This window comes from Cryptotermes secundus, unplaced genomic scaffold, assembly GCF_002891405.2.
Source record: "Cryptotermes secundus unplaced genomic scaffold, Csec_1.0 scaffold816, whole genome shotgun sequence".
NCBI classification, from domain to species: domain Eukaryota; kingdom Metazoa; phylum Arthropoda; class Insecta; order Blattodea; family Kalotermitidae; genus Cryptotermes; species Cryptotermes secundus.
This window is the reverse complement of record NW_019724601.1, coordinates 3,809,523-4,043,790: the sequence shown is the minus strand read 5'-3', so window position 1 is coordinate 4,043,790 and position 234,268 is coordinate 3,809,523. Positions and strand designations below refer to the sequence as shown.

The following is a 234,268-nucleotide window of genomic DNA, read 5'->3' as shown; positions in this document are numbered from 1 at the left end:
TGTTAATCTCACCTTCCTCATATAGCACGACTTGCTTCCTACGTGCATAAATTTCTTACGTTCTTTTTTTTTTCACTAAAATAGCCATCTCTTCGAACCACGTAACTTCTAAACCATACTCCAGTGCCTTACCAAAGGCCCACCATGGTTATGACAACTATTCGCCTTCGTCTTCCACATATCCTACCGCTTCGTTTCTACCTTTACAAAATTCCTCTTTATTGCTTGCTTCGTTTCAAAGCCATTTTCCCATTGACGGTTGACCTGCCACTTTGTCTTAATTTAGAGCCCAATCAGACGCTCATGACCAGATCTTAGTCTTGAAGTAAGCTTCAGAGTTTGGCCTCTAATACGAGTCCTTTCTGATAACAAGACGGGTCTAACCCTTCTCACTTGTCACAGTCAATTACTTTCTATATTTCGTCCTTCCTCCTCTTAACTTCATGTCACGACCTTTACAACTATACATATATACTGCACATGGCTTTCTTGGCAATATATATACATGGTGTTTCACGACTTCGGGCATAACTGCAGGAGGAGATTTCCTAGGTCTCTGTGATCAAAAAAGTTCAGATAAATATGTATCCGATTTTGGACGGTTACGGAATTACGACCGTTTTAAACTCAGGATAGAAGGTAACGATTACTGACAATAAACGGAACAAAATAATAAACCAGCATATTACATGATACATTTAAAGTATGAATGTAAAGTTAACTTGGTGAAATTACCTTTAATTTGAATTTATTGGTGCTTAAAGCTGATTTTCGAAAATGCTACCGCCGGCCGCAACACAGTCTGCTGCTCTGTTGTGAACCGCGCCGGACATACCAATTCACACCGCCTTAGGTAGGTCTCAAGTGTCGAGATAACGAGAACGCTCTGTCTGTAGCTGGCTAAAAATAGCGAACCGCCAGCTGACAGACGCGGTTCACACGAGGGCGTTTACGGGAAAGAAAAAACTGTCTAACTCCGTAACCGCCTAAAATCGGACACATGTTTATATGAAATTTTTTGACCACAAAGACCTAGGAAATCACCTGCTGCAGTTATGCCCTAAAGTCATGAAACACGCTGTATATATAAGCCCCCTGTTAAGTCCACAACAGATTCTGCTTTGTTTTCATTAGCTCACGCTAGACAGGCAATTTAGTCACCTCAACGATCATAAGCTTCGCCGCCGCTCCAGCGGTGACACGGTGTCTCCATCGCATCCAGACTTCGCTGCAAAGTTCTGAGAACATACCCTTCTTTGCTCAGTCGCATACACATAGGTGCCAACAACAAACACCTATATATACAGTAGTATTTTTGAGGGGAGGAGGTTCTTTTATACATACGCTGTACAATGCTTGGCACTCCTTTTCTCCTGGCGTAAACGTTTCGCCTTCAACCGAAACCCTGAATTTTCTCTCGGCAAAAATGTGTTAATAGGCCTTATTATACTAACGGAAATTTTAATTTGAACTTATACGCACTGTTGTATGGTCCCTGGCTCCAGAGAAATCCCCACTGCATCTTACAGCCATCCACCTGTACATTTACGGCCATGAAATTCATTGTCTCCATGTACTGAATTCTACATTTATGGCATAAATGAGGACAAAGCTCATTGTGCTCACTCCCTGCAAACAGCTGCTCAGAGCCTGAAGAAATTACAATTTCATGGTACCTGTGAACTCACTGTCCCTTATTCTGAACTACAAAACTCCTGCACTAGTTTCCTGGGTCTCATGTGGGATTTGTGGTGGGCACAGAGAGGCACTGGGGCAGATTTTCTCCAAGTATTTTGGTTTCCCTGCCAGTCTTAGTTCCACCAACTGTTGTAGAATCGCCACCATCTGAGACTGGTACAATATACCACAAGAAGCCAAAGCACCAAATGGTCTGTCTCAACCCAATAAAAATAGATCACTCCTGTACCCTGGGCTCCATTTCTCCAAAAATCCATCTTAATATTTTATTTCTATCTCCAAGATATCCTTCAATTTATCCTATCAAAATACCCTTTGTATTCTCCTGTGACTTAACATACCCTTGGATCTCTACTGTACTCAATACACCTAAACCAAAAGATCAGGAGTTTTAGTCCCCCAATAATCCGCAAAACACACACTAATCCTTAGCTTAACTTCATGTTCAAAACCTATTTGAGGTGTTACTTATAATCCTTCCTTACTCAGCCTACATCACAGATACGGAAAGTTTCCCAAAACCCACCTGCCTTAATACAAAATTAATATTCCGTGGCAAAGCGCATCCATGGACACCATCATTGGCATTTATTTTGCAATTTCCCCTCCCCCATATTTATTTGTGAATGCAATTTATGATTCAAAGTTTGCAGATCAAACGCCAATCCCATAGTCTTCCAAATCCCAACAGCANAACGAAATCCATAAACTATTACCAAATACACAGTATGAAAACTGGGAGGAAGGGTTCGACATGGGCTTTAAGCCTTTATTTCAATCCAAATGGTACACAATACTAGATGCATCCTTACAGCAAACACTGACCTACAAATAAGAATTACATATATCATCTCACTTACCTTCAATGTCACAGTCATTACCACTCTGACACCAACCACAAAGACTGAGACTGACAAATTATCTTTCAATTATGCAAACATACTCTACCAAAAACATAAATAACAAAATTTATTCAATCTCATGCAGATAGATATCTCTAATTCTGCAGTTTCCTTTATGACGTGACTCCTAGCACAGCCCTTCTTTATTCATTGGCCCCAACAATTCCTACATGAATAATTTTATTTTTAATTCTGCATAGTCTTATTTTCATATTAACCTTCAACACTTGGCAATGATTTTCATTATACATTGCTTCATGATAATAAATGACTATCTTGAAAGAACACAATTTGGAAGTTACAAGTAACCTGCATAGGCATATCCGGACAGAAACATTTTAACAAACAGCACCATACATGAGATGACACTAGACTGAATTGCTGTTACTCTCCATATAGACAAACAATTCTATGTCTTGCCACACTGGTTCAGAAAGACTGCATGGAGCAGAAGACAACAACTGATTCATGTGTTCAACTTCCAGCCCACCTGCAACCCATCTCAATTCCTACAAACAAAACCTCCTTGGACAAATCTCCATGTCAGTGTGTAATCAATTTCCAGTGCTTCACAGAAATGTCTGCTTCCATTCTGATGAAGCTGGAGAACAGCAGGTGATTGGATGTTCTTGTCATGTATTTGGTCATGGTCAGCACCATTTAACATGGATAATGTGGAATGAAGCAAGCAGTCCCAGTACTTGTGTGTCAATGGTTATGCTTTGCTGATGTACACTGGTAGCTAGGTTCTCAGACAGACTTACACTAAATCCCATTTCTCTGATGTCAGGATGTAACCCTGTCTCAAGGGCCACTAGTATACATGTACCACCTCCAAACATAACGCAGTACTGCATACAATTAACTACAGGATACCACAGCAATAACTACAACTACTGAACTACAGTACCCACTACAACTAGTGTACAAAACTACTGGCAAGAACTACACATGCCAAGCTACTGGCTACAACTACACAGTACATGCCCACCAGTCATGAACTTTTGTCTGGAGTTTTATTATCTTAATTGGAGTGTTATCCATTCTTTTCAGTTTTAGCCACTATACATTGTATTATTGACAAAAGGTAACCAAAAGCCTAGTCTGTAAGTAAAACTCTAGACCTGTATTCAGGAGGTGCTCAGTTGGATCTTGGTTGGAACACCAGGTATCCTGAGATTTTTTGTGATTTTTCTGAATCCCTCCAGACAAATGCAGGATTGTACCTTGATTAGGCCATGACCTTCCTTCAAGACCCTTTCCAGCTCATCACTCATCTGTTACACCATCTGATGCTATATAGCCTTGACATTGAAAAAGCGTCCTTAAATAACACACAGAAAGGGAGAGAAGGAAACTATATCCCAGACAAGGAACAAGTAATTCTGCTTGTTTTTAATAATTGTGTCTGTTATATCCCTGTAGTCTAGGCTTTCAATTCTGCTCTGGATCTGGTTGTTCCATCACATCTGCGTCCCAGTTCTCTTATGGTTGTACTTAACTTGTGAACTCCAGGCTTCTTAGTAGGGCAATCTTACAATTCATTCTTAAGATGTTATTCCTGTGCTTAATTGACTACGCACTGTGCCATTAAGGCATATGGGGGATTGAAGGCACAGATCCATGAATTCTAAACCTCTGTGCCCATTGGATAGGATGCTGGGTAGGTCCCAGAGCTGGTCTGGATGCTTAATATCACCTACTCAAACTAATACATGGTCATCCAACTGTAGGCAGCTGCTATACTAACTGAGTTATCTTGGTTCCCTCTTAAAATAAACGGAACAGTAAAATTCAGCTAATTTCACCTGCTGTGTTAGCTGCGTCCTTCGTGTCACCTTGCAGGATTACCATAACGTTCTTTCTGTACAGTGCTGTTAAGTGTTCTGGGCCCTCAAATTCAAGGTTTGCCAAAAAACTTTTGTCTTACAACAGTGCCATGGATGGTTCTCTATCAAACTGATCTACATGGCATAATCACTGCATATAATCATTCAATCCTGCTAAGTAAGCTCTTAGTTACTTTTTAATACAAAATAATCATTACTGACAGTCAGTAAGCACAAGTTGCAACCTGCAATATCAACAATGCTCAAAATGATCAAATCAGGAAATTCTTCAGGTTTAGGGGAAACTACATTTTTGACCAAGCATATTACAGTACTGGGGGCCATGCAGTAGTGTAGCTGGTTGAGGCATTGTGCTACAAGCCAGAAGGTTACAGATTCGATTCCTGATGAGGTCATTGGATTTTTTGATTGATCTGATCCTTCCAGCCGCACTATAGCTCTGAGGTCAACTCAGCCTCTTAACAGAAACGAGTACCAGGAATCTTCCTGAGGGGTAAAGGGTGACGAGTGGTGCATAAGGCTGACAACCTCATCACCATCTGTGAGCTGAATGTCTAGAAAATGTGGAGCCTTGACACCTCACAGCCGTATAGGGCTCCACTGCCTGTTAAAGAGATAGATTACTGTACTTTCTCTACTGAAGCACAAAGCAATAAAATTCCTTTTTTAAATATTCCTTGTTAAATCAGTTCTTAGGTAAGCACTGCATGAGTTGTGACTGTATACTACCTGGAATGGTGCTTTGTACTTGCATGAGGCAAAGACAAATCATAAGTGGATATGGTAGTGACGCCATTGCACATCACAGATACACATCCAAACACTTTTGCTTGAGATCAGAGATGTTTCATCTATTATAAAATACATCTTGGTAGCTCCACTAATAAGACTCTTGAAAAGATCAGTTGGAAGCCCACATTATTCCCCAGACATTACAGGTTCTGAATCACTTCTGACCTCATAGCATCATGTTCCTGTCTTACTCCTTATAATGTAACAATGCAGTGAAACAAACTGCAACAATTACATTCTGCCTCAGACATTTTATTCCATGAGTTTTACATATCCTCATATTTTCATGCTCAAGCAGAAATACAATATATAGCTATATTATTTTTCATATGTTCATGTATATTTACATAAATACAAACAAGTAAATGAATCAATCATCTCCACATTCTATTACATTTACAATTCCATTGTATCATTATATAACAAATGCCTCAACACGTTACACATTACAGATGTTTAATCTTTTATTGATTTTTGTATCAACAACTGCAAATAAATCTTTACAAACATAATAACAATAATACACTGAGTCATGATCAGTAAACATAATCAAGTGAAAGGATTACATATGACTTGTATAAAACAAACTTCTCAGCTCAAGGCATATATTTTTTGCCCTTTTGATGAAAACTATCACAATTGAAAATAAGCATTAGCCTTATAATGTTTAGTCAGCCATGATGGTTCCCTCATCTTTTGATTTGATCATACATGGTACTGGCAACAGTACAATCAACATAATCTACAAGAAATACATCCTATTTAAAGCCTACTTAAAATACAAATATGATGTGGATAGTCCTTGGCACTGGCTTCATCTTGAGCTCCATATATGATGTGGGCACTCAACTGCAAAGTTAATTTTGTCAAATCCAGATGCATTTTCTAAGTAACCCTGTATCTGTTAGCTCTTATTTACAGTGATTTGCTTGCAATAAACATTCTAACCTTTTTTCTCTCCTAAAACACCATTTCTTGAATATATGGTCTTGGGGGGGGGGACAAAAAATATACTTAAAGTAAATCATTGCAGAAGAAGTTCAGCAGATACAGAGAATCCTCAACTACACGTCTGCCAAATTTCATACCTGTAGAATTTACGGTTGCTTAAAAAGGCACCTAGATCTTCTAAACTCAGTGTCACAAAGATAGGACTTACAGCCTCTCTTTAACAGATGCCTGTGGCCAGTTACTTCAGCAGTTCATTTACATGTGAAATATATGATGTTATTTAGTAATATTATAACAACCACTGAGAATATCTAGCATCACCTATACTGGTAAGGATTAAATAAATTTTGGAGGAAGAACATACACTTTCCACATGTGGATGCAAGAATTCTGTCCTTAGAACTGTGTGTTAATACTGATGCAATATTTTAGGAACCACAGTGACCCAGTATTCAGTCACATCTCTCACATATCCTCTGGGAGCAAACGCTGGATGTTCTGCGTTACATTTTATGCACTTTAACTACAAAATGGCATGTCAGTATCGGAGAACATAAATAATAAAATTTTATGGGAACTAATCAGAGACATTACATGACAGAACTAGCAACTGGATGGAAATGAGCAAGGAACAACATGCATGTTTGTGTATATACTTATGTATGTACATAAGTATGTACATCATGCAATTTGGGATAATCAGCAAGCAAAAGTCATGTCCAGGATTACAGCTGCTGAGATTAAATTTGTAAAATAAATGGTGAACTGTGCTTGGATAGACCACAAACGAAATTAAGACCTTAACAGAATTAAAAACAGAACCCATACTGTGCCAACTTTAAAAATATAACACCAACCGAATTCAACATGTTGACACTTCTGAAACATTATAAACCACATGGATCAAAGAACTGAGGAATAATTTTGAACAGACTACTGCAAAGAGCTTGGAACAGGCCAACATGTGGCTCAACATTATGAATGCTACATGATGAACATCATGATAAAAATAATTAGCAAGCACCACTCAACTGGATCACTCTGTTCAATAAGTACTTGTACTTGCTTTACAATCGTTTTGTCTTCGCTTTTACTGATCTCTCCAATGAAGAAGCTAGTGCGCATATATAGAGGAATGCTCCAACTCACCAAGGAAGCAGGGAAAGAAAGTAGGAGAAAAGAATGAAATAAATAAATACAATACAAATATACAACCGAGGGACACAAATTATGTTTCTTTTACTCACTGCATCCAAGTAGGGTCTTCTTATTTATGTTTTATTTAATGATGCTGCGAGTAGCTCATACCTATAAAGCATCAAATGACAGGACCACTACTGAACAATGAATTGCACAGAATGCAGAAGGAAGTGGTTGTGGCCTAATTTGAGTCTTTTGGCTAGAAGGTCAGGAACACCACCAAAAACATCAGGATAGGTGGTCTCAAAGCTGAGATCTGAACTTGGAATCCTATAAATATGAAACATAAGTGGTACACGCTTGACTACAAGATCAGGTTCGTCCAACTAGGAATGAAAGGGAGACTGAGACTTCTGTTACAGAGCAACTTGTCAGCATCTGCAATGAGGGGGGCTATGCTTTCTTCCCCTGTTCTGTACACGTATCCACAGGGCTGAGGCTGTATGCAAAATTAGCTTCTTACAGATGATATGTTGCATTATACAAGTCAGCTTTAAAATAAATCTGACATCAAAACTATACTCACTGAAGTATATACGCTACAACCATTATTCAAAATCATAAATATCTCTCTAAGCAGTTAATTTCTGATCATGAACACACTGCATGAATATAAGTTATGTAGTGGGGCACAGATAAATGAGCCTGCTGGCAGTTTGCCATAAAAGCCACAGGATGCACCGGCTGCTGATCTTGCACATGAGCGCCTAACAGAGAGCATGGTGAAGATGGCTTTGTTTGAGATGTTACAAGTAATGCGTTTATGCATTACTATAGGCCAACGGCCAAATAATCTTTCAGTTAGTGGCTGTAGGCAAGCACATGCATGCTTGGTCATTGCTTGTTATATAGCACAAAGCTAACCCCCTCCCCATTTTTGGTATTTCTCAAATTTTAGGAAATTACATCTGTGTACATTCAGTTACTCAGACCAACGTGAGATTTCAGGCTTTCACATTGGCAAATATTAGGACTGCGTTGTTCTGGGTTATGAAACTGCATACCAGCTTTTCAGAAGAACATTCTGTCTCCATCTTCATCCCAAAGACAGACACAGCAGGTTCTTCTGAAACGTGTTAACCACCTGCCATGCCGAATGTTGTCATAAACCAAATGACAACAACAATCTTTCTCTGAATCACTCAACACTTTCTAGCTACAGAAGCTTTGCTTCAAAATATAAAACAATGAAGAAATATTCATGCCATGCTGAATGATCCAATTACAAAAGTATGAACTGAAAGCAAAAGGCAACTGGTGAAAGAGAGGGAGTCTCTGACACTTGAAACAACAGTTGCAATAAATACTATACGATATATTACTACTGTACATTTGTTTCAGAATTGTTTCCACATGAAGTGGTAAAACCAACCCATATAGTCTACATCACAGATAACTGACCATTGAAGTCCAATATTATTTTTACTTTCCATAACTTCAACTACATGGACCTCAACTATACTGATAAAGACCAATGAAAACTAATAGCAGTCATTAACACATGTCTGTATTAATAATAAACGTCTGTTATTTACAGCATTAAAATCACAATATGTTCTTCTGTCTGCACACAATTAAAATATTTTGCACTGATGTGTTAATTCAGTTTGGTATGAAAACAAACAATCGCACCATATGTAAAGTTTGATATTTTCCTGGAGGTGACAATTAGGTTGTGACACCATGGTGTAATCTGGCAGATAACTACCAACATTCTTCATCCCTGAAGATGGAGGCATTATGTTCCTCCAGAGCATTGGTATCTACCTACAAGGCTATAAGAGAGAGTCATAACCTAACAGAGCACAACATGTGATGCCACATCATACTAGACTACTAACCTCTCCCATATCAAAAGATAACATGTCTGTCAGCACATCTCCAACATTATTTCTGTATCACAAAATAAAGTAGTTTAAAAACCTATGATACACTACAACAGAGGTATCTCATGACTTATGTGATAGCTGCATTCCCAAGAGCAGTCATGTAACTCAAAATTCCTGTTATTCCCTTCCAATCCGGCACAAATTCTAGGAAATTCCAATTTCATTCCTATCTTAATACTGCTAGTGCATGGCCCATCAAAGACAGGGAAAATAACTTATTTTTTCCTGTTTCCTTATAACTTATCTTCATCCCCTCCTCTTTCATCCCTCGTTGCTTTCTTGCATCCTAACTCATTTTCTTTGTTATCTCTTTCCCACTTCTTACTTCTCTCTCCTTCATGTTACAACATTACCCTCAACCCCATTCTTCCATTTCTTCGCCATTCTAATCCTTCGATCTCCTATTCCATTTTCCTTTTATTTGTAAATCCTATCATGTTTCTTCTCCATATTCTGAGGAATGGCATGTTGAGTTTCCCCTGGCTTGACAAGAATTTTCTATTATTTATATGTAGATGTATCAACTGTCCTTTTGTTAATAAAAATTAGCAAATTGCTCACCCAAGGTATTTTGCTTGATATTCTGGCTCCTAGTGTTTTGCCTTTAATCATTAATGAGATATAAGTAATTTAATTAATTTAATACCATTTTTTAGCAGTTAACAAATAATTTCACTGTTGGATTTAAGGTTCTCGCTGTGGTGAATGTGAAGAGAACATTTCTCTGGTTTGTATTACTACATAATCTGGAGACATGCCAATATTTTATTGTGAGAAATAACTGTAAATACAAAAACGGCCTAGACAACGTCCATCCCGCAATAGGCCAATGTTTCAGAGGAACACATCACCTCCACCTTCAAGGTTAGAGACTAACCCAAGCAAGGAACCAGCACAAGCAGGTGGCAAGCTTAGCTGTACCATCCAGGAGACTGCATTCTTAAAAATAATTTAATCATTTTTATCATCTTCATTAAAAAAAAAAAAAGCAAATTAAAATAAATTCATACAAAACTGAATTAAAGCAGAATTCACTTAAGTCAGGGGATACTTGTATTTTGTTTGATGCTTGTGCCTTACCTGAAAATAATTAATCTAAGATTATGTCATGCAGCAAGAATATGTGATATGTGAAATAAAGAACACAGACAACATTTGGTTTAAACCAACGAGACGTCCCCCCACCCAAAAGAGAGTGAATAAAATTGCTACCTGAATGCAATTACTATCATACATCATGTTTTACAGTCTGCATTCTGTCGTCTTACAGATAGGCACATTTAGTCAGTGCGCTAAAAAAATATTAATGAAGGTTGCACGTAGCTCTGGAATCTGAATAAGGAATTACTAAAATAAAGAGAATGTCTCTATAGCACTGAACACAGCACCTACTGAAGGTGTTGTGTTATCTTTAAGAAAATTGTTTATAGCAGAGTCCGAGTCCTTCAGTCACAAAGGACATACATGATATGGTTTAACATGCGTGGACCATCAAATAAAATGAATGGTTAATCTGAACCAGGAGAGTTTTCTTGCATCATTTTGCAACATCCTTTCAACTACTGATGTTCTGCAGTATCAAATGAAAATTGCAGGGGCTGAATGAAATTAAAAAATGCTTTCAGTCAAGTTGGGGACCTAAACCAGACACTTCCTTTGGCAGTTTAACAAGTGGAATACCAATTTTTGTTAAGGAATTTTCACATTAATCATCAAAATTAGGGCCTCCCTTAATGAAAAATAAACTGTAACAAAAGAATTAAGATTACAATGACACTGTGTAGTTGGTGGATAAGTACCAATCTTTTGGAGGGGCCTGGTACTTCCATCTTTAAGACAGGTGACCACTTCTTCTTCCCTGAAGATGCAGGTAACAGGTCCCTACAAAATGTTGCTGCTTATCTACCCAATTATCTGGCATCACATTCCAGAAAACAGTAACCTCAGGTCTTTTGCACTGCATGCTGGGCAGTTTGCAGCTAACTGAAAGAAAGGTGATTGTTGTGAATGTACACTTACCATTTCACTTATACCACAGGACTGTAACCATATTCATATCTGCTCATTTTCTGAACAGAGTCCAGATAGGTCATGTTTAGTATAACAGCATCCAGTATATGGGGAGGCATGTAATCAACTCGGTCCATTAGAAAGAACCAATCTGTCACTGGACCAGTGAGATGTACAGTGATTGAGTGCAGGTCCTTCTGAAGGATCTCCCTGATAGGTGTCCCCCACCTTTTCACCTGAGGATGGAAACAGATCCAGTTTCCAAAATGTTGTGTTCTGTTTTGTATGCTATGATAACGGACACAGGCCAGAAGCCCTGTAATCTTAAGTGTAACATCCCATTGTACGAATGCTTTAGAATTGACATTAATGAGTCCAACACATCGGCGTCTTTGTTACATGGGGAAGAGAAACTTCAGAATACAATAATGTGATATTTAGTTACAAAACATGGTAAGTAGCCCTAACAAACAAAATGAAATGTTAAGTTCTCTCCAATTACATTTAGTAGATTTTAACAAATCACTTGAAATATAATTCCATCACAAAATGATCCATTCCCATCCCACAGTACAAAATGTAACTAAATACAAAACAAGACGGAGACAAATCATTATTTCATTTTCCACTGGATACACACACACACACTGTACTTGCATCAGAAAACAAACAGAATGTGATGCATGTTGTACTTGTCTCTACTCAAACAAATGAGCAAAGCACAATCTACAGATGATGATCACTGTATCAAAGTACGAAACTAGACAGATTAAAAGGTGACCATCTCAAATCCGTTGTGCATCCTCTTCTGAATATTAATGTGTATACCTGTCTTGTACTTTGAATTAAGAAACTGCAGCACTTTGCTTGATGGGGCCTCATGACAGCCAATCAGTTTCATGAAATTTTTATTAAAGTAACTGGAGTTATACCAAAACAAACCTGAAGCATGAACATAGTTTAATTTTCTGGCATATTTTCTTTCCTTTTCATTTTAAAATAATTATTTTTCACTGAATTTGAACATATCTGACATCATGTAGAAACTCTCTGGGTGCACATTTTGATCTGCATCTGCTGCAAGAGGATATGTATCTACAGAAAAAGCCCATTGTGTCATTTGCTATAGGTTCTCTGAACTGAAATCTGTACGCAGTCCATGATTCTAATATGTGTAAGTATATGGCTTAACAATAATATGATGAAAAACAGTATATGGGTGGATGGGTAAAAAGTTGCCCCTGCACTTAATTAATTAAGCACCACACCATGAAGACATATAGGAGAGTGGATATATAGCTCCACCATTCTTGACCTCAGCACAGCTTCATGGCCTGGCTGCTTTACCCCCCTCAGAGAATGAGCCCCCAGTACCCATTGGATAGGAGGCTGGGTGTGCCACAGAGCTGGTATGGATGCTGTGAAGAAAAGAAAAATCTTGCCCTAACAGCAATCAAATCCAGACCGTCCAGCCTGTAGCCCACTGCTATCCCAACTCCTACAATGGATGTAAAAATAATAACCTGTACTAAATTTGGTTCTAAAACTTACAGCCAGATTACTCCAATTCATGTAATGAGTGAAGTTCTAAGAAATGTACCAAACTGTAATACACAACTTATCTGTTGAACTCTGTTCAGTTATCCACAGCATATAGTGTTCACAACACATCAGCGTTAACAGAAGTTTGTGGTAATTCAACACAGTGTCCATAATGAGGCATGAACACTCTTTTTATATTTCAAAATGCAATAAAAATTTAAAGTAACAGCTGACAAACCTTACACATATCATTACTACTGCTCTACCCAGTTCTCATTTTGAATTCAATAAAACCATCTGATTCATCTTGTCAAACACAGTAATAAAATACTTAATCACCTGGCATGTTTCAGCTACAATTTTTCCATCTTCAGGACTGTCAACTTAGTAAGTTATAAGCTGTGCATCATAATCTTAAAATACAATAAAAAAGACTGATAATTAAAATGTTTCACATAAATCTATACAGTAAAGTTATGACTTGGCACAGCTGTCTTCATATATGGGATGGTTATTACACTTGGAACACAGCTGAATATTACTAATTATCAAGCCATTAGTCTACCATACTGATTTATATTATTTTGATATTGCTCATATCTTTATGTTATATATATTATTATACTAGTTTCATATTTACGTATACAATTTCATAAAAAGCATTTTAACCAAACACCTTTGAATGTAAAGTAACATTTTGATATACCACTAATAATTTTAATGGCTTACTTTCTAGGTTAAACACCCCTGAAGACTGTGAAATTTCAGCTGAAACATGTCATTTGATTAAGTACTTAATGTGAATCTGATAAATTGTGTCAGGTGGTCTGTGGTTTTACTGAAATAATATATAAACACCTGAAAATTTGGTAAAGCCTTTAAATTAATTAAGACATACAGACTGTCAAAAAGAATGGTGTTACCTCAAATACAATTTTACAGGACACATGCCACAACTTTTAAAAATTAAAGCAAGCAGCATGGCATACCTCCTGTTAACAAGCTGCCAAAACAATAAAATAAAGATATACTGTTAGCAATGGGCATTCTTTTGGTTAGGACTTCCCCTCGTTATGTGACATGACCATTTTGGAACATAAATAAATTAATAACAGAACCTTACTTCAATAAGAATATTCAGTGGATCCCTAATGAACATGTACTACCTATGTAATTATTATGATACATATTGACCACTATCTTTGACATATTATTATATGTGGAAAAATTGGGTTATCAAGGCTGGATTCTGTAATCATGCTGCCTTGTGTTTTATATAAAAACGATGACTGCAACAATATCATCAATGGAATGCACCATATTTCATTGTAGGTCTACAAAACAGTATAAGACACCAATTTTTCTATGGTTTCTTTGGTCACAAAACATCTCACAAGTAATTAAAACACAGGCTAATCATGATGTACTGAAAAATGTGAAATCAGAATATTTACCCTCTGAGATTGCCAGGCAAGAATCACATCCAGTACCCAACATACTCACATGAAAGCAATATCAATATTATGAAGTCTCAAAAGCACACTCACTACTGTAATGTTTTCTGTCAACATTTTGGACACTCAACCATCCAATTCTTTTCAAACCATTACCTTTCAGAAACTGAATCTGTAGATGATGGTAGTGATAATACTGTAAAAGTAAAGTTGACCAACAGTTCAATTAAACATCACATGAACACGCATGCAGAAATGGGAAGCAGAGCCCTATGCAACCTTAACCTGAGCACAAGATGAATGTGATGCTCCAGCCATTTTACCACAACAGAAACAGCTCCTGGTACACATTAGATAGGAGACTTAATAAAATGGTGATGCTAATTCATTCATTACAGTGTCTGACAAGAAAAGGGATACCAATTACTGGCATGCATTAAGAGAAATACTAAGAAAGGTAACAAAAGTTGAGAAGCCATGGGTGAATACAAATACAGCAAGAACAGATAACATCAGAATAGTATCAGAACACATGATAAAGGCCCAAAGAGCGAGGACTCTAAAACGATTTACAGAAAAAACTGTCATCATGAATGACACATGAGAGCAAGTAACACACACTCCTCACTGAGGATGTCAATACCCTTGCAGGTTACATTAGGAGCAGAAGCCAATCTAATTAACAGACACACCTTGAACTGAGAGACATCATTATACAAAGAGCAGTTTCTGTAGACTCTTGTAGGAACAGTTACATTATCTTACAATAAATGAGCTATAAATTTTTCGTTTTAAAAACAATGATAAAAATTACGGCATAGATGATGATGTGATCACACATCAGTTAAAAGTTATGACAGAAGAACCAAAGAAGAACCAAACAAGGGCTCCAATATGGGTTTAGCATTCTCCTGAGAATTCTTGCTCTTCCTCTGTCCTGTCATCAGAAATAAAATCATATTATACTACAAATATATTAATTTCTTTCTCATAATAAAACTTTCCAAAGAGATTAGCGGAATTAACAAGAAACAGGAGAAAGCAGTTCTCATGGCCACTCTAAATTTGTTAGCAGTTTAAGGAATACAATGAGAAACTCAACAAATAACACTGGCTTTATAGAGGGATTACTGTCTTCTTGGATGTGACAATGCACAATTTTGTAGATAGGTACCAACATTCTGGAGTATACTGTACCCATCCTCGGGTGTTTGAGGCAGCAGGTTCTCTGAAACATTGGCATGAACATTCGAGTTCTATAAAATGTGGGTAATTTCCTAAACAGCTAAACAAGTGGTAGTTTTTCAAGATATGCTGTGCTCCTTAGATTTTATAGCGGTTCAGGACTTCTGTACTTCCTCTGCCTGTGTCTCAGTCTTTCTCTCCAACCTGCTTCTACAAGTTATGTGTATCCACAATACTTGTTCTATGAAGGCTTCTGTATGTGAATGAACCATTTTTATTCTTCACTCTCAAGATTACAGAAATATTCTCCATTTCTCAAGAAACAAACCATTACAGCTGATGCAATACTGTGCGAAGGTGAGCATGTAGGTTAGTACTTGAGTTCTATCTAGGAGGCAAAGGTAAACCTACCCCTGTAACAGGCCATAGAGGCCATTGTTGTGAGATGTTGAGGCTTCCACATTTTCTAGACAATCAGCTCACAGATGGTAGTGAGGTTGTCAGCCTCACAGACTGGCAGCCCTTCACCCCTGGAAAGATTCCTTGTACTCATTTCTGTTACATGCTGAGTTGACCCCAGGGCCATAGTGTAGCTGGAAGGATTAGGTCAACTGAAAAATCTGAAGACCTCATCGGGAATCAAGCCTTATGGCTCACAGCATAGTGCCTCAACCAATTATGCTACCACTTGCCCAGTTGTATCTAGGAGGAGCCTGTTAAAATCTCAGCTATGAGATCAGCTATCATGACTGAGATTCTTTTGAGGTTTTCCCTCAGTTCCTCCTGGCAAATGCCAGGACAGTACCTTGATTAAGCCACAACCACTTCCTTCCAAACCCTTTCCAATTCATCACTCATACATACATTCTACATACTCAGTGTCCTGTAAACTAACCCACAAAAGAATCAGGACATGCAAACTTACTACTCAATTTCCAACTTTTGCAGTCACTTTTCTATTCTGTAATCATTTCCAGTGACCAATATTTTCATACATCAATTTTTTTTGTACTATTAGTTTCAGGGGTATCTACTAAGTATAATTACTGCATGTCTAACTGATAACTGTACTAACCTAGCAGCCACACCATTTCATCATACATATATTATTATTATTATTATTATTATTAAGGAAGAATCACCTGCCAGTTTATGAGAATCCACGTTTTTTGCAAACAGCTGTATTAAAGAATACTTTCATCAAGGCAACAACATTGGCCCTTCCAAACCCTTTCAAAAACATCTAGCTCCAACTTCAATATTGTCTGCCGTTCCTTGCGACATGTGCTTGTAAGATAACAAAAATTCTTATCAAAGGAATAACATTTGTCTGTCACTGGTGTGTAAACTGGGGGCACTTCCATGGACTGCCATATACTCAGCAATGAAAATGAAACTGATTAAGTGTAACTCTGATAATATTATGCCTAATGTGTCATACCAATTACTGTGTAGGGAACATCTGTAGGATAGAGAGAGGTCAGAGGTGTATTCTGCTGTGGTTCATACTGCTTAAGCATTTCCTTGATGAGGTCTCTCTTTGTTCGCTAGTCTTAGAAGAAAGAACTGATACTTACTACATGCCAGCTGCACTTTTAAAATAGCACAGTCAAAAGAGATCTACTTCTAAATTCCCTAAATTGACAGTAAACCACAAAAGAAATATTATACACTGCTACTGTTTTCATTTTGTGATCAATAACCATAAACAGGTACTGGTAAAGACAACTGTATAAATATTTTTTGCTTCCATCACTTTTTAATTTTATGAATTTTTACGCAAGTTTTGTGTATTATATGTTTATATGTTAGAATATAATAAGAATCATTACAGGATGTAGAAGTAGAGATTCATGTAGAGAATTATTTAAGAAATTAAAAATTCTACCGCTTCAATCGCAATACATATTATCGCTTCTCCTATTTGTTGTTTACAACAAAGATAAATTCAAATTAAATTCTGATGTCTATAACATGAATACTAGACAAAAATATAACTTCCACCTACCCTCATCAACTTTATCAGTATATCAAAAAGGAGTCTACTTTACTGGCATAAAAGTGTTCAACAATCTGCCACAAAGTATTAAAAACTTGGGCAATGATACTAAAAAGTTTAAATCAGAATTAAAGAATTATCTACATGCTCATTCCTTCTACTCTTTAGATGAATACTTCAATGTAAATAGAGAATGATGTAAAATTAAGTTATATTAATTTTTAAGCTAAAATTGCCTGTACTTATGTATGTAACATTTTGACTTGTTCTGTATCCAAAGGTACTAACCTGCTTAGGATTTATAGAATGTAAATAAATTCAATTCAATATATTTCTACCCACCCTCCACTCAGTGACGCTCTTCAGTCACACTCAATACACAGGAAGCAATACTTATTGGCTTCTTGCATGGCGCAGGTGATTTGCCTTTGCTGTGGGTTAACCTAGCCTCTAACAGAAATGAGCACCAGGAATCTTCTTGGGGTAAAGGGTGGCTGGTGCATAAAGCTGAAAATCTCACCACCATCTGTGAGCCAACTGTCTAGAATATATGGAAACCTTGACATCTCACAATCCTATGGGCCTCCAAAGCCTCTTACAGGGATAGCTTTACCTTTTATCTGCAGGCAACAGTTACATTCATGGAGATTGTATGATTGTTTGTTTCCTTCCGAGTGCAAGACATGGCTTCAAAGAGGAGACTACAGAACATGATACAGCACAAGAATCAATGTTAGATGGTGATTCAGATAAACAATTATCTGAAGACACAAACACAAAAATCAATTAAGATGTAATAGTTTTCATTTCATGCATTCTGTTGTGCTACAATATACAACCTCTTTATTACAACCGTCATAACACAATATCAAGATCAGTGCCTAGTTTCGGCTCTGCCGAAACATGTAGCAGAGCCAAAACTAGGCATTGATCTTGATATTTCTTGTGTTGTGACGGTTGTAATAAAGATGTTGTAAGATGTAATAGTTTTAGGCTCTTCAAATGAGGGAAATGAATAAAAATAGTGGACCCCAAAGGCTCCCATCATTACAAAATAAAAAAAACCCAATGAAAGCAAATCATTACTAACATGTCTGCACACGTCTGTCACTTCTCTGTCCCCATAATAATCTAAACAAACATCGTACATAGTCCAAGGCTCTTTGATTGCACTCTATGAGCTTAGTTTATAATGGAAATAGGTTCTATTTCTGACATCAGAGGGAGAGAGTAAGGAGAGCTACTCCAGGTCCTGGAACAGAGTTTGAGAGTAGCTGTATAAACAGCCACAACAAGTAGGAATCTCTTCATATCCTCTGCATCTGGTTGTAAAACATTAGGGTCTTCTTATATTAAAATGTAAGATGATGGACAATTTCCAAGCAAATGACCTTCTGCACTGTATCACACAATAGTCAAATAACCTTATCTTATCCATATACTACATATGTGATTTGAACAAGCACAAGTATCCAATATGAACAGAATGTGGCTCACTACCTGGCAATCCCAACATTAGTCCCTAATGTGAAAGAAGTCAAAGCTAAAACTTTGGTCATCTATATGCCTGATGTTTGCAAAATGTGGCTAAGACCATGCAAATTAAAACTGTAAATAACTCCACATGCTGTTGGTTCACTACTGTGATCCCAGCAGCAACAAAATTAAAGTATCCATGCAAAAATTAAAAACCATTAGAGAAGGCATCACACATGCATGATCTTCACATGTGTTTATTGTCTCTATAAACTGTTCATGAAGCCATATAACCAACTGGATTTTCTAAATCAAAACAACTGAAAGTAAATAAAGATCACCTTGGATTGGATCACTCAAAATTAATGTTGTAGGTCACATCCAGGTCAGCATTGGTAGGAACAATTCTGAACAAGGCAGTCTGTATCCTTTTAATGACAGAAGAACATTCACTCTCACTCTTATTTGCCTAAGAGTTACATAATAATAAAATACTGGATCAAATGGCAACATGGACTTTGGACCAATTCACAATATAAAACTGATGTGAAAAATCTGTTTGATTGAAATGATACACAGTGAAACAGAGAACTGACAACTGTGGCAGGAAGCCATGCTGTTTCATATGCAGCGGTTATATAGACCCACGTCTGAAATTACGACTTCTGGAATTCAGAATTTTCAAATCCAGTCTTTCTTCAGTTTCAACATCCTCAGACTTTCACATTAGTTTCAGAAAGTAAACAGGCAACAAGGGATGCCATGACAATCCCACAACTCACTACACAGTAACTTACTGAGAAAAGGAGGGAGACGTTAAAAAAGAGCCCAGCACAACGAGGGCTGGGAGAGGGTGGCTATACCACCGTGCCGCTGGGACCGATGCCGCCCCCAACTGCTGCTGCAGTTACTGTAGTTGGGCTTGATGGGATGTGAGAAGCAAGACCCTAAAAGGACACAGTTGAATCAACATGTCAATAAGAAGAAGCTCTGGAAATGTTTCTGTAAATACTTGCAACAGTAAAATATCTGAAAGTTTCACCCCCAAAAATTACCCAAAAGACTTTAACAAAACTTTATACTACATACATATTTACACTATGGCCTGCCAGGTGAAATTGTGGTCCACATGTCAACCATAATACTGTTTAAATGGAACTCAAACAAAATTATCCCATTTAAAATGGTCTTATGGGATACAACAAGCAGAGAGGTACCAATGCTTCTGAAGAATCTACTGCTTCTATCTTCAGAGAAGAAGGAGCAGGTTCATTCAAAACAATGGTACTTATTTACCAAACAAAATGGAATCAAACTCAGAAGTTCTTAATCTCAACATTCACTTCTGTAAGAACCTCAAATTTCAATAGTCTTCCAAATTTTTTGAACATGTTTTATCAATCAAAAAGTACATAAATTTTGGCCTCCCTAAACTCAATATGTCTACTGAAAGGCTCTTTTTCAATTTAATCCATTCACATCTGCCACTGTACCTACACACTCTCAAATTCATACTAAAATAATAATATACAGACAAGGAGAATAACACAAAAAAGAAAATAGATATTGAAAAACATCACAGCCTGGATGTGAACCTGCCACTTTCTAGTTACTACTGATTTGTCTTCTTACCGCTACAGCAAGGGGACTTACGCTGTGCACTGAACAGCAGCACTCATAAACAGCGCACACAGCATTTTCTTCTGTTTCCTTGTGCGTTTCTTTGTATGGGTTCATACAACTTGCACTCAGTTCACTATGATTTCCTTAACTTGACACAGTTTAAAGAAAATTTGATGTGTCACAATTATGCAACCTTGTTATTTGTCATTGCATTCACTTCTAGACCATTATCCTTATCAGCCTCTAACAGGGTTCCTGACATAATGACAGACTATTCAGATCACATAATAAAATTTCACTAATACAGACTATAGGGTGGGCGGAAGAACAGCCCTGATTACACACTCATCTGGATTAGGGAAGTGGTAATAAAAAAATGCTAATATCATGATATACACTATTACATCAAATGTAAGAGACACATTTTACACATTTTCCTGTTAAAAAATTAAGGTGCATCTTAAATTCGAGGAAGGTGCGTCTTTCTAATTTATTTCCTAAAACCAGCATTCAAAAACTGGATGTCTTAAATTTAAGGGCATCTTATAATCAAAGGAATATGGTATTATTGAAACCAGAATCTAACTTGCAAATAACGATCACATTATCCACAATACCAAAAGTGACATATTTCAGTTTCATTCCATTTCTATTTGACACCATCATTCATACTTAAAACACTTGAAGAGCACAGTGACAGTGCAAGAGATCATCACTGTACACATGTCAGCAGGGAACTGGGCAAGTGCAACCATGTGCAACTGACTTCTGACGTCACCACATTATGTGGTATCCAGTTTAATGGAGGCTGGATTGGCAAGGTTTTACTGCATTAACCCCTTCTGTAGTAACAGCAGCTCAGTCCAACTACATACAGCTTCTCTCAGAGTGGATTTCCACCATCTGTTTCTTGGTCTGCCCTTTCCACTATTTTCTTGAGGATTCCACTGAAGCATAACCTCTGATGGCTGTTCATCATCCTTCCTCACCTTGTGGCCAATCCATCTAAATTTTTGTTTCCTTATCTCCATATTTATATCTGTTTGACCAGGTAACTGCCAGACCTCTCTATTTGAAATGGTTCTAGGCCACCAGATTCTTAACATATATCTCAGACATCTATTAATAAACATCTGAATTTTCCTTCTTAAAACCCCTTCTGTGAGAACTTAAATTAAATTTAGTATTTTTTTTGTTTCCTACTGCATATGCTATTATTATACCTGTAAAGCTTTTCTTTTCTGTGTGAAAGCATGTTCTATATGTTGCTGCCATCTTCCGAGAAACATAAGAACTACATGCAAAACCTAGCATACAGCTTGGAAACATGTCAGGATATAAGAAACACAGCAGTGAACTTAGCCTGAAAGTTTTTGAGAATACACGAAGTATGAACAGAGAGTGAATGAAGAAATGAGCAGATTAATATAACTTTTGTTGATCTTTCAGAAAGGGGGCACATGGTAGCATAGCTGGTTGAGGCACTATGTTACAAGCTGTAAGGCTGTAGGTTCAATTCCTGATGAGGTCAGTGGATTTTTCAATTGACCTAATACTTCCAGCCGCACTATGGCCCTGGGGTCAACTCAGACTCTAACAAAAATAAGTACCAGGAATCTTCCATGGGGTAAAGAGTGGCTGGTGCATAAGGCTGACAACTTCACCAGCATCTGTGAGCTGACTGTCTAGAGAATGTGGAAGCCTCAATGTCTCATAACACTACAGGCCTCCACATTCTGCTATAGGGACAGCTTTAACATTCTTCATCTTTTATCACATATGGATACTTCCCACAACTTTATGTAGGCTCTCACACGTTAGTCTGTATGGAGGAAATATCAAACAGAAATGTATAGAGAAAATGACCCTACTCATGAAGAGAGTTGCAATGTGTGTACACTGCCTGGCATAGATGGTCATAAAGTCCAAAGCACAAAATTCATCGCTTTTTTAAATTTCTGAGGCTGTGTTTGCCACACACACACAAACACGTTTCTGCTCTGTTGGAACTCACGTCAGTCATCAATGTGAAATGCTCAATACCACAAGGTGTGTTGGTGTGAATATGATTTCTCATATTCATGACATCTGCATTATGACACTGGTTATGTACTGGTCAGTAGGCATCAACATTTTTGAGAAAGGAAGCAGCATGTTCCCATCAGCGTACAGGTGTCATAATCCAAAAGACCATTACATTAATCTTACCAGAGTGAAATTCTCAAATTTCATATATTACTACCTTCCCAACCGCAACTGATATATCATTGTACAAGATTTGAGGTTCTCACAGAGAACAGTATTAAGATTATGCTCTTCTGGGATGTGACATCATGTAGTCTTGTATCTAACAGCATGATGTCACATCCCAGAAGAGCATAAACTTAAGATTCATTACATCATTATGGTTTCTCCAACAAACCTACAGCAGAATCTGTTATGTTCAGAGCATCAAAGTACAGTGACCTTCAGATAGAATCTTATTTGTAATCGTTTTGTTCACTGACAGACTGTTTGCATGTTACAACAGGAGGTAGGGGAATTACTTCTCTCCAGTATTCTGCAATGAAAACACCATGATGTAGGCATATTGATTTGCAGAGGTCATATACTTACTTTCCTAATATAGACTTCACAATGCATATCAGTTGATACACTCACCATTTTTCCTGGCCTTGCCCACGTGTAGACATAACCATCCTGACACGCTGTGACAAAGCAATCTTCTCGAAAAATGAGAGCTGTGAGCCGTTCGTGAGCAATCTTCTTACAGATCAGAGGCTCAAGGACGGGACACTCATCAAACCTCGGACAGGCACCGGTTCCAATGAGTCTCATGGGGTCATCTGCTGAGGTACGATTTGAAGTTCCACTCCCTCGATATGATGAATTATTTTTATCACCTCCAGTGCTTCCGCCTCGCGATGCAAGGCTAAAATTCCGCTTGTGAGTACCACTTCCATCTTTTCTATCACCAAAACCAAGTCCAGCAAGTCTCTGTGTAAGGGATGGGGCTGATGAATTATTGTGCATGTTCATGCCATGGAAATGAGTTGCATTTCCATCTGCAAGACATTCCTTGTCCTTACTTGCCACAGCATTGGTCTGTAGTGTTGTGGACACATTGTTGCATCTGGGCACACAGCCCCCCATAGAGTTTAAGTGGTATGCACCACCTGCTGCTAATCCATTTACACCAAACGTTCCAGACCCACCAACACCACTAGTCCTCAATTTACTGCACATTGGCTGACGTAAGACATCTTCTGTAATGTCCCACAGACAAAGTTGTGTGTCTTGACCTACAGAACCTAGACGGTAGCACGTTGCCGCATTCATACGATTAAAGTCTGAGCCAGAAGAGTTCCTGTTTGAAGCCTGATTCCCCGAATTCCTAGTCACTGAACTTCGTTCACTACTCCCACTGGACAACGTACAATTTGGCGTATGATTCTGTTGGGTTGTTTCATCATCTGATCCCCCACTGAAGTCCACTGTGCCATCTTGTTCACTGTAAGATGTGGTGTAGGGATCAAACGCAACCACACTAACCCAGCTACGATGACCTTGTCCTCTTGCAACAACCCTCCTTTCATGGAAACTCCACACAGTAACAAGATCATCCTCACCCCCCACAACAACATAACGTCCATCAGGTGACCAGCAGACACACAGAAATCCTCCAAAATAGCTCCTCGCTGATCCTAACAGTTCCATGGTATCATAATGGAACACCCGCAAGAAACCGTCCTGAGAAACCACAGCAAGACATGTACCACATGGAGAGAAAGCAAATTCATTGATACAACAGCCTTCTGATCCAATGACCCATCGGTAGAGAGGATTCCGTGTGCTTTTGGTCTTGCATGTATGGATTGCATACCCATCACCTTGTTTGAAAGGCTGGTAATGGGGTGGAGCTGTGCCACAAGGCAACTCTTCATTATACAGGTACAGCTGGCCGCTGCTATGTGAAACCAGAAACAGGTTTGTTGATCCAGGCACCCACCGGATGCACGTTACTTTCGTCTTGTCAATTAATCTCTGGCAAACAAAAACAGAAGATGAAAGAGCAGAATACGATTTACATACCTCATCAAGCTACATTCAAGGGAAACTTTATGTGCCAAAAAACTTCCACATGATTACAATCAGTTTTTGTTAATTTACAGAACATAAATCATCCTAATCATTATAATTAACTTCTCTCTCCTATTTATGAACCAAAATGTCAGTTTACTATACGGTTAATTTATGTCACATGCTCATCATACACCTGAACTGCACTAATATCTAATCTTAGGTGGAGACAAATTCAAACAAAATTTATAAAGTAAAACTCAGAAAAGCAAGGCTGCATATTTTAAATTGTGTTACTGAGTTACTGGATTATTATTTTGAAATTAAAATATACTACAACTACACAGTAACACTGCAATTACCTCTTCATTGTACAGTTTACTAAGCTCCTTTTTTATAGGATCAATAAGCTGGATCTGTCCTGTTGAAAAACCGACAACTAGGGACACGCTATCCGGCGTCATTGTAACAACATTGAAGTCATGGCAAGTTGGATTCGTACCCTTATACATTTTTTTGTCTACTGGTTTGGTTAGATCTGCTGCCTGCAAGCAAATTTAGGTTAGGTTTGTTTCAGTACAAGTAAAATAATACTATATGCAATGTGTAAATTGTAAATAATCACAAACATTATTACTTCAAGTAAACAAATACTCAGAACTAATACGCAAGTGTACTTGCCTTTTTAACACCTTTGTATACGTAAACATATAACTCCCTACCGAAATTGAAACAAATTCTATCCCCATTGCCGCTTGGATCTGGTAATGTTACAAACGACACACGAACAGCGGCACTGCCTTGAGTGTTGGTATACCCGACCCTATTGGGCCTTGAATATTCTGAGAGCGTCATTAGCCTGTACGTCCCTTCTCTTGTAATAAACTGTGTTTTTAACTCATCCTTCCCCCCTCCATCTTGCACCGCCATTTTCATATACCACTGATTTGGGAGGGGGCTGCAAACCGTGCAAGTCTTGTTTCACATGTGCACGCAGAAGCGGAATCGGAAGTATTTTACAGCTGTTGAGGAACAAGTGAAATTTAGCGCACGCATCGAGGAAGTGTCGCATCTGCACGGTACGTGGGAAATTCAAGCGGACTACTTCAAATACAAATTACAAGAACTCTAAGAACAGTAGAAAGTACGACCATTCTAAATTATTCTAGGCGCCGGACGCATCTCGTTTAATAAAGTACGGAGATCCGTATCCTAGAGACTATTCAGAAAGAAAAAATTCTAAGAAGGGTGTGTGAAGAAATCCGAAAAACAGGAACGAACGTGTGTACTGAAGGTAACGATGAAGATGGGTCACAGGAGGAGAAAATATATTTAAGCAGTTCCTAAAATCTTTCGGCGAGATCATCTCGAGAGCCGAAGGAAATCAACTAAAACTGACACAACTTCTGAAGAACAGGAAACAGATGGAACAATTCGGTTTGGTTGAAAAGGCGAAACACAAGCAGTAACACAATGATCGACTCTTTTTACACCATCCATCGTCCTGATTTTTATTTAAAACAATGTTTCGGATATTGGACTCTGCCTCCGTCCTGACGTAAAAAGCCCACTCCGTTGATCCCAATTTCCGGATACCAGAACCAATACAAGGTAGGACATATACAATCCAATGATAGGATATAGTCTGTCGACCTCTCAAATCACAGATAAGATAAAGATAAATATAAAAAATACACCCAAAAATACAGATTATTACAATTCATGCAGACAATTTCCAGAATACGAATAATCTGACAGCAAATAAACAAATACCCATTTCATTTCATTTATTCACCTTCCATAAATCCTGTCGAGAATACATTCTCATGCGGAGGTGGAGATCATCCTAGTTACAGTCACAACTAAGAATTACAGTTGTCATCCAATAGCATACACATGTGTAATACACTACTGATAAACATACACAATATAATAAATAAGTTAATTTTAGTAGTAAAAGTAATGGCAAACCTTATACAATTTGTACAGTTTTATGCAAGTCCATTAATTAAAAATTCAATAGTTAAAACACAATGTCACTAATAAGTTTTGTATAACATACATTAATAGTATAATAAATTGAAATAAAGACTTGTATACAGTGATATAAAGATTGTATATATCTAAAATAAGTGACTAAAACTAGAACACAGACTGACAATCTTGTCTTCTTTTAATTGTAAAGGAAGACAGCTACTCACATCTTAAAAAGATTTATAACAGAAATATTCCTGTAATGAATAAAAAGAATGCAAATATAAAAATTGTTTTAATTGTACCTCAAAACTCTGCATTAATATGCGCTAAAATCATATGCTGTAGTCCACATAATAAAATAAAATAAAATAAAATGGATGTTTCTTTCTTAGAATGCTCTGGAACATGAAGGTCACTATGGTGGCCAGTAATATATTCATGGAACACTTCGAGGAAATAGTATTGGATGCAGCAGACCACAAACCAACTAAATAGCTGAGATACGTCAACACCTGTGAAGTTTGGCCACATCAACCTGCAAGAAGTAGGATCCTAATTTATCCATGAGAGTATACATGAAGCCAAGTCATACATTTCAAGTCTTGCAACACCATTATGCAAGAAAAAGGAATCATACATAATTTTGTCAACAAAGTCAAAGTCATATGTCAGGATTGGAAGGATTTAAGTAATCGTTTTCAGATAGACCATGTCATGCCACGGTCATTATCACATATGTTTGGGGCATTTCCAACAATTTCTAACGCATTGGGAACCATCTGTCAGAACAATATTCAGAACTAAACACACATTCCGTTGGATTTTAATGAAAACGACCTGTTAGAAATGCCCAGCAGGCAGTATATGTACAGTATCTCATGCGATTCTGGTAGATGTAGACGAAACTGTTAGATCTTTAGAAAAGTTCTGTCTTCTTAGATATAAGTCTGTGTGGTCCTCTTGAAGTCAAGTGACGTTTCGGAGGAGAATGTCCCTACCATCTTCAGAGTCTAAGAAGAAGCCAAGCAAGAAACCAATGTGAAGCAGATAGCAAGCGGGACCACATGGCATTATAACTCAAAGGACAGAACTCTTCATAGCCACCACTGTAAGAACCTTAGATCTTACAGACCATTAGAAGGATTAGAAGTACAATACAATACGAGGCAAGGTCTGCTGGAAAAAGCAAAGGTTTTTGTAAATTGAACCTACATCAGTTGTCCCTGTGCTTGGCTAATTAAGTATTACACCATGAAGACGTGTGGGGGCGTGGATGTATAGATCCACGTATTCTTAATCTCGGCGCTAGTTGGAGGTGACTGGTCAGCTTCAAGACCCGGCCGCTTTACCTCCGGTAAAAGAGCCTGCGGGGCCTATTGGATAGTAAAATGGGTGGACTGCAGAACCTGTCTGGAAGACGTGGGGACGAGAAAAATCTTGCGCCATTTAGAGGAAAGATAGGAAATCAGCTCACATGTCTCTTGTAGTACATCCGACCAACTCAGATTAGATATCTGTCCCACCTGGACATCCGTCATTGAAGTGGACGTTAGAAAAATATAACTCCGTACAGGTTATACGGGAATGTTCCGTTCTTATGTTGGTACACTATAGACTGCTACAGACACGTAACGCAATAAGTACTCGTGTACGTGTATTTGTTTATTAGGTGGTGTTGATTTTGGATAAATATGTCTGCTTGACTTTTAGTCCCCTGTTTTTGTTTAATCAGTGTTTATATTTATATTTTTCTTATCTATGACTTTAAAGGTTGATAGACCGTGTCTTATTATTGAATTTAGTATATTCTGTCTTGTGTTGGTTATGGTGTCCTGCGATTTGAACTAGCTGCACCGATGTGGCTCAACGGAGTGAGCTTGTTTCGTGAGGACTGAGGCAGAGTCCCGTCTCTGAAACGCTTTCATTAGAAATATGGCAATGGATAATGTTAAGAAGGTCAGTCATTGCATTAATATAGCATCGTCACGAACGTTTAAACGTTACGAGAAGGAACGCCTACTCGAAGAGGCCGACAGTGAACATGAATCTGCAGAAGGCGATGAAGAAGAAATTGACGATGATCTTGACCCCTTTGTACGGCATTTTAACTATGATTTAGAAGAGAATTTGCTTGAGGCTGTATCCACATTACCTAAAACTGTAGATAAACATCAACAGCATTGGCCAATTCTTGGTCAATTTACTGTTCACATACCAAAGGCAAAAACTAAAACTCTTGTGTCAATTCCAAAAGTAACTATTGAAGAGAAAAGGAAGTTTGCAAAAACAGGAACAGTTCCACAGAGAATCACTAGTGTCTGTTTTACCCAATTACATGTCAAATCACAAATTCAAAATAATATCACCAAAGCAAATTTTACAAATCTACATGAGATCCACACCGAAAATATGGATCCTCTTACTCCCCTTCAAAAGGAACTATTTTCTATTATAAACAATTATCAGGATTTGTACTATCCAGAAAGAACTCTGAAAAATGGAGAGGAGATAAGATTTACATATTGTCTTCATTCAATTAATCATATTTTGAAAACACGAACTAAGATCCTTCATCATAACAACAAATTGCTGAATAAGTATGAAGTTCCAGAAGAATACAGAGACCAAGGGTTGGTCCGTCCAAAAGTTATCATTCTAGTTCCATTCAGAGAAGCTGCATTAAGGTATGTAAAGTTGCATATGGCTTTTGCTTAGAATTGTTATTGCCATAGTGGAAAAATGTCATACTTTACTTCTCAGAGGCATTCAAGAACTGTCTAAAGACAGTATAGATAACCTGTGTGTTAAGAAATGGATGAATCATCATTTTATTTTAAAAATGCTATAGCACATGTATGTACACATCACTCTAAAATGAGAAACAATAAACACAGTGAAGAATAAAGATAGGAAATATGTATAACCCAAAGAGGTACTTTATGTACAAATGGGTGCCCCAAGGAAGTGTAAAACCTTTTGTGTTATGTTGTCTGCAATGTTAATGCTCCCAGCCATAGAAGTTTGCTTTATGGTTTGTTCTTATAAATGAACCTCTATGGTTGGCAGCACTCATTTCACAGACAACAGGACAGTAAAGCTTTGAAGTTTCTTTGGTTACTCATTGATACATATGTACCCAAAAAGACAATATATGGAAACAGCAAATGCAAAGATTTCTTACATTGTTGTAATGTAATTTAGGAAGTGATACAAACTTGTGTCAAAAATATGGCTATATTGTAATTAAATGGAAAATTACTTCTGTAAGATAGATTTAAGGTTCTCACTTCTGTGGCTATGAATAGTACTATCGTCTGGGACTTCACCAAGCTGTGTGGTGAAAAAGTCTAAGCCACACATAGATCTGATAAATTTAGATACACCAAAGTGCATATGGCTAAATTATTAATCCTAAAGCCAGGGAGAAATTTGGAGTGTTACACATTTCTCTTTGATCTGACCAGGCAGCTGTGAATTTGTATGTTTATAGGTAGTGTTTTTTATTTATGGTTTATTTGGTAATGCTATCGGAAGCTTAGACTATGCAGAATCAGTGACATGATAACAAGGCAAATAATGAATTGGCCAGGATATGGAAGAGGTCATGGTCTAATTTGGTGTATTATCCTGGCATTTCCCTGGAGGGGTGGAGGAATGCCATGAAAAACCTCAATGAAGACAGCTGATGTTCTATCCAAGATTCAAACTGGACACCTCCTGAATACCAGTCAGAAGCCTTACTGTTTGAGCCAACTTGCTCGATTTATAGGAGATATTTGAAGAACTGGCAATCTGCCATTTTGGTATAGCTCCTGTAATAATTATTTGGTTTGTGAACTTATGAACTACAGATAAGTATCATAATCTTAAATTTGCAATCCATACCATTGTATCTTGTAATCAGGTCTGTGCTATTTATGATGTATAAGAATCTGAATATACAAGAATGTAATAATAAAGATGAATGTGCTATTCTTACTTACTTATGGAGCTGAGCCCTTCTTGAGAAGCCACTCAAGAATTTCCCAGCATTTTATGGAACCCGAGGGTTCATTACCGTGTTCACAAGGGCCCTCCACTGGTCCCTATCCCAAGCCAGACCAATCCAATCCACACCATCCCATCCTTTCCCTCTAAGATCCATTTTAATATTGTCCACCCACCTATGCCTTGGTCTTCCCAGTGGTCTCGCGTTTCTATTTTCTCCATTCATGCTGCATGCCCTGTGCACCTGATCCTCCTTGACTTGATGATTCTAATTATACTTGGGGACAAGTATAAGTTATGAAGCTCCTTGTCATGCAGTTTTCTCCAACCTCCTATCACTTCATCCCTCTTTGGTCCATATATTCTGCTCAACACCCTCAGTCTATGTTCCTCCCTTAATGTCAGAGACCAAGTTTCACACCCATACAGAACCACAGGCAAAATTATAGTTTTGTATATTCTAATTTTTATGTTTTTGGACAGCAGTTGAGAAGACAGAAGTTCTGGACTGAATGGTAGCAAGCATTACCCAAGTTCAATCTCCTCTTAATTTCCTCCTGAATCAGGTTTTGATTTGTTATCGGTGTTCCCAAATATCTGAACTGTGCCACATTTTCAAAACATCTGTTTTCTATCATTATGTCATGATTTTGCCCTGCATTTTGGTGACAAGACAGCAACATATACTCAGTTTTCTCTATGTTTATTTCTAGACCAACCTCCTTACTTCCATCGATTGAAGTTTGTGTGTTTTTCTTTATGGTATCTATATTATCACCCAGTAGATTCACATCATCGGCGTAGACCAACAGCTGATGTGTCCCATTTAATTTCACTCCCACCTGGTTTTCCTGGATCTTCCTAATGCCATATTCTAAAGCAAAGTTTAAAAGGAGTGCTGATAAAGCATCTCCTTGTCTTAGACCATTCTGGATAGGAAATTTGTTGAACAAATGTTTGCCTATATGGACTTTACTATAAGTTTCGTTTATAAACACATTTTAATCAGTTTAACTAGTTTCATGGGTATCCCAAACTCTTATCAGAATATATGAATATGCTATATACTTACTTACTCATGGAGCTGAGCCCTTCTTGAGGAGCCACCAATTCAGCAGCTACTCAAGAATTTCCCAGCATTTTATGGAACCCGAAGGTTCATTACCGTGTTCACAAGAGCCCTCCACTGGTCCCTATCCTGAGCCAGATCTATCCAATCAATACCATCCCATCCTCTCTCTCTCTCTCTAAGATCCTTTCTAATATTGTCCGCCCACCTACACCCTGGTCTTCCCTGTGGTCTCTTTCCCTGGCTTTCTCACCAATATCTTATATGCATTCCTTGTCTCCCCCATTCGTGCTACACGACCTGCCCACCTCATCCTCCTTGACTTCATCATTCTAATTATACTTGAAGATGAATACAAGTTATGAAGCTCCTCATTATGCATTTTTCTCAAACCTCCCATCACTTCATCTCTCTTCGGTCCAAATGAATATAGTTCACATTCCAACCATTTATACATCTATACATTTTAAACTTGTTTTTAGCTAAGAAATATAAATAACATGCTATAGACCTCTGTAGCTTTCTAGTGATATATGCAAGGCCTATTATGATGGCCAACACTGGCAGAAATACGTTGGGAAAATCATATTATTTATAATGTCACGTGTAGGGTGGTATGCATGACAAAAATGATAGGTTCTAGTTTGGATGTTTGGATTTATTGGCACTTTTGTTACAAGTTCTCTTAATCACACTTAACACAGCGCTATCGCTGTTTCCACAATTTACAGTTCACTGTTACACATGCACTAGGATTCTCTGTTCTCCTAGCAACGGATCTCAACACAGAAACTATCACCTCAAATCACACTTAAATCCTCACAGGCTGATCTCCTGTACTCTTCTGTAGTCCTGGTTCAAATCCGCTCTGTTCACATGCTTCCGCCACTATTATCTATCCCAGCTTAGGAATTCTGCTCACTTATATAGCCGAGGGACAGACACTGACCAATAGTAAACACATGTCACATGATCACTATCTCCTGTTGTGACGGCACTGCAGGCATGGGAAATACAGCCACCTCCATTGTTCCGTAACCTAGCAGTGGACTGTGTTTACAGAGCTGTTGCCCGGGAACACGTTGATCAGATCTGTTACAATAAATACTTTGTGAATGTTCTTGTTTTATGCATGGGTTATTTTACAATGCTTTCAGTAGCTAGACTGACAGTGTTGAGTGGTAGGATGATGGATGAATTGGAAAGGATTTGAAAGGAAATGGTCGTCACTTAATCATGGTACTATCATGGCATTTGCCTGGTGTGATGGAAGAAAACCAAGAAAAGCCTTAGTAGGGAAGATGGTTTCCTGGCGAACATTTCAACTGAGTAGTTCCCAAGTATGATTCTAGAGCATCACCAGCATGCCGTCCTACTTGGGCTCTTATGGTTATAATTTGGAACTTAATAAAATGTAAACCCACAGCAAGCAGATCTATTGGAAGATTTTTAGAGTGCCAGAAAGATTCTGTTCTGTAATATCCAAAACAGATCAGGTGGGTCTGATAGTTGAAGCCCTTATGGTTTAGAATTTTGGAGCTCATACAATACAGAATTCAAGAACTGGGTTTGCTTTTTTGTGTTACAGAGTGGTGAAAATGATGATGGAGATCATTCTACCAGATGAAAAGGCCAATGTTATGAATAAAAGAAGGTTTTTTGATGAATTCACCGGAAATGAAATTGCAATGCCAAAGAAAAAGCCTCGTCCTGAAGACTATGAAGAAACTTTTGTAGGCAATACTGATGACACTTTCCGAATTGGAATTACAGTCACTAAAAAAAGCATCAGGGTTAGTTGCATAACAGGACTTCCATATAAATGTTATGGAGTGAGACACATTTCCACTGTGTGATAACTGCTCAGTAGCAGAGAAGTGTAATGGTTAACTTGAACTGTTTGATGAATAGATTCTTTGTTGAAGATGGCACTGAAATTTGGTTACTAAATAGAAAGTCTGTTGATACTGTAGGCACCGTTCTACCATATGGGGTTGAAGCTCTTCATCAAAGGGCATTCGTATGAACTGTCTAGTGGCCTATTAGCCTTGCACAGGAAACAATGTTGGCTGGTGACAGGGTTCCTGATTGGCCACTGCACATTGAAGTGGAATGTATATCTCATGGGTCTCTTGCAAAGTGTCAGGTGGAGAGCCAAAAGAAGAATCCTCCTGCCACATAGTTTGTTAGTCTAGTGCCCAGCTCTGGTTCTGCATGGTTATAGCTGATATAAGGAGGGCCTTAATCAAAAGGGTTCTGGTTGAAGCATTATGACCAGGGCTCTTAGAGTAGCCCTAATTAAAATTTGCTTAGTGGAGGGTGGAATCCAACTGGATCCACTTGGCACAGTGGCCACTGATTGGCCTATTGTAGCCTACCCTGGGTGATTATGATGATGGAGAATTTGGTGGAATGAAGATTGGCAGGGGAAACCGAAGTACTCGGAGAAAACCCGCCCCAGCGCCACTTTGTCCACCACAAATCCCACTTGACCAGACCCGGGATCTAACCCGGGCCACTGCAGTGGGAAGCCAGCGACTAACCGTTTGAGCTATGGCACGGCCTTAGAGTAGCCCTAACTAGATGCACAGTGGTCCCAGACATGATCTTAGTGCTTGGGATGGCTGGAAGTTATCCCCCCTTAAGTCTGTGCCCACCAATACCATATGGGGTTTGACAAATACAGTGGATTCTTTCCTGAAAGTAAACCTCAGTGGAACCCTCATATAATGTTTCTCAGTTGAAGGTTTAGCATTCAGTTTTAGTGATTCCAAATCAGTAATCTGTGTTAAGTTTTCCCTGTTTAAGATTTTCCTCACATTAGTGTTTCAGTCTGTTGCTTTCCAGAAACCTTAAACTGGGATTTTCTCTGTAGCTGGGCTGATTATATATATTGTCACTGAAGTTTAGTGACTGCTGTCACAAATTATAGTGAAATCCCCATTTAAGGTTTCTCTGGGAAGCTGTGGACTTGAACACTAAACTGAAGAAAATATTAAATGGAAGTAATTTGGCACTGAGGTCATTGACTTGGGGTCATTGAAACTGAATGTTCAGTAAGGGAGAACCTTAAACTGATTAATATTAAGTGGGGGTTCTGCTATACTTTACTAGTCTGGAAACATTGCTGGGTATCATTTTAAAAAATCTTTAGTACAGCTGTTGCATGCTCTGAATGGCTTTAGATGGTTTGATGTGGAAGATGGGGCGGAGCTGCTTGCGTAGCTTGGGCAGTTACCAAAGGAGAACACAGTCACATTTCTGTTTTTGTTTTCATATTGTTAAATGCATCACTTTGCCATACTTACGTCTATTTTTAATTACAGCAGCATTCCTCTTGCGCAAATGAATTCATGGAATTCAACCAGAAATGATCAGACATTTTATTGAGATTCATAAATAGTGGCAATATATTTTTTTTTCTGATCTAGTGCAGTTAGAATCAAAGACAGCCACTTCAAATTCCAACCAAGTATGAAGTGAGTGTTTAAATGCTCTTAGTTTAAAAGGTTAAGAAAGTCTGGCTCTAGTGCCAGTCCTAGAAATAATAAACGTGTCTTCATTTGTGTTTTAGTTGTATGCTGATTTCTACTCTGCTGATATAATTGTAGCCTCACCACTTGGACTGCGGGTTATTGTGGGTGCTGAGGGTGAAGAAGGTCGAGATTTTGACTTCCTTGCATCAGTAGAATTACTTGTACTAGATCAAGCGGACATATTTCTCATGCAGGTAGCATGAAGCAGCAGCTTTCAGTTTCCCTCAAATGTTACCTCTCATGAGCTCTTATTGTTCTGGTAAGCTGAAGGTGGCATCAGAGAGTAGATCCTCCATGCATCTCTGGCATGGAGTCTCATATTAAATCATGCCATGAATAGCTTCTTCAGTGGTTAAGATCAGAGAAATGCATATAGGTGTGCAGGAAATTTGAATTTTGACCAACATGTGAGGAATACTATGGCAAAATCCGAATAGTTACGATGTGAACCATAAAGGAATAACACTGATTGGTTTTGATATGCTGTAAAATCTAATTTGGGGGCATGAGAGCTCTTCGGAGAGAAACTTGACCATTAGAGCAGTTGTTCTCAACCACTGGGCCAGGGCACATACCAGACCCTGGCATCAATTATACCGGGCCCTCGTCCTATAAAAAAGAATTTACCATATACAACCTCTTTATTTGATCGTCACAACACAGCAGATATAGAATTCTATATTTGCTGTGTTGTGACGGTCAAATAAAGAGGTTGTATATATTGTAACACGGCAGGATGCACGAAATTAAAATTAAGAATTTATCAAACCACGGTCTCACAAAGGTTGAGACCCACTGCACTAGAGGATGAAACAAGGTTTCCTGTCATTTGTGTAACCACCACCTGATTGCTATACCTCAGCATTAGGTTTGCTTATGTAGGGGTTTCCTTTCATATTGCCCCTATGTCATAATGATTAACTATTACCTGCTAAATTAAGGTATGGCTACCAGTTCCATAGTTCCAGGACTTTCAGAATCTCTGTTCCTTGATGATGAAATAATAAATTATATTCCAGAATTGGGATCACTTACTTCACATACTGGATCACTTCCATCTGCAACCTCGAGAAGCCCATGGCATCAACTTTTCCCGTGTCCGCTCATGGGCTTTGAATGGTTGGAGTCGATATTACAGACAGACTCTTCTGTTCTCTTCTGTGATACTTCCAGAGTTGAATGCTCTTATGAGCAAAAAATGTCACAATTATGCTGGAAAAATTTGTGTAGCAAACCCTGAGCTGACAGGCACCATATGCCATGTGGTGGTCCAGCTGCCACAGGTAAGACTGCAATACTCATACATATACAGAATTGCTATGGGCAGTACAAATGAGTTGTGTCACAAGTTTCCATGAAAAGAAATAATAAAATAAATCATTTTGAAAGAAAACTACCAATTATATAGACCAAAGAAATGTTATCTGTAGGTAACCATGTTAATTATCCTGACCAAAATGAAACAAAACAACAAGCTCAGCCTGGTTCGAAGCTTGACAAGGCACTCCTGAGGGAGACAGGACTACAGAAGCCTTCTGACCAGGAGGGTGCAGCTTTGTTCTTCCCTCAAAGGAAAGTTTCAAATGCACAATAGTTAACATACTGTGATGACAGATATGTGGCAAGTTCCAAACCACAAAGGACTCTTTCTTGTTCCCCTCAAATTAATTCAGGGGAACTGAGAAACTCTGGTCTTCACGAGGAACCATTGAGTTATGCCCACATTTCTGTACACGAGACAGCAATGTTTTTAATTTCACATGTTTAATGCATAATTTAGAGATTAAGAGTTTGGAGATAGTGATTTAAACTTTGTGAACCCTTGAGTGCCCCATTTATTCTCTAATGAAAATACAGATTGCTTACTGGAGGAACAGTTTGAAGACATATATTTGTATTGGGAGATTCGCAGATGTATGGTCCTTGAAATGTGATGCAGACAACACAAGACCTCAGAGAGTAGCATGCTGACTTCTGAACCCTTCGTATGCAAAACCCATTAAACTTAATTTATCCCTCTTGTGCACCCACATTCCAGATTAAATCTTGTGAGAAATCAGTCCCATGTTTTGGTGCGTCAGTCAGTTTTAACTGTGGAAGTTTATCAGATGTTATAAAGCAAAGCCTCACTCCAAGATTATGTGTGATGCAAAATCAAAAGCATCAAATTAAATTTCGGATAGTGAGTAGGCAGTAGTTCATTTTGTTCTCTTTTGGGCACCATGTTTCACCAACCCACCTTCACTTGAACCACTACCTGTTTTGCCCAAGTAGTCATTCACTTCCTGACAAATACTGGGCTATGTAACCTCCTCACCTCTGCTGTCTTAACACCATGCCCATCCCCCCTCGAGATTAAAGGCAGAAGCTGGGACAGCCTGAAATAAAAAAGTGATGCACGATCAAATGGACAGTTGCAGTTTGCTCTTCAAGGAAAGGAAGATCCATACTGTACAAAAATACATGTAATTTCAAAACAGTATTAAGGTTAAATCAAGCAGGTTGCTTCAAACAGTAATGCCTGGTTTGAATCTTGGCTGGGACGCCAACTCTCATGACTGGTTCCTTGTTGTATCCCTTCCAAGTAGATGCTAGGATAGTATCTTCATTTGGTGCATGACCACTTCCACATCATTTGATATCTGAGAGTCCAAATTACTGACAGCATTGTTAAATAAGCTACACATAAATAATCAGTAACCTGTATTACAAAATGTTTCTGTTCAGTCTCTCTGGTGATTGCTGGGAGGCCATGTACAGTTTAATGCATAAAATGATTTTTGGTTGTCCACCCTTCAGAGTTCCAGAAATCACACAAAGTGAAGATCTTTCTGCTGTAATGTAGTTTCATTCTGTGTGTAATTGATATTATCCTTCTGCTAGGTTTTCCACAGGTTTGATGTGCCATCAGTAGTGCAGATTGCAGATGACAGGTTTGAGTTCTTCATTAAGAAGATCCTGCCGCAATATAAAAATACAGTTATGAGTCATGTTCTTATTTACATTCCTTCATACTTTGATTATGTACGGCTGAGAAATTACTTCCGAAGAGAAGGCTTGAACTTTGTGCAAATATGCGAATATTCAAAGGTAGGTGACAACGTAAACAAGTATTGGAATGTGAAGATTATGGTCTTCTGGGATATGATGCTGTATGATCTGGGGAGGAAGCAGGTTCCTGTAAAGCAGAGTGTCTCAACTGCCGGCTCACGGCCTGGTACTATGCCCCTGTCTTATAGAAAACAGAACTTACTGACAAAATTTGAGAACCACTGCTCTAAATGACTGCATGTTTCTACCACATCATGTGGTATCATATCCCAAAAAGGAGTAACTTTCATATATACTGATGTGAGAACTCCAAATCTCAAATATTAAAGAACATTTGCCACTTGGTAGGGTTTAATACTACTGATGCCACTGCCTGAATATGACGGTACAATTGGTATGGATACCAGGATATGGGAGAATTGCAGGGAATGAAATTGTTGCTTACTTGGCAAAAACAGGATCCAAACATTCATGAACTGGGTGAACAGAAAGCATCAGGAACACCGGCAGTCCACACGTGGACAGTGTTGAAGGATTTTCTTCAGGGGCCCCAAACTAAAAGAAGTGTGGAGTTACTGGCTTAGCAAGTGACAGGACCATTAGAAGTAAACTGTCACTTGAAGGGACACTGTTCATATTCAGGCTGGTAAGGTGCCTTGACATCCTGTATGAATGTGAGGTTCTAGCTGAATTAAAATTTTGTCAGCTTGGAACCCAGTTCATGAAACCAAGTGATTGAGACACAGAACTGTTAGAAAGGGGATGCATGGTAGTTTGAAGAGAGTTTTGGAGTGAGGTTCATTTAACCTCCATTGCAGCATTTGATATGAACATAACTGGTAGAAGAAAATTGGTCACTTAGATTCTGAAATGTTCATATCTGAAGTGGTCATCATCAGGTTCAAAACATGTTAAAAATCCATACTGTAATGCAATATGTTAAACGTTTCGGAGACTGGATTCTGTCTCCGTCCTTAGGTAGAACCTACTCAGTTGGGCACAATAGATAGAGCTAGTCCCTATCTCCGGACTAGCTCTATCTGTTGGGCCCAACTGAGTAGGTTTTACCCGAGGATGGAGACAGAATCCAGTCTTTGAAACATTGTGTTTTGAAAAATAAACAGGACAGTTTTTAAATATAGACAAGATGATGGATAATGTCCAAAAACATAATACTTATATACAAAAATTTATACAAATGTGAAACCATCTGTTATCAGTTACAGAGAGTAACTGCATCTTCTGTGAGCACAGTAAAACCAAATATATATAAAACTGTCCATTATGTGCAACACAGTAAGAATTCTGGATGGCAGTTCCTTATATATAATATAGTAGTGTTATGACTGTAAAGTTAGGAATGCAAACTAACTTGTTCTTAATGTTTTTAGGAGGGCAAGATAGCCAGGGCAAGAGATATGTTCTTCCATGCTGAAGCCCACTTCCTGCTTTATAGTGAGAGATTTCACTTCTTCAGACGTCCCTCCATCAAAGGAATCTTACACATTCTGTTCTACCAGCCACCAACATTTCCACATTTTTACAGTGAGATGTGCAACTTGATTCGGGTAAGGGACCCCAAGATGAGTCTGGAGCAGTTGGGTTGGGGTTATATTATGTTATCAGTAGCTAGACTATAGCGTTGAATTATAGGATGATAGATGAATGATGAGTTGGAAAGGATCTGGGTACTGTCCTGGCAGACTGAGGAAAATCATCCCAGCTGAGATTTGAACAGAGCATCTTCCAGACATGAGTTTAAAGTGTTTTTCATGTTCGTATTATTAGAGGGGGTGGGGACATGTTCCCTGAATTTTAAAAATTCCATGACCTCTGCCAGGTTTGAACCTGCATACCTTGAGTCATGAGGTGGGAACGTTACCCCGCTTGTTTAAAGTGTTACTGTTATCACATCCTACTCAGTCTGTGGAGCTGGCAATAATGATAGATGGAGCTGATGGGTTACCTCTATCTGTGTACAACATGGCTTCAAAAGGTTACAGTTTGTGTGTATCTTACATTAATTCATGATTTTCCGTCTTGAGTGAAAAAAACCCGTCAGTTTATAGAGTAGATGTGTACTTAATTTAATGTTTGGTGTACCAGCATTCTGTAAAATGACATCATTGTGATGTTTGTATTCTATAGTGTGCAGGTTTGTCTTGCTGTCATCACCAAATGTTGTGTTGGTATTGTCACATGGATCAAATGCAGGAGGGAGGAGGTGGGTCACATGATGGCAATGCATGGCTCCTTCTCAAAACTTCTCGACTTTTCTGCTTGCACACACATGCACACACTCTTTTGGCTTCTGCACTGGTCTTGAACTTTGCAGCTCATGCTGCCAGCCTGAATAAAACTATAGAGTTCATGAGTTGAGTGAATCTGAGGGACGTGATAGTACGGTTGAATCCGATCATGAGCTTAGACATGGTGTGCAAAATTTGCATTTGGAGAAACAGTGTATACAGTACTAGATGCAAGTTAATGAGTGCAGGAAGGCCTAGTGCATTGGTGTACAGTGTAACACTGGTGGATTAGACAGGCCAGCATAAAGATCTTACAAGTTTAATGACAACATGAAAATAAATGTTACAGGATGTGTGGAAGGCGGCAACTCTTGAGTTAAAATTGAAGCTTCAGTTCAGTAATGTAGTGCATACAACTAATTCTGCTGATACAGCCTTTGACAGAATCTAACAAAATTCCAAAAAGAAATATGTGGATCTGCACGTAAAGAACAAGCCTGATCTGCCAGTCATAACACAGATTGGCATGAAGTGTGGATCTTGTTACAACTTGTTTTGCGCGACAGTCATGCTTCAAAAGAGAGAGAGAAAAAAAAGAAACGACTAAATAAAATTGTGACACACACAGCCACTGCGTTAAATGGCTTGGCAGATACACAAACACAATGTATATTGTGGGAAAAACCCAGGCCTTAACTCTTACCATACCAGTATCGTAAGGTACACACAATAAAACACAGTGGTGTGGCTGCTGGATACAACCATGAAGGCCTAGCCCATGAAGAAATACAAAACATGAAATACTTCACTGTACATAAGTGAGGCCTACCTTGAAACACTGGAAGAACTCACTGGTTAGAATATGGAAATTCAGTTTAGACGTGTCTAACTTGCAAGGCTTCTAACCAGCAAAGGGGACTACTTCAACTCTGCATTCTTCCAAAACCACCCAAACCTGGAAGTATGAAGCAGGATGCTGATTGGAGGAGACACGTTATGCCAAATTACATGACCAAAATATAAGGTGAAGGGAATTAGAATCAGAGATGGATGGACAGCATGGAAGGCAGAAACCCTGATCCCGAACCAGAAATGGGAGTCCACAAATGGCTCACAAGATTTGAACTGATCACCTCCAAAATAAAAGTCTAAGAGTGGTACATGACTTCACATCCCAGAAGACCATAATTGTACTCATAGTACTCACCATTTTAAAAACCGCTGTCTCATACTGATTCAGTATTGCTTACACCGCTGTGTTCACATTTAGGTTTTAATTTTGTTTATAAGTGCAACTCTTTCTTTCATATAAATATCATCTTCATGAAAAGTAATTTGTTCTGTGACATCACACATCAGATGTAATTACTGTACAGTTGAAGTCTGACATATTCCCTTTTTTTCAGGACACAAATCAAAACCAAAACACTGGTGATGAAAGCAACATGACTGTAACAGTGCTGTATTCCAAGTACGATGTTCATCGGTTGGCTGCTATTGTAGGAACTGATCGTGCTGCTCGAATGGTCAGTTCTGAAAGAAATGTACATATGTTCATGACTGGGGAATAAACACATGAACCAAAAAATTTTTTCCTTGCATCTGGAATGAAATGACCTGAGGCTGCAACCTCTGGAGTGTCAGAATTGTAACTCAGATCCAGTATGAAACCAGAGGTTCATCACAGTAAAAATTGCAAAAATGTACCAATTAGCTTTATTTGTTTTGTCTGCCTATTGGCATGTAACACTTAAAGAACTGCTGATCAAATTTTCATGAAATCTGATATTATGAAGCTTTATGAAACTTGGTCACCAATACAATTTTTGGGAACAATAGTGGATTCTTTTACATGAAGATCTACACATGTTTTTTGCATGTTTCTTGAATGTTAATTCCCAAAATATTTGTTACAACAAAGAATGTTTCAGACAGAAGTTGCAGAGAGACATGAAACTACTTTTTGCTCAAGTGCATGTTGTCAGTATGTGTTGTAGTTTTCATAATAATTATATGGAATGAACACACCAGTATTGCTATACATACTTTTCCTACTGTGTCTTAAGATAATCCATGTAGTTTCCCCAACTGGTCTTCTTACAGTAGATTAAGTTCTAAGCAGTTTTAGTTCCTGCTGTATGCCTTGCCCACTTTATCCAGCTTGGCCTCAACACTCCAGAGACATCTGCATACACTTTGAACCACCTACATAACTCTCAGCAACACATATTCTGAGACATCTTCACATAGTATACACAAAAACTTAGAAGACACCTACACGGAGTTTGGGGGACACAGAGTTTGTGAATGATTCATACCCTTTGGTACACCTATGTGAGTGTCCCATTTATCTTAAGCATATGAAATAATTCTTCTATTTATTATTGAATAAAATGTTTCAAATAATGGTTCTTTGGTTTTGAGGGCAACACATAATACTGTATACAGTTTATAACATTTTTTATGACATATCAAAGTTACTGGTACTTTTCTAAATCTTTTCTGTGATAAATTCAAAACTTACCACAAAGCACTATTCTCATTATAATAGTATTATGAGCTACCCCCTATTCAGTACCCCATGCGTGTTCCTATTTTCTCCATTATAATATAAATATTGTATATTCAGTTATGAAACTTTCGTTAATGAGATGAGAGAAATAAAGCTAATGACCAAACGTACAATATACATTAAACTGTACACAGAGCAATTAAATGCCTGACATAATATCTACATCAAACCATATTGATGGGTTAAGATTCACCCTTGTAAGTTGTGAAAATATAGTTCTCTATTTGAATGGGTTTCCAGCCAACAGCACAACCCCCAATCTGAAGCGCAAAGGCCTTTGTGTCATGATTTCTATCTTGATTATATTTATTAAACTGAATAATTATGGAAGCAACAGAAGGTTTACTACTAGAATTTCCATCAGCTTTATTCACCGATATGATACACAGGAGATGGATGCTGTACTATGTAACCTGTAGTATGGGGCACATGGGTCCACATGTAATAATATTTGCACGCAAACATTTCATATTCTGTTTAGTTCTCTTTATACTCTGAGATTACTTGTAGGATGTGACTCTGTGTAGCCTGGTAGGGAAGTGCAGAAATTTTGGAGGAGCCTATCTACCATACTACATGGTATCACATCCTAGAACGCATTAAGCTGACCAGTGCCCATCAGAGCATAGATATGATTAAAGATTTTTAGAACTGAATTATTGGGTGCATCACCTTAAGTGGTATCTGATAGCCAAATTAAATACTATTTATCAGAAAAAAATAATCTGAAATGGTACTAAAGAATCAAGAATAGAAAGTGTTCTGCGCACATACACACACATGTACAATTTTGTCAGATCTGTGCCCTTCATGAATATGTAGAGCATAAAGCATATATTTTTCCTAAAAATATATTTTCTTAAAGGGCCTTGAATTGTGGGTTTCTTAATACACATTTTCATCTCTGATTTTTGGACAGAAGGTATCTGGATTTAGTGTACTGCTTTAATGGTGAAACCTTTTTCTTAATCACAAAATGAGGTCTTTGATATATATTGCACACTTTATGTTCACACCTGCAAAATGGACAAAAGCTAACTTGAAACTGATGATGAAAATTTAATGGTGATTCATTACAACATATGGAACAAAATTACAAACGTTAAACTAGATAAATAAATATCTTCCTGAAGCTGATAAATTATCAACATGTTTAAAACTTTGCTGAAGATAACGAAAAACAACGTAACAGATCGAAATATCACTGTACATTCTAACAAGCAGAATCATATTTTCTTAAAAGGCTTTGAATTGTGGGTTTCTTAATACACATTTTCATCTCTGGTTTTAGTGTACTGCTTTAATGGTGTTGGACTACCTTTCTCTTAATCACAAAATGAGGTTGTCCATCTATATTGCACACTTTGTGTTCACACTTGCAAAATGGACAATTGCTAACTTGAAACTGATGATGAAAATTTAATGGTGATTCATTACAACATATGGAACAAAATTACAAACTAGATAAATAAATATCTTCCTGAAGCTGATAAGTTATCAACATGTTTAAAAACTCTGCTGAAGATAACGAAAAACAGCGTAACAGATCGAAATATCACTGTACATTCTAACAAGCAGAATCATGGTCGCAGAGTCCTAAATTCTGAATAATGTATCAACTTGGCTTTGGTGCCATGGGTTTATGTCTTAAATCCTAGGGTGCTCAGCCCCTCACTCTGTTGGTGAACTGGGTCTGTTATGTGGGTGGGCGACCATAATGCTGTAGCTGCATATATGGAAGGAGTACATCTTTCAAGGTCAACCAGGAGAAAGGTATAGAATTCCTGGATTCTGCTGTTGTTGGCACAAATGTGGATATAAGACTCCAGAACGCTGCAAATAGGAGCAGGAGTGTGGCACAACGCCGTGTCTGGATCAGCATGTAGTCCATGTTCAGGGGCATCATGCAGTTGACTAGAGTCATGTGCACCTGACTTGTAAATTCCATAGCAGTATCCCTATAACATAACACTGTCATGTTAATGTCATCGGAAAAGTGAACAGTCAGTGGCTGTATACACTATGCAATGCAGCCATCACTGAAAAGGTGATCGTTACTCAAACTGGTCAAAATACAGTCACATCCCATTTAATGCCACCCCGTAAAACACAGACTTGTTATAAAGCTCTTTATTCTGTCACAAACTTCTTGAAGCAGAATCTTGTATTTAAGCATCCTGTTACATTATTATATCTAAAACTGCTTATGTACTACACAGTCCATCAATAATGCAACAAATTGTTCTTTCACTTTCAACACGTTTTGGCATTAACAACACCACATGCTGCCAGAGGGAACACAAGCAAGGGGCAAAATTACAGATTGCAGAAGTAACATTACAGCAGGCTTACAAATAGAAAAATATACTGCTGCAATAGAAAGGCTACAGATCAAACAAGTGGATGATGCCCCTTGTGAGGTGTAATAAGAATTTTACAAAATTTAAATAAAATTTTAATAGATTTTGTTTGATTTAAATTAAATGAACTACAGCATGTGCTATTTTAGCGCATACCAGTCAGACCACGATTATGACGTTTTGAATTGTGAAGTATACAGTTAAATATGTATATACATGTATGTATGTATGTATGTGATGAATGGATAATATTAGTGCAGTGTAGCAGTTTTAGCATAGTAAGACACCTGAAGATGGCCATTTAGGGCTGAATGTTGTGTCAAAAGTGAAAGAAAGAAGGAACAATTTGTTGCATTGTTGACAGACTATGTAGTACATAAACAGATTCATGAATTGGGTCAATGATGCCAAGGATATAACTACAAATTACTCAAATTCTGAACCTAGTTCTAAAGTAAAGACATGTGTTCATGATATAATATCCTGCTACAAAGAAATTCTTCAGCTAATGCAATCAACTCCTAATGTCTTTTTCAAGAGATAATGTGACAACTGCTTTGTAAGTGAGCCACGGCTGGGCCCAACTTCCTACATATTCTATAAGAAACATTAAATAAATTAACTGTAACTATATTTGGCCCCTCTGTTATATCACACAGCTGTAGTAAATTACAATGCTAAAATGAGTCCATCCTAGGGGCTACCACCTTACCACAGAGAGGTTTGCATGCCTCAATGACCCAGAGAGATATGTTGGTGGGAGTGTAAGCTCCTGGTAGGGTCATCCATGACAGAAAGGTCAAAGGGTATGGATCAGAGAAGTGTAGATCCTGGTCCTCCGGGTTGTGGGTTGGGCAAGGGGCTAAGAACCTCACCCCAGAAAAATCTGTTACTAACCCTCCAGAGCCTATGGAGGACTACAGAGGAGGCCCAGACCCACATAGGGTACCGGCATCAGTAGAGGAGGAATAGAAAGAAGAAGAGGAAGAGGATCTGAATATCGCCGATTCAGTCAGTGCTCTGATTTCCAGGGTGCAACTATATTCTCTTCTTTTATGGAAACACTTGCTATGAAAAACTGTAGCCAATCCACTGAAAACTCTTACTGGTATTTTCAGATGCACTTCTTCCCCTCAGAGAAAATGTACATGTACCCCATTGCAGAGGGTGTGGAAGTTACCTGAAGGAACGCAATGACTGCAGATTCCTGCTGAGGGATGCTGCAGAGTAATCAGAGTCCTTGGTGAAGTCCTTGTTCATCTCACCGGACTGCGTAGGATTCTTGTCTGTGTTCCCGAAACTAGACGTGACATTTTCACCTACGACTTCTGGGGGACTGCGACAGCAAAGTACAGAATTCAGTACTGAACTCATGACCACAATGGAAAATTTGTGATGAGGAAACAGAACACATTATGAACAGTAGAACATTTTGAAACACAGCGAAGGGGGGAAAAAACATGCCATTACACACTATACTGTTACTTGTATGTGGGCACCATGCCAAAGCTCACACAACAGCCACCTAGAGAACCAGCAGGTTAAAAATACAATTGGTGGTGGCTAAATAGCACTGGGCAGCTAATTCTCCCAGCAGTCCAGTCTTCCTATTCAAATCATTCTGCACATCTATTAAAACCCCTGAGGTGTTTCAGAGGCTTGAGCAGGCAGCACTCCCACCTTCAGCTGCATCATCACCTATAACCACATGCACAGCTGGATCCAAAATAAAGGATTCTTCGAAGCTTAAACACAGGTATGAACAAGGAGAACGGAATGATCAGAAAAGACAAGAAATGGAGAACTCGAAACACTGCAGTTTACGGTGGTTATGTGAATGCTTGTGCCAGTACGTCAGCAACCTGAGTGACGTTGGGAGGTGCAGCTGCAAGAGTTGGAAACTGAGTGCCGCCAGACGTGCTGCTAGAAAATGTTATGTAACTCCAAAGAACAGAGACACTCTTGAGAAGCTAACAGTTGCTCAGTGGCTCAAGATATTTTCTACCTTTTTATGGAACCTATAGGTTTGTTACTGTATTTGCAAGAACTCACCACTGAAAATACTGCAGAAACAAAAATAAGAGTGGTTATGTGAGCAAATACCAGGGCAAGCTATATCATATTGGCTTGGAGGTGGAACAAATGCCAGGCTATGATCACAGACAGAATGATGTGGACTGACAGGCAATGAAAGACCTGAAGGGTGAGAGCAGCTGGTTTTGATTGATTTAACAACTATTCATCACCTATATAAATTATGGTGTACATGATGAGAGATGACTATGAATTACAGACAGAAGTCAACAAAATGTTGGCTCATTTCACCAATCAGACAAAAATTCTGTTCACCAGAAATCTTTCCATGACAGAAATCATGCCAACGTAACTGTACTTCACGTTTTCCTACATCTCAATATTCTAACATGTCAGTGCTGTTTTAGCAAAGGCCAATTGCAGATATATTGTTTGATACTTGTAGAAATATCAACATGGTGAACACAACAAAATATTCACAGATAAAATGGAAGACTTTTCCATTCACTGGTCTTGATTTTTTCACTTGCCACAGATGAGCAGATACGTATTTAGCCTTAGTAAATTCTAAACGGTTCTGACAGTGATTTGTAACAATCAGGATTACTGGGTATTTGGACTTTGTCCATTGTCTCGTATTCTGAAAAACACATGAGAACACCCCATTCTGGAAATTGGTCCAGTGATTGAGGTTAGCTCTTTCTAACAGACTCAACACAGTAGCTGTCTCCAACCACTCGCCTGAAGACAGAAACAGTTCCAGTTTCTGAAAAGTGTTCTTTTGTGTTCTTTAGAACACCAGACAATGGACAAAGTAAAAAAAAAAAGAACAGTAATGCTGAGTGTTTACCATTGTTCATGATGAGGAAAGGGCATGGAAAGGAGGAGTTGTATTTTATTCAGGGTGCTATCCAAGCAGATGGTTGGAGTGAATGAGAAGAATGAAAATCCTTACACAACCCTTACCTTCTGGAAGTGAAGAGGTGTTACAGTACACATCAGACAGGTGTGAAGAAGAGTAGGAATGTCCATATATATCATATTAATTCATTCATCAGTAATCTGTCAGATGACAGGTTCACAGTCTCTTCCAAAACAGTTCCTCCACTTAATGCAATCTTCTGTTTTTGGAAAGAGACTATACAGGAAAAGTGATAATGTGGTAGTTTTTCCATTTGCTTTCCACATCACAGTACAACAGCCGTTCAAACCACTCTGGTCACACCTGTTGCTACACGAACTTGAACCATCTTGAGCATCATTTGCTCTGTGCTTCAAGTCGCTGCTTCCGGCATCATATATATGAGACAAAAAACATGGATGCTGAAGACAGAATCCCATAATATGTGTGTTACCTGTCGCAGCTGCTTGACTTATGGCTGGTGGTGCCTGTGCAGTTGTTGTTTTCCTCCAGAGTGGTGCTTGGTTCTTTAGAATCAACGGGACTCTCGCACCGTCCCTCTGACAGTTCCTTGATGTCATCCATGCTTCCTCCTACCAATCTGCAAAGTGCAAGGACCAGGCTTTTCTCAGTTTTTATATGCAATTAAAGTTAATGATGCTTCTTAAGTTTCAATGTTTTCATTAAAATACAGCAAAACATACTTCCTCATGTCATGATGAAAATATCACCACCATTGGATCTAAAAGTTTGTGATGATGGTATATTAAGACAATTATTGTGTTTTTGGACATTATCCAGTGTCCTGTTTTTTAAATTTAAAACAATGTTTAGAAGACTGGCTTCTGTCTCCATCTCCAGAGACAGGGACTAGCTCTGCTGATTGGACCCAAATGAGTAGGTTTTTACCTGAAGACAGAGATAGAATCCAGTCTCTGAAACATTTTGGTTTAAAAAAAAACTGATAGATAATGTCCAAAGACACAATAATTATATCACCACCATTCCTTGATACTATTTTGGTGAGTGTACCTAACTACATAGATAACTCTTTGCAATTAATTGCCTATAGTGCACGAAACTGTCACCGTTATAATGAACAGAACACCAAGACTTCCAACACCAATGTCACCACCACTGTGATGATGAAAACAGTGACAGCAACAAGCAGAGAGTTTATTGCAACTCCATACTGCAGCCCAAAATGTACCTACGAGGGGGTACCCAAAAGAAACCGAACTTATTTTTTTTTAAACTTATTTATTCAAATTTTAAGCACAAACCTTCAATCCCCTTCAAAGTACTCTCCACTTACACTAATACATTTGTCTAGTCTTTTCTTCCATTTTTCAAAACATTGTCTAAATTCATCTTTTGGGATGCTTGACAGCGCCTCCATCATTTTTTCCTTTCATGTCTCTTTTCATTCGAGGAAACAAAAAAAAAAGTCGCACGGGGCAAGGTCGGGTGAGTATGGAGGGTGAGGAACAGGGGTCATACCATTTTTGGTCAAGAACTGTCGTACAGACAGGGCTGTGTGAGCAGGGGCGTTGTCATGATGGAAAAACCAGTCACCCGACTGCCACAAATCTGGCCGCTGAGCTCCAAGTCACTCCCGACAGCTCCACAATTTCTTCAATGGTCCGTCGTCGATCTTCCTTGATGATTTCACGAATTTTTTCAACATTTTCATGTGTTCGGGCCGTGGAAGGACGACCAGAACGAGGTTTGTCATCAATTGACATTTCACCATTTTTGAAACGGGAAAACCACTCAAACACTTGAGTTTTCCCCATAGCATCGTCCTTGTACGCCGTTTTTAACATTTCAAGAGTTTCTGTTCCACTTTTCCCGAGCAAAAAGCAGAATTTCACTGCCACACGCTGTTCACGAAAATCAGCCATTGCAAAAACGACGATCTCACAAAACAGTTGTCACTATAAACTCTGCCGAAACTAGTCCTTACCTTCTGAAGCAACGGCAGTCGGCTTATTGACTCAGGAATGTTAGCTCTATGCACTCATAGCGGCAAAACGCAGTACTACAAAAGCTCTGCCCACAAAAAAATTAGTTCGGTTTCTTTTGGGTACCGCAGCGTATTGTACCAGCAGTCATGATTATGAGGCTCATGACAGATCAGCACTGAGCACTGGTAAAATTAAGACTGGCAGGAGAAAACTAAGTACTTGGAGAACGATCTACCTTGGTGCCACTCAATCCACCATACAATCCCACATGGCAGGCCTCAGGAACAGGAAGCTAATGTCTACTGCCTGAACCATGCCATGATGACTAATTTCTTAACAGGATAAAAGTAGACTCAAATGCAAAGTTTGCTGACAAATTTTTATGGAACTTGAAGGGAAACTGCCATATTTTTCTGCTTCATGTCCATTACATTGAAACATCCTACTCAGCTTTTCATTTTGAAACACACTCTGCCTTAGTGATTGAGGCATCAAGTCTTACATCGGTCTAAATAACTGTGTAAAATTAGTTTTATGTTCATACTGCAGTCTCTGGGTTTTGACACCATGTAGTCTTGTACGTGGATACCAACATTTTGGAGGAATATGCTAACGATGTCTTGCCTGGGGCAATAGGAACACATGGTTTAAGCAACTACTTTCCATGTCACCCTGCTTATATAATCTGGCCACACCACTTTTATCCTGAAGATGGGGGATAGCATGTTCCCCTGAAATGCCAGAGTATCTACCAACAGAACTGCATGGTGTTATACTCAGAAGATCACACTTTAAATATGTGTAACCATGACAAACCAGGAATTTACGCAGTTCCAAACATTACTGTCATCTGCAATGTTACACCATGCAATAGGGGTAGGAACTTGCCACTCCATCTTTCAGGATAGAAGAGTAAGCCATATGGTAAAATGATGGTACAGATATATGAAAAAGATGAAAGGAAATAGGGTTGTGAACAGACCAATCAGAGATGGTTGCTCTAAAAGGGTGGGGCCAAGTGACGAGAAAAATAATCTGACAGTGGAAAAAATATTGAAAAACAATCTTTAGAGAACACAGTAATCTTCAAATGCTGCTGTGGGAAACTCAAATCTCACACAGGTTTTTATGCGGTATTTAGAACTCTCCAGTAGATCTGGGAAGATTCTGAACAAAATGATGGCATACAATTTGGGAATTACATCTATTTTTTCAGTTCTTTAATGTACAGTAAAGAAACTGAATCCTTGAAAATCCAAACACATGAAAAGAAACGAAGCGTAACTCACTCGGGCCTGTCCAGCCGATCTGTGCGGTCCCAACCAGGACCTGGACTCTCCGTGTAGGATGATGGCGTACGACGGCTGTGTGGTACACCCCGCTTCGTATCCTGCAAAACAATGTCAGCATGTGCCTGAATGTAACTGAAATCCTGCTTCACTCAAATAGAGTTGGAGACAGTGAAGTGTGCCAGAATTTCTTCTATTCATTATGACAGACTTCTGCCTCCAGCTTGGCGTGTGTCTTGTGTTATGACTCAAATGTTGGCTGGTCAGAATTACTGATTCTTGTCCTCCAGTTTTTGCAGATGGAGTCTAATATATGACTTTAACTTTCAGGAATAAGCTACAAATAATATACGTGTTTCTTCAATGTTTCAGCAAACATGGCAGTTAGCATTATTAATAACTTAACTGTTTTTACTTTCTTATGTGAAGGGCTCAAAATTGCCTCCATTTTTGCAAACACACAGCTGAGCTCCGTGTGAAAAAGAAACTCACATGCGTTCGGAGATCCTATGTATATTCTTTATTTCACTTGGATATTGTTTAATTCTGTGCCATGATTCCGTTCCGGTATCAACTGTGGTGGAACAAACGTTGGTTTTCAAATATCCTCATGGAAAGAATTGCAAGGATTGAAGTCACAAGAACGTGCAGGCCTACTCCAGCCGATTTACGTAACTAGTTCGGCATCAAATGGATCTCTGCTATCATCATGCACCATAAACAGAGTTCTCTCAGAGCACTGTTTTTTAGGGCAGAGTTGACATTTTTCTAACGGTTATAACTTCTTAAGAAAGGTTTTCAGGGTGCATATTCATATAAGCTTTTATTTTATTTATTATGAGGTCCAGAAAGAGAGACACTTGTATATGCTCAGTGTTTACAGTTGGAAGTTACAAAACTTAGCCTTTTCATGATGTGGTTTGTGGTTGATGTTCCCACATCAGAATTTACTGCGGCCACTTCTGGCCTATTGTACCAGCCCCAGATGATAGGTGAGGGTGATTGTGGAGCAATTCGGTGGAATGAAGATTGGCAAGGGAAACCAAAGTACTCGGAGAAAACCTGCCCCAGGGCCACTTTGTCCGCTACAAATCCCACTTGACTAGACCCGGGATCGAACCCGGGCCGCCATGGTGGGAAGCCAGCGACTAACCGCTTGAGCTATGGCACGGCTCTATTCTGAGGTTTGTGCTTGATTAAGCTAGTACTTTATCTTCTCATCAGCTCTTCTCTGTCATTGTTAACAAAAAATATTGATATACACCAAAGAAGATAAGAGAATAATGTTACAACAAGAATTTGCTGCCATGTATGAACACTCTGCAGATAAGATCTGAGGCTCTCACAGTGATGACTGTCAACATTACTGTCTTCTGGGATGTGACGGTGTGTCCATCTGAAGATGAAGGGCAACAGGTTCCTCCAAAATGTCAGTAAACTTCTGCCAGACAACAGCATCACACCAGAAGACAGTAACGTTTAAAGTCTTCAGACAGTTATGAAGAAAATGGTCACTGTCCAAAGAAACTACCACCATGCACTAAAGAAGTGACATTTCAGGAAGGCTCACCATGATATCTGCTCCGAGATTAATGCTGCATGTCAAGGAAGACAAACATTGTTTATGGCAAACTGAAGTATATAAGTGTAATGAATAAAATAACACAAAACATCTCTGGTGTTCACTTGGTCAGATTAGAACAGTTATTTATTATGAAGCCTTCAGGCTCTGAGCTTACCCCAAAGGTAAGGGAGGCATTTGAAGTCTTTGTGGAATCTGGTGAACCAAGGGGACGAAACACTGCAATGCTTGCTCGTCTCCTCTGGAACACAAAGGACACTCATTCTGTAAAGGAGCAATATTGACTGGCGCTGCAAAGCTGTTCACATAGCGACTTCATATACAGCCTGCATTCACCTTTCTGGCCCGTGCTTACATAGGCAAGGGCATGGGACATACATTGGACAGATTCTCTTATGCCCAGTACTCCAGTGATAGTTAACAGCTCAAGACCTCTCTTGACAGACTCCCATAAAAATGACTATCAACTGACAACTAACTAAGCTCCAAACTGCAGCTCGCTTATAACCTCTTGGCATGGACCACGTAGTAAGCACAGCTCTTCCACTGTTGTAGTCCAACTGTTGCATTATGAAGAAGCTGTTGCCTAGCAACGAGAATATATTTACTGGGCTGCTGCCCAGAAACGGCCCTAGTATATCCGCCCATCTCGCAGTTGTTGCATAGCAACTGCTCTACATGCTACAGTACAAATGCTATGAAAATTTGTAACCTTTGCACTGTTAGCTAAACACACTTGCAGAAACAACACAACACAAATATCATCTCAATCAGGCCACTGAAGATGAGCAGTGTTGTCAATCTCATTCCTTTTCAAACTCCCCCCATACATGCAAGAATGCACAACACAGCATTGCCCAAACAAAGTCTAAGATAATGAATAAGTGAAATAAAATCATCCAACATGTGTGGCTTCTTACCTGTTTTCCTTGGCCAGACAGAGAATTGAGGATGCGATGTCGTGGGTTCCTCTGAGTGGCTTCTGTACTGTCCACGCTACCCTCCACAAGAAGATTGTTTTCCAGCAACACTCGCCTGCCAACATGCCATAACACTTTTCAATCCACTAGAAGCTGACCGTAAATCATACAACATACTGGCATACAAACTCACTTGGTTTCCTCCAGCTCCGTGTGCTCCTTCTCGTACATACGCTTCAGATTCTCGACATGTGTCAGCATCACCTCAATCGCTTTCGACACTCGGATTTCCTGCTGTACTGCTCCAAACATCTGTAATGAAAACAAATGCTTCAATTTCAGAGGCCAAATAAGATGTGATATTGGTCACCTACATATTGTCATGTGATTGAGTGATTATAGACGGGTTTTGGATTGATGACCAGATTTACTTAGCACATTAACACACAACTCGTGACTACACTTCACAACTCACTGTCACACACAAACTGGTATTCTCAGTCTGTTACAGTCTCCACTAGCTGCTGCTTCATAGCAGCTTCCAATGGCATATGTTCCCCTTCCTCTGGGTTCCTGAATGGTCCCCAGCCTCAGCTAACAGCTTCTCGCAGCAACAGCTCATGATGACAGAACTCTAACAGTCCTCCAACTTTACTCACCAACCAACTACTCTTCACTTCATTGACTGAGTAACTGACCCCACACTAACTGTCCTGCTTATAGCATCTCGGCATGGACTGCACAAAATACACCGTTCCTCTGTTGCTGTTTACGGGCCGTTGCCTAGTAACGTCCGTTGTTTAGTTGTTTCGCAGTCGTTGCCAACAACAGGTCTACATACCATAGTATATTCTGAAGAATGGGGCGCTGGTGATAGTTCATTGAAAAGTACTTTCAAAACATCTGAATGGAGTTTTCTAAATCAAGTGATGAAAACCAAAGCCAGAATAATTTGTTCTGGCCAAGATGAATTCCCCTTGAACTCAGTTGGACAAAAGACTGCAACATTTTGAATAACTGCCTTTGACTGGTCAGCAACCAACTCATGAACCTTCTTGTTGATTTCAAGACAATATATATAGGAGTATGATGTTGGTGTGAAGCAATGGAAGCAGGGTGCTCAGTACCCTTACATGTACATATTCGTACACATGCTGTCAGGACTGGCCCCCGAAACAAATTGGAGAGAAAAAAACAAAAGAGATACTGACACGCAAAAGAAACTTAAGCTTGATAACATAATTGAAGAAACTGAATCATCACAAAAGAAAGAAACAGGCTGTGTCATTTGTAGCTCATGAGAATTGACAGCAGCATCACAACTGACAGATAATGTATCACTCACACAATGAGAAAAAACAAGAACTGACTGGAGGGACAGCACGTTCTATTCAGACTCGGGACACTGAACCTGGCAAATCCATAAAACGCTTGCATCCTGGTCATTTTGTAGAGATATTTTTTAGTTTTCAACTTCAAAATTAAATTTCTGGTAGTTCAATACCTTCTGCTGGTTGAAAGATACAGAAACAGAAGCCACATTCACGATATTTTGAACATGTTACTGATATATCACTGCAGAAAAATTTGAAAAACAAACTGCATCGAAGCATAATATTATAGTTTCTGGCACCAATATGTTAAGCATAATTCAAGAGATTATTGCATACAGCAAGAGACTGAAAGGCCATGTAGAGAGAAAAACTGGAGGCAGGTGGCTGAAGATAACATCTAGTAACAAACATGATGGTGAGAAGTGAAAGGAGGGCCAAGACAATGCCAACAAGAAAGGCATGCAACTGTGCTGTACAGCAAGACAAGAAACACACATGGAACTGGACTGATCATATAAAGATGGGGGTAAACTGACATCGAACTATTTAACAATAGGAAGGTAAAGATGTAAGGACAGACCATTTCCCATGTTCCCTTAACCAGTCATCATAACCAATAAGCATTTACCTGAAATAATATTTGGTTAAGTGGAGATCACAGTTTCGGGCCTTATGAGTACAACAAACAGAGAATACAAAACAGCACAAAATTCACCATGGTGCTTATTAATGCCAACCAAGCATAGGACCCCCACGCCCTCACAAAGAAGCATGTTTCTGGCAATAGTACAGTTACGTTAGAATATGAGAGGAAGTCGCTGATTGGGAGAAACACATCTTGAACATCCATTTATAGGACCTGAACTGGCCTGTGACATCTCAGAAAGTCACAAAGTGGGCCATTACAGACTGAATGAACATAAAAAAATCCGGTAACACTGGCAGTCCACGCCTGGACAGAAATATGTGGGGAGGTGATGGTACTAAACAGGAACCAGTTAAGACAAGTGACTGGACTCTTAGTAGGGCACTGTCACTTGAAGGAACATACGTGTAATTGTAAGGCTAGAGCTTACTTACATGGGGCACCACTTTATGGAACCAGGCGACTAAAAAGACACCCCTTTAAGTGAGATACTCTGCTTCATTTGAAATGCAGGACTGTTTGTGGAGGGGCTGAACAGAGGGGGGTTCACAATAGATCACTGAAGATCATGGTGAGAGGACCAATCAAGGCTCACTCCTCATTCACTCATTTATTCATTCATTCAACCCCTTTCATTTATTCTATTCTAGGTTCATGGTGCTTACATTCATTCACTTTATTTTCCTTAGCCCCAATACTTTTGCTTTCTTAAGGCATGTCACACTTTTATTTCTCAAGCATGATACATTGTGAACATGACCCAAATAACAATCTGCAAATTTACTTTCTAAAACATGTTATGCTGGAAATAATGACTAAATTTGTTTCTCCATGTGATTTGAAAGAAAGAAAGCACTTTGTCTCACCTCTGCTGAGCTGGACACTAGCTCAGTTGACTGCTGGAGCACATCGACCTGGTCTTGAATCTTACCAAGAATTTCAATAGACTCCGAATCCTTGCAGAGGTAGTTGAGGTTCTGCAATGGACAAAAGTTGTGTGTCACATGGAGAAGTGTTTAAATTTGCTTACTAAACAGCAAGTCACAAACAAGTCAAACCTGCCTGTGGGTAACCATCATGTCATGAAAAATGTTTAACATGCACAAGGAAAACTAGAAACTTCTAAAAGATTTTATGAGAAAACCTCTGGAGAAACAAATACTTGTGAGGTCAAGGAATGGACAGATGCATAATATTACAATGGACCTTAGGGAAACAGGCTGTCAGGATGTGAGCCATAATGCAATGACTCAGAATGTTACCTGATGGTGGACTTATGTAACATGGCAATGGACATATAGATTCCATAATGACAGGGAATTTTCACAGATGATGCTGTACCACAGAGCTTATTATGTAGGTAGGTAGTTGGTGCAAGAGACTTGAGAAGGTTTCTAAGCCTTTCATTGCTAAGGTCTTGTACAGTAACATTAACGTATAGGTGGCTTCCTTACTGGCTACTTTTAGAGTAGGGCGGTCACCGGCAGATAAAAACACAAAATACAACCTATGAAAATACTATACAGGCTTCTGTAATCACAGATGTACTACGGTAATCATGAAACAACTTTCATCCTACAATAACCATGAAAAGCACAGACAGATGCCTGCAATGGGACTGTTCTTGCATGCAAAAGTGTAGGAATTAAAGGCATTAAATTATGATACAATGGGCTGGACATGCAGCACAGATGGCATGATCTCTTTGGAAGCAGACACACAAAAGGAAGGTCAAGAAGGATGATAAGATGATACCAGCAGTAATCTTAGCAGAGGAACTGTAGTAATGTGGGCTGAAGGAGCTTAGTACATGACCTATTTGAACTGCCAGGTTTAGTACGAGACATTTCCCTTTAGAGCAAATGCATACTCACATGTACAGCAGCTTTCAGGGCTATCACCTCTGTAGACATGTTTCTTTCGGCCTGGTCTCTCTGCCGCTGCTGACGGTTATGGCGGGTTACTAATGTGAGTTTGTCCGTTTTGAATGCCAGAGACAAGGCAGAGAACCTGTTCTGCAACACGGTATCACAGAGAATCATAATCACTTGGGTAAGGTTCCCTTGGAGTTATGCATCTTGTTAAATGGCACAAGGAATGAGCACCAGCTTCTATTTAAACTTTCAAAAGGGTAACTAGCTACAGCTGTCTTATCCATAGCCAATCATGCAAGTCACTGTCCTACACTGGTCTTTCATTTTGGAAACAAATTAGAGATTAAGATAAAGCTATGACTGTGACAGGCCCTGGAGGCCCATAGGGCTGTTGGGCATCACGGCTTCCACATTTTTCTAGACAATCGACTCACAGATGGCAGTGAATAAATTGGAGAATTTAGTTGAAAAAAGAATCAGAAAATACAGGAACTCTATTCAAAACAGGCTTGTGTCAAATGCTTTTTACAACATATCTCCATGAAGTAGACTCTACATACAATTACAGATCACTTAATCTTAAATCAGATATCAGACATGTAGACACCAACGAGTCCGTGTATTTAATAATAGTTTATCAGCTGGATAGATTATACTGTTAAATGGTACGATGATTATGCTGCAGTATGACCACTCCATCATGTGCCTGGAGGAAATGTAAAACCACAGAAAGGTACAGGAGCGAGAATGAGACTGTAATCCAGGAGAGAGCAGGGGTGCTAACTAATACTCTGAAATGAGACAAAGAACCTCAAACCTTGTGCCATCAATTTTAAGGTTTTGCATCCAGCAAAACTAAAGCCCCAAATGACAAGCAAGATCATGACATTCTGCTATATGCTTGGGCCCATCACTCTCCTCACAGATACTGTTCATCACTGAGATACTGATGGGCAATGAAGTACCTGGAGATGAACCTGTCTTGGCGACGCTTTATCTACCAACCTTAAATTCCTAATGAGCTCAGTTAGGAATCAGCTCAGGTGCTAACAGTCAGAAGTCTGAGCCTAGCAGCCACAGTAACATTATGAAACATAAGCGTTACAATAATATGGCCATGTGTTCGTGTGATGATAGATGGGGTTCGGATTGATGACTTGATTTATTGACCACTTACACAACTCATAACTACAAGTAACTACAGCAGCCTCAATGGTTTACACACTTGCTAGTGTTCTCAGTCTGTTATAGTCTCCACTAGTTGTTGCCTGGTAACAGATCTTAACACTGTCCTCTGCTTATGTCTTTACCATCTGGCAAATAACCCACACCTGAACTAAGCTCTTCTATTGATGCATGCATGCATGTTATGGGCATTACCTAGCAAAGGCCGCTGTTTACAGAGTCACCACTCAGCAGTGGGTCTCCATGCTACAATATTTTATCATAGAATCCTGCTGCACATCACTCATTTATCCCTGTTAGTGTTTAGCCATCTCACAATGCAACTTGCTTTTTTAAACCTTTATAAGTTTCAAATGTTAAAATCTCCTCTACATCACGCTACATGTTTCGACCAACGTCGGTTATCTTCAGGTGACTATAAAATTGCTAATGAAACTGCTGTGCTTCCATCCATTTTGCATATGCTGTCCTCTATGTGCCCGTGTGTCCGTAACGTGTATTAGTATCTCATAATAAGCACAACAGACCACTGTAGGTCGCGGTGCAAGGGCCAAGAAGCCCCACCCCTTATACATTCATTCATCTCATATTAGTATTTCGTGTATGATATGCATTGGTGTTTCTTATGGTATATATGCATGTATATGTACTTATCTTATGGAAATGGGTAGGTCTACTTATTGTGTCCTGTGTAGCTGTTATGAATGTTTGCTAAGCTGGGTTCATTACATTTTTTATTGTGAAAAATAACTGTAAATACAAAGAAGGCCTAGGCAATGCCCATCCGACCCTCTGTAGCATTCTCTACTGACATAACTTGTATCACTGCAATATCCAATTTTTGCACAACTTTGCTGAGACACTTGTTATATATCTATTACACTGGGTAAACACACCATTTCCCATAATCTACTATGTTTCTAAAACAGACTGACTGTGAACATTCCAGTTTCAACAGGGCTGCAGAATTTCAAAGTGGCATTAGTTTGTTTACACAGCTCCTGACTCAACAACTGGGTAAGGGTGTCAGAGGCTACAGGCCATACCAACATACTCTTTCCTCTCATGAGAGTCTGTGTACAGATACCTTGATAAATGGCAGTCCTTAACTAGTCAATGAGTTAAGGAATTCTGTGCTGTAACAGAACTGGACCATTCATCAAGTTACCCCAAGGTAAAAGAGTATACACCAAAAGAAGATAAACAGACTTGGAATGAATGTGAGCAGAGAAGTTGTAGGAACACAGGAGGTAATGAAAACAACTTTGCAAAATGCTTACTCATAAACGGTGAACTTCCAGCAGAAACAGGATAAAATTATTAATCTTATCTTTGCTACAAATGAGATCTGGCACACAGAAAGCAGACTGTGATACTCTCAACATGCCTAATGAATGAACGTTCTGATTCATTGGTCTGAACATGAACTTATGATTTAGGTCATTCAAATTCCTCTCCATGGTCATGTAATAATTAACTAACTCCATGGAGCTGAGCCGTTCTTGAGAAGCCGCTAGTAGAGCAGTTACTCAAGAATTTCCCAACATCTTATGGAACCGAAAGGTTCATTACCGTGTTCACAAGAGCCCTCCATTGGTCCCTATCCTCAGTCTGATCACTCCAGTCCATACCACCCAATCCTGTCTCTCATAAGATCCATTTTAATATAATACACCCACCTATGTCTTGGTCTTTCTAGTGGTCTCTTTCCACCTGGCTTTCCCACCAATATCGTATATGAATTCCCATTCCCCCATTCGTGCTACATGTCCTTCCCATCTCATCCCCCTCGACTTGATCATTCTAATTATACTTGGAGAAAAGTACAAGTTATGAAGGTCCTTATTGTGCAGTTTTCTCCAACCTCCTGTCACTTCATCCCTCTTCAGCCTAAATGAACGTCAGTATATAAAAATTCGGGAACTGGATATGCACAATAATAATGTAATATGAGGTGTCTCTGTAACTGTGAGAGAGTCTTTGTGACTTGTGCTTATAAAGGAGCAATTTTGAATGTGGCAGGTTCTGCTTATCAGTGTCGTCTGTAATTAAGTGAAACTCCAACATGGTTCAGTGCTGACAACAACCAATGTGGATGACAATTGTAACTATATTCAGGCCAATGTATGTGATTTTGAATATGCTTTGTCTTTGTAAAACAGATGAAAATTTGTTCTGGTGCATGAGAATTTAAAACGGTACCAATGAAAATGTAGCACTGAATAACTCCACCCATAAGAAGAAACTGTATAGAAATGGTTATTATAAAACACTTTCTTCATAACACACCTTGTGTTGAAAACGAATATCGTTAAGTACGGCGGTAACTTAGCGCTATTAATAGTAAGGGAAAACAAATGTCATAGGAACATGGGTAACTTAGCACTAGCAACAATAATGGAAAACAAATATCATATGTACAGGGATAACTTAGCACTAGCAATAGTGTATTAGGAGTACATTCTTAGCTCATTTAACTTCATACTCTCTTGAGAGGAATTTATAATCCGATAACCATTTAAAGTTTAAGTTCTTCCTTTCACAATTAATTTTTCAATCACTAAGCCTAACTTTCTAAAAAAAAAAAAATCAAAATTTCCATTAGGTGGTTTGGTACAGTGATCAAGAATATACAGGAAAATAAAGAAATCAATTTAGATGTGTAGCAGGAAAATTTGTTCCTGAATTGTCTGTGCGGTGGTTTACCCCAAATTGCTTGATGCCCAATTTCTACTAGTTTATTTGTACTGAAATGACATATTTTTTTAATAAAATACTTGTATAAATTTTTCAGTTACTTTGTTTCTGGACTAAACCAATGTTATTCTCAGTGAGGGTACTTTGTATAAGATGAAGTTTAACACACTTTTCTTTAAAAAACTACTGTGGTACAAAGACATACCAACCCACGGAGTGAAATAATGCCAAAATCTTATGGTAAATTTTCTTTGTAAAGAAAAGATAAGTCAACAAATGAAGCATGTGTAGGAAGCATAAGGTTCATACTTCCTAACAAAGTGAGGGAAAATAATTTTGGTTGAACAGTATTTGCCATACTTTCAACAAAACCCCTACAGCAATCGCAAAGACACTTCATTTTACAATGTGAGATTTTAGTGTCATTGTTCAAATGTATAGGTTACAGAGCTTCGAATGGTAGAATGATTTGCAAATGATGAATTGGAAATTATGTATATCCCAATGTTTCCTGCAAAACTCAATGAAACCATAAATGCTGTACTCAGGATAGTGGGTATGGGGACTGTGAATTGAACCAAACCTCCTAAATATGGAGGGGCACATCTACACAACTGTAGAATTTGGTCTTTGGATGTGGGACCTCAATAAATGGTATAAAACATACTGACATATGCTGGACACTCTTTACAATTTGGCATCCTTATCCAGACATATTTGTGCACCCTGTGGATGTCATTACTCCTGACCTCTTTGCATGGACTTCACAAAACAATACATATAGTTCCTCAAATCAACATTCTATGTATGGCCTTCAAGAACATCATGCACTACGTTAATGCTACATCTACTGAATCAATACTGAGTGTTGATACATACCTCAATATCCTGCTCAGACAAGATATCACTGCAAAGAAATACAAAACAAAGTATCATACACTATGACTCAAAATGTTTATTAAAGATGGTAAGTTGCAGTGGCACTTCTGGAGGGTATCAATTCATTCATGACATTTGGAAAATAATATTTTACGGAATGGAGTTGAGTGATACCAATGGTCTAAGTTAGGGTGTGGTGCAAAATACAGACTAAACTGCCTTACACTGTTAGGATGTGGTGCAAAATACAGACTAAACTGCCTTACACTGTTAGGATGTGGTGCAAAGTATATGTAAGTAAAATGTAAAGCACTACATCAGGAAGGCTTATGGGAGAGTGAATGTATAGATGCACATTTTCTTGACCTAGGCACTAGTTTAAGGTGAGTGGTCACCTTCACGCCCCGGCCGCTCTACCCAGCAGAAAGAGCCTTCGGTACTCATTGGATAGAAAGCTGGGTGGGCCCCAGAACCGATCTGGATGACATGGAGAGGAAAACATTCTTGACCCTACAGGGACTCGAACTCCAAATCCTCTGTCGTCCAGCCTGTAGCCAGTCACTTTTCCGACTGAGCTATTCAGGCTACTAGGATATACGGGTAATCCAAAACATCTTCTGTCACAGAAGATTTATTACAAGTTTTTGTTTCTTATGTATGTGCATTACATCCTAGTAACACGGTGTATAAATGGAATACCAGTTTTATGTCCACCATATTATTATCGCAAGTTTTGCCGTTTGGGAGATAATTAAACAAAAATGAACGAAAGCGCGAGAATTATGCGCGTCATGCACATTTAAGGCCGTTCACAGTGTCCGCGGGGTCTAAGTCATGAATTATCTTCGCCCGCTCAAACGCTGGGATCGTAGGTTCGAATCCCATTCGAGACATGGATGTTTGCATGCGTTTAGTCTGTTTGTGCTGTCCGGTGTGTAGGTAGAGGTCTTGCGATGGGCTGATCCCCCGTTCAAGCAGTCCTACCGACTGTATATAGGATTATGAAACTGAAAAAGTGGCCAGGGCACAACAAAGGGCTGTAGAGCCACTGCTGAATGAATGCACATGTAACTGATTCTCGTCGAGACTGGCTCTGGAGGCTATACACCGTCCTACCCATTACATACTGGCGGTTCTGCTCCCCGGATCCACATCCATGGCAGGGTCGAAGTGTTTAACGTAAGGAGCTTTAACTCCACGCCCCTATTCGGCTCAATAGCGGGGTGTTTCGACATAACGGACATACTGTCTCATTATTATTATGCTTGAGAGAGCGTGCAGTGTCTCACGTACGTGGCGACTTGGTGCTCACCGTCAAGCTGATGGGGGCACGCGTAAACCGAGAGGCCACAGGAACCTCAACTTTCATTTGCTGGCAGGACCTACTGACTGACAGTTCTAACAATTTAATTATCTTAACAAATGTTGTTACATGGAAACACTACAACAGTTTGATATGGATGTTCTGGAATCAAACACAAATGTTTATGTAACAAAATTAGCTCGCTCAGTACGGTGACTGCCGATCACAGTGGCCGCGGGGTCTAAGGCATGTGTCTGTGTGCGTTTATTCTATGTTTGTGTTGTTCTGTATGTGGGCAGCGGCGTTGCGACGGGCTGATCCCCCGTCCAAAGAGTCCTACCGTCTGTGTATAGGATTAAGAAACTCAAAAAGAGGCCAAGGTCCACAAGGGCGATCGATAGATAGATTGATGGACAGACATACAGACAAATAGATATATAGATGGACAGACATACAGACAAATAGATACAGACAGATAGTACTTGGTTATTTAAAGATGCTTATCTGCAATAAATGATGAGGTGATCAATGAACAATGGAATATAAAGGATATGGAAGGATGCAATGAAGGCGAAATTGATGTACTATCCCAGCAGTAGCCAAAATGGACTGCAGAAAATCACAGATCTTCATCAGGATAGCAGGTATCCCGGTAGAGTTCGAATCAAGTACCTCTCGAATGTAAGTTCATACTGTTACAACTAGACCATTCTGTTGGGCGGTTTAGTGACTAGACTATAGGATGGAGGACTGAAAATTCGTCGTTCGATTCCGGAAAAGGGCAAGATGTTTCTCTATTCTCTATACGATTCAGACAGGCTCTGCTCTGGAGCCCACACAGCCTTATATAAATGCGTATTGGGGGTTCTATTCCGACGGTAAGGCGGCCAGAGTCTGAAGCTAATTACTCACTTCAATCTAGTGCCGAGGTTAAGAATGCGTCGAACTATCCGGTTTAATGTCGTGGTGGTTAATTACGCACAAAGACAACTTTACCTTTATCGTATTCGTTTTATAATCCCCAGTGATGATACCAAGATCGAAGTGCTCACGGCGAGGATTCAAACTGCCCTCGCATTCAGGACTTAAAAGATGGGAACAGTATATTATTGAGTACTGAGGGGGTGGGTTACCCAATGCACCGCGACCAGTTTGATCTATTGTGCGTCCCCCTTCGAATTTCTACTGTCTCCATACCCTACCGGGACTGGTGCTTACTATCAGCCCCATTCTGCCAGCGAGGTTTCGGCCTTCTACTGGTAGTGGTATCTGATAGTTAGTCCCTTTCTGCCAGTGAGGTCGTCCCTCCTCTGGCAGTGGTACCTAAGCTCCCCCATCTACCGGAGGCATTGGAAACTACTTGGGCGGGAAATTGCCTAAATTTAGCTCAGAGGTCTCCTAGAGACATGAGGTTCTTTTACGTGCCGTAAATCTACGACACGGGACCCACGGCTTAAAGTCCCTTCCGGAGGACTTGTTCCCTGAATTTTTCCGCCCTTAAAAATTCCACGACCTCCGCCGGGTTTGAACCCGCGTACCTTGGAGTCATGAGGTGGGAACGTTACCCCTAGACTACGGAGGCCGCTTAACAGTATATTATACCGAAAAGTCTGGTACACAAGTACAATGCCACATACTTCAGACGTACATTTCTATTAAAATGTGCTCTCATGGCACTATAATTTTAATATATATATATATATTGTGGCATGTAGTTCCATTGCTAGAAAACGGCAGTGGAATAAGGCAATATACAACAGCCGTTGCTAAGTAACGGCTCTGCAACAAACATGCTTCCAGATTAACAATTGGATAGACAAACAATAATGTGAACCCCAACATACACGAATGCAACAGAGGAACGATATTTCTGTGCAGTCCGTGCCGAAACGTAGTAGGACAAGTCAAGTGTTGCTGTAACTGAGACAAAGGGACAGTTCGGGAACCCAGAGGAAAGGGAACGTCCGCCATTGGAAGCCGTTACCGGAAGACACAGCAGGTTGAGAAGACTTCAGCGTGCGCTCTAGTGAACTGTAAAGTGTGCGAATCAGTGAGACGGTTATAATTACTTGTAGTCGCGGATCTGTAAGGGTTCAATAAATCCAATTACCAATCCAAAGTCCGTGTACAGTCACTCCATATACGTGACAACATAAAGCTTTGTTAAGTGTGATTTATCTTTGTCATTACACAACGTCAGGTTACCACAGTATCGAATTATCGGGCGTTAACACGTCGCATGAAGATAAATTATGTAGGTTACGAACGACTGAGCAGTTCTTTACCTCAGCGTTTCGTGTCTACTCCGTAAGAACTGATAATAGTTTGATTGACATTTCAAGCGTAGTATTCTGTTTCAAGCACGCGGTTTACTACTGACTATTTGTGAGTCTTATTGGTGGGAATTTGCGTTAAATGTAGGCTTAGATGCACTGTAGGACTGAAAAGGAATACGGGAGAAAGCAGGGGAAACGTATACTACGGAAGATTACATAAACAATGAGGCTTCCAGTTGAAGTTTCAACAAATGTTACAGTGGCATCTATAGAAAACATCCTGTACAAAGAAAATGGACCTTGATATCAGTATCACCACAGATTTTATCCGCAAAATTTCATTTTCCGAGTTACTCAAAGTGATTACTGCAATAACTTCGGTACATGACTTTATACAAAATACAAATTCTCAATTTCCACCAACAATTGCAGTTCAACGATATATTTCACGTATTCTTCAACAAACACTACAATGATAGACTCAAGGAGATGAGTGGTCGGGCATGTAGCAACCATGGAGGACATCAGAAATTCGTATAAAATTAAATGAGAAAAACTGAGGGACTATACCCCTTTGAAAATCTAGGAGTATATAATAGGCAGATATTCAAACTAATATTAAACAAGAAGTTCTGGAAAGAGCTAAGCGACTACTTTCCTTTCACTGTAATTTTATCATTTGATAAGATAAGTCGAAAGAATAAATAATAAGACAGTACAATTTAGGAAGCTGCAGCGTTGCTATAGTAATGAGACTGATTTATGAGGTACGCCATTGAGATGGACTCACATGGCACGACATACCAAGTTTCATGAAGATTGGTTAGGGGATTCAGCTAATATTAAGGTTACTACCTTGACAGTTGAGCGGTTGTAGTGTTGGTATTAAGAAATCTTAAAATATAAGTTAGCTTTAGCGGCAGTTCAGGAGGTCAGAGGGGACGGAGGTGGCATCGCACCAGCAGGAGAATATACATTTTTCTATGGAAAGGGGAATGAAACACATGAATTAGGTACAGGATTTTTCGTATGTAAGAGAATCGTATCAGCAGTGGAGCGGGTAAAGTTCGTTAGTGATATCACATATGATACTAAGACGTCGCTGGTGTGATATATTGTTATGAATGTTCACGCCCCAACAGAAGCTAAAACTGATGACATAAAGGACAGGTTCTATGAAGAACTAGAACATGTATTTGATAAAATTTCCGAAGTAGCCTATGAAAATTTTGTTAGGAGATTTCAATGCCAAAGTAGGGAGGGAAGACATTTTCAAACCAGCGATTGGGAATGAGAGTTTGCATGAAATTAGCAATGATAATGGAGTTAGAGTAGTAAACATTGACACAACTAAAAATCTTACTGTCTTCCCACATCGTAACATCCATAAATTTACTTGGACATCTCCTGATGGGAAGATACACAATCAAATAGACCATATTTTGATAGATAGGAGACGGCACTCAAGTATACTTGATGTCCGATCATTCAGGGCAGCAGATTGTGAAACTGACCACTACCTGGTGGTGGCAAAGGTTAGGTAAAGACTGGCAGTGAGCAAACAAACAACACAGAGTTCATATGGAGAGGTTCAATTTCAAGAAATTAAATGAGGTAGAGGGTAAAAAGCAGTATCGTGCTGAAATCTCAAATAGGTTCGCGGCCTTGGAAAACTTGGACACTGAGGTGAATGTTAATAAAGCTTGGGAAACTATTAGAGAGAATATCAAAATTTCTGCCAAGGTGAGTCTAGGTTATTATGAACTGAATAAGCATAAGCCATGGTTCGATGAAGGATGCTCAAAATTATTAGATCAAAGAAAGCAGGCCAAATTGCAATGGTTACAGGATCCAAGCGAGTTAAATGGGGATAATGTGAACAATATAAGACGTGAAACCAGCAGGCATTTCAGGAACAAAAAGAGGGAATATCTGAAAGACAAAATTGATGAGCTTGCAATGAACAGTAAGAACAAGAACATCAGAGACCTGTCAAGAGGAATAAATGACTTTAAGATGGACTACCAACCTAGAAGCAACTTAGTGAAGGACGAGAACGGTGACCTGCTTGCAGATTCTGTCGGAAGAGTAAGCAATTTTTATGCGTCGGGGTGTGTTCAACGTCCACAACAGTCATACTTGGGCATGTTATTGTAATGTGGATGGACAGAGTGTTGCTAGCTAACGTCAAAGTCAACGCCACATTGCGACTGACGGTCAGGCAGTCAGTAACCCTTGGTGTCGAGCATCATGTGGGGCTCATGACCAGATTTTTATTACCATTTGACATTTGCGGTCTTGTTTTTCTGGGGCGCCCTCTCTGAATTGAGGACGTGTCTGTCTTTTGTGGAGGAATTCGACCACGCCTCCACACGGGTGAACTGACCGTTAAACACCTCGCGACCGAATACACGCAAGGCAACAATGGGAGTGCGGCGTTTTCTATGCGGTCGGTGCCATGACCGTTACTGTGCGATCGTTCGGTAAACACGTTCCAACAGTGTTTTCTGCTTGGTAAGTGCGGAGGCTATATAACGACAATTAGAGACAGAACAGATTTCAGTATTTGGGAGTATTTGAGAGTAAGGTACAACCACGGGAAGTTTGTCGTGTGAAGACTTCGTTTGTGATTGGAAGACTTTAATTATGTGTAATACTTGGAGTGATTTGAAGTGCTCGTTCCTGCGTTTCAATTGCATTACCAGGATTGGACTAGAGCGTGTGTAGTAGTGAATTATGAACTGTGTGTAAATCAGCGATAGCGCTGTATTAGAGTGTGATTAACAGAGAATGTGTAACCAAGCTGCTAATAAATCAATCATCCGAACTAGAACTCGTCATTTCGTCACGCGTACCCCCATACACGTTGACAATATAATATAATTCTCATGGAATACGCGAACATGGGTATCAAGTCTGCTTCAACGTCAGTGCTTGGGCTGGAACTGTCGGGGACTTTGCCACTGGCCCCTACCTGGTAAGTGACAGGGAACTGCTCAACGACACCGGCATTTCATTGAAACCGTTTTACCAGGACTGTCTGAAGACATGCCTCTAACTGTGAAGCAAAAACTGTGGTTTCAGCAGGATGGAGCTCCACTGCAATGGCTGAACACGATATATCCAGGAAACTCCATTGGACGTCGACGGCGAAATGCATGGCCTCCTCGGTTGCTGGTTCTAACTCGAATGAATTTTTTCTTGTGGGGGGTCACCTGAAGGAGCAAATATATGCAGTCCCTCTGCGGGCTACTGGAAATCTCGTGGAGAGACTAAACGCAAAGGGAACAACGGTCAATGCCAACTACCGTCTCCCTTGAAATGGTTTGAACACTTACTGTACTTAAAGGCCGCGCCACATCTCAAGCGGTTAGTCGCTGGCTTCCCATCGCAGCGGCCCGGGTTCGATCCCGTCTGGTCAAGTGTGATTTGTAGTGGACAAAGTGACGCTGGGGCAGGTTTTCTCCGAGTACTTCGGTTTCCCCTGCCAATCTTCATTCCACCAACTGCTCCACAATCACCCTCACCTATCATCCGGGGCTGTTACGATAGGCCAGAAGTGGCCGCAGAATAAGGGACTTAGTCCCACCCCACTAGCAGTAAAAAAAAAGAATACTGTACCTACAAGGCACCCATGGTTTCATCATTCGATATGCCGCGCTAGTTGACGGTAATGTGTATCTTGGAAACTAAACGTTACGGGACACGTGTTGTACAGTATTATCAACAGGGAATCACACTATGGTGAACTAGTAAGAGAGTTCACTTCAACTCTGTATATATGACCACCAATTGTTATTCAGTGGTTATGCAAACTAGTAGTCGTCAGTGTATATAGCAGTTACGAACAGGAGCAGAAGATAACAGCAATAAATGGCAATGAAAGGTATGCTTTAGCTAATCTTGCCACGTCCACCTTTCTCGAAAATGTTCATACCGTACTTCTAGATAGCAGCACAGCATAGTGAATACCGTTATTCAATGAAGCCTAATATTTTGGCATAAATGTACTTGTCCTTTCAGAACTTTTCAGGTTATTCGCGGTTAGATATTTTGACGAAGTTTGTTTTTATGGGCACAAACATTTGCAAGCGCACAGGAACTTTTCTCCAAACTGAGTATACGTTCTAGTTTCGGCAATGATGTTGATAACGGCGATTTTCTGTCAATATTTCAACGGGTTTTGGTGATCAACTCACAAGCAAATCAGCATAAATTAAACCAAACAACATCGCAAAGAAATGAGAATATGAAGCATACAGACTCATCTCACCTGGTAAGTTCTTCCGTCAAGGTGACCCTTAACATTGTGCTAGCGGCAGGACGAGACGTGTCGCGACGCCACACTGACGGGTTGCAAATGGTTGTGGCCAGAGACTGCCAGATGTTGATTTAAGCTAACAAGGACGCCAATGTTTCACACGGCAGCTACAATTTTACAACATGCAGGTTCTACGTCATCAATCCGGCCGATGTTCAGTTACAGGTCGCTCAAAATTGGCATCACGAGATAGAACTTTAATGGGCCAGATGTATTCGCATTGTTCTTGACAGATACTGCGTATCAAATGAACGCGTAACTGGGAAGCATACATGTCCGCCCTCGCGTTTCACCTCTGCAACACCAGAAGCTCTTCTATTACGCTTCTGCAGCCCAGTGGTTGCTTATGTACCACCCGCTTTAACACAAGAAAACTCCATATTTTACCGACAAAACGTATTTACGTGTGTCGTATGATTCTCACGACGAACAGCGATCATTTCTTTAGACATCGTTAGGTATTTGCGATGGCGACACTGTGTTTTCTGCGAGGTACGCATTAATTTTTAAATACTATTTTGGCGAAATTATGGCTTCAAATATGAGAAATCTGAAATCGGTGACGCGCAATGAACGTTGACACAAGATGCCCGCGATATGTGTTAAGTCTACTTAACATACAGGGTCTAGACGATACAGAATTTTGTTAAGTTTCTCAGAATATCGATACGTAACATAAACTGTCGACCTCGTTACCGTCTAATCGTTTAAAGCGAGTTCGTAACGAAAAGGTGCAAAAATGTTCTTATTAGCTTCGCCATTCTGTCGATCTGTCCTCGTTTATTTATTTTCTTATTGCTAGTGAGGTGGGACTAAGTTCCTTGCACCAGCCCCAGATGATATGTGAGGGTGATTGTGGAGCAACTGGTGGAATGAAGATTGGCAGAGGAAACCGAAGTACCCGGAGAAAACCTGCCCCAGCGCCACTTTGTCCACTACAAATCCCACTTGACCAGACGGGATCGAACCCGGGCCGCCGCGATGGGAAGCCAGCGACTAACCGCTTGAGCTATGGCGCGGCCCTCTGTTCAAAATAAATGCTGTACCTGTCCTTAATTATGCACCAAGCCATGAAGATGTAAGGGAAGTGAAGGTACAGCTCCATGTACTCTTAAAATTGGCATCAGATAGCGGTGGGTGGTCAGCTTCACGCCCTCGCTTTTTTTATCCCCGGCGGAAAGCCCCTAACTTCGCACATGGGGCAAGGATACAGATTTATGGCATATTTTTACCGTAAAAATACGTTCTAATGACACGTAATGGAATGGAAGAAAATCATATCCCTCAGATGCGGCGAACTTAAGATACTTTGATACCGATGTAATAGACCATTGGTTCCAGCTGATGACGGTCGTAATGAGATGTACAGTACGATAGGTCTCATTTTAGATTTCTGTCCATTGGGACGCGACGCCGTACACTCTGATAGAAATTTACAGACAATTTGGAGGAATGCACGTATTGTATCCATCTCTTCTAGCCCTGAATATGGATGCGGTATATTTCTCGGAAACGTCAGTACTACACGGCGTCACAAACCAAACGACAATATCTTCATGCACCGAAAGATCTGCACAGCAGTAACGCTCCAGAACTCGTATTCAGGAGATGTTCCTTTCCAATCTCGACCGTTGCACGGGCTATCCTCGGGATTCTCGGTTTCTCTAGGCAAACGTCGGAGTAGTACCTAAATTAGGCGACGACCGTTTCCTTCTAAATCCTTTCAATGTCATCATTTTACCATTCCACGCTATACAGTCCAGCTACAGAGAGAGTCGTTAAATTAATCCATTAAGACAATAATCTTCATAGACACCTCCACGGGAACCTCAGACCCCAAGGATCTTCTATTTTCCATATGCCTAATGTCAGTAAAAACAATAAAACTTCCTGCCATCTCTTGACAGATCGAGCCAACCTTAACGCGTTCGGACAGAAATCGCGACTGATTTAGTACACAACCTTATACACAGATGGCAGAGGGCGTAAGTTCGGTACGTATGATGTTAGTCTACAACCTAAATGATATACGACGTCGAGTTTAGGCCTCTTGACAATAATGGTGACTTGTCCCATGATAAGGGTCTCACCTGAAAAATGGACAGTCGTTCTGGCGCCTGTTACGGAATCCGAAAATTTATTAATGACCACAATTCGGTTCAGAATTTCTCTCAGATCTGCCATAACACCATCCGTGCAATACGTCTCTCTCAAACGACCTTTTTCCACGATATTAAAAACACCGTGGCGTTTACCTATAAAGTTTTCAACGCATGAAGACGCATGGGACAGCGAAGGTTTAGCTCAAAATACTCTCAACCTGGGCACTAAACGGAAGTCAGCGGTCAGTTTTCAAACTCCAGCCACTTCACGGCCGGGTAAAATTTGATGGGAGGCAGGGTGCGCACAGAAGCCGATCTGGGGAAACTCCCTCTGTCTGCAATCGAACCCAGATTCCTCGGGTGTCCAGGTTAATCCAGTCCACACCATTCTGCCCTATTTCTTTAAAATTCGCTTCAATACTGCCTTTCCATCTACACCTAGGTCTTTAAATTGGTTCCTTCTTTTCAGATTTTCCAGTGGTTACTACATGTGTTACACACTATATTCCCTTAGATTTCATCATCCTAATAACATTTTGCCGGTCACGGTAGCCGAGCGGTCTAAGGCATGCACTGTCTTCGCTCGCTCGGAAGCCGGGATCGTGGGTTCGAATCCCACTCAGGGCATGGATGTTTGTGTGCGTTTTTCTTTGTTCGTCTACAGGTAGAGGCCTTGCGACGAGCTGATCACTCGCCCAAGGAGTCTTACCGTATGTGTAAGCTCGAGGAAAAACCGAAGTGAACGGAGTTCATGGAGGTAGGCCTAGGCCCACTGGGACTGTAGTGCCAAGGGGGGAAAAAATAACATTTTACTCGTGGGCTCTATCAGTATCGAGACTATTACAACGTCGGGTGGTAGGATAACTAATGAATTTGGAAGGATCTGGAAGGAAGTGGTCGTGGCCTAAACGGTATCCCGGAATTTGCCTTGGGGGACTGAGTAAACCCACGAAAATCTCCGTCAGAATAGCCGGTGACCCGACCAAGATTCGAAACGAGCTCCTCCAGCATATAAATCTACCTCTAGACTCATCTATTCGACTTTAATAACATCTGAAGACTACATATTTTCTTCTGGTCCCTGTGACTTTCTCCTCTCAGGTCCAGGTATTCCTTTCAGCACTCAGGAAGACCAGGGACGGCAAGCAGACGTGTACTGGATGGCACATGCGTTTATGTACGAGCTTTCTACGCAGATTTTTAGTTTCATTCATCAGAAGAAAAAAAAAGGCCTATTATTTCTTTCACGAGGTGCATTAACGGTTCAAAACAGCTGCATGAGGCTAGCGAGCCATAGTTTGGCCACAATAGCTATACAGCGTGAAATGGTATAATGAATACTCACCAGCTAATTAATTTCAAACGATGCAGAAGGAAGTGGTGGGCATTTGCCCAAGACAGACTGCCGAAAACGACGGAAAACCTGTTAGAATAGTCGGTGTTCAAGATGAGATTTGAACCGGGTACTTTGCGAATACAAGCCACAAACGTTACCGTTTTAGTCAGTCCGCTCTGTGACTGACGGCGTTCAAACAAATTCTTGGTTTCTGCGTTTCAAAATTTTGACGCGCACTGCAACCGGCACAATAAAAAGGGGGGGGGGCACCTTGTGTTACGGATTGAAGGCACGTGACCACTTGGAAACCCAGAGCGGCTGGAATCTGAGAGCAGCCGAAAGTATGCAGACTTTCTCTTGAGATGTTTACTGTGAAACTGGAACACTTGAGTTACAGCCCGCAGCTGCTCCGTCCGTTACGCTAAAACGTTGCCTCATTCCAGACCTTTCTGTGCGGCTGTTACACTTGATCCGTCACCCATGAGGGCGGGGCATATTAAGGGTATCTCACAACAAAGTGATTAAGGAAAAATTGCACTCAGAGCTTTTTCCCCTCTAAAAACATGTCTACCGGTACTCTAAGGCTGTTTTTCCACATGAATTTGTGGCACGTCTTCGCGAACCGGTGATTTAAATGGAGCTGTTTCCACACAGCCACACAACTGAGCAACACTTCATCACGGTGCGGCACAAACACTCGTCGAAATGGGACCCAACGCTCAGTTTTGTCTTCAAGGCTCAAATATACAGACAGATGTGCGACTGTTAAATACTAACAAGTTTGCTGGTATGCTACGACTGTTTTCCGGCTTGGGTAAGGTAAAGTTACCCCTGCAACAGGCTGTCGAGGCCCACAGGGTTGTGAGACGCCGAGGTTCCCACATTTTCTAGACAGTCGGCTCACAGATGGCGGTAAGGTTGTCAGCCTTACGAGCCGGTCGCTCTTTGCCCCCATGATGATTCCTGGTTCTCATTTCTGTTAGAGGTTGAGTCGACTCCAGGGGCATAGAGCGTCTGGAAGGATTAGGTCAACTGACACATTCAATGACCTCATCAGGAATCGAACCCACGACCTTCCGAGTTGTAGCATAGTGCTTCAACCAAGTATGGTACCGCGTGCCCTCCTACCCGCAGCATTCACGGAGACACATTAGTATGAAAATTTCAGTACAAGGATCATTTCACTTGCCGATCGCAGTGGCCACGCCCTCTAAAGCAAGAAAAGTCTACGCCTGCTCAAACACTGGGATCGTGAGTTCGAATCCCACTCAGGTCATAGGTGTCTGCCTGTGTTTATTGTGTGTGTTGCTCTGTGTGTGGGTAGAGGCCTTGCGACAAGGCTGATCCTCCGTCCAAAGAGTCCCACCGTCTGTCTGTAACATTAAGAAGCTTAAGCGAAATGACGTCTCACGGATGCCCTTGACTCCAGAGGCAGCGACAGGAATTAAATAACAAAATAATTGTTCCACTCTATATAAGGCAGATCCATACTTCCCTGTCACCTCCACATTTTCCTCTAATCACATTCCATACGAAAATTCTGTATGCAAACTTCAGATGCCCGTCTGAGCTACTTGTGCATCCAAAGCTCTCTTTTCTCCTGGGACGTTTCAACCAGATTTTTACATATATTTACTGTTTCCTCTTGCTCCATGCGCCTCCAATTTCATCCTTAAACCTTTATCACACTACACTGAGGCCGCAGGAAGATGCCACATGGATGGTGGGGATGAGAGGGCTGGAGGCTTCTTATTGCTGTTCTCCAGCCCCTCTGTCCTATGTCAACCGATCCAAAACGCATGTCGCAAAATAGGGGTATCCCTGTCAACATTCATGTGCACAGAATGGCTGGAGGGAAATACAGGGAAGTATTATACAGGGCGGAAATCCATGGGACGTCTTTCCGGGGCCTCAGCTGAAGTGGATGTCCAAGTCCTTCGAGAACTGCCTCACCTGGTTACGGCAGGATCCAGGCCCAACTGCTGTAGCACCCCGTTGGAGAGGCTGGGGAATGCGTCTTGTGCGGGAGAGCTACTAGTCGAGGCCTCGCTGCTCACACTGCTGCCGCTATTCCCCGACCCCACCACGTGCGTCTCCGACACGCAGCGTCGCATCGAGGTCGCCAACTGCTCCTGTAAGAAAGACCTGCTCACTCAAGACGATCACCCTGTATTAACTCTTACAAAACACAATTATTCCCTATTAATTCCTGTTCCTGCAGAACACCACCTCCACGTCTGTGCAAGACAGCAACCCACTGTATTAAATTCTACACCTGGAAGGACACCGGCACATGGCATTAACTCGTTCTCCTGAAAAAAAATCATCATCCCATTTTATTAACTCCTGTTTGTGTTACACTGTATGCCCCTCTACCGACGTTTGATCATGTAAAGGCACCAGTATCCAACATTAGCCCTCCGAAGTCTGAAGTTCGTGTAAACAATCTTTAATAAGTCAGTCTGAGCCTCATAGAAGACATACAAAACTGGACCATCGCTTCTGTTTAAGGAAATAGCTATTTATACTAAGAACCATGTAAGACCCACAAACACAACCTGTGACCAATTTGCAAAGTTCTTGAATTTTATAGCAAGTGGCACATAGTGATTTAAAAGAAAATCAGTTTCTTTTCTACAGCACCGGCTTACATAAACTCCTGTGCACATTTCCCACCAGCTCTTTCTTAAAATAAGCTGCAACAGAAGAGGCTGGGGTTGCTGTGGTGGCATACTGGCAACGATATTCACTTCCCAGAGTTCCACAACGGAGAACTTTGAGGGAGACTGGTTCCTTCCCACGCGCAAATGCTGAAACTGAACGACGCAAGCGTGGAGACATATGTTCTTGCGCGGAGGACCGAAGTCCAAGTACAGGTATATACAAGCAAAATTTCCAGGACGACTGGCGTAGCACAGACGCTGATATAGAGAATTCTCTGGTTCTGTCCGTATCACCTCCAAAGGGTACAACATTACTCGGAGATTATGCCAAACCATGTACAATTTTGTGAACGGCTGCAACTACGACAATGCATTTTGCGTGACCTGCTGTTCACGGATGAGGTTCCATTTACCAGGATGGTTATTACCATCACAAGGAATGAGCATATGATGTTAGAGAACGTAATTTTCAACACTGATTTTCAGTTAATGTGTGGTGTGGAGTATTAAGCAATAAACTGACTGAACCATACTGTAGGCATTACAGGAATGTCCTGGGAAATGGGTTAGGGCACGTACACACACAGCGACATCGGTCGTACGACGTCAGTACGGTTCCTGTCGCATCAAGTAGTAGAACATAAAGGGTAGTCTTAGCTTTCATACGTGACGACATGCGACATCTACCGTACGACAGTCGGAGAGCAAAGAAATGTATCTGGTCGCTCTAGTGTGAAAAAACAGTTTCATGCCTTAGGACGCGAGGTCACGGCGTTTGGCGGTAGAGTAGACTGCGACTGGAAATTTATAACACAGGACAGTGGGTTCTGCTCAGAATCTTTGTTTAGTTTTTAAAATAGCTCGGATAAATATAACTTATAGCAGTGCAATGGTGCATAATTAAGAAAGGGAAGACTGTACGTCCACTTTATATATTGAGGTTACATACAGCGAACGGTAGAAATGTTACGTGTTCCTGCCAGACAAAAGAAAACGCAGGAGCCCCATTACAAAATTGATTGCAGCCTTCAAAATTACAGTTTCACGATGAACTCAGAGCATTATTATTTTAGATTTTCTTAAATGACCGTAATCAAGGATTGCAATCGTCTCTATCAGCCAACACAAGTTCTGGATGCATTTGCCATTTGAAGAGGAGTGCAATGAGAGAGACCAGTAAAAAGTCTAAGGAACAGAAGATATAAAAGTTTAAACCGAAATGTGTGTCACTTTGGAGTTTTATATTCCGATCAATGATACAGATTTCAGCAATCAAAAAACCATTACCAATTTTAATGGTCAGTCTGTCGAGCAACGGCGTTAAAATGCAGACGAGCAATGGTCGACGAAAAAACCAAGGAAAGAAAAAATTACGAGTTGCAATGGGGAATTAATTCGATCGTTCTGAAGGCAAACCTAATTCTTACATTCTTTTCCGAGCATTAAAACAAGACGCAGACCATACAGGCCATACAATCATCTGGCGTGAAGTGGAATCAAAACCGCATAAAATGAGAATTTACATAATAAATGACGCACGAATTACTCGTAACAATATTATTCCAAATTATGAACAATCAAGGGAGCTTAAGAATGTTTGAGAGCTTTGGCACATGTTCAGAAACTTCCGTGTTCTCCCCAATTCTCTACCTCGTTCTACCGGGATCAACTGAGCAGGAATCTCTTCTCCTTAAACAAGACAGGAAACAAATCCAGTTTTCGAAACGTTCTCTTTGAAAATTCAACATGATGGAAAATATCCAAATTAACTCTCATGTTTCCTGTTATCACACAATCTGCAGGAAGGGTAAAATGTTGCGTTCACAAGGTGCTGTATCCGAGACACACAAGATTAATGAGCTCACAGCAAGAGCGAACACAGACAAATGCTCATTATTCAATTAGGTCATTATGATCTCGTCTGCTTTCAAAACCGCTGACAACTAGAACACACAAAACAACAAATTCTCCAACAGCGCAGCGTGGGTGTGAAACAGCATCTCTTAGTTTACGAAGAGGCATAAATCACAACTGTTTTAGATTAAAGTGCTCAACAAAACATTTCGACATAACGAAGATTAATAAAGTGAGCAAATTCGAATATTTAATAACAAGATAATTCATTGTGTACGGAAGGAACAGAGTATTTTTAGGATAACGAAATCTAGGAGGCTATAGTAGATACAGAACGTGACTGGGATGGAGGAAATAAGGAATAAATACAGGATTTTGATGGGGAAAACTCCTGGAAGACGGCCACTTGCAAAACGAAGGAGATGGGAGATGAACGGAATCACGGCAGCGGGTCTGATGCCAGCGGTGTAGCGCCTTCGGGGTCTGCAATCAGCGTTACTTAGAGACAGCAGTTGCATCGTACAAATTACTTCAAACTTCGTAGCTTCGAAAGTTATTCGGCATCAGAACAGACCAGAAGCCTAATCCATGACAGCTGCAGAGTACAGTGTATTAACAGGCTCTTCATGTAATTTTCTCCAGTTTCCCGTTACTGCCTGTTTTCTCCGACCAAGTGTTTTCCCAGTTGTCCCCTCAGGGACAAGCTGACTTGTGCCATTTGTGTTCTCACGCCAGTGGCTATTAATATCACTGCCTTCTTGACCATGACTCCGTGCAATCTGGTAGATATTTACGCATGTTCCGGAGGAAACTGCTATGCGCATGTTCAGAGCAGAAGGGCAAGCCACATGGAAACAACAGACATTTATATAGCAAACCCTAGCTAATCGGGATCGAAACATGGAAAATGTAAAGTTCTGTTCACAGATGAGTACATACTTCAAAAGACACGATATTCAACAGAAAAGGAATTAGAGCAAGACGACTGTGTTCAGAGCAGCTTGAGAGACTGAACCCAAGCAAGAAAACACGGTACTGTGATATGACGCCTGAAAGCCAGAATAGTCAATTTCTAGCCATCGGCTCGCCAAACATAAATTTCCCTAGCAACGGATAAAACAGAGTACTACACGAACTGTTGAAGATGGTGACCTACGCATATTCGGTTCGCCTGAAGTTAGTTCAGTTCAGGGGAATTCAGTCGCAAGTGATTCTTCAGTTGGCATTCGTAGAGAGTTCAGTGTTCAGCTGTGGAGTGCTAACCAGCGGACACCGGAAGCTGAAGAAGTGACCGGCTCGCAACTCAGAACAAAGTCAGTCACAGCAGAAGAACAGACACTCGTAGTCCAGTAAGGAGTGGAGCGAATCTTAGGCAGTCATGGATTGTGAGCTGTTATAATTGATTGTAATCGTATAGAAGTGCCAATAAATTCAATCATCCAATCCAGAACCCGTCATTATTAGTCATGTAACCCCGGATACGTGGCAATATCCAAGACTGGCTTCAGCTGGATGAAGGATACCGTAGATTTCAGCTTCTTACAGAGAAAGAAAATGCTGCAATGTTATTTTCATTTATATTCATCAGCGCTGTCAATATTATTACATTTTCCATTTATTTGTTCTCTAAGTTTTTTCTTCTTCTCTTTTAGGGCTGACTTTTACTTCATTAATCCGGATCATTGCTTAATCCCGACCTGCCCCACAATTAAGCCGGATTAGCGAGGGTTTACTGTATAGGGCAAGTGAAGAAAAAGGACGGGAAGTTTTCTTATTGGAGCGCTGTTAAAATTGTCTCTATATTCTTTACAGTGTACCTCATACTGTCTATGAGTCCGGCCGTTCTAAGGGCCATAGACTTCCACTCAGTGTACACCACTCCCAGTGGTTCGCTCTCAGTCCCAGACCTTGTCCTCTTTTTCCCTCCTTATCACCGAAAGTACTGTCCCGAACAGCTTTGTGAGAACTCTAACCTCGTTCTCTTTAAAGAATTAATCAGACCCACGCTGACCTATGCCTGTCCGGTACGGCTGCATGCAGGCTTAAGCTACTTTCAGCAGCCCCAAACAGCTCCGAACGCAGCCCCGCGAAACACCACAGTCAGTGATCGTAACCGGTTCCTCCGAATTGCAACATGAGGCGAGCTGACAGATTACGTACCAGAAAGAAGCAGGCAAAGGTTACAGAAAACCATGGAAAAGCAGCAGTGTGTAGCACACGAAACATGCCAGGGGCAGACTTGCTGGGGACCGTTCACTCAGCCTCTCAGGACATGTATATTTGCTGATCGAATATGCAAATAAATATATAAGCTTAGCTTACAGCCTACGCCTGCCATTTTCTTGATCTGCTTACTCCTTGATCCTCAAGATGGAGAAGACGTGCCACTCGAAAACGTAAGTAGGCCTACATGGTGTCCAGAGCAGACGACATTAAGGTTCCTAACCCGTTAAATTTAGCTCTGTTCATTCTGGTCCGTCACATTAGTGGCCCGAAACACAGCAAAGAGGAAAAAAACTAGACATCACAACGATACAGAACCATAACAAGCTGGAGGGGGGGGGGGATAACTAAGAGGACCTCTCAGTTTCCAAATAATACTCCAACATTTCGTTTTAAGGACACAAACCATATCGGTTCGAGGTTCGAAGTTCCTACGTGTATTAGCGAAGTTTTCTACAACCACCTGCTACTTCCCCATCATGTCCAAATGTTCCTCTCAGTAACCTGCTCTCAAATACGCCCAACATGAGTTCTTCCTTCAGAGTGAGTGACAAAGTTTCAAACCCATTCAAAATTGGTAAAACTTTATACTTCCCTTGACTTCAATGTTCTAAGCGTTAATACAGCATATGAACGGATAAAAGATTCTGAATGAATCTCAAACCCCGAATAATGCTTGATAGTGTGTGGTGCCTTCGGCGTTGGCTTGAGGCCTCGTCCTAAGTTTATCCTGGCCAAGATTTCACGGGAAAAATGCTAATAAGAAATGCTGATCTAGAGCTGTGAGTGTCAGCTGACATACAACAGCAGAAACTATGCTTATGGGATCACCCCGCTGTCTGTGTTCTCCCATTTTGACGTTTGAACTAGCTGACCGAGTTTCAAGGAACTCGCTAAAAATAGTACGTCACTGGTGGGGAAATCTCGCATTCTAAACGTCTTACAATCAGTAATAGCAAACATGGCGGATGAGCAAATATATGAAGTGGGAGCGACATCATGGCTCTTGAAATTGTTCATAACAGATACTAATAGAAGCTCTAATTGACGCTGGTCAGGAGGTTGGTATATACGCAAACACAGAGAAAACTAAGTATATGTTGCTGTCTTGTCACCAGAATGCTGGGCAATATCATGATATAAAGAGAGCTAACAGATGTTTTGAAAATGTGGCAGACTTCATATACTTGGGAACGACTATAACAAACCAAATCCTGATTCAGGAGGAAATTAAGAGGCGACTGAACTCGGGTAATGCTTGCTACCATTCAGTTCAGAATTTTGTCTTCTCGTCTGCTGTCAAAAAACATAAAAATTAGAATATACAAAACTATAATTTTGCCTGTGGTTCTGTATGGGTGTGAAATTTGGTCTCTGACTTTAAGGGAGGAACACAGACTGAGGGTGTTTGAGAACAGGGTGCCAAGGAGAATATTTGGACCGAAGAGAGATGAAGTGACAGGAGATTGGATAAAACTACATAATGAGAAGCTTCGTAACTTGTACTCTTCTCCAAGTATAATTAGAATGATCAAGTCAAGAAGGATGAATGGGCAGAGCCAGTAGCACGAATGGAGAGAAAAGGAAATCCTATAGGATTTTAGTGGAAAAGCCAGAAAGGAAGAGACTACTAAGATGGCCTACATGTAGATAAACGTAAAGTTGTTCCTGTGCTTAATTAATCAAGCACCATGCCATGAAGACGTATAGGGGAGTCGAAGTAGAGCCCCACCATTTCTGGCCTTGGCACTACATGTAACTGAGTGGTCAGCTTCACGCCCCAGCCGCCTTGCTTCAGTGAGATCCCCCGGTACCCACTGTAGGGGTCATGCGATAGCGTAGTTGTCGAGGTACTATGCTACAAGCCGGAAAGTTGTGGGCTCGATTTCTGATGACGCCACTGGATTTTTCAATTGACCTAATCCTACCAGCCGCAATATGGCCCTGGGATCCACTCAGCCCCTAATAGAAATGAGTACCAGGAATCTTCCTAGTGGTAAAGGGCGGCCGGCATGTAAAGTTGACAATCTCACCTCCATCTTTGAGCCGACTGTCTAGAAAATCTGGAAGCCTCGACGTCTCACCACCCTACAGGCCTCCACGGTCTGTTATAGGGATAGCTTTACCGTTTTTTTATTGCTAGTGGGGTGGGGCTTAGTCCCTTATATTGCGGCCACTTCTGGTCTATTGTACCAGCCCCAGATGATAGGTGAGGGTGATTGTGGAGCAATTGGTGGAATGAAGATTTGCAGGGGAAACCCAAGTACTCGGAGAAAACCCGCCCCAGCGCCACTTTGTCCACCACAAATCCTACTTAACTAGACCCGGGATCGAACCCGGGCCGCCGCGGTGGGAAGCCAGCGACTAACCGCTTGAGCTGTGGCGCGGCCCTAGTTTTACCTTACTTCAAAGATTAATAAGCACAATTCATTCTTACCTCTGGAGCTGAGGTGACGGATGTAGTCCTGTTGAGGACGGGACAGACAGTGGATATGACATCGGCCCCCTGCGAACAAATAATGGTCAGGCTGACTAACTTCATGTTTCAATTACGGACAAAGAAGTCCACCGCATTTCATGCAAGCCGAAGATTTATTATCATCTAACTACATGCCCATCGATGAATGATATCCTAAGCCAACTTAATCCAATCCATACCACGCACTATTAATCTAATATAAATTTCGATGGTATCCTTCCAATTATCCGTAAGTCTCGTAAGTTGTCTCTTTACCTAGCGGCTTTCCGACTAAAATCTACATACTATGACTCTCACATCCTTGGCTTAACAGCCGTAATGACAGTTGCTGAAGAATACGAATTACGCAGCTTCTCATTAGGAGACCTCCTTCATTCTCCGGTCGCGCACATCCTCTTCTCTGAAACCCAAATATTCTTCTATGCACCCGTTAGACGACCCGGGATAGCGTAGTCGGTATGGCGACTGGCTACGGGCTGGACGAAAGATGGATCGGAGCTTGAATCCCGGTAGGGTCAAGAATTCTCTCTTCTCCACGTCGTCCAGACCGACTCTGCGGTCCAACCAACCTCCTATTCATTTTGCACCAGGGGTTCTTTCCCGGGGATAAAGTGGCCGGGGCGTGAAGCTGACCACTCACCTCAAACTAGTGCCGAGGTCAAGAAAATGTGGATCTATACATCCACTCTCCCATACGCCTTCATGGGGTAGTGCTTAACTAGTTACCCACAGGGACAATTTTACTTTTTTACCCTGTTCGACTTAGTGACGACGATAATATGAAATGTATTTTTGTGAAAGTGGACTCGGGCAGGCTAGCTGGGAACTTTGCAGTCATGCTGTGCCGACCCACAACGTACAACTTCGGTTCACGGTTGGTCTGCCAAGTAAACTCGTCGTGCTTCGAAACCTAGAGACAACAGATGCAAATCTCGCAACAAGGGCAGACGATGCCATAACGTTAACCAAGCCGTGAAGAAGGAGGCTGCAAAATATCGAAATCCATGCAGACAACGAAGGTAATTTTTTTTTATTGTTAGTGGGGTGGGACTAAGTCCCTTGTACTGCGGCCACTACCAGCCCCAGATGATAGGTGAGGGTGATTGTGGAGCAGTTGGTGGAATCAAGATTGGTAGGGGAAACCGAAGTACTCGGAGAAAACCTGCACCAGCGCCACTTTGTCCACCACAAATCCCACTTGACCAGATCCAGGATCGAACCCGGGCCGCCGCGGTGGGAAGCCAGCGACTAACCGCTTGAGCTATGGCGCTGCCCCTCGGTCTATGTACCTCCATTAATGTCTGAAACCAAGTTTCACACGCATATAGAACCACAAGCAAAATTATAGTTTTATATGTTCTACTTTTTTTATGCTGACTCTGTAACAAGCCACACGCTGTTGAGGTCTGCATTTAAATAAATAAAGCAATGAACTGAATCATCATAATCATCAAGATAATTATCTTAGCGGCAGCAACTTTCTTGGTTCTTTCTTCTTCTTCTTCTTCTTCTTCTTCAAATTTTGCTGGCCTTCCGGTCGATCACGCTGAATACGGCATAGCTAGACCCGAAAATTTCTGTCCTTATTTTATCATTGACTGTACTATGCCAGTTCGACATTCTAAGCAGATTTCTAACATATCTTTTAAGAGATTTTCCGCCGGGGATTACGCAGTGCCCTACAATGTCTTGTCTACTTATGACTGGTCTTTCCTTTATGACGAAATATCTGTTGATGCTGCCGTTGTCAGTTTAAATGTTGTTACGTAACTCAAGCCATAGATTTAGCTGTTCCTTCTGGACACGTTTAAATTAATATTCTGCTTGGTTTTCCTGGAATGTTAAAAGCTTGTTTTGAAAAGGAAAATTGGAACACATAAGAAAACTGTGTGGGCAACATGCGAGGACCTTTAATTGCTACAGCAGGGCATACTGACCTTACCACTATGCTTCCAAGGGTTACACTGATCGCGCGTTATGGTCATTTGTCACTGACAAGGCGTCGTTTTGTGATCCACAAAACATTCGCAAGAGATAGGCTGAGGTTCGAATCCCGGTTAATCATGTTGTCTTGATCCGCCTGCCACTTGCTGTGTTACGTCATAACTCATAAAATCAGGTCACCACCTGTGCGCCGCATGACAACATGAGGACCGAAATATCTTCCTACGTTACACTAATTTTATAAGACATGAATGCAGTGTAGTCCGTTGATAGTCAACTGACGTTTCGGAGGAGCATTCCCCCTCAATTTTTCAGGGTCGAAGAATAAGCAAGGTGCTTGCCATCTGCTTTCGCGCTCGTTACTTCCTTGGCTTAATATTCGACGTTGAAGATGGTGATATATTCATCCGAAACGTCGGTTGACTCAACGGACTACTCTTCTTAATCACAGATGTGAAAACCTCAAATCGATTTACAAGACATGATTACGATCTTTTAGAAATGGAAGCCGTGTAACTTCGTAAATATGTACAGACGTTTCGGAAGAACAGCTGTTTCACGTTTTTAGAGTGAAAACATAGGAAGCACGCTCCTCCCAGACGCTGATGCTGATCTGTCATACTGTACGAGGTCACATGCCTGACTACTGTAGTAGCGGCACTGAGATCCCACGCGCCAGAACAGTTTCTCATGCCACCTTTCCAATACAAGCATCATCAAGGTCTCTATGTTACGATGACTGTTCTAAAGTGACATGGCGTCTGTACGTGACCGTGTTCATGCTTATCTCCGAAGAATTCGTCGGCATTTTATTAAATATGGAGGGTCTTCAGCAAAATCTGTCGCTCTAATTTGATTTTGACGCATTTCGGTCCAATTCGCCGTCATGTCCCCGAGAGCTATGTGGGCGGTAGCTTAGCTACTGGTAGTCTCTCATGCATGGCATGGTCAAAACCAATGATCCAGACAAAAAAAAAAAAGACACCCTGGTCCTCCGGGTTGGGTGTAGGGTTAAGAACCCCATCCCGTAAAAAGGCTTAATTGTTGAGAAGCTTTTAATTATTGCAGCCATACAGAAACACCTAAATGCAAAAGAAAGTTACAGACTCGGAACCAATGGCCAAGCTTCATCATGGGCTGTAGCGCCCGCAGAAGAAGAGAAATCCCGTCCTGCCCGATGCTCAGCTCAAATTCCATCAGTTTTATCACGGCAATTCTATAAATAACTTGCATATGTCATGGAACAGCATACGTTATCTCATTACGATGCAAAACACCAGTTTGAAACATTCTTCAGCACGCACATGGTGTCCATCTGAGTAATGGCAGGTTCTTACTAACGTTCCTCCGACCGAACATGCTGCCTCTGTCTTGAGGACACCTATCAGACTACGAGGTGCAATAACCCGAAGACGAAGCACATTCGCCGCCGTAGTTTTGCTGGTTCATACGACTGTGAAACAAAATCTATTACAGGGAAAACAGTACTCGAAACATTTATGATAAAGGTAAAAAAAAAAGGTAAAGGTATCCCTGTAACAAGTCATAAAAGACAACAGAGTTGTGAGACGTCGAGGCTCCCACATTTCTAAACATTCGGCTCACAGATGGAGGTGAGGCTGTCAGACTTGGCGCCGGCCGCCCGTTGCCCCCCCCAGGAAGATTTCTGTTACGCCTTTCTGTTAGAGGCCGAGTCGACGATTAGGTAAATTGAAAACAATCCACCTCATCGGGACTGGAACCCGCGACCTTCCGGATTGTAGCATAGTGCCTCAACCAACTACGCTACCACGTGCCTCGCTTATGGTGTATGTATCCCAAATAAAACACGTACAGACTACGTACACAGAATACATCTTACTTGCATTGCAATTTGCACCTCTTGGACCCATCGTCTGTCCCACCTAAGAGATCTCTGGTTAACGTGATATTCACAGCTGCCTAGCGACAACAGTACAGACATAGGAACAAACGAATAAAGGAGTTCTAGCACTCAAGGGAAAACACAATAGGTTATGCATATGTACAACGGCCTGTAACCTCTACATCTTTTGCACCCTCCACTGTCTGCAACACCGATGGCGATAGGGCGCCAACACTGATCTGATCTGCAGCCTTACAGCACTCTCCATAACGAGGAAGGGCACAACAAAGAGGACGAAAGGAAACAAAGAATAAATGAACAGGACGAGAAAAAAAGAAGGAAAGAAAATCAACAAATAAGTGACAGACTGGTGTCGGAAGTCGAAATAGTGGAGAGACCACAACACAACGGATCGCTTAAGAAAAGACGCACCACTACACAGCACGATGCACCACTTACAGCAAAGAGGCACCACTTCACAGTATGATGCACCACTTACAGCAAAGACACACCACTACACAGTAAAATGCATTATTTAAAGCAAAGGAACACCATAACACGATGCATCACTTACAGAATAGACGCACCACTCCACAGCATGATGTACCACTTATAAAAAAGACACACCACTACACAGCAAGATGCACCACTTATAGCTAAGACACACCACTAAACAATATGATGCATTACTCAAAGAATAGGCACACCACACGATGCATCACTTGCAGCAAAGACACACCACTCCACAGCACGACGCACACTTACAGCAAAGACACACCACTAAACAATATGATGCATTACTCAAAGAATAGGCACACCACACGATGTACCACTTACAGCAAAAACACACACCACTCCACAGCACGATGCAGCACTTACAGCAAAGACACACCACTACACAACACCAAGCTTCAGTATACAGCACAGACACTCACAGAAGAGTGGGATGTGAACCTTCTAAGCTGTTTGCTTGATTGGCTTCCTCTTGGATCCTGATGTTGGGGGCAGTGTTTCTCCGAAACGTCAGTACATTTATAAAATGTCACCACAGAAGGCGGTACTCGTCAAAGCTGTCGCCGGGAGAGCGTCAAGCCTTACAAGACACCGACTACACTAATTCGGTCTCAACGAGGGAACAAGGTACCTCTAGAACCAGTCGAAATCATGGAAATGCTTATGATACCATCAACAAAATTAGGTAACATTCGGTATGTTTTATTTTCCACTAATATTTCGACTCTGATTACTGGGTCATCTTCAAGTGGCACAATACTTACAAACATCAGTTTATTAAATTGTCATGATTATATTCTATTGGACTTGAAACCTTGTTCGTATATGCACATCTGGATGTGCGGTCAGTTTGACTAATTATCTACTAATTAGTAAAATATAATATACAATATATATTAAACACACTGTAATATGTACTGAACCCCTGCCTAATTTTTAAGAGATGTGAGCGTGTACCATACACCACGCACGACCCTAGTTGTTGATTCTAAGTTGTCCGTTTCCTGTAGTCTAGACCCTGAAATTCTGTGTGAATACAAAATATGAGGTTCACCATTTTGGTGGAGAAACGTGTGTATGGGCACTTCCTGCAAGTGTTCTCCCCTCGTGATTACAAAATCCTCCTAGAACTCTCACGATCATCCAGTACTCTTTACAGCTGAATAGTCAAACTCTTCTTTAAGGACGACGAATCAAATTTCGATCCTGAATCTAGCTACGCCCTCAGTAGGCGTGTATCTGGGTGTCAAAGCGCCAAGTTCGGGGTTCGAATCCCTTTAAAAACTCAGGCTTTGCTAGCCACAGTCCGACCGAAGTTACTTCTTCGCTTCGGTCGGACTCCTCGCCAGTTTAATCACTAGCTTCACGCACTCGTATGATATTACTGAACATCAGTGGATCATCGAGTATTACCCTCAACACCTCCTTGGAGGCTACCTCTCACTACTTGCCGAATCCTACCGCATTGGTGCATAGTGCATTCACGTCCTTCTGTGTCTTCAGCAAGCAATATTCATTAATATTCTTATTGTAACCTTGCATAATGATTTTATTCAATACATTTGTTCTATTAACCTGAAAGCCGACTTCCGAAGACTTGAATTTCAATTCTTAAGTGTTTCAACGATCCCAAACCCAAAAACTTCCGCTCAGTCTACAAGTAAATTCCATCACTATCCTTCGAGATACATTATGCACCCAATAAACTGAATTAAACAGAATAAACAACACACACAACAGAATGCAGAAACCGAAGGCAGACAAAATACAGTACATGCATGGAATTGAGTCCTTGTTGAAAACGTAACAGCCGGTCTGCAAGTCAAGAAATTCCTCACCATTTCATGGAACCAGAAAGTTCATAACCGCGTCCACAACAGTTCACCCATGTACCCTATCCTAAGGCACATTAATCCCGTCGAGATCCTTGTATACTATTCTATAATCAGTTTAATATTATCCCCGCATCTAAGACTAGGTCCAATGAATCTTTCGAAGTCCGAAGCCCTGTGAATCATTTCGTAAACAACTGGTCTTGGAGCTGTTAGCTCTCCGCTCAACCCTCGAGATGGAGCGCCACCAATTACCGGCTGTCTTCCACCTGCAATTACCGCACCCTAACATTTGGAGGCCGTATACTCTACTCGCAACTGGAGGGCGCACCATGACGTGGTGAGATGGGAGCCACACAATAAGACCGAAAATATATGTCTTCTGAAACAAAGTAAGGTAACAGGCTGCGGAGACCCATAGGCTTGTGTGACGTCAAGGCTCTCATATTTTCTACACAATGGGCTCACAGATGGCGGCAAGGTTGTCAGCCTTACGAGCCAGCCGCCCTTTACCACCCGTAAGGATTCCTGGTACTCATTTCTGTTAAAGGATGAGTCGACCCCTGGGCCACTGTGGGCTGGAAGGATGCAACATAACTGGTACAACATTTCTGCGAATTCTCAACCAGTACTAACATATGAACCCGTATTAAGGTTATACGCGTAGTCTGCCTGTCTTTCTTTCCTCCTCCTCCTCCTTATTACGCGGTGAAGCTCATACAACATTTCGCGGACCACTGGTAACCAACATATTAAACGCGTGATCCACAGGTTGGGTTTCTCTGCTCCAACTTGTTTACGAAGGTTTTCAAAGATCATGAACCGGCATTCAGCTGGCACTCACGTCACCAGGTCATAAACACAGTCACGCCCCAGGGATGTACAAACACGACCAAAACAGAGATTTAACGCATGCAGGATGCAATCTTAAACCTCCACGTCTTCCCCCGTTTGATAATTCACAGCGCTGAAGTATTCGAAGGAATTTCTGTCTCTCTGCAGTTAGATATCAGTTGCAATATCTGTAGGCAGAGAAGAATTTTGTGAACACGCGGTATAATTCGAGAAGCGTGCACACGTTTGTGCACACCCTGTTATATTTACATCCATGTCATTACATGAAATGTTTTGAAAGGAAAAACATGACGGACCATAAATGCTAAGTCTCCATACATATGAGATTTTAATATTCTGGCAGAAGAATTAATTTCAAATAGAAATTATCTGTGTAAGTTGTTAACCTGGCAGGTCACGGTAGCCGAGCGGTCTAAAGCATGTACTGTCTTCGCTCGCTTGGAAACCGGGATCGTGGGTTCGAATCCCACTCAGGGCATGGATGTTTAGTTTGTATGTGTGCGTTTTTCTGTGTTTGTGTACAGGTAGAGGCCTTGCGACGAGCTGATCACCCGCCCAAGGAGTCCTACCGAATGTGTAAGATCTAGAAAAACCGAAGTGAACGGAGAAGTTCATGGAGGTAGGCCTAGGCCCACTGGGGCTGTAGTGCCAAGGAAAAAAAAAAGTTGTTAACCTAGACTATGCACAAAATTAGCTGCAAAGACCTACTTGGTTACATACTAAACTAGCACATTAACCCCCATGTACACAAGTGCAGTTCTGTCTCTGCTTATTTAAGTACAACGCCATAAAGACGTAATGGGAAGTGGAGGTACAGCAGCATGCATTCTTCATTTCGGCACTAAATGCAGGTCAGAGGTCAGCTTTACGGTCTAGTCGTTTCATTCCTGCGTAAAAGGACCCCAGAACTGGTATGGACGCTGCAGATGCGAAAAAATCTCTTGGCCCTGCCAGGAATCGAAACATGAGTTAACCCTTCCGATATTATTTTTCATATAATTCTCCTTGTTTCGTAATAGGCCTATTATTTCCATGGTAATGTATCATTTCAACTGTCCACAGGACTGATGAATGAGTTATGATGGGCTCATCTTCTTCAATGATTTTCACAAACACAAAATTCACAGAGACCGCAAGGGCTGGTACTTCTAAACGCGTTACCCGGTGCGAAGAGTGGAAATGATTACAGAATACATCTCTCCTTTTGATGTAAAAGGTAAAAGCTGCCCTTGTGCTTAAGTAAGCATGGCGGCATCAAGACGCAAGAAGGAGAGAGGTATAGCTCCGCGCATTTTTAACCTCGAACCAGATGGAAGTACGTCACCTTTACGTCTTGGCTGTTGTAACAGCAGAGACCTTTACACATAAGGCTAGGTGGGACTCACAGTCGGCCTGGAAGCCATGGAGAAGAGAAACATACGAAAACGACGCGTCCAACAATTCTTCTTTTGTTACGTATGTATTTGTTGCCGCGAGAACGTTTCTTTTTTTCCAAGCCTTTCCCTAGCAACGATAGGAGGGTATCACACAGAGACTGATGGGAGGAATTTATGAAGTACGCCGCTGATACGGGCTCAGGTACCATGACATGATACCAAATTCCATAATGATTTCTTTAAGACATTCAAAAGTTAGTGTGGGAGGGGTATACAGACAGCATGGCGATAGCATAAACTTGCTTTTATTTCTTGAAAATAAGTAGACTAAAAATGTTTTGTACCTGCCAGGAATCGAAGCCCAGTTCCCTAGCTCATGCAGCCCGTGGCGTAGTCGTGAGGTTGTCTACCTCACGCGCAGACCACCCCTCAACCCCAGGAAGATTCCTGGTACCCATTTCCGTTACAGGCTGAGTCGACAACAGGGCCATAGTGCGGCTGGATGGATTAGGTCAATTGAAAAATACGACCTAAACGGAAATCGAACCTGGGACCTTGCGGCTTGTATCATAAAGCAATCTGTGAGCCGATTGTAGAGAAAATGTGGAAACCTCGACGTCTCACAACCCTGTGGGCCTCAAAGACCTGTTACAGAGGGACTGCATTGGTTCGGACATAGCGGTGACAGAAAGAGAGACTGATGCTTTGCCTTGTAGAATATGCGTAGTGCAGATAAGTCTGGACCTGAATTACGAGACTTGGTGTTGAGATCACGCCACGGAGCGCTACGCCTACAGAACCAAACTTTGGCCTGCCACAGATTGATAGCTTATCGGCTGCAATCCGGGCAGAAGCTGGAGACCCACGCCACTTTCCGAAGACTACATGCTTTTGCGATGTGGTGGAAAGTTAAAGATGTTTCGGCCGAGCCTGCTGCCTTCATCTTCACTGCAGACTCTGACATAACCTGAAGATGGAGGCAACAGGTTCATTAGAAATGCTAGTAATTTCTGCCGATGGCCGCGCCATAACTCCAGCGGTTAGTCAGTGGCTTCCCACCGTGGCGGCCCGAGTTCGATCCCGGGACTGGTCAAGTGGGATTTGCGGTGCACAAAGTGACGCTGGGGCAGGTTTTCTCCGAGTAATTCGGTTTCCCCTGCCAATCTTCATTCCGCCAATTGCTCCACAATCACCCTCACCTATCATCTGGGGCTGGTACAATAGGTCAGAAGTGGCCGCAGTACAAGGGACTTAGTCCCACCCCACTAGCAATAAAAAAAATACCTGCCGAAGTCACGTCTCAGAAGACTGAAATCTTCATATTCATCACCGTGAGATCTTCAGAGATCACAGTACATGTCGTGCCAACGTGCAAATTTGCCCAAGCGGCAAATCTTGTGACTTGTACTCGGGAGGGGCCTGCTCCGAATCTCGGGCGGGGCACTAACTACCCTGATTGACGTTTCTTTTGGATTTCCTTAGTCCTTCCAGACGAATGCCAGGAAACTGCCTAATATTACGCCATATTCACGTCCCTACACATTCCTCGCAGTTCACTCCTCATCCTACAGTTCGACGCTACTTCCAGTGTCAATAAACAAACGACAAATAAATACATGTTTATATACATACATATATGCACAAAATAAGTTTGTGAGCGTGAGAGCCATCAGCTATATATTTGGGGACGACAGTAACAAATCAAAATTTGATCCAGGGGGAAATTAAGAGGAGACTGAAATCGGGTAATGCTTGTTACCATTCAGTCCAGAACCTTTTGTCTTCTCCTCTACTGTAAAAATCAGAATACACAAAACTATAATTTTGCCTATAGTTTTGTATAGTTGTGAAATTTGGTCTCTGACATTAAGGGAGGAACACAGACTGAGGGTGTTTAATAACAGGGTTTTGAGGAGAATATTTGGACCGAAGAGGGATGAAGTGACAGGAGGCTGGAGAAAACTGCATAATGAGGAGCTTCATAAAATGTACTCTTCTCCAAGTATAATTAGAATGATCAAGTCAAGGAGGATGAGATGGGCTGGGCATTTGCACGAGTGAGAAGCAGGAATGCATACAGGATATTGGTGGGAAAGCCAGAAGGAAAGAGACCACTAGGAAGACCAAGAGAGAGGTAGCAGGATAATATTTAGACGCATCTTAGAGAGACAGGATGGGGTGGTATGGACTGGACTGATCTGGCTCAGGATAAGGACCAGTGGAGGGTTCTTATGAACTCCATTATGAACCTTGGGATTCCATAAAATGCTGGGAAATTCTTGAGTAGCTGCAGAATTGGCGGCTCCTCAAGAAGGGCTCAGCTCTGTAAGTAAGTAAGTATGTCTTTCGTGGGCAGTCTGTGAGTATTTCTAAAACTGTGAAGTGGCTATGTGAAGTGTAGTATAAAGTGTAGCATTCTGTAAAAAGGAAGGAGTTTGTGAGTGTTAGTCGTGGGGTATGGCGTGAAACGTCGGCCTGGACGCATCGTTCGATAACGTGTAGGTCTGGAAAGGGATACGGGAGAAACAGGAGAAGTAAATAGTACGAAAGTTCATATAACAAATGGTGGACACTCCCCGCTGAATTCCTTATTGGTGGCAATATCATTACCATTTTCTTCCCAAGCTCGGCTTACGTCTCTACCCTGAAAGAGGAAGTAGGAACTTCGTCCGTAACGATCTGCCAGGCTACAAGACATCAAACCCTCAGAAGACCGTAATCTTCACAGTTACCGCCGTGAGGTAGTCAAATCTCACATACGTTGACAGTAGGAAAGTTTGCGGTTATATCGGGGTAATGTACAACGGAGTATTTGAGTCATAGGTTCTTCGCAACAATAAGGTATATTATTAATAACAACAGTAATAATTGTACAACAATGACAGCGGCTAAGGCTGCACAGCTTTGAACAGCAAGACGACACACAACGACATTGCAGAAGGGCCTGAAAGGAAGTGATCAGAGCTTAATAGTGGTAATATTCCGGTATTGCCTGGAGCGACTGAGGAAGTACAAGAAAATCCTCATTCAGGATAACCGGTGTCCCGACAGAGACCCGGGATGAGTACCACCCGAATAAAATCGAGAGCTTGTAACGCTATGCCAGTCCGTCCAGTCATAGCAACTCTTGAATTCCTAATCTCTTAGAGGGTCTGTGGGTATGCAATACGTACTACATCAGCCTGCTGCAGAGACAGTGTTCGAGGATACGCAGCCGGGCGCAGCGAGAACTGGGTCAAACTGGTCCAGCGGAGGCTGCCTCTATGAAAAGGAGCCGCCTTCATATCGCACCGCACTGAATGCGAAGTCATGAGTACCATCTGCTGGTGAATTTATGGGTTTCGTTCGGTTCGCAGAAAAAGACGGGAAAAAGGTAATGGCAAAAGTAAGATTGTCTCTGTGCTTAATTAATTAAGCGCTATACCATGAAAACGTATGTGGGGAGTGGAAGGATAGCTACAAAATCCTTGACCTCAGCACTAGATCGGAGGTGAGTAACCAGCTTCATGCCCCGGCAGCTTTACCCCCGAGGAAATCCACCCTTCCCCAGGTAACTATTGCACAGGGTGGGGAAACAGACGCAAAATGAAATTCCAACGCAATACGAAGTTTTAAATATATCCATTAAGCACGGTAGAATCCCTGCGGATGCTACTGTCAGTCACTCTGTCTGTCCGTCTGAAAGCACGGAACTCGAGGAGTGCTGGAAGAGATTTTCAAGAAAGTTGATCTTGGAGAAATTTACGAAAAATGTCGAGTCATTTCATTTTCCATGTAGATCGGACGATTTCGATTTCAGCCCTACAAGAAGTCTGTATTTGCTTCTGGGTACACTTCGAACGTAACCCGCTACATACTTGCCACAATTAAAAATATCTGAACAAAAGCAGTCAAGAAAAATCATCAAACACAGTTTATATCCAACGCATTTCTTTTCAAATGTTTTACTATTTTTGTGACAGTTAAACAGAACTGCGGTCTAGAAAATCGAGATTAACGGCCGTGGGGATCCGCTGCGCTGACCACGCGACACCCTCTATCTGTAAAGGTTGGCACTAACTTCGCCGACAAGCGGCGGTCGCTCGGTCGGTATAGTTCGCGGACTACAGGCTGTAAACAGAACTGACAGAACTCTCTGATAGAAGCGCCAGCTACCTGAGGAATAGGGGCAGTTATTCAAATGATCAATTATGCTTTTGACAAAGGAAGAGATTTCTGCAGTGATATATTTTTATTATACGTATTTCCATCAGCACTACCTACATTATTAAATTTTCCACTTATCTGTGTTCTAAGTTTTTGTTAATCCGGATTAATGGGGTAGCAGCCCATAATACTGGCACCGGTGGTCTGCCAGACTCCTTCCGTGAGGCCTTACATTCAACTAAATACTAGTTAGAAATTCAGTTGCTGCCTTACGGACATTACCGCGTCTTTTCATTATAACGATCAGCCAGCTAATTTTGAATAGAGAAATAATCGGTTTATTCTTAGAATCACAAGAAATACATAAATGCACCGCGTGAGCTAAATGCAGAGTTCATAAAGAAGCATGGGGGGGTGGAGGTACAGCTCTGTCATTCTTAACATGGGCTCGAGCTGGAGGTGGAGTGGTCAGCTTCACGCCCCTGTCGCTTTACTCCTAGTGAAACAGCCCCAGTACCCATTGTACAGGAGGCTGGCTGGGTCCCAGGGTCTATCAGGACGTTATGGAGGAAAAAACCTCTTGCCCCTACTGGAAATCGAACCCCGACTTCTCGGTCGAGCAGCCCATATCACAGTCGTTCTAGAAAAGTGGAATGTATGAATATACTCGACCTGCTATGGGAACACGGACGCATCACGGTCAGTTTGTGCCGCAGAACGCCACGTCATCACTAAAGTAGCTGGATTCAATTCCGGTATTCATGCCCCGTGTAGAGCAGGGCTACAATACCTCCATCAAGGCCCTGAGAGTCGTAGAAGGCGACGAAAAGGGACTCCAATGCCTGGGGGTATAGCTGGGCCACCCTGTCACTGGGGGACATCAACAGAGACCTGGTCCTCTAAGTTGAGAGTTCGACGCAAGGCCGATGACCTTACTCCGTACAAAAATGACTTGTGAAAAACGGATTACCTGATTCACTCCGAACAGACAAGTCTGGCAGAACCTTCTAAGGAAGGCTATGGCTCGAAGAGGGCCGTTTTGCCACTCATGATGGTGCTGCTGATCTGGTATCCATACGCCGGCGGTAAATTCAAATTCCCTTATAAAGTTCTTCCTGTGTTTAATGAGTTGAGTACTATGCCATGAAGACATATGGCGGAGTGAACGTGTAGATCCACCTTTCTTGACTACGGCACTAGATGGAGGCGAGGGGTCAGGTTCACGCCCCTGCTGCTTTAATCCCGGGGAAAGGGCCCCCGGTACCCGTTGGAGAGGAGGCTGGGCGGGCCTCAAAGTCAGTCTGGACGCTGTGGAGTTCAGATGCACTTATACACTTTTCTTCCGTAACGTTGCCAGCACAAGGCATGACGTAAAGCGTCTCGTAGAGCAGATGGACTATATCGTATGCGCTTTAAAGAACTGACGACGAACCCAGTTATCATCACTGCGAATCCATTTGCTTCTGAACACAATTCATTTCGGAACTGCACATTACAGACTTGACCTCACAACAGTAAAATCAGCACAATTCAAGACGAAAACTTGAGTCTGCACCAAAGCATCATGCCACGAAGAGGAATGTGGGAGAGCGGAAACATGAAATTCTTCCCATACGCGGGACCCGAAGCGGGCCAGGCAAACGATTTTTTAATCGAGAACCCAATACTAGGGTTGCTTTCACAAATTTTCCCTAGACTTCTAATACATTATGTTATTAATAGTGCTAACAATGGCTCTCCTAAAAAAATCTCGTATTTCAACAAGTTTTCTGTACCTCGTAGAGGACGCCTACAAACCTATGGTTACAGAGCAGATTTTAAACCGACTAATTAACCTCTTCATCAGCTCCACCCACGGGTTTATGAGTCTTGGTATGTCCTTCAGGAATTACTTTGTTGTTTCGGAGTTGCGCACAGATGCGTCAAGATAATGGAATTATCTGGCAACTGCTGATAAGGAGACCACACAAGGTCGCCTGCCTCGAACTTGCTCCGTCAATTCTGGTATGAAAGTTCCAAGTTATAGAAATTATTTTGGACCTCCACTACTGCCAACATCTGTATCAGCAGAATGGGGCGGGTTTTACCAAATGAGTGGCAGATTGAGAACGTTGGAACGTTGAGAAGGAAGACAAGGAAAAATCACGAACAAGATGACATAATAAGGCTACGGGCGTACCAATAGGGATCGGAGACACAAAGGATTGGAAGAAGAACAGAAAGAGCTGAGATAGAAGAACAGACCTACATGCAGCCACTGATAAGATTAAAACTGCTGTAACTGGAGAGGTATTGGGAATTTATAGTGATCTCAATGACAGGCGCGCCATAGCTCAAGCGGTTAGTCGCTGGCTTCCCACCGCGGCGGCCCGGGTTCGATCCCGGGTCTGGTCAAGTGGGATTTGTGGTGGACAAAGTGGCGCTGGGGCAGGTTTTCTCCGAGTACTTCGGTTTTCCCTGCCAATCTTCATTCCACCAACTGTTCCACAATCACCCTCACCTATCATCTGGGGCTGGTACAATAGGCCAGAAGTGGCCGCAGTACAAGGGACTTAGTTCCACCCCACTAGCAATAAAAAAAAATCTGGATGACAAATTTTAAAGTACACAAAGCTCAGCTCAGGAAAAGGCTACGGCGTTCAACTGACGGCAAGGGGCGGCAGAGATGTTTCTCGTCTCCACAGCGTCCAGACCAGACAATTTCTAAGGCCCATCCAGCCTCCTATCCAATGGGAACCGGGGATCCTTTCTGTCTCACCTCTACCGGTGAAGTCAAGAATCATGAATCTATGTATCCACCCCCACCCCATACGCCTTCATGGTGTGGTGCTTAATTAATAAGTTGGTCGCGGGTTCTATTTCCGCTGAAGTCATTGGTTTCTGCTAACCGATCTAATCCTTCCAGCCGCACTATAGCCCTGGGGTCGACTCAGCCTCTAACAGAAATGAGCACCCGGGATCTTCCTGGGGGGTAAAGGGAGGTCGGCGCGTAAGGCTGACCTCATCCTCAAATGTGAGCCGATTGTCTAGAAAATGTTGGCGCCTCGATGTCTCACAACAATATGTACCTCCGCTGGCTGTCTCTGTCCTTGTCACATGTGCACAGACTAACTACGTATCTTGTTAAATTACCAACTTATGCATATATTTGATTCGGATTTCTTAATAAATAATTACTTCTTAAATAGATTAGTTGAGGCTGCAACCATTATCCTTTTGCAAAAAGGTAAAAAAGTAAAGCTGTCCCTGCGCTTAACTAATTAAGCACTATGCCATGAAGACGCATGGGGGAGTGGATGTATAGACCCAGGTTTTCTTGACCTTGCTGTTAGTTGGAGGCGAGTGGTCAGCTTCATACCCTGGCCATTTTACTCCTGGGGAAAGAGCCCCCGGTACCCAGTGGATAGGAGGTTGGGTGGACGACAGAGCCCGCCTGAATGACATGGAGAAGTGAAAATTCTTGACCCCGCCGGGACTCGAACTCCGCCCCCTGGGTCGTCCAGCCAGTAGCTAGTCGCTATACCGACTGAGCTATCCCGGCTCATTATTACTTCAAATTTGCATAAAATGCGACCGAAATGTACTCCTTAGTTGTGTATAAAGGATGTCAAATCGTTTCATTTCTTTCACAAATTTTGGATGCAACCTTCATCGACTCCTGTACAGATATACGGACAAAAACTGCAACTATGAAATAGTTTAATTTCTGCACTTGCGGTGATTGCTACGGCGTCAGGATGTTTAATCGTGCAGGGGACGTAAATATACCGCCTCTGTGATCTAGTGGTCAGAGTTCTTGGCTACAGAAACAGATGTCCGGGTTCGATTCCCGGCGCTACCAGATTTTCTGAGAAGTAGTGAGTCAGGGACGGGGTCCACTCAACCTCGTGAGGATAATCGAGGAGCTATTTCAAGGAAAAAGCGGCTCCAGTCTAGAAAACCGAAATTAACGGCCGCGGGGATTCGTTGCGCTGACCACGCGACACCCCCTATCCGCTAAAGTTCATACTAACTTCGCCGACAAGCGACGGTCGCTCGGTTGATACAGTCCCTTGCGGACTAAAAAAATACGGAGTTTTTTTGTTGTTTTTGTAGGGGACGTAAAAGAACTCGTCCGTGTCGCACACTACGTCACTGCTCCTCATCCGTAACATTCGTGTCCGCACACGGACACCGGAAACAAAGAGCTCGTAGGGCCTTCGCCTTAACATACAGACCAGGGCGCAAAAAATTAGCGTAACAAAATCAGTTCACTCTTCAGCAGGCCGGATCATGCCATGCAACGATAAACGTCTGGACCTGCTGATGAGTGGTGAAGTTCACCTTTCGGCTGCATTCAGCGGGGAGGAACGACGTCACAAACGGGCTAAGCCGGTCAGAATACGGCGACAAGATATCGAGGTCCCGATAAAATGCCCGGAACGACAGGGGAAAAGAAATGGCCGTCTTGCCAGAAACTTTAGGCCACGGATCAAGATACCATTTAAAGCTATGAATCAGCACGATATGAAAACACGAAAAGTTCCCGCCACCTACTGACTACCTGCCGTTGGTATCAGCACTTGGGGGCCCAGAAGTAAATAAATCAACATGATATGGGAACGCCATTACTCCCGCGCCCCCTGCTGACGGCTGTCAGAACTCAGGACATAAATACCCTACACAATAAACACAACCGCGACTTTGTCCTTGTTGGGACTGTTATACTAGTATAATATTATGACATGTCCTCTGAATGCCGGAATGGTTTGACCAAGAGACGCCCGCTGCTAGGCAATGGCTCTGTAAACACGTTCTCAATGCAAGAAATACGCGTGCGACAAAGGAAGAATTGTTCGAGAATAGGCACACGAGTGGCAACCAGTGGTGGCCGTATGCGGCCAGGAGTTCCGGCCACGAAGAGCTATGAGACAGTCGTTAAACGATCAAAACGTGAACACAGAAGCTGAGGAATCTGACTGTTGGGAGCTGTCGCCAGGCAACGCCTAGTAAAGATACAGAAGACTATATTACCTGCTACAGAGATTTGCTGACTGCGTATATTAATGAGAACATTATAAATTATTTGTAGTTAAGGTTTGTGAGAGTCCAATAAATCCAATCACCAATTTAAACCCAGTGTCTAATGGCATTTTGTTGGTGCTGGGATGGGAGAAGGAACGATAGGCACTATTGGTTACAGAACTGAAGCTGGGTCAGGGAAAGAATGAACACAAGATTTTCTCAAACATGTCTGTCCAGCAGCCACTTTCGTTCTGCGTGCCTTCCCGCCAGTTGTCAGTTGCAATCTCGCTTTAGTTTTGTTTACGGGCTCTCTGTTATTAGTGCTGTCTCGGCGCAGTGTGCAATCAAGGCTCGCTATTACGCTCACACCAGCCGCGTCCATTCTCTCCCTGCCTCGAGCGTAGCTGGAGCACCCCATCCGTGGATTATCTCTTAACCCTGCTGAGATCTGACTTGCGTGGGGGGATGGGATAGGGGTGAGTGTGGGATAAGTGAGTTTAGAGACGGGTCACCTTCCAAGGCAATGTTAGGGGACGAGTCTGGCTCGCGAGTCCGACTCGGCTCGGGTTCCAATGAGCCGTGTGTGCGTCGCCATGTTCATACGTGTGTGCTGAAATTAATCCGAGCCCGGCTCGCCCCCGACCCGGACTCGCAAGTGTATGGGCCGCCTTAGCCTATATAACCAAACTCAAAACACACGGCAAAACAATAAAATGAATAAGTACGATTTTAAATTGGGACAAACGGTACAATAACAATAAAAAAAAACAGTATGGTCAGTACCTGAACGTTTCAACCGCTACACATACATCTGCGCACCCTGACCGCGCAGGTCATTCACCGGAGGTTTTTAAAGGTCGAGAGCTGTCGTCTGCCCCTCTGCCATGTCCCCAGTGTTTGCCGAGCTACCGAATGAATTGGTTGTGTCAAAGTATTATAAAGAACCATGTCAATCACTACTCCAGCCGACTGTGAGGCGAGTTCGGCGTTTCCATTTTTGAATGAGAAAAAGACTTGCCCTGCCGAAAACCATCGCCAACTTGTCGAAGTGTATGGGGAACGTGCACTAAGTGTCGTTTGTTTAATGGGGGAAGGACAAATATGCACAATAAAGAGCGATCTGAAAGCCCGCCTGTCATCACCGAGGATCTGCAAGACACGGCTGATGCTCACGTTCCGTGACAACGGGGATTCACTACTGATGAGCTTCATGAAGTTCTGCGATCTGACCTCTACGGGACTGTCAGAGTTCAACTCCGATACGGAAGTGTGACAGATGGGTGAAACAGAAATGAAAGAAACAGTTACGGATTGGTTACATGGAATGGCGGATGACTTCTATGAATAGGGGATTGTCAAACTTGTGCAACGTCTGGACAGACGCCTGAAACGCAATGGAGGCTACACAGAAAAATAAATATGATGTATCTAGTAGTGACATTAAAATTATTTGAAATTTGTTTGTTCATAACAAAACGGTTCTTACTTTAAAAATGACCCTCGTAACAAGCTGTACTCTGCTCCTAAAATCCATGCATTGTAACTCGCAAGCGGCTGTAACAGCAGATAGGTTACGTAAGAAGCTACTATGCTTATTCATTCATTCATTCATTATTAGAGGGAGTGGGTTTCCCCATGCACTTGGACCAGTTATTGGTCCACTGTGCGTCCCCCTTTAATTTCTACTGTCGCCATACCCTTCCAGTACTGGTGCTCGCTATCAGCCCCATTCTGCCAGCGAGGTCGGCTATCTTCTGGCGGTGGTACCCGATACTTCCCCATCTACCGGAGGCACTGGAAACTACTTGGGCGGGAAACTTTGCCTAATTTTGCTCAGAGGCCGCTCAGTACGCTTATTACAATGGGGTCACATGAATCACTATTTCGTTGACTGTGCTCTTCGTCACATCAATGGCGCTAATCACCAGTTTCGGACGTAGAGCCGTCGCCAAGTAAAACATGCACCTGCTCGAGAACATGCAGCAGAGCCCTTCTGACAAACAGGCGCTCATCCGTTCAGCAGACTCCCCGACTTTTATCGAACAGGAAGGTTCATTCTCATTTCCACAAGAGCCCATCCTTGGTCTCCATCCTGCGCCAAATAAATGCAGTCCACACATACCTTCCTACTTACTTACTTACTCATGGAGCTGAGCCCTTCTGGAGGAGCCGCAAATTCTGCAGCTACTCAAGAATTTCCCAGCATTTTATGGAACCCGAAAGTTCATTACCGTGTTCACAAGAGCCCTCCACTGGTCCCTATCATGAGCCAGATCTATCCAATCCATACCATCCCATTCTATCTCTCGAAGATCCATTCTAATATTGTCCACCCACCTACACCTTGGTCTTCCCTGTGGTCTCTTTCCTTCTGCCTTTCCAACCAATATCCTATATCGTCTCCCCAATTCGTGCTACATGGCCTGCCCACCTCATCCTTGACTTAATCGTTCTAATTATACCTGGAGAAGAGTACAAGTTATGAAGCTCCTCATTACGCAGTTCTTACATAATTTGAAATAAGTACTTTAACAACAGACTTTTGTTTGAGGTAGTAATCCTTTCAAGAACTGTTACACACATTTCAATGCAAATATGCAACGCAAAATCCGTTCTTTCTTGAGCCCAGGCGCATACACAGGGTTAATACGACTATGGCCAGAACCTGGCATTTCCTTCAAGAACCCAGACAGACAAACAGGTTAACCGGAACACGTGTGACAGGTGACAAGGGCATGCCTATCCTGACGCCATTTTGGTTTAGGCTGGAAGCTTCTGAGGAGATGTTCATTCTTAATGCACAGCTGGGGCAGGCCTAATGCACGAGGCCAGCAATTTCCTGCGGATTCTGAAGAAACCTTTCAAACAAAATTACTGTTTTATGGGGCTCCGTGCCGTGTCATATACCGACGTTTCAGGGGAACGAAGAATGATCTATGGCGGTTAAACTCTTAAATACAGATTATGAATGCAATCCGTCCAGCCGTCGAGGTGCATGTAAGTATATGCAGGTGATATTCCAAAACCACTTTTCATAATCGGTGGATGGGGGTGGGGGGGCTGATTCTCGTAAACATTATGTATATGAGAAAGTAAGCTTGCTTGTGAAATCTGGCTCTTAAATCAAACACTACCTTGGTCTTCAACAACAATATTAAAATGAATCTTCTTCTGTATGACTGCTTGGGTCCTGATACGGTTCCCGACAATACCGCGCTTCCATCCCTACTACCATACACAGGGCGTCTCGCTTAAAAATCGCTCACCCGCGACGCTATGTTTCGCTCATGCGTCTCCATGCATCACCCCAGAAACCGGTTACAGGAGCGCTAACGATAGCCAGCTCTCACCCTCCAAATCCCCGGTGTCACAATGGCAAGAGGGGATTCCCACCGAAATTCTGTGAATGTGTTATTTACTCACGGCGGGCTCGAGGGGCTCCAATTCCATGGCGTCGCAGGCGCCACTCAGCCTACCCGGTAGGTTCGTCTCCCTCCTGCCAACAGAAAGCAAAGCCGTGGTGAACCGATGCCTGTCACAGACCTCCGGGTGGAGAACACTAGCGCCAGTCCGCAAAGCAACAGGTTGAGTCGTTCCGGGGAAACATATATATATATACAGAATCCCCCAGACGTCCTCGGTTATGTGGCACTGAACAGAAAACTGGAAAGAGGAAAAAACTACTGCAATTATGGCAAACCCTCGCTAATCCAGAGTAACTGCGGGGGGAGATAACACGATGAAGCGACAATCCGGATTAGTGAAGCACAGTGTAGCCCTAAAAGATAAAAAAGAGAACAGAAATAAATGGAAACTTTAATGATATCTAAGTAGTGCTGACAAAAATAATTAAAAAATATTACTGAAGAACCTTTATTTAAAAACTATAGAAAGGCAATACATTTATTCATCGATAGAGGATACAGAAGTTGTACTTGGTTTTGAACGTAATAATTTGCAGGTCTGAAAAAACTGTCAAGTTTTGTCTTAACAGACAAGTGACTCATCTGCCTTCCTAAATCCCATGAGCCTTTTAAGTATGTACTCAACTGTGAGCAGCGTTTTTCATATTTCGATCCGGATTAGCGAGGGTTTACTGTATACAGAAAACCCGTGAAGTCCCCGGGCACGGACGACCTCAGTTACCGGGCATTAAACAGTAAATTGTAAAGAGGGAAAACCCTGTTAGAAATAAAGTCTTTCGAATATCAAGTGTTCGAATTTGTTTACCCACGACGATCCCTTCCGACGCTCCTTTGCATATCAGTAGTGAAATATAACGGCGATCAGATTATAAAGGGTTCTGACGACGGTGTGTAACAGTCGGAATTACCTGTCTTTTGGACTTTACCCATCGTCTGGTATTCCAAAAACAAGAGAACACAACGTATGACGTGACAGATTCTTCATGGGTTCTGTAAGGTTTCAGTCTCGTCTGTTCAAATTTTGCCTGTGGTTTTGTATGGGTGTGAAACTTTGTCTCTGCCATTAAGGGAGGAAGATAGACTGAGGGTGTTTGAACAGGGTGTTGAGAATATTTGAACCGAAGAGAGGTGAAGTGACAGGAGGCTGGAGAAAACTGCATAATGAGGAGCTTCATAACTTGTACTCTTCTCCAAGTATAGTTAGAATTATCAAGTCAAGGAGGATGAGGTGGGCAGGGCATGTAGTACGAATGGGAGAGACGAGGAATGTGTGTAGGATATTGGCGGTAAAACCAGAAGGAAAGAGACCACAGGGAAGACCAAGGCGTAGGTGGGTGGACAATATTAGAATGGATCTTAGAGAGATAGGATGGGATGGGATGGATTGGATAGATCTGGCTCAGGACAGGACTAGTGTCGGGTTCTTATGTACACGGCAATAAACTTTCGGGTTTCATAAAATTCTAGGAATTGCTTAACTACGTGAACAACTATTAGCTTCCCAATAAGACCTCCCGTCCATGGAGTTGGTGTACTTGATTCACTTACGGAAATAAGGCCAAGTCTGAGAACAGTAACCGCAGTTGGGGGGGGGGTTGGTGTTCGGAACCATTATTACTGTACAACTGTACAAGTGTTGTATTCTGGTTTCTCAAATTGTGGACCACAGTGCGGTTCGAAGGATTAGTCGACTGAAAAATCCAATGGCCTCATCAGGAATCGAAACCGTGACATTCCGGCTTGTAGCAGAGTGCCTCAACCAACTATGCTACAAGGTGCCCCGTATACCCCTGGTGTACATGATAAATCTGTCCCATATTTTTTTAAAAGTCCCAGGTCAGGATTTCTCATCGTTTTGCCGTCCTCACTTCCCACCACTACATGTTCTCTCCAATGCTCCTTTGCTTGAAGGACGAGCGGGTACTGCCTCTAGCGCCGGAAACGTTCTATCAATTTCCCCTTAAGAACTGTAGCGCCTCTCCCCACCACCCCGTCCACAATGCCCTCTCCTATTTACACACTTACACATATACATATGAAGTGAAAAATGCCGTGCTATAACTCAGGTGGTTAGTCGCTAGCTTCCCACACCGGCGGCCCGGGTTCGAGCCAGGGTTAAATCATATGGGATTTGTGGTGAACAAAGTGGCACTGGGGCAGGTTTTCTCCGGGTACTTCGGTGTCCACTGCCAATTCTCATTCCACCAACTGCTTCACAATCCCCATCTATCATCAGGGGCTGGTACATTACGCCAATAGTGGCCGCAGTACCAAGTGGACTCAGTCCCACCCCACCAAGATTAATACAAAAATACAACGTGAAAAAATTGTGCACGTCCTCATAGCGCGATTCCTTCTTGATAAGTCGAAACATCCTGCATCTCTACCGAGATACCTGTTTTCATCGCACGTCACTAACAAATGGGGTAACATACTTCTCGGCAATATTACCTGCCACGGCGATACATAGCGCGTTGTGAGGTGTACTCGAGGCACGCAGTGCACAGGTGGGAACAGCCGTGGTCGAATGATCACAGTGATTCCCAGCATATACCGTATTTACGCATGTATAGGCCGCACATTTTTTGCCAAAAATTCAAGAGGAAAACTGGGGTGCGGCTTATATTCGAAATATTCGAAATCACACACATTTTTTTCGTCAACGTCGAATTTTCTCCCTGCTGCTCGATTTCCGTGTTCTTGTGCGTAACGCACCACTTGAAGTTTAAATTTAGACGTATAACCTGCTCTTACTCGACCCATGTTTCACTCAGAACTAACCAGGCAAGTCAAGTAAAGGCGAAAAGGTTATAACTCTCCCCCGCAATGCCTTTGTTCCGAGCGGTACCGTTATTTTCGCTAGTTGCGAACTTAGGAATGTTAAACGTTGCCAAATTTCGGAATAATTTCTACTCCTGAAATAATATTCCAAGAAAATTATTTTTTCTGTAATTTCTGTCTGAAAATTGTGCTGCGGCCTATACATGCGTAAATACGGTATATACAACGAATACTGCGACATGCCCTTAACCCTCGGTACCTGTAAGAGTCGAGCCGGTACTGATGCACGGGAATACACGCTACGTTACCTCGGTCGACGTCATCAACATGCTAATGCGTTTTCGTCAGAACCGAGTTTCCTTGAGGAATCGTTAACACCTAGGGCACACGTGAATGCCGGTCGCCCACGGACTGTACGGGCACTAGCCACTGACCACACCATAACTGCAGCTGTGGAACGAGAGCGTGAAGGAGCGAGAATTCGGGTTATCCCAACTGACGGTCCCCGGGGGCACTGAACATCTCGCCGCCACTCGGGGAGCGAACATCTCTTTCCGAGAGCCGTGGAGAAGTGAGAATTCGGGTTATCCCAACTGACGGTCCCCGGAGGTACTTAACATCCATGCCGCCACTCGCGGAGCGAACATCTCTCTCTGAGAGCCGTGGAGAAGTGAGAATTCGGGTTATCCCAACTGACGGTCCCCGGAGGTACTTAACATCCATGCCGCCACTCGCGGAGCGAACATCTCTTTCTGAGAGCCGTGGTGAAGTGAGAATTCGGGGTATCCAACTTGACGGTCCCCGGAGGTACTTAACATCCATGCCGCCACTCGCGGAGCGAACATCTCTCTCTGAGAGCCGTGGAGAAGTGAGAATTCGGGTTATCCCAACTGACGGTCCCCGGAGGTACTTAACATCCATGCCGCCACTCGCGGAGCGAACATCTCTTTCTGAGAGCCGTGGTGAAGTGAGAATTCGGGGTATCCAACTTGACGGTCCCCGGAGGTACTTAACATCCATGCCGCCACTCGCGGAGCGAACATCTCTTTCTGAGAGCCGTGGTGAAGTGAGAATTCGGGGTATCCAACTTGACGGTCCCCGGAGGTACTTAACATCCATGCCGCCACTCGCGGAGCGAACATCTCTTTCTGAGAGCCGTGGTGAAGTGAGAATTCGGGGTATCCAACCTGACGGTCCCCGGAGGTACTTAACATCCATGCCGCCACTCGCGGAGCGAACATCTCTTTCTGAGAGCCGTGGAGAAGTGAGAATTCGGGTTATCCCAACTGACGGTCCCCGGAGGTACTTAACATCCATGCCGCCACTCGCGGAGCGAACATCTCTTTCTGAGAGCCGTGGAGAAGTGAGAATTCGGGTTATCCCAACTGACGGTTCCCGGAGGTACTTAACATCCATGCCGCCACTCGCGGAGCGAACATCTCTTTCTGAGAGCCGTGGTGAAGTGAGAATTCGGGGTATCCAACTTGACGGTCCCCGGAGGTACTTAACATCCATGCCGCCACTAGCGGAGCGAACATCTCTTTCTGAGAGGCGTGGAGAAGTGAGAATTCGGAGTATCCAACTTGACGGTCCCCGGAGGTACTTAACATCCATGCCTCCACTCGCGGAGCGAACATCTCTTTCTGAGAGCCGTGGTGAAGTGAGAATTCGGGGTATCCAACTTGACGGTCCCCGGGGGTACTGAACATCTCGCCGCCACTCACGGAGCGAACATCTCTTTCTTAGGGCAGTGGAGAAGTGAGAATTCGGGTTATCCCAACTGACGGTCCCCGGAGGTATTTAACATCCATGCCGCCACTCGCGGAGCGAACATCTCTTTCCATACGATTGTCCTCTACGATGCAAATTTGAGAATGGTTACGACATCCACACAATGCGAATGAGTTACTTCGCGTTACACTGTGCGTGAGGGTGTTTTCAACGTCCACAACAGTCACCTCTGGGCACGAGATAATCCTCATCCTATCCGCGAACATGTGGGCATCCACTCTGCTTCGGCGTCAGTGTTTGGGCTGGAACTGACGTGGACATTATCATGGGCCCCTGCCTACTGACTGCTTAATGATGTCGTGATTAACTGAAAAACTGTTATACCAGGGCTGCTTGAGGATGTGTTTCCATAGGTTGTGACTTCTGCATAACGGAGCTCCACTGTACTATGGGGTGCGTCAGGCATTGGCTGAATGTTACATACTCAGGAAAGTGGACTGAACATCGAGGGCCGATCGCATGGGCTCCTCGGTCGCCGGACATAACTATGACGGATATTGTCCTGTGGGGGACATCTGAAGGAGCACATCTGTGTAGTTCCGCCATGGACCACGGAAGATGTGGCATGGCTCCAAGCAGTTGTGACAACAGCTGATTCTAACATGAGTGTTCGAAAAACGGATGCATGCAATACCGCCTCCCTTGAAATGGACGGAGGCCGCTTAGAACATCTACTGTAACCACATACCACCCATGATTTGATCGTCTGATGGTTTGCGCCAGATGGCGGTGAAGTGTACACTGAAAACCAATCGTCACAGCCAGTGGCGTGCGGTACTATTTTTGGTAAGGGAAACAAGTTGCACTGTTGAAATAATGTGAGTCTAAGAGTTCTCATATCGTTTCAATGCTTTATGAAGGTTGTTGATATCACCAAACCCAGTCTTGTTCCATACATTTTTTTCACTGAGAAACAATAGGCTTGGCCAACAAAACAATTTTCCTATATTACGGCAACCGGATAGCCACTGTTTTAGAATACTGTTCCAAATTAAATTTCCTCACACACAATTTGGTTTGTGCTTTAAGTTCTGGCAACTCGCATGTCGGTCGTCCTCTTTCTATAATTATTTTCTGTTCAGAAAAGTTCCTGCTATTAAACCCCGTCTTAAAAGACTTTCGACTGCACAGTCGCAGTCGCGTTGTCTGCCAGCATTCATTTTAGCTGTACCCTGTGCGTGTAGTCTAATCACTCCCCTGCCACTTGTACCACAATATCACACTTGTTTCCCTTAAAGGCGGACAGCTTCTTCCTGATGCGTCAGAATACGATCAAAAATACAATCTTACGTCATCTAACTATGCACTTACAAAATTTTAATAAAACATAATGTTACCTATAACACCCAACAAGGCTGAAATTACACATAAACAGTTAATTTTCATATAACCATGGAAAGAACACATTCCTTCGCTTGTATATCACAGGCCTAGCCAGGAAACTGAAATTTGCTTCCCTGACCACTTCGGGTGAGAAGAACTCGCACGGAGATTAACGAAATGAAACTTGGTCCCTCCCCCCAAGCAGGGGAAGGGAGGAGGCATGTGGCCTTGAGCATCACCACGCGCTTAAATGTTCAGAACATGACAATATTCACATCCTTATTATTCAAATTGAATTATTTATATGACTTTTCTTCTTCTCGTTTCTTAACTACGGAAGCAATGCTTCCCTTGCATCCATGCAAGGCACGCCACTGGTCACAGCACATATGTTGTACAATATTTTCGACTGACTTTTAACACGAAATCGCATTAGGGAGAGCTTGTGCGAGAATTTCGTTTCACTCTGTAATAATAAGCGCATGCATAAAAACACAGGCCTCCCCCTACTACATATAGAACACCCGCTGAGAATTGAGTGAAACATCTCAAAATTTATTGTACTATCAACTTCCCGTGCTCTCCACCGTATTCCTCTGCAGTCCTCCATGTTACTGAACGATTCGTCAAGGTCGACATTTAACGCCATCTCCCACAATAACAGGCTCTAATGGACAATGGCAGGCCGTCACCTTTATACTACATAAAGTAAAATAAACATATCCGTATGAGAATATTACGAATATTTACCTCACAGAATAGATACGACATACCAAAAGACTTCTCGCTCGTGACGTATTACATAGCTTACATTCATTCAACGTGTTAACGATGGATAACTTTTTACTATGGCAACCCGAGANCACTAACAGTTGCGGCAAGCGGCCTCCGTAGTCTAGAGGTAACGTTCCCACCTCATGACTCGTAGTGCGCGGGTTCAAATACCCGACGGAGGTCGTCGAATTTTTAAGGGCGGAAAAATTCAGGGAACAAGTCCTCCGGAAGGGACTTTAAGCCGTGGGTCCCGTGTCGTAACTTTACGGCACGTAAAAGAACCTCATATCTCCAAAGGGGATCACTGAGCCAAATTCCAGGACGTTTCCCGCCCAACAGTAGTCTCTAATACCTCTGGTAGATGGGGGAGGCATTATAGATACCTCTCAGCTAGTAGAGCCGGTCTCGCTGGCTGGGCGGGACTGATGGTAAGCACCAGTACCGGTAGGATATAGAGACTGGTAGAAATCATAGAGGGAAGCACAATGGACCAATACAGGTCTCAGTGCATGGGGAAACCCACCCTCTCAAATAACTAACTAACTATACTAAATTCTGTTTTGGCGTCAGAAATGACTGACTCAGAACCGGTGACACCAGTATTGTGCTATATACCAATCTGTTTTGTTCAGAATGCGAAGCTGTCTCAATGCCGTACAGTCAAACCACGGTAGAAGCACTGAAACTCACACACAGGACCTAAAATTATATCCACTTAAGTGAAATTAATTTCAAACTACAAAGGAATTGAAGAAAGTCGTCTTCTGGGTTTTGGCGCCGTGTATTCTTAGTTTTGGCTGACGTAGCTACAGCTACTGCTTTCTGCACTCACAAGCCATTCACCTGCTCTGAAGATGGAGGCGATACGTTCCTCCGAAACGTCAGCCAAAACGAAGAATACACGGCGCCAAAACCCAGAAGACGACTTTCTTCATAGTCATCGCCTTGAAAACCTTAAAACTTACAAAGAAATTGTTCTCTTATAGTATAAATCCTGACCTTTCTAATGCACGAAGATTGAGACTGTGATTTGTGGGGCGTAGCACCGTGCAGTCTGGTAGACGGTTACCTACGTCGCAGAGGAACACAATATGATTTGAAATCTTACCCAAGAAAGCGTGATGGAAGCCATACCACACTTACAAAGCTGCCACAATTAATAGTGTAAACACTACCACATTTACGACAGTAAAGCTGTCTAAAGGAGAAAACTGTTTATTCAGTGTCTCCGTTTATTTTATAAAAGGCGATATAAACATACATCAACTGAGGAACTAAATCACCAACATTGTTAGAAAGCACTGGAAACAGAACATTACCGTCTTCTGTTACGTGACGTCATCTAGCATGTTAAATCGTTACTGATTCGGAGAAACGTGTAACTTCCATCTTCATGGCAAAGGGAGGACTAGGAAGACATTCATCAACTTTGTGTATATTTCTAACTGCTGGGGATATAAACACTATATCAGTTTCGGGAGAGACACAGGCGGGCGATGCCCATACCGCGCCACCCCTTACCGGAGTGTGCAGACTACGGTACTGGCACTCCACTGAATATATTTACTATGTATAAACAATAAAGCTAGGAAGAAGGCAAATAATTGGTAGTCCTGTAAAGATGTACACCGTTTGCGTTTCGGGATGCCCATAGTAAAATTTAACAGCGGAAAGGGTGATATTTAAAGTTCATTTAGAGATACTGTCTGTAGCCCAGAACATTAAACGGTAACGGGTGTTCAGATCGAACCTCGGCCGGAACACAGGCAACATTATGCAAAATCCCTTTGCAAGCGGCCGTGATCAGAGAATCATCTCTCGAGCAAAAGCCCAGGGCGTTGCACAATTAGTGCACAATGGACTAGAAAGGGCGTGGAGGAAGTGAACTTGCCCTGATTTAAGGCACTTCCCCCTGCATTTGACTGATGGAGCTCAGGCAACCCATTAAAACCCCGTCTGTTCGGCGGGTCTCTAGATCGAAATTTGAACCAAGGAGTTCCTGAATACGAATCAGGAGTGTTGACCACTCGACCGCGAAGCTCGGTGAAGACGATTCTGTTTAAATGACCCCTGGCTCATTAGCCGGGGCTAGTGCCACCGGACGGTATTTCAGGGCGATGAATAACGTTACAAGGATGACCTTGCAGCCTTACCGCGATGGGCAAAGACACTGACTGCCGTCAGACCCGTTAGTCTGATAACAACCGGTTTACACGCGCGAATTCCCAGCTGTTACAAGACTCAACGCCCACAGGGCCCTGTCATAAATCTGCTAGCCTTACGAAGGACGGTGGTCACTGCGCGTAAATACTTAAAATAATTACGGAAAGGCATTGCACATACCTTCTCATAAACGCCTTTGCGAAGGTAGAGACCTTGCTGTTATTTTCCTGAACATGCAACCAATGCAGTTTTATGTATGGACATGGTCTCCACAAACTACAGAAATAGACTGAATATCATTGGGGCCCTGGCCGACAAAAAAGTCGCAAATTTGTGTTTGGGAGCGCCTGAAAAAGGGCCTTCACCCAAATGTTCTGGTGCTAGCGAGTACATCCACACATATAAAAAAAGGTAAAGTTGTCCCTGTGCTTAATTAATTAAGCACCACACCATGAAGGCATATGGGGGAGCGAATATATAGATCCACGTTTTCTTGACCTCGGTACTAGCTGGAGGTGAGTGGTCAGCTTCACCTTCCTACCGCTTTACCCCCAGGGAGTTCACTAACTGAGATAAGACCTGAAGCCTTCTAGGTTGTACCGACTGTAGTTCGGAGAAAGACTGAAGTTTCGGAGGAACATGTTACCTCTATCTTCAGGACCGAAGAGGAAGCAAAGCAAGGAACTTGCAGAGGCAGGGCAAGCTTTCTTGGGACTACACGGTGTTACAACGTATAATATAAGCTACTTCTTGTCATATTTTCTCCTCACTTCTCATGCGTAATCCAGAGGCCAGTTCTAAAAACACAGTCTGTAAGTTATTCCCAGAATGCATCGTTTCATTACAACGGCAACATTTAACTCAAGTGTAACACCTCTCCAGTTTCGAGAAATCAGGAGATCCAAGATGAAAGACATTAGCAAAATTGAAGTTCTTCTTATAGCAGGTAACATTTCGGAGGAACCTGGGATCTAAACCTTCTGCCCCGAAGATACAGGCACAGTGTTCCTCCGAAACGTTAGTACCCATTTACCGGACTACATCATCATCATCATCATCATCATCATCATCATCATCATCATCATCATCATCATCAGTAATCTGTCAAGACGACAGGTCCACAGTCTCTTTCAAANCTCCAAATGTAGCATTTCACTAGTTTCTTCCTCAAATTTAAGTCCAATTTGCTGGTAAAAAGATTCTTCTTCTTGCTAAATGCAGCTTTTGCCATGGCAATCCTGGATTTAATTTCACAAGTACACCTTCCATCATCTGTTAACAAGCTACCCAAATATTTAAAACATTTCACATTCTCCACTTGTTTTTGGTCTATCCGGACTACATGGTACCATAAACTTGTCCTGAAAATGGAAGATCCATGTTCGTTCGTTCGAAACGTTGACACGAATATACCAGATTACACAGTGCCATAAGTGTCTGCCCTGCAAATTGAGGTGGTATGTTCTTCTTAAACGTCGGTACCCATCTACCAGATTACACGGTGTCATAACCTTGTATCATGAAGATGTAGGTGGAACTTTCCCTGTAAAGGTTCCTACCCATGCCTCGAATCGCAAGGTCTACTTTTTAACTGGAAGATATAGGCAGCAGGTTACCCGAAACGTCGGTTCTGACTCCACGGCGACACATTTCAACAGATAAGGCAGGCACACACTTTTTACTCTTGATTTTCTGTGAGGCCTCTTTTTCTAGCCGGGATAGCTCAGTCAGTATAGTGACTGAACTAAGAACTAAACGACAGAATCGGTGTTCAAAACCCTGATGCGGCAAATTATTTTTGTTTCAACTCCACAACGTCGGGATCGACTCTGCGTCCGACCCTGCCCTCACTTTCTGAGTGACGGGTTCCGTTTCCCCGGACATAATAATGCCGGGGCATACCATTCGTCTCCATCATCCAGTTCCATGATTAAAAATGGGTGGAGATATACCTCCTCACCCAATACGTCTTCAAGGTGTGGTGCTTACTTAAGCAAGGGATAACTTTGTAGCTTCATGGTGTGTCGTGTACAGTCGAACAGCAATGCCGTGTCTTGTTAACATCGGAACTCTTACGTTAAAACAAGTTTAATCTTTCATCGTGTCAAGAATGTTGCTGCTAAATTCACAACACGTGTCTGTTTATCACGGGAGGGGTGCCTCCAGGAGATAAGACGACCCCAACTTCTGATACGAAACTACAGAAATGTAAACAGGACCGCTGTGCTTATATAACCTTACAAAGACATTCTAAGAGTTCTGTTTTCTGGGATATAAAGACGCCTAGTCTGTTGAAAATCAACCGATGTTTCGAAGTAAAACGTCGTCTCCATCTTCACCGCTTGCTACCTGCTTTCACTCTATCTCGCTCGGCTTATTCGACCCTGACGATAGTAGTCTTCATAACAACCGCCGTCAGAACCTCAAATCCTACACAGGCATTGCAAACCGCGCGTCGCGGTCGGATAGTTGGTACTCCTATTTCGCAGTGGAGAACTCCCAACTTATTTTCTTCGTGGTATTCGGTAGTGCTTTCATGATAAATGGGTGACAATTACAACAACGCAACATACATCTTTGCATCACTAGACTGACATCAGTGGCGAACATTGTCTTCCGCAGCTACGGCTTGCAATTAACGTGCCAACAGTTACGAACCAGTTCCATCCAGCACCCTTCCACGCATCGCACTGAATGCATATACGGAGTCGGTAGGAAGAACAGGGGACGACGTCAGAAACACAAAGGGGATAGTGTTATTTTTTTATTGCTAGTGGGGTCGGAGTAAGTCCCTTGTACTGCGGCCACTTCTGGCCTATTGTATCAGCCCCAGATGATAGGTGAGGGTGATTGTGGAGCAATTGGTGGAATGAAGATTGGCAGGGGAAACAGAAGTACTAGGAGAAAACCTGCCCCAGCACCACTTTGTCCACCACAAATCCCACTTGACCAGACCCGGGATCAAACCCGGGCCGCCGCGATGGGAGCCAGCGACTAACCGCTTGAGCTATGGCGCGGCCTAAGGGGGTAATAACATGCACACATTGTTACCAATGCGCATATATGGGGTCGGTAATACAAAAACTGTTCTTAAAGACACACACGATCAAACCTTAAGATGCACAGCAGGCCAAGCCTAAACGGGGCTAGTGACATGAGTGAACGCAACCTGGAAATGCACAAGAGCGGAAGTGGTAAGACAATAATGGAGCCGGTAACGCACAAAAACAACAGGGTTGGTAAGATACAAAGTTCGGCCCCGTCAAGAAAAACGAAAGGACAAGGGACACGAACCAACTCGGTTAAAGATTTTTAACTTAAATAACAAAAAGTTTTTAAAAAGAAACTTTAATGCATCAAGGACAGTTGCTGTAGTTGTAAGAAATTTGGATTTTGTATAAAGTGTATATTACATATGTATATTTATGTATTTTAAAAATCAAAACACCCAATGTAATAGTAGTTTTTAAAAGTATTGACGCTCCCTCTGATGATGGTCTATAGGGGCCGAAACATGTTCGGGTGCTAAGCAGTGAAGTAGTAAAAGCTTCAATAGTCACACTGGACGGAATTGTTTTATCAGTTGTAAAATTAATGGTATAGTTTCCACTTTCACATTCCACGTGTTGTTATTATTATTATTTATATTTTAAAGCATTTACAGAGCATTCTGCTGCATAATGAGGAGCTTCATGACTTGTACCCTTCGCCAAGTATAATTAAAATGATCAAGTCAAGGAGAGGCACGCGGTAGCGTAATTGGTTAAGACACTATGCTACAAGCCGGAGGGTCGCCGTTTCAATTCTCGATGTCACTGAATTTTTCAATTGACATAATCCTTCCAGCCGCACTGTAGCCCTGGGGTCGACTAAACCTCTAACAGAAATGGGGGGGTTAAAGAGTAGCTGGCGCGTAAGTCTCATAATCTCACCGCAATCTATGATCCGATTGTCTAGAAAATGTGGGAACCTCTCACAACCTTATGGGTCTCCACGGCCTATTATAGGGATAGCTTTACCTCTTTTTTTTTCCAAGTCAAGGAGGAAGAAATGGGCAAGGCGTGCAGCACGCATGGTGGCGAAGAGGGCTGAATATAGGATATTAGTTGGTGAGCCAGAAGAAAAGAGACCATCAGGAAGACTAAGACGTAGGTGGGTGGACAATATTAAAATGGACCTTAAGAGAGGTAGGCTGAGGGTGGTATGAACTGGACCTATCCGGCTCAGAATAGGGACCAGTGGAGAGGTCTTGTGAACGCGATAATAAACCTACTGGTTCTATAAAAATATTGGAAAAGTCCTGAGTAGCTGCACAATCGGCGGCTTCTCAAGAAGGGTTCAGTTCCAGTCACAGGGTATCCTGTCCATAAACATGAGCCGACCCATATCCCTGCGGCTGATGACACGTACAATGTTGAGGTATGAAGCAATAACTCCCGGCTTAACCTGGTTAATATATGTACCATCTGCTTTAATATTACAATGTTAAAAATCTCTTCACTATTGCCTATGTGGGTCATACGATTTTCAGAATAAACTACGATTATTTCCTTAAAAGCATTAACCGGTTGGTCTTTGTAGGTAGCAGTGTTTTCTATGAGGTGGGAGAGGTAAATAACTGTTTAGATGATTATGTCATTCGTAACTGCCATTTGAAATGGTGATAAAACAGCGTACTAAAATTTCACACGCGGCGAATTATCACTTTATACGTCTGGGACGCGAAAGTTGTCATTGCACTAATTTAAAGTAATGTAACAGCACTTGCCTGGACCGGGCCAATAGTCGACGACAGAATCCGTAACCACTATACCGTAAACACACACACCTCTCAACCGCGAGGCCCTTTCCTCGACTGACGGGTCCAGCGACAAACTACAGCAGATAACCAGAACTGCTGGCTGGCTGGCTGGCTGCACGTTAAGTTAGCGCGACACCGTTTCCAGTATGCAGCAGAGAAGCGTTGAGCCAGGCAGCGCAGAATGCGGCGAGAGGGTCAGCACTTAGCAGAGGCACCAAGCAAGTTGACTCAAATGCTAATGCTTTCGACTTGTCTTTCGGAGGTAAGAAACTCAGCCGGGTCAACGGATATCCTAATTGTGGGGTTTCCTCGTTTTTCTCAGTCCCCTCACACAACTGCTGAGATAAAAACCTCACGTTGGGTCACGACCGCGACTTTCCAAATTCTTTCCAATTTATGATTCTCTATCGCCCTAACATTCGAAGCTATACAGGGTGTTTCACGACTTTAGGGCATAACTGCAGGAGGTGATTTCCTAGGTCTTTGTGAGCAAAAAAGTTCACATAAACATGTGTCCGATTTTGGACGGTTACGGAGTTATGACCGTTTTAAACTCAGAATAGAAGGTAACGATTACTGACAATAAACGGAACAAAATAATAAACCAGCATAATACATGATACATTTAAAGTATGAATGTAAAGTTAACTTCGTGAAATTACCTTTAATTTGAATTTATTTGTGCTTAAAGCTGATTTTCGAAAATACCACCGCCGGTCGCAACACTGGCTGCCGCTCGGTTGTGAACGGCGCCGGACATACCAACCCACCACGCCTTAGGTACCTCTCAAGTGTCGAGATAACGAGAACTCTGTCTGTAGCTGGCTAAAAATAGCGACCCGCCAGCTGACAGACGCGGTTCACACGAGGGCGTGTACGGGAATGAAAAAAAGGTCATAACTCCGTAACCGCCCAAAATCGGACACATGTTTATATGAACTTTTTTGATCACAAAGACCTAGGAAATCACCTCCTGCAGTTATGCCCTAAAGTCGTGAAACACCCTGTATACTCTGAGACAAAGACGGAAATATTCTGGGTGTCGAACCATTCGGCGTTCTCTTAAGAGTTCTCTGTATTTGACGCGTGCGTCTTGGTTATACCGTAAAAAATAGAGTGTGCGCCGATCGAAGCAGCCAAGCGTCAGAAAATATTGTTCCAACCTCTTATGACGACAAAAATATTTATCTGGCTATGAGAATTAAAAAAAAAACTTCGATCCGTGGACTAACTTAATGACAGCGTAATTAAACCATAAAATAACGAAATAAATCCAGGTCAGAAGGCCCTGAGTGAGCTGCGCCAACAATAACAGAGAGAAGGCAGGAGAATGGAAGGAAGAACAAAGAGAGAAACAAATAAAGAAAGGAGCAAACAAACAAAACTCCCGTTACATACGGTCTCTTGGGATGTGACGTATTGTCTCTGCTAGGTAGGTACCAACGTTCTGAAAGAATGGCACGTCTCCTTCTCCTGGGTACATGAAGATGGAAGCAGTATATTCGTCCGAAACGTTTGTATCTACCAGATTACATGGTGTCACATCCCAGAAGGCCGTACTTTTAATAACACCACTATTAGAATATTTAGGTCGAAAATTAGATTACTGTCTTCTCTATGACACCGCGTAGTCTGGTTGATAATTGCCGACGTTTCGAAAGAGCATCCTGTCTCAATTTTGAGGGTGCATGTGACTCTTCTACCCCGAAGATAAACCTGCATCAACGTGCTTGGTGTCACATCCCAGGAGACTGTAGTATTCACTGTAACAAACCTCTGTGTTCAACGAAATTCCGGGAATGTCTTCTATCGGTTTTGTAAGGACCGCTGTTTCATGTAGTCAAGAGAAAAACCGGTGAAGCTATTCCTGTAAGAGGCTGTGGGAGCCCACAGGGTTGTGAGACGTCGAGGTTACCAGCCACACGTGCCGGTCGCCCTTTAGCCCCGGGAAGATTCCTGTTACTCATTTCTGTTAGAGGGTGAGTCGATCCCAGGATCATAATGCAGAGGGAACGACTGGGTCAACTGAAAAATCCAATGACCTCATCTGGAATCGAACCCGCGACCTTCCGGCTTGTAGCATGATGCCTCAACCAGCTTAATGTTTCGGAACAAATTTCGTGGTTCAGTTTGACACGGACATACCACACGAACCAGAGCATGCAGCTTGCGTGGGGTAACATCAGGGATACAGAAGGGGCCAACCGACCACGACCACTGGATCAACTGTCCCTGTTAAAGGTCGGTTTTCAGGGACATTCTTCGTCACTCAGTGACTTTGACACACAAAGAGAGGCGATGTTAACACTTTGCTTAATTAAGCTCACGACCGTAAAGATGTGTGGAGTATGAAGTGAAGCTCCTAGCATTAACATCGGCACTAGACGGAAGTGTACGTCTACAGTCAACTTTACACTCTGGTCGCTTTAGTCACGGTGAAAAGAGCACTGGTACCCACCTATGCGCATATTTGCATGTGATTTCACTCCACGCCATCAGATGTAACATCTATACGTGCAATGTATTCAGCTTAAACCTTGATCACCCGACATAATTCGACAACTAATATGCTTTCATCAGAGGCACCCCGTAACAGTTAAAACCATCAAACGAATACTAGCTTCTAGAATGTTACGCCATGTTGCCTCCTACGGGATTACAAGGTGTGACATTCCTGGAGACACACTCTTCACATCCACCTTAAATCTCACAAAGCCATGTACTAATAAATTATTACATTTAAAAAAAAAAAAAAATTATATGCAGTCTAAAATATATAATGTTGTTCCTGTGATTAATTAACACGCCATGCTGACGTACGGGGGAGTGGAGATATAGCACCACCATTCTTGACCTCGCCACTAGATGGCGGTAGAGAGGGTCAGCGTCACGCCCTGGCCGTTTTACGCCAGAGGAAAGAGCCCCGGGTACCTACTACATAGGAGGCTAAGTTTGCCCCAGAGCCAGTCTGGACGCTGTGGAGAGAAGTATCTTGCCCCTGCTGCCAATCCAACCACGGCCATCCAGCCCGCAGCTATACGGACTAAGCGAACCCGATTATAACATAAAATTTCACGAAATCCACACTACACATCCCAAATCCACTGGATTCCCGTTTGTCAATCCCATCTATCGTTTAACGGCATTTTCGGGACGAAAAGTTGCAAAAATGCGCTCCCGCTGGCCCCGCTACGTCTGACTATCCTCATGACCAACTCGGAGAACCGTTGAATGCATTACCACGGACTAGTAACATTTCGGAATGTTGCCACTTTTCATGCTTTCACACTAATCTGGTTAAAATCCAACAACAATAACGGACGCTTCTGACGAAGACGTCTGTAATTCTCTGTTAAACTCGCTGTAAACAACAGGTGCAAGGAGCAGACACCAACAAACACTGCCGTGTACGATATCATATTGGCTAACTATTGGACGAGGGCCGGGGAAGTACCTCTGAGAGGGATTCAACCATGAGAAATATTATTCGAGATTGAATCCGACATGCAATTGAAGTTGTGCGGACTGCCGTGTGACTGAACTACGCATGCAACTTTCCCGTTCTTATTCCTCGCCTATGTTTACTTCCGCTCAAAAAAACCCTGAATGTTTATCGAAACGAAAAAATGTTCGCACACAAGTTGACGATGAAAACGAAACTCATGTTTACGTCCTATATCCACTTTGCATAAGGTTAAGGTTCTCGACACAATTAAACAAATGGCAGCGAGGAAGCCAGAGTTGTCACCCTGTGCGTACATTTCCGAACTTGTTTTCTTTAGTGCATACTCTTTTACGGTAATGCATCCGGTTGTTACAACAGTAATTTGTTTTACGCATGCGCAGTTTCCTGACGCCATTTCACAGTCAGGAACTGCATACACTCTTGCATAATATTGTATTATAGCATCCTGCTGCACATCTCTTATTTATTCCTCTTAGTTATTAGCCGTCTTACATGCAACTTGCTTTTTAAAACCTTTAGACGCGCCATAGCTCAAGCGGTTAGTCGCTGGCTTCCCACCGTGGCGGCCCGGGTTTGATCCCGGGTATGGTCAAGTGAGATTTGTGGTGGACAATGTGGCGCTGAGGCATGTTTTCTCCGAGTACTTCGGTTTCCGCTGCCAATCTTCATTCCACCAATTGCTCCACAATCACCCTCACCTATCATCTGGGGCTGGTACAATAGACCAGAAGTGGCCGCAGTACAAGGGACTTAGTCCCACCCCACTAGCAATAAGAAAAAACCTTCAAAAGTTTAAATTTTCTTCCACATCATTGATGTATGCACACTACAAGTTTCGACTAAAGTTGGTCATGTCTACACATGACACAATAAGAAGAACTACCCATCACCATAGGACACCTGGGTGCAGAGACTTATGGACGGAAGTGTAACAGTTTCATCAGCAATTTTAGAGATACCTCAAGATGACCGATGTTGGTCGAAACATGTAATGTGCATACACCAATAATTCAAAAGAGATTTTAACGTTTAAAACTTTTAAACGTTTCAAAAATCAAGTTGCATGTAAGAAGGCTAACGACTAACAGGAATAAATGAACCCTTACACTTTTCCACTAATATCAGGAATTGTTTTCAAGGTTTCCGGAAATCTCCATTCCGTCAAATTCCCTTTCATGGGCGCAATTTCCGAGTTGAAAAGATGCACTTAAATTATTTCAGAAGGTGACCTCCACTGTAACGATGTAACAAAAGATGCACGAAAACCTTGAGTGTTCTCGGCATTTTTAATGCAGTGTTGCGTAACTAGATTTCTGTTCCACCCAATGGCACAGACTCCCATGAAAATGAACAATGTCTTGTCACGCGAGAGTGAATGTGTACTTTGATTCAGAAATATGTTGTTGGAACACGGCACCACTCGCTACGCAGGCGATCATCGTGGAGTCTTCCGCGAATCACTGAGCCGTTCAGGCGGAAATAACTGACACGCCTCCCGTCCAGGCGGTCCGTGGCACTTCGGATTCCACAAACCAACAGCCTGACAAACTACACGCGCAACTTACCCAGACTACACCAGATGCTGGAAATGCTTACGTACAAGGCCGGGCAAATAAGTTCAATACAATTTTAAAAAATATTATTTTAAGAGCTTCAGATATCAGCAAACGTACAATTTTTCAGTGTAATCTCCCTCCAATCTTTTACAATGTTTCCAGCGCTTCGGCCACTGCTCAAAACAGTTTTCTTTAAAATCCTGAACAAGCATGTCTGTCAAAATTTCTTTCACATATGATTTAATGTCCTCAACGTCCGAGAAATGCTTTCCTTTCAAAACGCTCCTGAGTTTTGGAAACAGCCAGAAGTCAGCTGGAGCCAAGTCAGGAGAGTATGGTGGATGATCCATGGCAGAGATGCCTTTTCCTGTTAAAACTGCGATACCCGAAGTGAAGAATATGCCGGCGCGTTGTTATGGTGAAGAATCAATGAGCGACCTCTCCACAACTCTCCTCTCCTGCGCCCCATGGCATCAGTAAACCTTCTCAACGCCTGCACGTAGAATTTACAGCGGTCCCTTCGGGTACAAATTCAAAGTGGATGATACCGCTGATGTCGAAAAAACAGTTCAACACTGTTTGGACCTTGGACTTTAATATCAGTGGCTTCTTTAGCCTGGGGATTCACCATAAACTGTTTTTAACACCGCTCACGTTTCACTTGGCCATTTATGCAGTTCAACAAACAAAATCACATTCACTTTGTGTTGCATCATACGCTCCATTTTCTACACCGAAATAAAATGTAATTAACGAGTTAAATCCGACTATGCTTAAAATGTGGCGTGAGAAGTTAGTGCGATGGAAAGCAAAAGTAGCGAGTACCCAGTTGGTGGCGACGAGACGAATGTAAGTAAAGACTGCAGTATGTTGAAGGAAAGAACAGTTAACTAAAACAAACTGACGCCGAGAGCGTATGTAACAAACTGAAAATAACTGTTCCAAAACATGATAAACGTTAAAACTGGTGTCAGAACTCGGACTGAAGATGGATGCAGCATTGCACGCAGTCTTGGAGCAGCAAAATTCAATACGCGACGGCCGAGACAAGGTGACAAGAAAAAAAGAAGACAGAGATGCGCTGGTCAGACCAGCTTACGGCCGGCCAACACTGGCGGCCCACAGAACGAAACTGAAATGCTAAATACGGGCCATAGTGGCTGCCCAGAGTGAAATTTGCGAAACAATAACAGACGTGCTTGGCAGATAGATGGAGTAATGGTCTTGGTTCAGCAGCAGGCCCAGAGTCTTCTTGAGGTCAGTAGTGAGCTGCACACGACAGGGAGAGACGGAGAAGCGAACTGACGCGACCTGAAACCCGCATGTCGAAACTTCGAGAGGCAGCTGACGGCAGTATAAGTCTGGACATGGTGCGGGGACAGTGTGGACAGAGGGACCTTTAACATCGTGGTTAGACAGCAGAAAATTCATGGTTCCAAGTCTCTTGGAAAGTTTCACAGACAGCCTGAAGTCTTTCGCGATCAGAACCGTCGGACAGCCAGGAAGGAGGCCATTCTGCAGGGACAAGCTGCCGACACAGACAGTGCGCTAGAGGTCCATTACTGAGACCATCAGCTGGCGGCGGCGTGCCGGTCACAACTCAAAGCTAGGTTACAGTTGTGTGGTGAGTCGCTCCAAGAAGTTATTGCGGCCGTTGACAAGTTGGCCCTTTGGGCCCTTGTAGGGTTACGAAAAGACTTCATCCAGATGGGCGGGGGCTATGTATCCGTCAATGAAGAAATGGGCCAGGACGTGAAGCAGCCCCCCTTCATGGGTATCGAAGTGTCCCTCAGTGAAGTCCTTAACCAGGCTCTGAATCTAGAGGCTACAAAGGCGGCACCTGGACCACTGATGAAGCGGCAAAGTGTAAGGGCAAGAGCCCCACGAGAACATGGTCACCAGCGACCAAGCGCCGCAGTACTGAAGGACAGTGTGGAGACACAGGTCACATCAGAAAAACGTGACGCACGACGAAAGGATGATAAATTTGATGGGGCATGTGCTGAGACTGGGCGAAGATGTGTCGTTATGGCCTCCAGAAGCCAACAAATTGGCTTGATGTGAGAGGGTTGTGATTACACAGCTGAAAGATCCCATGGAGGCGGTGAACTTGCTACTGGAATCCAGCTTTAAAAAATCTTACCAATGGGGACTACACATAGCCAGGACGTTGACTCAAGCTTGATGAGAGGTACCCGTCAGCGTCATGAATGTGAACGACAGAGACCAGATGTTGCAAGGCACCATTAGTCCCTGTGAATCTGTCACGTGGGCAGGGCCTGTCAAAGCTTCAGTAAATTTCAAACTTCAGAAACTGAAGTAATTAGTGAACAGCTGCAAAATGTGGTGACGATGTCAGGCATGACCACGACACAGGAGAATCAGGAAAACACGAGAAGTTAGTTTTTTAATTATAGGAAAGAGTAGCGATGGATGTGAGCACACCGATAGTTCATCATTGTATCGATTCAGGAGACGCTCTTTCGATCTCTCAGCCTCCAGTTAGCCAAGTGAGCCGAAGTACACAAGATTCTGAAGAATATGAAAGGATAAGGGCTAATCGGGGAGTAGGACAGTCCTTGGTCTTCTCTTGACGTGCTCCTTAGGGGACATCCCCTTGTATTACGGGACCGTTGGCAAGATTTTAACTTGGAGGTTACAGTATTAGTAACGAAAAAAAAAATGCATGCAAGAGCATGTGCGTGCACTGCTACAATAGTGCAAGGAATATCAATAAAATTTATAGCCATTTCAACTTCTAATGCATCACTGAAGTAAAGCCTTTCAGTTAGTCCTTTATCTGCAGAAAGAGGGAATAACACAAAGTGCAATGTCAGGATGGAAGGCAGCACATTATTGCTTGGTGTGTTTCTGCTGCACAAGCAGTGACTGTTACTATGGAAAAGAACCCAGCTTATGGTCACCCGCTACAGGAAACTTCACATGAACTGCCTCCCAAAGATAGGTAAACATTTCTTACACACTTCTACAGCACCATCAGAAATAAATTCCTGGTACATGATGTGGTATTAGGAAAATACATCCAACATAAACTTTCTATTTCAGTGTTTCTGCCAATATTCTGTGGTTATGGGCTAAAATGAAAATTTTGTTATATGAGACTTTCATTCACTTTGGCAACTGTACAGGATAAAACACATTTTGTTACTGCTGACAATATTTCATACAAAGTCAAGATTATTATCTGCTGTGTGGATGAATTCATGATTCATCCTCATGACACACTGTGGACACAATAGCACAATGTTCTGGCAATAATTCAGACCCGAGGACGGTCTCACAGCTACCAAACAGAATTCTGATTCTATCTGTAATGTCTAACAAGAAACCTCCAGCACCTCACTCTGACATCATCATAGCATGTTGTAAGCCATACATGTCACAGGTGATCTTCATTCTGCACATACCGAGCTGCTGCTAGAGGTGATGCACTTCACCAAATTGCAACCCTGTACACACTGTATTCTCATATGGAACTCATCATCGAGTCCATCACTGATTTTCCCAATCATAGCAAAGCTGGATGTTAGCTTGCTGCTAGAGACAATCTATTTCCTTACTTCAAAATCTGCACACCTCCTCTGAAACTTGCTCTGCCTGCTAGTTGTCACCAAATTTTCACATTTACTGGCAATATCAGATGTTAGCCTATTGCTTGAGATAATCCATTTTCCAAATTCAAAGCTTTCTGAGCAACACTCATAACATTCTCCTCTGAGACTTCTGCTGAAGAATTCCTATAGCTGTGTACTTGCACACATGAGCAGGCTCCAGCCTAACTGCCAATTTCTAAATGAATTTGATTTGGTCCTAGACTATTTTCAAGGCAACTTGTGTCATAGAACGAAGGAACTCAAGCAACCCATAAGAACACTAAGCAGAGTCCATCCCCAGATATTATTCAGACACAAAAATGTTCCAGTGCAAAAGTCAAAATGCTAATTATATATCATCTGGATTAGAAACAAAAATGTGCAAAATAATGGAGAGATCCAACTCAGTTGAATGAAAATAAAACCTAAACCTTGCATGTTAAGGTACATAACTTCTTACCTTACAGAAATCAGTGCATCAGTGTCATGCACCCACCTCACCAGCTCTGTGTTAGGATGGAACACGGTGGAAATCTGCAGCTCTATCTGCACAAAGTCTGATGAAGGGACTGAACATTCCTACAAAACAATAAATAATCTGCAGTCATCTACATCTACATGTTTCATATTTAGGTTGAGAAAGAATGAAAACTGTTACAGCATGAGTTGTACAATTTGTATGCTCGGGCTAATATTGCTAGAGTTAAATTAAGGAGGATGAGATGAGTGAGATATATAGGATGCATGTGAAAATCACTATTCATTTTTGTGTATGGAAGATATTACTTAGGATGCCTTGACAAATACTGAGGGACAATCATGCTAGCAAACAAGCTTATGGTAAAAGAGAAGAAGATTATCTTTCTATATGAACTCTGATGTGCCGATCCTAAATCTGGATACACAAATTCTCCATCATGTCGCAGCATTCTGCATTTTGCATTATTTTTACCTCTTATTTTTCTTAGTGTTCTTATAATTTTTGTCAATGTAAGAATATTATGAACTAAAAGTCTGTGATGATGGTACATTAATACAAGTATTATGTTTCTGGACATTACGCATCTTACTGTTATTATTTTCAACACAATGTTTCAGGGCACAATTTACAGGTCTGCAGCTGCTTGTGGGGCTAACACTAATGTGTCTACGCAATGGACAGGTGATTGAATGAAGTGATGGCAGACTGGTTACAACTTGTTTGGAACAGAAGCCCAAGAGCATTAATGAACATACAAGGAATGCTCTTGTTGAATGCATCTCTAGGTCTAATATCAGACACCAGATCTCTGATTCACACAGTGAATCATACCTAATCACATGTGGACAGATGAATTCATGCTTACACATTCTAGTGCATATACCTTTTAATTATCAAGTAAAACAAGTGTATTCTGAATAGCTCTTTGTAGGATAATCTGTTCTGACATCACAGGACGATAATGAAACCCAGTGTAACCTTCTGTACATGAGGATAAAGACCATGGCAATGGTTCTTGCCATACCAGGATTTAAAGAATGTTGTATATTTGATTAAGTGTATGGAATGGAGGATAAGGGAAAGGTTGAAAATGCTGACAGTAAAGATGAGAGTGTGAGCAGCAAATGAGAGACAGATGATGAGAACTGTGAAGACATAGAAACTGATACAGGAGAAGGGAATGGTGGACAGATTGAGACTGATGAAGCTGAATAAAGTTTAGTGACTTAAAGAAGAAAACTAACTTGAATAAACTTTATGCATAATATATTCTCTATTATTAACTTTCTTCCACTAAAAATGTAACTCCTAAAATTACTTGTTTTGTGCACATGTGTTTCCTAGTGTGGGGGTGTCAGCATTCAAAATCATCTTCCATTCAGGTAAACAGGACAGTATATTTAAGTGCACTGTGAAAATTGGCTAGTGTTATAAATTACAGCGAAAAAAAACTGGTATATTAGAGAAAATTTTCTTTCTTGTCTAGATTCTTGAAATTTTTCCATACTCTCATCTCATAAGTGAAGAAGTCATTCTTGCACATGCTGACTGAGTTATACAATTACACATAATATGAGATACAAGCGAAATCATCATTCGAAAGGGATATGTGAAATCTCACTCTGAGACCAAGGGGTATGCAAACAGAAACATTTTCAGAAATGCAGGTTGCTTGGGGGGCAGTGAGATGAAAGCAGAGCAGTGATAGAATGACAACTGGCTTTATCAATATCCCTTTGTCTGTGGTAAGAATCCAGCAGCTAACAGCCAGAGCTGTGCCATGGCTCTTACTCCAGTTATTGCACATACTTTCCTTACCAACATAAGAAATATTAACAAATCAGTTGTTATTATATTCTTTTAGAGCTTCCAAATACTAACCTCAAAATTGGAGACTGAAGTGGTCATATGCTGCTTCTCATGACACAGTTCCTCATCTATAATCATGAAGTTGTCTGCAAACAAGATTAATATTCTTATTATTTTATGCTGCTAGAGTAAGTTACAGTTACAGTTATGGCATTGCCATCTGAAGACAGGTAAGGAGGACGTGAAAGGGTTTATATTTGTCATGCAGTAATTAATGTATACAGTTTTATAATCAACACAAATCACCTGGAAATGATTTAAAGCTGAGAAGCATGAGGAAGAAATAAAAAAAAAAACCCACAAATAAAGCAGCTTCATGAGAGCCATTACCTGGATCTGTCTGTTTGATGAAGGACTGCACCTGTTGCCTCATGTCTCCAGTACTGTTGGGCCTGTGAAGGAAGCAGAACAAGACATTACTAAATATTCACTGCCTTTCTGACAGAACTATGTCAGGGCATATATGGTAAAACCGTTTATTTAGCACAACTCGGGAAAGATGGCAGTTTCTTGCTTCTGTAACTCTTGCAGCAGAGTACATGGAGTTGCCTTTTGGGTGGGTGGGGGGGGGCATCAGATTTGAAAGCTTTAGGCTGAATTGTTATACACCAAGTTGCTAGTACTGGTATGGACTGATTGGGTGGACAATCAATAAAAGGCAACACAATTAAGTCAAAGTGGAAAAATTTCAATTAATGGAAAAAATATACTTTCAGACTGAAATGAATGCAAACTGCAACAACAAAAGATACAGCCCCAAACAAAACATATAACATAAATAAAAAGAATAATGAGAACCAATGGTCTACACAATGTCTCTCAAACTGATGTAGAACATTCAATAACTAGGCAACTCGCTTCAGTAGAGGTTGCAGTGACCAGCTGCCTGCTGGAATGGAAGGAAACTACCTCTGAAATTGCTTCATTTTTGGTCCGTTACACTATCAATCACAAAGTCAATAGAAAGTCCGTCGAGTGTAACAATGTTTTTAGGTCACTTCTTTATCACATTTGCCTTACATGTTTCGGTTTAATAAAACCATCATCAGAGGCCCATATTACAAACACATGAAAACGAGAGTTGAACGTGCATTCAATATTCCTAGCAAGTGTTGTGCTTTTACACATCGACATTTGTAGCAGCGTCCACGCAGCATATATACTGTGTACATTTAAACAACGCCAGTGTTTTCATGTGTTTGTAATATGTGCCTCTGATGATGGTTTTATTAAACCGAAACATGTAAGGCAAATGTGATAAAGAAGTGACCTAAAAACATTGTTACACTCGACGGACTTTCTATTGACTTTGTACCTCTGAAATTATTTTAGAATAATATACAAAATAGAAATTTAGAAATCCCCTTCCAGTTTCAGGGTTCTCCAGGCAGTACATCTCAATTTCCAGACACAGGGAACATGAAAGGAAAGAAGCAGTAGTAGGGGTAGTAGTAGGCATGCACAAAGGGGTATATTGCATTAGTAAAGGGTAGAAATGTATTGTTACAAAAAATATCTTTCTTTAACCTCTCTTCAAGTATAGCTGTGAAATGAACATGAAATGGTAAGACATACTACAGAAACCTCATGTGGGAGGGTAAGATATTCAGGAAGCATTTGAATCTGGAAATTTTAAGGCGGTGAGAATGAAGAATACACCATTACTTACAAAGTCTGGCTTTCCTGATTTCGAAATTCAAGGGGCCACGTGACCTGCACCTCCCTGTCTGCCACCTGCAACAAAGAACAGATATAATATCAGGACTTTGACTGTCATCAATGTAGTTACACCTACCACTTATCAGTAATAAAGACACCCTCCCACATGCACACACAAATATATACAAATAAACAAGCCTGAACAAACAGGAACAAACAAAAAAAACATGAAGGAAGATACACACAAGTGCTCACATATGTGCCCCACTAACAGATCAGAGGAAACATGATGATGAATGGAAATTCAAGAAGAAAGCAGTCTTCTGGGATTTGGCACCGCCGTGAAAGCCTCAAATCTTACATAATGGAAATTCAGTTTTGCAGTATATAAAACAGATACTAAATCTGTTCTTTGCCAGTTCACTAATGACTAATATGAAACCAGTGTAATCTGACCATTTGAAACGTGAAGATGGAAAAACAATATCAAACAATTTAGTTTCAACATCACAGAAAAAATGTTTTGTCTTTATTAAAGAGAGCAGTTGGTAAATAATCACTGTTAATTCTGAGAATATAAAACATATACATATATTTTATAAACACATTTAAGAGTTTTTAATATTAAATCATGTGGTAAACGTATTAACCAATGTTAGTGATGTTTTGAAAAAAAAACGCTGCTTATTCTGAAAACCATAGCACAGCCATAAAATCACTGGGTGAGCAGAATATAGTTCTTTAATGGTAAAGCTCATGATACATATAATAACTACTGTGCTTTAAGAGGCGAGTTCATCTTCGGTTAAAGAAATATGAATCCATCGGTTTCCAAAAGTATTTACTTCCTCATTTATACATCCAAACATTTTCCATGGTAGTCTTGTTTCTGACATCTGTAACCTATGTTTCTTGAGACTATACCTAACATACTGTGATGTATTTGCACTATGCAGGTAAAGATGATAGCAGAGGATACTGTTAAGGAAACAGCTGGCAAAAGCAGACTGAGAAGACATATTGTGTGCTCTAGTGATTTGTAAAGTGTGAAGATTAGTAATGGTGATATAATTACTTGTAGTTATGATCCGTAAGTGGTCAATAAATCCAACCACCAATCAAAACCCTCATCTATAGTCTCTCATACACGTGACAATATGCAAAATGACAAGTGTAATTTCTTTAGATATCACAACTTTTAGTGTTTTTAAAAGCAGACATAAACATGGTAGTTTTCACCTTTATAATATAAAGCATTCTGGGAGAATATTCTGATATTGCAATCATACTGAAGAGTACTCACTTCCGGGTAGTACTGCTATATAATTTGATAGAAGCCCAATGACATTTTGGAAGAACTTAACATGCTCACATTCAGGGTCAAAAAGTAAGAAAGCAAGAAACCTAGCATTATCAGGCAACATGTCCCTCTGAAACAGTGATGGACTTTTACTGAACTACATGGCATCACAACCCATAAGACTGTTCTTTCTACAGTCACTGCTGCTAGGACAACAAACCCAACATTGCAGTCATATTGTCTGAAGTGTATTTCTCTCTCTAAGTTTTGATTTCCGCGTTCGATCCCAGNCAGTGATGGACTTTTACTGAACTACATGGCATCACAACCCATAAGATTGTTCTTTTTATAGTCACTGCTGCTAGGACAACAAATCCAACATTGCAGTCATATTGTCTGAAGTGTATTTCTCTCTCTTCCGGGTTCGATCCCAGGTCTGGTCAAGTGGGATTTCTGGTGGACAAAGTGGTGCTGGGGCAGGGTTTCTCCAAGTACTTCAGTTACCCCTGCCGATCTTCATTCCACCAATTGATCCACAATCACCCTCACCTATCATCCGGGGCTGGTACTATAGGCCAGAAATGGCCACAGTACAAGGGACTTTGTCCCACCCCACTAGCAATAAAAAAAAGTTTTGATTTAGTTACTATGACTGCTACATCACATTAATACTCCTATATTTAATTTAAAAAACATGCAGTATTGCTAAAGCACTTACGTTAGTAGTAGATGGAGAGGAAACAAATTTATCCCACGGCAAGCTGTTCTGTAGTCCACAAGGCACACTGTGAAATGTAATATATTGTAGCATGTAGACCCTTTGCTAGGCAACAAAAGCGAAATAAGCAAATGTACAACACACATTACTAAAGAGTGGTTTTGCAAACAAGCATGTTTCCACAGCAACAATGGATACAACAATAATGGGAACCCCATGAGACATGACCACAATAATGGAACAGCAACAGAGGAATGGTGTTTTCCAAGCGGTCGGCGCAGTGATGTTATAAGCAGGATAGATAGTGACAGCCAGTCCAGTGAAGTGGACTCAGTTAGCTAGGGGACTGCTGGGGCTCAGTTGTGAGCAGTTCAGGAACACAGAAGAAGGGGAACATCCACCATTTGAGGCTGCTGTGGACACTAGTGCGGGGGGGGGGGTGCGTGTGGGGTGTGTGGGTGNNNNGCGCGCGCGCGTGTGTGTGTGTGTGTGGGAGCGCGCGCGCGCGCGCGCACACGTTTCTTGTTCCAGTAAACCCAATTATGAATCTAAACCCCATCTATAGTCACTAAATACATGACAATATGCTACTATCTACCAAACCACATGCTTTAACATCTCAGAAGACTGTAATCTCCAGTCATCACTGTGAGAACCTCATAGCTCACATAGTGTGAACGTGGTGGAATCAATCCAAATTCACATTTTTCTCTCTCCCACAAACTGTTCCCACACAACCCATGCATTTATTTCACATGCCATTAATTATTTTGAAAATTAATTTGGTACTATTGATGATGTAATTGTATGTGTGTGTAAATAGAGTTAAACTGTTTTTTTCTTCTTTCTTTGGCGCTACAGCCCCAATTTGGGCCTTGGCCTACTTCCATGAAACTCTCTGTTTCACTTTAGTTTACTAAGATCTTAGACATTTGGTAGGACTCTTTGGGTGGGTGATCACCTTGTCACAAGGCCACTACCTAAACACAAACACAGAAAAAAAACACACACACACACACACAGAAACACTGAACATCCTCGCCCTGAGTGGGATTCGAACCCACGATCCCAGCTTCAAAGCGAGTGAAGAGAGTGCATGCCTTAGACTGTTCAGCTACGGTGACTTGCTGCTAAACTGCTTAGGTATAGAGAAATATTTTTATAACAATTACATACTGTACACCTTCCAAGAATATGAACAGTTCTGTGTTACTCCCTTTAAGTCAAAACCTTGAGTTAGTGTAAGAAAAGAGGTTCCTCAAGAGTTTCAGCAAATATGCATTTCAATGTACATATTTTTCAATGGTAGAATATTTAATGATCAATAACCTGGAAAGCATGGGGAAGCAAGAACTGAGAAAAACCATGAAAAACTTCAGCCATGATAGTCTGCCTGCAGACTGGCAGTTAAATCTGGGACCTCTTGAATATGAAACAGGAATTGGGGGGGGGGGTAATCCGAATTAAGCAATAATCCAGATTAGTGAAGCAAAAAGGTAGCCCTAAAAGAAAAAATCTTGGAACACAAATAAATGGAAAGTTGAATGACACTAAGTAGTACTGATGAAAATAAATAAGACATCACCACAGAGCTTTTATTTAAAAACTATGAAAAAAAACAATATATTTATTCAACGACAAGGGACTTGTTTTTGAACATAATAATGTAGGTCTGAAGAAACTGTGAAGTTTTGTCTGAACAGACAAGTGACTCATCTACCTTCTTAAATGCCATGTGTCCTTTAAAGTATGCACTCAACTGTAGCCGGGTTAGTGAGGGTTTTCTGTATGACAATAAACCAGTTACTTAATGGATTACAACAGAAATTCCCTGAATATGGCCAACCATTATTCTGACAAAAACCGAAATATTTCTCTACCTTGAAGTTGAAGAGCTGGATGTTACTCTGTGTTGCTGCTTCTGTTCATCCAGGCTCATGAATTCGTGCAGAGTTTCTTGGTACTGGAAAGATAGGAACAAAGATTATACGATTATGCAGGTACACTGGGGTTTTCCACTACACGCGATATGATGAAAATTTTTTAATTAATCACAGTATAGAGAGGTTGTGTGCAAATTTCATTTCACTCTCGTATACAACAAAATCTTAGGCGTTCATTATTCCATGAAAGTTATAACCAGTGTTTAAGCACCTATCTTGTTCTGAAAAGCCATTTCCCCACTCAGCATATTACATGTCAAAGTTGTTCCAATATTTCTGCGTAGCCCCCACCTTGAGGGTGAATCACGACATGGTGACTGCAATGTACGTCAAAACACTGCAACAGCTTCAACATACAATACAATAAAACCTTAAAAAGATTAAATCAGCTTTCAATTACACTCATATCTAGAGGTAAATCCATGAGATATCTTCACAAATCCCCTAATTTTAATAGGCTTCATGTGTGGAACAATACAAATACACAAGTAACAGCTTCTTCAAAGATTGAGCTATCATGGTGTGAAAGACGTAGCTGCACAAAACTACCTTACCTCCTTCACAGCTTCAAATTCTGCCAAAAGACTGTTGCGATTATCGAACCCGAACAGTGATGAGTGTGCACTATAGTAAACATCATCTTCAATTTTGGTGTTGCTTCCATCCACCTTAAATTCAAAGAAACAAACTAATTATAACCAGAGACAAAAATCATAAATGGAAAGTTTCACAGTTAGTGTATGCCAACCGGTGAGTATCTCAAATGGTGGGCTGCAACTAAGATACGCTAGGCCGCGCCATAGCTCAAGCGGTTAGTTGCTGGCTTCCCACCACGGCAGCCCGGGTTTGATTCCGGGTCTGGTCAAGTGGCGCTGGGGCGGGTTTTCTCCGAGCACTTCGGTTTCCCTTGCCAATCTTCATTCCACCAAATTCTCCATCATCATAATCACCCAGGGCAGACTACAATAAGTCCATCAGTGGCCGCCATGCCGAGTGGACCCAGCTGGACTACACCCCCCACTAAGTGAATTAGACAAAAAACCTAAAATATGCTAAGGGTATTGATACAGGCTATAGAAATATTCAAGTGTTTAAAATACATGTGAAAGACTCAGGACAGTAAAAAAAAGGACCATCAAATTGAGCCAATGGTGTTAGAAAGACTAACTCTTGGTAACGAATATAGGTTCTTCAAATCAAATGGGCTGCATAGAATTAATACGCTAGACTCATATGTAGGAGACACTCAGTTTGAATCTCAGCTGGGGCCCAGGGTATCCTGACTGAGGTTACTGCTAGCTTTTGTCACTCCTCCCAAGCACAACAAATACCTTTATTAGGCCATGACCACTTCCTGCCAAATCCTTTGGAAATTCATCCATCATTACACTATTCGATGCTATGCAACCCAGCTACTGACAGAATCGAAAAATACCACCCCCTCCATCCAGAATGATCCTTGAAAACGTGTGCACCATAAATGCTCCAAGAGTACCTATGCAAAGTACAAGTACAAGTAATTATGGCTTATGTGTAATCACCTGATTAAAGTTAAAGCCGCCGATACTGTTCATGTCCCTGCACTTTCCTGAATATTTACGTTTTATAACACTTGAACTTTGAAAAAATCATTACTTTAAAGTACAGTGTCTCCCCTTCTTTGCCTGGATTTCCCAAATAATCTCTTCCCTTCACATTTTAAAATCAAAATATTATATTAATTTAGCATCTGTCCCAAATGACAGACTGATGTTATCATAAATTATGAAACTCCTCATTATGCAGATTTCTCCATCCTCCTGTCATGTTCTCTCTTCTATATCAAAACATTCTCCAGAATTCTTTGTTCTCAAACATCACTGCTCCCATGTTCTTCACATCACTTAATGTGACTGATCAAGTTTCAGGGTGACACAAAGAAACAAGAATATTTTAATCATTATGTTAGATTTATTAAATTGAGAAAAATTTTATGAACGTGCATGAAAAAAAGTACCTTCAAATCTGACAGGAAAATTTTAAAGCAAGGAATACCTGGGAAGCCTGAATGGGGGAGCGAGCAAGCAAGGAAGCAGCCAACTAACTCCATGAAGCAGAGTCCTCCTTGCAAAATTAACCGTGGTTCAGCTTCGTAAATTCCTAGAATTCTATGAAACCCAAAGTCCATTTCTGTATTCACAAGAGCCTACGATTGGTCCCTACCCTGAGACAACTGAATTGAGTTAACTTCCTCCCAGTCTATTTCTTAAAGGTTCTTTTAATACTGTCCTCCAGTCTAAGCCGAGTTCTTCCAAGTAGTCTTTCTCTCACATGTTTCTATCGAACCTTTGTATGCATTTCCGACCTCTCACAGATGGAATAATAGTGCTAAAACAAATGTTAAGGAAACATTTTCTGAGGGCATGAAATGAAATTAACTGCCTGAATATTGGACCTAAAAGTGACATTAATGACCTCAGTGCCGAACCTTCAGTATGTGTGGACAGGTGAATTTAAAGGGGCGATATCAACTATGGTTTTATGTGCCTGGATAAAACTCTTTTATAAAACCAAGTACAAAATGAAATAATAAACATGTGAAGTCGACTGGCTTACAGGGGGAAAAATGTAAAATTAATCAACATAAATACTGGATTAAAAACTCTTAGTAAAATAGGCTGCGCATGATTCTGCCAGGTCTTCAAGGCAACGGTGAACATAAAAAACTCAAAGGGAATATAGAATGAAGTAAATAAATTTGTCAACACCCTATACTATACAAAGGAATGCCATGTTAGATACTTTACAGCTGTTGTCTCCTACAGTGTTACACAATGCTCCATGGAGATCTAATATCTAGCATTCATCATGATGTGGGAATTCAGACAGGATGCATAATATTGTAGGGATACCATACTGAACCTTCAGTGTAACAGGAATTTTCCAATTATTAGCTGAAGTACTATCAGCTCCCAAGAAACCATTCATTACCGTGGAGTTAATATTTCTGAATGGGATGGCACCATGACATAACTTCCAGATTTCCTGGCAACTCACCCCCAAACAGCCAGTGCTGGTGACATTGCAAGATGACTGGTTATGGACCAACAGTAGTTCATCTCCCATATTCGAAAGAGAAACCATGTGAGACTGCTTCTCTTCCTGCAAAAGCTGCAAAGTTTTCCTCATTAGAATACCGTACAGACATACCTGTCATACTGTTCCCTTCTGACTGGCATACACCTGGAGTTTGCTAGCATAAAGCTGTCCTGCATACTCTCACCAAATTCTATACAAAATTTTGTGGCCATGAATACGTCTAGAATTTAAAGCAATATATGGTGATCCACCAAATTTTAATATTAATTTTCAGTCACCACATTTCTTAAATCATACCACTTATTAGCTTGTAGTCATTTTCTGTTTTCTGTTAGACTGTAAAAACAACTATTGAAAATTATTGACCATTATACAGGGTTGTGGGAAAAGGATGCTGTAAGTTGCTTTCATTGATTACAAGAAATAATTTACGCTAAGTGAAGCCTGGCTCCACCTCTTTCCCTCCAAACCTATTCACTCAACTTCCTTCATTAAACCACTGAACTTGAACTGTGCTGGCCTACACGAAGGGTGCTTTGAACTTCTTCACCACCTCTTTCCAATCCATGCTGGAAGTGTAAAATAAATCACCTCTTCATCTGAAGTCAATATACTTTATGAACCAGAACAATAACTAGCTAATTTTGCACCCATGGCAAGAATACAAAATTGGTGAAACATTTTTCATCACCTTTTTCAACGTCCACTTGGTAACCAAAATATTTTTCATCGCCTCCTTTCATTAACCATGTGGTCACTCCCTAACGGATAGCACTCCAGTCCACTGAATCATGACCTCATCAAAAACTCAAAGAGTCCAGAAGGCCCAGAGAGTTGTGAGACTTTGAGGCTTCCACATTTTCTAGACAAACAGCTCACAGATGGCGGCAAGGTTGTCAGCCTTATGTGCTGGCCGCCTTTTGCCCTCAGGAACATTCCTGGTACTCACTTCTGTTAGGGGCTGAGTCAATCCCAAAGCCATAATGTGGCTGGAGGAATTAGGTCAACTGAAAAATCCAGTGACATCATCGGGAATCAGACCCACGACCTTCAGGCTTGTAGCATAGTGCCTCAACCAACTACACTACAAAGTGCCCCACTGAAAACTGAAGTCATATATTAATCTGTACTAAATGCACTACGAGTAATAACGGCACATTGTTAACACACAGCTGATGCAGGATTTGGATAACAAAAGGAAGACAGAAAAAACAGAGAATAAATAGAGACATTTTTACCCACACTTCCATACCCCATACAATAGCCACAGTGTCACAGGCGGCATTATGGCAATTTTTCATCATATGTCTGAAACTTAACATCAAAATGCACTGGGAAATACGCTAAGCTATGCTGCAAGCCAGTGCAGTGAAGAAGAAAAAAATGAGTGCTACTAACTTGGATGTTATTCAGCAGATCTTTAACTCTGTCTTCTAGCTCTAAAATCTGATCAGACTGTTGACAACTGAGAAGCTCGTGCTGGCTACACTGCTTCAACAGCTGCTCGATTTCCATCTTTTGTACTATTGCTGTCTTCTGCATCTCCTCGTTCTTCTTCTTGCCCCCTTCTATTTCCAGGATCAGTTCCATTTTCTAGCAAAATGCATTCAGTTAATTTCTTGATTCATGTTGTAATGATCTGTGAGCTACACAGGTTTCAAAACATGAAGGACAATGATTGTGAAGGTGTGGAAGGAAGCAGTCATGGTTTTAAATTATTTATAAAGAATTTCTCTGGAAGGAGTGAGTAAAAATTAAAAACCTCAATGACAAAATTTTATTTTCAGAAACTGCATGACAAAATGACAAATACAGTCCATGACTGTCTTAAATAAAAATTTAGCTCCAAACTAAAATTGAATATTGTAGCATGTAGACCCATTATAGGCAGCGAATGGGAAACAAACAGGTTCCCACAGCAACAAATTCACGTGCAACAACAGAGGAAATGTTGTAAACAGTGTTTTATACGCGGTCCATGCCAAGGTGTTATATAACAAGGACACCAGCCAAGCAACAGTCAGTTGTAAGGGAGTCTGCGAAGAGAACACCTACTCAGTGCAGTTGAGAGCCACCAGGCAGTTAAGTGGGTGCGGAAGTTGAAGAATCTCCATTGTTAGAAACTGTTACCAGGGAACAACTGGTGAAGACACAACAGACTGGAAATACTTAGCATGTGCTGTAGTGTTTTGTAAAGTGTGGAGATCAGCGATGGCGCTATAATTAAATGTAGTCACAAGTCGTGTGTTAAAGTGGTCAATAAATCCAGTCTCCAGGCCAAACCCCGTCTACAGTTACAACTTCAGAATTGCCACAATATTGTAATTAAAGGGTTCTTACCTTTGTCTTTCAGAGCAACCAGCTAACAAACAAAAATGAAAATTGTATTAATGTCCGTTACAGTATTTTCCTAGTTCTTAAGGGAACAGACTAAGGGAAAACACATCAAGAATCAGGAGAACCTTGAGACGGTCTCCAGCCCAACATTTGACCCCTGAACCTCAAAGTATAAAACATGACTCCTGAACATCAGACGATAGGAACGGATATCTTCGGATTACTTCTGAAAATATCACTGACCAGATTCAAGCCTGCCTCTAACTTGTATTCAAGCAATACCAGTGTGTATACCAGCCAGGACACCAGCTATTCTGAATGAAGTTTTCATCATTCCCCTCAATCCCTGTGGCAAATTCTTGAATAGTACCTTGAATTAAGCTATGATTGTTTCCTTCCACATCCTTGCCTGTTCACTATCATGCAAACACTCCATTCCGTATAGTCAAAGTTACTGATAGTGGCAGTAAATAAGCTATGAATAAATAAAAACTGATTCAAGTCACAGTAGTACCTGGTTTTCAAGTTCCAGCAGCTGCTGTTTGTGGACCTGTGCCTCCTTTTCCAACTGCTGCACTCTCAACTTCAGTATGGAGCTGGATGTTTCCGCAAAGGCTGCTGCCTCCTTCAGCTCCTCACATTCCTTCTGCAGTTGGTGGTATGACTCCATGGTGGCTTGCAGGCTGTGCAACACAATGCACCACTCAAAACATCAGGAAAATATTCAGACTTTCAACAGTCTTTATTTAACTAGAATCAGATGAAAGACATTATTACAAGTACAGGGGCCTTGTTTTTATAACATTTATGGAAAAATTATTTACTTTTAAAGTTTACAAATAACATATGTGTTCCACTGCACCAGATCACCATTCTCAGTGCTGGGCAGGCAGGCCACTGGGGGAGGGGGGGGGCTGCCTCCTAAAAGTTTCCAGACAAACTTCTTTCTCAATATTAGTATGGGCCCGTAACATCCAATCCCTGGGTTAGAATGAGAAGAATGAGGAGGACAAAGTGTAGGATGGGAGGACAAGGAGAAGGAGTGTAAAAGTAACCAAGGGAATGGCAAGAAGGATAGTTTTTAGTATTCAAATTACCAGTATGGAAGTGCACAGGCATACATACTGAGAAATGGTGAACTCTTTCTGATAAATTTAATGAAACTCACTGTAAGATAAAGAAGATATGTATGGACAAATTATCATTTCCATCCCATGAACAAGATATCATGTTTCCAATTACAGCATGGCTTTGAATTCAGGATACTCGAGTCACAGAAATTATTAAACATGACCATAAAATTCAAGATACATGCCATGAATTTTTCCCTTATGGAAATTCAAGATCAATATTAAAATTCCTTTAAAAACAAGATGCAATACAACTACCGCAGTCTGAACTAATTCTTTTAATAAATAATATTTGTTAAGAAATTCAGATTGAAATGCCCATGCTTTGGTTATGTAGCAAGATTAACAGCATGTTGGCTATCCTATGTGCATGCGTCAGTGACATAGGAGGATGGCTGGTAGCATGGTTGCTACTTGCAATTTATTTTAGAGCAGTAAGAAAGTGTTCATATCTTTACAACTGTGGACTGAAAAAATTTCTAAAGGAACACATCTCCACTTTCATCACTGCAGTCAGGGGAAAACTGGGTTCACATTATGGAATTACATGATACAAATTCATTTTAAAGAATCCATCCTATCTATAAAGTTGGGGACGTGCTACATGACCTTGTTTGTGCATGTGATTTAGTAAAAGGCAAAAAAATAAAAAGGTGAAGCTATCCTTGTAAGAGGCGGTGAAGGCCCATAGGGTTGTGAGACATTGAAGCCCACACATTATCTCTAGACAGTTGGCACACAGATGGCAGTAAAGTTGTTAGCCTTACGCGCAGGCTGCCCTTTACTCCCCAGGAAGATTTCTGGTACTCATTTCTGTTAGAGGCTGAATTGACCCCAGGGTCACAGCGCAGCTGGAAGGATTAGGTAAACTGAAAAAAAAAATCTACCTCATCAGGACTCGAACCCAAGATCTTCCAGCTTGTAGCATTGTGCCTCAACCAACTACGCTACCGCATGCACCCTCATGTTATTTAGTGCTAGATAAGAGAGACTGGTCACATTCTTCTGTCAGAAGAAACTATTTCTGCCCTATCCACACATATTTGTTTTCATGTACATGTGAACTAAAAAGAATACTTTTCCATGAAAAATACAGCATGAAAATGGCTAAACCCTTCCTAGTCTCTCACTGAACACTTCCAACATTGAAATTCTCCCATACAGAGCTGATGTCAGAAGTCTTCTGATAAAAACTTTACACATTTACTGTCATATAATCATGTGCTGAGTATTATATCTTTGCACCGTAGGTTCATTAATACCTCTTCTAGTAAAGTAAAAAAGTAAAGTTATCCCTGTAACAGGCCATGGAGGCCCATAGGTTTGTGAGACGTTGAGGGTCCCACATTATCTAGACAACTGGCTCAAAGATGGCAGTAAGTAGGCTGCATATAGCAACAGATGACTGAAACCTTATGTTTACCCAATTATTTTAAAAAGCACACATTCATGCTGTTCCTATAGCATTGCAGTTAAAAGAAGTGAAGGTGGAAACCGAAGGAATGGGAAGGAATAAGCAAAGTGATCTTTCCTTTCTTAACATAACTATTAATAGATTTTCTGCAACACATTCCCCACGGTTCCTAAAATTTCTGACTAACCACTCTTTACATACTTAATATTGAAGACAGGGTCAGCCATTCCATTCACTGAGTGAAAAGATTGATACAGAGAGGGGATAAATCTACTATCATGTATCACAAAACAAAAAACAAACGCTGTGATTGTAGTCTACAAGCAAACTATACTGACCGACGAAGCGACCACCAATTGTCGGCGAAGTTAGTGCCAACACACTTGACATTATTGTTGGCATGTCTACTTGGAGACAACCAATCACATCATGGTCATCTCCACGAGAACTCTCACCCATCTCATGTGGTCTTAGGTCAGCTAAAGACAGTGCTCTTTCACCTGGCATATGGTGGTACACATACTGGCAAACAAATCATGCATATAAGCTAACTTCCCAAGAATCAAAAGTTGCACATATAATAGTGATTCATACTTGCATGTTTCGATTTTAATGCTAACACCGAGTACAAAAGTACTGGTAAACATATCTTCAGAAAAAAAAATGTTAGTTACATATTTCATATAAACTGAAAGCTATCACTGAATAAATTCTGAAGGGGATTATATCGTGGTTGGTAGGACTGAAGAGGAAGTTGTCATTGCTTATGTCAATGTTCTATCCTAGCATCACTGAGATTAATCAATACAGACAATGAAAAAATATCTTGTATAATGATCAATAAGACCATAACGTGAAAAACTTGTTCAGTTCAGTAAGCAATTTGGAATCTCTCTCCCTCAATTTACAGAAGCCATGAAGAAACATAGAAACTGTCAGATCTTACCTGGACACCTTGTGGTGGATATTCTTGTAGTCTTTCTGTAGCAGAGAGTAGCTATCCTCGGTAGTGTGTACCTGAGCCTGCAGGTCCCTGTTCTGCTCCTCTAACCGCTTATTGGTATGTCTCAGCTCCATCACACATTCTGCCAGAGAATTCATCTCACTGCACAACATTAACAGAACACCACTATAGTCCTACAAACTTTACAAAAAAAGTGACGCAACTCACTTAAACTATGCATCTTCTATACTACTCTGTTGAGTCCCCTCAGAAAGAGCTAACCTCAATCACCGAACCAGTGATTGAGCTAACCTCAACTCAGGTGAGGGGGGAGACATCTACTCTGTTGGGAACCCTTAGAAAGAGCTAACCTCAATCACTGGTCCAGTGAGGACGGAAACAGAGGCAGTTTCCGAAACGCTGTGTTTTCTATTTTTTAGAATACTGAATGATGGACGAAGTCTGAAAACCCAGTAATTCTGGCTGAATTTAGACTCTAAAATTGAAACTTCAACATTTACTGCTCCAATACTTCCATTTGTAGCTGTTTTTCCCTCCCACTTCTCTGTCAATAACAGAAGAGTAACTTACAAGAGACCACTATAGCCCTCTGAAATGAAAATGAAAGAGGAACAGAAAGGAAGAGGAAATAAACACACAAGGAAGGAAGGAAGGAAGGAAGGAAGGAAGAAAGAAGGATAAAGAAGGAGAAAGAAGGAAACAAAGTGAAAACAGGGTGAGTCAGCAAGAAGGGATGTACATGGACTGGATTCAGAAAGCAAGTGGAAATATGAGCATATTGAAATCATGTAGATTTACACAAGACTCACCTGGTAACAGGCATGGTTCCTGTGTCACTATTGCCACAGCTGAAGGATGAGCCATGATGATCTTAAAAAGAAAAAACACACAGTACCAGTCACATCCCAAGGCAATTAGTTTATGGGCATAAGTTTCGATAGTGTTTCACAGTAGGGTCTTGAGGAATTTCAAACTATGTTTTTGTAACACTGAACCAATAACTTGACATCTTCTAGCCCCAGCCCTCAAGAACTCACACATTTAGAAGTTTGCAATTCTCAGAATTACTGGGTTTTTGGATGTTGTCCGAATCACTGGAATGAGGTTAGCTCTTTCTACAGGACCCAATGGAATAGGTGTCTCCCCCCACACCTGAGAATGGAAACAGATCCAGTTTCCAAAACTTTGTTTTTCTAGTTTCTTGAATACTGGATGATGGACAAAATCTGAAAACCCAGTATTTCTGAGTATTGTACACAGTCATCAGAACCCTTTAGAATCTAATACAATTACTGTGTTTCTGGACATTATCTGTTGTCCTGTTTTTATTTAAAACACACAAAGTTTCGGACACTGGATTCTGTCTCTGTCTTCAGATGGAACCCACTCAGTTGGGCCAAACTGATAGAGCTAGTCCCTATCTCCACCTGAAGATGGAGACAGAATCTAATCTTCGAAACACTGTGTGTTTTGAACAAAAGGAGGATGAATAACATCCAGAAACATAATAACTGAACTCACCTAATGCTTTACAATATGAAGAAATATTAAGTTTGCTTGAATGAAACCCATTCAAGGATTGTTATGGTCAAATGAGCAGGAACTGTCCAAAGCAGTCCCCAGAGCAGTTAAGGCAAGAACAGCACTGACATAACAGCCAATGAATCCCATCTGCATAGCGCTCCCTGGGCTCTCGCTGAAACCACTACAAAACTGTGGCCATGAAATCTTCATCCAACATGAATCTATGGCCCTTTACAGCTTTCTTCAGGGGGTTAAACACATGAAAGTCATATGTGACAGGCTAAAGTTGTGTGGGGGGTATAACAACAGATTTCTCCACTTTTCATCATTCATGAATATTTCAATAGTATAATCCTGGCCTTTCAAGAATTCTCATTTCCTGCTGCCTTGACAAGAATTTCCAGCACCATCATCACATTTCAGGCTCAAGCATTTCCACATAGACTATGTACTCAAATGTTTGAAAATGCTCAGCACAAATGAACTGTTGCTGTTGGTCCTCTTTGGATAGACGCTGTAACTGGAATGCCAGTTTTAGCCAAATCACGCTGTTAACATTTACTCCACCATGTCCATTCTGTTGCATAGCCTGGTGTGTCACACACACAGCGATGTTATGGTCTGTGGATGGCCAACATCACTGTCTGCACCTCAAATAGGCTTCATTTGAACAATTATAAATTTTTTATAACTTCACAAAAATGTGACTACTACATGAACTACTTAATATATGTTTATGAATTATGGGAGATAGCTCAGTCTGTACAGTGAGTAATGATTCCCAGTATGACACAACATCCAGACCAGCTCTGTACATAATGGATACCAGAGGCTCCTTCCCAGAGACAAAGGGACCAGTGCCAGGAGCTGAGCACTCTCTTCCCTCTAGTGTCAAGGTTAAGTAGGTATGGAATTATATCTCCACTTCCTCTCACTTTATCTCAAATGATGCTTAATTAGCCCTTCAAAGACTGAATCTCTTCTACATAATACATAAAAGTATAGTTCATACCTCACAGAAAACACACTGTCTCCACTAAAAAAATGAACCTTTAATGTTGTTCAGAAAAACAACCACTGTTTATCTCAGGAACCATACAGATCATATAAATGCACTCTGTGGGAAGAATGCAGAGTTCTAGTATGATCAGAGCTGGCACTCTTTTATTTACAACAATTTTACACATGAATGGTCACAATTATGGGTTTCTGGAAAATCTCAGTTCTCTGATTCCAGATCTTTCTCTTGATGATACTGTAGAGGCAGGTTTCTCTTTCTCTTTTATGTTATGCTTCACCAATGACCTCCAAAGTGACAAAGAATGAAGGCTCTATACATCCATTCAACTGTGTCAGCACCGAAAGTCAGTCAGCCACCCAAGAAATTATAGATACTTAAATACCTAATGGGCACTTTGATTCGATGTCCAGATCCATCAGTATGGCTTTCTTGTGTGCTTCAAGGTTAAAGGGTTAAAATAGTCAGAGTAAACCCTCACGAATCCAGTTACAGTTAATCCAGATGTCAGATAATCCGGATAGATACATGAAAAATAAAAAATGATGTTCATAGTTAAGTAAAAAAAAAGTTTCCCTGTAACAGGCTCTAGAGGCCAACAGGGTTGTGAGACATCAAGGCTCCCACATTTTCTTGAAATCAGCTGACAGATGGTGGTGAGGTTGTCAGCCTTATGCACCAGCCGCTCTTTACACCCCAGGAAGATTTCTCGTATTTATTTCTGTTACAAGCTTAGTCAACCCCAGTGCCATAGTGTGACTGGAAAGATTAGGTCAACTGAAAAATCCAACGACCTCATTGGGATTTGAACCCGTGATTTTCCACTTGTTGCATAGTGCTTCAACCAACCACGCTAGTACACATGACATTTAGGAAGACAGATGAGTCACTTGTCTGTTCAGACAAAACTTGAGACAGTTTCTTCAAACCCACATTATTACGTTCAAAAGCAAGTACAACTTCTGGGTCTTCCATTGATGAATAAATGTATGTTTTTTATAGTTTTTAAATGTACGCTTTACAGTGATATTTCTGTTATTTATTTTCATTTGCACGACCTATATCATCCAATTTTCCATTTCTTTTAGGGCTACTTTTGCTTCTTTAATCTGGATTATCACTGAATCCGGATGACCTCCTCCACACAGTTACTCCAGTACCTGACTAAACCATTACGTTGTGTGTCCCTTTCCTTCAAATTTTAATTGTTGTGTTGACTGTAAATGTGAAATAAAGAAATTGTATAATCCTTCTCAGTATCTTTGTTTTATCCATTCTTTCTACACAGCCAAATCCTGACCCCAGCATCCAAGCCATGACAGCAGATAACATCAAGCATGGGTATGCCTCTTTGAGTGATAAAGAGCATCACCAGCGATGATGAGAGGAACCAACAGAAACTCTGAAAGTGACTTTTATTGTAATTTATATTTGTATTCACTCATATCATTTTATACCACTGTATACACTTGGAAGTTTAGCAATATGACTTATATTTAACATGCAATTCAATAACAAAAGGTTTAAGGTATTTGCCTGATGATGGCCTTATTGAAAGCTGAAACATGTAGCAAAGGTATATTCTAGAGCTGCTTACAATTGTTATTAATGTTGTGTTGTGATGGTATTCAGTAAGAAATAATATATGATACACAACAGGAAGCACTCAATGGGGGAAAAAGAGAGAAAAAATAGTCCTAGTCTATCTTCACAGCTAGACTTTCAACTGAGCACTCTTGCAACTCGTGGTCATTTCACACCAACTTCCTAGTCTTCACAGATTCCCTTACACCTTACTAAGCTCTAAACCTCGTCTCACTTATAACCTCTCAACACAGCCTCTGTTGCTGTACCATGGTTGTGTTCATGTCTGTTGCTGCGGGAATGTGTTTACAAAGCAGTTGCCTAGGAGCGGCTATGGCATATTTGCTTACCTTGTGGTCGTTGCATAGTAACGGCTCTACACACTACAATATATTCTAGCCTTTACCAAGCCTTTTCAGCCAATCAGCTATTCCATATATAAGAAATAATGTATAATGCTCACCACATGAAAGGAACTGGGAAGAATCAGATGAAGGAGATGCCTGGCCATCATACGAGACTTGAGCACAGCCTATATTTCTGTCATGGCAAGAATCAGGATCATTCACGCTGAAAGCACATGGAATTTAGTCACGTTATAATGACACAGTTCCTGTTCTTGACACTATCTCTACTGTGGAACTGCAAAGCCTATAGTTCATTCAAACACAGAAGGATATAACGTATGTGTGGCAGTTTGCGGCTGGTTCAGAGGTAAAACATTCACTTCCATGAAGAGCACAATCTTCTGGGTTGTAACATGCTGTGTACTTTGGAGACAGCACAGTGTTGTGGAACGTACTGTCTGCACATTCAGGGACAAAGAGTAAATTAAGCAAGAAACCAGCAGCTACAGGTAGGAAGTTGATATTCTGATTTCTTTTTGCTTGGCTTACCCTTCAACCATGAAGATGGAGGTGATATGCTCCTCCTAAGTGTTTGGTTTTATCTGAACTACAAGGTGTTACAACCCAGAATATCACACTCTTCAGCCAATGCCATAAGAATCTCAAATCCATCAATTCACTGCCATGGCCCCATAATGGGACTCTGCCTACAGGGCTAAATATTTTTCCATAAAATCTAGATTTTTTTAATTTCTACAACATTCAAAATGGAAATGTAAGTTTACAAGTGATAAACAACTGAAAACTGCCGTAAATCCACACTCTTTTGAGCTTCAACAAGCTACTCTTAGAGTTTCTCTGCATTTGGGTGACATCTGCAGGTGAAAATGACAACACACAGAGGCAACAGCCCACCAGTTAACAGGACTGGTACTGCACATGGTAAAAATCAGTCCGTTTGATGTGATCACTCATTGCCATTTCATACACTAAATATTATCTCAGAGAGGAACAGCTTTTAGCATGGAATTTCAAATTACCCTGCAGCACAGCAATTCAGAACGTAAGATATTTACACAGCTATGGTCACTGGGTCACTGAAAACTCAAATAATCATTGTTGTTACATTAAAAAAATTGTTATTATTTTTATGTATATACATCGTGATATTAGTGGCGACAGGTGGGAGTTAGTTCAAGACATTTTGAATACTAAGCAAGTGTGCTAATGGCGAGATAACTAGCCCAAGTGTACTAGCTCAGCATTCAAAAGGCCCTGACTAATATAGATAAAGCATAACAAATCTGTTAGCGTAATGACAATCAATTACCTGAAGATGTGAGGGAATGACTCCTGAAGAACATTGTGTATATCAGATATATGTCATGAGATGAGATTCATGTGCCAATGAATATTAGACACACTATCATGGCATTGCATACTAGGATAACAAAATTTTAACAAAAAGAACAAGTTTCAACAGAGGTAACTGAGAACATTAATGTGTTCAATGAAAACTTCAACAAATTAGTGTCTAGCAAGAAGTTAATAAAGTGACCAGTATGGTCTGTTGAGAAACATTGTATTAATGCCCAATCTCAGAGTCCAAATTCCCAGGCATTATCAGTAAAAATGATTCCGGACAATAAATTCCTCACAGCACACATGTACAAGAGGATTATCAGGATTTGTTAAAATTGGTCTCCATTGTCTAGTGCAGGATCTTACTGCCATGTCAGATGCATATTAAAAACAGTCCCAGATAACAAATCCCTAACAACCAAGCACAAGAACCTTACCATAATATTTCACTTTTGTTCCTCAATTTCTCTGCCCAGGTTCTCATAGTTGCAGCAAAGGTCTGCTTTGTCACCTCCACATTTGATTCCTGCGGGTCCAGCATTACTCTCAGGTCCTCAAGCACAGACCTTAACAATAAAAAGACAGAGAAATACACTAACGCCTCAAGGCATTGAACCAAGACAATCTGTAATTCAATATCACGTGACCTACCACTAAGACTCAGTCATGGGCACAGAGAAATACCTACCTGCCTCCCCATGAATGTGGGAGGAAAAAAAGGAAAAAGAAAAAAATTTGCTCTGTAAAAAATTATCAATATTCTGTCCACAAGACTGTCATGTAAAACATGCTGAAATTTCACGGTGGGACAGCAGTCTTTCTCACCAATATTATTATTCTTTTTGAAACTTTTAAACCTTGTTAATTGAATGGCTGTAAAACACAGGAAACCAAAAGTCTGTGGGAAATCTTGTCTCAATAGATGCGAGATGTGAAGTTCCCATGTCAGTTACTACAAAGATTAGTTTCTTGGGATGTAGTGTCATGCAGTGTAGCAGATCATTTCCAACGTTTTGAAGGGGGCATGAAGCCTTCGTCTTCAGAGCAGAAGGGTCTCATTACAGTCTACAGACTCATCTAGCTTCACACTCCTTTTCCATTCTGATCTGTCAGGGAGTGGCCATAAGTAGGAGCAGGAAATATCAGTTTTACATTATGCAGTACATATTGTGTGCACAAACTCACAGTCACAGACTCCCACACAAACCGAAAACCTAAGCTAACAATCTGCATTCAACAAGTAAACAAGGTCAGACATTTTATTTGTTTTTAATAGGTTAGGCCTTTGCTTCCATTTTTAGAAGGTTATGCTTTTGCTTTTGTGAATGAACTTTTATAATTGGCAGTGTTAATGTGGTGGACAACAGAAAACAAAGCTTTAAAGGTACTTGCATTAATCATTCACATATTTGCTGATAGAAAGTATGTGACCATTTCAATTTTATTTTACATATGTGCATCTTTTATTTCCTTTATATGACTTGGAAGCTTGTTGTATAACTAAATGTAAGTATTCACAACATTCCTTTTCCACAGATTATTATGTAAGTTTTGTCTTTGGCAAGTACTGTAGCTGTGAATACACTGTGAGGTATTTTGTAAGCTTACACACAAGCTGACACTTCTCCCATGAAACTGAGACATTCATAATGTGTAAGTTAGCTGCAGAGTAACATGGCTTAAAAATACAATTTACATTTACATTTATTTTCACTTCATCAATCCAATCATCTCCCCATAGGGCTGGATATAAAACATGTCACACATTACAAATTCATGATGACTACACATCATACGTCTTTGGTCCAATAAAATATATAATCAGGCCTCACACTGACAGCACAAGTTGTCAAGACAACAAACATAGACCATGGAAAAATCACTGTCAAATTCGACCCTGAACAAAATCCCTCATATTTCCAAACATAACAACTCTATGCTGCGCAACTGAGGAAAAGTCAATATTCTGGGACGTCATAGTATCGGTAATTCTAGGCAAAAAAAGTGTATGTGTACGCGTGTCCCAATCCAAACAGTTTCCAAGCTACAGCTATTTCACTGTGGAGTTCCAAAATTGTTGATAAGAAAGAGATATTACGTACTGTTTCTAATACCGGTATTTATTGCTCAAGTGACAAAGTTGTTACAGTTTACCTGGTATAATATAATTTCGAAAATTCCAATGTCAACATCAGTGCACTTTGCAACTTGTGTGAGGACATGGTGTGTTGCTTGTCTGAGTGCATCTTAACACTACTTTATGTGGGATATAACATTCATAGCTCTATCTCAGAAAACATTTTTTTTTTCAATTTATCTAAATTTTTGGTCTTACTGAACTTATTTTTAAATATGTCAATTTTAGCTTGCTGCTTTTTTTTTTAATATTGATGAGGACTCTTTTAAATTATAACCTCATCTGTTACATGACAGTAATTACTTTCTCTTGCAAGTCACTATCATTCTTCCCAGTTAATAATATATTTCTGTCATCTGCAAATAAACTATTTTTGGAGGCCTGAACACTTGAGGGAAAATCATTCATATATATTATGAAAAGCAGCAGGCGAAGAATAAGTCCTTGTGACACTTCCCATCGAAAATTGTGGGCTCTCAAAACCAGTTTCTCATCAATGACAATAACTACTGTATTTCATGTAGCCATACACCCACCTGTCCAGGTTTTGGTCGGCCTTAATAAACATAAAATGCATCAGCTTCAGCACAGGAACCTTCCCTGTTCCCTCAGTGTCGCACTCTGCAAATATCATAGCCACAACCTTCTCTTCTGTAAATAAAGAATCGATCGATCGATCAATCAATCAATCAACAAATGAATGAATGGATGAGCGAGTAAGTCAATGAATAAATGAATAATGTATGAATGAACAAATAGCATCCAACTTAAATTATTTCTACAGTACAGAACTCATTTATAATATAGCAACATTTTAATTATACATACTCTGTTACTACTCTTACTAATTACCAGTCATCTAAACATAATTTTACTTCACTACCATGCTTCTGTATCATCCTTTTATGCTTCATTTTTATTCAGTCATATTTCTTCCTATTTCCTGGCACTGCTCTTTATTCTTGTGCCCTGCTATCCTCCTAATATCCATGTCTGCATCAATGGTCATAAACATCTTGCCCTAAATCTCATTTCTCCAAATCTTTCTTGCTTCACACTTCAACAAGTGTATCCTTTGCTAAATGTGAGGAAAATCTCCTGTTTATGAACAGTTCAAGTCACTAGAATTACTGCACCAGTTTACACAATTCTAGAACCACTTAATTCAAATCTTGGCAAGTGACTGGCTATCCTGAGAGTTACTGTGTGTTAAGTTCTTCAGACCATAAAATATCTTAAAACAGATTATACCTGTTGCATCCCCAACTTATTACAATTATCTACTACATTTCATTCAATGTTACATAACCCAACAAATGGACAGTGTCACAAAACAACCAAATAGCCAGTCATCTTGGTCTACAGGCAACTTCGCTACAGACCTGAGACCACATGGTTACATACCTCGTATTTATCCTAAGAACTTAGCCAAATTAAAGGAATAAAAGCAAGGCACAAAAGGAGTGGGATTTGAGGTCTGAGTTTATAGATTTTCATGGGAGTGAAAATTCATATTGTGGTCTTTAGGGTTATGACATCATATAGTCTGGCTCTGTAAGACATACTCCAAAATAAGAGTAACATCTGCATCAAAGAAAAATTTTGATCTCATGCTGAGCATCAGATTCAGTAATTTCTGCATCTCGTTTTGAAGATTCACCATAAAGACAGAGATTCTTTAGGAAGGCAGAATATGTGTCTTCCTGTTACATTATCATATGTAGGAAAATATATACACTAAATCCCAGTTTCACTATTTCAAAACTTTCATCCTTAACTGTTACAGATTAGACCCTCTGGTTTGTTCCACTTTAGAATTAACTTTTCAATCCATGAATCCTACTTAGGCCTCCTTGGATGGGGGACTGATGCAGTGCATGGTCTCTAACCACATAATTTATATTTTGAATTACAGAAAATACTGTAATATTTTTAACACCAATTGGAGGACACTCTGTTGAAGAATCTTGTTAATAAAAACCATCACACTGCTATCAGAAGTATCAGTTTTATTAAACCCTTATTAACCAGTAACCTACAGTTACCAGGTATCTAATTCCTAGTCTAAAAGAACATTTCATAGCCTACAAATCTTCCTCAAAGGAAACAAAAATAAAGAATTCACACAACCCCCCCCCAAAAAAAAAACTCGGAAAAAGTGAACATACATTAATGTTTTTTGAGTGCAGAGGCATCACCCTGACACCTATTTTAAAACAGTGATATCAGACATAAATAATACGTATATGACTTAATCTCAGACCTCTCTATTTGAGACAAATGCATATGCCTTTTTAAGCATGTGCATTTCATGAGCTGTTTGCTATTCATATCTTCACCTAATAATGTATAATTATCATGTAACAAGGACTTTCAGGAATATACCCCTGGCCATATAATAACAAATAATAACAAACGGAAGTAGGCTTGTGAAGGATGTGGAAGGAGGAACACAAGATATTATTATGGGAAAACTTCTTTCTAACACTGTCNGGGGGGGGGGGGTGGGGGCAAAATTACACACTACCCATAAGACCAGATTCTTCTCACCAGTATTTCTTCATTTCCTATTCTTATTGTTATTTCTTTGATTTTTGCTTGGGGAAAGAGTTTTGTAAATCTTCAACTTTCACTTTTTGAACAAGTGTGAAAATTCAGATGTTTCAAGAGCATATAACATGAATGTATTCAATGACAGAGTGAAGAAAATAATACAACAGAAAATCAGTTTATTTATGGATGACCTTGTGGACAAATTAGACAGGTGCAACTGTGCTTGGAGCTGGTTCTGAAAAGGCTAAATTTCAGACATTTTTTACCACCAGTATCTAAAAATAATATATTAAAAACATTATATCACTATCACAAACTCTTCATATTCATAATTTAGGGTATTCTTCAGTCAGGACCCTCTCTACTCCTAAATTGTAATGCGTCTAAACATATTTGAGGGTGTGTCACAATCTGACAGTAAATGTCAATTGTTACACCATCTTTAACAGATTTTATTTTAACACACAATGGGGGAATCAAGACTGCATACCAGAGATCATGCTGAACACATAGGACTTTTCTTTCATAAGACTGCTCACTCAAGGCATGACATACCTTCAGAGGGGGCTTTAGATGAAAGTTTCTTTATGACATTCTGGGGGCTTAGCTGAGAATTTAAATATTTCAGATTTATCGTCAATCACCAAACACAGCAGCATGGCAGTGACAGGCTTCACTTGTATTTGGGAGGTGATCAGTTTGAATCTTGCTTGAGAAATCTGTGCTCCTGATTATGGATTCTCTGTGGTTTCCCTCAATCCCTCCATGCAATTTCCAGAACAGTACCATGCATTAGGCCGGGATTGCTTTCTTCCAAATCCTTTCCTATTCATCAACTATCATTCAGATGTTACAGAGTATAGCTACTGACATTGCCATAAAATGCCACTGTCCCCCAAATGTTGACTCACCTGTGATGTCTGGCTCATCTTCAGACTCCCACATATGCTGTTCCTCCTTACCAGCCATGTCACACTGAAATATAAAATCCATCACACAAAGAATAAAACTCCATGCTTGTGAATCACATCAAAGAAACCGTATCATAAAACTTGGGTTTAAATCAGGACTATCTGGGGGCCAGTTCTGTCCACACCCCAAACAATCAGGAAATCGGTTTGAGATGACACGCAACTTGAAAATGTCATGCAGAAAGTACAAAACAATGATCACTGTGTGCAGCCTGGCTCCATCCTGCATGGGCCACCAGGTTCATAACGGCAAACCTGCAGCAAGAAGGTGAAGCACAAAATTACCGCACAACATACATAAATAGCACTTGCTGTTCACTGTCTCTTCAAAGAAAATTGGCCCTGTAGTCCTTAACTTGAGATGGCGACCCACGCTGTAATTCTCGGTGCATGATGCACCTTCCCATGAACCACACGTAGATTCTCTGGCGCACAAATCGCACATTTTGTTTATTAACCACACCATCCAATTGAAAATGTGCCTCATCAGAACGAGTCATCATTATTCTGAACCTATTCAGCAAATGCTATTCTTTGATGTTTGTTTTGAACTGTAAGCTTAGGTAACATTGTTATTTTGCATGGATACAAATTCAAATCACTTTTCAATATTCGTTACACCGACTGTCTGGATATCTCTAGTTGTGCTGCAGCCTTCCTTGTTGATTTACTGGGGCTTCTTTCAAGCGCCACTCTAAAGGCTCTGGCATTATCAAGGTTCTCCGGAGAACACACAATGATGGCCGGTGACGTTCCCTCTCCGACACTGGACCATCATTATTACACTGGTTATAAAGTATATGAATTGTTTTGAATGAAGGCGCCCAACGGATTTGAAAATGGGCACGAAACCGCATCTGTGTGACCACACNGAGGCGATACGTTCCTCCGAAACGTCGGTTAACACCACATATACATGGTGCCAAATCCAAGAAGACTGTTTTCTTCACAATACTTCTTGTTTCAGTAGAGAACAACTATGTTTTTATGCATTGTTCTACATAAAGCCGACTTTTGTCAGCCATCTTATGTAAATTGGTGCATGAGCAGGAATAAGAACGTTACTAAATATCGTTCATTGCATGGCTGAATAATTAATACTAAATAAATACTGGATCATTTCGTGAGCCACCCTGTATCTGAAAAACAAATGCCTATGACATTAATATCCACTGAAGAACAGTGTTATGGAAACTTTGAACACATATGTCTCCTCCAATCAGGTTAACATTCAATTTAAGCAGTCTTATTTTCAGCCATTCTATGGCCCGTTCGAGGTTCACGGAGAGATGACTATGAAGATTACCAACTACTTTCTGGAAAGTGCCGCAGTGTACTCTGGTGAATCGTTACCAACGTTATGACGGAACCTGCTGCTTCTATCTTCAGGGAGAGTAAACGCCTCTACCATGAAGATGGAGGAAGCAGGTTCCTCTGAAACGACATGTACCAGAAGATGGTATTCTTCAAATCTAAATACACGTACGAGTCTGGCTCACGAGTCCGGCTCGGCGAGGAGCCAGGCTCGGATTAATTTCACCACACACGGACGAGTTTGGCTCATTGGAACCCGAGCCGAGTCGGATTCGCGAGCCAGACTCGTACGTGTATGGGCCCCCTTATGGCCAATTTCTCACATGCACGCTTAATGCATTTTTTCATGTCCATTGAGTGTACGACCTATGGAATACCGGTTTGTAAACGACACGATTTTTTTCATCAGTTTCTTAGATGAGATTCCCATCCGCGCGTGCAGACATATATTTCGCCACCAGCTTGATGGTTTATTACTTAGTTTATTCTTCGATCCTGAAGATAGGAGCAATACATTCCTCCGAAACATAGGTGGATTTCTACCCAACAAGGCGGCGTTACATTCCAAAAGTTTGTACTATACACACACATCAAGTTTGGTTAAAAAAATACGAGGAGGTTCTCCCTTCTGAGATCGTGGTCTTGTGGGATGTAATACCATACAGTGTGTCGGTCCTACTTACCAAACTACACGGTGTAACATCTTAACATTCACGGAAGCTCAATTATGTTCTGATTAACTTCTGATAACAAACACATATATTCCACATACCCTCAAATCACATCACCAGATACACTAGCCCTAGGTTTGAACCTGGCCATTCTCAGTTGAATGAGGACGATGAGGACCATACTCCGCGAGCGTTACCCCCCTCGTTAAGCAGTTCTGCTGCAACTACTGCCCCCACTACTACCTGACATACCCCTCCTCAGGCGTAACCTTGGGACCAGGTCTAGGAACACGGCCTGTAGGCCTGTAAACGAATGGTCAGGTTCACATTCTGGCCATAAGCAGGAAAAATGTGTTTACAGGGGTGCAATGCATACGTTGTCATAAAATTAATTATATTAATACAAAGCTTCTATAAACAGTAAGCCCTCGGTAATCCGGTTACAGTTAATCCGGATCGAAATATGAAAAATTCTGTTCACAGTTGAAGACATATGTTTTAGAAGACACATGGGATTTAGAAAAAAGGAGGATTAGAACAAGCGGGCTTTCAGACTGTGTTCAGAGCAGCTGGAGAGAGTGAAACCACGCTAGAAAATATCCAAGATTGGCTTGAGCTGGATGATGGAGACCCTCTGACAATGGAAGAAATTCTTGCAGTGATATTTTTATATATTTAGTTTCATCAGCACTGTCTGTATTATTACATTTTTCATTTATTTGTTTTCTAATTTCTTTTGTCTTTTGGGTTATCTTTTGCTTAATCATCGGTTAATCAAAATGACCTCCCCCAAATAAACCCAGTTTAACGAGAATTTGCTGCATTTAAGTTTGTGTGTCTCGTTAGGTCTACTGCTTATCGTGTGATCATCAAATGAGAGCTGACTATTGTACAAATATGGAGTCTACCCAAATACGTTAATACTATATCTGTGGGAGGTCAAATTTTGTGTGGTGATTGTAAAACAATGAGTACGCCCATGATTCAATGCGTGACAATCAGCAACAGCATGAAGGAAGAGGAGGAGGAGGTGCAAAAGAAAATTATCAGCTCAAGATTTGTCAACAACAATACAGTTACATCACAAGGTCAAGGGTCAGGATTCACTTTTTAATTGCTACTCTGCCGCACCTCCATCAGACCAGCTGTAACAGACTCTTCACGGCTGGTTTATACAGGGTCCGGCAGGGTGGTGTGATGGTTTTCAGAAAACTAGTACACACTTATTTTTTGACGAATAGCAAATTTTAATGTTTTTTAAAGAGTACGTGTATAATGCCATTTAAGATGCTGTAACAAAAAATAAGAAAATTTAAATTCATTTTCTGAAAACAACATCATGCAAATGGCGGCCGTTATCGTCAAAGCATTGTTGCAGACAAGCGGAAAGGTTGTCCATAGTTCTTTGAAGCATAGCAAGTGGAATCGCTCGAATTTCTCGGGTGATATCATCTGAAGGGTCTCAAGAGGGCGCGGTTTTCGATGTAAACCTTAGCTTTCAGGTAGCCCCATAAAATGTAATCGCAAGCCGAAAGATTTGGGGATCGATGGGGCCACTCCACATCCCCACGCTTTGAAATGAGGTGCCCAGGAAAATGTTCTCTCAATAAGGCCATTGGTTCCCTTGAGGTATGGTAAGTAGCCCCATCTTGTTGAAACCAAACTGTAGTGAGGTCGATGCGACGTCTTCGCAATCGAGGCAGTAAGAACTCGCGCAGGCCGCGCAATAGCTCAAGCGGTTAGTCGCTGGCTTCCCATCGCGGCGGTCAGGGTTCGATCCCGGGTCTGGTCAAGTGGGATTTGTGGTGGACAAAGTGGCGCTAGGGCAGGTTTTCTCCGAGTACTTCGGTCCCCCTGCCAATCTTCAATCCACCAATTGCTCCACAATCACCCTCACCTATCATCTGGGGCTGGTACAATAGGCCAGAAGTGGCCGCAGTACAAGGGACTTAGTCCCACCCCACTAGCAAAAAAAAAAAATAGAACTTGCGCAACATTGTCACGTAACGTTGTGAGTTTACTGTTACAGTGCGTCCGCCTTCCATGAAAAAGTAAGGCCCAATTTCGCCGAATCGGGCCATTCCGCACCACACAGTGACTCGCTCGCAATGTAGGGGTCTTTGATGGACTTCTTGGGGATTGTTTGCCGACCAATACCGGAAATTTTGTCTATTGACGCTTCCTGTCAAGTGCAAATGCGCCTAATCACTCATGATGAGAACAGTGTCATATATATGATTCTCTGAAAATAAATGTTGATATTAGTTCATAGGAATGTTTTAAAGCAACCTTTCTAAACGAAGTTTTAGATCTCTTCAGATTGTGGTCTCGTGGAAATTTATAACGTACATTCTTGTAAGTATTCGCCCACACCGTGTCATATTGCACTAGATGGGAATCTGGAGAGAGTAGAACGCCGATTATCCTAATTAATCAGTGACAAAGGTGGTTCAGATAATCGAAAATTGAATTAAATTCTTAGCCATGAAAAGCTACTATTATAATGCACTGTACGATTATAATAATAAAAGGTAAAAACCCTTTAAAACATGAAACATAAAAAATTAATGCAATTATTAATTAACATTTTCAAAAATTTATTTTAAAAAGTCCAAGAATTATATTTGTCTAGTAGACGCAATCTTTCTTTGCTGTGATTCGTTTAATTGGAAATTCGTATAATCGGCTTTCTACTGTACTCACAGCCATGAAAACGTTAAAACTTGTGTATATTTTACATGGTTTTCAGAGAAATAAATAATTAATGAGGAAGGAAATGAGGCAAACAAAGCAACATAATTGGTTAACAGAGTCCCTTATTCTCCTTGATGTTCATTCATTGCATATAAATCTACTGATGACAAAGCCAGAACTAATTATATAACATGAGGCTGCTCCACAGGTAAACTCGCAATATATTAATACGAAAAAACAAGAAACCGTAGTTCGAAGGTCCGTTACTCAAGAGCGAATGTGAAAATGACGACTCACGCTCGTCATGCTCGTCATTATGCCAGCTATGACGCAACGCATTCAGATCCGAAGCGTTCACGTGGTTTCCAGTTCACGCTATCTGGCTCTATATTGATCTTACTCTCCCTTTCCGATGAATGCCAAGACAGTACTTTGAATAGGTCATGATAATATTTTGCAAAGTCCTTTCGAATTATTTACGGTGGTACATAATCAGCCCATTTAACCCCTGAACACTGCAGTATAATTTGGTGCAGTCAAATTTATAAACAAGGACACAAGAAACCGAAGGCAAAACAGTATAATACACCACAACCAATTCATCCTTCCTAGTTTGTGGTACGTAGTTCTATCATGTCGTTCGAAAATTAATGACCATGTTACTGATTCAGTGTTATCGAATGATTTGTCGCTCTGCAGTAAACTTGAGAAAACATTCCTTGCAAGCAATTCGCCATAAATACCTGGCGATTACATTCTTATCTAAGTTCTGTAACTAGACTCCAAACATTCAAAAAGTTCTCTGTGATAGTGATCGATTCCTGGATTCTTATGAACTACAGACGTTACGTAACCTCAATGCCATACATGGCGTGTTAAAAAAAAACTCCGATAAATCGTTCATTCATAATCGAATTTCATGTATACTCCATAGCTGTGCTTTACAATTGAGTCTTCTCGCAACCTTCACATAGTGTCGGTTGAAAAGAAAGTAAAAGACATCTTTGAATTCAGCGCAATTTTATGTACTACAGCTCTGAACGTACCGAAGTTATAACAACGCCGCAATCAACTACTAATTCTTTTATTTCAAACGACACTAGCTAATGAAAAATACACAGCAATTTAATAACAAATTGTCTTGTCTACTCTGACATGGGACTGGACTGCCTTGAACAAAGCATTCTTCCACCAACAATTATATAATTCTAATTACAACAATTTTCACTGTTGCTATGTCTAACTATCAAACATTTTGGATATTACTTCAGTTATATCGTTAAGTGTTACAGAAGACACCTCATGGCAGTGGTGGCATGACCATAATCGGGTGAGGAGAACACTGTTAAATAACAAATGATAGTCAAACTTTACGATAAAAAATATGGGTATAATCAATCTCTGGCATTAAAAATCTGAAAAGGAAAACGAATACAGGAGTTACTTCTGTCAGGTGTGTCTTAATGAATACGTAATACAGTGGATAATAAATACATATATTTCCTTCCTGTTTATCTGCATAAGAAAGTAAAATAAATTGGTTTGTTTCTAATTTAGTACGGTATAATAAACTAACCTGTTAAAACAACTACGAAATGAGGGTAGTCCTTAAAACACAGCTGAATGACACAGATGCACTCAATGATTACGTATTTCTTCTACTTCCATACATATTTTTAGTGGGTTTGGTGTTACTTAAAATATCTAGTATTAGTAAATTTTATCATTAACTACTGCCACCACCACACGTTCATCTAAACCGCGTTTTAACCAAAAGACTACTGTCAAATCTTTAGTATAAGTTTCATCTTCTACCGCATTGCGGCGCTATTTCTGTCCATGTTGCAGGATAGCCAATATATGAGTCCTATGCTGAGAGACAGATTTAAAATACAAATATTACACAAAATAAGTATCATTGAACTTATGAAGACAGTCACGAATAGCTGTAAGAATATATATGTTAATTTTATATATACTGTCTGTATGTAATTTATAATGTCTTCGCAGAACATTGGTGCCCATGTGAGCCCTGGAGGCCATGAAATACGATATGTTTCAGTGGCGAGAAAGTTTGATGTTCGTACTCATGCGATATATTTATTAACGACAGTTGATATGGATACTATTCAGTAAATATTGATATTTAAAGAAAACATACAAAATAGTAATTACGTATTGCTGTATTATGCCAACTCCATACAATAATATGCTATTTCGGTTTCTGCGATAAATTAAATTCGTGTGTTATGTTACCTGCCCTGTAATAGCCGTGATATTTACGAAGTCCAGCTGTTTGAGGTGTCCGTAAGAGTAAAATATGTCTAAATTACTTGCTTTAGATAAATTGAACACACTATTTAAAATAATTAAAACAAATGGAGGAATCACCGGGACTTTGTTTAAGCTCTTTCGGTATATTAAATAATCAGTGCCTATTTTTATAACAAAATAACAAAGCGTGAAATATGGGTACTCAAAATGTTCTTTCTGTCCTCAGGCAGGATGATGTCAAACTGGGTACCCTAGTAGGCGAGGATAAATACGGCAACAAATATTACGAAAATAACATGTACTTTTACGGTTAGTAACGATTCACTTACAGCTACGATCCCAACTGACATTTTGGAGTACTATATTGCAGATTGTAACCTGGGATCCAAGTAGTCGAGTGTTTTATTATTCCTCTGTTGATTGTTTTTTAACAGGACGAAACCGTTGGGTGGAATATGCTGATAAAGTATATTTTGACTATGATGGAAGCCAAGTTCCAGCAGAGTGGTTTGGGTGGCTTCATTATAAGACAGACTTACCACCCCATAAGGTAACATAAAATGTCAAGTAATGTATGTATTCTGAAAGGTATGGGTAGTAAAAATTTTAAGAAATAATGCTGGAATAATGTTCAGCTTTTTCTTGTTTTGTGGAGTACTGTGTAGCAAAATTTTTCGGAATCTCAATGGTTGATTTGCAGTCTATATATTCTGTAAGCACAGAAAAGTAAAATACTAGCAATAAGCTGTGTAGGAATGCATTCCATTTTACCATTCTTCTGTCTGAATAGGACAGGAAGTTGATTAGTGAATGTGTGACTAGAAATCTTTCATCTACTTACTACGTGCCTCCATGTAACAGCAGTGTATATCAAAAGCTGCATGTTGTTTTCTCCATAATTAACCAGGCTGGGAAATAAAACACATAATATGTGTTCACAAAGGCTTGCCAATATTGACATTTCATTGGATGCTACCAACTGGACTGGACATAATAAAATGAAATGTTTTGTAATCATGATTCCCATTCATGTAAGAACTTGAGTCATATAGCAATGTAGTTCTTCCAGTCATACATATTGAACATAAGATATGTATCACATATATTAATTTGACCATAAAGGGTTAACACACTGATTATCTCACAGATAACAGGAGGAAAATATTAAAATGGATATCAAAGAAACAGTGTGTGGTGAAGAGGATTCATTTTGCTCAGGATATGGACTAGGGGGCTCTTTTGAAAGTTTTAATGAACCTTTGAGTCCCATAAAAATGTAGAACTTCTTGACAAGCTGAGTGTCTGTTAATATCTCACCAGGACACTGTTCCAGTGAGTTATACCAACAGAAACTCAGATATTTAAAGAAAAAAATATATAAATTGATTTCCATTCTTTTTCACTGTCATATTCAAAAGTTCTCGATTATATGAAATACACTTTGTAAAAAGTGTCAACTGACAAATACTTTTGTCATCCCTATCTTTTGTCAATCCTTTCCATGCTGATTTGTATTTAAAGAAAGCCCCAATACGAGCTGAGTGGTCTTGTTTCCCTCAGTGATCACCTACTCATGAAAAACATAGAGAAGTGACAGTTCGAAGTATTCATGGCATGGTAATGGTTAAATTGGAAAATCAAAACATATATATAGATTCATGATCAGTACAGAATGTGGTAAGATCTTAAAATATTTTCTGCAGAAATTTACAACTTGCAACTTTTGTTATCTTACCTGTAATTTCTATCTTCCATTCCCTTATTATTATTATTATTATTATTGGAGGGGGTGGGTTTCCCCATGCACCGCGACCAGTTGTTGATCTATTGTACGCCCCCCTTTGATATTCTACCAGTCTCCATACCCTACTGGTACTGGTGCATACTGTCAGCCCCGCTGAGCCAACGAGGTCAGCCCTTGGTACCTTGATACTTCCCCCATCTACCAGAGGCATTGGAAACTACTTGGGCGGGAAATTGTTGCCTAATTTAGCTCAGAGGTCTCCTAGAGAGACAAGGTTCTTTTACGTGCAGTAAATCTACGACATGGGACACACGGCTTAAAGTCCCTCCCAGAGGACTTGTTCCCTGAATTTTTCTGCCCTTAAAAATTCCACGACCTCCGCCAGGTTTGAACCTGCATATCTTGAGTCATGAGGTGGGAACGTTACCCCTAGACTACGGAGGCCACTTTCCATTCCCTTAATTACCTGTCTATATATCTTGCAACATTTCTGTTGTAGGATCCAAATCGACCAAAGTACCCGTGGATGATTGATCATACGGAGAATCTGTCTGGCACTGAACATGCATACATGCCATACAGCACTACAACACCTAAGATACAAGCATGGGTGCCACCAAAGCCTCAGTCATAGAGATCATTTGAAACATATAGACATTACAGTGAATTATAGATTTTCTTTGCTAGTTATAAACCGGTGTTTTTGTGTAATATAAAGGTTCTGTAAGAACTGTGAAACTGACATTGTGGAATTAGTAAATTAATTTAACCACTGAATGTCATGCAGCTCCTTTTCTGTTCACTCTGTTTTGGGTGCAATGAATACTGGTAAGGTAAGAGTAAAGATAAAGTTGTCCCTGTGCTTAACTAATTAAGCAGTGTGCCATGAAGACATATGGGGGAATGGATATATAGATCCACATTTTCTCGACCTCAGTACTAGTTGGAGGTGAGTGGTCAGCGTCATGCCCCAGGCCACTTTACCACCAAGAAGAGCCCCAAATACCTATTGGATAGGAGGCTGGGTGGGCCCCAGAGCCAGTCTGGATGACACAGAGAAGAGAAAACTCTTGCCCTTGCCAGGACTCGAACTCCGACCCCTTGGTTGTCCAGCCCACAGCAACTCGCTATACCGACTATGCTATCCTGGCTTTTAATATATAATGAATACTGGTAATCTTGGAAATTGTTTTGTGTATTAAAGTAATCCCTCCACTGATCATAGTAGCCATGCAGTCTAAGGCATGAAATGTCTTCACCTGCTCAAACGCTGGGATCGTGGGTGAATCCTGCTCAAGGCATGGATGTCTGTGTTTATTCTGTGTTTGTGTTACATGGCAGCCTTGCAAAGGACTGATCCCCCATCCAAGGGATCCTACCACCAACTGTCTTAGATCAAGAAACTGAAGTGAAACAAAGCATTTCATTGATGCCCTATGCTCCAAGTGGGGGGAGGAAGAGGGGAAGAAGATAACAACTAACCCTTCCACCAATTCGCCCATCTTCTCATTTAGCCTTATGCTTCTGTAAGAGCTACTAATTAATGTAACATAATGTACAACAGTTGCAAGACCTAGACATAGACAGGAGGAAAGTACTATACAGGATCTTAATGAAAGAGTAGATGGTGTGGACTGGATTCAGCTGGCTTAGAGTAGAGACCAGTGGAGTGAGCTTGTGAACACAGTAACGAACCTTCAGGGTGTCAGGTCTGACAGTTACACAAAATACAGGTTGTTCCACACAGGGTTTGAACATTATGTACGTTAGGAAATACACGCACATCATAATTCAGGCCTGTTTGCTGCAAAATGCATACTGGTTTTCATGTAAGTGTGTTACTGTTGCACAATTTTAAAGAATATCAAAATGTGTCAGTCAACAAATTTTAGTAAAACTTCCCAAAATCGAATTCCATGAAAGTCCTTCTGAAGCTCTCAAGCTCAAACAAACAAGACATGCTGGATATAATGGGAGCATTTTTGCATATCAAAAAGCAACGCTTATAAGAGAAACCTTTAGATTAAAAGGGAAGCACAACTAATGGTCTCAAAAATGTCAAAGAATGTTCTTTCTGTAAAACTATGAAATTCATGCAGCTGGAATTCAAAGAAGAATATGTTTAACAAGTAAATGCCTGTAACGGAATGCAGAGTTTCCATTTATTTCCTCCTCTGTCATAATTTGCAATATACAAACACAGGTTAAACTCTGTATTTTAAGGAAAATACAATTTACAATTACTGTATGCACTACAACATTTCTAGTACCTGTAAAATATCTTTACAGTAAAGTAAAAAAAAAAATAAAGGTATCCCTGTAATAGGCCGTGGAGGCCCATAGAGTTGTGACATGTCGAGGTTCCCACATTTTCTAGACAGTTGGCTCATAGATGGCAGTAAGGTTGTCAGCCTTACGCACCGGCTGCCCTTTACCCCATAGAATATTCCTAGTACTCATTTCTGTTGGAGGCTGAGTCAACCCCAGGGCCATAGTGCAGCTGGAAGGATTAGGTAAATTGAAAAATCCACCTCAAAAACTTATATACACCTTCATGATAATTTGATCTGATGGCTTCATGTTATAGTAAATCAGCTGCTTCTGGATTCTTCACATGCTTCCACAACATCTGTAACATTTATACATATAAAGTGGTCATAAATGAATACCTTTTATACACCTCTTTCATGGTCTTTCAAGGTCATAATGCAGATCGTTGTTTGTGGGCAGAGCATGTCTCTCACGTTATGGCACAACTAGCTACAGAGTTAAAAAATTTCCATCTGTTGTACATGTACAAGAGTCATGCAGCACCATAATGATTCTACTGTACAGAGATTATACGTGGTAGAGTCATTAAGTTCATGGAATGTGGTTTTATCGCATCAAATTATAAGGTATTCACATACGCTTACACAGATTCACATTGGCCTTCAAAATAGTTGCTGTTGGCCGCTGTGCAAGTCTGCCAACGTTGATATGGCTGCTGAAAACATTGCCAAAACATACTGGCAGGAAATTCCCATATGGTGTCTCTTATGGCAATGACCACCTCCTTGGATGACTGAAATCTACGACCACATAGCTCTGCTTTTGAGCGGTGAAAGAGAAAGAAATCGCATGGTGCGAGATCAGGTAAGTACGGAGGGTGTGGCAAAACGGTGACCTATTGCCTTGTCAGTTCCTCTTGGACAAGAACAGAGCGATGTGCAGGGGCGTTGTCGTGTAGCAACAGCCAATTCTTCCTATGCCAAATGTTTTGCTAGGGAATTTGCTAGTATTTGGCAGAACTTGATGTTTGCCCGTTCTTCAAACTGCCACATTTTCAATTTCCGCCACTTGCATTTAACTGCAGTTCACAATAGAAGTCGTACTTCTACTTACACTGTTTGTACACAACTGCCTCTTGCTGTGACGAGAGATGAACTGACAGGGCATCATATCATGCCTCAACCTATCCGCTGTAGTGCACTGCAATGGCATTTTGCGGCCATTCCATGAACTTATCGACTGTGGTAGTAGATATTTGTATTGCACTGTGGGTGGGAAATCTGAATTTCCAATTTATCATGTAAGAAACATCATGAAAGTACATAAATACCTGAAATATGACTAAAAGGGTAAGGCACACTGATTCTTTTTTCCATGCTGAAATGTTGCTGCTGTGCTTAAGCACAGGGCCAAAAAGGTGTAAGGGGGGACAGAGGTAAAGACCTGTGCATTCAAGACATCTGTAACAAGTGGAAGTAGTTGGTCACTTAATGATTTCTCCAGATTACCCCTGAAGAAAGATTCCTTGGTACCTACTGGACTACAAACAAAATGCAGAATGCAATCTGTATGCAGTAGCAAAGAGAAAAGTCCCTTACTCTGGCAAGAATTGAACCCCAGTTGTCCATCCTATAGCCAGTCACTTTACTAAGTTGTATGATTGAGGATCTTTTAATTCACAGGAAAAGTTCTATAGTAACTAGAGACTCATATGTGAGGTTTGAAAATGCTGTGTGTCTTAAGTATACACCAGTGTGCAATGTTCAACGCAATATTTGTATAATAAATTGACCAGTTGCAAACCTTTGGAGAAACAGCCCCATTAGTGATGACTGGGTGGACCACGTGTCAGTGATGACGGTTTTATGGGAGGAAACTATATAATGGATAGTCTTTCCTTTCCACTCCATAATCAACTTCAAAATTTAATTGGTACAAATCTTAACATGTGGCTCATAAAGAACATCATTTGACTTTCTTTCCTTTCCTTTGGTGCTACAGCCCCAATTTGGGCCTTGGCCTACCTCCACGAAACTCTCCATTTCACTTCTGTTTACTAGATCTTAAGACATTCAGTAGGACTCCTTGGGCAGGTGATCAGCTATTCACAAGGCCTCTACCTGTACAGAAACACAGAAAAACGTGCACCCACAAACACCAAACATTCATGCCTTGAGTGGGATTCAAACCCATGATCCTGGCTCCCGAACAACTGAAGACAGTGCCTGCCTTAGACCGCTTGGCTACCGGACTGGCTACCACATTTTACTAAGCTTATGAAAATATCCTACCTTTCAACAGTTTGTTGAATGCCACTGTGGTAGGAGAATCTTGTACATCAGTCAAGAAATTAGTTCCCTCATCGCAACTGCGAGCCAGTCGAGGGTCTAGCGGCAAACTACCTAAGAACGGAACTCCGAGCTCCATTGCCATTTTGCTGCCTCCACCTGTATTTGCTGGGAAAATGGCTGTTTCTGTCTGCAAGGGATAATAAGAAAGAAAAGCATAAAAAAGGAAGTTAAAAACTTCATAAACATATATACCTGAGTGATTCACTGAACCTTCAATATTTACAAGACATCATCACCACAAAACATGTAAATTATTTTTCTATGCAGTTCCAGTGAAGACAAAAATGAACCCTACAGTATGATAAGAATAAATAGGGTCCTAATTATGATCCATGTTTAGAGCACATTACCTCAATTTAATTGATTTCCGCACCTTGCATTTTGGACAGACAAAAGCTGCCATGTTCTCTACAACACCCAGCACAGGGATACTGACTTTGCGACAAAAGTCTATTTCCTTTCGCACATCCAGCAGTGCCACCTCATGAGGAGTTGTCAATATGACGGCACCAGTCAGTCCAGCATTCAGCAAGTACTGTGCTGCTGAGAGGTGTTCGTCAGATGTTCCTGGGGGTGTATCTATTACAAGGTAGTCCAGCGCACCCCAATCCACTTCACTCAGGAACTGACGGATCATGCCTACAGAAGACAATGGAAATGAAAAGCAAGTGTGATCTGTCTGAAGGGATTTCAGGTCAATTATATAGCTTATGTGAGACAAGGATGTGGGTAGGCAGTGACAAAAGAATAATAAAACCAGAAGAAAAGAGAATTGCGTTTAAGACTCTTAGCTGAATATATGTGGTCCTATATATATCTTGGAACACATCTAGCAGTGCTAATGAGTTATCATGCTGTCACTGACTAACTTCTCAATGTGATATGCCACATGTGGTCAGCCTCACATACCAAGTTCTAAGAGAAGAGTGTGTTTTTGTTACTAAAGATGACGTATAACATAGCATAAAACAGGTTTATTGCTGAAATCAATATTATCTTTTACATAGTGTCAAAACATTTAGTACAATGCTTCCCAGGGGCATATGGTAGTGTACTTAGTTGAGGCACTATGCTACAAGCCAGAAGGTCACAGGTTCAAGTCCTTAATAGTTGGATTTTTTTCAACTGACCTAATCCTTCCAGCCACTCTATGGCCCTGGGGTCGACTGAGCCTCTAACAGAAATGAGTACCAGGAGTCTTCGTGGGGAGTAAGGGGCAGCCTATGCATAAGGCTGACAACCTTACCGCCATCTGTTAGCCAATTGTCTAGATAATATGGGGCCCTCAATGTCTCACAACCCTATGGGATTCCACGGCCTGTTACCGGGACAGCTTTTATACTGCTTCCCAGAATTTCAGTTCCTTAAATTACAATACCAAAACATAAAAAGGTTAACAGATTTTGGTCAATATGCCATATGTTATTTGAATGTGACATGTTCTTACAGAAGAAACACTAGATACTATCACAGGAAATTTAAAGGTATCCCCACAAAAATCTTTATCTTGGCATACTGGTGTATCAAATTCACCCATGCAAAAAAAAAACTGCTTCATTTAAAGCCATATAAATTCAAAGTGGTACAAATACTCCACAAGGCAGACCATGTTGCGAGAGTAGTTTCATTATATGACTTCGTGAAGCAGTGCATGGTAATAAAGTAGACACATTGCAATGCATGTTTTCATACGAATGGGCATGCAAATTCTCAGACTAACAAATACAGCTTATCAGAGAATCCTACACTGATACAAGATGTGCCTTTACACAATATTAAGACTAGTGTCTGGTGTGCTATCAGGCAACAAAAATTATTGGACCTTTCCTTTCAATTCAGAAAGATACCATTTTTTTTTCTCCCCAAAATGTAACTGATAGGGAGAAAGATTTCTCAGTAAGACAGCGTAACTGCTAAAAAAGTAAATAATTCACTGATGGCCCTACACAGTATACTTCATGACAGAATGATATTCACCATTTGTACGTACGTTGTACTGAAAGTCATGAGCGACAATTTTTTGTAAAGTAACATGCTTTATTATTGACAAACCAAATACACCACCTCAATCTACAGACCTTTGTTTATTTTTCCACATAATCGCCACTTCTTTGTACACATTTCTCCCAGCGTTCTGGGAGTTTGAAAATTCCCCTTCTGTAAAATTCTGCTCCAGCCATCCGAAGACACTGACACACTGCTTTCTGAATTCAGCGTGCTTATGGAAGTGTGTGCATGGGTGCGAGCAGTGTTCGAAGATGGGTGAAACATTTTAAGATGGGAACACCAGCATCGAAGATGAGCCTCGGAGCAGTCGTCCTCGAACAGCCTCAACTGAATGCAACAAGGAAAGAGTGGATGAGATCATTCAAGATGACAGGTGTGTGACTATGGACACAATAACCCAAAAACTTGGAATAGGGCACAGTGCAGTATAGGAGATGATTGTAAGCTTGGGCTATAGGAAAGTTTGTGCTCGTTGGGTCCCGCGGTTATTGACCGAAGACCACAAAGGTCACATTGGAAGCAATTGCAAAGATGGAGTGGGAAGTTCTTCCACACCCCTCCTACAGCCCAGATCTGGCACCCTCCAACTACCATCTTTTCGGATTTGTGAAGGATCAGCTGCGTGGACGTTTCGAGACAAGGGAGGCAATTCAGAAAGCAGTGTGTCACTGTCTTCGGATGGCTGGAACAAAATTTTACAGAAGGGGAATTTTCAAACTCCCAGAACGCTGGGAGAAATGTGTACAAAGAAGTGGCGATTATGTGGAAAAATAAACAAAGGTCTGTAGATTGAGGTGGTGTATTTGGGTTGTCAATAATAAAGCATGTTACTTTACAAAAAATTGTTGCTCATGACTTTCAGTACGGCCCTCGTAGCTCATTCATTCACCTAATTTAATTCCATGCAATAATTATCTTTGTGGAAGTCTGAAAGAGAAGGTTTACCACATCAATAATTTTCAAATTAATGACAAATGGTTCAGGAGATTATACTCTACCATCAACTGGTAGTGGAACTCTGCATTAACTACAGTAATCTCACACTGTAGCGAGTCGAGACATTTTCTGTTCACACTTCATACATAATAGAAACATACCATTCTTCTTTGGTCCCCTCCAGATGATCGCATCATCTGGACTTGAGAGCAGGAATCCAATGGACATAACGGACAAGTTATCCTCTACATACTGCAAGAAACATGTGACAAGAACTGCATTTCACTGACAGAATCCAAATAAAATAGAGACATTCTGTATGAATATACTATGCACATAAAAATTCAAATGTATGATTTATGATGGTTCTTAAATGCAGAAAAAGAGAGGAAAAACATAAACATGTGAGATCAAACCTGGGACCTTCAAATCGCAAGTCCACAATGTCCCTTGGCTGCCTGGCCTAGGTAACTGTAAAGCCAACCTAGCCAACAGTCATACCAAAAGAAAAATATTTAAAGCCTATATTTTTCAATCTGAAGAGCACTGGACAGGGCACAGTCATGTCTTTTTGAGATCAGCTGAAATAACTTAGCAAGAGCATAAAGTTTTCCAGATGTATTCTTTGCAAATTTACATTTCTCTACACAGAGTCTATTTGATGTCATTTGCTGTACACATAAATTTATTTTTGACAGAGTTAATCAACAGCAGAGATACTATATTCCACAAACATCTCCTCGCATATAATATTAAATATATACCATAATTATACATACTCTTCTTTGTACTCTGTTCTATATTTACCACGTTGAGAAATATTTCAAATGAAAGTTATAATTGAAGAATGCCTTCTTCTGGGATGTGGCACCATGTAGAGCTTGTGTGTACCAACATTTACAAGGAAGGTATCGCCTCCATCTTCAGGGTAGAAAAATCTGCAAGTGAGGAACCAGTGTGAGCAGGTGGCTGCAGACTGAGCCCTCAACAATGATCCTATACTGACTTTGGCCTGCTCTCTGCTACCTGCTCACCCCTCTCCTCTCTACTGATTTCCCATGTGGCCCACTCTCCCTCCATCCCCGTTCTTATATAGCTGGGTGTTTTCAACTGGTGGCTCAGTTTGCAGCCACCTGCTCATTCTGGTTCCTTGCTCGCGGATTTTTCTACCCTGAAGATGGATACATTCATCCAAAATGTCAGTTCACACAAGATCTACATGGCACAACATCCCAGAAGATGGTATTCTTCATAGTCACTGCTGTGAAAACCTCAAATCTTATGAAAGTTATTATTCTTACTGGGACCTACACTGTGTATCTGTTCCTGAAAATTTTCACAAAATTCAAATTCAGATTTTATTAAGTTATGGTTACAGAGAAACAAATTAAAATAAAATGTACGCAGAATGATTAATTTATATCATACTTCATATCTCTGTGCACATTCAATGTCATTTCAACAAAATCTCTTTATAATTCCTAATTACAGTCACTTATCTTGCATCTTACAACAAGAATTTAAACCAGACACATCTGACTTACAACTGGAGACCATCCTGAGCCACTCTGGTGGACCTGTTCACCCAGAACCCCCATCACACGTGGAATTGAAGGCCCACAGATGTCAATATCAAGAATGGCCACCTGTACATAAACACACAAACTATAAGGAAAGGTAAAGTTGCCTAAGCGACACGCCAGAAGTGATCAGAGGGAACATGGCCACTGGCTCGATAAAAATATATAAAATGTCTTCGAGGCTGAACATCCCAATTTTCACGGACAAGGAAAGAATATCTACTGTGAGCAATTTGTTACAGAGAGTTACTGATTGTCAATTGGACTATTCCTGTCTTCAAGTAAAATAAAGGGCACCTATTCTGAGTGTCTGGCTGTTAAATATTGGTCTTTCATTTTACCTGAGTGTGGACACACAGCCAATTTCTGATCACTCTGAATATACATCTAGACAATGTGCAAGATCTGATGAAAAGTTTCCCACAGCAATACTAGGTTGTTCTGATAAACATTTATAATTCACATTCATTATCAGTTTCACTCCAGGAAAAGGGGCTTCTGGTACTCATTGGGCAAAAGGCTGGATAAGCCTGTGGACATGGTAGCAAAGAGAAAAGTCTGCCCAGGTCAGGAACTGAACTCAGTCATCCAGCCTGTAGCCAGTCACATTTATAACTCAGCCGTCACAGCTCATTAAAGTTCCAAACACTTGTCATTTATCCCTGGAACTTGACAAGAGGCGCACTCACATTTCTATCAGAATCCGCTGCAGCTAGTCCACGTGCAAGTAACGATGTGAAAGTGCTCTTCCCCACACCACCTTTCCCAGATAAGACAAGAATCTTATGTTTTACAGATTCCAGTCTCTTACGGACTAGTTCAATCCCTGTCAACAAAATGAAACAACAGTCAAGTAGGTTACATGTAAAAATGAAAATTCATTAATCCTTTAAAGCACAATGGTTACTATATGCACTACTCATTTCAACATTGAAAGCAACACACCCTGCCCACAGAGTGCATTTATGGCTTTCAAATGATTATCAGGATAAAGAGCAATTACCATATTTATCTGAATATAATCAACATGTTTTTTACCCAAATTGGTGCTCTTAAAACCACACTTAGGCTTGTATCCAACCTCTTAGAGAAAAAGGCATTACTGGATTGTCTAGATCTGGTAAAGGTACACAGATCGTGGTTATGACCAAGAAGTGAAGTGTCGGTGATGAACTGTTCAGTGGTGGTAAGACAAATGATCACTGTCACACTCAAATTCTTCTTGTAATGAAGTAAAATATTAGGTACAGTTGTCCCTGTGCTTCAATAATTAAGCAAGACAACATGAGGAAGTAAGTACAGAGGTAAAGCGGCCTCTGTAGTCTAGGGGTAACGTTCCCACCTCATGACTCAAGGTACGCGGGTTCAAACCCGGCGGAGGTCGTGCAATTTTTAAGGGTGGAAAAATTCAGGGAACAAGTCCTCCGGGAGGGACTTTGAGCCGTGGGTCCCATGTCGTAGATTTACAGCACGTAAAAGAACCTCATGTCTCTAGGAGAACTCTGAGCTAAATTTGGCCAAAAAAAAGTTTCCTGCCCAAAGTAGTTTCCAATGCCTCCGGTAGATGGGGAAGTATTAGGTACCACTGCCAGAGGAGGGGCGACCTCTCTGACAGAAAGGGACTAACTATTAGATACCACTGCCGGTAGAGGATCGGAACCTTGCTGGCAGAAAGGGGCTGATAGCGAGCACCAGTACCGGTAGGGTATGGAGACAGTAGAAATTAAAGGGGGATGCACAATGGACCAATAACTGGTCTAAGTGCATGGGGAAACCCACCCCCTCTATACTGAAGTATAGAGGAGTGGAGGTATAGATCTACTATTCTTGACCTCAGCACTAGATGGATGTGGGTGGCCAGCTTCATGCCCCTGCCACTTTACCCCTGGGGAACATTCCAGTTACCCATTCCACAGGAGGGTGGGTGGGCCCCACAGTAGGTCTGGATGTTATGGACAGGAGAAAAGCATAGCCTCTGCCAGGAATTGAATTCCGGCCATCCAACCTATTGTCCGTCACTATCCCAGCTCTTCTTATAATGATATATATCAGAAATAATGCTGAAATGTAAGTGCATTAAATATTATTTTCATTTTAAAACCATATAATTTTGGAGGTACAGCTTATATTCAGTCAAATGCAGTATTTCCTTAAACAGCATTAATCAGTTTGTTTTTATAATAGAGAGACGGGGTATTTTCCATTAAATAGGAACCAAAATTCTAAACATTTAGATAAATTACAGGCTTTGTAGCATTAAAATAATGGTATGCTGGATGCCACAATTACCAATACTTCTTTCTGTACCACTGCATTATACTTAGGGGCACATAGTAGCGTACTTGGTTGAGCCATTACACCATAAGGTGGAAGATCGCAAGATCAATTCCTGATGAGGTCACTGATTTATCAATTGACCTAATCTTTCCAGCTGCACTACAGCCCTAGGCTTAACTCAGCCTCTAACAGAAATGAGTGCCAGTAATCTTCCTGGGGGTAAAGGGCAGCCACCGCGTAAGGCTGACAACTCACCAACACCTGTGAGTCAACTGTCTAGAAAATGTGGGGTCTTCAAAGTCTTACAACCCTATGGACCTCCACAGCCTCTTACAGGGATAGCTTTACCTCAAGATATCGTTTTTACCAAATTTGCTCAATCCTTGCATATGTATTTAATTGTATTTACTTATTTTTGTGATACTTTGTTAGGACAGCACAGAGTATAGACTCCACACATCACAACTGTTCAACTTCAGTTTCTAAATCCTAAGGCAGGCAGTAGGACTGCTTGGATTGGGGATCAGCCCATCACAAGGCCATCACCTATAAAGACAGAATAAACACAAACATCCATGCCTTGAGTGGGATCTGAACTCATGATCCCAACATTCAAGTGGGTGAAGACAGTCATGTCTCAGACCTCACAGCCACTGTGATCGGCTTACTCATATACACATTACAATAAAATTAAAAAACCATTAATATGAACTGTACCGTGGACGTTGGATTTGGGGTAGGCGGTAGCGTAGTTGGTTGAGGCACTATGCTACAAGCTGGAAGGTCGCAGGTTTGAGTCCTGATGAGATGGATTTCTTCAATTAACCTAATCCTTCCAGCCGCAATATGACCCTGGGGTCAACTCAGCCCCTAACAGAAATGAGTACCAGGAATATTCTTGGAATGTTCTTAGGGGTAAAGGGCGGCCGGCGCGTAGAACTGACAACCTTATCACTATCTATGAGCCGATTGTCTACAAAATGTGGGAACCTCAACATCTCACAACCCTATGGGCCTCCACGGCCTCTTACAGGGATACCTTTGCTTTTTTTACTTAAGATAGCTTACTCTTTCTTCTCAGAATCACTAACAGCTTTCTGAGACACAGCTTTAGGATATGATGACATCTGGTTTACTTGCATAAGGTTCAGACATAATTACACTGTACCAATAAATGTCTGCATTTGTGCTTAAAAAAATATCATTCTTATATCATGGCACACCTGTATATTTATCTGATCAATCCAAATTGGTAAAAGCTTAGCTTTTGTTAGTTTACACTAATTTAATTTATCATTATGTTCAGGTCACATAAGCATAAATAAGATACTTCCAAAATAAAGCAAAGAAGCTGACACGAAGGGGGGGAATGCGTGCGCGTGTGTGCATGCACACGCATGCGCATAGGTACACACAGATACTAAGGTAAGTCATACGGTAAAGCTGCTTTCATTTTTTATAATCTTTATTGACGAACCCTGAGTAACATGGCGTGGAATTAGTACCAACTCCTACAATTTAACCAAGTAAAGTGATTTGGAAACTAAGTAACAACCTGGATCAGGTCCTCTTGCTGCACCCGATGAACATATTGATTGGTTTGGACAACCCTGACATGCCGACACTTTCCCGGCAGACTCACTCTGAGTGCCAGGGCAATCTGTAAACATATACAATCATTCTAAGCAATACTGCTCCATGATCTATACTCTTCACCTAGTATTATCTATGTTAATAGATGAAGTAGGATAAGCAGAACTAGCTGTACAGAATTAAAATGAGGGACATAAAACAGGCACTACTAGAAAAAATTACTTGAAAGTTTAAAACTGAAGACGGTAAAGAAATATTACAGTGAAACTAGAAATCAGATAATAATACTCCATGTTCCAATAACATGATGTTATATTTTATATAAAAGGAAGGGCAATCCAATATCCATGAATAAACTGAAAACTGTAACCGAAGGAAACACAAAAATCTCAGAATTTTTTACATACACGTTCACAACACACCTCACATTTTATGCTGCGGTACAAATTATAAATATTGTATCTCTGCACAAAATGTTACTGTACTGTCACAGCAACCTAATTTATTTATTTATGTGAGAGTTAGGGTTGTCACTGCAGTGACTGAAAAGTCCTACATTCTTGGATGGAATTGTACCTACTTTGGTAAAAATTAACCACTATTTTATAGGAACATGCTGCCTCTATCTTCTGGGTTGATGCATAAGCAAAGCAAGCATTCAAACTATCATTGCTGCAGCAGGACACGTCTACCAGACTACACGGGGTCACAGCCTTGCACATAGTACTCTTCCTATTTAACGTTGTCAGCAGTTCAGATTATACAATCTCGAATTATGAAGTGACTAGGTAATGACATGGAAAGGTTAGGGACGGATGCGGTCGTGGCTTCATATGATGTACTTTCCTAACATTTGCCGGGAGGGGCTGGGAAAAATAGCGACAACCCTGTCTCCGTAAAATGACAAATTAGTAAGGTTGGCTAAAACACAATTTTGCCAATTGCAATTTTGTTATATTATTCATCAAAGGGTATGAAAATAATTTACAATATCTGACAATTTTGTCAACGCAAAAAATACAAAACTTACGTTCTGGGGCATCACTAGGAACATCGGCCATTATACGCTACTTTCCTCAGCTTCCGCACGTTCCGCACCGTCCCGCACGATGATTTCCCCAGTATTACCAAAATTCACAGATTGGTACAAATAGTACAAATGCTCTATCTATTGATGACGTTCGGAATTAAAGGAGACTGAGCGCGATATCTCTAGTAAGAGTTTGAAATTATTGCATTCAAAGATTTGCGTTGCCATGACAACCGCACGCCGTAATAGTTTAGGGCTAAATCGTCGAAAATTCCGCAATGACAAATAATTTCTTGCTCGCTACAAATTCAAACCCATTGTACTTGTAAGGTTCGGTAATAATATTTTCAAAATACTTCGACAAACCCCAATCATGTATTCGGTAAGTGAATTAAATGCTGATTCTCAAAAATTTAAATACACACGCTTATTCAACATATTTAATAAAACAACTATATTTTCTTCTACTGCAGACTCCGTCAGGTAAGTAAAAGGGAAGGTATTTCTCATACCCTTCCCTTCAAATAGTCTCTTTCCCCTTGTTAATACAATTCACAACCCCAAAGTTTCATTTCAGCAGGCTGTTATGAAAACTGTGAAAATAATTGTGTTAAACTTTCACTCAATAAAGTCTATTTTGGGGGGGGGGGATCCTAAATCAGAATCGCACTCTGGAAGGAAGGAATTTTACAATTCGAATAGCATTTTCTTTTAGAAACACTGAAAACTGGATCGAAGTAAGAAAACTTTGAACAGAGGGAACATTTGGATAACAGGGCTGGAGCCAAGTGCAGAAACACCCTAAATCTAGAAACCATAAAGATTTTACTGTTATATGTAATTCTGAACATCAAAGAATAAAATGTTACAAGGAATAATATGGACAAGAAATGGTTTTGAAATTTCAAAATAAATAAATAATGGAATTGTTTGAATAACTAAGCAGCCCTAAGGTTCCCCTAAACCCCTACTCATGAGATATCACTGAAAAGAAAATCTTCTCCTGTACCCTTGCCAGGGGCTACGCTCTAGTAATGCCAAGCATTAGAAGATAATTACAATTTAATAAAGAAATATAAATATACATATTAAAGTCTTGGACCTGCATATAATCACTGACACAGATGAAATAAAGACCTAACAACTGAATGTATGAGAATTAAGAGCTGTATATGTAAGTTACTATAACATAGTTCAGTGTTTTCTTAAGCTTTGTAGGTACTGAAAATGGCTTGCCAACATTACAGAATGAAAGCCTGTAACTAAAAGTGCTATATTTTGTAAAATTCTCTCTAAAGGCATACTCTTGCTTTGGAAAGAGATAAATGACTTTTCTGTTACACATTTTTCTCTCACATAGCATATAGCAAACAGCAAACTGATCATTTTCGTAAGATTTGGAAAAACAGCGCTTGGCTATTCTGTGCTGTTATGCCTGGATACTTTGCCTCATGAAGGAACATTTGCTGGTATGGTTCATTTGTAGCTGATATTACATTTCAGCAATTGCAGCCATGGAACACAACTCGTGTCTCTCCATGCATGGAAAAAATGTCAGGGACCCCTAAACCAACCAGGACTGGAAACTACTACCAAACACCACGGCCACTTCCATGGAGACCCACAGTGGGCTATGAGAATGTTGAGGTTGTTCCTCTGTAAGTACTCACCTACTACACATTAACCCTACATGAAATTTATTACAATTCATTCTACTTCTAAAACCTTTCAAAATTTCTGGTATACTTAACATTCTTGTAAAACCTTCTGTCATAATACTTGTGTGAATAAATAAGAAACTAAATTAAATCTCTGGGTTCCATAAATACGGAGAATTCGACAAGCTCAGTAGAGCTATTAAGCTCCGAATGAATCCCATGTAGGTAGTTAAATATAATTATTAAAAACCATGAAATAATGGAGACTGAAATAAGAAAATACATTTTTAAAACTTAAGTTTCTGATTCTCATTAATTACTTGCCAACATTTTTGTAAGTATTTTGTCACTTTGTTACATCTAAGGAGACACCTTCTTTCCAGAAAACTGAAGCACTGAAAGTAACAGATGTGATAATTTCCTTACAGCCCCAGCCAGCCAGTAACAAATGCTTTGGTTGACCCATGTTACACACCAAACTGCATGGCTACTGAACCACTTCGTTTCCCCAACTTGGTGACTGGCTTTGAACGTAATCCAGCGCATGCTGCTCGCACTGCGCTGTATACACGTTACACACCATATGAGTGGATGCAGAGTAACATTAGTCATTACAATGAAGCAGACACCAATCGCAATTTTTCTGAGCGGCTCCGTGGTGATGCCATCAGGGTCATAAGGCAAGTTACTTGTAAAGCCTTACTTTTCCAAGATTTTTTGTAAACATGTTCTTTCTACATTCCTGCTTCAAGTGTATGACATGAATATTGAAAACAGTGATATTAGTTAATTTCTATGACATTTATATGTTCTACACACAAGATGCACAAAATAAAAGCATAATTCAGAGTTTGTGTCTGTCTGCCCTTGTATGTTTTTTATTTTAAAACCTCCAAAATTTTGGTCTGCACTATTCCAATAAAACCTTTACTTTACAGAGAGCTCAAATCAAAGTTTATCAATTTTCTAAGAAATTGCTCAACATACAAGAAATTGCCACTTCATATGAAATGTATAACTACGCACTAAAACTTTAATTTGAAACATTCTTGGTATTGCAATACACTTAATGACACACATGCACGTGTGCTCGCATGTCATCATGTTTGCTTGTTCTAGATGCAAGTCAATTATTGCAAACCTAACAAACAGTACAGATATTACATTTCAAATTACAATAAATTGTACTGTCAATACAGGCTGCAGAAAGTAGCATAATGCAGTACTTCACAAAATATAATTAGAATGGCCAAGTTAAGGAGGATGAGATGGGCAGGGCATGCTGAATTCATTGGAAAGAAGAGGACATAGAGGGCAATGGTGGGAAAGACAGAAAGAAAGAAACTACCAGGACAAATTGTATGTAGGTGGGAGCATAATATTAAAATGGAGCTTCAGAGAATAGAATGGGGTAGTATGGACTGCATTCATCTGGCTCAGAATGTGGACCAGTGGCAGGGTCTTGTGAACACAGTAAACAACTTCTAGATAGGAAATTCTTGAGTAGCTGAGTGACTGGTCGCTTATCAGGAAGGGCTCAGCTCCATAGGGTTATTTGATTTTCTTGGAGTTGATAAAAAAATAAATCTAAATAAGTTCTAAAATAGGAACTTCTCATGGCAGTTTGCTTAGTGGGGGGTGGAGTCTAGCTGGATCCACTAGACACAGCGGCCAATGATCGGCCTATTGTAGCCTGCCCCAGGTGATTATGATGATGGAGAATTTAGTGGAATGAAGATTGGCAGGGTAAACCGAAGTACTCAGAGAAAACCAGCACCAGTGCCACTTTGTCCACCACAAATACCACTTGACCAGACCCAGGATCAAACCCAGGCCACTCTCATGGCAGTTACAATAATACTTAAAGAAAACACACAAAAGGAGTTCCTTCGGAGTTGAGAACTGTAAGTATATACAATAACAAAAGTAAATTATCACTTTATCATCTAATGTTCTGTTTAAATGTTATCAGAGAGACTGATGAGAAGACTGCAACTGGTCAGCGTGAATCAGGCCGTCGCTTGGGTGAACGCATTACTGATACTACTTTCTGGCGCAATGAAATATCAACAGAATTGGAAAGAATGCTTGCAGAGAGTAATCTGCTCCAGGATAAGCGAAGAGACCTAGAGAAGGCTATCCAAGATACTGAGGCCCCTCTGCATATTTCTCAAGAGTGCCTCTACCAACGTGAAAACAGGCAAGGTCTGGCATAACCAGAGCTAAATGGATTCAGTATTTCAGTATTTAACCCTAGAAATGCTAGGTTTAATTCCACCATTCCCAACTGAACACATAGCAAGCATCATGTCATTAAGACATATAGGTGGCAAGAACGTCAAGCTCTGCACATTCTAGACTTCTGTACTAGGCACAGATGAATGGCAAGCTTCGTGCTTCAGCTCTCCACACATTCACTAAATGGGAAGCTGGGTGAGCCCCAGTACTCCTCTGGACATAATAAAGTGAAAAATCCCTGCCTCTATTTGGAAATGAGCTTTTGCTGTTCAGCAAATAACCGGTCAGTTTAAGTGTCTGAGCTACAGAACCCACTGTGACATCATGAAGAAGACAGAAGAATTGTAGTCGAGTTCCAATAGGTCTTCACTCTTCAGTCTCACTTAACTGCTGGAGCTAATAAAACTGTATGAAATTTCTGTTTGTGCAGGAATTGATCTGGTACATGACCAAGTAGAACAGGCTCTACTGAGTGAAGTGGAGAATCTCCGTACCTGCCAAGATCGTCTCAAGAACATTCATGAAAGAACTGTACAGCAAGTGGGTAGCACTCTCTTATTAAATAAATTATTCTCTCAGTGTTCTGAAAATGATTGTTTCTTTACTTTGCAGTTATTTTGTGCATTGTCCATTGTCTGAGACAGGGGCAAAAAACAATACAGTTAATTAGTCTGCACTGGTGGCTAAAGAATCCTGGGTGATGACTAAGTTTGCATGGGGCATGCTGGAGAACTGACAACCTTACTTGATTACTTGTGACATGGAGGAAATGGTGAACCACACATGAAGTCCATAAGAGCAACACAATTACTATTGCATAACAATTCATCTCTTTTAAATTTAATTCCTTCCTGGTATATTTTATGCCGTGGCTGCGCCATAGCTCAAGCAGTTAGTCGCTGGCTTCCAACCGCAGTGGCCCAGGTTCAATCCCGGGTCTGGTCAAGTGGGATCTGTGGTGGACAAAGTGGCACTGGGCCAGGTTTTCTCTGAGTACTTCGGTTTCCCCTGCCAATCTTCATTCCACCAATTGCTTCACAATCACCCTCACCTATCACCTGGGGCTGGTGCAATAGGCCAGAAGTGGCCGCAGTACAAGGGACTTAGTCCAACCCTACTAGCAATAAAAGGCTGACAACCTCACAGCCATATATGAGCCAAATGTCTATAAAATATGGGTGCCTTGACATCTCACAACCCTATGGGGCCCCACGGTCTATTACAGAGATAGCTTTACTTTTTTCTACCGGATCTTCCAACATTTTTAAACCCTGGTTTGACGGACATCTAACATACACAATGTTTTGGGAGATGATTCAATGCCTGTTTTCTTCAGGTCACTGGGTGTCACTTTAGTGACTACTGTAGTGGTCTACTGGTCAATAAAGTTGTTGCTGTGCTTAATTAAGCATGATACCATGAAGAGTGGAGATATAGCCCCATGTTCTCTCAATCTTCGCACTAGGTAGATTTGAGTGGTCAGCCTTATGAACACACCACTTTCTTCCCAAGGAAACAGCCTCCAGTACCTTCTGGGAAACATGATACATGAACACCAGGACTGATCTGGATATTGTGTGCGCCTGATGAGAATCTAAACCTTCCATTCAAATAGATCATTACACATTTACTTATCTTTTCAGTCCATACTTCCATTATTCGAACATTATCACGTCAGTTAGATATCTCAATCTGGGCTTTCTTATGGGTCTTCTGTAATCCCACAGTCAGGGTAAAAGTAAAGGTAAAATAAAGTTGTCCCTATGCTTAATTATTTAAGCACAACACCATGAAGATGTGTGGTTCCACCAGCCCCAACAGCTTTACCCCCATGGAAATGCTCCCAGTACCCATTAAACAGGAGGCTGGATGGATTCCAGAGTAGGTCTCAATACTGTGGAGAAAAGAAAAATTTCTTGCGCCCACTGGGAATTGAATCCCGGCCATCTAGCCCACAGCTCATCTCTATACCGACAGAGCTGTTCTGGATCCTACCACAGAAATGGTGTTCTATTTACATAAATTCTCTCAGCATGTCCAAAATTCCATTACAATTTGATCTCTTTAACTCCTTCAAGGAAGAGAAAGAATATATTTGTGATGTGGGTGGGTGAATGTATGTGTAGAGCACTGCAATTAGAACAAATGTGTTGCATTCGTATATTGGCTGATTATATTTTTTAAACATTTATTTAAATATAAAGCTTTGAGATTTACGAAACTTATTACTTTTCCAACAACACCGAAAGCTGCGAAACAATAGGGCAGCACAGCATGAATTGGAACGGGATCTCAAGAGCAAGGAATCTGCCCTTGGCATTGACAACATGTGCCACCAGCTCAATAACTTCTCACGTGGAATCAACTATTACGGTGGCATAGAGAAGTTTGACCCTACGTAAGTATTGCTGTGTAATGGTGCACGGATAAAAGGACAATAATATTCTATACAATTGAAACGTTTATTTTTTTAAATTTTAAATTTGCTTAGATTTAGCATCATTATTGATGCTCTTTAAATCGGTTAAAAACTATTTATATCAAACCTGCAATTTGACTCAATCCCGAGTCAGTTCAATCCATCTCCCATTTTCACAACTTATTTTCCTAAAATCCATCTTAGCATTACTGCCCCATCCCTTTCTCACTTTTAAAAATGCCTAGTTTCGAAGATGTTTCATCACTAAAATTCTGTATTCATTTTTTGCCTCCACCATCCAAGCTACTTTTCAGTCTGTCCTAATTTCCTAGGTTTCACTATTCTAAATATACTAGGTTCTCTACCATGCAATATAAACTCTCCATTTACTTTGTCCTTCTTAGATTCAAATATTTTTTGAGCACTTTCTTTTGAAACACTTGTAATACACACAATTCTTTCAAAGAGAGAGATTTGACCCTCCATATGTGAAATATAGCTGCGAATAAGATGAATGAATACATACTTTTCTATGGAACAAAATTCAGTCCTTGTTTATTTTCTGTGTTCAGTGTGAATGTGCCTGAATCATGGGCAGAGAACAGCAACCGCATCATCCAGAGGTCACAAACCGAGCGTTCAAAATCAGCACAACTTCGAACTGACTCAGACAACCTCATCAGTCAAAGTGCCAATGACATTTGGAATGCATGGAATGCTACAAACAGTGCCCTGTCAAGAAGAGCTTCAGAGGTTCTGGAGACTAAGGCTAAGCTACAGATGCACCTGCATAAGGTATGCAGGGTACTGAAATATGCACCCATACACCCAAAAAGGACTATCTGGACTCTGTGAAAAAGATAAGGGTAATTTACTGATTTTAGGACTTCACAGTGGTTAATTATTGTCATTAATTCTGCTCTTGGGTTGTTGTGTAGTTGTGGGTAATGTCATCAATGTCTCAGTGGTACATGCTGCATCAATCTTCAGGGCCAAAATGTATACAAAAATATATTATACAGCAGTGGTGCTATTCAACTGTCATTTGCACAGGAACAATGGTGTCATTCAATTTTGGCTATTTGATATACAACAAAATTTACTGTCCACCACCCATTCAAGACTTTCTGTCATCATGTTGTTATTGATATAGTGTTTGTCCACATTTGTTTTCTTTTTTATCTGTGTGCCCATTATCTGTGGTTCATTATTACTTGTATTCTGTGTTCAGTATCACAAGTGAAAGAACTGCATATGACCCTTATTTATTTTTGTATATTGCCAAACAAGTAGGTCTAGAAGTGACACTCTAAGACTTACTGGCAAATTTGAGAGGTTCTTGATTTGAATACTGGCCAGGTCGCTGGTTATCCTGAATAACGTTTTTGTGGTTTTGCTCAGCCCCTCCAGTCAAATTCCAGAAAAGTGCCTCATTTAGGACATAAGAGCTTCCTTCCAAATCCCTTCCAATTCATCAGCCATCTTACAACTCAATGCCATAGCTCCTTGATAATCTAAACATCATTAAGTAAGCCACAATTTTTTTGTGTCTTATATATGTAATTGCTGCTTCTGACTCAGAAATGAATGCAGATTCAGTTCCGATGATGGTAACATTAAGGGTGAAAATGGAGGGATGGAGGGGCAGAGTTGGGAAATCCCGGTATTAATTATGGACTACTTGCACACAGTGTGAAGTGTCATTCATCTGACAGTGTTATTCAGTAGTCAGCTGTATAAAAGGAATGGAGCAGTTACAATTATTTATTGTGGACACTAATCCTGTAATTTAATAATTTAAATCATTCATCTGTTTTTGTTTCCAGATCCAGCAAGAGATATTCGATGTTGAGAAGCATATGGAACTGTTACGGAAAGCTATCATGGACAAGAGCAACCCCCTGAAGGTGGCACATACTCGTCTCGAAGCACGGGCACATCGTCGAGACGTTGAACTGTGCAGAGATTGTGCACAAACCAGGTCAGTTTGAAAGATAAATTAATAACAGAACTGGAAACACATACTTCAGCTTGAAGTAGTCAGTATCCAAACCCATCTTCTGTGATTACATTATACATAACTTACAAGAATGCAAAGTTTCAGGTGAATGCATTCAAGAGTTTAAGAATGAGTTATTAGTGTATATCTGTCTGATGATGTCTTTTCGTAAGCCGAAATATGTAGCAAGATACCACTGAAATCAATAAACTTGCTATACATAGATGATGTGAACGATATTCTGAGAGGAGGTGTGTTATGACAGATAAACAGTTAGTATAATTTAACACAACAGGATGCATTTATTGGAGAGAAGGTTAATTCATTTATATACCATCTGGGAGTTCATTCATCAAATATTCCCAGTGTATAAGATGCAAGCTTTTCTTAAAGAAAATGGACATAAAAATCACAGCATGTCCTACCATCACTGTATCTTCCAATATTTGAAGTAACGATGAATGTGAAGTATTTAAATATTATAACCAAAGTTAACAAGTCATTTGAAATTAATAAATAATTTGGTTACAGACACATTTCTTAATTTCCCTTTCATAGATCATTATGTGTTTCATGCACTTGTGTGTCTTATATGCCCAAGATTTGTGACAATTCTACAGTCAAACCCAAAGGGATCTGCCTCTCCCATACACATCATCAATGACTTACAATCAAGGCTCAATTTGTAGCTGTGTAATCGATATACAGGGAACAGTTCTATAACTCTCATTGAAATACTACTGAGCTTGAAACACACTGGAAAGCGAAAAATTTGGACTCCAAAGAATGGAAATTACTCATTGCCAACCATGAATTGCTACTATTCACTTGTAACCCATAATTCCTAACAGCCGTCTCTGACTTCTGACTGATTTACTTTTCCTGTTGGTTCTCACTATATAACCTCAGCAAGGACTACATAGAAAACACCACTTCTAACATTTCCTCTATCGTTGCTTGAGTCACTGCTGTGGAAATGTGTCTACCGTGCTAGGCAATCCACTATTCCTTCTTTCAGCCATCATGCCACGATATTTTTTCACAAATATTACTCTTAAGCTTCTCTGTATGCCAGCTGTGGTTAGCTTGAAGTTTAAACAAGAGTGACAGAGCTAGTCCATGCTTCTCACCTACACAAAAATATAAGTCTGAAGCTAGGAGACCACAATTCACATCCATACAAACAAATTACTGTTCTGGACATTCTGGTTCTGCTGTGGGTTCCACATGGCTGCCATGTTGTTGTCTTATTTTTACAAAGGAAATTACCTTAACAGAAGTTGAATATCTTTTTATATTCAAAATTTCTAGACCATTCTTTAAGCAGTGCTAATGTCACGCCCGCATCAAAACTTGTATAAATATGGAGTGGACTCTAACAGAAAGTTATTCATGACAAATTTTGTGAGTCTGCAAATTAATTAAAAAATTATCAGGGGAGTCAGACATGTGGGAATATTAAAACAAACCTGCTTTTACTTATACAATAAAAAATGTATGCTGAGAATTATTCAGATCCACTTCCATAAGAACATACTCTGTTTGTGCAGGTTGGTCAAAGAAGTGCAGGACATTGGGGACAGCATCGAGCACCTGCAACGAAAGCTACAGGATGCAGAGGCACAACATCAACATCTGCTTAAGACACGTTCCAACCTGGAGACAGAACTCCAGATCAAGGTCAACTCCCTCTTTATTGACAGAGAAAAGTGCTTGGGCATGCGTCGTAGTTTCCCTATCAATGCCACTATCAAATATTAAAGTAAGGAACATCTTAGGGACATCATTTTATCCTCAATGCAGCTACTGAAATGTAGAACTTGAATGGACAATCTAAGTGGCTCACATTTTCAGCTTAAACAATTCTGATTAATAAAATCATTTTGTTATAATATTTAATAATTCTATACAATGAACAATTTAAAGCTCATTTAATTTGAAATGTGTATGTAATCCAAAATGTTTTATTCTGTTTGAAAAATGTTTGACTGCTGACAATTTTTATAATTTTGAATAACATAACAATATTATAGTACCTTTTCTGATATGGACATACAGCACAAAATTGTAATTCAAACTCTAATCTCAAAGTTGTGAAATGTTTTACCCCATTCCCATAAGTCAGGCAGAAGTTTGGAATGTTCAGAATGACACAATGTCCTATCACTGCCATAGATACAGAATGACAATTTCTATGGTGCTGATAATGGCTGGAATTTACTGCCAATATAGCATTAAATATGTGATCACTGACTAAACCACACGTTACCATTACAAAAGCTAGTGTCTGAATTGACATACTGTAAAGGCCGCGCCATAGCTCAAGCGGTTAGTCTCTGGCTTCCCATCACAGCGGCCCAGGTTTGATCCCGGGTCTGGTCAAGTGGGATTTGTGGTGGACAAGTGGCACTGGGGCAGGTTTTCTCAAATCTTCATTCCACCAATTGCTCCATAATCACCCTCACCTATCATCTGGGGCTGGTACAATAGGCCAGAAGTGGCCGCAGTACAAGGGACTTAGTCCCACCCCACTAGCAATAAAAAAAACATACTGTAAACAGGCTGTAAATTTCCATTCAAGTCTCTAAGGATTGAAATGGTTAGTATTTCTGTCAACAGCACTTACCATTTTCTTTTCAAATACTGCATATGAACAGAACAGGCCAGTGGAAAATGCAAATGAAATTTATATTTAAAAGAGTTATCAATATATTAAAAATCACTGCAGGCTATTGTAGAATTTTACTAGGATATCCCTATAATGTTAATTACTGTAGTCATTAGTGTTGTGTTGATTTTATAAATCTTAATAATTGTAATTATGTTGATATCTTATTACTTAGAGTTTATTGTAATGTTAGCCCTGTTAGAAATTTATAAATATTATTAAAATAGTTTAGAAATTATGTAACACTATACACATATTTCTGTTGTCAACAGATCTTACACAAATGCACTCACAAATTAAAATGTATTTATATTAGTTCCAGTCAGGGCTGAACACATCCTGGGCACCATATGCCCTGGCACCCAATATTTTAATAACATTTTCTTGAGTAATTATCTACATTTGTGAATGAACAAATTTAAAATCTGTGACTTGCACTTTACTATTTTGTCAGCAAATCATAATTTTAACCAATGGTCAATGCCTTAAGTCTGTTCAAATTACATCATAAGTTGCTATACGTGTGTCACCAACTGGAGAAGATTAGCATATGAAATTTGATGCATGCACTTTTGGCTTCATAACTGGCACCAATAAAAAATAAGGATGTGTGTTCAAAAATGCTAAAATTACAATTACAAGAGGTGATTTTTTTTATAGTAGATTTAAAACAGCAGAGAAATCAATTCAGTACATGCATGTACGATTTTAAACAAGCAAAAATAAACTGAAATTAAAAGTATGAAGCATTAACCCTATGACTGCCACATCATAGACAATAATATGTTGTCTAACCACAATATCCCTGCCTGTGATTCTGGCATTCTGTTACATCTACCCCAATATCTATGAGTCCAGCAACCAAGTGTATATCCTCTGCCATCTTTTGCCAGACATGTAGAATCATCTGTAGGACACCAGGATTAGGAAAAGTTTCTCCTGTGCCTAAGCATCACACCATAAAGGTACACAGAAAGCAAAGCTGTGATCCATGCATTCCAGACAATGGCTACAGATGATATTAAAACAGTGTCTGGCCACTTAACCTCAGTGAAAGTCCCCATTACCCTTTAACCAGGAGGATGGTGGAACATACAGCCATCCCAGAAGTGGAGGCACAGAAACAAATCCTGGCTGTCCAACCAACAGCCAACCAATTTCCTGGCTGAGCTATTGGTATGCTGGAAAATAATTTGTACTGAAAGACTTACAGGAGTACAAAGTATTGTCTGCTGTTTATTACTTCAGGTCACTATACTCTTGTTACATATCCAAAAGATAGGTGCTGGATGCCTGAAATATGTCAGCTTCTATAAGTGAACAACAAGCTTTCAGATATTGAAGTGAACAGCCCTTGAAATTCCTTTACAACATTATGTCATGTTACAATTCTGTCAGAAGAAAATTACTTTAATAAAACACATGACACTGAATCTAGGTCAGTGGGTCATGCATGTAGACCAACTTCAGCCTATGTAACACAGAAGCCTGGTTTCCAAAATCCCACTTGGCCTCTCTAAAGGACTTCACTGCTACTTCTAACATCATTCAATCCTTAGCCAATCAGGGCTTCACAAATGATGGAACAGGTAACTTCAGTCCTGGCTTTGCTTCAAAAAAAGTATATGACAGTGTTAGTGTATTCACTGTCTCCATTTTAGGATCTTCTGTAAATTCAGGATCAATGTAGAAAAATACTGGCATATCCACCTAAAAGAAAACATGCCTTACATTTCAGAGTACAACATAACCAAGAATAAGTTTTCATACAAATATAAAAAAGTGGGCAAAATTGAACTCCACTGCTGATGTAATGGTTATACTGCCATGATTCAACTGCAAGAAATTTCACAGAATGACTGAGCTTTTAGACTTTTCCCATCGTCCGGAATTCTAGGAAATAGAAAACACAAAGTTTCGGAAAATGGATCTGTTTCCATCTTCAGGTGAGGAAGGAAGACACCTACTCAGTTGAGCCCCTTAGAAAAAAATAATCTCAATCACTGGACCCAATCATTCAATCACTCAATCGTCATCCAATGATTGAGATTAGCTCTTTCTAAGGGGCCCTACTGAGTAGGGGTCTTCCTTCCTCACCTAAAGACGGAAACAGATCCAGTTTTCCTATTTCCTAGAATTCTGGGCAATGTAAAAAGTCCAAAAACCCAGTAATTCTATGTGTTATCCACAATTGTCAGAACCCTTTAGAATCTACTTGCAAGAAATTCATTCATAAGTACTGGGTATACAGAATGTGAAGGTGACAGTAACATTAATGTATGGGAGGCCTTAAGAGCTCCAGGCCCCAGTAACCAGAAAACTCCAAACATTTCACAAATGTTAACTCCTTTGTTCTTACTTGTTCATGTGGATTCAGTAACTGCTCCTCAAAACAGAAGCACTGGATTTTGTTGAAATACTGTCCAGCTTCAAATGGGATAACATTGTAAGTACTGACTCCTGTAACAGGGACATCTGTTGGATTACAGGCTGTGTAGAATGCCAGAGCAGTTTCTCCAGGAACAACCTGGAAAATAAAATCATCTCTGCATGCTTCCATTACGAAACTAAGACAACAGGCTTCATTATTACTCATTTTGCGCTGATACTGAATGCAAACATACCTACATAAGATGATATTGTGACAGTAAGAACTGAATGAGACACGTAAGATGATATTCCCTGATTCAAGATGCTAATTTATTTATTTACAGTTTATTTAACAATGCTATCATGAATGAACTCTACCTTTTTAACTGCTGATGACGGGAGGTTGGAGAAAACTGCATAATGAGGAGCTTCATAACTTGTACTCCTCTCAAAATACAATTAGAATGATCAAGTCAAGGAGGATGAGATGGGCAGGGCATGTAGCACGAACGGAGGGGAGGAGTAATGCATATATGATACTGGTGGAAAAGCCACAAGGAGAGAGACCACTGGGAAGACCAAGATGTAGGTGGGTGAACAACATTAAAATGGATCTTAGAGGGACAGAATGGGATGGTATCGATTGGATTGATCTGGCTCAGGATATGGACCATTGGAGGGCTCTTGTGAACACGGCAATGAACCTTCGGGTTTCATAAAAGTTCTTGAGTAGCTGCACAATTGCCAGCATCTCAGGAAGGGCTCAGCTCCATGAGTGAGTTATTTAACAATGCTGACAGCAGTTCACACCATATTGTGTCAAACAGTACAATGATTAACAGACAATGAATTGAAGGGATATGAAAGGAATGGATCATGGTATAATTTGAAACATTATTGTGAACATGCCTGGAGGGACTGAAGGAAGTGGCAACAAACCTCACTAACAATATGGTCTCAAGGCTGAGATTTGAACCAGGGACTTCCATATCATGAAACAGGCACTGATGCCATCTCTTCCATAATGTTCAGTGTCCCAGACATTTAATTTTNATCCGCGCCAAGTCTCCCCGCCATTACCGCGGATAATCGAGAGTCTACTGTAATATGTAAATAAATCTAAAATTACAGACAAAATAAGAGCCCTGTTTTGTTTCTGACTGGCTTCACTTCAAGCTGTAAGGCAACTTAGGAAAATTCCTGTTATATTCATCATATGGAAGGTGGTGAGCAAGAGAACATTGTACAAAAAAGTTTGTTTCTTTTTCTTGGGGTGGTGTGAGAGTCCATTTGTGGCCACTATTTGGCCTATTGCGCCAGCCCTGGATGATAGATGATGATGAGTGTGGAGCAGTCAGTGGAATGAGAATTGGCTGGGGAAGCAGAAGTACCTGGAGAAAACCTTTCCCATGCTACTTTGTCCACCATAAATTCCACATTACCTGACCTCAGATTGAACTCAGGCCGTTGTGGTGGGGAGCTGGGAACTAACCACCGAGCTATGGCACGGCCCTCAAATGAGTATATAGTGAACTTACCTTTATTCACATGCTTCTATGAATATGCAAAACATTATCCTGCATTCCCGTTACATTTACCCTGAAGCAAGCTGCACCACAAAGTAAGAAATTCAGCACACTGAACACAGGCATCCGCATCATGACTATAAATGTGTGAATGGGATTCCACACACCCCCTCTTTTTATATATGCCATTCCTGAAATTTTTATAACATCTAATTCAAGCATGTGAAGCAAAAAAATTACAATTTCTACCCTCATCTACCCTCAAGATGGTGTGGGAGGAGGTTCCTCTGATCCAAGAATATGATATCTTCACAGTCACTTCCACAAAACCCCCAAATCTGACATGTAAATGGACTGATATAAAATAAAATGAAGTTTGCCTGTGAACTTCTAATGCAGATCGAAAGTTCCATATTTCATAGAAATGTGTTCAGTAATCCTGGATGTCAAATATTCGGGCAGCCAGATGGACACCCATATCCCTAACTGTGAACTCATTCCATGCACATGGAGCAAAGAACAACACATACAGTTTGTTGAAAGTGTGGATCTGTGGCTGGACTGAACTAGTTAGATCACCTTTATCTCAGCCTGCTGTGGTTTGAAGTTCCATCGCATGCTGGCTGCAGTATCAGCATTGAATTTCACACTAATGATTCGATCGTGCACTTTTGACATTGTCTCTACCTTATCAGCATCATGCCCAACAGCTGTTGTACCTCCGTAACTGTAAGCCTGTAATAAAAGAAAGTAATTCATTCAGTATAACCTTCTGGATATCTACTTTACAGAATAATGCAGAATCACAATGGGTCACCAGAACCTTCCCCAAGATTCGAATGTTACAACAAGGACAGTAAGATATAGAAACTAAATAATCATGGAGACTACCAAAATCCAGCTCAAATCAAAACTTCTCTCTACATGAACCATGGCAGACTCCCTCATTAATCGTTAACATACAAAAATCAATACATGAACAGAAAAAGGACTAATAAAGGGATAAGACAAGATTGGTCTGAACAATAATGATCACGATTGGCTGGGTGACCACCTGAGAACACCACATGACAATGACAACATTAATAATGGTCTGTCTTGAATGGGTGACCATTTTAGTTCACCACAAACCGTAATTACCTAACCTATACTGAATACAAATCAATGTAAATGTAACTTCCAGAATCTCTGAAGAAATATGAACTATTCTGAGCAAATATAAACAATTCTATGCAAACAGAGAAACTCTGTGTTAACATGTGCAACTGATGTGAAATGTGAACAATTCTTCCAAAAATTGAGCAACTCTGTGCGAACCTTTGAGTATATACATAATGCAATGAGCAGTAGAACATACCAATGCCAATATCACATAACCATTTCAGCTAATGCATCTTAACTAAAATTAAATTATTTATAAGTTGCAATTTTATCATCAGTGTACACTTGTAATAACTAAATCTACCACAAAATAATCACTGACATATGAAACAACATATTTCTCTTCCAGAATTTAAAATTATGATCACTTTGAAAACTGCAATAAAAAAAGTAATATTTCTAAAGAAAATCAGCACAATCTGCAGTTCAGTTTCTTTTTTATACATTACATTACATTACATTGCAATGCATTCCATGGATCCAAAGTTAGTCAAAATGACTGTATGATGTGGAATATGTCATATAAATACAAAACATATGTACAGACCCAATGGAGTTCTCACACAAGAGAAACCAAGAATACACAGTGACTACACACAAGGCTATTTAAAGATACAGAAGTTATTTTCCAGACGATATGTATTCATCAACAGAGTAGCATGAATGTCTATTTAAGTATCGTTTCAGTGCTATTTTAAATTGAGCCTCTTCATTCATAAGACCTTTGAGACGAGATGGAAGGTTATTAAAAATGTTGATCCCAGCATAATATGTGCTTTTCTGAAAACATGAGAAGTTAGCAGTTGGTTTATGAAAACAGTGTTTGTGTCTTGTGTTAACACTGTGTACATCTACATTCATCTTAAAATGTTCTTCGTTATTTGTAATGAAGTTTATTAATGAATATATATTTACAAGGAAAAGTTAAGATCTGTAGTCTCTTAAATAGATCTCTACAGGAATTACGAGATTTAACACCCATTATCATTCTAACAGTTTTCTTTTGCAATGTAAATACCATTTTACTGTCAGATGAATAACCCCAGAAAATTAATCCATACTTCATTAAAGAGTGAAAATAAGCAAAATAGATTGATTTGAGAGTGTCAATGTTACTAATATGTAACACGAATCTAACTGCACAACATGCTCTACTTAACTTTGGAATCAACTGATTGATATGGTGTTTCCAGCTTGAATGATTATCAATTTGCAAAGCCAAGAAATTTTGTGGTTACTCCCTCTTCTCTATATTTATCATTATATCCTATGTTTAATGGATATTGTGGTTTCTTTTTTTGTTGTTGTTAGAGGGATACACATATAGACACACAAACTGATGGGCGGGATTAATGAAGTACACTGTTGAGATGGGTTCAGTTGCCATGATACACATACAAATTTCATAAAGATTCAAAGGTTTATAGGGACACACACACACACATAGACAGGATGGAGATAAGCTTACTTTAGGAAAGTGGGTTAAAATACACATATAACTTGTTTTTCATTTAAGTCCAAAGTATAAGAGTCTTTCTTACACACATGTATTTTTAGTGGATTTATCCTCATCATTTGCAACAATCAATCACTCCACCAATCCAGTGACTAAACAAAATAAAAAAGAAGTTTATCCCTGTAATACAGTTCCTCTATGCAGAAGCTCTGGCGTAGGAATCATAATGTGCACATCTTCCTGGATAGGTTTCATAAAATCAGGTTGGACCATCATACCTAATCCCCACGTTTAATGAAATTAAACATACCTGACAAAACATTCTATATAACGGCACTGCTGCATAACTCAGCCCCACTGCAAGAACTGCTGCTGCAACCACATAATGCACAGTAGATCTTAATTTCTTCTGTCTTATAGCCCAAGCTGCACTTTCCTTGCTATGTTGCTGCTGTTTTAAACTACGTAACACAGCAATGTGAATTTGGGATTTTACGAAGTGCTGCAAGCGTAATGTTATATTCTTTCTGTGTGTTACCCTTGACAAATAATGGAACGATTGTCTGAGCAACATTACGATGCGGTTTAATTCTAGTATTGAAGTTGAGGTTAGATTTCCATGTAAACAAAACATAATTGGATGCTCTACATATGTCTTAATACGTTGGCCATCCTGTTTAGCCGATCACAGATGAGTTTATACATTTTCAATTTCTTTTCATAGTAGCAACTGGTAACCCTGGTAGCTGCTTCCCGAGCGATCCCGAGGCGTTTGCGATACGAATGAAACGTAACTGCAATGAGCACAGGGCTATTGGCGCTAGGGGCAACGAGGGTAAAGTACATTTACAAAAAAGTCACAAATTTGTAGATTCCCTTTAGGGCATTTTCATTCTTGTGGAGCGCACATCAAGAAAGCTTCTTTTGTTCGTATTCATTCAGCAACCTGGGAAATGCTAAATGGACTTCATGAAATATATTGGAAAATTTCACAAATTCTTTTGGGGCCATTTCAATTTTCATTTTAACAATTTCAACAATCACATGAAAACCCATTCCTCCGGTAGATGGGGGAAGTATCAGGTACCACAGCAAGAGGAGGGGGGACATCTCTGACAGAAAGGACTAAAGTATTAGATACCACTGCCAAGTAGAGGGTAGAAACCTTGCTGGCAGAAAGGGACTAGGAACCCCTGCCAGAGGAGGGATGACCTCGCTGACAGAAAGGGACCAACTATTAGATACCACTGCCAGTAAGAGGCTGGAACCTCACTGGCAGAAAGGGACTGAGAGTAAGCACCAGTACCAGTAGGGTATGGAGACAGTAGAAATTGAAAGGGGACACACAGTGAACCAGTTACCGGTCTAAGTGCATGGAGAAACCCACCCCCTCAATACGGAATACGGAAATACATGAAAACCCACATGTACCTGGAAGTGCAATGTTTACATTTACATTTATTTTCACTTCATCAATCCAATCATCTCCCCATAGGGCTGGATATAAAACATGTCACACATTACAAATTCATGATGACTACACATCATACGTCTTTGGTCCAATAAAATATATAATCAGGCCTCACACAGACAGCACAAGTTGTCAAGACAAAACACCTTAATTATTTACTCATGGAGCTGAGCCCTTCTGGAGGAGCCACCAATTCTGCAGCTACTTAAGAGTTTCCCAGCATTTTATGGAACCCGAAGGTTCATTACTGTGTTCACAAGAGCTTTCCACTGGTCTCTATCCTGAGCCAGATCTATTCAATCCATACCATCCCATCCCTCTAAGATCCATTCTAATATTGTCCACCCACCTATGCCTTGGTCTTCCCTGTGGTCTCTTTCCTTCTGGCTTTCCCACCAATATCCTATACACATTCGTCTCCCCCATTCGTGCTACATGACCTGCCCACACACCTAGGCCGTGGAAAAACAACTGTAAAATTTACACCTTGCCATTCCACATACACTGGCCAGCCATATCATCAATACAGTTTAATTATAACATATCAAAATTCATAACAAACACAGCCATCATACATACTGCCACAATTACAACAAGCAAGTCTCAACAACATATAATACAAGCACACACACCATTCATTGACTTTTGAACCCCTTGAACGCTCGACAAATTTGTCAATAGAGTAAAATGAGTTACTTTGCAAATCACTTTGTAAAACAAACCTAAATTGATTTTTATCATTTTTTAAAACAGATATTTGACAGCAGAGTGTTAAATAGCTTGACGCCTGAATAATACACCCCTCTCTGACAGGATGATAAATGTGTTGTGGGTATATGGAGCCGGTCATTCCTTCTTGTACCAATCATGTATACAGAGTTGTTGGTCTGAAACTTATCCAAATTATTAACAACAAATGTCATCAATGAGAGAAAATATACACATGGGATTGGTAGTATGTCAAGCATTTTGAATAGATCTCTACATGTACGAGTTGGACCCACTCCCACCACTAATTATTCTTATTATTTTCTTTTGCATAACAAAGACCTTATGACTGTCTGATGTAACTTCAGCATAAGTAGTTAAATATTTATTGGAATAAAGGTTACAGAAAATGAAGTACTTCTATGCCCAAAATACGTTACCCACATTTTATGGTTGAGGTAATCACAAAGAATGCTACATGTACATTACAATAATGAAGAAGTGTCCCATACACCTGCCAGGATTACCCGTCTCCACTGATGATAAATGCCTCTTCCCACCTAAATTTATGAATCTGCATGTTCATGTATTTAATTAAGATACAAGTATGACTGAACATGCTGCCAGTCACTAAAACCAACTAACTTCATGGTACTGATACCTTAATAAGCCACAGTGTGTGCAGCTGCTCAAGAACTTTCCTACATTTTATGGAACCAGAAGGTTTATTACTGCGTTAACTTGAGCCCTCCACTTGTCAGTATCCTGAGCCAGATCAATCCAGTCCATACAACTCCATTTTAAAATTATTCACCATTTACATTTTCACCTTCCTATATGCATTCATCTTCTCCCCCATTCTTGCTACATGTACTGACTTGAACATTCTTATTATACTTGGCGCAGAGTACAAGTTATGAAGCTCATTATGTAGTTTTCTCCAACCTCCAGTCACTTCATCTCTCTTCGGTCCAAATATTCTCCTCAGCACCATGTTGTATAAAACACCCCCAGTCTATATTCCTCCCTTATGTCAGAGAACAAGTTCACACCCATACAGAACAAAAGACAAAATTGCAGTTTTTTATTTTCTAATTTTTATGTCTCTAGACAGTAGATGAGAAGTCAAAAGGCCCTCTCAATCTCTTCATGAACTAAATTTGGATTTGTTACTGTGATTCCCAACTTTTGAACTGTATCACATTTTCAAAGGATCTGTTAGCTGTCTTTATGCCACGATTTTGCCATGTTCTGGTGATGAGACAGCAACAGATACTAGTTTTCTCTGTGTTACACTTCTAGACCATTTTCCTTACTAGCGTCTGTGGCTTTCTTTGAAGTATACAACTGCTACTTCATTAAATGTTAAACTTTGTTTCTTTCATGACAATTTCAAAAACGTCAATGAACAACATATATGCTACAAATATTTGTCTCGTCTAATTCTGTCCTTAAAAAGTGTCACTAGCATGTTTGTTCTGGCATTTGTTCAACATTTGTAGAGTTTCAAATTGCAAAAACAAAAAGGATTTTATGACATGTAACCATGTAGAGAATTATTTAAGAAATTAAAAATTCTACCTCTTCAATCGCAATACATATTATCGCTTCTCTTATTTGTTGTTTACAACAAAGATAAATTCAAATTAAATTCTGATGTCTATAACATGAATACTAGACAAAAATATAACTTCCACCTACCCTCATCAACTTTATCAGTATATCAAAAAGGAGTCTACTTTACTGGCATAAAAGTGTTCAACAATCTGCCACAAAGTATTAAAAACTTGGGCAATGATCCTAAAAGGTTTAAATCAGAGTTAAAGAATTATCTACATGCTCATTCCTTCTACTCTTTAGATGAATACTTCAATGTAAATAGAGAATGATGTAAAATTAAGTTATATTAATTTTTAAGATAAAATTGCCTGTACTTATGTATGTAACCTTTTGACTTGTTCTGTATCCAAAGGTACTAACCTACTTAGGATTTATAGAATGTAAATAAATTCAATTCAATTCAATTCAAGAAAAAACTCTAGTTCCATATATTTGGATTTTGCTATATTTTCAAACAATTTATTATACAATCCTTATGATTTTATCCTGATGTAACAATGGACATATGGCTCAGTTCAATTTTTGTGCCTACTTCTGGAACTACTTACCCAGCAGCTAACAAACCCTGTGATTTTCTTCATGGCATGTCTTCACCCAATAATGTAAGATACTAAAATTTGCTCTAGTTATTATGGTTATCCTTTTCTAACATAACAAAACATAACAAAAACATATCTGTATACTATGTGAGGGGTGATAACTGACATTAATGTTTAATGTATGGCATTTACATGTTAAATGTGGTATAAAACAGCAGTTATTGCCCCTGCAGCCCTTAGATTATGCGCAGTTCTGCATCTTCTCATTTGTTCCTGTGGACTTGCAAATATAAACCTATAATAAGATGATACAAAGTGTAAATTATATTGTGGGACTGTCGATATTCTAAAAGACAACCACGTAAATCTGTAACAATTGTATATATTAAATTGTATAAATTGAATTTACCGAACAGCTGTGAAGCTATGTGGAATGTCTAAAGTTGGCTGGCCCTAAATAGGGCAGTTCGTTCCACCGTGAGTGCACTGGTAGAATTTGCTCCTTTGTAGTAAACCAAGTCTTTATGGCAATTCAGCTGGTTTGTCCAGCTGGTAATGTGGTGCTGCGTGCGCCTGTAGGAACAGCTGCATACGGTGCTGTTGCTGGAGAGTTGTGGCAACTAAGTTAGCTGCCTGGTCACAGAGTGAGGTTGTTGGAGAGTTGTGGCAGCTACGTTAGCTGTCTGGTAGCAGAGAGTAGTTGCTGGAGAGTTGCGGCAGCTGTCTTTGGCGCAAGGAAGAGCTGATGACTCTGATGACTGAATGTGATCACTGATGATTGCGAGCTTTGGGCTCCACCTTTTACACCAAGCTTGCTGGGCGGAGCTTAAACTTGCAGTTGCGACTCTGAGTGCTGATTGGCTAGCACGCGCTATGACGTAAAGGTGGGCTGGACAGCGAGTGCTGTATAAATGCGTGCATTGGCAGCAATGTGATACTGACTAGGAGTTGAGTGCTGTCTGTTAGACCGGCAAAACCTCGTGTTAGTATGTGGGATGTTCCCACAATATCATTGAGTTTGAGGTTCTCATGGCAATGGTTGTGAGAAGTGCTGTCTTCTGGGGTGTGGCATCACATAGTCCAGTAGGCCACCGCTGTTTTGGAAGAATATCAAAATTATATTTTGGAATATATGGCATCAGATCCTAAAAGATAGCAATCTTCATATATATTGAGGTTTCTGGTTTCTTTCTTTGTTGGTTTGCTTATTCTTCGTTTATTTGTAAACACCACAAAAGTATTAACAGAAACAATATGTACATTTAATTATCACATTCATTCTTGTAATATCACATGAGACAGACTGTTCTATAATTTTTAACATTTTGCAGTAATCTATATGTAAGTCATACCAGGAAATGCTTTTTAATCACTTGTCATATATAAACAAAACCCCTAAACATATGTATATTTTGTACTAGATCACATGCTACTGCAAATTTCAAAGAGATATTTACAACACAAATCAAAATAAATTACACTATATGATATGCCTTTCTTGTAAGAAACATGACTGAAGTGAAGGAAAACCCAAAACACCAGGCACATGTATGTATTACTGTAGACTAATCACATGAACAAATATCACTCCTGTTTTGAAATTATTGGTACATTTCTCTTTAAGTTATATATCTAGATCACAAATTACCAAAAACACCAGTGTTAGTAGCTGAAAGTAAATTCTACACTTCACATGAATGCTTCTTTCTTAAAATGCTTATTTTTCAAAACATAACACAATGTAGTCTGGTAAGGCCAATTTCACTATTTTCAATAGAATTACTTTAATTAAGCCATTTTTATGTGAATACAATAAATACTGCCTTCCATTAGATTTAAAAAAATATGTATCAAAAATGAACTGGATACCTTACAAAATTCTTTGATTTATCTGATGATTTGATTTTACTTGGATGTAAAAGTACGATAAAAGTAAGATGTGCCGGTTCAGTTCTCTCAATCTGAACACAGGAGCATAAATGACTTTGCAAAAAAAATAATTAGTAGCAAATGAGAATACAGAAGAAAATGAAGAAACATTTTACCGTGCACTGACCATACGAAGTCTATGAAAAGTTGAATGAGACAATGTTTCATACGCATGACATCTAGACAAATTTACATGCCTAAAGATATATCTAAACATATATATGCCCACTTGTTCCATCACACACATAAAAATACTGATAATTTCATACATACATACACACACACACACACAAACATATGCATAATGGAATATGCAAGAACAAAGCTTAACTTATCAAATTATAAATAACAGGACTACGTGAACTTAACAGTTGTACAATCCAACAAATTTAAGTAATAATAAATTTACTGAAATTCCTATTTATTTACATAACGTGTAAATAATTTAAGCCAAATTGAACAAAATGCACTTCTTCAAAAACATTTTTATTACCAATTTATTTGATGCATTGTACAAATAAACGAAATGGTGTCATGTGCAACAACACAATGAATTGCTGAATGTAACAAGAACACAGGCATTGCATTAAGAATGCCTACTATATGCTAGTAGTTTTAATTCTACCAGTACCACCAGCTTGTTGCAATGTTAACAAGGATCCACACAATGACAGCTTCAAGATTAAAATCAAATAAGAGGCGAATGTTACTATACTTCCCAGTCCATATTACCTCTTCTTATGAACCTTGACATTCACAGGGAAATACAGAAGCAAATCATAGTAAGGGGCACAGCGTATCATTCAGGCAAGGCTCTAAGGTCCTTACATGGCCATGATGCACGACATTCTGCCCTGGGTAGTTCAGTAGTTATAATAATTAAAACATATAAAAATGAGTGGATTAAAAAATGCTGAACAGGTGGTACATAAACAATGTAGGAGAATTATACAGTGTATGACATCGATGAGACAATTAAGATGAAAAGCTAGATTAGCCTTTGCCTGATTTCCAAGGTTGCCTGGCAGCACTTGTGTGTGTTTGGTTCTGAACTATGTGAACCGACAGGAACCAGCCAAGAAGCTGATGCCTACCCCACACTCCACACTGTTGCACAGTGCTCTTCTTCGTTTCCAACCAAGTTTCACAAGAAAAGGAAGACTACAGTTGTGAAGTACTCAATATTAACAACGCCTGTCAGAATGTAAAAATCTGCCAAAGAAAACTACATGAAAACCTTACAAAATCATTTCCAATTAGTCATGTGAAGGAATAAAGACATCACAGTTGAATAAATCTGTTATTCTCTCTGGCCTAGAACTGAAATATTCAAGTTCTATCTTTGGTTGCTTTAGTCTGTATTGGAGTCTTGCATTGGAATGTCGTTTTGATGCCATGATAGCAATTGATGCCTATGGAATTCACTGGATAATATATCTATACGTGCTAATACTTCAGCATTTAACACGGCTAATAATGTACACTCTGTACACAAATAACCATGCTAACATGCCAAAGATGACTACAATAATAAATATACAAGTAAGAGGAATGAGTCAAATTTACATAAAGCATCTGCACTTGAGGTGATAAGAAGCTTCTGGGATATCTGCCAGTAGTTTCCTGTAACCATCAACCGTCTGATAAGGAACTTCTACAAGTTTATATGACTGAGGATATCAGCGACCCTCTTGGCACTGTCTCCAACCAGGATCTGCCTATGATCTCCACTGAGTTCATGGACATTCACCTTCTTCTTGCACACCTACATCAAACAGAACAGAACTTAGCAACATGTCATTTTAAAGACCTAAAACCAGTAACAGTCTAACCTTTACAGTTTTCATGTCTTATGTTCATTAACTTCAAGATATAAATCTGAGCTACACATTCTGATCATATTGCTGGGAATCTGTACTTTTCAGTATAATCAAAAACCATAATAAAAACNTCTCTACTTGCTGACGTGACTGTCCTGGAAGAATAAGACCGCGGGCTGCAAGAGGAGCGTGGGTTTTATGCGAAAACAAGGGTGTGGGGTGGGACTGCGTGAATAGTGCAAGAGGACGCGGCAGGTTGTTAACTGCATTCCTTTCCTAGAATCTCGTCTAACAGGACCTCACATTGTCTACTTACCCTATAGTGTTCCTGCCTAAACCCAGAGAAGTGCAGTAGCGAAAACATGGCAATGAAAAGGAAAGTTTTAAGCATTGAAGAGAAAGTTAAAGTGATTCGTGAAATAGAAAATGGAAGGAAAAAAGCTGATGTATGCCGCGAATTTGGTTTGGTGAATTCTACAGTACAAACGATATGGAAAATCCATATTAATTCCACGTTAATGTTATGTTAGTCTGTACTTAACTATGTATTTCACTAAAAAATGCAACATTTTAACTCAGTTTTTGGTAGATTTTTACCTGACTAACATAAGGCTACTGTGGAAGTGCCCATTTCGGTTACGACATTCGTTTATAACGACACTATTTTTAGGTCCCTTTGATGACGATATAACAGAGTTCTACTGTAAATATTTTTCACAAGACCTTGATTTTGTTATCACATGCCATTTTTTTCAATGACATCTGTTTTTAGAAAATTTTCAAGAGTCTGACCTCGGTTTCATACAGGTGAATGTTACGTTAACCTGATATTTAACAAAATGAAGACCCCAACAACTTTTACTGTAGACCCCCAAAATCCAGGACATTAACTACTGAAATGCAACATGTGACAGCCAGAACCGCTCAGATGGTATAGCTACGAGCTATGGGCTGGAAAAACTGGATTAGATTTCTGATATGCACAACAGATTTTTCTCTTCTCCACGAGTTCAAATTGGGTCTAGGGCTCACTCAGCCTCCTGTCCAATCGCTATGGGGGCTCTATCCACAAGAGTAAAGGAGCAGATGCACGAAACTGACCACTCACCCCCCTCTAGTGTTGAGGTTAAGAGTGGTGAAGCTATACGTTCACTCACCCATATTGCACGGTGCTTAGTTAGTTAAGCACAGGGATAATGTTACCCTTTTTATTGCAGCAATGTGAACAGAACTGATCTAGTTCTACAGACTGGTCAGGAAATAATAAATAGGTATACATTTGCGGTAAGACAATGTCTAAATACAATAAAAAGCTATAAGCTCTGATGATCAATGAGACTGAATATGGGCAGGAAAGAGGTTTACGGGAGACCATGAACCTTCACATTCCATAGCACTAAGAACTGTTTGACTAAGTCTTACGTTAATTAACCGAACAATTTAAACTTCAGAGGTCATATAATGTTGATTTAATTTGTTTAAGGAGAACATAAATTTTCCAGGAAACTGAAGGTGTACTTTTGGTCCGTTTAAAACTCACCTGTGATAGACCATAGTCATCTCCAAGATTCACAAAGTTGTCCTTTGCTCGGACAAGTGAAACAGTACCGGAGAAGCGCCCTGTAGGTTGGTACTGGTCAGCTGCAGCCAGTTTCAAGAAGAATGATTCAGCAGCTAACGTCAGTTGCTCAGCAGGGAACCCTGTTACATTCTTCAGGATATCTGTACATTTGTGTAGCCTTGACTCCCATGTAGGCAAACTTGCAAGCAGCTGTTTTGTCTGCACAAGATGACCAATTTTAAGACACAAAAGAAGAAAAATAAGTTAAACAATTACAGTAAATTCCATTCATCACATAAGAAAAAGACTCTGCCATAACTAAGGCGGTGAGATTCTAGATTCTCACAGTCGATTTTAATTCTTGATAAAAGTGGCACAGAGGCATGTTTTTCTTTAAGCACTCCAGTTTTTCTCCACCATCCATCATAAAATGAATACTTCAGACCTGTCCATTGCCACATGTAGGGTCTGTGATAGGTCCAAACAACCAGAATGCTAATAGAAGCATGGTTCATAGTTGAGGCTTCATCTCAGGTGCACAACTTGACCAGACTGAATAAAGAAGTCACCCCTAACCACAAAACGAAAGTCACCTGGTGGCTAATGACCCATTATGATCTGTACAACCTCTCAGATCTCAGTAAAGGAGTGGGCACTCCCAATGACACAAAAATTATGAGTGATGGTGGGCAGGGGAAATGTAAAGCTTGATATGGGCTCTGGAACCAGTGGAGATTAGTACATTCTCATCTAGCTAGTACTTTTCATCTGTGAAGTTTTATCTCTGACAAAGGTAAGAAAATCCAAAGAACAGATTCAGTCATGTCTGGTCTCACACCTGAAATCAGTGGAACCAAATCTGAGTAGCATACCCTAGCCCACTGAGGTCCCTCAAACAAAACAGTCAGTATCAAATATTCACATGTGAAAACTTTCTACCACAAATCTAGGTTACTATATACAGAAGTACTTAACATAGAGGCCAAGGATAAGGTACAATGGTTTCAAATCTCAAAATCACTAATAAGAGCAGCATGAAACATTACAGGTACTAGTAACAAGGAAACTGACTTAAGACAAAGCATTAAAAAATCCTCGGATAGATTAAACAACAATATCTGAAACTACGAAAGAACTTAAAGGTGCAAAAGATTTAAAAGGTTACACATAAAAGATGGCAGGCTTAGAGAAATGAGCTTAACTATGGAGATGTACTTAAGTCTGTGGCCAGAATAAATTATACTGTGTTTTTGACATGTCTTTGGGCATTGACAAACAATACATGCAGTTAAAATGAAGTTTCTATGACACCACGAAAGAACTTAGCAAATTTGTTTAAATAAAACATAATTTAACCAATTAGAAAAAGCATTCAGAACACCAGCCAGTTAGTAATATAGTTAAACAAGCATCGAAGAATAGACCTTATGGAAGAGAGACTGGTTTACCAACAAGAAGATGGATATTGAAGTGATATGCAGCAAGAGTTTCAGTTCTTGTAAATTGTGATATTCTGAGTTTAAAAGGGATTTTACATAGATTTGAAAACAGTTCACAATGTGTAGTAACAGCAATGAGATCTTTTTTGGCTGTATTTTGGGCCTTAACTTGGCAGGTGCTGCTACTTATTTCTTAAATTGTCACTACTTCAATATTTTCTGCATTTCTTTATGCATACTATATAGTCAGTACATATACAGTACTAATACAAGTAATCACTGGCTACAGTTTACCTTTTGATAGTCAACATCTCTGAAGAGAGTGATAAAGTATGTGAGAGCATCAGACTCATCATCTTGCCTGCTCTGCTTGGGACTATGTCGAGCCCTGTAGTTGCCAGTATGTGCTGCCACATACGAATGTGATCCATCCAGCAGCACCAATTGCACCCTTTCACTTAATTTCTCAAGCTGTAGACCCATTTCAAATGCCACGCAAGCCCCAAACGAATATCCACACAGTGTGTATGGGCCAGTTGGTTGCATCTTTCTGATGTGCTGCACAAGTAATGATGAAATCATATGCTTAGCTTAGCTCAGCTCATATGTGACAAAGGAACAATATCTTAAATTCTTATTTGTACCCCTTTACATAAAACCTCAAAGGGGTACATAAAACGTATATGAGGAGCTTCATAATTTGTATGCTTGTCCTAGTATAATTAGAACGATCAAGTTAGGGAGGATGAGATGGACAGGGCATGTGGCATGAATGTGGGAGAGTAGGAATGGATATAGGATATTGGTGGGTAAGCCAGAAGGACGACTCAGGTGGGTGGACAATATTAAAATGGATCTTAGAGAGAGAGGAGGGGATGGTATGGATTGCACTGATCTGGATCAGGATAGGGACCAGTGGAGGGATCTTGTGAACACAGTAATAAACCCTGCGGGTCCCGTAAAATGCTGGGAATGGGTAGCTGCACAATTGGCAGCTTCTTAAGAAGGGCTCAGCTCTATGAGTGAGTTATTTACATAAACCTCAAGTTTTGAATTTGATAAATATTTAATTTGATATTGATGAAGTTAAATATGGGAAACTACTGACTGTATAGCTACCTACACAGAAAGCACCACAATTCAGTGAGGTGCATAATAATGTCAAGGCCAGAGCAAGATAAGAACGAGAATTGGGTGTATTTCTTCAGAATTACCGTATTTACTTGTGCAATTCATGTACCACTGTTTGTAGAAAATGAATTTAAGAAGAAATACCGTGTTTTCACTCCAATACTTCAGGCATATATTACTCATAATGACAAACGGTGTTTGAATTATGTAGTGAAACAGAATTGAGTGAGAAGTTGGAAGGGTGAAGCAACTCTGATGGAATAATGATGTAAGTATATGCTAAGTGTATGGGCATAAATCTCACTTAAAAACATGAAAAGAATCAAATCATACAATTGCATATGCTTTTACACTATTAACTTAAATACAAATAATATTTCTTCTGACTTTCGCAGTGGATTATAGCTGACCTTGGGTAATAATACAATGCTGAAATAGTTATGTATCCATCATCAAAGATAAGGGATACATCAAGATTTTCTGAAATGTTAGCACTCCAAGCCATCACAGCAGTGTCGCTACTCAACAATGTAACAAAATTAAATATAAATTACCTTAACATAAAATGAGGCGAGATCTTGGATAGTTGACAGTGGAGCATCTGGTGTGCACTGAAGTCCCCAGACTGGGAAGGGCAGTTCTGCAGCCACTGTTTTCAGTGCTGTTATTACACCTTCGATGGGATGTACAACAAACAACGGCTTGGTGCCCTTCGTGACTCGAGATGGAAGCTGTACCAGCACTTCAGAAGGCATCACTTCTGTGACATTCTCAAACTGCACCTGCAACCACGAACAATGCAAAGTTATGAGCTACAAACCAAATGCGAACATTATGGTGAATCATTCCTGAATCATATCTGAGGGGTCCAGACTTTTAAATTTGGGCCCAAGACACCAACTATTTTGAACAAAAATTTCCTGATTTCCCCAGTCTGTCTAGGCAAACACTGGAAGAGTACTTTAAAATATGCCAACAAATACTTACTAATTCATTTTATCACTCACAATTGTATTATCATTCAACACTGTACAACCCATGAACCTTAATCACTTGAAGCCTTCTTTTCCAAGCAGACTGCTGAGTCAAGAAACTATTAAGATGACCACCATCATTCTCAGTTTTCATAAACAGCTGGTGAAGGCGTATTAGAATTCACTATTGTACGGTAAACATATATTCTGTTTCTAAAAACACCAGGGTTTGAAACAGTGCTTCCATCTACATAAGATATTTTAAATAGACTGTCAGGTAGTGACAACATTTCAAAACATTACGTAAGTTATTTTACTCAACACTGTCATCACAATCGTGATGTGTCTCACCTGTGAAACATCCTGTGTTTCCAAGCCATCCTTCATTTGTCCATTTGTGATAGGTTCAGGAGGAACATTACTGACAGCAGGAGACCCTGTTGCTGGGGCTTCACCACTTCCTGAACTAAGTTCTGCGAGACGGGCAAATGTGAGAGTGCGGATTTCCTGCGCACTGAGCACTAAATCATAGTTCCTTTCCAGTGTCTGTCTGATTTCAGCACCCATCAGAGAGTCCATTCCCAGATCTGCCAACGTTGACTGTGCATTCAATGCACTGACATCCTTTATACCTAACATAAAAGAATTTATTCTTCTTACTAATAGCCTTTGTATTAAACATTTCTATTAAATGATTAGCATGTGTTAAGTGCACAATTTGTAGTATAACAAATATTAAAGACATATTATTATATCACTCATACAACAGAATATTTCAGATGTTTTAATTTATTTAGTGCATCTCTCTACTAAGACCCAGAATAAAATCCCATGGGATGGTGGGGATAAAGTCACTCAAGGTATTCACTTTACTACCTGCTGCCGTATTTCTCTCTAGCACCCCTCTGCCCTGTGTGAACTAGCCCAAAGCTTTTGTTGCTAACAAAGGTTATCACATGGTTACCACTACTTCTATAGAGTATATATGGAAATACACTGGAGAGGAAAGCAAGAGTGAGTAAAATGTAGAGTGAGGCAATTCATTGGACTTCCTTCCTCAATTTCAGTAAAACATTAATTTACATGGCATAATGCAGGGTTCTGAGCCAGACTAATCAGCAGAAATTAATTTCTGGATGACACTGTAAACTGATTTGGAAAAACTGAGAGCAAAAGGTACTGTGAGAGGAGCAGGAAGAGGTTACTTTAATCACAACTTCAAACTAAGCAATCTGTAGGAACCCTAAACACAGAAGTCCCTGTATACTCGCAATATGCGAGTAATTTATTTAGAACTACATTTCTTGGTGAGCTTCAAGAAAGTTTTATCAACATCTGATCAGCAGTGATATGAATAAAACAACTGCCAGCGTTGTAATTTCTGAACCACTAACCTAAGATGTTTCCAACAGCATTCAGAAGTCCAACCTGTGAACCCGTGTCACCACCTCTTCTCTTCTCGGCAAGAACCATAGAGGCAAGTACAGGATGGGGTTGCTGCAGGAAGCTGTCCATTGTAGCAAGGCAAGAGTTCATACGTTGAGGCAGGGTTCCTCCCACCACCGTTTCATTATCACCCATTGTTTCCACAACAAGACCCACATCTCCAATGGCTCCCCATTGGATTGCAACACCAGGCAGCCCTGATGCTTGCCGATCCTCACAGATACGCTCCATGGCAGAGTTAGCCAACCCATAGTTTGTCTGGCCTGCGTTACCGCGACCACAGGACACACTTGAGAAGGCAACAAAGTAGTCTAGCTCAGGGCAGAGTTTCCGTGAGAGCATGTCCAAATTCTTTGTTCCTGTTACTTTAGGTAGGCAAACTGTCTTGAAATCTGCCTCTGTCTGGTTTTCCAAGAATGCATCTCGTAGCACCTGTAACAAACATCACAGTTACAACCACCGTTAACTACTTTTGACTAGCATACAAGTATAAGNGGGGGGGGGGGGTATAACTGGCTTTAAGGGTGAGGAACTATTCAAATACAAAACAAAGTGCCAGTCACTTACCTCACCATGTTTTTATTTCTATTATCTATGAAGGGGACACACATAGTTCCATTTCTATTATGAGTTCTTTGCATAAAAATCATAAAATGAATGCCCATAAATAAGCCTGGATGTTCCATCTCAAACGTTACTGGTGTCAACTAAGTTTGATATTGGGCGTATCCATTAAGAATGAGCATGCAAATTAAATTTTCGACAACACTGGTTCAATACAACATGAAGTGCGCTGGAGCCAGCTTTCACCACTACCCAAGAATTCAAAACAGTTGGAAATGTGTCCCCAGATAAAAGCCATGTGCAGTCAGACAATGTAATACAAGCACACCTCACAGGGTGGTGGTTTGGGCTCCTTCTCCCATATGGAAAGTAGGCTAGTAAAATAAAATTGCAACTGACCACTGACATGCCAACTGGAAGTTAAAATTCTGGCTACACACCCCAAAATAAAATTCCTACAGCCATATATCAAGACAAATGAGGCAGCACAAAATAAAGTGTGACAGCTACAAATGATAAAGCTAGAAAATCTTTGCACTTAACTGGACTACATCCATCCAATTCTGCTTAAAAACTGAAAGCTTCTAACCTGTTAAGTTCAACTACATGCAGTATTCCTGAAACATTAAGCGTGAAACTTACTACAGCCAAATTGAAGATTCCTCCAACTGGACCAAGTTTCGATGCCTCCTTTATAAGTTGCTGTGCCCCTTTTTCATTGGTCACGTCTGCTGTAGATACTACGACTGTTGCACCCATCTCACGCCACCTCCTGATGCACAGTGACTGGTAACCAGTTCTAATGCCACTTCGTGATGTAAGAACGATGTTCGTTGCTCCTCGTAGGATTAGCCAATTTGCCAATTCCAGGCCGAAACCTCCCAAACCACCTGAGTACACATGAAATAAACATCTCGATTTAGTCATATATAAAAGACGAAACCAAATACACCACCCAGCCTGTGATTTTTCTCTGTAAAGAAAACATTTAAATTTATATATCTACATATACTCATCGAATATCCTGAAAGAGTGATGTCAAAGTTCTCAGTTTTTAACACATTAGCGAAGATTATCAGATTTAAGATATGTTTTCAAATACATGCTCCCTTACAGTGTTTTGTTTTATGTGACTGGACTGGTATACCTGTTTGGTGTGCATTACTGGCAAACTATAAGCTCTATATATTTACTGCCTTAAAAAAAATTAAACCTTTAACTATTTTACATATGCAAAATGCATTACATGTTTAACGGAGCTTATGAAATACTGTTTCGAGGTCATTATTAGGAGCCAAAAATAAATGTAGCCACTGATAACCTTTTACACTATAAATATATGAGGAGGGTGTTTGACAGGTTACAGCAAACCTTCTGGCCACATGCTAATCACATAACCTCAGACTAAGTGTGTAGCTAACAGAACAGCCAATTCACATTACAATTTCCAAGCAACATTATCCCCCCTTCCCCAAAAAATCTCTGAATAGCTACCATGAAGTTAGCTTGTGACACGGAGGCCATGCTATAGCTCAAGTGGTTAGTCGCTGGCTTCCCACCGTGGCGGCCCTGGGGTCGAGCACAGGTCTGGTCAAGTGGGATTTGTGGTGGACAAAATGGCGCTGGGGCAGGGTTTCTCCCAGTCTCACCTGCAAATCTTCATTCCACCAAATTCTCCATCATCATAATCACCCAGGGAGGCTACAATAGGCCAATCAGTGGCCACCATGCCGACTGCACCCAGTTGGACTCCACCCCCCACTTAGTGAATTAAAAAAAAAATTTGTTTAGCTTGTGACATTCCTATCAACCATAACCTCAAGACCCCCCCCTAATATATTAAATACACAAGCAGTCTTGTTCCCTTATCTCAAAATACCAAGCGAGAGATGGCAAACTAGTGTTTATTTGCCAAACCTATTTGAATAAAAAAAATCTAGCATAAATTACAGTATGAAAATTACTCATACAATCTAAATAAATAAATTGTAGGACAAAAAAATAGAATGAAAACAATAAGTGCTCGGTGAAGAGAAATGGGAAGAATACAGTGCTAGCCTTGAACATTCTCCTTGAAATTCCCCTAGGTGCCTTGCAGTGCTTCAATGCAAAATATTATGGAAGCGGAAGGAATGTGAGATTAGCAATGGAGACCATTTCTGCCATCTGCTGTGATCTGAATGAATTTTGTTTACAATTTGAAGGGTTTGTTAACTGTGCAGTGGGTCTACTCATAGACAGAAATAGTTGACAAGCTGACCAAGCAATCTGAACAAGGCGCTCAGGTGACCTCTGTGTATTTTCTCGCTTACCTACAAGCACATATGACTTGTCTGGGTTCATATATGTTCGAGGAATAGCAGATACAAGCTTTGCAGTTGGTTCCATAACTTTCTGAGATTCTTCATCGCGAATTTTGAGCAGAACTTTACCAATATGTTTGCCTGACCCAATAAATCTGGAACAAAAAATTATATTGTTATTTGTAGTACTCTACAATAATGATCAAAATCTTAGTCTCTAGCCAATACAAGTTCATGTATGGTCAAGGTATCGCGGATTCAAGCCTGTAGCTGGCTTCATAACTTTCTGGGTTTATCCATCTTGAATCTTGAGCTGACGATTCTTAATATTCTCACCTGACCCAATAAACCTAAAAACAAGTTATACTGTTATTTTACCAAATAGCTAAGTTAATTAAGCTTTTAAAGGACTCAGATCAATGGAGCTGGTTGGATATTCTTGCGATTTTTGTGGTTATGAAAATATTGTAAACAATTTGATTAACAATTTTGTTGGAATCAATAACAGTTTAACCAAAAAGATCTTAAAATTCCTATTTAAAGGATAATTTTCATACATGAAGCAGAGAAGTATAATGATAATGAAATTGTTAAGCTTGTAAATCACAAATCTATACCTGAACGCCTGCTCCACTTGAGTTTCTGAGAACACAGTAGCTGGGAGTGGACGCACTGCACCTGATTTGATACCCTCGTTCAGGAGTCGCACCACTTCCTTCTTATCGTCACATGTTGACTCAAAAAGAGCATCAAGCAAGATTCCATGAAACGCTGTATTCTTAAGAAACACAGCCATGCCTGTGAGAAGCAAACAATTTCATCTTAATGTTAACTGCATTTGGGAATCACATCTGGTTACATCATGATCTATAAGCACAATACTTCAATCATACAGACATCCCCAAAAAATGCAAAACAATTTCTCTTAATCCCAACTACATATGGAAATCATGACTGATAATGCAATGTTCTTTATGTACAGTACTCCAATCACATAAATTCACACATAGATCCTCCAAAAAACACATATGAAGTGTTTCATATGGTAAATTTTGCTGATACATCTTTTTACTACTGTCACATAGAATGTGTGACTACAGATGGGGGTTTGGATTGGTGAATGGATTTACTGACCACTTATACACATGACTCAGAACTGTAAGTAATTACAGCACTATCGTTGATTTCCACAGTTTACAAATCACTACACACTAAGTCTTCTCCAGCTGTTCCCTGGCAATAGCTTCTAACAGTGGAGATTCTTCAGCTTCTGTGCTCACTTCATTACTGTTTGGCGAATATCCTACCACTTAACTGTCAACTTAATTATAGCGCCATTTCTTCCCAGCCTCCCTTGCAGAACTCAGCTCTCAACTAACTGGGTCACCCCAAATGTCTTTCTCATAACCCCCTTGCACAGGACGAGTAGAAAACACAATTTCCAACAGTAACTCTATGAGATTCTAAAGGGTTCTGAGGTTTTGGACTTCTTCCATCGTTTGGAATTCTAGGTAATAGAGGACACAAAATTTCAGAAACTTGGATCTGTTCCCATCTTCAGGTGAGGAAGGAAGACACCCGTTCAGTTGGGCCCCTTAGAAAGAGTTAATCTCAAACTAACTTACCTAGCGGATTATTGTTTGATAAATCATATTTCCCAATCTCCAGGAATTGTCCATCCTTGGCGAGACAGCGTACTGATGCTTGGAGTTTCTCTTCAGCCAGAGAGTTGAGTACAAGATCTACTCCTCGCCCACCTGTCTCCATGAGTATTTGCTGCTCGAAAGTGGTGTCACGAGAATTGCAAATGTGGCGGTCTGTTAACTGGGGAAATGTCTTCTTCAGGAATTCACGCTTCTCCTTGCTCCCAACAGTTGTGAAAACTGTGCAGCCCATATGGAGTGCAATGGCAATGGATGCCTGCCCCACTCCACCAGTTCCAGCATGGATTAACACAGAGTTTCCTGGACGCATACGACCACGAACCACAAGTGCATAGTAGCTCTGAAAAGAATAGGTGTCAGCATCAATTCTGTAATGTACCCTGAAAAGTAATAGTTATTTAAACTGCGAAGAAATTCCTGTCTCACAGAACTCAAAAGGTTCACTACCATGGTCAAAGATGCTAGTTACTGGAGTGTACCATGAACCAGTTGAAAGTAGCTCCCATCAACTCACTATTTCTCTGAGATCCATTTTAATACTGTCGTACCTACTCTTTGGCTCCATGAATATCTCTTCCTTCGAGGTTTCCCAAAACAATTCTATACAAATTTATCATTTTCATGTTTGTGTTACATGTCCTGCCCATTTTATCCTACATAATTTAATTACTGAAACAATACTGGGCCAAGAAGTATAAAATACAAGTATGAAATTTCAATTAATGTGTCTAACTTTCACAGTCTCCCTGTTACTTCCTCTTTTTAGGTTCAAATGTAGGTTCAACACAATGAGAGCAAGAGTCCAACAGTAGACACTATTCCTAGTCAATCGAAATCATTTTACTCCTTCATACCATAATTCATAATGATAAACCTCTACTACAGTCATGTATCAGTGACTGCTTACTCAACGTATCTACAGCTAGAGACCATGTCCCCTAAAACAACCTGAGATACACCACACCACACTGACACTCTATATGGTCTTTCTACTTACTGTGCTATACACTACAGGGATGGTGGCTGCTTCTTCTAAGGTCCATTTATCAGGAACTTCCCACAGGAAACCAGGATCAGCCAGTACAGTTGTGGCAAGACCCCTGGCAGCAACCATGCCCATCACCCTCTTTCCCTCGCAATTGCGACCAGAGAATTCTAATCCCAGGATGCAGTCCTGTCCAGCAAGGTCACCTGGAAGTGCATCAGGGGGCAGCTTCCCTGTTGCCAGCATGATGTCTCGGAAGTTGAGCGGCGCATAGTAAACGTGGCACAATTCTGTGTTTGGATTCTTCTCTGGCCTACACAAACAATACACATTCTGTGCAACCAAAGTACAACATAAACTCAACAACAGATGACTGGATAGAGGATATGATTTAAGATATACAGCCATGAAAGGTGAAGAAATGTGTAGTCTAATTTCATGTGCATACATTTTACAAATGTAATCTTCACAATTTTGTTACTGCAGGCAGAAATCTTTTACTAACAGCAGTACTCAGTAGTTACACATGTTGTATTATACAGAATCGCTACTGATAAAGCTAATCAACTGTAAAGACATTACACAAGAAAGTTGCATAGTTTTTCACTTCATTAAATATATAAGACACTTGAAATGTGTCATAGAAAAGTTACAGAGTTTAACATCTTGGCCTATGCTTCATTTCTTACTCAAGCACCACAATAACTATTTAATTTAAAGACATATTAAGGCAATTTCCATCTTACTTTCATGGGACTGTGAGTAAAAATACATGTTTTCCTTTAAAAAATTTAAAGTTCACTGTTTCTTCTTAATGGAATAAATTTCATAAATTCATTTCTGAAAAGAACATATGCAGGAAACTCAAATATCTGTTTACACTACCATGATAGACAGAGATCTACATGTTCAACCATAAACTAATGTTCTGTACCTTTTCAAGAAACATGTAAAGTTTCATTTTAATTTTATCTAAAGCTGGCATTAAAACGGATCAATATATTAATTTCCATTCAGCTTTTAACACATGCCTAAACTTGTGAATTTCATCGATATCTGTAGAATAATTCTGGTGATAAAATGCAGACAGACTTGATCTGCCAATTATAGGTAACAAAATTATTATTTTTAATTATACAAAGGCAAAATCACTGAGGTGATTTGTTCAGTGTCCAAAATCTAATGGGCTCAACAGCTGTTAATTTTCTAAAATACCTGTGGTAGGTCAGGGGTCCTTCTATCCAGTGTAGGCTGGCGAGGTCTCCACGAGTGAGTGCGTTGATGTAGGCATGCTCCACTTGGAGTGAAGTGGCATCAGAGTGGTTGTCAAGCTTCAGATGGCGATAACAACCCCACGCTCCTCTTCGATAAACATTCATCACAAGATCCTTTTTCAGCTGATCAGCAAAAATTTGCGCTGTCAGTGAAAATTCTGGTAGCTTCGCATCCTGCAGAAATACGCACCTGCAACAGAAAATTTCTTACTTTAATTCACATAAGAGAAGTTTCATCATATATAAAATATTATGAAGATTAGTCATACAGGTAAAGTTCTCCTTGGGCTTAATTAATTAAGCATTCTGATCACATATCCAGGAGTGGAGGTATAGCTCCACCATTCTCAACCTAAGCACTAGATGGAGGTGACTGGTCAGCTTCACGACCTAGTCTCTTCATCCCTTGTACACACTGGACAATAATATTATCATGGACTTAAAAATAATAGGGAGGGTGTGAATTTGTAGCAAATGCTCTCAGGACCAGCACTAACAGTAAACACGTAGGAATATAGTAATGGACGTTCAGGATTCCATAAAAGGTGGGGGAATTTCATGCCAAGCTAAGCAATAATTAGATCCTTCACAAGAACAAACATTAATAATTCCAGTATACATGCATTACTGAAGTGACAGGAGGTTGGAGAAAACTGCATAATGAGGGGCTTCATAACTTGTACTCTGCTCCAGGTATAATCAGAATAATCAAGACGAGGAGGATGAGGCAGGCTGGGCATGTAGCACAAATGGGGGAGACAAGGAATGCATATAGGATATTGGTAGGTAAACCCAGAAGGAAAGAGACCACTGCAAAGACGACGACTCAGGTGGGTGGACAATATAAAATGGATCTTAGAGAGATAGGATGGGATGGTATGGATAGGACTGATCTGGTTCATGATAGGGACCAGTGAACATGGTAATGAAACTTCGGGTTCCATAAAATGTTTGGAAATTCTTCAGTAGTTGCAGAATTGGTGGCTCTTCCATAAGGGCTCAGCGCCATCAGTAAATAAGTAAGTAACAATGCATTACATAAAACACAGTGCAGAGAACCAAATACCTAAAAAAAATTAAATAAAATTGGCAAAATGGATTGATATGAACATCTCTCACACTTCTGCCAGATATCTCACCTGACATTGTTTCCTCCAGGTTCCTGTTTTATGCAGTTCATCAAGCCAACAACACCGCACTGAGGGTCATCCTGGCAAACCAGCAATACTTTCTCACCCTCAGCTTCACTCTGCTTCAGCGCAGATTTCAGGCTTTCCACCCAGTTGAAATGTTTATCTGTCACTTGGATCACAAGAGGAGAAGGCAGTTCTGCTACCTACAGGTAAAATATGGCAATTTGTCAGAGAATGTAAATGACAACAGGAAAAATACAGCAACTAACAGAGAAGAGAATTGTAAATCTTAATACTGTCATGTATTTATGGTCATAACTACTTCTGACACCAAAATATCACGTGTCTGGGGTTCCGTGACTAATAATAACGGGTTCTGGATTGGATGATCGGATTTACTGACACTTTCTTGTACAACCACTCTTAATTACAATCAATTACAACAGATCACAATCAATCTGCTGCCAAGGACTCGCTCCATTCTCATTCTGTCTGTTCTCTTACAACTTATGAACTCAACTACGGAACTCACTACTGAACTGACTCAGTGTTCTCCTGTGTCCTCCCTTTATAACTTCGGGAAGAACCAAATAGAGATCACCACCTCCAGTAGTTCCTCTGTTATTATATGCTTATCTGTTGCTGTGCAAAAGTGATTAGTGAGCCCATGTCTAGCAATGGATGTCTCTTTGGTGCTTCTCTGACTGCACACTTCCGGCGTTCAGGCATAATATCACATTGACAACTTGTCAGGAGAATGAATTGTAAAGTTAAGGTAAAGGTATAGCTGCCCCCGTGCTGATACACCAAACAATGAAGACGTGTGGTAGTGGAGGTAAACCTTCATGCATTCTTAGTCCCAGCCCTATCTGGATATGTGCAATCAGTTCCACGCTGTGGTAAATTTTCCACTCGCAGTACGAGCCTCCACTGCCTACGAGGAAGCTGGGAAGGTACCAATATGAAGCAAAATACATAAACCTGTTACATTCAAAGGCTGTATTACTGATGCAAAATGTTGGTACATCATTTACACAGTACTCCTTTTGATACAACTAACGTGAGGGTTTATCTAAATTGTGACACCACGATCTTACCTTCCTGAGCAGAAGATATGATTTTCCATCAGCCAACTGTCTGGCTGCCAATTCGAGTCCTGACTTCTTAATGGCATCATCTTCAACAACTGTTCCTTCTTTCAGCAGTATAAAACCTCCTGGTTTCAGTGAATCTACCATGTTACTGATCAGCTGAGTGTCAGTGCTAGAAGACAATACATCAGCTCCCACGACCAAGTGACAATTCTGATTTACTGGACCATCCATTGGATTGCGGTTTGAAAACTTCACGCCAAGGGATTCCAAATTTCCTACTTGCGAGTATGAGTCAGCATTTGGTGAAACCACAGTCGCTTCCACCTGCAGGCCAGAGTAAGAACAATGATACTTCAGCACTGCAATTGATTGAGTTCGAAATCTTATGATTCCTCTTTCTCCTTCATAACAGACACGTCACACAGCCCATCTGTATATGTCATCTCCCAAACCATTTGACAAATTTGTATCAAAGTTAGTATGGGAGGTATACACTAAAACTATCAGGTGAAATAAATTTTAAACCCTAATTTACAAACAAACGAATAAACTCCGTGATTTTAGTCCGCTAGCGAACTATACCAACCGAGTAACCATAATTTATACAAACTTTAACTCAAACATGAAACATAATTTTTTAAGTTCACATAAACCAAGACTGTTTACTTACACTAAGCAGGGGTTCAGATTCCAGAATCTCAATAATCAGAGGTGTGAGCAGGTTCTCAGCTGAATGATCTGCGGGAACCTCTGCAACTTTCATTTTTAGTGCACCTCCAGAGTTCTCCAGTGCAATCTGAAGTAGCACTGTCAATGCCTGTGTCCTTGCCTTGCTGGAGTCATCCAGTGAAGCTGACTGCAAAATGATATCAACCCTTTGATCAATCAGTTTATTTGTTCTGAGAATCCATATTTCGAGATACAACCTCCAGATACAGAACAAGTCAATTACCACAGAACATGAGTGCACATACATATGCTGAACGCCTTTCATAATATGCCCACACAACACTCGCTTGAGTTTAGAGCAATTGTAATTTTGTCCTTACTATTCTTGGATTATTTGAGGGTATCTTTTCAACTGCACATATTATACTGCACAATGGTAGAAGGAGAGTAAATGATAAATTGGAAAGAAAGTGGTCATGACCTGTCATTATCTGCATATTTCTTGAAGGATTGCGAAAAATGGTAAGAAACCTCAGTCAGAATGTCTGGCCTCTAAAATAAAGATTTAAACCTGGGACTTTCTGGACAGGAAGTAATAGAGCTATGCACTTGCTCATGACATTCAGTTGTAATGTCTTTTATTATTCAAAGAATGTACAGTATAAAGCCTCCTTAATGCTTCTCAATTCATAGTTTTTGTCAGTTTGGAATGTTTCTCTGTTTTTGCATATGAGCCAGTAGTGGCTCGCTAAAGACTAAAAAAATGGGATTAAATTCATGGGAGAAATAGAGATGTCTCTCTTTTCCATCACACACAATCCACCCACTCTACTGCCCAACTGATGCTTGTGGATCATACCCAGTGGGGTAATATGAGCTCAGAGCATATCCAGTCAATGACTTCCATCTCGTATAAAGGTCTACAATGGTCCCTTTATGCCTCAAATAACACGATTCATAGATACAGAGTCAAATTTACTTTTACCTTCACTTTCTTTGAATTTGCTGGTTAAACATACATCAGACAGTTGATAGCAAACTGCTGTTTTTGTTCCCTAACTCTAATGATACTCTGGGCAACCTCAAGGCAGCTTGAGGTGTCAAATGTTGGAATACATATTTTTGCTTCTCTTCCTTTCTGATCAATACAGCAAAAACACTGGCATGAATATGCTAAATTCTTAAAAACAGATTAAGAATATCCCATATACATAGCAATCTGAGTCATGGTGATGTGTAGTCCTGTAACTCTCAAATTAGGGGGACTCATCTTCCATTCAAGCACATATGATACTTGTCCTTCTTTGACATCAGAAACTGAGAAACAGAGCAAAATCTATTATCAGAAATTTCTTTGGAATTTCAGAACTGAAAAATTTATATCGGGGCTGCAATTCAGGATTCTTTTGTCAGTTATGGCCTCAGAAATTTGACACACGCTCACATCTTAACATATGCATCTTATAACTGAACAAAAGCAGTACATTCCCACCTTGGACTGTGTTGTGTTATCATACAAGACGAAAGTATACTGCTCCAGTGTTGGAGGGGCTTGTGTCTGCTGCCGGCGCGGTGCCAGACTGGCCTTCAAACCTCTAAGTTCCACACCGCCTGCCTTCAGGATGTTGACATTACGATACATGTGAACTGGCACGCCTACGACACACATCAGATAAAAACGATAACTCAGGTCAATTTTTCATCCCAACTGTATTCAGCAATCCAGTTGACAGCAGTGGAGACATCGGATAAGAAGTTTACATTATTCCTAACTAGGAACAATGAGGAACCAGCATTCAAGCCAGAGGAGTTACGCATATATGAAATAAATAAATACAACAATGTTCTAATACATATAAGATGGGCAAAAACTTATCTCTCTGCATACAGAACCGTCCAGTGAAGCCTGGAAAAGGTCTAAATTTATTTAACATAGAGCCAAAAGGCAGTTTTCTGTGCCAGACTTCGAAGTTTATAAAATGTAGGGGGGAAGAGAGGGAGGGAGGGACATGTCTGCATCCATGCAGCAAAATCTACAGCACAGAAAAACTTCTTCACATTTCTGAGCACTGTGGCAGTTAGGAAAGCAGGTTCCCTTACATATAGGAAAGGGTTTCACAACGTGCCACCCACTTAAATAGTAGCACATACATTCAAAGATGACCACAGGAAGTTTGAACAAAATCTGACAGATAGATTGCATGTCGAGATAGCGTAATAACTGGCACCGCAGTGCGTTCTGCCATAAAGTGAGCAGCGTATGATGGTAGGCAGGCTTTAAACTACATAAATGTTCATAATGTACTACGTACGGCTTGTATTTTAGTTACTTTCCACTGACACCAACACTGTGGCTGTTCAAATTTCAGAAGTAAAGTCATTTACCAGGCGAAAGTACTAAGAAAAATCTATTACTATGTCCTGTAATTACTAATTATAATCAATGGTACCCTCCACGTGGAGGCATCAGGTACAGTAGAAGTGAGAAACTGCAAGTCTTTCCCAAACTTCCTCTTACAAAACCAACAACAGTGTGTTACATGGAGAAGTGTGACTCAATTATATATGACAATTTAAAGGGTTCTTTAAGTAATCATTGACGGATGTGTCCACAGTACAAGTGCTGATTTTTCATCCTTTCTTCATGATATGAATATGCAGGTCTGTAGTCTATTAGTCCCTCATTCCATCTTCTAGCTTAAAATTTTTTAAATGCATCATTTTCATTTAAAAAACTTGGTATTAATTCTCTAACTATCAATATAATTTACAGTTGACTTTATATGATATATATATTCATATTATTAGCTCTAACCTATAAATTATGTGAAACGTGTTTCAGAACATGCACTGAGTTATTAAATCCCATACTTTGCTGTCTTGCCAGTTTTGCACTAATGATCATGTATTATGACATAATAAATAAAATTCGTCACCATGAAACTCAGGGTATGACCATTATGCAAGTGTGGTAAGTTAATGAACAAATAACATTAATTGTTTAATCCCCAAGTTTCAACTTATGACACTACATTCCAAATGTTTTATAACATAGGTAACTTTAATTCTGAAAATCGGTAATATGGCTGAAAACAAATAACATAAATACAACTCACCTTCCCCCCAAGAGAGAGCTTCAATAATCTCTTTATGTTTCTTGGTGTTGATGATGGCCCTCTGGAGCCGTGTAGGGAGATAAAGTTCTCGTGTGTTCTGTCCCAGGATTGAAAACTGCAGCATTGTGTCCATGAAACTGATCCAGTTACCTTGCCACTCTAGTTTGCCACTCACACCTGACATCACAAAAACATACATAACAACACAGTTCTTTACACACACAAATTTTTACACTTGTTAATTGGATCAGTTTCTGCAGGGACCTCCAAAACACAAGCCTAGACCGTTACTACACGAATCAACTTATGTTATAAGAACACCCAGGAAAATTGACATTTTCTAAAATATTTTGAAGTGTACTGGACTGACCACATCAGAAAATCATGCAATAATGGAGATAACTGTTACGTTCAGTGAGTAGAGCAAAGACAATGTCCAAAAAAAATGCTTTGCTCCTTGTAGTAGCAGAAATATAAAATTTCTATCCAAGAGAATAAACTTATTTTTTCACTAGTATACTGAAAAAAACATAACTACATCAGAGCCCAATGAAAGAAGAAAAACAGAAATTGTGACACTGTGTGACTGGTGACATTAGAAGCAAAATGTAATAAGAGAACATAGCTTATTCTTAAATGTACCCTAGTAGTAAACAATCCTGCAAAAACAACATTCTAACTTCCAAGTTCATTCCTATAGCTCACCTATAGTAATTTCTGTATGTTATAACAATCTTGTGTACAGAATCTATATGACACTGAACTATGAACAAGGCTGTGTGACTAATCAGAAGAACTATACCTCTGTTGTCAGACTCAGCAATACCACAGAAGACACCACTATAGTCATATCCTCGCAGACGGAGATCTTTGTAGATGTCAGGTGTTCTGAGGGGGAGGAGTTCAGGTTCAGCAGGTTGAACAGGTGCAGGAAGATCCAACTGTTCCTTCTCAATGTCCTCAGGAATGTAGATACGGCCTGACACCACGACTGAACCTCCCTCACAGAGTTCAAAATCTCCAGTTCCATCAAAGATGTTAATCAGAAACTTCACAGATCCTGTCACCAACATACAGCAATGTCAATGAGTTAACATTATATGCACCCTGATAATGATATGTCACTGAAATCCAAGATCACCTTTGCTAGACATTAAACATGCTTCCAAAGCCATTTGAGGCAAATTCCATTATAATTCCTACAGGGCTTACATGGTTATAACAGGATTAATCTTCCACAAGAAGTTCTGGGAAAAATGTATGAAAAATACTACTATTCCTAAGCTTCAATTTCCACAGTGATGCTAATATAACTAAAAATTAGTAGTAACACAAGAAAGTGATCCATTTCTGTTTATTCCATTAATATATACAGGGTGTCCCAGGAGGAATGTGCCAAACTTCGGGAGGGTGTTCCTTATGTTAAAGTATGCCGATATAACCCAAAACATCTATGTCCAAAGTTGAACGGTTACGGAGATAATGGCCAGAGAAGTGTCAAACTTTGACCGGGGTTACACACTTGTTGATTACAAAATAGATATTAAAACTGGCAGGAATATGTGGATTCTGTAATGTTAATAATGTACGTAACATCAAACCAACTTGTGAGTGACGGAAAGCCATAAAATTGAAGTACAAAATACTCGCTCGCCATGTCATAATTGTCCTTAGGTTTCCAAGCAGTATACATAACACATGACTGGCGTGCGATGACGTAATATGGCTGCGCTATGAGCCGACCACATAACTCTTATTATACCTACATTCACGGATAATCTCTTTTGGAATTTCGTTTCCATTATCTCATGTGGATTATTATGGGACCACGTATGCACATTTCGTAAATTATTTACACCGTCCAGGGTAAAAGACGCCTCATCACTACACATGACACATGAATGGCAAGCGCTGGTGTAACATGACTGACTGCATATTCTGCTATAAGCCAACTACATAAGTATTAAAATACAGTACCTGCTTTATAGTAATTGTTCAAAGTGTCCTCCGCCAGCTGCAATGCAGTTTTCGGCACGCATCATGAGGGATTGGGTAGCAGAAGCAATGTTGCCTGAATGGTGACGTATGTGCTCTGCCGCTGCAAAAATACGATTCCGCAGTGCTTCTCGGGAATCGACCTTAGTTTCGTAGACTAAGGTCTTCATGTGGCCCCAGAGGTAATAATCTAGAGGCGTAAGATCTGGCGACCTCGGTGGCCATGCAATGGGACCACCACGACCTATCCAGCGGTTAGGGAAGGATTCATCTAAGTAGTGTCTCACGTGCTGAGTATAATGTGGAGGAGCCCCATCATGTTGGAAGTACATTTTCCTCCTTATCGTTAACGGGATGTCTTCCAACAAACATGGTAACTCATTCCTTAGGAAGGCTCCATACGTGTTTCCAGTTAAATTGTTGTGAAACACAAAAGGTCCGATCAACCTGTTCCCAAGCACACCACACCATACATTCACAGAAAATCTCTTTTGGAATTTCGTTTCCATTATCTCATGTGGATTATTATGGGACCACGTATGAATATTTCGTAAATTATTTACACCGTCCCGGGTAAACGACGCCTCATCACTGAATAAAATGACGCTTAACAGTTCGGGATGAGCTTTTATCCAGTGGCAGAAATCCATACGCTGAGCATGGTCGCCTGGTTCCAGATGTTGTACCCTTTGATCATGGTAAGGATACAGGTCTTCGTCATGTAAAGTTCGCCACACCTGCATACGTGATACGCCGATGCGAGAGGCCATTCTACGAGTGGAGAGACGCGGACTTCTATCAATCATGCGAAGAATGTTCTCTCGTGTGTTTCTCATTTGTACATCCTCCCTTTCCGACTGCACAGAAACACTCGGAAGAGAACCAGTCTCACGCAATGTCTGGTGAATTCGCGTAAATACACTTCGAGATGGAATCCTTCGATCGGGAAAACGCCTTTGGTATTCTTCAACAGCAGCACGTGCATTGCGACCGCAAAATCCACACACAAAATGCATATCACAATATTCCACGTGTGAAAACACAAGAGGCATTTCAGCAACTCATCACACAACTAATTTACCACCCATTCACGACCCCGCCGCAACGTAATATGTAGGCTCTGGTAGGTTGCGCATGACATCACGGCTAGTGTGACATCACCACACTCAAGTACAAACAGATAACAGTCACAGCTGACTGTCCACAGTGCGTGGACCTGCAAGAAGACCACACTTTTCTCGGGCCATTATCTCCGTAACCGTTCAACTTTGGACATAGGTGTTTTGGGTTATATCGGCATACTTTAACATAAGGAACACCCTCCCGAAGTTTGGCACATTCCTCCTGGGACACCCTGTATATATACACACACAGACAAAAATAATGTCAAATATATCATGTATGCCTGTAAGTTTATACCTTCTCTACATTTGTAACTGTTGATGGACAAACCATATTGCATACAGAATTTGATTTATGATATATCTCCATACAAATTTTCAAACATAAACCACGTTTCACAGAACCCAGTATAGAATTTAACATGTGTCAAATTATACAGTGATCTGACTCTGGAAGATGCAATATGGAGAACACACAATACCCATCGTTTCCATTAAACAAAAATCTAATAAACATTAATATAAAAAATGTACACCTGAAGAAAAAACAGAACAAAATAATTGTGTATTATCTTTCCAAAAGTTCCGTTAAGGTGCATATAGAAAACTCCCAGTTATCTAGTACCTAAACATTCAGAATTATCAAGGAAAAAAACCCCAAAAAACGACTTTTATTTAAGTTATCCCATACATGACAGTTCCCCTTGCCTTCCCTTATACAGGTGCCTTTACTGTTGAAGCTAGCTGAATTTGTGATCTCATCATAGCATAATACAGAATCTTTCACCCACAATTCCACTGTTACCTATGAAGACTTGCATGCAAGAACAAAGTAAGAGTCTGTTCTGATGCCACACTGGATTTCTAAAAGAATCCCTCCTCCAACTGCAACCAGCAGATTCAAGTAACTGGAACACCACATTTCCCACAAATGCTAGCCAAAGGAGAGCTTACTTTATTGTAGAATGCTTATACAAGTTAATGTTATATCATGTCTAAATGATTTTGTTTTATTTCAAAGTAGATATACTCGTACATAAAACCTGCTACTTCTGACTGAATCCTGAAGGTAGATAGATAACAGTTAACCGTGGGGGGAATAGAACCTCATCCACCAGTAGTGGCTGCTCATATTATGTTAGGTAAAGTGAGGGTAAAACTCCATTCACCTTCAGTACTGTCAGATAGTAGTAATACAGGAGATTATCTTAAAACTGAAGCAAAAGTTGAGTAATAACTTTATGCATCATACTCACCTTCCTTTGGCATAATGGTTGCACGATGAAACTGTACATTTTCAATAACAACAGAGAGGTCTTCGTATGACTTAGCCTGCAATTTGGCAAATGTCTTCCATACCAGAGTCTGTAAAACAGAACATATTCAATATTCTCTCTAAAAGGCAGTGGTTATTGGCTTAGTTATGTGCACTTCTAAGGTCAATGTTTCAAATTAACATACACTTTATTGGATCTCATTGGAAACCCAAGATATGTTTCCGTTTTAATGCTTCAATGATTACATACTTAAGACAGTTAACACCTTCAAGGAATAAACCAAAAAGAAGCTCTGAAGAAAATTACATGCTATGTGCTTCATAAACTCTCATTGTAAAAGTGTCAAACATCAAAATCATCTGTAGCTGGTGAGAATTGAGCTGCTTGCTGTGGTCATTATGAAGACAGCTTAATGTCTTCTAGGGGGTCATTGTGTAAGCTGATAGATAGTTATCAATGTTTAGAAGCAACATACTGCCTCCATCTTCAGGGTTCACTCTTCACATGTTTCTCTGACAGAATAACTTCCTACCAGACTACATTACATCATATCCAAAAGACAGTAAACTTCATGCACATTCTCAGCTTTATTCTATATAATCTACCACACATCCAAGAAGTTTAGATCGTTTCGGAAGTACAAAGACATGACAGAAGAAGTCACAAGAAGTCCTGTGCATGAAAGACAGCACTTTCAGCACCTGATAGAAGATGATGTGCAAATCATGATAAATGAAATAAGCAATATGCAATGCATAAGATCAAAGAGAAATGCAGTAGTCCAAAATTACTTTTTTACACATTCAACACCAATTTTGAATGAATTTAAGATTATATTTTATCAACTAACCAAGTAGCCTGTAGCAGGGAAGAGAACTCGTCCATCAATAGCATGGCCAGCAAGGAATTCGTACTGTTCTTTGGTCAAATCCACATCAATAACACATTCACCAGACCTCATGCCTCCCTACAGAAAAAAAGATCAACAAAATAAAATGTAACAAATTAGAATTAAAATAACAATCAAATTCCTTCCGTCAAATGTGACACTTTTTTAAGTTTTCCACCTCGTCACCACCTGCCTTACATGTTTCGGCTCACCACGGAGCCATCATCAGAGGCATTTATAGTAGAAAAAGAAATCACCAACACACAAAGCTTCACTTTGTCCAAGATAGCCACGTTCCAGTTAATTAAAATAATTACAAATAGTTAAAATTAGCCAGAATGTCGGTTCACTAAAAGTTTTTCACACACCACAGTAGCTTTCTTATTTGATTCGTCGTTAATTCTGTAAAATTATGTTTCGTTGTTTGAAGTAAGAATTCTTAAAATCCCTAGAATTCTTTCCCGCTTGGCCCAATCTTTTTGCTTCGGGATGTTGTTGACGTGTGTTGTCTGTCGGTAGTTGATGTTGCTTGTCTGTGCGTTGTGATGCTTGTGTCACAGACAAGCAACACCAACTACCGACAGACAACACACGTCAACAACATCCCGAAGCAAAAAGATTGGGCCAAGCGGGAAAGAATTCTAGGGATTTTAAGAATTCTTACTTCAAACAACGAAACATAATTTTACAGAATTAACGACGAATCAAATAAGAAAGCTACTGTGGTGTGTGAAAAACTTTTAGTGAACCGACATTCTGGCTAATTTTAACTATTTGTAATTATTTTAATTAACTGGAACGTGGCTATCTTGGACAAAGTGAAGTTTTGTGTGTTGGTGATTTCTTTTTCTACTATAAATGCCTCTGATGATGGCTCCGTGGTGAGCCGAAACATGTAAGGCAGGTGGTGACGAGGTGGAAAACTTAAAAAAGTGTCACATTTGACGGAAGGAATTTGATTGTTAATTGGTTAGTGTGACGGACCAGAATGAAAGACCTTAAACTTAGAATTAAAATAATTACATTTTAAGCCTACACACTCGTGTTTCGCATAAAATTTAACAAATCAGAATTAAAATAATTACATTTTAAGCCTACATACTTGTGTTTCGCGTATGAAAATAGTGAACTCGTTAGACCACCCACACAGAAGTACAAATGTCATATGAAGAAAGGGAATTTAGTTTCTTCATTTCAATATTTTTAGTTCACTATAAACCCACTAATAAAATCAGATAACAGACTTCAAACAGCAATATGCTAATGTTTACTATAATGATGTCAAAACAGCAATGTGACAAATCTGTCTTTAGCGTCTTCTTACTGTCAGAAATTATTTAATCTGATACCCTCAGTTCTAATGGCCAGGGATACACTTTACAGAAAACTCCGTCTACCACATAAAATTATTTATTCTGAAATATGTGTAGAAAGTCTATTGGTATATAAGATAAAATACATATAAATTAACAATGATTTCTTATTGTACTAATTATGTCCAACTGTGTGTCTGCCCTCCCCAGTAATTTCTAAACAAACTTTCATGTAACTGCATATGAACACCACACCTTAGTACCTTTCAATTTCATAACATCAACAACAATACGGTAACTGTGCAAGCGAACCTAATGCCACTTAACAGAGATCATGCAATTTTATGTGGGTACAGAAGTTTCCCTCCCAAAATTTGTATTATCTTTCAATTTTAATATGTGAGAGACGAAATATATTTAGGTACTTACCTTTTCACTAAAGTTGGCAACACTCCATTCCATTGAATGATCCCATTTCACCATTGATGAAAGCATAGGAGTCCCACGTGCTACAGGATAATTCACTCTCTGGTGCAACCGAGCCAGTTTGGGCTGCAGTCCAGCATTGAACAACCTATACAGAAATTGAAACAAAAGTGGGGAATTGTTCTGCATGTGCACTTCTGCATGTACGAACACACACACATTAAAAAAGAAAAAAAAAGTAAAGTACAGCTATCCCTGTAACAGGCCGTGGAGGCCCATAGGGTAGTGAGATGTTGAGGTTCCAACATTTTCTACACAATTGGCTCACAGATGGCGGCAAGGTTGTCAGCCCTATGCAGCAGCCGCCCTTTACCCCAAAGAATATTCCTGGTACTCATTTCTGTTAGAGGCTGAGTCGACCCCAGGGTCATAGTGCTGCTGGAAGGATTAGGTAAACTGAAAAAATCCAATGACCTCATTGGGACTCGATCCCGCGACCTTCCGACTTTTAGCATAGTGCCTCAACCAACTACGCTACCGCATGCCCCCCCCACACACATTTACCTAACTCTTTTTGTGTTAAATTAAACATAACTAACACCATCTAGTGCTCTATCTTTTATAATAAACAGTCATAAAGCCTGACATGTATTGATCATATATAGCCATCTTCAGGGGCATCAAATTATAAAAGGAAACTTTACATGAAATGACTAAAATTTAAATGAACTATTTAAAATATATGAATACAAATTCTGCTTGATGTATTCTGGTAGGGGATGTGATGCAGAAGTAACACTGTCTGGCAGCTATCTGATCCTGTCTTGCAGTTTAGTTGTAAGTGGTGTCTGTGTGTGCTGGAGCTATTGCATTGTTATTATGACTTGCCATTAATTTAAAACAAAAACTGGATGAAATAGATGGTATTTGTTATATTTAATTAATGTAGACAGTCCACCTGCAATAATGCTCTCTATTAAATTATATTTCTCATTCCTCAGTATTCTACATGTTCACTTGCTGCAGACAGAAATCTATTACTGCGATTTTGTGAAAAACTCACCACAGCATACCGATAATAATGTCTGTAACAGTAGAAATGTATTCCATGACTAGGAATGCGGGATACATAATTTTTACACCCATCCTTAAGCACCATGCTTCAGCATGTTTGAGCAGAGGGAAGGTCATCATTCTAGATCTTGGCATCAGATGCAAATTAATGGTCAGTTTTATAATCGACAGCCCCCAGAATTCACTGGACAGGAAAATTATTGGGATCCGTTGCTGGTCTGGACACAGACCAAAGAGAAACTTCTTTGTCCTTGCTGGGAATCAAACCTCAGTGATTCTGCCACAGTTTGTCACAGTCATATTTCTGTCTCTCTGTCCAGTAACAGAATTTGACAGTTTGATGCCACCAATACCACAGCTTATGACTGGAAATCATCCTGAACACATTCCCTCCACTTAACCTCATCATCTATTCTGAAAGTTCAAACCACTTCAAATCCTTAACTTCATCTTCTCCAACATCCATTTGTACCTTTGATCTACGAGGCAGTTCCCACGTTAAATTTCTGTCCAACAGGCCAGCAATTCTGTCTTAACATTTTGCGCTTTTCCTCAGTACTTCCATGCAAATGTTAGGACAGTACCTTAACATTTGTGCCAATCACTTCCTTATACATTTTATCATATTCACCATTGATAACCATATCACATGATTACTGGGTAACTTATGTAGTTGAAGAAGAGATATTAAATATATAAATAAATATATGAAAAAAGAGAATTATCCTTTTCTGTTTTTTACATGGTCATTTTTAGACATAAACTTTGTGTGAAGATCATTTAACACTTCCAAGTTTATCTCCAGACTTTTGCTACCTCTTACTGAAGGTTCAACAAAACTAGAGAGAGATATCTTTGTGACAATTTAACTTACTTGCCAAGGTTAGAGAGCATGAACTGAAGATTATCCGCATGCAGACGTTTCATCAGGCTAACATTGGTTGCATTAACAAGAGAACGCTTGACGATGGCCTGCAACAAGCAGTGGGGTGCCACCTCTACCACCACAGCACCTTCAGGTACATGTCCAAGTGCTTCATGGAAGAGGACGGGTGAGAGTAGGTTATTCACATGGTATGCGGCAGACGAGTACTGTGCCAACGCCGAATTCCAAGCTGATTCAGGGATAGATGAACTGATCCAACGAGATGTGCGCAACTTAGGGTTTGGAATAACCTACAAACACACAATGATACACAAACTTCATATTTCAGTATATTAATCAAAAGAAACTCACCTTGGCCGTACCCCATTCCCCTCCATTCCATGGATTTTAGTTTTAACTAAAGCAGTGTTACTATTTAGAGGTATTCTTTAGGCATGTGTGCGCCTCAAATATTAAAGATCAAAATCAAGACACAAAATATCTCAATCTTGATTTCAACATGGAGTTTTTGGTCGTCATCTTTGAGAATTTCTAGGCAACTGCTTCTGATTTGTGGAGTAGAATGGACACTACCAGATTCATCAACACTGAGCATTTAAGGTTTATGTACTCCAACTAGAACTCCTGCTGCTGTAAAGGGACAGAGTCAGCCCCAATCAATGGACCTGACTGACTAAGATGCACACTCATATCCAGTGACGGAAACAGTCAGCTTCCAAAATGTTGTGCTTCCTTCATTTGCCAAAAATAAGACAATGGGTAATCCAAAATTTGTGTCAGTTTAATAATACACCATCAAAAACCTTTAGATTTATTTAATTCATGAGGAACCTAACCGTGAAGATTCAGATCTCTACTCATATTGAAAGAGACTGCATTTTGGTTGCATGACTGGAGTCCGATTCTCCATAAAAGAAAGGATTTCTCTTTCCATTATCATGTCCAAATTGACTTGAGCTCACCCAGCCCTTATCAAATACACAGAAGTGGTTCCCTCATCACAGGTAACAGGAGACAGTATTTCCATAATTCAAAATAGAATGACTGAAGAAATGGATACACTTAGGCCGCGCCATAGCTCAAGCGGTTAGTCGCTGGCTTCCCACCGCAGCGGCCCGGGTTCGATCCCGGGGTCTGGTCAAGTGGGATTTGTGGTGGACAAAGTGGCGCTGTGGCAGGTTTTCTCCGAGTACTTCGGTTTCCCTTGCCAATCTTCATTCCAACAAATTCTCCATCATCATAATCAACCAGGTCAGATAAAATAGGCAAATCAGTGGCCGCCGTCCAACGGAGACCCAGTTAGACTCCACCCCCCACTAACCGAAAAATGGATACACTTTAGGTTCATTTTGATCATGCTTCACAAAGTCTTAACAATAATGAAACTTGAGAAAATTTTTTTCATTTTACATGCAGAGAAGCGGAAAATGTTAATTTCTGGAGACGAGGAAACCCCTGAAAACAATGACAAAAAAAATGCTGACACATATCACGGGGTGGGATCCATTATTATAAACCAAAGTTGTGTAAGTGTGTATTTGTAAGAATAAATCTAACATATTTTCACATGTATGAGTGACTCTTGATGAGATTTTGGTTTGAATATTGGATTTATTGACCATTTATGGTTTGTAATTACAAGTTAACCATAACCATAACAGAATTACTGTAACCGTACTTCCATCACTGAAAATTATTTAATTGTGGTTATGATCATTTTATGCATTGTTTTCACACCCTGAGAGGCGCTCCTATGGCATGGTACCATCCTGTGACTGTCTAACTGTAATTCAACGTAGTCCTCCTTAGGCTTATGGTGCCACTATTGTCATTAATGTCGCCAGTTTGCTCCTAGTGTTATCTTCCGTCGAGATAGGCAGGTATTTTGGGTGATAAATCCAGGATTTGACACTGTGTGAGAACTGCCAGAGGAGATCTTGAATTGCCTGCCCATGTGCCTTGGAGACCTGAGGTTTAAGATCATCTTGGAAAAAAAAAGATGTGGGACTGGCGCCTGGCTTGACCCTTGGCTGCCTCGTTTCCCAGTAATGACCACTGGGGGACTTGTGGGTGGGAGTTGCCTGAGGGTGTGGGAGTACAGTTGGAGTTTAGACAGAGAACAGAGAAGTGAGTTATAGGAGGAGGTAAGCGGCCTCTGTAGTCTAGAGGTAACGTTCCCACTTCATGACTCGTAGTACGCGGGTTCAAATACCCGGCGGAGGTCGTCAAATTTTTAAGGGTGGAAAAATTCAGGGAACAAGTCCTCCGGGAGGGACTTTAAGCCGTGGGTCCCGTGTCGTAGCTTTACAGCATGTAAAAGAACCTCGTATCTCCAAAGGAGGTCACTGAGCCAAATTAACGGATGTTTCCCGCCCAACAGCAGTCTCTAATAACTCTGGTAGATGGGGCAAGCATTATAATGCTTGCCTACAAAAAAAAATTTTTTTTTTGGTGTCTAGGATTTTAGAACTAATTTTACTTATATTTAAGGCGCTGAATCTAAATATAAAATCAGTTTTTCTCTACCAGCTCTACTTTTTTAGATCAGCGTTTTTGTAACGTGCAGTTCTACACAAAATGTGCAGTTCTAATTGTATTTTGTGCAGTTCTAAATCTCATATGCAAGGATTGGTTCCTGTATATTTGCCCTATTGTCAGTCTGCTGTCCACTGAGTT

The 234,268-nt window shown here is 40.4% G+C and overlaps 8 protein-coding genes across 17 annotated transcripts in view; 3 read left to right on the top strand and 5 right to left on the bottom strand.

Moving 5' to 3' along the window:
* Window positions 1-5,473: 5,473 nt before the first annotated feature.
* LOC111862478 (WD repeat-containing protein 20) lies at window positions 5,474-26,363 on the bottom strand. Of its 4 annotated transcripts, XR_002842440.2 has the most exons (5): window positions 25,333-26,362; window positions 25,014-25,196; window positions 23,233-24,615; window positions 19,746-19,895; window positions 5,474-11,528 (listed from the first exon to the last, which is right to left on the bottom strand). XR_002842440.2 is itself a non-coding variant. In XM_033750689.1 (4 exons), exons 1-4 carry the CDS (start codon window positions 25,585-25,587, stop codon window positions 15,133-15,135), a joined length of 1,914 nt encoding a protein of 637 aa, XP_033606580.1. In that variant the 5' UTR covers window positions 25,588-26,363; the 3' UTR covers window positions 12,721-15,132. The 4 variants fall into 4 exon arrangements, 3 of the variants coding, with proteins under 3 accessions (XP_033606580.1, XP_023703707.1, XP_033606581.1); XM_033750689.1 differs by lacking the exons at window positions 5,474-11,528; window positions 19,746-19,895 and adding an exon at window positions 12,721-15,225 and having other exon boundaries at window positions 25,333-26,363; XM_023847939.2 differs by lacking the exon at window positions 5,474-11,528 and having other exon boundaries at window positions 19,190-19,895.
* A 1,903-nt stretch (window positions 26,364-28,266) lies between these two features.
* On the top strand, window positions 28,267-44,536 carry LOC111862453 (digestive organ expansion factor homolog). The gene is made up of 7 exons (XM_023847863.2): window positions 28,267-29,312; window positions 33,273-33,477; window positions 35,259-35,414; window positions 36,240-36,503; window positions 38,104-38,310; window positions 39,663-39,839; window positions 41,927-44,536. The coding sequence occupies exons 1-7, from the start codon at window positions 28,561-28,563 to the stop codon at window positions 42,089-42,091; spliced, it is 1,926 nt and encodes a 641-aa protein (XP_023703631.1). The 5' UTR covers window positions 28,267-28,560; the 3' UTR covers window positions 42,092-44,536.
* On the bottom strand, window positions 42,584-163,085 carry LOC111862452. Of its 6 annotated transcripts, none has more exons than XM_023847858.2 (30): window positions 162,729-163,084; window positions 154,875-154,938; window positions 151,947-152,061; window positions 149,711-149,839; window positions 148,028-148,134; window positions 144,248-144,308; window positions 143,421-143,579; window positions 140,445-140,613; window positions 138,992-139,186; window positions 137,552-137,665; window positions 135,070-135,183; window positions 134,453-134,535; window positions 132,573-132,639; window positions 130,565-130,629; window positions 129,226-129,287; window positions 128,908-128,981; window positions 127,006-127,124; window positions 104,275-104,347; window positions 83,276-83,344; window positions 76,052-76,230; window positions 62,761-62,788; window positions 58,000-58,140; window positions 56,992-57,102; window positions 54,339-54,457; window positions 54,146-54,260; window positions 53,383-53,466; window positions 51,644-51,744; window positions 48,842-48,988; window positions 46,633-46,788; window positions 42,584-45,050 (listed from the first exon to the last, which is right to left on the bottom strand). In XM_023847858.2, the coding sequence occupies exons 1-30, from the start codon at window positions 162,912-162,914 to the stop codon at window positions 44,789-44,791; spliced, it is 3,468 nt and encodes a 1,155-aa protein (XP_023703626.1). In that variant the 5' UTR covers window positions 162,915-163,084; the 3' UTR covers window positions 42,584-44,788. The 6 variants fall into 6 exon arrangements, with proteins under 6 accessions (XP_023703626.1, XP_023703629.1, XP_023703627.1 ...); XM_023847861.2 differs by lacking the exon at window positions 162,729-163,084 and adding an exon at window positions 161,190-161,362; XM_023847859.2 differs by lacking the exon at window positions 162,729-163,084 and adding an exon at window positions 156,932-157,132.
* LOC111862454 (probable NADH dehydrogenase [ubiquinone] 1 alpha subcomplex subunit 12) lies at window positions 161,877-164,408 on the top strand. Its single transcript, XM_023847864.2, has 4 exons — window positions 161,877-162,028; window positions 162,114-162,196; window positions 162,322-162,437; window positions 164,131-164,408. The coding sequence occupies exons 1-4, from the start codon at window positions 161,934-161,936 to the stop codon at window positions 164,263-164,265; spliced, it is 429 nt and encodes a 142-aa protein (XP_023703632.1). The 5' UTR covers window positions 161,877-161,933; the 3' UTR covers window positions 164,266-164,408.
* A 1,705-nt stretch (window positions 164,409-166,113) lies between these two features.
* On the bottom strand, window positions 166,114-177,784 carry LOC111862507 (cytosolic Fe-S cluster assembly factor nubp1). The gene is made up of 8 exons (XM_023847980.2): window positions 177,677-177,784; window positions 176,609-176,713; window positions 173,466-173,602; window positions 172,741-172,842; window positions 171,358-171,448; window positions 168,627-168,892; window positions 168,194-168,380; window positions 166,114-166,260 (listed from the first exon to the last, which is right to left on the bottom strand). Exons 1-8 carry the CDS (start codon window positions 177,705-177,707, stop codon window positions 166,223-166,225), a joined length of 957 nt encoding a protein of 318 aa, XP_023703748.1. The 5' UTR covers window positions 177,708-177,784; the 3' UTR covers window positions 166,114-166,222.
* Window positions 177,785-177,951: 167 nt separating this feature from the next.
* Window positions 177,952-188,368, top strand: LOC111862490 (tektin-3). Its single transcript, XM_033750666.1, has 9 exons — window positions 177,952-178,058; window positions 179,180-179,334; window positions 179,763-180,014; window positions 181,307-181,539; window positions 182,003-182,112; window positions 183,822-183,970; window positions 184,564-184,786; window positions 185,818-185,972; window positions 187,541-188,368. Exons 1-9 carry the CDS (start codon window positions 178,050-178,052, stop codon window positions 187,749-187,751), a joined length of 1,497 nt encoding a protein of 498 aa, XP_033606557.1. The 5' UTR covers window positions 177,952-178,049; the 3' UTR covers window positions 187,752-188,368.
* A 441-nt stretch (window positions 188,369-188,809) lies between these two features.
* On the bottom strand, window positions 188,810-195,879 carry LOC111862480 (cytochrome c oxidase assembly protein COX11, mitochondrial). Its single transcript, XM_023847941.2, has 4 exons — window positions 195,482-195,879; window positions 193,134-193,289; window positions 191,018-191,185; window positions 188,810-190,368 (listed from the first exon to the last, which is right to left on the bottom strand). The coding sequence occupies exons 1-4, from the start codon at window positions 195,803-195,805 to the stop codon at window positions 190,222-190,224; spliced, it is 795 nt and encodes a 264-aa protein (XP_023703709.1). The 5' UTR covers window positions 195,806-195,879; the 3' UTR covers window positions 188,810-190,221.
* A 3,825-nt stretch (window positions 195,880-199,704) lies between these two features.
* LOC111862485 (fatty acid synthase) overlaps window positions 199,705-234,268 on the bottom strand; it is a 123,711-nt gene continuing 89,147 nt past the window's right edge. For both annotated transcript variants that reach the window (XM_023847951.2, XM_023847949.1), the window contains exons 13-34: window positions 231,581-231,882; window positions 229,636-229,780; window positions 227,855-227,971; window positions 226,984-227,092; window positions 223,414-223,671; window positions 222,612-222,788; window positions 220,988-221,151; window positions 219,497-219,682; window positions 218,830-219,150; window positions 217,739-217,935; window positions 216,541-216,789; window positions 215,338-215,638; window positions 214,302-214,680; window positions 213,294-213,474; window positions 212,686-212,831; window positions 211,016-211,263; window positions 209,758-210,241; window positions 208,715-208,995; window positions 207,944-208,171; window positions 206,553-206,816; window positions 204,799-205,038; window positions 199,705-203,203 (exon numbers count right to left, since the gene is read on the bottom strand). In XM_023847951.2, coding sequence (XP_023703719.1) covers window positions 203,093-203,203; window positions 204,799-205,038; window positions 206,553-206,816; window positions 207,944-208,171; window positions 208,715-208,995; window positions 209,758-210,241; window positions 211,016-211,263; window positions 212,686-212,831; window positions 213,294-213,474; window positions 214,302-214,680; window positions 215,338-215,638; window positions 216,541-216,789; window positions 217,739-217,935; window positions 218,830-219,150; window positions 219,497-219,682; window positions 220,988-221,151; window positions 222,612-222,788; window positions 223,414-223,671; window positions 226,984-227,092; window positions 227,855-227,971; window positions 229,636-229,780; window positions 231,581-231,882 — 5,088 coding nt within the window. In that variant the 3' untranslated portion in view covers window positions 199,705-203,092. The remainder of the gene's footprint in view (window positions 203,204-204,798; window positions 205,039-206,552; window positions 206,817-207,943; window positions 208,172-208,714; window positions 208,996-209,757; window positions 210,242-211,015; window positions 211,264-212,685; window positions 212,832-213,293; window positions 213,475-214,301; window positions 214,681-215,337; window positions 215,639-216,540; window positions 216,790-217,738; window positions 217,936-218,829; window positions 219,151-219,496; window positions 219,683-220,987; window positions 221,152-222,611; window positions 222,789-223,413; window positions 223,672-226,983; window positions 227,093-227,854; window positions 227,972-229,635; window positions 229,781-231,580; window positions 231,883-234,268) is intronic.

Coding starts and splice junctions, on each gene's coding strand:
- LOC111862507 (XM_023847980.2), bottom strand. CDS start 177,707: ATGGCCGATGTTCCTAGTGATGCCCCAGAAC. Junction 171,449..172,740: donor GCTCAGGATGGTCTCCAGTT/GTAAGTCAGATG, acceptor TGTTTCTTGCAG/TATGTAGAGGATAACTTGTC. Junction 168,381..168,626: donor TTGTCTGTCCAAAATGCAAG/GTGCGGAAATCA, acceptor TATCCCTTGCAG/ACAGAAACAGCCATTTTCCC.
- LOC111862454 (XM_023847864.2), top strand. CDS start 161,934: ATGTCTAAATTACTTGCTTTAGATAAATTGAACACACTATTTAAAATA. Junction 162,029..162,113: donor ACTTTGTTTAAGCTCTTTCG/GTATATTAAATA, acceptor TTCTGTCCTCAG/GCAGGATGATGTCAAACTGG. Junction 162,438..164,130: donor CAGACTTACCACCCCATAAG/GTAACATAAAAT, acceptor TTTCTGTTGTAG/GATCCAAATCGACCAAAGTA.
- LOC111862453 (XM_023847863.2), top strand. CDS start 28,561: ATGGCAATGGATAATGTTAAGAAGGTCAGTCATTGCATTAATATAGCA. Junction 33,478..35,258: donor TCACTAAAAAAAGCATCAGG/GTTAGTTGCATA, acceptor TTTGTGTTTTAG/TTGTATGCTGATTTCTACTC. Junction 36,504..38,103: donor TGGTGGTCCAGCTGCCACAG/GTAAGACTGCAA, acceptor TCCTTCTGCTAG/GTTTTCCACAGGTTTGATGT.
- LOC111862478 (XM_033750689.1), bottom strand. CDS start 25,587: ATGAAAATGGCGGTGCAAGATGGAGGGGGGAAGGATGAGTTAAAAACA. Junction 24,616..25,013: donor GTAAACTGTACAATGAAGAG/GTAATTGCAGTG, acceptor TTTGTTTGCCAG/AGATTAATTGACAAGACGAA. Junction 15,226..23,232: donor GGGCAAGGCCAGGAAAAATG/GTGAGTGTATCA, acceptor TTCTGATGACAG/GACAGAGGAAGAGCAAGAAT.
- LOC111862452 (XM_023847858.2), bottom strand. CDS start 162,914: ATGGGAATCATGATTACAAAACATTTCATTTTATTATGTCCAGTCCAG. Junction 76,231..83,275: donor CCGTCACCTCAGCTCCAGAG/GTAAGAATGAAT, acceptor TCTTTCTTACAG/GAGCAGTTGGCGACCTCGAT. Junction 46,789..48,841: donor AAGTCAAGCAGCTGCGACAG/GTAACACACATA, acceptor TTGCTGTCGCAG/TCCCCCAGAAGTCGTAGGTG.
- LOC111862480 (XM_023847941.2), bottom strand. CDS start 195,805: ATGTTTTGTTTACATGGAAATCTAACCTCAACTTCAATACTAGAATTA. Junction 191,186..193,133: donor CACAGCAGGCTGAGATAAAG/GTGATCTAACTA, acceptor TTTATTTTCCAG/GTTGTTCCTGGAGAAACTGC. Junction 190,369..191,017: donor TACTGAATCCACATGAACAA/GTAAGAACAAAG, acceptor GTTTTCTTTTAG/GTGGATATGCCAGTATTTTT.
- LOC111862490 (XM_033750666.1), top strand. Junction 179,335..179,762: donor AATGTTGAGGTTGTTCCTCT/GTAAGTACTCAC, acceptor ATTTCCTTACAG/CCCCAGCCAGCCAGTAACAA. Junction 185,973..187,540: donor AGAGATTGTGCACAAACCAG/GTCAGTTTGAAA, acceptor CTGTTTGTGCAG/GTTGGTCAAAGAAGTGCAGG.